This window comes from Prionailurus bengalensis, chromosome C1 (genome assembly GCF_016509475.1).
Source record: "Prionailurus bengalensis isolate Pbe53 chromosome C1, Fcat_Pben_1.1_paternal_pri, whole genome shotgun sequence".
Lineage (NCBI taxonomy): Eukaryota > Metazoa > Chordata > Mammalia > Carnivora > Felidae > Prionailurus > Prionailurus bengalensis.
Genome location: NC_057345.1, coordinates 193,071,324 through 193,330,705, shown reverse-complemented (window position 1 = coordinate 193,330,705; position 259,382 = coordinate 193,071,324). Strand labels below are relative to the sequence as shown.

The 259,382-nt window shown below is 40.0% G+C and overlaps 2 protein-coding genes across 4 annotated transcripts; both read right to left on the bottom strand.

Annotated features, from left to right (window-relative positions):
• Positions 1-3,421: 3,421 nt before the first annotated feature.
• FAM237A (family with sequence similarity 237 member A) lies at positions 3,422-8,457 on the bottom strand. Its single transcript, XM_043573447.1, has 2 exons — positions 8,042-8,457; positions 3,422-4,110 (listed from the first exon to the last, which is right to left on the bottom strand). Exons 1-2 carry the CDS (start codon positions 8,451-8,453, stop codon positions 3,971-3,973), a joined length of 552 nt encoding a protein of 183 aa, XP_043429382.1. The 5' UTR covers positions 8,454-8,457; the 3' UTR covers positions 3,422-3,970.
• Positions 8,458-18,108: 9,651 nt separating this feature from the next.
• On the bottom strand, positions 18,109-207,385 carry ADAM23 (ADAM metallopeptidase domain 23). Of its 3 annotated transcripts, XM_043577617.1 has the most exons (26): positions 206,808-207,385; positions 205,427-205,644; positions 156,566-156,642; positions 113,655-113,718; positions 103,390-103,472; positions 102,124-102,187; positions 97,185-97,257; positions 93,639-93,715; positions 91,648-91,713; positions 85,013-85,084; positions 82,727-82,890; positions 81,530-81,614; positions 80,208-80,298; positions 77,620-77,668; positions 75,311-75,410; positions 71,323-71,394; positions 70,508-70,597; positions 69,180-69,260; positions 63,838-63,888; positions 63,074-63,137; positions 61,163-61,268; positions 58,312-58,431; positions 56,892-57,060; positions 54,255-54,366; positions 41,083-41,173; positions 30,496-34,023 (listed from the first exon to the last, which is right to left on the bottom strand). In XM_043577617.1, exons 1-26 carry the CDS (start codon positions 207,019-207,021, stop codon positions 33,975-33,977), a joined length of 2,502 nt encoding a protein of 833 aa, XP_043433552.1. In that variant the 5' UTR covers positions 207,022-207,385; the 3' UTR covers positions 30,496-33,974. The 3 variants fall into 3 exon arrangements, with proteins under 3 accessions (XP_043433554.1, XP_043433552.1, XP_043433553.1); XM_043577619.1 differs by lacking the exons at positions 30,496-34,023; positions 41,083-41,173 and adding an exon at positions 18,109-20,281 and having other exon boundaries at positions 206,808-207,355; XM_043577618.1 differs by lacking the exon at positions 41,083-41,173 and having other exon boundaries at positions 206,808-207,353.
• Between the last annotated feature and the right edge of the window lie 51,997 nt (positions 207,386-259,382).

Sequence of the window (259,382 nt, the reverse complement as noted above, 5' to 3'; positions counted from 1 at the left end):
CCTTATGTTCATCTGTTTCGCATCTTAAATTCTACGTGAGTGAAGTCATATGATATTTGTCTTTCTCTAATATCGCTTAGCATGATACCCTCTAGTTCCATCCACATTGTTGCAAATGGCAAGATTTCATTCTTTTTTATTGCCAATTATTACTCCATTGTTTGTATGTGTGTGTATATATATATATATATATAAACACACACACACCACCTTCTTTATCCATTCACCTGTCAATGGACATGTGGGCTCTTTCCATACTTTGGCTATTGTTGATAGTGCTGCTATAAACATGGGGGTGCATGTGTCCCTTCGGAACAGCACACCTGTATCCCGTGGATAAATGCCTAGTAGTGCAATTGCTGGGTCATGGGGTAGTTCTAGTTTTAACTTCTTGAGGAACCTCCATACTGTCTTCCAGAGTGGCTGCACCAGTTTGCATTCCCACCAGCAATGCAAATGAGATCCTCTTTCTCTGCATCCTCACCAGCATCTGTTGTTGCCTGAGTTGTTAATGTTAGCTTTTCTGACACGCGTGAGGTGGTATCTCATTGTGGTTTTGATTTGTATTTCCCTGATAATTGAAAGAAATGAGCATTTTTTTCATGTGAGATGATGCTCCTGATGGAGACCAGGCTTGTCAAAGAACTAAATACACACACACACACACACACACACACACTCAAGTATATGCAAAACTGATGAAATCTGGATAAACTTTGTGGATTGTACCAATGTTGATTTCCTGGTTGCATTATTGTACTATAATTATGCAAGATGTTACCATTGGGGGAACTGGATGAAGAGTATACAGGATGTCTCTGTATTATTTTTTTATACCTGTATATGAACCAATGATGATCTCAAAATAATTTTGTTTTTAAAACGTGAACATTTCTCACTAAAATCCCGCACCCAATGCGTTTGGCTAATGTACCTATCCACCAGTATAGATGCTTAATTTAATAATGTCCAAAGTAATAGCTAACATTTTTTTTTTACTATTAGAGTACTTAGTTTCTAAGCACCTTGTAAGTACCAACTCATTTACTCCTCACAACAAAACTAGCAAATAGATATCTCATTTTATGAGGAAACTATGGCACAAAGAGGTTCAATAACTTGTCAAAAGTTGCTTGGCCAGTAGTTGATGAAGTTGAGATTTGAACCCAGCTTCTGGGCCTCTACCCTGTATTTTCTCTCAATAAATATTGCTACGAGTCCAGTCTTATGGATATTGTCTTGATGTGCAACCCATGTTGCATTTAGAGAGTCATGGATTTTTATTTATATGATCTGTAATGTCTAGTACTGTCCCAGAAGAAAATGATGGCCATTTACATAGGATTAAGAGTGGGTTATCCCTGTTCAACCTCATGCTAATATTTGCTCTTTAGCCTATCACAATTTTTTTATTTTGCTGTTTTTCACTCTTCTTCTCACTTTCTCCCAACTTATTCCTTATAAGTTTAATAAGCATCCCCTACAACACAGATCAGCAAACTACAGCCCACAGGCCAAACCCTGCCGACTGCCTGTTTTGTCCGAGCTATGAGCTAAGAGTAGTTATTACATTTTCAAAAATGGTTGAAAGAGTCAAAAGAAGAAGAATATGCCGTGACACTTAGAAGTAATATGGATTCAGATTTCATTGTCCACAGGCAAAGTTTTATTAGAACATCACCACGCTCATTCATTCACATAGTGTCTATGGTTACTTTTATTCTACAAAAGTGGAGTTGATGATTCATTGCAACAGACACTAGATGACCTACCGGCATATGATAGTTACCATCTGATTCTTTACAGAAAAAATTGTCAGCCCCAGTTATAGAGCACCAAGGTGACGGGGGAGCCACAGGCAGGCTTTTCCGTAAGCAAGAGGGGTATTTCTTCAATGATTTGTAAGAGATAATAAGATAATAATAAGATAATAATGATTTGTAAGAGATGGCTTTTAAGAATGTGATAAAAGGTACTAGAGAGAGGGGCATAAAAGCAATACTGTAAGCCTATGTAGGGGCACCTGGGTGGCTCAGTCAGTTAAGCGGCCAACTTTGGCTCAGGTCGTGATCTTGCAGTTTGTGAGTTCGGGCTTTGTGTTCACAGCCAGAGCCTAGAGCCTGCTTCAAGTTCTGTCTCTCCCTCTCTCTGCCCATCCCCGCCTTATGCTCTGTCTCTCTTAAAATAAATAAATATTTTTTAAAAATGTTTTTAAAGAAATGATAAAGTGGCAGTTTTTAATGTGCTCATTCTCTTAACAAAGAAGAGCTGAAGGTTAACAAGGAAAAGCCAGTTCCTTCCTCGGACTCACTTCACCTGTTGTTAGGACTTGTTTAATTCTCAGTTGTGGCTGTCTTCTGATAACCCTTTGGATAAGATTTTTAGTTTAAGGAGGACCTAAACCTTCAGTGAAAACCTTTCCTGAAGCTTCCTTTAGATCTGGAAAAAGCAAGTCAATTGTTAACATATCTGAAATTCAAACTGGTTGTCAAGCATTGGTTATATAGTACAATTGGAGAGATGAAGTAGTTAGATATAAAAAAATCACATTGTGTCTGGATCTCAAATAAATTTGCTCATTGAACTTCTCTGTAATGAACCTCATTTGGGTCTGGTCACTTTTCAGGAAAAAAATTTTTATGGATTCCTTTATTATAATACTGTTCATTTTACTTTTAGTTTGCTTTGCAGTGCAAAGTGTAACTAACCACCTATAAGGTTTTATTATTTAATCAAATAGAAAATAGGCTAATTGAAAGATACTTATACTTACTGTTCTTTTCTTAGAGTTTAGATTGTCAGTAATGGTAATATAAAATATTGAAATATGGGGCGAATGCGTGGCTCAGTTGGTTGAGCATCAGACTTTGGCCCAGGTCATCATCTCACCATTCCGAGTTTGAGCCCCAAGTGGGGTTCTGTGCTGACAGTCTAGAGCCTGGAGCCTGCTTCAGATTCCGTGTTTCCCTCTCTCTCTGCCCCTCCTCTGCTTGCATTCTGTCTCTCTCTCAAAAATAAATATTTAAAAAAATTAAAATATTGAAATAAAAAGACTCCTTGGGGCACCTGGGTGGCTCAGTCAATTAAGTGTCCAACTCTTTATTTCAGCTCAGGTCTTGATCTGAGGGTTGTGAGTTTAAGCCCTTCATTGGGCTCCATGCTGGTTGTGAAACCTACTTTAAAAAAAAAAAGACTCTGGGGCTCCTGGGTGGCTCAGTTGGTTGAGCGACCGACTCTTGACTTTGACTTGGGTCATGATCTCACAGCAGGTTTGAGCCCCACATCCGGCTCTGCAATGATAGTGTGGAGTCTGGTTGGGATTCTGTCTCCCCCCCTCTCTCCGCCCCTTCCCTGCTTGCTCTGTCTCTCTCTTAAAATAAATAAAAATGAACTTAAAAAAAAAAGACTCCAATAACGTCACTTGGGATCCAGAGCTTTTATTAATTTTGTTTCCATTAGAAGAATGCTTTATTTGCCGTTGCATATGGTTTTTCTTGTTCTTTGTTTTATTCATTATTCAAAAATATTCTTTCAAACAAGATTTAGGTATTATAGACAGTCAGTAACTGGTAATAAATATAGCCCATTATGCCTGTACGTAAGCAGTGGCTACTGGCTTAGAAGTCATGCAGTGTATTCAAGTTAAATGTATGGCACTCCAGTTCACCAAGATCCAGCATCCCAGAACAGCTGATCAGAGTGAATACAATGTGACTTGCCCAATCCCCTGGTCATCTTTGGAAGCTATTTTAACTCTTTCAGATAGTGGGATGAGCTGGCAGTAAAGCCACCCTTTGAAGGAACATGCTAGCAGGCTAAAATAATGAAAAACCTTAAGTAGGTACGCTGAGAGAATGTGGCTTAATATTTACCTCTGGACATTCCTACCATTTCAAGTAATTAAATGATCAAGAGTCAAGGAAACAATGTTTTTTTAGTTCCAAGATACGAGTTAGCTCTGAGGTTAGATTTACTTTCTCTTTATTTCCAGGCCACGGGTGACTTTCCCAATGAGCTTAGACCCACTTCCGTGCAAGTGCATGCTTATCACACCTTCAATCAACTCTTTCTTCTTTAGGAAAGGTGTTCTTAGCTGCTGAGAATATGAACCTGAAAGCAGAGAAAAGGAACTAGTCGTTAGAGCACCAAATTATTCTCTGGTTAATTAAATGTCAATAAATTGGTTTTAAAGTTTGTTATTTCTGTCACTCTATCAGAAGTCTGTATAAATTTATTGCAGGAGTGTGTATGTGTCCTTTGCAGTTTAGTTAAATAACCTAAGTAAAGTATAATAAAGACATGTCCTTGTTAACTAAAATGTATGTATCAAGATATGTTCTGACTAAACAAGTAAAAGTGGTCATTATATAATTTTTAATACAAAAATATACAGAAAAAACTTAAATTACCCATAATATAATCTTTCAGAGATAACCATAATTTTATGCATACACACTTTATACCATAATTTAGCGAACCATTACCTTATTGTGCGACGTTCCAATTATTTCCACATTTTCTACTGTTATAAATAGCATTGCAGTGAAGATTCATGTACTGCATGACTGGTTACATCTCTGAATATTTCTTTAGGGTAGAGTTCTAGATAAGTAATTTCTAAAGATGTTTCTAGGAAATTTCTTGGAGTAAGTAAAGTAAAAAAAATCAAACATTGGTGCATCTAATTATTTATATTCCCGAAGCACTGTTTTCTCTAATGCTTGGTGCTTTACAAAAACAAGCACTAACATTTACCAGCTAGTTAGACACCAACCGCAAATATCATCAAATTATAAACCTGAATTTTAATGTTCTTATCATGAAGGAATGCAAAGACTCCCAATTTTTCTAGAACATACAAACTGCCAGTCTCAGGCAGGCAGGTTTTTTTTTTTTTATTTATTTATTTCTCTCACTGGCAAAGCATGATTTGTTGAAGGAAAGGGCCATTGGGTTTTGACACAAACAAGGATATACTTCAAAATCCCTTCATTTGCATTGAAGCCTTTACTAACCCATGAGTTAACGTCAAATCGGTCATTTTCTATTTGGAAGTTATCAGCCTACTCTTTTCCTAAATCAATTAACTCTCTCCCTCCTTCTGCCTTGACAAAATCCATCATACTTTGGTGGTTAAGGCCGGTTACACCATTTTCACACCTTCTGGATATTACAGCATTCAGTTAATACCTCATCCTTTCTAGACAAACTAACAATGACCTTTTGAGTCTTTTCTCAAGTGAGAACACATCTAGACCTCAGAATTTTTGGAATTCTCATTTCTAGATTCCCGCTGTTCCTGTTTAGCACTGTTATAAACAACTATAGTAACTACGTCATCACCCAGCTCAACAAGCTGTCCTTGGGGTAAAGCTCTTCCAGACTCTATTGATTGTTAAATACATGCCTCTCATAAATTTCTTTTTTATAGAATCACAGAACATTAGAAAGGAGGACATAAAGAAACTTTACAGTTCATCTAGTTCTTTCCACACCCCTCTTTTTCAGATGAAGAAACTGAGGGCTAAATAAGTTGACTGAGGTTGCATAGCTATTTAATATCTCTTGTTTTCATAGTTTTTGACCCAATAGTAACAAAGAGGATATACTGGCATACAAAATAGGAGTTTTATGGTTTGGGGTTTTTTTTAATTTTTTTTGTTTTTGTTTTTGTTTTAGATAAGTAGGGGGAGAGAGGCAGAGGAAGAGAGACAGAGAGAGGAAGAATCTTAAGCAGGCTCCATACTCAGTGTGGAGCCCAACGCAGGCTTGATCCCACAATCTTGGGATTATGACCTGAGCCAAAATCAAGAGTCAGTTGCTCAACCAATTGAGCCACCCAGGTGCCCAGGAGTTTCATGTTTTTAGCAATGATTGATAGCAACAATTCTCAAGTGTATTTAAACTATTAAACTTGAAGATATCAAAATAAGAACCCTTTTGCATATTATGTAGACATATTAGTTCTTCCCTTCTGCTCTGGTGATTTGATTTCCCTGAGAACTAGAGAGACAAACATCTCTTCACCCTCACCCCCATCCCAACCTGGTAGCATATTAATCCCCCAAGGACAATAGAAAAAGTTAGTGGAGAATCCGTGCAGGTACATCCAGAGCCCCGCTGAGCCACTAGAGATCTCAGCAAGCCTCTTGAGATGAAATCTCGATGTTCCAGCAACTATTTAACTTTTAGACACGGTGTCTTCTTGACCCAAGACCCTCTTTGACTGTGATGATACAATCAAAATGGAAAGCTTTGTTTCCTGATCTGCAAACAGTTGTTTATGTCAAACATTAAAATAACTCCAATAAAGTGGAATGTTCCCTCCTGCTACATAGTCACTCTGACTAAAGTTTGCAGACCAGCTGAGTCAACAGCAACTCTGTAGCAAGATTAAAAAAGTGGCTTCCAAAGCTGAAGATAAATCTACTGCCTTTAAAAAGAAGAAGAATAAGAAGATAGAAATGCTATGTTGAAATATGCTCCAAAAATTACATGAAGCTTCTGACTATTCTGATAGCCACATTGCAAGCAAGCAAACTGAAAGCTGCTTTAGAGAAAGACCTTGTGTGTGTGTATACTTATTCTCGTGTTCATCTGAACACAAATATTATTACATTCATTTATTCTATAGATAATTTAGTAATTCAAAGTGAGTGCAAATATAAAAGATAAATATTGGTAGTGATTTGAGTATGACAACTAAACATGGTAAGAATGGAAGAAAGAGTCCTACAGTACAAATGAAGAAAATATACAGGGGTAGAGCATTTGACTGCAAGTGAAGAAAATATGTAATTCTCTTGATACTGATGTCTAAACAGCCTCTGTTTAAATAATTTTTAAATATTGGTAACCAACATTGAAAGACACTTATTTTTGTATTTCTTTAGTAGCTAAGCTGATAGAAGAATATTTCCTCTAAATATGGAAATTGGTTTAAGTTACAATGACACTTGCCAAAATAATAAATTTATCTGTAAATAACAGCAGAGGATTATCTGGTTTAATGGATCAGCAAATCATAAGATTTTTAGTGAGGTTAAAGCAAACTAGATATATAAAAGCTCTACAATCTCGGAAAAGTGTTGCTCTAGAAATATTACTGTTAAGTGCTGTTTTAATAGGGAAATTATAGGGATTATAACAGTTCTCACAATAAAATATACAAATGTAAATTTTATTTATGCCTCAGTTTTGCACTATCGCTTAAATGACTCTAAGCACCCAAACAGGATTTGCTGCAAGGATTGCAAGCTCATTGGTTGAAACAACTCTAAAAATGGAACACAAACAATATGAATAGGGCCAGGGTATCTATCTCTCAGCTTACTCATTGGGGCTCACTTGCTCTAATTCTAATTCTATAAAGGATACTTCTTCTAGTGCCCCCAGAGAAGACTGTTTTTTAATAAAATATTTACACCAGTGAGAATCTCTAAATTTGTCAGAAGTTCCAAATTACTAAAAATTAATCGTTCAACTTGCTGGAAGTTAATTACATATTTGAGATGTGTTCAAAAAGCAACAAGGAATGAATCTGCAAGCTAGCCAATTTTTCTGCCCTTTACTTCACCAACTAAGTACATTACAAGGAGCCTCTCCATTTACATGAAAGCAGTCTTTTTTTCTATTTAAAAGAGGCAAGAGCTTGCGTGCTGTGAATATTCCCCAGACTTACATTCAAATCTTCCCAAATCCATAGCATGCAAAGACAGGTTATGACTGCTAATATTCAGGCTAATCGCTTTATGCCTTTACGTTGTATTTTGAGAATCATGCTTTTCCTTACTTGCCTTTTTGACTCTTCTTTGCTGCTGTTTACATGAAGTATGAAAATGACAATATGTTGATACAAACAGCTACCATGAAATGCAAAAGGCAGTGCTATCTTCCTATCACTTATGTGCTCTTGGGTTCACCCCTGAGAGGAATATATGCGGCAATGGATTCCCCGAAAGCCATTTCCCTCTTCCTCACAATTCATCACATTCATACTTCATTGACCCTTTCGAAAAACACGGGATCTAGAGTTCACCACCTTGTTTTCTCCCTGTGTGCTGTGGACGCACTGCTGAAATCTCCTCTTCCTTCCCAGCCAATTGCCTCCTTCCTAAGCCATGGTTCCTGGAGAGGACACAGTCCACATAGATGTCCCAGAAGAGTTGGGCCAGATCCCAAAACAGTGCCCCGTGCTTCAAGTTCTCAGATGACTTTAGGTAGATCATAAAATCCCAGAAACCTGAAACAGTGTTAGAAATTCGAGGCTTCCGCATTTCTAGGAGGAGCACTGAAGAAGATTCCCAGCACTGAGGATCAGCTTGATTAAGGGCCAGCAGGTCTGTCTGGCTATGGCAGAAGAAAGGAGACACACAGCACATTCCCACAATGAGCAGGGAGCAGGTAAGGGTCAAGGGGCGGTAGATCCCTCTTCTGTTCCCAGGATTGGCCATGGTGTTGAAACTGCACAGAATGGAAATATCTTATGAATCCTCACTTGATCTCCACTCAGTAATGAAAATAATTATGCCTTTAAAAACCTTGGTGTCAGCAAACAAAATGCACCATTGTCCCTAGGAAAAGTCTTATCATACCTCCCAGATCATAAGCCCCGTTCTACCTAAAATGACTCATCGTCGAGCCAGGTATTGTAAAACCAAGATACTTAGATTAAAAAGTGTTTATTCCTAAGACATGTTCCTTTGTGAGATGAATAAGTGAACTTGTTTTTCCCAAGTACAGAGGAACATAGTTGAAAAGAATATTAAGTGAAAATTTAAGATTTTGCTGCATGGCTTTAATTATTCTATAATATCTTAATTTAGCCTACCTATTTCTCATCCAGGACTCACATGCAGTTAAGAATTTTAAACTATTTTATCCTTAAATGTTTTCTTATTTGGGGTGACTTTCAATTTTTTAAAACAAATAAGAATAGTAAAATATTATAAATAAAAACAAACATAAGGTAGTGTGCTAAAAGTATAAGAACTAAGGGGCATATATTCAATCAATTAGAGTAGAATTAATAGACACTTTATTAATACCCAAAATGCTCTACAATTCTCATATAACTTTCATAAAGATGATGTTTTGTCATTTCTTTCTTCTTGCCACAAATCTCAAGAATTTTAATGAAAATATTTGCCTCTCACTCAACTTTTCTGGCTCTCAAAGCCTGTTACAATAAAATTAAACCACATACCACTTTGAAATTATTATGTTACACTTCAGACAAGTGCAATGAGAAACAATGTTCTTAAAATAATCTAAATTTTCTTTTTTCCAAGGAAACAAGCTTATCTTACCCTTTAAGACTACTCAAAATGTATATCACACTGAAACAACTCTCACATAAAGAAAAAACAGGAGAGTACATGTAGCTCACTTTTAGTTTTCCCTTATATTTCCAAACATTTTAGATGTTAGTATCACGAAGGCAAGCAAGGCACCGCTCATAGGAACACTTATGGGAATACATCTATCTTGGAATATGTAAGGAGGATAACACCTTAAGAGGGAATCTGTCTCTTCTGCACAGCAGCAGAACAGATTGAGGTACCTTGAAATCAATATTCCAGAACTGCCTTTGAACAAGGCATGGTCCTATTTGGAAGAGGTACGTGGAGATTCGAGATTATTCAAAAATATTTCAGATCACTTACACAGGATCTCTCCGTGAACAAAATTATATTCGGTGCGTCCTCCTCTCAACTAAAATGTCAAAGTCGAGTTGCCCCAAAGGCTGTTTTTCCTTAGGGGACAAGTCCAAGTGTCAGTGCCAAGTTATCGGAAGAGGGCGGGCCGCTGTCCAGCGTGCTGAAGTTAGTGTTGTCCTGGACTTCCTGCCTGATTGCACCACAGCGCTCACACCGGCTCCTTTAGATTCCCTTCTCAGGAGTCTTTCTCGAGCCTGGAAGTTCCTCAGCCCTGGGGTCCGGCGTGCTCCCCGCTACGAGCCCCGCGCTGTGCTCGCCGCGTCCCAATCCCACACCTGGTTCTACGGCCTCATCCACATCAAGGCGGAGCTGCCAAGGACCCGCTGTGTCTTTTGTGCCCCATTATTTTCCTTACACCGAGGCTCAACTCCCAGGTCTCAGGAGGGCACCCCTTCGCACTTACCTCCCTCTCTGGGTTCCTTCGAGCGTGTGGAGAGGAAAAGCTCAGGCTGCTCCCGGAGCGAGTGACGGTCCCCAGCCCCGGCGTCCTGAAGGCTACGGTGCCTCTTAAGCAGTGGGAGTGTTCGGCGCCTCTCCAAGTCTACGTCAAAGCGCCGGGAAACTGCCGCCACCTCTCGCCCCCAAGTCCAACTCCCGCACCCTCTTTTTCCCTCCCTCCCCTAGAGATCTCACTTCAGGTAACCGACAGGCTTAGCCACACACGCCCTCACTGACCCTGACGCACACCTACCCTCCACCCAGTGGAACTGAGCCTTTCTGCGGTTTGGATTCCCGGTCTTACCTCGGGAGGAGCGACGCGAGGCAGGAACTGGAAAGTTGGGACCCAGCTCCGAGACAGTCTAGGAGTGAGTGGGGCTCCCTAGATTCCCCACCCTCCAGGCGCTCCTTGTTTGAGAATGCAGAGATGTGAGGGAAGACCCAGGACTCCCGGAGGTCGGAGAAGGCACGAGGGCACCCTGAGAGCGGTCAGAAAGGGCTCCAAGGGAATAAGGAGCCTCCTAAAAACGTCATGGGTGTGAATTTCTCTGTCTGTCTGTAGTCCTGGGCTGAGAGTAGAAAAACGCCCCCGGGGCAAGGATGTGACTAGGGAGACGTTGCTGGAAGGCCCCCTTAACTGGGGACAGGACACCCCCATTACCTCCAGGCTCTGTGGCCTGGATCCCCTCAGGAGCCGGTGTTTTTGCTGGCATCACTTGTGCCAGCCCACTGTTGAAGACTCACCTCAGGGGCCCTGCGTTTTGCCTGGGACTCCCTTTGGTTCTCAACTCACAGCTAGTTAATACCTTAGAGAGGGACTAAGCCCTGTCAAGCTTACAGAGCTCTGCTGAGCATTAGCGTCTCCCTTCACTGAAACACACCCTGCCTGGGAGCCTGAAGCAAAAGTCTTAGCTTTGCAAGTGTTTCCAAGGTTTGCCCCTCGCCTGGAAACCCTCTAAGTGTCCTAAAAAACCACTTGGAGTCTCCATTAACTGAAGGCTTTTGTGTCAGCTCAATAGTATCCATGGTTACCTTCCAGAGGGGCACAGAGAGGAACCCAGGCTTATAGCAAGGTTTACTGAAGACAGAGAGAACTGACCAGCCACCCAAAGGATAGAAACAAAGTTCCAAAGAGGATTCCCGAGGGGTTCTGGGCTTTTTCTTCATCTCTGAACCTGGATGGGGTGTACTTCAGTTATTCAATCTGTGAACTGAACATACTAATGCCTGCTTCTAATTGCACCCTAAAAGGTGGAGGGAAGATAATAGGTGAGATCTTGGGCTTGCTTCCTAACTTCAAGACGCTCTCAGCCTTTTGGAGAAGGTCATTAGAGAAACACAGGTGTGTGAACAAGAGAGAATCCTGTGGAAAGGAAAGGGAAAGGAGGGGAAAAAGAATGTATCATTGAGGAGGTGACTGATGAACTTCTTGAGGAAGGAGTTGTACAGGTATCCTGGGGCCAAAAGGGGATATAGTCTTCTCCAGGCAGAGAAGTCAGCATGAGCAAAGACATTGAGGGAGCACTCAAAGCCGTTCTGTGTTTCTGGGAGAAAAAATAAGGAAAGGAGTGGAAAGAAAGAGGAGAGAACAGAAATTCTGTTTTGGGATGTGTTATTACCTTTGAAAACATCGGTATATTAATAGGCAGTGCTTACTTTACGTTTCAGTTCCTTTGTGCCAGACACTATTCTAGAAGCTATGTATGCAGAAGGAACAAAACAAAGTCCCTTCACTCATGGAGCTTACATTCTAGTGGGGATGGGCGAAGAACATTTATATATATTTTTAACTTTTATGTATTTTTGAGAGACAGAGAGAGATAGAGAAAGAGCAGGGAAAGGGAAGAGAGAGAGAGGGAGACACAGAATCTGAAGCAGGCTCCAGGCTCTGAGCTGTCAGCACAGAGCCCGACGCAGGGCTCGAACTCATGAGCTGTGAGATCATGACCTGAGCCAAAGTCGGACGCTTAATGAACCGAGCCACCCAGGCTCTCCAAGAACATTTATATTTTAATTAAAAATATATATATACATATATAAAAATCATTATAATACATATAAATATGATGTAATATATAATTATATTAATATATAAATATTATGTATATGTATAATGATTTGTAGTTCCAGTTTCTGTGTTGAACATTGAGTTTACAGCTATATATCAAAACAAACACATAACTAGCTAATTAAATGAACAAATAGTGCCATGTATGAGTCAATAATGAGAGTCTATCATTCTGAAGCCCTCCCCCCCAAAATATATGTATAATATATCAGTTGTGATTAGAAAAAACAAAAGATCATCAAAAAAAGTAAAGCAGGTTTGGAAAAGGATGTGGAGAAGAGTTATTCTATATGGAATACTGAGAAGCACTTCCTGGTGAGGAGATATTGAGTAAATCCTATTAATGTGAAAGAGTGAATCATACATATACATGAGAAAGAATTGCTCAAAGTGGGATATAAGGGAAGCTTGGGAAAAGTGTGCTGTGAGAAGTGTTTTCTGTATTGTGAGAAGTGAGGTCAGAAAGGTGGTCAGCAACCCATCCTGGCTGCTCAGTAGAGCACAGACTGGATGGGGCAGGGCAGAGGCAGGAAGTACAGTTGGGAGCTGATACAATAATTCAAATGAGATACGGTGAATTGAGTAGAGGTTGTAGCAGTGGAGTCAATGAAAGTAAGTGGATTCTGAATATATTTTGATGATAGGAAAAACAGGACTTATTGATGGACCAGCTGCGGGGTATAAGAAAAAGAGAGAAATTGAAGACGACTCCAAGTTTTGGGGGCTAAGCAACCGGAAGTTTGGAATTACCACCAGCTAAGAGAGGAAAAGTGTTTTGAGGAATCAATATGAGAGAGGAACATCAAGAATTTGGTTTTCAAGATGTCAAGTTTGAGATGACTATCATCCAGATGGAGATGCTGAATAGGCAAGGCAAAGGTGTGCACTAATGATAAAACACTTGGGATACAGCATTTAGGAGAGAAGTTTAGATTTGGGGTTTAGGCTTACCTGTAGACACTAGGTAAAACCCTCATAGGAAAGTATGTAAAGTGGATAAAAGAATAGCCAGATGATAGAAACTAGGAAGTGCCAACATTTAAGTGATTGAGCAACGGAGTCAAAACGAACCGGAAAAGTGTGGTTCCTTAGAAGTCAATGAGACAGAGGTTTTCACAAAGAATGAGGAAATCAACCATATCACACAGATTCAGAAAAGGGGCCAATAAAATGAAGGCAAAGAATGTTCCATTGGACTTGAAAAAAACAGGAGGCCGCCAAGTTGCTTATTAGGAACAAATTTCAGTTGAGTGTTCGGGGAGAAGGAGTCGGGGGCTGAGGAGAAATGCAAAGTGAAGAAATGCAGACAGGCGCTGTGAAGCACTTTCTATGAAGTTGAGAAAAGAAGAGGGAGATGGATTGGAAAGAAGGTTGGAGGTTGGGTCTTTATCATGTTTCCAGGCTGAGGGAGAGAAACCACTAGAGAGAGAAGTCGAAATTCAGGAGAGAAGGACAACTAACAGTCTCAGAGGAAACAAGAAGAGGAATGAAAATAAAAACAAACCAGTGTTTTCCAGAAGGGGGCAAAGCTTGCTCTATGAACAAGGAGGAAGGTGGGGGCAGGGGGCTCTCTCTGGATATCTGTAGGTAGAAAGGTGGGCAGCGGTGCAGAAGTTGAGATGGTGAGCGATGGTCTCAATTTTCCTAATGAGGACGCACAGTCAGCCACAAAAATATGAACGAAGGGAGGTGTTAAGAAGGGAACTTAAGAGTGAAAAGACTTTGGGATAATCACTGAAGATATGAGAGGAGATAAGAAAGAAAGAGAGACTAAAGAAAGTACTAAAAGTCCAGGCAAAGTTTGAGACCACAACTTTGCATGCATGCATGCCTGGTTTTTATGAGGCAAAATAATTTAATGAATGAAGACTATTACATTCTGTAGCCAAACTAGCTGGGCTTACACCGTATCTTTCTCATAGGTCATATTTCATTGATTCTTAGATGCATTTTTTTTCACATTTAACACCACTGAAATCAGAATGTATCTATCAGCTGATGGTACTTTGCAGTTAGAACTGCAGCATTTTCCTTTGCTTTTTTAAAATAATAGGATGTCTACAATTGACCACATTCGTGATTTGATGTAACGTTATGGGCAACCTGACCTCTGTGAAACAGTTTTCCTGCATGTAAAATGAGCAAAAATGTCTCCTGTGGCTGGTGAAAATGAAACGAGATCGTACACGGAAAATACTTAGAATGGTGCTGCGTGTAGCTAGTACTTGAAAAATGCTGGTTATTATTTTTCTCCTGCGGCGTTCATCTGACCGAACGTAGGAGAAAAGAATGGTCATTATTACATTCGCCTAGTGGTAGAGTTGGGTAAATGCTGACACAGATGGATGCAAAGGACTCAAGGACTAACTTATAAGTTAGCAAAAGAGAAGAGACTGGGGTGGAGAAGGAAAGACTAGAAGGAAATGGAGGCAATGAGAGGTCTCAATAAGGGAGGGAAAAGGCAGGTGTAAGAGGAATAAAGAAGGAAGGTACTGAAAGGCAGAGAGGCTCTGATCAAGGAGAGGGATATTTACATTTCACATTTTCGAGGTGGGACAGCTCTGAATTCTGAGCACAACCCCTAAAAGGAGCGGCCGAAATGGGTTGAAGGTAAAGACCCCTGTAGTTGAGCTCCACCTCTCCTGTGAGTGTGAACATCATGAATTGAAATGGTCGCCGCTATTTGTAAAAGCTGAGGATGTGTGGCACTGCTATCCCAGTGGGACGGATTACAGCTCTTGCTAATAGGAGTGACGGCTTTAAAAAATACATTTTTTAAAAGTCTAGCTAGTGGGGTGCCTGGGTGGCGCAGTCGGTTAAGCGTCCGACTTCAGCCAGGTCACGATCTCGCGGTCCGTGGGTTCAAGCCCCGCGTCGGGCTCTGGGCTGATGGCTCGGAGCCTGGAGCCTGTTTCCGATTCTGTGTCTCCCTCTCTCTCTGCCCCTCCCCCGTTCATGCTTTGTCTCTCTCTGTCCCAAAAATAAATAAACGTTGAAAAAAAAATATTTTAAAATAAAAAAAAAAGTCTAGCTAGTATCTACTCATATCTTTTTTTTTTTTCTAATATAGTTACTGGGGACTGGAAGTTTTGACCTTCAGTATAACTTTTGTAGTGCCATCCTGGAAAACAATGAGCTGTAAACCTTTCTCATAAACACGATTCACCAGCTTACACTTGAAAATTAAATTATTGAATATTTTATGTATTTATTTATTTATGTATTTATTTTAAATGTTTATTTACTTGTTTTGAGAGAAAGAGAAAGAGCGGGAGAGAGGCAGAGAGAGGGAGAGAGAGAATCCCAAGCAGGCTCTGTGCTGTGCTGTCAGTGCAGAACCCGATGCGGGGCTCAATCTCACCAACTGTGAGGTCACCACCTGAGCCGAAATCAAGAGTTGAAAGCTCAACTGACCGAGCCACCCAGGCATGCCTGAATATTTTTATTTAAAAGCAGATCCTAATGACTATATACTCTGTTGTAATGTATATTCCGTATTCATTCCTCGGTTATCAGAGAAACCTGGAGAGATTCTTGGGAAGAAATATATGCCTTTTATCTGGGCCTTCTCATCAGCTTAATAATCGCAAGAGAAAAATAGCAGACTAATTCTGGAATTTAGATAAAAAGAAAGCCACCACCAAATCATTTGAATAAAACACTTTATGCTCTGTATAACATATTAGAATGTTTAGTTTCATATCTTATCCTTGTGACTTCATTTCCATAGACTAAACTCTCCCTAACGATGATGACTTTTAGTCAGCAACATTTTACAAAACATTGTTTCCATATACCTGGTTTCATGTGACCCTAAGGAAAACGTATGTTATCCTCCTCTTCCCCATTTTGCTGTTAAGGGATTTTCCCTGGGTGACTAAGCTGGTAAGAATGAGAACATGAGAACATTTACTATCTGTCACTCTCTATTCTCTTCACTGTGTAGTCTATCGTTATTCTCCTCTATGTCCCCAGTACCAACTGGGAGGGAGGATATGGCGGGTCCAACTTAGAGAATCATTTTAATAAGCTATATCTGGAATCAATCTATCATATCATCATTCTGACTTGTTAAAAATATTTGGAGAACCAATGGATCATTTAAAATTACATGATGCCAAAAAACTGGTTTGACTGGCATTTGTCATCCAAAGAGTTGTTTCAGTTTTATGCAGTTGCAGCCTTGGGCGAAAGAATGACTAGTTGAGAAGTAAATCGCAATTAGCTGAATGTGCCCCATGGGTAGATTTCCTGATTTTTGCCACTTGAAGCAATTCTCAAAGACATTAAAAAGGACTTCCGATTAATTTTAATGAAGTTCAAGAGCAGTTATATAGATAGTTTGCATCTTCAGCAGTGCATTAATTTGCAAATGATGGGGGCAGCCTTTAAGAATAGGGTGCTTCTTTAACATTTAGGATCAAATAGTAAAAATAATTACTTTCTCTCATTCTTTTATGCTTTTCCATAATGTGAAGATGGCAATAAACAAGGACAATTTCCTGGAATGCCCATTGGGGTAAGTGGATGAGTCATTCTTTAATTGTCATCAAATTCATAAGGACACATTGCAGTGAAGTAGTCAGATGATACTGGGCATTGATTCTAAAATGTGCAGAAAAGGAAAGTTACTCCGTGACACAGGAATAGTTCATTCATGTTTTTCCTGCTTGTACAAGTGAAGCTACTGTAGTTGTGATCATAGGCACAATGGTGGGTTTTTTGGAGGTACTTCTCAAGATATAGCCATCCTTTGCACATTCTTTCTAGTAGGTTGCAAAGCCAATAGGTATCCTTATGGCTTTGTCAACAGTTGAGTTTATCTCTTACAAGAATCCCAGTCATTCAAAAATGACCATTGTAAGTCCTGTCTTTTTGGGCTACTCATTTCCAAAGGAGACTACAACAAAGGAGATTTGTTTTCAATTTGGTTTGTATACCAAAGCAACTATGACAAAGGTCTGAAGTTTTAGCAAGTTTCTTTCCCTAAGGCTTTAATTATGATAGAGTAGCGGAAAAAGAACCAACATAAAACCTCTATCTCACCATGTGTGGGAGGAGTAGAGGGGTTCACAGTCAAAAAGTCAGAGGTCCAGTGACAATCATGGATTTTGGTCCAGAAGAAAACATCTGCGAAAGAACAGTAAGGACACAGACCTATATGTCGAAGGCAGAAAAACATCTCACAGTATGAGCAGGGCTCCTGGGATGAGGAACTTTTCCTTGACCCATGTGCCTCTAAGGGAGTTAGCTTTTCTCTGCCCCAGATTTTGTTCATACTTTGTTCTGCCACAATTTTGTTCATACTTTCATTACGCACTTACTATATTCTAATTGATATACATGCTTATCTGTCTCTCTTCACCTTCCTACTCCCACCCAAACCATTCCTTCAGAATGGGGATCATGTCTGACTACTCTCTCAGCTTTAAAGCCCCATCAGTGTGGATTGAATTTATTTATGAGAATAGTCTCATTTTGAACCTGAGACTGGGGTAGTGAGTGTCATTTAACAACTCTGCATTAGTCATATTTCTTTCTTATGACTGGACAAAGAAATTAAAATGTCAGTCAGCCAATTTAGTTTTTCTTTTTAATTTTTTTGCATTTATTTATTTTTGAGAGACAGAGAGACAGAGCATAAGTGGGGCAGGGGCACAGAGAGAAGGAGACACAGAGTCGGAAGCAGGCTCCAGGCTCTGAGCTGTCGGCACAGAGCCCAACGCGGGGCTCGAACCCACAAACCGTGAGATCATGACCTGAGCCGAAGCCGGACACTTAACCGACTGAGCCACCAGGCGCCCCCAGTTTTCATTCTTTATCCAGTGCCCAAACTTTTGCTGGATGGAGATCTTACTTTGATTTAATTATAAATACATCCTCTGAAATGCAATTTTTTTATTGAAAGACTATAATCTAAAAGTAGATGCTAAGTATGAAAGTATCAAATCATTTTCCTTGAGAAAAGACATCTCCCATTCAATGACAAGAGTTTAACTTCCAGTCACTGGAAAATGCGAAACATGCTAAATCTAGTTTGAGATCATTTTGGTGACATGTTGTATTAGCTAGAAACACAGTAAGCTACAATAACAAAAAACGTGACTACGGTAGCTTAAATAAAAAGGGATTTCTTTTTCTTACCTAAGAAGATGTCTGGAGAAGTGTGGGTGCTAATATTACTTCAGTGACCAAAAATATCAGGCCCCACATTTCTGATTCCCTTATCCTTGCCTTGGACCCTGAGGTTAGCTGCCACAGCTCCAGACGTCACATCTACATTCAAGGCAGGAAATAAGTAGAAGGATTGTTCCGGCCCAGCTACCTCTGTTACTTTTTAATCAAGAAAATGAAAACATTCCTAAAACCATGGACTTAGCATTAAATTCATAGGCTACACCTAGGCCACATGGTCATTTATAGATGCAGGTAAGTCTGGGGAAAAAAAGCTCCAGTGGAAGGGGGTAAAGTACTTTGTGCAGGGAGTTGGGAATGGCTTTGGGAGAAGCAAACAGCAAAGCCAGCCCCACAAGGCAACATGAACTGATGGAAAATGAGGCAACTTTAACCCTAAATTGGGATAACTCTTTTGCGACTTATCTTTTCTTTTCCTAGGTCTTAACTTCTTTATCTTAAAACTGGAAGTTTCACTATTATTCACTAATAATATTCACTTTTCTTTGAGAAATAGAAGATGCTAGTAAAAATACAGTGATGGCTGCATAAGCTACTTGGGGATACAACTGAAAGCCCCTTGTTTCTAGGACTTTGAGCAAGGCATTTCAGCTCTCCTATGCATCAATGTTCGCTGCAAATTATATGGGTCCAATTATATAATTCCAAAAGTCTTTTCTGCTTTCTCAATTTGTTATCTATGATTTATGGGAATAATCCATTGATGAAATAAATGTCTAGAAACGATGGATTTAGAAAATCATTGAAATTAAGAATTAGAGGTGGTATAATCATTATAGAGATTATAATCTCTATAATCTCTATTATAGATTAGAGGAGTTAAACATTGCTATACCCTATGAGTAAGTATACACTTCTCAGTGTAAACACGAGTAATGCTTGCATTTGTACATTGATAAATATGCACAAGAATGTTCGCAGAGATACCATTCATACAGCAAGAAACCAGAAATGACACAAAATCCCAAAAAGTAGGGAATAAATAAATACATTGTAGTATAGTCACACAACAGACTATTTCACAGTAGTTAAAACGAAAGGAGTACGGCTAGTTGGAACACCGTGGATGGCTTTAAAAATATATTGAAAAGGAAAACAGAACTCCCAAAAGATTATATACAAATGCAGATACCCTTTTCATAAAGTGAAGACAACTAAAACCAAGCAACACATTTATTAGGAATATTTAAAAGAATATAACTGTGTATTTCAAATGGCAATAAAATTATTATAGGAATCAAGGTAGTAACTACATTAGGAGGGAAGAGTCATTGGACAAGACAGTTTCACACAGAGTTTCACACAGACAATGTTAGTTACTGTGAATGTTCTGACCATCACAGTGAATAGTAGATTCATTCTTTATATATACTATAGACTTTTAAATAAATAAGTAGGCAAGTAAAGAAATACCTGCATACAAAAGTTCAATGGATTAATGAAAGAGTATATCAAGGACCAAGAATTATGACTAATCCCATTCTGTTTATTTATATTTCAAGCAAAAAAAATTGTTTTAAGTCCATATCACCTATGGAAGGTCTTTAAGAACGACCTTATTGAGCTAATGTTCTTCTTTCCTCAGATAAAACAAATGATGCAAAACTTCATTCACCAAAAAAAGAATTTCTTGGCTATTTAGGATGTCTTCTATTAGAGCACCTAGTCATTTAACTAGTGCTAATAAAACAAGGAGGGAAACTGGAAATATATAACACCCTGTCCTGAACTCCAGTCCCTCTTGGGATAACCACACTCTATTCCCTTTGACTGATGGGGACTGATGAGTCCCCATCCCCGCGCTCCTTCTCTGGGGTCAGGTCAGGACAATAAAATGTGAGGGTCCATCCACAGCATCTTCCTGAGAAGAAAGGAGATTGTTGAGATGACTGGATATTTACTGTTTGAAAGCATGTCCTCTACTAAGTGCAATGAGAGACCATCAAGATATGTTTTAAACCACTCATAAATCCAGAACCTAGTGGGGAACATAGTAGATGAAGACAGGCAAAGAATAAGGTATTGAAATATACTGACGCATATGCCCAAACCAAAGCAATTCATTTGTTCAATATTACACACACACATGCGCGCGCGCGCACACACACACACACACACACACATAATGCCATTTGCTGTTACGGGCATGGGGGACATATATCAATAAACAAGGTAAGCAAAATCTTTGCTTTTATGGAACTTACATTCTACTAGAGAAGACCAAAAATATTTAAGTAAACAAATATATAAACCAGATCATTTAAGAGCAAGAGTGAAATATAGGGAATAAAATCATGTATTACAATAGAGATTGAGAAGAAAAACATGGCTTTATTGCACAAGTGACTTCAGTCCTCTAACTTTTTTAGGCCTTCAATCCATGGAAGCTTTGAGATTGCATTAGTATTCATTAGAACATAATCAGCCCCTTATGCTTATAAATTTGACTTGTATCAACCAAATTCAAGTGTCATTAGGCATACACATGCGAAACTACTGAAACCTACCAAGATATGTGGAGAGCATATGCATTTTCACCAGTCAACCACTCTGCAATCAGGCTTCTTTTTAACCCTTCCCCAACCTCTTCCTTGAAAACCTTCCAAATAATAGGAGATCCACCCCTTCCCTAATGGCCAGCAGCTCCTGAAGAAGAGTGAATTTCTTTTAGCAGGCTCCATGCTTCTGACATATCTGAGGGTTATATTCTAAGGGAATTTAATTATACCTAATTTACATAGGCACAGATATGGAAAAGCAGGTTATATATTCAAATATATATGTATATATAGATGTTTGTATGTATGTATGTATGTATATGTACCTCCATCCCATCTTGGGATCCCATATTCAGATGAAGTTTCATACCTAACTAACATCTTGGGACACCCATTCATAGTTGACTTTGAACTAATGACCATGCAGAAAACTTCTAGACTCTAACAAAGATGTGACATCAGCCAAGGCATCGATTAACTCTTAGTGAGAAGTTTATCACTTCCTGTGTATACATTTGTGATTGTTTTCAACTTGTAAACCTGATCCAGAGTTGCTATCAGAAAACTGACCACTTCTGTACTCAAACATGACATCTACCTTGGACGTCCAACATAACTTGCCATCCCCAGCAGAAAACATTGACTTTGGAACAAATTTCTTGAGCTTTCAGTTCAACACCTCTGGCTTACTAGGTAACAGGAGCAAGAGAATTTTCGAGGAAATCTATGATATGACTATATGACCATTGCATTAATCCATTTCAAGACCAGAAGGATGTCAGGCAATGACCCACATAACCAGAAGCATGTGTTATTATTTTAACATTTCATCAAATGCCTGGCAGTTTTGGCAACACTGATGAGCTGCTGCTTGTAAAGACTATTGAACCTCTTGTTTATCTGCCTCAGTTGTAAATGTTTAAGCCATAAAAAAACAGTAAAATTAAGGAGAAAATCAAAACAAACAAAACAAAGTTAAAGCCATGCTCGTATGCTAATAGACTCATGACCTGTCTCACTGACCATGTTTGAGAAAAGTCATATTCACAAACATGACCCACCTCATTTCTAAATCACTATAGTTCAACCACACTCTGTCCAGAACCATGATCCCACATTTATCCCTTTTTCTAAAATGGTTCCCAGCACAAGCATTAGCCCCATGATACATCCTATAGAACAGCCTCTCTCATACTGAATGGGGAATTGAAGGCATTCTCAGGCTCTCGTAAAATCTAGACGGGGAGAAGAGTATTACGAAGGGCTGGGATTATTCGGTTAGGGGTGCTTCCAGGTTTTAAATCTTTTGTGGTGGGGAAAAAATTCTCTTACTTCAAAAGCAAGATGTCAACATTATTTTTAGCTGTCAATCACATTTTATGCAAGGAACTCAGTTTTAGATATCGATCACTTTTTGTGCAAGGAATTCAAAATTCATCTTTCTCTTTCACTATAATAAAAGTAAATATACACAAAGTGTTCCAACCAAACTAATTCCAGAGCTATTTAACTAACCTTCAAAATAAGGTTTTGCCAAACAAAGAGATGATCCATGTTATAGCCAAACAAAGGGAAAGTCAGACAAAGAGATGATCTATGTTATAAAATATTTGTAATAGTCCACTAATATAAGTGATATGTGAAATGTGGATATATGAATTGTTTGTCTTTCCGGGTAACTCACTGGAAATGGTACAAACTTTGATAGTCAAAGGACTTCTTCCAGGGACATTCATCTGTAATTCATTCATCTCTAAAAAGCAAAAGGCTTTTTATTTTATATGGACAACTACCTACTCGGTATATATATCCTGAGAACAAAGCCAAAATGGACTGAATTGACTACATTTTCCTCCTTTCATCTGAGCGTTTGGTCTCATATAAATATTTGAGTACAAGGTCTTCTCAGAGGTTTTTTTTTTTAACTTTAATAAAGAAGAATTTATTTCTTCATTTCTAGCCATAGCTAATGAAATGCGGCTCTGGGCAATACATCACCAGGAAGGAAGAGGTTATACAACTTTCTGAGAATTCACTGAACTACAGAGTCATTTTGATTACCTATAACCATGACTTTCTACTTGGATTGGCTTCTTTTATTTCCTTTGTTCAACTCACATTTCTCAAAATGCCCAACAAAATGTCTTCAGCACCTCCCTGCTTCTTTGTGTAGTATTGAGAATGTAATTTTGAGACTGAAGAACAATTGACGGCTTAATTGTGTTCCACCTTATGCCATGCATCTGCATTTACATCATTGTGGCCCAGGAGCAGTATTTTTCTGTGGAGAGCCACCGTGGTGTTGATAAGAAACAACCACTCTGCTGATAAATCAATATCTGGCTTCTTATAAGTATGGGAGTGTCATTCTCATCTCTCGTTCCTGGAATGCCAAATGCTCATAATTTCAGCTGTGGACTAAAGAAAGTGTAATTATGGTTACAGTAATGGAAGCAAAAGGATCTTTTTTAATCCATTCTCTTGCTATATGGAGATCCTGTCAAAAGTTTTTTCAAGGTTGGATATCCCAGTTTTCCTCAAAAAAATTAAATATATCCTAGTGAAGCTCCCAAGACTTGGGGGAGTTGGATACTCCCTTAATGGAAAGTCATTATTGATTTCAAGTTGGTTGGAATCATGGCTACCGCAGGAAGATTGGATTCACCCTCTCTTGCTACGTTCTGTCCTTGTTACCAATGGAATTCAGTTCCACTGCTGGTAGTATCTTTTAGCACATAGCGCTGATCTCATGGAAGTCATCTTCTTCCTCTGCTCCATTTATTCCATATTTTCGCCCAATCTCATCAGTTCTCTGTCTCCCTCACTCTCTTCCTTTCCCTTTCTGTAATATGTCTTCAAGAATTTGCCTCTAGTTTTATGTCTCAAATTATTACATCTATAGATGGTACTCGAGTTAAATATTTCCATCCTGACCCCTCCAAGATATTCTATGTCTTCATTTCACTAACCTGCTGGACAACTTCACCTGATTTTCATCAAGCCCCTCGATGCCAACAGATCCAAAATGGAATACATCTTTGCCCCCTAATTCAGGATCTCCTCCAGGCTGCTCCCTTCATCCCAACTACCAGGTATCAAACCTGGCCTTCATCTTTTACCCTTCCCTCTCTCTTCCTTCCCACAACCAGCTGCCAGCTTCTGTTGATCCTACCCGTGTGATCTGCCTCTTTCACTCTTTTTTTTTTTTTGCCTTTCCAGAGCCCAATGTCAATTCCTCATTACCTGGATCTGCGGTATGGGACTGGCATCCTAACCTGTCTGGATGGTACCTCCCATCTCTCTGACCCACAATCCATCTTATATACTACTGCCAGACCGCTTCCCTTACCCTGATCGTCATAAACCTGCTTCCAACTGCTAGAGAATTAAGTCCACACACGACAGTTCAGAATCTACAACTTTATCCAGGGCTACAGGTCAATCCTCACTTCCTTCCTTTCTTCCTTATACTCTACGCTCTGATAAAACCCATAGCTGCTTGGCGACTGTCCCAGATGGGATTCCCTGGGAAGCAGACTCTGGGGCAGAGTAGGGACAAGCTGTCCACCAGGGAGGGAAGGGAATAGGACTGGGCAGAGGGAGATGAACTTCTTCGCGGGCCCCAAAGAGGAGGGGCTCTTGGAGCTGGCCTGGCCCTGAGAGTTGTCCTGAGTCAAGGTGGAGCCTTGATAACCCCACATTGGGGCCTCGATAACCCCACATTGATCCACCACTGGATGTGGGCCGCTTCAACAAGGGCAGTTTTCTTCAGTAGAGGCAAACCTCAAAAGGATGCACAGCTGATGCCCACCTTTTGGCACTACTCTCAGCAGATAGAGGAATAAATCCTTTATGCTCCCTTTATTCCTCACGTGGATCTCTTTCCTTCACTTCTGTAGCATTTTCCTCTTCTGATCCTCCATAGTTTAGCTGCATTTCCTTTACCTAGTGTGACACTTTCATCGTAAATGGTCATTCTTCCCCTATTTCTCAGCTCCTTTATTAAACCATAATATCCTACAGGGCAACATCTGGGCATCATATTTCCTGACCCACCATAACTAGCCAAAGTGCCTTTATTAGAAGATTTTCATATTACTCATTGACCCAATGAAGTTCTTCTTCATACAGAATTGCACATAGCATTTCTGTAACCTTTCAGTCATCGGTTTTATAATGGAAAACTGCTTCACTCATCAGAGGTAACAGAAAAATTCTATCTCTTCTCTCACTTAACGTCCTGCAGATACTTCGCGCTGGTTTACGTATTCCCTCCCTCTTAGGTGAAATGCCATAGGACTGATTTTCAGGCTTTTCCTTCAGTCCTACTAGCCTCTCTCTCTCTCTCTCTCTCTAGTTGTACAAAAGGTTAACATTTACATTTAGAAATGGAAGATTCTACCATACAGATTCTCTGAACTTGGATACTCCCTGTCTCCCAGCGATGGCAGCGAGTAGTGGTTCCAACAGTACTCCTTGTTGAACCAGCCCCCAAGGGTAGGCAGCAAGTGATTCTCTCCAAGGATCTACCACTAACATCCACCTGCTCATTTTCCTGTGTTATATGTGCTATATTCCATGTTCTCCTGGGTTCCGAAAAAGACCCAGAATTCGATTGCCCGTGTCCTGAGTCTGCCTTGTCACTTACAGAACCCTCTTCGACATTGAGGTTTTTTTGTGTTTTTTTTTTTTAACTGTAAAATGGGGATAAAGAAGGACAATAAAACAATGTGGTTAGACCATGGACTCTGGAGCTTAGAACACCTGCGGTTTCATTCCAGTTCCACCACTACCTGGAGCCGCCATCTTTGTGCATCCCCAGAAAGCAGTGGAAGGACCACGAAAGACTTCATGGAGAAGGCAACATTTGAAGTGACACTTGGGGAGGCACTGAAATTTGACCGGGGCTGTAAGGGAAGTCTTCCCAGCAGAAGAAACAGGCTGAGCTAAGGCCAAGAGAGTAGAAAGTACTTCCTTGCCCTAATGATCTGATAGTCTCATGCTTTTTTGGAGCCAGCAGAACACAGAACATAGTACACAGGACACACACGTCTGAGCACACACACGTACACGAGAGGGGGACTGAAACACATCCTCAGAGAGACCCACTTGCTGCCTACTTTTGTGGGCTGCTTCCGTAGTGGTGAGAGAAAACAAATGAAAGATTCAAGAAAGTAGCAAAATACTGATGGGAGGGGGGTTACATCTTGCCGACTAGATTATAGTTGTTTTGATTTTCTTTGAATTTTGTTTGTTTTCCAACTTTTCTGCAATAGACATGTAGCTTTTCGTAATTAACCAGAAACAACTCAAGTTGTTCCTTCCTGCTGAATGTTTCAGCATCTCTTTGCTCAAAAATCTTTTCCCTATTTCCCTGGATCCAGAAAATTACATAGGACCTCTGGATTAGCTGATTCACACCTACATCCGATTGATTTTGAGAGTCAAAGACAGAAAGAAAGGCTGTCTTAAGAATCTAGTCGAGTACTTAAGCTTGCCAGGTCACAGACACTCATAATCAACCCCAGACCCTCTCTAACAGGTGGCAGACATGGCTTAGGATCCAGGAGTCACTAAGCGCCTTAATGAGCATTGAGACAAGGTCTCATTGAGCACTGAGGAATGAGCCCTGAGAAAAAGCCCATTTGCCAATGCAGGATTGGTTCATTGCTTACAAATGAACACATCTGAATAAGCTTGGCACACAAACCACCACCAACAGGATGTATCTTCGGGCGGCCTGCTTTCAATGGCTGTGCCGCCATCCACACAAAACAACGGTAAGTCAGCATTGTAAGTGGGAACTCATGTGAACACCTGCATGACCCTTCAGTCAGAAACCTACAACCCCGCCTGGGAGCAAGGCCATGTCTGTGTACTCACTGGGGCTGTCCGAAGATTTCAGGGGGCCATGTGCGAAAATGTCTCACTGATGTACGTTGAAGTTACATACTAGGGGCCAACAGGCTCAATCCTACACAAAGACAGGTTCTGGCTACATCACCTTGACCCACACAGTGCTTTTAAAATATGAATTGGCTGCACCATTTAAAAAATAGAAACAAACCTGGATTTCTGGCTCCTGTGAAAAAAACAAACGGAAGGGCCAAGGAAAGAACCAATTTTCCATGTGGTGACAATTGACTGGAGCTGAGTAAAGACAGGGTAAGTGCTCTCTAGCCCAGCTCAGTTTCCCCAGCCCTCTGGTCTCCTATACTGCACTGTTCTGCTCATTGTGATAATTTGCCAACCTTGCTTGATAGCCATTTCACCTACATAGGAAAAGCTACTGCCTAGAGTCCATTCGCGATCTCTGTGGGAGTTATAATCGCCCCATAATGCTATGTCTGTTGCTGCAGACCAGAGGCATCTCTGATGTCATTTACAATCCAAGTTACCTTTTTTGTGTCTTCACCATGAGACCTGGGCCTGAAGAAGCAAGGAACTCTCCTGCAAGCTCATTTACCCCCTGAAGACTGGAAGCTATTTAAAGCTCCAAAGAGAGCTGAAGAACCCTTGATATACTCCTGATCATTCAGGACAAAGATTTTTGTTTCATTTTGTTTTATTTTGCTTTGCTTTGTTTTGCCTTGTTTTTGTAGGACCAATAGATTTACTCAGCTAATTTGGCTTTCAATGATCATCACAGTCGGATAAATGTTCTCATAAGGGCGGACTCTGTGGGGTCACAAGTGCAGTCTTTGCAGCCACACCAAGGCAAGTGTGTGCGGACGCAATCAGCTGGCAGAGGAGCATCGGCAGATCCCAGCAGGACAACTATTTTCAGGTAATGAGGGATCATGGCATTTGCTTTCTCTCCAGAAGTCACGTACGTGGCCAAGAACTTGTTTCAGTCAAGGAGCCAGACCTGCTGACAGGTTTCAGAAAAGCTCAAGGAATGGTGACCTTCTCCCCAAGGCATAACAGAGAGATAAACACCAACGTTAGTGGACTGGGAGTGCAATTGCACTTGGAAAATAATTCTGACCCTTCATTAATTGAAGGACTTCCTAATGATGCTTTAAAAGCATTTGTGGTTTTTATTCACCCCCTCGCTCCTGACTGAAATTAGTCAGGGATCTTTATGTGAAGAAAATATAGAAAGTCGACAACGATATATCGTCGACGTTAGTAACTGATGGCCCCAATTAAGACTGAGCCATGATGAGCACATCAGTGGGAAAATAGTTTAAAACTACAAGGTTCTGGGGCGCCTGGGTGGCTCAGTTGGTTGAGCATTTGACTTTGGCTCAGGTCATGATCTCACGGTTTGTGAGTTCGAGCTCCATATCAGGCTCACTTCTGTCAGCGTGGAGCCCACTTTGGATCCTCTCTCCCTCTCTTCTCTGCCCCTACCTCGCTCATGCTTTCTCTCTCAAAAATGAGTAAAACATTTTTTTAAAAATACAAGGTTCTGATGGAGAATCTTATAACAATCATCTCGCTGTAAGCCAAAAGAATTCAGGTATCTGAAAGTTAGACTGAGCATTACAGGTTGTTCTTCTTCAAGATATTGATGAGTGAACTTGCATCAACCCAAATGAGCCCTGGTTAACATAACAATAAGTGATCATGGTACTAGGTCCAATGACACAGCTTTTTTCTCAAATGCCACCTCCTCTGTGAAGCCATTTTTTATCTCAAGGGCAGAGATAGGGTCTCTCTCCTCTCTTCTGAAGTGCCTAAGTAACTTATGTCTGCTAGGGCACTTATCACCTTGTTTTTACATGTGGCATCTGAGAGTGAGAGCTCATCACTGTGACCTTGAGACCTGGCACAATACTGTAGGATCTTTACAGATCAAGTGTTTGTGAAAGGTAGGAAGAAAAGAAGGAAGGAGGGAAGGAGGGGAGAAGACTGGAAGGAAATACGGACGCTTAGCGTTTCTTTAACCAAAGGTCTGAGCAGCTCTTCCTCTTGGTCTTGGCACGTCACTTCCTGTACCTTGAGTGTGTTTCCCACTTAGACTAGTGACCTCTTGTCATCTCTCAAGACAGTTCAAAACTCACTTCTTTCGGGAAGCCTTCCTGCATCCCTCTCCCGCCTGCTCCTCATCAGTTCTCCTTTCTCCCATTCCTGAGTTTGTCACATTTATCATGTCTCTCTCTGCTGAACTGTGAGCAAGCTTAGACCAAGAATTTCCTTTTGTTCCTTCAATTTCTACAAGGAGTTCTGGGCCTAGAGGCTTAGTAAATACTTGTTGAATGAATGAATGAATGAATGAATAGAAGGCCCTAACTCTTGCACATTAACCTAAAAGGTGCCCATTTTAAATTTCAAAAGCTATTTAAGAATTCCATTGTGAGCATATGGATTATCTACTTAATTATTCACAACAAAATTTTAACTCTAGGGCTGCTGTTCTGCGGCTAGGGAGTTTCTGGTTTCCGGCCACCTTTCTTAGTTACCAAGGGAACATGGGATAGAACTCCTTTCAATGTCAACTTCAAAAACAGAATGACTAAAAGGAAAACGTATAAAAAAAAATCAGATAATTCTTTTAAGTTTATTTACTTATTTAGAGAGAGAGAGAGAAACATGATCAGGGGAAGGGCAGAGAGAGAGACTCCCAAGCAGGCTCCACACTGTCAGTGCAGAGCCCGATGTGGGGCTCAAAATCACGAACCGTGAGATCATGACCTGAGCCAAGATCAAGTGTCAGACGCTTAACCAACTGAGCCACGCTGGTGCCCCTATTCATGTTATTTTAAAGGGCTCCTATTTTATTACATAAAATGACATAGAAACCAACGACTTATGGTGAATGGATATAAAATTTCCATGAGATTATTTAGCTTAGGTAGAAGAGGCTCTTTGAAGGGGATCCTAAGTAAGATGGCTGTGAGGATAAGCCAATGATAGCTAGAAAAACAAACCAGGTTGAGGTTATGCAAGGGAGGCAGAAGTTTAAGTCATATTATTAAGCTTGAATTTTATCTGATAGGAGATGAAGAGACCCTACAAACTTTCATCAGAGGAACGATGTGTTCAGATCAGCTTCTTTCCCTGTCAAGGTGATAGATGTAAGTAACATACCTGTGGCTGCTGAGGCCAACCCAAGGGATGGCAGTGAGGCTGGATGGAGGAGATACACTGAAAGATATTTATAAAGAAGGAATTGGTCATCAATTCCATGTGACGTGTGAGGAAATACTTTCTTCGAATGTTTTTGATAAAACGATTTATACAAATACTTCTATTTTCTTTATAGCTTGACTGTAAATTTGGGATCATGCCAAAAGTATTGCTAGCCATCTCCTTTTAGACTCAGAAGAGAGACACTAAAGAAAACTAAATGATAATGTGATCCTAAGGTGGGGTTTGGTTTTTTTTGCCCCTGATTTATAAGAGGCAGAGCATTTCCAATAAAACCAATGAAACTGAATTCTAATCAGGGATGTATTAATCATTAATCAGAGATTTTATTTTGTTCCATTGACTGCTTAAATTTTCAGTGAGCCTTTGACTGAGAAACCCGTACTAAAACTCTTGATATCAGGCACACGGCCATTTAATCAACAATACAAGATAACACAAAAGGGTTTAAGAAAAATAATGACAGTATAAAGCTACAACATTCTATGTTAACAAAAATTTTAATACACACTTGTCTAAAAGATGCATACAGTGACTACTGAATCTCCATTCATAGGCAGCCAACAAGATTATGAATGAATTTATTAACTTCCAACAAAACTTCAGGTTGTACACTTAAAAAATTACAAACCATTTAGAAATGAAAATTAACAACGGAAGCAACAATGACTCTAAAATCTGATGGGATGACTTTAAAGAAAGGTTCAAGTATTGTTTGTAAAGTTCTTCAGACACTATAGTCTTTGAAAAGTTTGTGCATTTCCCATCTTTGCATAGTGAAAACAAAAACGGAAACAAAAAAACACGCATACCACTTGGTAAAACTCCACAGCTCCACGTGATTCGTGTTTCATAACATGCACCTATGGGTACTGCTCATTTATCTAATAGGAGTAGCACTAATTCAGTGGGCTCATGCAGTATCCCAGTGAGCAATGAAGTTAGCGCACACCTCCTCATCCAGGTGTCGTTGGTTAATGCAGCAAAGAATAGCAGGTGGAATGGGAACTTGCCATCACTTAACACTAACTCTTGTTGGGTAACATTACGACGGTGATAACGCTTGTGCTTTGAGCTCAAATTAATAAGAAAGGACTATTCTCACCACACACACACAAAAAATCAGCAAACGAATGGCATGTGCAAGAGAAAAGACAACAAAGAGTCTGAAACGACATAACCGAATGCCACCAGAAACGATTATCATCCATTGTTTACGATTGGGATGGTTGCGTTCTCTTTCATATTCATACACACATGGCTTAAAGCTTGTGTATTTTACATATACACACAGATAATTTAACATTGGAACATAGGTTTGGTTACCTATGAAACTGCCAGTGTGACAAAAAGTTACACTGACATTTGCCATTATGTACATAATATTTGGGGACCACTGTGGTCTGATTTAAAACATAACATCGCACACTTACAATGTTGTTTGTGAAATGCTCAAAAGTTAATAGTAGAGATTCAACCTGTTTTGTAACCACCATGGTTTTGTTTCCGTTAAGTCACCATGGCGCCTCTGGAAGAGCAGTGAAATGTGCATGGTGTGCTTGGTAGCAGCTTGGAATCCACTAGTGGGTGGGATCCAGCGACAGACAGACAGAAACAATGCAGCGACAGGAAGAGATGCCAAGTAATCTGAGTTTCCTCTGGGCTGAAAGAGCCATCGCCACTAGGTGGAGGGATACAGCCTGTGTCTTACGAAGCCGAGATAAGGCTGATAAATCTTGTAGATAGCCCTGTTATTACAATATAAACAGATAGCTAGTTCTAGAGAAAGACCGCAGGCCCGGGTAGCACCTAGTACTCAGAAAGCAGTAACAGGATTAAGATGTTAGGCTGTGATCTACTGTAGCATACAGAAATTAAGGTTTCTGCTCTATGATTGTGAGACTTCCAAAATTAAATGTATCTGGGAAAAAAAAAAAAACCCACTGTTTCAAGCAGTAGATTTTTAGGACAAGAGTCCTAAAGCCTCTCCAAAGTCAAAGCAAAAGTTGTGAGACTGGTGTCATGAATCTTGCTGAAAAGCGACTTAAAGCTAAATCTAGCAAGTCACTGGGTTGTCATGAAGCAAACAGTACAACTGCGTGTCCTGTTCCTGAAAAGGGGACGTTAGGGAAGAGCGGGCTCTTTGGGGGCCGTCAGGAAAGCTCGTCTCTAGAAGGATGCTGACTGAAGGAATCACGTACAAGTTTTTATATTCAAAACAAAGTCAGGACCAAATTTCTTTATTGATGTATATACTTAACACTTGAACGGAAGCTGTCTCGATCATAAATGGAAGAAGAAGTCAGTGCAAATGAAGGAAACTCGAAGGGACTTGGGAACCCAGATTACATCCGCACATCTGCCTGGAGGCAAAAGAACACCATGAGCTTGTGAATAGTAGAATCCCATCATAATCCAGAACATTCCACAGACCAGGAACACACCATGGGCCCAACAAGATTTGCTGAAAACACAACACACAGACTTAAAGCCTATGATAGCGGTGCTCCCAAGAAGGTAATTGCTGCTTCTGTGTCCGTTCCCAGTTTCACAGTGGGGTTCTACCATATATATTTCGAGGCAGGAAAATGAAGCATGAATGAGATACTGACAGTAATAGATACGAATAAAATGGAAAGCTTAATTTTTCCCCCAAGTTTTTAACGCTTAAAAATTGTTATTTAATTTAAGGCTTTAAGTTTATCCTTCTTTCACATTAAAGACAGGGAAAGAAAATTGTCAAAACAAAAAACAAAAACCACGAGCTTGGCACTTCTGTGATTAATTTGAGAGGGCGTCTACTTTCTTACATTATGTACATACGTTTATAACGACATCAAAAAGTTTTAGACTTGTCAGTACAGACATTTGCATTTACATAATTTGTGTATTTTTAATAAGGGTTATTTAGTTGTTTGTGTCCCCCCACCCTTTTGCTTATGTTTAGTTTCAAGCATTTCATTTCACTCAAAGCATTTCATTTGTAAATTGTACCTGTCTTGTGCCCAAACTCCCTTCGTCTGTGGCTATGTCTGTCTTTGTTAAACAAGCCCCCAAATCACTGAACAACGTGTTGGTCTTGTGACGAGAGAAGAGAGAGAGAAAACAGAGAAAAGAACCCAAAAGATGGGGAGCAGACAATAAACTCAAATCTACAGAGAACCTTTACGAGAAAAATATTTCAGTACAGACAAGTGAAAATGATGTGTCAAAATCTCTTATTTCCATATTTACACTTATAAAAGGACTATACAGTAGCATCATTGTTCAAGTCCCAGCTCCCATTGGCAAAGGATGCTCGGTCCAGGAGAACAGACAACGGGAAAGTAAATCAACAAGAGCAGGGGTCCGGAGTCCTTCGTGGCCTGGTCTAGGCTAGGGATGGAGGGCCAGGCAGCCTCCACGCGTTTGCCTTTCATCTTCACCTTAGGAATTCAGTTGCAGGTTTGGCTGTGGGTTGGCTTGCTAGCTGCTTGTTGTATATATGCCATGCAGATTTGACCCTTTCGGAAATGAGATCTTTATGCCACCGGAGTGTGTCATCGGTAGGAAAGGGAAAAAAAATCATGCCAACGCATTTAGAAGATATTAAGTGCCGGAAGGCTGAGGAAAGAAAAAATCATTTGCTATTTCTTTAACGGTTCTTTTATTGCACTTCATTTTTTTGTTATTGTTCCTTCTTCCTTTAGTTAGAAAAAAAAAAGATTCTGTGAAATAGTTCTTTTTTATAACATTGTCTTTTATCCCCTTTTATTGACCGGCGGTGAGAGGGGTTCTTTGAAATTATTTCCCAAAAGGACAGTTTCTTTTTACCCCCGTCCCTGTCCCCCAGCTTCGGTTCTGTGGTCATTACCACCCAGCGTTCTTGTTTACAGACTTAACAGTTCCGGAAAGGGTGCTGTGAGTTTGTCACGCCCAGAACCCAACAGTGCGAGGCACCGCTCACCCGGTGCTGCAGAGTCAGATGGGGCCTTGCTGAGTGGGATCGAACCTCCTCTTCTTGACATTTCTTCCAGAGACGCAGGCGGAGAGAGAAAAATCCACAATATTAATCAGATCGTGGCGAGAGGAGGGTGATGATAATGACAACCACGCTAGTTCCAGAGCAAAGTAATCAACTCACACGGAGGCAGATTTCCCAAAATAACTTGAAACACAGAACAGCTCACACTTTCGAATGTCTTTACATCTCCACTAGAGTATATCCACTTGTAAAGACCAAAAGCGGCTTCGAGTTGTTCATTTTAAATCACTGGAAGCCTCCGCAGCCCAATTTGTCTCTTATTTCAGAAGTAAACGATCTAATTTTAACTAGATGAACATTACAGAGAGGGCTCTTCCTACATTGTAGGGAGCTCTTAGGGGAACTACGCACAACTCCGAAGGGCTTCGAGCTGCTTCCTTCCAGGACTTGAGAGTTCTGTGTCAGCGGATCGGCCTTTGCCAAGACGGCAAGGAGCCTTGTTCTATCTTGCTGCCTTGGGTGTGTGAGCTCTTACCCCACCATGGAACAAGCATTTTTCATATCTACAGAGCTGAAAACCAGAGTGCACAGTAAGACGGCACACTCAAAGGAGAATGGACACAGGCTTGGGTTAGTTAAGCGAATGTAGCAGTTAAGCTCAGTGGAAATAAGCAAGTTAAAATGCCTCGCTCTCAGTGTCCAGTCTCCTAAAAAGTGGTTCCTGTTGTTTAAAAAGAGAAGAGAAAGAACCAGCAAGACACTACAAGGCAACAACAAGAGTTGGTTGCAACCTCCCCATGGTCTGGCTTCATGTGGGGCATCAAGCAAGGGGGCTCATGCATTTAGTGTGCGCGCTGGGCAGGTGCAATGCTGTTGCCACCGCGGCGTCATGCAAAACTGGAGAGCGAGGGGTCCCCGAGCCCCCTCTCGCCCCTGCCCACTCGGGGCCGGCTGAACACCCTTCCAGCCCTCCGTGCCGAAAAATGACAGTGTGTTCCTCCTCCCCCGCACGTCATTCAAAATTAAAACAATACCAAAGCTCAAAATATGTATAAAGGCATCCTGCAAAGTGCTCATTTCTCCCAGATGGCCACTTTGACGCTTCTCTTTTGAAATAGCAAAAATAAAAAAATCCTGAAAGAAAACCTCCCTTTTCTTTGAAAAGTTTTCATTAAAATGTCTTCATTAATGGCCTAAGCCTGTGGTTTGTTGGCCTAGCAGGTAATCCATTGCTGCAAACTCTATTTGCAACAGTGCTACTTCCTTTCTTCCCTATTCCCCACCACCTCCAAGAACCTTCTCTTGTGTCAGTATTTTCTAAAGCAGCCATTGCTGCTGCTTTGAGACCAAAAGGGACGTCCCCCTTAATGCATCTTAATGCATCCCCCTTAATGCACTGAGCTCGTTCGCTTCAGAGCACAGGGTCTGTGCCTTACTACCCACACACTCACAGCCCTTAAAGGTAGATGTGTCAAGATCAACTCTACCCATGAGTCAGGTGGGGAAAAACAAAGATTGCTTGACCTTGCCAAATGACCCTGAAGGACCAGGGGTTCCGGCCAATTTAGCTCTGTATTGCTGGAATTGAAGAGAAATGTGAAACTAACATCCCCTCAATTAAAACGAATGTAGAGGAAAGATCAAGGGAGCTAGTGCTGCGCATGCAAATGACTACATTGCTCACATCTAAATTCCCTTATTCAAATTCCGGGAATGGCAGATAAGTAGCCATGTCCAAGGTCTTAAATGCAATCCAGTTCGTTTTTAAGTGGAGATACGAAATCCCATTTCAGCCTGGCATACCGTCAACCCCCAGTGCCCAAAAGATCGTGCTCCTTTGAAGTCAGCGTTTGAAACGTAGATTATATTATTTTAAAGAAAATATATTCTACAGGATGAATGGTTTCCCAGGTCAGACCAAGAAGCCAAATCATCCTGTAGAACCATTATTTCTATGGGAAAATGGACTCTGAATACCAACAGGGCACTATATCTCCTCCACAGATCCCCCAGCAGGAGGAAGGCAGGGCCCCGTGATGACGGCAGAGAGGGACCCTCCTGTGGCAGGCTGACCGTGAGGGCTCCTCATGTATAAATTGCAAAACTACCATGGTGAGTCGTGAGAACTCACCGTGTATTGAGAACTGCCTGTCCTGAATTTTCTATATGAAAAAAGTCTTTTTGCTCATTTGTAATATGAAAGCACAACTATCACGGGTGGATGTTTGCTGTCTTCCTTCCACAGCTGTTTCATCTGAATTCCTTCTGCTCACTAGGACTGGAAAAGCAACGAATGTTCTCATCATAACCCGTACGGTATTTCTGGATCGTTATAAAATGTGAGCATAATCCATCGACCAGCTTTCACCAATCTTTCCGACATGTGGAAAGCCTACACTTTTGTCTACAATATACATTATACACACATATATTTATACAAAATTAGAACAGTGCTCTTCAGGTAACAATACCCTGAAGGTTTGTGAAGGCTTTAGTTCTTTCAGGGCTATATATTTACCCACTGCTATCGCCTTCTTCTCTTTTCACAATGGGTCATCACCACTCACCGAGAACCCTCCCCTCAACCCCTCCTAGGCCACCTTTGACTGAGCTCACTTCCCCAGGGGGCTGAGGCAGGAAGCTGACCTGGTTCTTCCGGGCCAGCCTGCTAGGTCTCAATGAGAAAGTGCCTAACCCAAGAGTTGCAGGAATTACGGGAATTAGGCTCCTTATTCCCCACTGGGATATGGTAGTGGAATTCAGAGAAGCCGCAGTCTCGTTATCCTCATGGAAAGACTAGCTAAAATTGATTCCATTTCCTAATTCTATAAAAATCAAAATAAAAAGGCATTTACCCTTTTGAGAAACTATAATTGGCAATATTAAATTCCTTTCAAATTTCATCCAACTTGACGTTCAAACAATTCAACCTTCCTCGTGATAAACCCAGATGTGATCCTTTACGTGTCAGTTACATGATTACCTTCCTTTAACCTTTTCTTTAGTACGCCCTACGAAACGGAACACAGGCCAAGCAGAAGTGCTTAAAATCAGCCCACATCAGGCTCAGTAAGAACTTGTAACCCAAGTAACTATTCATAGAGAGGAAATCACAGTTGATTGTTATACAGACTTATTAAAGTAACACTTTTAAGGTCAAGAGCAGCTCTGCCAGGCCAGTATGACCACTACTGCCACTGAATCGTACCGAGGGAGCAAGCAGTGGGGTGGTGGGGCGTGCTAACTGGGCTCTACAGTCTGAGGCATGGCAAGATGGTTGCAAGAGCTCAGTACTAATCCTCAAATCAAATCGTCAAATCATGTCACTGTTACCTTCAAGTTGTTTTCCTACTATCACCTAGAATTTCTCTTCCTGACCACCATCGCCTAAAGTGTTCACATACTTCATACGCAAGGTAAACGACTATATTGCTCACATCTAAATTTCTGTATTCGAATTTAGGGGATGTCAAATAAAAAGCCACGTCCAGGGTGGTAAGAGCAATTCTGGTCATTTTTAAATGGAAACAGGAAATCCTCTTTTCATAGATTTGTTATCTTTCCTAAGATTTAGAGAAGAGGGTACTAAAATGATTCTTCATCTACTTGATTTTTCTAATGTCAAGTAAAAGCAACAGCCCTAAGGATCTAATCCAGCAGCATTACTATTCAAAACTGAACAGCGGCTGTGAGTTTTCATTAGTCGACCAGGACCAAGGTTGGCAGTACTCTGCGGCACAGTCCATAGCTTTATTCTGCGTGTGTAGGTGATGGAGAAGAAAAGGAACATGGGGGTGGGAGGGATGTAAATAAATGCAGATATGGGGGTAAAGTGGGACAAACTGGTGTGCCAAAAACCTATCTTCATCTTTCACAGGATTTCTTACAGACAATTTCTAACACCCCATAGACTGGGAATCCATAAACTAAGTCACCCTTAGTATCCTCATACTTCTGGAGTATGCAGATTAACTGAAGTTGCTAAGGTATACCTACCACAATACCCCATATATCAGAATACGTTAAATAAAATAACCTACCAGATAAGGCATTTTTTGTTCTTCTCAGGAGTTCTACAGCTTTGCTTATGGAAGTCTTGTTTGCATTAAGCAAAGCCTGCAGACTCTTATTATTCTGCTAGAAAGACGTCATCTAAGCTTATATTATTTTTTATCACCATTATCTTAACAAAATTTCATTATCACGTATTCACACAAAGGTGCACACATTCACACATGCATGCACACTCACATATACTCATGCTTTTTACCACCTATTTCAGAGGAAATATGGTTTAGGACAAAAGCTATAAAGAAGGGCAGAGAATGTCAGGGATCAGAGCAGAGCTATTTTCTCATTTGTATTTGAACAGGTCATGTGCGGTATGACACTTCTTCCACACTGAAATTACTCACAGTGTTATGCCTCAAGAAATGTGACTTTGGGAAAAAGCAACACTTCCCCTGAGCAATTACCCCGTTTTCCTTTCATCTAAAAGTTCGTGTAGCCTCAAATTCTCAGGCTACTTTGCTACTTGCTTTGCTTTTCTCTTCTAGTAAAATGTAATTCAGGAAGGATTTCCAATAAAAGTATTCAGAGCAATCCCCTTTACAAACTATTTTCAACGTCTGATTCTAAATGACCCTCTTTTGTATTTACATTGAACTCAACAAGAAACTCAAATAACTCGGTTCATTTAGCAAGTAACTTCTAGATTAATAATCTCCAAAACTGCCCAAGTGGTGGGAAAACCTAAACTGTATCATTTGGCACCCAAAGCTTTCTCTTGCAAAGTAGAAGTAGTTCTTTAATGTTTAATATAAACCACATGGCTGCTCTTAAGATCTAAAGCAAATTCAGATCCTCATATAGTGGCCAACAACCATCATGAAGAACAGTGGCGTCTCCAGGTTTAAATACTACCATTCAAGAATTCTTCTGTCTTCAGTTTTTCCTGTGTTTTAGGGCATAAAGATACTTCATATGATTGTGTGTGTGCCTTCCTGCAACGCTTTCCTTTAAAGTAATTCTTAGGCTCATAGGGCACGGTAAGGGGCGCTGGCTTAGCGCATCAGTGCGCATGTCTGCACAGCGGTCCCCTCTCGGCCCTTGGGAGAGGCCGTTTCTCACCTCACTAAGTGTCCCTCTCCCCTTCCTCTTCTCTGTTCCTCCGATGAGTAGACATCTCTCTCAGATAGAAGTCATCTGTACAGGGCCTAATCCACTTATATACACAGTGATAAAGGCTTTTCCATTTTTCCCCAAAGAAACATGCAATTCAAGCTGTGCGCTAGGCCAGGCCACTGTTTTGAGGTCCTGCTACAGAATAGTGCTCTTGTCTCCAAAGGCTGAGATAGTAAATTTGGCATTGCATGTGGCTGGACGTCAGAGATGCACAGGACTATTTTCCAGTCCTTTGAAACCAAGGCTTCCTGATGCCAAAAGGCAGAAGCTTGGGCACGAGCCAAATTTATTTTTCTTAAAGCATATTTATGAAAAACTTCAAGGAAGTATTTTAAAATAATAACAGATCATGGGACTACTATCATGTGCAATGACTTTTTTACAGTAATATGGCACGAAGAAAAATTGTTGCTTGAATTAGGCCGGCCTAAACAAAACAAAACAAACATATATATAATATATATAACATATATATAATATATATATATATATATATATATATGTTTCAGGAGAGTGCCATATATTAGGGACCATGAGTGACTCATTATCTGGGCAATGTCTTGTTAATACCACGATGAGAAATTCAAATGTGAGTTGTCCATTTTGTGTGTGTTTTTGAAAACACGATGATGCCAAAACTACTATTTCATCAAACAAGTTCAAGTTTACAAATATCTCTGTAGAAACGAAGTACCATTTGATAACAACTTTCCAAGTTCAAGCTACTGAAAAACTTGTAGGCTTACTCATTAAATCTAATATGATAACAAAATTATCAGAAAATGTTGAATTTATTTAGATCATCATGTACTTTGTTTTTCTTCCATAATCAGTTTCTAATAACATTTTACCTGGTTTCAATATTTTGAATTCAGGATTCAAAATATTAAATAGAATCAAGTTCATAATTAATGCAATTATTCAGAGAATTCAAGTAAAAAGCTTCCTCTATTGAGTAACCAGATGGAGGCAAAGTGGGTTTTGAATTTAGGTAATGGTCTTATTTCCCACTTAAATTTGTTTCTGTAGATCTGGTTGGGACTTAATTTATCAGAGGGAATATTTGGCATAGGAAGTCTTATCTACAAATCATAATAATCAAGCCACCACAGCCCGAAGAAAAGATATACAAAGCAATTATCCAATGAACCTGAACTATGGAAACATCAAAACTTGATAAACTAGGCTTACAAATTTTGGTCATAATGAAGGTTTATTTGTGAATATCTGCCATGTCTATTTAAACAAACGTAGTTCAGTGATCAATGCACAATCCAATGACTAAATGACTAAAAGTCACTATGGAAACAGGCCAGTTAATTTGCAGCTAATTAGAAAATATTTAAGTATCACAGAGCCACAGATTTCAAATTCTAATGTGAAACCAATGCAGATGGTTAGGGAATTAATAATTTTTTTAATCTGATTATTATAAAATCACAAAGCTTTTCAAATCACAAAGCTACACATAATGTGTTACGTGTGAAAAATATTGAACAAAGAGTTACTTAGGTTGTGAAAAATTCAAAACGTCAATGGCATATGAGTTTTAAACACAAAGGATGTATATCCCCTTATTTCCAACTGCAAAGTGTCCTGATTATCGTGTATAAAAAACGTTATCTCAGAATGCTTGCTCCTAAAAGCTGGAACGGCTTCTACTGAAGAACTTCTACTTTGTTCTCCTTAAACTTGTGCATGTGAATTCCTTCTACATTTCAAGTTTTCCCACTAGCCTGAAGATGACGTTTGAGGTTTCCACGTTTCTTCTTTTCTAGCCCATTTCTGAATAAAAATATTCATTTTTAACAGTTTACTGCTAAAACTTGAAATCTTGTAGCAGGAACTCAAAACCTGGTTATGTAAGCAGAAAAGAGAAATGCCAGAGCCACCGAGGAGAAGACATGCGGCGTTGCTTACTTAAATCCCCATCCTGTGCCCCCAAGGACAATAGCTGCTACCAGGATGGCACCAGCGATGGAGCCTATTATGAGATTGGTGGCACTAGGACCTGTGACAAAGGATCATGGGAAGAAAGTCATATGAGCCATCTACTGTCGTCACCACAAGGGAAAGGCAGTTCCGCGGTTTTTCGGAAGTAAATACCCTGCATAAAAAATTGCTAAACGCTTAAATCGCCTTGATTGACTTAGTGTAATCGCACTTCTGATGCGAGGGAGAGCTACTGCTTGGACGCGAATGCCTCTGAATCTAAAGCTTCTGCACCGCTGACAGTTAAGTTCCGTTCCATTCACCTTCCACAGAATTTGAAGCAAATGTGCCCCAACTGCCAGCGTCACCAGTCTTTCTTCTCCTCCTCTTTCCCAGTATCATGAATCAAGCAAGCAAAAGAGCACATAAAGAACATGGATGCATTAGAATTAGCTCAATCTTACTGGCAAATCATGGCAGGAAAAGAAGGGAAAATATTCTAATAAAGTGCTCTTTCAAGCAGCACCCAAAGTTGTCGGAATGCTACGGTTTGTTTTTTTAGCCCCCACTTGGGAACAATTAACATTTCGAAGTCAGAAGGAGGTGAGGCCTGGGTGACTTAGTTGGTCAAGTGTCTGACTTCCGCTCAGGTCCTGACCTCGCGGTTCACTACGTCGCCGTTCCTGAGTTCGAGCCTCGCGGTTCACTACGTCGCCGTTCCTGAGTTCGAGCCCCGTGTGGGGCTCTGTGCTGACAGCTCAGAGCCTGGAGCCTGCTTCAGATTCTGTCTCCCTCCCTCTCTGCCCCTCCCCCAAAGTCTCTGACTTTGTCTCTCTTTCAAAAATAAATAAACATTAAAAAAAAAAAAAAAGTCAGGGGCGCCTGGGTGGCGCAGTCGGTTAAGCGTCCGACTTCAGCCAGGTCACGATCTCGCGGTCCGTGAGTTCGAGCCCCGCGTCAGGCTCTGGGCTGATGGCTCGGAGCCTGGAGCCTGTTTCCTAGTCTGTGTCTCCCTCTCTCTCTGCCCCTCCCCCGTTCATGCTCTGTCTCTCTCTGTCCCAAAAATAAATAAACGTTGAAAAAAAAAAAAAGTCAGAAGGAGGTTACTAATAAAGATCTGACTTGAAAGCCTTGTGCTCAGAGAGGCATTTCTTCACTGTAAGGATCCATACAGTGTTTAAACAACAACTTGTGGTTCCAAAGGCAAGATAGGGAGGAAGCGGAAAACTCATCCGGGTAATTCTGTAGAAATGGAAAAAAGATTCTGCCGGCTCAACTGAGACTATCTTTCAAGTTCCCATTTGAAATTCGAGGCCTGGAGATAGAGTTTAAAAAGGGAGTAGAAAGGACAGCAAGAAAGAAAATACAAAGTGGGGTTTCCATCGAGTAAGAAAGACTTAACGCATATGACAGCACATCCTTTCCACTCACAGGGGAAAATGCCTTAGCTCACGATTTTTAAATGTAAGCAACGTTAACTAGCACAGGAATTATTCTGCACCTCACATCCTTCCGGATGCTAACAGGTAGAGTGCCCCCAACAACAAAATACTTCCGATCGTAACTGAATATCCCGTTTCAGAAGTCATAAGGCCAATTTTGCTATTTCCCTTGAAATCCTTGACTTTGTGTTTATGTTCATTTCTGCATAAAAAAAATTCTCTTTTCTGCTCACATCAGTGCCCTCAACTGTGCACACAAACGGATGCCACTTTTAGCAGCACTAAAATCGTGTGTGTTGTATGTTTTTACTCAGAGACCACTCAGGGTTTGTGAGGGTGAGTGGAAAGGTGGGAGACAGCTGCAGCGGAGGTCTCGGGGATGCGGTCTCTTCGGGCGCATGGGCTCGTGACTCATTCTCAGGACTAACCACTGAGGTTCTACAGAACCCAAATCTCAGTGGCCTTCCGAAATGCACAAATAAGAATAAAGAGTAATGTGACAGCAATCAAAGCAGGTTAGTTACTCTACACTGAGCACTTACTGTGTACCAGGTGAGGGTCTAACCATGTGACAAAACATCTCACTGGATCCTCACAAAAACCATACGGGGTAAGAATTATGACTATCCCTGTTTATTAGATGAAGAAACAGTGGCTTCTAGAATGTAGTGACAGAGGCAAGATTTGAACACAGATGTGTCTGACTCCAAAGCTTATGCTATAAATCAAGGGTCAGCAAACTATATAACCCACTGGCCAAATCTGGCTCCACTTACTGGTTTGCAAAGAAATTTTGTTGGAATACAGCCACGCTAATTCATTTTCATGTGGTTTACAGTTTCTTTCGTGCTAAGACAGCAGAGTCACAAGGCTGTGACAAACATCCTGTGGCCTGCAAAGTCAAAACTATTTACCTTCTGGCCCTTTACAGAAAGTTTGCTAACCCCTGCTCTAATGAAACAGTCCACTTATATGTATTTCCTCCCCACATTTTAACAAGGAAACATATTTTGAAATAAACATTTAGAAAATATTTATATTTCCATGTACCTTAGGCTTTAGACATGATTTGTACTTTACTAGCTCAGAAGACAGGTTGGGATTAGAATCAATAGATAATTCATGACAAATGAGTCCTGATTTACAATTATAAACTAAGGTGTAGAAATAACCCCCTGCCCCCTGCTCCCAAAAACCCAAACAAACAAAAAACTTCCAAACCTTCTAGTGACTAAATGAACATGACACTACTAGCTAAGCCAGGAGGTGTTAAAACAATGTATACTGTACTATCATGGATTTTTTTTAAAAAACTGTATGATTTAGCAATTATGACAAAATTTAGAATTTGAAGGAAAACAATCAGTAAACTAATAAACAAAAAATAGTGCATAAGCCAAGAATGATAAATAACAAATCTATTTTTAGAAAAAATAATACACTTATACAGACTTACCTGTCACAACCAGAAATAGCCACAAACCAACAAGACTGGAAGGGATGATGAAAACAGACACTGGTCACAAGGACTATGCTTTACAACAAATGCCTTGGGGGTTGCCTAGCTCTAAGACTCAAAGGGAAAGTTATTAAAATTCATCCCTTAGTTGGTACTTTGCAGCACATCACAATTATGGTCAATAAATAATCTAAAACCACACTTGGGATGATTTTTTCAAAAACTACCTTTCTTCAAGGAGGAATTTCACATAAATGTATGTATAGAATTTCCCCTGGAAAAGGAATGTTACTTCTATAGGTAATCCAGTCAGCAGATCTAAGGTGAAATTTTACAAGGCAAAGTTTTTGTTTTCTCTAAATGTTACCTCTGCTCTAAAACTTTATATTCTAATAGGTAAAGAGAAACAAAATATCTTTTCCAGTCTTTCTAGCTGCCCTGGGTTAACTAGTTCACAGTCTGTACCCATGGGAGGTGAGTTGGCAGGTGTAAATCTAGTCAAAGTCCTTGAAACCAGGGGAGAGAAGGTTCGGGTAATCTTCCACACAGAGTGGGAACTACAGGCCTGCTTTCCTTGTACTATTTCGGTGTCTGGGTCTCCCAGTACCGGTATGGAAGGGCATCTGTGGGCCACAATCACTGGGACTAAGGAGGAATGCGTGTTACACGATCAACGTGCCCATGGTTTGGACAGGTTGAGTAGAGGCTATCTGGTGGTTCCTTAAGATACCAGTAATTCATCCGGGGCCACTGTGAAGTGTCACCCATCCCCGTGAACACAGAGACAGCATGGGAAAGGGTATTTCTGTCATTTGTAAATGTTCTTCCTATAATTAGAGAGAGGGGGGGAATCACGAAAACCTTTTAGTCTACAGATCAGCAACTTCATGAAAATAATATCCCATGGAGAACGGACAGCTATTCTGAGGCTTGGATCAAGTACACAGCAACCTTAATAGAGGTACCGGAAGACCTGTATTTCTGTGAAAGATCAACGCGGGCCAGGGACACACAATTTATTTGTGCACTGGCTATTTTTAAGACAAAGCCACCAGATAATCTGCAACTACTCCCCTTAAGGTTTTGCCGGCTTGGATAAATATCTTTTTCTTCTTCACACTCTTTGGTCCCACGCAGTTATGGAAGCTTCTAATTTGAATTATCAATCTATTTTCTATTTTAAAAATGAAGGCAATATACTAAGTATCTTCTTTAAAAAGTTAAGCCAAAGCTTCCCATATCACTTTAAATACATGGAGGGAATATTAGTGACTATCACTCAAATTATCTTCAAAAGAAGCTGCAACTATTAATAATTCCCAGCTGTAAACGTGGATTTATTCGGTGAAGATTGCATTCATTTCAAGAATACTGATAAAACACTCACATAAAAGCATTTTTTGTCAATAAAAAATAATGACAATAAAAGGTCTGTATCTTAAAATTACTTTTATAAGTAGAAGAACAATGGAAGCTTTTGGACCATCGTCTCAATTGTGAAGACATCATAAGCACCCCAATATTATTTTATGCCCCACATTGTTCCAGACAGGAGAAGGTTCTTCACTGCACGAGGAAACCACACAACACAGACACATCCAAATAACACCACAAGGTGCACTTGCAAGGGGAACGCGTCAACGAGACAACACGCGGTGGGGATTAGGTACCAGCAGTCAGTTCACACACCGGGAACCAAACAGAAACACTCCGAGACTCACAAAGATGCTTACTCTATTCCCCACCCTGTGCCTCCAAAAATCACCCCCAGGGCCAGAATGGTGCCTGCCACAGCACCTATTAGCCTGCTTGTGGTCATGTGCACTGTGTGGAGGGAAAACGGAGATGGTTTTAACAAAGGAAATGAATCACACACTGATTGCGCTAACACACAACATAATCTAGTCAGGAAATGCTTTGAAAGTCAGTTAAATACTGACATCTCTGCTTCAAAATTTAAAATGAAGGTCTACATACACATTGAAAATACTGGAGAATAATGTTGAGGCTAATTTAACTTCAAACTCTACAAACCCTACTTAAAAAATCCTCTCTTATAAATACTGTTAAACATATAAATAATCTAATTTGAGTTACAGTTCCTACAAGGAATGAGTTGGAATGAAAATGTCATTTAAACAGCATAACAGCAAGTCTGGATTTTAATTCCAAAGTAACAGACCGTTAGCATACTTCACAAACTTCTCAAACTGTAAAAAACACCTAAGAAGCTGCATCTTTTCAAACTTTAGAACTTACGTTCAATTTTATGAAAATCCTACAAATTTAAAAGACTATCTTTAAAATTAAGTACATTTTCACCTGGAAAAGTGTATTGCACATAACTCTGCAATGTTCGGGTTTCTGGCACAGTCTTTGGGTGTTTAGTTGTTGTTGTTGTTGTTGTTGGTTGTTTACAGTTTGCAGGGCATAAACTATGCACTCGGAGAAAGTCAGGGTCGCTGGGAAGCACTGATTGCTTCAGATCACCCAATGGTAGATTACTGACTGGAGACACTCCACCCCTGCACATCACCACTTCCGTGCTGAGCTCTGAGCTTTCAGATGTTGCAAAAAGGGTCTGCACTGCCCAGAGGTGCCCAGGCTGCTCTCCACACAGGCAAGAAGTTTAGTGCTGGGGCAGGAAGGCAGATTATTTAAGATTGACTGTGTCTGTGTGTGTGCGCGCGTGCAAGCGTGTGGACATATACACACTTTATCTCCTATCTTCATGCGATCAAAAGCGCTGGCTTCAAATCACTTTACTAATGAAAAGAGAGATTAACTTTGACAAGGCTGCATGGCACAGATTGTGTGCTGTGAGACGGTGAAGGAAAACAAAGAGCCATGATTTGAACTCACAGTTTTTTAAGGCTTAGTATTGTGTTCATTGACCTTTTGGGTCCAACTACTCTCCCAAAGAAGAGAGAGAACCTTGATCGCCAACGCTGGTGAGTAGGGGTACATCCACTTAATCGCAGGGCAAACAAAAGAGTGAGAGATTCTAGTTTTTATCCTAAGCTAGGCACAACCTGAGTTGTTAATAAAAAGCAAAACAAAACAAAACAAAACAAAAAAAACGGAAACACAACAGAAAACAGAAAGTCTACCAAGCGCATTGAGGGGAATGGAAAAAAGACCAACATACAAGGTGGTGGTGATGTTTTCCAGATATGACAGTATATTAGAATTCAAAATAACCAAACCATATCTCAGATTTCTCAACTGTGGAGGCAAATACTGGAATGAAAGGTACTATAAATATAAATACTCATTTTTTAAGATCTTCGAAAATAATTGCCTTCAAAATACTAAATTAACAAGGACATATTATATTACAATTTGGTTTTTTGGGGGGGTTTTTTGGGTTTTTTTTTTTTTGCTTAAGATTTAGGCATTGGCCCTCAGAGCCAAAATACCTGAAACTCCTATTAACTCTTCAATGTTTATATAAGCTACATATGCTAAATTGCAGGAAAAACACACACAACACACCTGTAAAATGTGATAGTAAATGAATGTGTGTTAATTTTTAAAAATTATAACTGCATGAATGATGAATAACAATTTAAAAAGGCCTTTTTATTTGCTACAGATATAATTCCTCTCTGTAGCATAAAGAGAATTAGGCAATCCATCATGTGGGTGTTAGAAACCAACCAGAGGAGCAAGGCATCCCTACAGACACTTCAAATATGCATTCCAGAGAAACGGATACAGTCTATAATCTCTGCTGAGCAAGAATAATTATCTCCCAATTCTTAACTGATAACCACTGCTAGCACCAAAACAAGACAAAATAAGTGGGGAAAAAAGCTTTTTCAAAAGTCTTCCCCCTCCTCCTTGTTTGCCCGCTACCTTTAATTCTGGTGTACTGCAAAGGTATGTAAAATACACGTGACTCTTGATCGCGATACTTAACAGGGTTATTTCTTCCAGCGCGCAGTGACTCAACCTGCTGTTAAATTGACATGAATGAATTGCTTGGCTCACAAGTGGGTAGATTTTTATAGGGGACAAATTTGAAAACAGGTTTCAGCTGCTCCCCAGAGCTACAAAGGATTTACCTTCTTATTGAGAAAAAAACCTCCCTTGGACTTTTGGGGCTCTCCTTTTGACCTCTATACTAACTTATTTATGATGCAACTGTAATTGTTCATTCATTCACGCATTTATTTGTTCATTCATTATCTACTAGATGTGTTTTTTGTCCCAGGAACTATGCTGGGTACATGATGATATACCTCACTTTCTTTGCATTACACCAAACCTGGAGATGAAACTTGTAAAGACTCATAACTAATAACGCAATCCCCCTATTAGGGATGCGACTTTGTTTCCTGATTCTTTAACGTACTTACCTTTGTATTATAACTTGTTTGTGGAAATTATTTTCTAGCAATATGTCCTCATTTTTGTTTTATTAAATTCTGATGTTTGTTGGTTTATTATTATCATTGTTTTTAGTGTTGCTTCCCTGCTACCTAGGCTCACATGTGCTAACAGGCAGAATTTTTGATAAGTATGTAATATTAAGATACAAACTGTAAATTTTCTCCTTTTCTTAAGACATTCTTACTTTATATGTAGAATTCTTCCACAGACAAGTCATGCTTCAGATAGCGTGAAATTGCGCTTTTGAAACTGAGTAGTTGGGGCTTTTTTCTTACTTTTAGAGAGTTTCTGAAACAAAAAGGTGCATTATTTCATCCATGTGATTCTAATGAGCAAAAGGCGCTATAATCCTGCATCCCGAATACTTCAAAGGCAGGAGGCATCAAAGCCATCATTTGTGCTCTATAAATCAAAGTTCTCTCTGCAGGAATTTATGATTTTGCTAACATTTAGGATTAGAAATAAATACTAAATATATTCTTTATATGTTAGAATACAATATTGGCATGACACACATATTTTCTAGCTCCGTATTTCATTGTCAGACACACAATCAGATCTCCTTACTCTTTCCCATGAATTTTTTAAAAAGTTAAGTTCATTTTCAGATACACTGGGACAAATGTCTAAAAAGACGAAAAACAAATTAACTTCATATAAGAATATTATTTCAGACACTGTCAATGGAAATATCATGGAGTTTTTCTGAACCCAAACAAAATAAACTCAGTTACTGAAAACTTTTAAAACCTGGTAAACCCTTAAAAGTTATTGATGAGGCCATTATTGACGAGAAAAATACATAGGTGATACATAATTCTGCAAGAGTGTAATCATATACTACCATAATACCTCATATCTACTCATCTGAACTACAAAATCAAAGATGTGTGCATTCACAAAGGAAGCAACAGATATACACAAAAGGTAAATGTAAACATTAATAATGCTCTTTAAGGTATTAAGACTTAGAAATTATTGCTTTCAAGATACGAAATGCTAATAATATAATACTCCCTTGAGAAGCAATGGATGAGCTAATATGCTTAATCATTACCTGCTTATTGCCTCACCCTTTCTACTTATTACTATGCTGTGAGAACCCGCAGAGTAACTTAATACTCAGCTTTCAGTGAGGCAGTCAGTGTGCAATAACAGAAAAAGTATTAGGCTCAAGACCAGGTGATCTATGTTTTACTCTTGGCTCTGTTACCCTTGGGAATTAAGTTAGACCCATTTGTAAAACAATGGGTCTGGACTGAATGGCCACGAAGGCCCTTCTGTCTCTGATGTGATGACTGTGGACATAATGAAAGGGTCTAACCAAAGCTTCTTAGCAGCGTCTCTGCCCTTCCTTATCGATGAAAATGTGGTATGTACAGTTTCTTCTCTTTCCTCCTGTAATGCTGCTGCAAACCATCCAGTGAGAAAAGTTCCATTGCGTTGCATAATAAGCACCATGAAAAAATGCCCACAAATTGACAAAAATTATCAGTACTTCTACTGACTCTCCTACAGCCTGTGGGAGTTCCAGGCCTTTTAAAAGGCGCAAACTTATTCTACCCCATTAGGATGAAGTAAAATAACTTCTTTCGGCGAATTCGGTGGACACATGTTGGGAGATGAGGGACCGGAAGAATCTTCATATGTAAAAATATGGGAAATAAATGACAGTGTAGAAAACATGAGTGAAGTAGTATGTAATGGAAAATCTTTTTAAAAAAAATCTTTGCTCACATGGTTTCTGCTTTGAAATGCTATTTCCTGTCTTTTAATAATTTTGGTTTGAGACATTGGAGCAAATAAACTGTGGGTCAACAAGTGCAGAGCCAACTTCAATGGCAATGTTTCTTTTTAGCTTTTTAATTAATTAATTAAATTTAATTTACATTCAAGTTACTTAGCATATAGAGCTATAATGATTTCAGGAGTAGATTCCAGTGATTCATCCCTTACGTATAACACCCAGTGCTCATCCTAACAAGTGTTCTCCCTAATGCACCTTCCCATTTAGCCCTTCCCCCCTCCCACAACCCCTCCGGCAACCCTGTTTGTTCTCTATATTTAAGAGTCTCTTATGTTTTGTCCCCCTCCTTGTTTTTATATTATTTTTGCTTCCCTTCCCTTATGTTCATCTCTTTTGTATCTTAAATTCCACATATGAATGAAGTCATATGATATTTGTCTTGCTCTGACTGGCTAATTTTGTTCAGCATAATACCCTCTAGTTCCATCCACGTAGTTGTAAATGGCAAGATTTCATTCTTTTCGATTGAATGGCAGTATTTTTATGTTGCAATGGCAATATTGTAAATGGCAAGATTTCATTCTTTTTGATTGAATGGCAATATTTTATGTGTGTGTGGGGGGGGGTTGCCCCTACCCAGATGGAGAGGTTGAGTTTTTATTCTTCCAGAAACTTTCTGTTAAAATAAGAGAAATACTCAAAACACATTGGCTCACTTCTGACACCCTCATCAGCTGAAACAAAGTCACAGAGTTCTCCTTTTTTTTTTTTTACTAATTATGTTTTGATTCAGAGGCCTGCAGTTGTATACAATTTATCTTTTATGCCCATGTTAATAATACAAAAGGCAATATTCTCAGCTTTGTTTTTGAATTTTTTCCTCCATAACAAGCAAACACACTAAAATTAAATAAAACTAAGTATGTTTTAATACCCTGTCACTGTATCTATACAGAAAAGCCTTCATCCGTGGATATGACAGGTCAGATCACTTGGGTCTTGCCCACTGTATATGGCAAGCAGCTGAGAAGCACCCAAACACTGTGATCCATAAGGCCAGTGCCAACCAAACTACTTCGATCATGAAAAAGAATATATGGCAATCAGTTACAGAAAAACCTTGGCACCTCACAAGCAACCTTGGCACCCACAGTCAAGAAAGTACAGATTGTTTCAGTGTCTTGAGTTCATGACCTGCTACTCTTCGACAACGCAATACAAATGGTTACTGGCAAACTGAAAATCAGCACTAGCATGCACCATTTTGTTTCCTTCATATGATCCCAAAGGGAAAGGATGTAATATTTATTGAGTGCCTACAATATGCCAAGGATGTGCTGCCTTTTAAATAGTAGATGGCCAATAAATATTTGCTATCTGGATACAATTAGAAGTAGCTAGGGGCGCCTGGGTGGCGCAGTCGGTTAAGCGTCCGACTTCAGCCAGGTCACGATCTCGCGGTCCGGGAGTTCGAGCCCCGCGTCGGGCTCTGGGCTGATGGCTCAGAGCCTGGAGCCTGTTTCAGATTCTGTGTCTTCCTCTCTCTCTGACCCTCCCCCATTCATGCTCTGTCTCTCTCTGTCCCAAAAATAAACTTAAAAAAAAAAAAAAAAGAAGTAGCTAGTTTCTCTCTTATCATTTTCTTTTAACCAGAATATCAAAAACAAAATCATAAAACCGACAACAAGGTGTTAAAATTGTGATTTTGTTTCTTTCTCATTTTACTAATGTATTAACGGATTGTTTATAGAGGCTGAAAAGATATTAATAACCATCATAGATAAAGCTATTATTTAGTCATGCTAAAACTACTTGACTTTTCTAGAATTCTAATAATTTACAATAATAACTGCTCTTCATAGATAGTAATTAATGGCTTTTTTCTATTTAATAAAGATTACCAGAGTCACGAGGATTTTAGCAATTTTAGAACGAGGGGGTGCCTTTACTTTCGTGACTCCATTGTCTTCACTAATAATGAAAAAAGAAAACATGCGACAGAAAAGAAATACACCAGAATGTGTATACTGATTACCTCTGAGTTGTGGCATTAGGGGTGATTTTTATTTTCTTTTTAATCTTTTCCTTATTTCCAAAATTCTCTACCATAAACAAGTATTACTTGAATGGTCATAAAAGTTATTTTTAAAAGATAATATAGAAGAGCACCATGGGGAAAAGGAAAACAAAACAGAAGGCGGCTGTGAATCTCCTCTTTTCCAGAATGCAGCTGTTTGCTTCACACCCTCCCAACTAAGCTTTCTAGGCATAGGTGGGTGAAGGAATGGGAAACAGAATCGGACAACTGCTAACCCTCTACCCCCACGTACTGAAAAAGGACAGAGGCTAAGCCAATTTAGCTCTGTTCATCTCTTCTTTATATATCACTTGAAGAAACAGCATCTAGATCTTTAAGAGAATCACAGACGTGCCAGGGAGAGAAAATTTGGAAAGAATGAACGTCTGCTTCTCTAGTCAGAGTTTGAAATCTGCTCTAAATCTAACTTCTGAAGGTGGATCCAAGAATTTTTTGTTCCAGTTTTAAGACTAAATGTAAAAGTGGAACTGGTTCCTTTTTACAAATAGGAGAACAGAAATAGACTGTGAGGGTGTGACTATGGTTCTTCTTACAGAATTTCAATATCATAGGCATATTAAGTAAACGCAAGGAGACTTTTTAACACACCCACTATTACTGAACATTACACATGCACCCAGATGAGCTAAATCTCTTCAGGAACTGAGGAGCATGGCGCTTCATATACTTTTCAAAGTCATATTTTCCCAATATTTTCCCGATGCTGAAGTTCAGAGAGTTTAAATGAGCTCCCATGCAAAACTAGGCAAATCAAAATGACACTACTTCTATAGGTACTTTTCCTACCTGCAGGAAAAAATCATGATAGTTATTTATAAAATATCATTAGTGGCACCATGAAAAAGAACGTGATGTACGATGTCACTGGGACACATCCCCTGCTCTAGAAACTCTGGTTTCTCAGGTACAATGCTATAGATGCTGTAATAAGCCTACTGCAATTGATGACTTATTTTAGATCTTTGAAATCATATGAGGGCTTGGGAATGGGGGAGGAATAATGAGAAAGTGACTACCAAGTTTATGATGATAAAGAGCATGTTATAACACAACGTAACAGAAAAGACTGGGCCTGAGATCGGGCACTTGGGTCTTGGTCCCAGCTCTGTCTCTGGCTACCTGGATAACTATAAAATGTCACCTGTCTTCAAGGCCTGGGTGTTCTCATCTGCAAGATGAGGGTGGTTCTAGATGGCCATTGAGACTCCTTCTAATTTTAAAATTCTAATGTCTCTCTTTCTGATAACTGACTAAAACAAAGTCCAGATCTTTCATATTCTCTTTGAAGAATTAAAGTTCGGTGAGGATTTTGGGGGAACCTGGGTGGCTCAGTTGGTAAAGCGTCTGACTTTTGATTTTGGCTCAGGTCATGATCTCACAGTTTGTGAGATCGAGCCCTGCATCAGGCTCTGTGCTGATAGCACAGAGCCTGCTTGGGATTCTCTCTCTCTTTCTTTCTCTCTCTCTCTCTCTCTGCCCCTGCCCAACTCACACATGCTCTTTCTCTCTCCCTCAAAATAAATACATAAACTTAAAAAATATATATAGTTCTGTGAAGATTTTCCACTTCTTCCCAATCAAAAACGTGTTTAAGCAGAGCATAGAAGACAGCAATTTCCCTCTGGAGGATTCTAATTCTGAGGAATGACTAGAGTCTCATGTTAGCCAAAAAGATTTTACCTATTAGAAAACTGGCAGAGTGGAGACAAACGGTACAATGATTAACATATGTGCTTATGGAAAAGGAAGGAGGTTTATAGGAAAGAAAGGAAACTGCAAGGGAGGAAATTGGTACATTTACTTCTTTCTAATCTCAGTTCTAAACTAGGGGAAATTCAAACGCTTCACTACGTCACTCTAGAATCCTTAATGCTTCAGTAACATGAATTATATGTTTGAATGGCAAAAGAGATACTCTGGAGTGTCTCCTTTCAAATCGTTTCACTTGTTATATTGGCACCATCGGAAGAGTGCCAACAAATTCAGCATGTAATGAATTGAAACTGAAATCGCACAAACCCTTGGGTCCTTCATCCTTGGGGGGGTGAAGGTTCCTAACTGGATCCCGGATACTGCAGTCTGTCCCTGCCCAGGTGAAATCGCAGATGCAGGTGGCTTCATTACTACACACCTGTGAGGAACAAAAAACAGAAATGGGACATTTTCATGGTGCTTCTTAAACATCTTTTTTTAATGTTGATTTATTTCTGAGAGGGAGAGACAGACCGTGAGCGGGGGAGGGGCAGAGAGAGAGGGAGACACAGAATCGGAAGTGGGCTCCAGGCTCTGAGCTGTCAGCCCACAGCCCGACGCGGGGCTAGAACTCACGGACCGCGAGATCGTGACCTGAGCTGAAGTCGGACGCTTAACCAACTGAGCCACCCAAGTGCCCTCATTCTGCTTTTTTGACTAATGGTGATGAATGTAAAAGAGACGTGGGGCAGGGCGGAAGCCTTTAAAAACCACTTTGAATTTTTTAAGTCTCCCATGGTTGAAAAGGGGAGACAACATATACATAAAATTGCTGAGTGGTGTTTTCTTGTTAATTATAGAGAAATACCCATTAAAAGAAGAAAAAAATGTTTTTTAAGATTTTACTTTTAAGTAATCTCTACACCCAACGTGGGGCTCAAACTCACAACCCTGAGATCAAGAGTCACATATTCTACCAATTGAACCACCCAGGTGCCTCCAAATGGAAGAAAATTTTAAACTAAATGTCAATTGTTTATGTTGATATTATTTACACAAATGTCTGACAATGTCGTTTTTTCAGAAGTAGTTGTTTCTAGGAACATACTTCAGAAACATATGCTTAATTCAAGAAATTAACAGATACAGGGCTCCAGTGGCAGGGCCAGAGATTAAACACCAGATGAAATAAATCACCAATGCATTGTTTTACCTCACCATGTCCAAATGAGCATAACACCCACCTCCCCTGCCTGCCCTTGGTATCACCCTTCTCTCAGTCAGCCAGGCTGAAGACCCTCCTAGAATGACTGTTGTCTCCTTTTGCTTGTCCTGGGGACCAAACAGCATGCTGGAATGGACTTCTAATTTAGATGAAATAAACAACCATGCAAACTAGAGATAGAGGTGTTTAAATTCTTATCTGCCTATGAAATACATTCAGAGACAGATCATTACAGATGATAAACTGAATATCAGCCTATTGGTATAAGAAGCTTTTTAATATGAAGTGTTATAATAGCATGATTGCGATTAACAAGGTTGAATTTGACCTTTTATTTAACAGGACGAAAAAGAGGAAAAGTACAGAATTAAGAAGGGCCTTTCTAGACATTAAGTTTTATGATGTTTTCAGAGAGGTAACTGAAATAACTGAAATGTCTGTCCAGTGCTTTTATTTTAACGGTGATTACTGAACATTCACTATGTGCTAGGTACCTATGCCGAGCGCTTTATGTATAGCATCTAATTTAATCCCCATACTACCCATCACCCTGGTGGCTAAGAGAAGGTAAGTGCCTTACCCAAAGTCACCAGGAGACCAAGGGGCACAGTCAGGACTCAAACCCATGGTTCTTTCTAGCCTCCAAAACCATGCTCTAAATCACTAAGCTATACTGGTGAGCCTAGGATTCAACCAAACCCAAAACCCTGAATAGTCATTAGGCATTTCCTTCTAAGGCCTCTCTACCTTGTTGTATTCCACGTCCTCTGCTAGCTAGCTATATTTTGATTATTTTTGCCTTCCTTCCAGCATTTTCCTTTTATGTTATCACTCTCAATTTCTTCATGTCTATTTTTTTCCCATTTCTAAAGTCTGTATAAATTTTGAAACGTCTTTCTTTTACTAAGCTAATTTAAATAATTATTAAATTCGGGGCGCCTGGGTGGCACAGTCGGTTGAGCGTCCGACTTCAGCCAGGTCACGATCTCGCGGTCCGGGAGTTTGAGCCCCGCGTCAGGCTCTGGGCTGATGGCTCAGAGCCTGGAGCCTGTTTCCGATTCTGTGTCTCCCTCTCTCTCTGCCCCTCCCCCGTTCATGCTCTGTCTCTCTCTGTCCCAAAAATAAATAAACATTGAAAAAAAATTTTTTTAATAATTATTAAATTCTGTGTCGAGATATTAAGTCTCAGTTTGCCAGGCAGTGTCTGCCCACCTTGTTCACAGAATTACAAACACATACAGGTGTGAGTGGGGAAAGCATTTTCTCTTCAGCTGGCAATGGGCGGAGCAGAACTATACAATTTTAAACATGTGAATTATATCAGTGATTCAACATCTAGTCTATGTGATCTTGTACACACAGATACTCAGTATACATGCTGAGTAGCCGAAAGGGAATACTGAGAGGACTAAAGTTATCTTGAATGGCACAAAGTAGTTCACGTGGGGTCTACAGTTCTTTTAGGAACCCTACCAATTTCTTCCACCTCTTTAGCTGGCAAGGTATAGACAATGTGGGAAATACAAATAGCCAGTGATAAAACAAACAACACAAATAAAACCATCTCGGTACCTATGGGTATTATCCTTAGCAGGTGAGGATAGTCTGGAAATTATCATAGTGCATAGGCACTGGCAGCAGACGCAAAAGGAGAACGGCTGAAATGCAAGTCTGACGACTGTGAACTTTGAGGATGCCAGAGAATAAAGGTTTGAACTGGAACACTGATGCCTACTTACCCCATGGCCTGAACAGACTTTACCCTTGGAATCAAGTGGGCAGCTACTCATATTTAGGGCCTGAATCAGTAGGCACTTCCGATCTAAACACATCATGGATGGACCACATGGCGTTCCATCTTCTACATAGCCCACATCTGTATCATCATCTAAAATCACATGAGCACCACTAAAAGGAGAAAGATATTCATGCAACCATTAGCACCATAGTTAGAAACAGAAAGCCAACATGAAAGAGGCTTGCTCTTCATGAAATTAAAGAGGCTGTCAGTGGACATAGATGGCTACTAGCATTTCTCCACCTCTCCCTGCCTTTCCCCCTTTCCCACCTCCCTTCAATAAAAGAACATGAGGACAGGAAATACATTTCATTGCCATTATTGCACTGCATGTCATTGGGGAAAAAATGTCATCGGCACAAAGTATATACTAAATCTTCACTTGCTAAATCAAGACCAGCATGAAGACTAAGGGTGAGTTGCCTAAGAACAAAAGAAGCCAGCTTTTACATAATATACTAGTTTAGAATATATAATTTAATTAGGCTGTCGTATCTAAAGATGTGTGAAAACTTACACATTCAAAGAATGTGTGTCTAAGTAATTAGATTACAAATTTATTCCAGGAAGGATCTTATTGTCTAGGACCTGGTTAGAATTGTTTTCAGAGCAGTTTAAAGGAAACAAAAACCAGCAATCATTCGAGCAAGAGAACAGTTTTCAATTTGCTCACCCAACCACTTTACTAAATCTTCTTCAAAAGTTGTTTTTTTTTTTTTTGGATGTTTCCAAATCTTACATTCACTCACAGAAGATGAAGGTTAGCTACTCTATGGACACTGCGGATAAAAGTCTGCAGACACTAAAAGCGGTTCTGTAGGGGAATCCCAGATGTGTTTGGGGCCACAACAGTACCATGTGCATGTGATTTAAAAAATAAGCCTCATACTTCCTGTGCCCTATACTCACAGATAATTGGATATCAAATGTATGCCTACAACTATAAATAACATCTTAATAAATATGCTCTATATGTTGAGTATTAAACCATCTTCTAAAGCAGAAATATGCTGCGTGAAGTATAAAGTCTATTTTTTATGATAAAAAATAAAACACACATAGTGTTCAAATACTGAGCTATTACAATGCTCAAAGCTTTAACCATAGGTCAAAATGGACACTGTAAGTCTACTCAACAGTTATAATTACAAAGAAGACCCTACTACTAATAAGTGGTCCCATTTTTGAGCAAATGTAATTTGCAAATCAATATACAACCTTGTTTTTTAACTCTAAACATGAAAGGTGATCATAAAATTAAAGTCAACAGTCCTCTTGTGAGAAACAGAAAAAATTCATTTGATTTTTCTGAATTTGTAATTCTCGTGATTCATTAGATTTTCAAACATTTAATATATTACCTGCAGTCAATCACTCGGCCTTGATGGTAGAAGGAAGTTGGGATGATCTCACCCTGAAGTTGACCAATGCGTGGAGCTCGAGTAAGATTGGTACAGAGTAAAAATCCACAGAACACATCACTGAGCATGTCAAATAAAAACAAAAACAGAACAGGATAGGATGAATCAAGCTCAAAATAATCACAACTATTCAGTCCACATCTATTCAAAAATTGAAAATATTTTCTTTCCTTCTAAATAAAGACGTGTTCAAATACTGTTGGTTGGCTATGACCCACGCCTTCCTTGCTCACAGGATCGCAGTTTTGTTTGGGTAGCGACATGCCCAACCTCAAGAGATGGATCATGACCGGTGTCTGAGCTAGTCTGGCACCCCCATCCCCTACGGCCACTTTCCCTCTGTCCTGCCCTAATAGGGCTAAAAGTGGCCCCTGGGTGTGGTGACTGGAAGAGGAGCCAGATAGGAAGTTGCTGGGGAGAATGCTGCTTTCTGGATAAGAGGTCAGAGCCCAACAGGGAGAAGACCTTTTGTTCCTACTCTCACACTGCCTGTCTTTGAATGTGCAGCCTTTGTATCCAACCTTGCCATCGTGAGTTCACAAGCAGAAGGACAGACACTCCAACATGCTACGGGGTCAAAATCATCTGGGTCCTTAGAGACACTGTTAAATGACACACACACACACACACACACACACACACACACCCCGCCCCCGCCCCTGCCCCCGTCCCCATGAGAGCAGCTACCTCCAGCTTATTTGTTAAGTAAACAATGAACTCTCCCCTAAAAAAGGGCAGGGAATTGAAATGACACATCAAAACAAAGGGAATCCGTGTCCGATAAATGTACTACAAATGTACTACAGAAATGTACTAAATTCCATTTGCAATCAGGGAAATGCAAATTCAAACCAAAATAAAATGGCAGTTTATGCCACCGGAAAGGATAAAAGTAAAACGTCTTTTAATACCAAGTGTTGGTCAGTATGTGATTCCACAAAAGTCTCATGTGCATACTACTGACGGTTGGGTTTACTAGTACAGCCATTTTAGAAAGCTGTGACATCATCTGGGTGGCACTGAAAAGACACATACCCTCCAACCTAGCCATTTTTCTTTTGGGTATCGGCCTTAGAAAAACATGTACAAGTGTGCGCTAAGTTACACGTATAAGAATACCCACAGCAGTATGGTTCCTAACAGCCAAAACATGGAAACTACCTAAATTAACACAGAGCGGAGAAATACATCATGGGATGGGAATATGAATACGAATGAAAATAAAAAAAATGAACAATACGTATGAACAACAACACACACCACGGAAGATGCTTAAAATGCTGACCTTAAGAGGCAAAATAGAAAATAATGCATGAAGTATGATTCCTTTTATACCAAAACCTTAGGCAAAATATATTGTTTAAGGATGAAAGCCAAACTGTAAAAGCCAAGAAAGTAATTGCCATAAAAGGATGGCAGTACCTGCGGGAGAGAGACAAGGGCACCTTGCAGGGAAGGATACGTTTTCTGCAATGCTGCAAGTTCTATTCCTTGATCCAGGTAGGAATGACATGGAGATTCATGTAATAATCATTTGGCAAACTAAATATTTGTGTGTTATTCACTTTTCTGCTTACATGTTATATATCCCGATTTTTAAACATTTCAGAAACCACGCATTAATTTTCTTTACCCCCTTGGGGGTTGGATGTTCTATTACTAGATGTTCAAAAGCTATCTTTTACAATGATCCAATCCAATGCCTCCCAAACTTTTTGAAGTGACACAGACACAGAGAAATGAGAGGTTTGTCCAGGACATTAAGCTAATGAATGAAGCTAATGAAATCTAGGTGTCCAACCACATACACTTTTACTACTTTAGGCCCCACTCCCTCCTACTGTCTGTCACCTTCGAAAGAGAAGCAATATTTTGGAATGTCTGTGCCTCACCTGTGAGACATTAGTTGAGAAGTTACGTTCTATTATTTTGGTTTAATTTTAAAGAAATTTTGGTCAAAGATTTGTTGTCTCCTAAGGCCTCATCCACCATCAAAGACTACATGGAATAGCAAAGTTTCATAAAGTACCACAGAGAGATCATTAACTAGAAAAATAAAACTCCTTGCTTTGCTTCAGAACTGGGAGAATCCTTATGGATACGGAAGGATAATGAAGGAAATTTGGCCCATAACTTAATGGTCCCATAGATCATGTCACTGAGTTAACTTTAATAAACTATACGATCACAATTTTCACTTTCCGAAACTAATCCAGGGAAAACTATTACCAGTGTCCTCTAAAAATATGTCATTTCCTGAGTAAAGATGCCTCCAATATGCACTAACTAGAGGCTTTTTAGAAGTGGGGGGAAAATCTGATATAGACGTTAGATGCTTAATTAAATCAAATGGTATTGCACTCACGGAATGATCCAAAATATGTACCACTTCACTTCGAGTTGTCCCCGAAATATAGACAATCCACATATTGTGCTTGTAGAACTTTGTGTATACTAGTACATTCATAGGCCATACCTTCCAGCAAAAGTAGCAGATTAAGACCCAATATTATGTCTTAACACTTGGCAAAGTGTCTTTTCAGACAAGCATCAGGTAAAAGACAACATGGGAGAAATGTTTTACAGAAATGTTGTGAGTCTGTGCCACGGCAACTGCCTAGTCCATAGCCATTTGCTTCTAGATAGACTAATGTGTTCTTAAAGTACATACTCTTAACATTTTCAATCGTTGACTGTTTATTAAAAATCAGTAACACTTATTTTGTGCCCAAGTCACATTTGAGCCAGGCCTTCCAAGTCACTCATTGTGCCCCTGAAGCTGACCACTCACTGTTTGCTGCACTGGATCCATCGGTCTCCATCCTTCCCACAGTTTCCCTTCTCTGTGCCTTCTGTGTTCAGCTTTTCGTAACAGAACTTGTCAGACCCTGAAGCCTCTTTTGGAGATGAGCAAGAGAAGAGAATTTGTGTTAGTCATCTTTGTTATTCACAACCAGCAGTGTGCAGGTAAATGCTTAACAACTGGTTGTCCACAAAAAGAAAAAAAAAATCCTGACTCATAGCATTTGCCAATTTCCATGCCAATTTCCATGGTGTAAATACCACTGTGCAAATTTCCATGGTCTAATTAACACATGGCTAATTTTCAACCGTCAATGTGACGGCAACAGGCTTCTGAAATTCCTGAAAATTTAACACTTGGCTCTTGCAAGCTACTACAAGACAGTGCTAACACATCCCTGTTTTTAACTTGAAAAACAAACTGATTCCCAAATTCTTGTTTGGTGGGTTTCAGGGAGGGAGGTAGAAATGGCCATCAGCAGGCATTAGGGAAAGTGGCATACAGAAAACTAATAAAGAATCTTAGGCCTGGGGTGCCTGGGTGGCTCAGCTGGTTAAGCATCTGACTTTGGCTCAGGTCATGATCTCACGTGTTGTGGGTTTGAGCCCTGCATTGGGCTCCGTGCTGACAGCTCCGAGCATGGAGCCTGCTTCGGATCCTGTGTCTCCCTTGCTCTCTGCCCCTCCCCCACTCACACTATGTCTCTCTCTTTCTCAAAAATAAACATTAAAAAAATTTTAAAAAAAAAGAACCTTAGGTCTGTTTTATATTAATATTAAAATATATTATAAAGTCTTAGGCAGCTAAGATTTTGTATCGACACTTGGGTTTTGATGTATAAACCTTTTAAAAGACAAATATGCCTCTATCATCTTTCCTCTGTCAAAACTGAAGCACTGAAAGTAAACCTTTCAGTTAAATGATATTTGCCAAACACTGAAATCACTCCTGCAGGGGCTCTATTGTCCCTTCATGTGCTTTCTTTCCTTTGGGGGTGACCCAGCCTCCACCACAAGACAGACCCTTTTCTGTCTGTTGTGGTCTGGCCCCCAAAGGCTGAAGTTGAAGTTCGCTGGAAAGGCACTGTAAATGTCAGGAAGAGAAGGGGTGCATTAACACTTAGGGAATGTACTGAGAGTCACGACTATGTTCCCAATCTCTATGTGTCTGCCCCTCAGGAAGGACCTGCACTTCTTCCCTTCCAAGTGAGATAATAGAATTACAGAATTTTAAAAAGTCTGGTACTTTTCTGGGGTAAAAGAACAGAAGGCTAACTTGAGGGGTAAAAGTTAAACCCAAGGTACACAGTGAATCACGCAAGTGTCTCGACAATGAATGTGACCATCCCACCGAACCCAATCTTTGTAAGTGGAAGTGACCCCTTCTCTGACAGCCAGATCACTGAGTGACACGACTTGGTTCTGATAACAAGTCCTCAGCTTGAACAGTTGTTTTCTGTGGTTTTGTGATCACACTCACAGTCCTCTTTACTCTCATCCTTTCCTAGAGTATTTTTGAAAACGTCACTCCGGGAGCATCTAGGAGGCTCAGTTGGTTAAACATCCTACTCTTTATTTTGGCTCAGGTCATAATCTCATGGTTTCTGAGATCAAGTCCTACATCCAGCTCTGCACGGATAGCATGGAATCTGCTTGGAATTGTCTCTCTCTCTCTCTCTCTCTCTGTCCCTCATCTGCTCATGCTCTCTCTCTCTCAATAAATAAATAATCATTTAAAAATAAAATAAAATAAAATAAAATAAAATAAAATAAAATAAAATAAAATAAAATAAAACAAAAGAAAACACCAAGCTGTACATGTCTTTCAGCAAGACTGGCAGTGCAGGATAGTATGGAGAGAAACCTGTGTGCAGCCACCAAGCAGGAAAACATGACTTACTCGTCCCCCAGATGTGCTGACATTGGTTGTCTCGGGTCTTGCACTCCCCGTTGTAGCAGCGGCCCTGAGGACAGCGACACACATTAGGAGGCCCACACAGTCGGTTCCGTTTCCCCCAGACTTGTACTGCAAGATCTCCTTTTGTTGTTTTAGATAAGTTGATTTTTTTTCACTCGATACCCCAATATTTTCAGTGAAAATAAAAATCACAAACATCTTAAGGGAAGTACAACAGACAGTTAAATTCTAAAACCCAGAACAGACCTCAGGGTACAGCTCTTGAAGTCAAAACTTAATCATCTATAATTTTACATTTTATGGAAAACAAAAGTTGGTACGCTTCTTGGGTGATTCCAGAATGACCTTTAGCTTCTTTTGGGTGTGAATGTTACATTACAACATGGCTTTCAGGAAAGAAAAAAATCCTAATTATAACAGATTACAGCACACTATAACAGTCAGACTTTCCCATAATAAGCTGGCGTTATTGAAAGAGGGTCACAACTCAATAAATTAAATTTGTAATTCCTTAGTTGTTACATTTTTTCCCTTGCCCTCAATCAGACAATTTGTCACCAGGGTTAAATATAATACTATATTTAGTATTTGATATGCTATGAAGCAATGCTGAATTAGAAGACCACTGCAATAATTTATTGTTCTTTGAGTTGCAATTTCCCTTCAAAGTTACACTTATCAAAAAGAAAAAAAGAACTCAAACTAATCCTTTTAAAATTACATTTAAAGTTTATCACCCAGCATACCTGATTCTGATTGCATGCATATCCGTCTTGCTTATGAAGATTTGGTGGGCACTGAAAAATATAATGTGTTTAGTTAATGTTCAACATAAATACCTTCAGATTCTATGTACAATATACAAAAATGCAAAACAAAAACCAACCATGGTGAATATATAATCGGGAATGTTTAGAAAAACATGAGTCATCTTAAGTAGGTTATCCAAACTAATTCTTGGTAAAATTATCCTTGGTAATTATTCTCGGTAAAATTCTTCGTATTACTGGTAAAAATAACAATTAAATTAATCCATGCAATGGGTATTTTATACCATTACATTCACTTGCCTACAGTTAAAAGTAGAGGGAATTGAAACAGACAACCAAGGGAATGAATCACCTTGATATGTAGGAGTGGACACATTGGGGAACTAATTCACAAGACCTTTCTCAGCCCTGTGAAATGTCAGATCTGCATTCGACACCCCTGACGCTCACCCATAGGCCACATCACTGAGAAAGAAGAAATACTCTTTCAACTCAATGTCAGTGTTGCGTCCCCGAACATCTCCAACCTCTCAAACTACAGGCCTGTCACTAGAACAATCGTGGCGGGATGGTTCTTTCTTTCCCTGGGTCTATTTATCAAACCATTGTTTAAAAAGTGCACTTCACTTTCCCAAAAAGTTACCCCGAATAATTTAAAAATTTTACTATCTATGCATTTTATTTGCCACATTTGAGAGACCTGAAGACAGTTCAAGCCAAAGGCTCTGGTACCGTGTTCAAAGCAAATGTGAAAAGAAAAAAAGCAATATGCATACAGGTAAAACAAGGGAATAAGAAACACAACAACAGGCACTGGGTCCTCCCCCAGTCTTCACCTTGTCAGTAAATGTCAGTTCTACTCTTCCAACGGGTCGGGCTCCAAACCTTGAAGTCGTCTTCTGTTTCTCTCTTTCTCTCACACCCTCCTTCCAGTCTGTCAACAAATCTCCCTACCTCTACCTTCAAACTATAATCACGATCTGACCACTTCTCTCCACCTCCACTGCTAACACTCGGCCCAATCCGCCATCATCCCTCACCTGAAGTGCGACACAGCCTCCGACTGGCTGCCCTGTTCCCACCCTACTCTGCCGTGACTGATGTGACTGCAAATCTGCCAGGCACGCATCCCCCCCACGGCCTCCGCCCTGCTCTTCCTTCACACTTCCCCCCAGACTTCTGCTCTCAAAAACTATGGTTTGCTCTCAAAAACTATGACCCCTCCCATGTTGGCATTCTCTGTTCCCCATTTCCTGGTTTTTCCTTCTCCTTAGGATTTATCACCTTATGCTCATATATGTTACTCGTTTGTCTGTTGTCCCCCTCCCAGTGTGAGCTCCAGGCAGGCGGGGATTTTATGTTTGGTTCCCTGCTGCCTCCCAAGCACCTAGAACGAAGCCAGGCTCGATTATTATTGAGTAGGTGCTCAATTAGTATTGGCTAATGGAATAAATAAATGAATGACTTACGCAGATACAATTAAGTTACTCTGTTCTCCACATATCAAGCTGTTTATCAAGTTCAGTACAGAAAGGCAATAGAACCAATTTAGAATTTACAATTGCCAAGAAGCACTAGCTTACTGAGGAACACTGAGATAAAATGCTTTGGTTTTTCCCCTTTCTAAAGAAAAACTGGCTTTCATATAAGCTTTCATTTACCACAGCTTTATGATCAATCTGATGGTGACTATTCAAAGGACATAATTATTAGCACTAAAACCTAGCATACTGGGCCCATGGCACAAAAACAGAGATCTGGCCACAAAAAGTGGCCTCTTTCATCCATCCAAATCCACTCAAAACACAATCATTATCTTATTAATCAACTAACATTAATTATTCACTTACTCTGAGCCAAATACAATCACACTGAACAAAAATGCAAAAGAAACGTGGCTACTCAAATAGGTATACCAGGGTCTAAAATTACTTTATCACATTTGACTTTTGTGAGGTCGCAATTAAAAAGAAATGTGTAGAATTCTTACCAATTAAAAGAAAAAAAGCCCTTATTATAAACTGTCACAGCTACATACAAGATTTCTAATCAATTTATTTTCAGTTTAGGCTAATAAAAGTGAGTTGCTTATTACTGAAATGTTTAACGTGGGAAATTACAGAATGTCTTACTTCTCTGGAGACACTTAAAACAAAAGAACCATTCATCTGTATACTTTGTTCTGCTGTGAGCAGAGCTCTGGATTCCATCTCTAAATGCCATTCTAGCCCCCAGTTTCATGCTGTGCAGGAAGGTTCACACGAGGCAGGCTTCAGCAGTGCAATAGCATTTACATGTGCTTATTTTAAATCGTGTTATGCCACCCATTTAGATGCCATGTTTCATAGTGCTAACAAGAAACATTTCCCACATCTTTCAAAAATACCTTTATTATATCATCCGGTATTGTTTGCCAAGGATTTCTCTCAGTTGCACAAGTATTGTTTATTCTGTGATAAACCGTGAATTTAAAAACCAGCCCAAACGGATAAGCAAATGCTAACATCAAAAGTAAGCAAAATTTGAGATACAAGACAAAGTCATGATGTTGCCAATGACATTGATTCTCAGAGATGCAGAGATTCTCAGCGATCCCATTTTCCTAATCATAATTAGTACCAATTAAATTCAAAGTTCACTGCCTGTTAGAAAGCAGAGTTCTGACGGATCTTAGCTTCCTCTATCCCAATTATCTATTTCAGGCACATTCTGGTCATATAAGGAAATGATTGCTAAAAGAACATGCTATTCCAATATGCCACTGAGATATTAATTGAATAGTATAGTATAATAGTATAATTTTCACCTTATACACATGAGGCAAAAAGAATGTTTTAAAAATTCAGGCTACAGAATATTAAGTAGAACATAGAGCCCTCATTAAAAAAGCCTTACTTCCAGTAAATTCTATGGCAATTCAGGAATTAAAGCCTGAAATGAAAAAAGCTGTACTCTGAAAAGAGCTGAACACACAGAACCAAAACCATATATGATGGGTATAAAAATAGTAGTATTCTACAAAACTAAAAATACAACCCAGTGAAACAGTGTATCGGGATTGTCACCAAACATAAAACTTGGCACGAAACACAGAACCCACAGTTCTTACGCTCTTTCACTATATCATAGGAAAATTGCAAGGAAACCTATTTACATATCTAAAGAGAAGAAACAGAGAAGCACAAAGTCAATACAAAATAGCTTGAAGATATTTCACTGTATCACATCCTTAGAAGGGTCCCTCTGAATGGACTCTCAGATAATATATATTGAGAATCTTCAAAAAGGCTAGTTAAAAACCTTTGCCTCCTTCTCCTCTTTACCCCTCTCCCCCCCCCAAGGGAACTCAGTGTAATTCTAGCTACTCTGTTCCAATACTTGCTTCCCTCCCCCCACTCCCCCACTCCCCCACCTGCTCCAGGCAAGTAGACTGCCTGACTGATTGACAAAGCGAGGAAGAACTACCGGGCAGTTTGGCTCAGTTCTGCCTTCTTCTTTTGCCTCCTCACACAAAGTATACTCTCCCCACTGTTCCACAGAGACATACAAGGCAAGGACCCACCTCTGCAGGGAGAAGTCGCTCCAGACCCACCTCTGTCAACAACCTGTTGCTACAGCCTGAATATGGGATCTAGAAAGAGGCTCATTTAGCTCTCAATGCAATAGAAAAAAGGGTATTTTGACCTCCAACTGTACTCTACTTATTGGGAGCCTCTTGGAAACCACAGTACCTGGCAATAGATAACTCCACGCCTGGGCAATTTATCCTAAGGAGCAAACCCTTAGGAACAAGAAACACTCTTAAAGATGCATAAAGATGTTCACCGTCATATTAATTATAATAACGAAAAACTGCCAACAGCCCAAATATCCACCACTGGATAACAAGTCACAAGTCAAATGATAAATCCACATGACAGACTCTCATGTAATGGTAAAAAGGACATTTATAAAAACTGTGTAATAGCACAGGAAAATGTTTTTGAAGTCATGTCAGAGCAAAGATAAATGTAGAATGAAACCCAAAATTCTTATTACTCCCTTACTGCCCTGATGGCTGACTTCCTCTCGATTTTTTTCCCACTACTCTCCAGTAATCCCTGCCTTCATTCCATTTCTTGAGGAAGATAAGCTTCCTTACTCGCTGTTTTCTGACTAGCTCCATCTTATTTGTGTTTCTACTTAAATGCCAACTCCTCCAGGAAGATGCACCTGACCACCCCACCTAACGCTACCCACCCCACATCTCATATCATCTTATTTTACACTGAGCACTTCCCACCATAGATGTTTCTGTTCACTTATCTCTCCACCCAGCAAAAGTAAGTCCCGTGAGGACAAGGACTTGTCTGTCTGGTTAACTACCACATCCCAACGTTTACAGAAGTGCTTGACATACACAGCAGGTGCTCGACAAATGTTCGTTGGAATGAAAAATAAAGCCTTAAAGTAACATAATATAAACTTTTAAAACATAAAACTCGTATACACAAGGAATGCTGGTAGGCAACGTCAATGATAATGGTATAATAATTTTTAACGTGAAGAAGTCCACACCAAAGCATATGGGCCATGGTGCCAGAAAATGTAAGTGGGAGAGAGACAGAACTGAGAGAGGGGGGCCCCTGCTTGTGATCCCCCTCCAATCAGAGCAGTGCTACTCGTTCTGTGCCTTCTACAGGGGGCATCCCACCCATTTTTTCTTTTCTTTTTTTTTTTTTTATTTTTTTCAACGTTTATTTATTATTGAGAGACAGAGCATGAGCATGAGCATGGGAGGGGCAGAAAGAGGAGGAGACACAGAATCTGAAGCAGGCTCCAGGCTCTGAGCTGTTAGCACAGAGCCCAACATGGGGCTGGAACTCACAAACCACAAGATCATGATCAGAGCCAAAGTCAGACACTTAACCGATTGAGCCACCCAGGCGCCCCCCCAACCCATTTTTTTCTTACAAGAAAGGGCTTTGTGGCTTAAAGATGTTTGGAAACAGTACATTAATTCTTCATGAATGTGAACATACTACTTTAGATGTTGGGACAGAAAGAAAGATTAATTCATTGGATAGAAACCACATAAAGGGAACTAATCATGAAGGGGAAATTTGGAAGAAAAAAGAGATTTAGGCCCAAGAAACACAACATAGGTTCCTAAAATCAAGGCATGGTGGAGATCTAGTCATTACTAGAAAACAAAGTAAAACAAAACAAAAAACAAAGAAACTAAATCATATTCACACACGTAGTCCAAACTGAAAGCTTTCCAATGTGTAAGATACTTGCAAGTAAAATGTATTGTTCAAAAACTCAGCTTGTCATACCTGGCCGGAGTCTCCAGTACAATATTCAGTAATATCACACCCATTCACAGCATCCCGACATTCATACCCTCGTGGCTGAAACTGCAGATAAAAATTCAGTATTAGGAGCTAGTATTAAATTACTATTTCAAATAGTATTGTTTTATTCACCAACGATCATAACCATCACCAAACTCTTTTTATGAAATAGCAAGGCAGTTGCAGAATAGAGACAAGGTCCAGGTACCACTCTCTGTAGTAAATATGAATCATTAACCCAAGGCATTCAATTTTAGACTTCAAAACCCACGGTCTCAAGAGTATTACTTTTGGAAAACAAAGTGACGGCAATTACGTGAAGAAGATACAGTTGTGTGGTTGAGGACAAAAGAGCAAATCACTAAAATAGAAACATTTAAGATCTCTGTGAATATTGATATCCACACTCAGTCTACACTGATTATACCTATGAGCTTGGATGTTAATCTTGCTGTAGCTAAATGTACACAATCAAATTTCAGTGAATTCATATGAACTCCTTTCAGTGACACCAATCACATTGAAGAGGGGGGGCGTAAAAGATGAAGGGAAGAGACCATCGATGTCAAGCAATTTGTAATCTGGTGGGGAACATAAGACAATCAAGCTAGAATGTCCTAAAATGCCATCATACATTGGTAGTGAATAAAATTATAAAATCATGTAACTTTATGGTTCTAAGTAATATTAGAGGTTTGGTAAATGAGAAAAAGGAATGTTTAAAAAGTGACTTTTCAAAAGCTCACTGGAGGTCCTAAGATGGAAGTTAACTGTGTCCACACACACATAAGCTGCATATATACACGTATGAACATTCCTTATCTAGCTTTCTTGCCTTTATAAGGGATTTCAAAAACCAAACATAAAAATGTAAGCACTAGGTTTTATGTTCATTGTCCAAAATAAATTAGGGTAAGTTTTAAAGAAAAAGGTTAAGTCCTATTATTATTATTATTATTATTATTATTATAGGAACTATTATTAAAAAGACCACAGGAATTGTCCCTTTTCTATTCAACCATTTAATGTGGCTTTCATCCGCATTCAGGGCAACTCTCAATGTTTATTTGGAAAGAGTATATGTATATTTTCTTAAGGAGGTATTGAAGGGTAGGATAGTTGACAGTGAATCATAGTAAAGGTAGATGTTTTGACCCCCAGGTTTTAGGTAGATTTATTGATTGTACAAAACTGTGAGGCACATATCAATCAACAGATTTGTAGCAAGTTCTAAAAATGCTGTATGTACACACTGAGATATTTAGCTAATATGTCCATGAAAAGGAAGACAAAATTGTCAAGTAACTCACAAGACATGAGGTATTGTTACAGCAGGGCCCGTCGCTGCAGTGAGCCCCATTGGAGAGAGAGCATTTCTTACAGCAAAATCCATAGCATTCCTAGAGGAAACACTTCACGTGAGTAAGCGAGGAAGCTTACGGGCTGGTCATTCAACCCTGTCTCCACCTGTGTACTCCACGTGGGGAGACTTATACAATAGCAAGCAAATACTTTAGGAAGTAATCACTTTAAACAATGATAAGAGTCCTTCCTGCCTTATTTTTCATCAAAGGGTGATCTTCCGTGAAAAGGCTTGTCTACCAACAAGTAAGCTCATCTCTTAGCAGGCACTTCACCATTGGTTAGCTCTAATACATTCTTAAGACTCTATCTAGTTATTTTTTTAAGATTTTTTTTAAGTAATCTCTACACCGAACATGGGGCTAACGTTCACTACCCTGAGATCAAGGGTTGCCTGCCCCACCGACTGAGGCAGCCAGGTGCCCCCAGACTCTATCTAGTTTTATAAAGACAAAAATAACACACACCATGCTTCATGATTTGGTAAAATTTGAGTGGGATGAATATGAGCTATGGATTTTTAAGAGGGAGGAGATTTGATTAGAAGAACCCATTTGGTTTTTTTTGTTTTGTTTTTCTTTTTGTTTTTGTTTTCAAACGGGGCCATAAGGACATGATTAATTCTAACCTGTCTGAGCTGGGATTAAGCATTAATAGATCAGAAAGACCACTGAGAAGGCCAGTATAGGCTTCTCACTAATGCTATTCTTGTTTGCTCTGGGTAAGAACTGTGCTGAAGACAGAAAAGATCTCTTATACCTACCACATGTAAACCACAGTCACATTCTTCTCCAGCCTCCACATATCCATTTCCACATTCTGTGGGCTCAAATAGCTGAAAGAGATTAGGAAGAGAAAGGAAACACGTTTTAATTTATCACAGAAAGTCAACACACCAATTGGGCCGTATAATCAGCTATCATGTGATATTCTTCTGTGATTTGTTGTGATGGCACCTATAAATGATGTCTGTGTGGGAAACACTGTTCACTTATTAACAACACTTCTAAAAAACATATTCCAAATGGGGTAATATTTCTTGGAGGATTCTCTGGAGATGGGCCCCAGAGATGACCTCTACCATGAGAATTACTTGTTAATGGAAATAAGCTGTCAAAAAGAATAGATCACTTATCATATTTGCTAATGGAGCTAAAATGCATTGCTAAGGCTCACAGATATCTAGTTTCGTGACTTATCTCAAGTCGGCTGAGAAAACATAAAATTGTCAAAAAGATAAAAATGTTTCAGCCACAGCCAAATGTGATATACACAATCAAGGAAATTCAAATAAGCTTAGAAAAAGTGCTGCCCATAATTCTCATTGAAAAGAAATCTGTACTGTCCAAAGCATATTACATAAATGTGCAGACACATGCATGGCTCTATAGAAATTCCTCAATCATTTCTGGAGCTACGGAAGAGTCAAATTTCTAGGATGACTCACACTGCTAGTGCTATGAACTTGCTTGCCAGATAAACTGTATTGCAACCAATGATAGAGGCAGTTGATTATTTACAAGAAACATTTCTATTTTCCTTCAGCTGGGGCCAGATCTCCCTGGGCACGTCCATCACACTTGGATGGAGACTGGAACAGCACATCCCAATCCAAATGCTCAAAGCCATGAGCATGAGAGGGCAAAAGAGACTCCTTCGCCAGCAGCAGTACCCGCCCCCAAAGAAGGGCTGCCTTCCACTGAGTCCACCTGACAAAGACCCAATTCTCCTTCCACTTGCAGGAAGGGAAAACTCTTATCAGAAACAAGAAAGGTTTCCAGGGTACTTGGGTGGAGTCAGACTCCCCTATGGGAAAGTCCACTGAGTGAAATCAGGAGTCCTAATCTCCATGGGATTTTATCAGGAGGCTGGAGAAAATGGAAACGGAAAGCTCAGATTGGAACATGGCGAGCACTTTCTATCAGGCCCCGCATGGAATCAACTGCTAGACTTCATTCTTGGACCCTGCTTCCATCCTGTGACAGGCCACTATCACAAACTGAGTGGAAAACATGGCCAGTGGGAAGAGTCCCATAGCACAGAAAACAGACACACAGATAATGTGAAAATAACATGGAAACCACGCATGCATACATGCACTCACTAAAAGCACTTAGAAAAAAAGAGTCAGTTCCTTCATGCATACATATAAACAGTTCTACTGGAATCCATGGGGGCTTAAAAAAAATCCTTCTAGGACACCTGAGTGGCTCAGTTGGTTAAGCATTTATTCTTGGCTTTGGCTCAGGTCATGATCTCACAGTTCATGAGATGGAGCCGCACACGTAGAGTTCCACGCTGATGGCACGGTGCCTGCTTGGCATTCTCTCATGAGTGCGCCCCCTCTCTCAAAACATAAATAAATAAATAACTCATAAATAAATAAATAAATAAATAACTCATAAATAACTAAATGAATGAATAAATAAATAATTCCGCCATGTAGCTTAAAAAAATAAATCTGTATTTACTAATTTTTAATTTTTTTGTGTTTACTTTTGAGAGATGAGAGAGAGACAGAGAGCATGAGCAGGGGAGGGGCAGAGAGAGAGGGAGACACAGAATCTGAAGCAGGCTCCAGGCTCTGAGCTGTCGGCACAGAGCCCAACGCAGGGTTCAAACTAATGAACTGTGAGATCACGACCTGAGCCAAAGTCAGACGCTCAACCGACTGAGCCACCCAGGTGCCCCTGTATTCACTAATTTTTAAAATTGAAGATGTATAGTTATTTTTATTTAGTTTCCAAGTTATTGGAATAATTTTCTTTCTACTCACAGGCAATTTCAGAAACCTACTAGTGGATCCTTTAACACACTCTAGAAACTTTAGAACTCAGTGTTGTTCCCTCAAGCATGCTACTTATAATTAGCTGGCGAGACACAAGGCAGGTAAAATTAGTCACATACATTGCAATTCATAAAGCCAGCAGCTCACATTAATTCATTAATACTCATTTCCCCCATTTTAAACACTTTGAAAATTTCAGATTTCCTGTATTGAGATCAATGCCATGAAAGGCAGACAGCCGAATTTCATGATGCAAGGTCACTTTAAAATTCCTGTTTCTTTTTTTGCAGCCTTACTGAGACTTCATATAGGTGTTAGACATCAAACTACTATCCTCTGACTACAGAAGTATCACTTACTTATGAGGATAGTAGTAAATTAGTCTGTCAACTATCCACATTAGTCACTGATTTTTATTTTTTTAAGGCTAACATGATTTCACTGCTCTCTCAATTCATAGAGCATTAAATCTTTTTGTATAGCAAATGGGTTATATATATTTGGCTTATGAAGTAGTATTGTCAAAAGCAATATGAAATGTGCAATGTTAGAATTTCTATACCATCTGCGAATTAGCAGCAATCCTATCTCTTTGCTTGTTGAAAAATTCATTTCCAAAAATGCTACTATAGGTCCATAATCTCTTATCCAAAAGCTTTGTAGCCAGTGAGTTTGAAAGTCTGGCTTTGCTAGATTTTAGAAAAGTATGATGCAATTACCATGTTCTATATAAAAGCCCTGAGGGGCCTCATGCATACCCTAAAATCAAAAACATTTCTATTTCTGCAGTAAGACTTATGAATATTTACACTATGGGAGATAATAAAGGTTTTCCAAGACAAGTTTTACTGCCTTGACACGTTCTATGAAAACTCAAAAAAAACACTTCCAATTTTCTGAGCTTTTTGAATTAAGGAATTATGGATAAGGATTGTGACACTGTGTATATGAATTTGATGAAGTGCCATTTGACAACATGGACCTTCCCACACAGAGGGACTACATAATAAATACTAAATACACATATGTATTTATGAGATCCATAAATACCTCGAGCCATTTTTTGGCTGGCTCATATTAGTAATGCTTCCTGTCTAGGAGAATAGACCACTCAAAAAAAAAAAAAAAAAAAAAAAAGCCCTGAGAGAATGCCAAAGGAAAATAGAATTTTTGTCAGAGAAACGGGTTAAAGCAATATATCTTTCTTTGTTGTTTTTTTGTTTTTATTTTTTTAACGTTTATTTATTTTTGAGAGAGAGACAGAGAGTGAGCAGGGGAGGGGCAGAGAGAGAGGGAGCCACAGAATCCGAAGTAGGCTCCAGGCTCAGAGCTGTCAGCACAGAACCCGGTGCGGGGCTCGAACCCACGAACCGTGACATCATGACGTGAGCCTCAATCGGACACTTAACCGACTGAGCCAGTCAGGCGTCCCTAAAGCAATATGTCTTAATCTAATCCACAATCTCTTAGCAGCAGGATGGAAAACCCTAATATGAAAATTTCAAAAATATTTTAATTGAAGGATGTTTGTTTGGAGGGGAGGGTGGGAGGGGTATAGCCAGCATTGAAAAATCAGAGATTCAGAGCAGGGAAACTATGGTTTTATCATTCATTTAAACAGGACTAGTTCTTCAAGATGATAATGGCTTCTATAAATATTAATCTGATCAACAGAAAGAAAACCTGTTTTCCAAGACAAGTATCTGACGTTTGGCAGTATTCCACTGTAAAAAGATAAGTCTTTCTGCATCTAGTTTTATTAAGCTACTCTTCAACATTTCACAAGCAGTAAAATGCAAGAATGGCTTTTAAGTCTTTTCCCACAAATAAGAGATTTGCGAGTAGATCTGAGGTATATATGATTTCAAAGGCTGTTGCTTTCCTAAGTGTTATGCACATTAAAGGAACTTCTTAGAAGCAAAAACAAAATTGGACAAATGATTACACTTTCTGAGTTACTAACCTTTGTCGGCCTGTTGAAAAGACAGGCTCCTCCCCCTCTCTGTAAAAAGTCTCTATATTCCAAAATGCTGCACTTTGAGAACTTCCGGGAGTGGGACACCCTGAGAAAATAAAGAATCAATTATGTAAATAATTTACCAAAAGCAGTCATCAAAGAAGAAAATTAAAACCCTTGAACTAGAACAAAATGTTCACTCTGGATCTAGATGCTTCCACACAAATGTTGACAAGGCATTTATGTTCCAATTGCCAAATAAGTATGTGTGGTAGAGTTTACAAAAATAGAAATTCAAAGAAAACCACAGATTGGGAGGCAGGTTACAACCTCCTCAGCAGCCAAGCTCTTCTGTGCCTTGGCTTAGAAGAGGTTTAGAAAGCCCATCACAAAACTTCTCCACCTAGGCTGTATTTTTAAATGTGGTCATTTTTATTTGCTCTGTCTCAATAAAGGCAAGCACTTTTTTGCCTCTGTCCCGAATAAAAGACACAAGGGAACCTGCCAGATTCTACTTTGGAGGAAGGAATTGTGACAGTTAATTTATTAAAGATTATATAATGCAGGCTTCAGGAACACAATTGAGGCAAACAAGGAAACCCTAAAGAGAAGTATTATACTATACACACACACACACACACACACACACACACACACACACACACGGATATCTGTATATATGTTTTTGGCACATAGGGTAAGCTCCTTCTGAATTAGAATTAGGTAATAAATAGCTCCTTATGCTCAACTTCAAAAACTATTTGGTGATATTAATGACTCAGCAGGAATATAAGCCTGTGTGATGAAATTAATCAAATTACTCTCTCTAGGTCAGTGCATAGGGAAATATTATACATATGGTCATGGTTAAATGGAATCATACACGCTGATTCCTCGGGCATATTTGTCACAGTACTTGATTTGAGAGTGACAGGCCGCTTATTCCGAGATGTAATCCAATAGTTTTTTTTGTAACCTGGTGCATGAGGGTAGTATATGGAAGTAGGAAAAACCTACCATTGTTGACAGGGATCTCTTAAAGAGGCTTGGCATTTCCTCTAAAAGTCTGATAAGACTGCATTTTCAAATCAGGAAATAAATTGGCATACATACACATATTTAAATACACACACACACACACACACACACACACACACACACAAACTTTAAGTAGTTTTTTTTATATTCTAAGGGTGGTCAGTCCAAAAATTCATTTAGAAATTGGGAGTTCAGAAGGCAGAAAGCAGCTCCCTTTAGAAGCAATATTATCAATAGTGTTACGTTCCTAGAGTAGTCCTTGAAAATGCTGTTTAACCCATAATGTTACTAAATTGTGGTGCAACAGTAAGGGGAGCATGAAGGTTAATGGTTTCACGTTTAAACCACATTTCTAGAAACCTATGTCCTAAAGCAGCAGGAGGAACGTTGACTCTCTCTGCAAACCCTCACACTCACACTCGTCTTTTCCCCATGAGCAGGACTCCCGGGGAAGAGTAAGGAAGGGACTCTGCATGAGTAGGTCAGGGCCTCTGGCCACTGGGGCTCCTCGGGAGGGGGGTAGGACCAGAAATGGGTGATGTGTTGAGCAGATATCTGGCATGGGCAGAAGGAACAAGAGAGACAAAACGGGTGAGAAAACCTCTTCCAGCTAGAAGGGGTGGGCTCTAGCTTAGATGGCCATGGGGCCAGTGGCTCCCGTGGGTGCAGGGGCTGGGGCAATGCTTCCAGGCTTTGGTTCACAGCTGCGACGGCAACTAGAAAGGGGTGCTAGTTCCCAAAGTGTCCTCACAAGAAGAGATAGGTGAGAAAACGTTCAAATGTCTATCAATAGGAGATACCTAATTTAGACACAATAAAGCTATCTTAAGAACCAAAAAAGCTGTATTGATTATATAAGCAATATAGTGTAATTTTTACTATGGCAAACATGTCTATTGGAGAGTTCCATAAAATATAAATTGATAAATAAATTGATTTTCATTGACTGCTTCAGGCAGACAACCAGCTTTTATTCTAAGTGCACTAAAAAATTAATGCCTCTGCTATACTTAGAAGCATTTAATAATGTGCTTCCTTTAAAGGTCAAGAGAAAGAAACAGCAGTTATTACTACATTTTATTATCAACAAATTTAAGCCAAAAATTAAAATACAAGGCAAATTAGTCCTTCCATTTTTAAAATATAAGATAATTAATTATTGAATTTATACTGAGTATTGAACCTAAGAGACCAGTACTTGGGAGACTGTGTATCTAATCATAAACAGAAATTTCAGTGAAAGGTATATTTCAAATGCATATATAATGAATTTTTACCCTGTTTCTTCCATGATGCAGCCACCCCAGGACTCTGTGCAGTCACATTCTAGTCCGATGAAATAATAAGCAAGAAAAAAAAAAGAGAGAAACAACAAAAGTCACATCTTTACTTTGCACTGCAGCTCTTGAGATAATTCTCATCACCAACTTCATGTCCTAAAGATACAGAATGTGAGGTCTCTCCAAACAAAACCTATTTCTTTTAAAACAATACTTCTTTATCCTTTCCAGAAGTATAGGTTGCTCCCTAAGACAACAGCTGCTAAGGAATAAAACTGTGCCTCTCTTCGTGTTTGTAACTCAGAGAACTCAATTAATGTTTAGGGAAAAGTAGCCTGGTCTGGAAATGAAAAGCCTGAGTTCTGGTCCAAACTCCACCTGATGAGGAAAACGGGGAATAACCTCTCTGCCTATCTCCCAGAGTGGGTTGCGGGCTCATGCAAGATGAGTGCCTGTATGTGCTCTGTGAGCTGGAAGGCTCGCTTGCACAGATATAACGAGTCATCACTGAAGCTCCGCCAACAGAGCACACGGAGGTTCCAGGAGAGAATTCCATTTGCTCGAGTCAAGGTGAGGTTGGGCCGGAACTTGAAGAACACTACGCTAAAAGGTTTAGTAAAAGAGAGCATTCTAAAATAAAAGTGTAAATAGTCATTTAAATTAAACAATAGTCACAAACTCAACATGGATGTCAGACACTGCCATACTGATACAGTAATGGGCTGTTCTTTTATTTTTCCTATTCTTTTTTCTATCATAAACACAGATGTGTTTACAGAAAGACTCCAGATGGGATTTTTTCAAAAATCGAAGTTCAGAACTAATGAACTATCTACCTAAACAAATAATTCACAAAGGAATAAAACATGTTAGGAAGGAACTACTCCAGGCATCAGTAATGAACCCCTACTTCTCACCGCAGACCCTCACCCAACTCTGTAACAGGTCTCTGCTGACCCCAGCGCTGGCCTCTTCACAGCCCCAGCCTTCTCAAACAAGGCCATATACCTGGCCCTACTCTTTCAGATTTTAAAGCCATCTATCCCGCTGATGGAACCCCAAATACCTCCTTTGATGTGTACTGTGTGTTTCCTTGGGAAAGCAAATACTCTGATCAAGATATTAATAAATGAAAGTTTATGGATATTTGCAAAGTGCCACCAGACTTAATACACCCACAAAGTGATGACTTAATACGTCCAAAAAGGAAATTGAGAAGCCCGTGGATATGTATTTTGTTTCAAGTTCCCATAACATGTGCATTAATGACAATTATTTGAGAGTCGTCAAAAAAGTATAAAATCGGGGCGCCTGGGTGGCTTAGTTGGTTAAGCATCTGACTTCAGCTCAGGTCATGATCTCACGGCCCATGGGTTGGAGCCCTGAATCGGGCTCTGTGCTGACAGCTCAGAGCCTGGACCCTGCTTCGGATTCTGTGTCTCCCTCCCTCTCTGCCCCTGCTTGTGCTCTAGCTCTCTCTCTCTCTCTCTCAGAAGTAAACAAACATTAAAAAATAATTTTTTTTTAAAGTATAAAATGTAGAATAATGTGAACGTAGATTGTTGTCCTTTTCTTCTTTGGGGAAGTGAGGTGGGCAAGGAGACCTTTACTTTAAGCGTCTGATAGTTTCACAGAGGGGAGCAGACTTCCACTTAAGAGAATAATTTGAGTGAATACCTCGGTCCTTTTATCCACAAGGTCGCATTATTATTTTTGTGAGCCTTAGGCACTTTGGCCTCGTGCCACCAAAGTGTATTAGAAATTGTATTTTGCTACTTTGTTGGTTTAAAGACTAATATAATCCAGGTTGGATTTCATTCTGATTTTTAAAGAAATTCAAATTTTTCATGGACTCCTAAAACCATTGTGGGCCTTAGATATTTGGCTACCAGAAGCTCAGTCCGGTCTTTCCATCTTCCTCTCTTCTGATTAGTGAGAAGAGTGACACCAGCCATCACTGGCTGCACTTTCCCACTGGATGGGATCTGGGGCCCTGTGTGGACTCCCTCCTGGCACTGCCTGCCCACTAGAGTGTTATCATCTACCACCCATTCCCAGGCTTAAAGGGCCCTAGGGCAGAGCTGCCTGGAGGGGAGGCTTCTTCTTGAACTCTTCTGATGGGACCATGTGAGTGAGTTCAGTTGGAGGTAGGTAGGTGGGGAATTTTAATTAGAGTCGGCGCTGCTTTCTTATAGTAGATCTAAGCTATTCCTTGATCCAAATGTACTATTATTAACTCCCTGATGGAGTCTCACTGGCATCCAGTTTCTATACTCCGCTGCTTAGAACCCAGAGAGTGAGTACTCATCGACCTCACCCCCAACATTCTGCAGTGTGAGAAAGACCTGATCCCACTCTGAGAAAGTGAGTATGATTTTATGAATTTTAAAGGAGAGATATCTACAACCCAAACGGATTAAAAATTACCTTAAGTCGCTCATTTGATCATCTTTTTTAAGAGGAAGGAAGTAGACTACAATTAAACTATAATGACTTAGGAATGAACAATATTTATTTATTGACCGGACATGCATTATATAGACAGAATGGCACATGAAAGTGAGTAAGAAGGACAATGTACATACTTGGCTTTCTGCTAGAAGGTTCCCATTGGATTCCAAGGTTTTGAGCCAGGCTCTGCGATAATACTTGTGCCACTGCCATTGGAAGACCATACTGTTTTTCAGAGTTGAAAGTGTGTGGGAAACATTTGAGAGAGTGCACAAAGCTAGTTATTATTTCTTAATCATCACCACATATCATCTCAGTTCCCTAAGCAGAGCCTCACAGCATCAAAAGACGGCATACGTTCCTCAGCACCTCTTCCTTGCAACTGGGCCCAAGAAGCAGAACGCCTCTCTTCCTATGTGGCATCTCTCAGAACTTGATGCTCTCACATGGAAACATAAGATACAATTCGTAAAAGGCTGTGCCCCAATCCAACTCATTCCAAACCAAGAATAAATTCAACTTACTAGAAATATGTCGAGAGAGAGGCCTTGACAGAATGATGGCTCAGAGAGGCCTCAGAGAGGCCTCTACTGAATGATGGCTATTGGCTACAACTTGTTATAATATATCCTGGCATTTATCAGGGTTTAGCTATAGTTGGTTCAGCCTTTTTGAGTGCTGTCACCAACTGTTGTAAGAATTTCCTTTAGGGGCGCCTGGGTGGCGCAGTCGGTTAAGCGTCCGACTTCAGCCAGGTCACGATCTCGCGCTCCGTGAGTTCGAGCCCCGCATCAGGCTCTGGGCTGATGGCTCAGAGCCTGGAGCCCGTTTCCGATTCTGTGTCTCCCTCTCTCTCTGCCCCTCCCCCATTCATGCTCTGTCTCTCTCTGTCCCAAAAATAAATAAACGTTGAAAAAAAAATTTTTTTAAAAAAAGAATTTCCTTTATATAAATGAAGGTACTGGAATCCAAACAATGAGATGAAGGAAACATTTGTTTCAATGAATTCTATAGATAGACAGGTAGAAGGCATAAAAATGAAAATTTTACATAGGGAGAAACCAAAGATACTGATTAAATATAATCACACATTCTTTGATTTAAATGAATTAAAACCTAACATCCGCAGGAGAGCATTATAGCTTAAAGTTATCAGGAAAGGAGTAATAAGTTTATAAAAACTTATCCATAGAGTTGAAAAAAATATCTGGATCAATCTTTGGCATGCGTTTGCCTGATAAATATGAAATACTATCATTATGAAATGAAGCAATACCTCTTTTTTAACACCAAAGACCACTTTGGGTTCTATTTACTAATAGAAATCACTTATACCTTATTCCCGGTGTCACTGTCATTTTAAACAAGCCCAAGAGGGATGTAAACTAGGCCACAGGGAAGAAAGAGATCAGGTGCAAAGATAAAGCTCTACTTTAAGAAAATTGATCAAATTTACCTCATTCACGCCAACGCCCCTTGTGCGAGAACAGACACCTCCAAAGTAACTCAGACTGCTTCTCTTATAGTGGAATGTCACACGCCTACAGAAAAAGAAAGGGCAATCAGGAAGCCAATGTGGTGGCCATCATATATGGGACCATCATGTCCCAAAACATGTCTACTCACTCTACACTGAATACCCCAAATTCAACTTCCCTCAGGAAATCAAAAACTACATTCTAAATACCTTTAGATTTATGTTATGTTAAGCAATCTCCGTAGAACAAACATTAACTGAGCACCTACGAAGCACTGGCTGATTATTATAAATTTATAAATTATTAGAAGTTGCTGGGGGGCACCTGGGTGGCTCAGTCGGCTGAGTCTCCGACTTCGGCTCAGGTCATGATCTCACGGTTCGTGAGTTGCGGCCCCACGTCAGGCTCTGTGCTGACAGCTCAGAGCCTGGAGCCTGCTTCGGATTCTGTGTCTCCCTCTCTCTCTGACCCTCCCCCGTTCATGCTCAATCTGTCTCTGTCTCAAAAATAAACAAACATTAAAAAAAAATTAAAAAAAAAGTTGCTGATGATGGACTGAGAGAAACGAGTAAAGAGCTAAGGTGAGAGGCAAGGAAGGAGGAATTTGGTTGGTCTTAGAGGATGGTCTGAAAACAGCTTTGTAATGAATGAACAAGGAAAACTCTTATTATATTAAAAGAAAGTATGGCAATCCTTTTCCTTAAGGATAAAATCTCAATTTTATTCAATGGTTCACCTCAAAAGACTATATTTCCTAGTCTCTCTTGCAGCTAGGTGTGGCTATGACAAAGGGCTAGCAAATGATTTACTGGTAAAAATTGATATGTGCAAGCTTTCAGGAAATCCACTTTAATGGAGCTAACTCAGCTGGAAGGAGTGCTCTCTTGCACTCTTCCCTCCCCGTACTCCTGGTGCCTGTAATAAAGGCTGGTGCACCAGCAGCCACCTTGAATCATGAGTTCACCTGCAAGATGTAAAGTGTGAAAGTAAGATCATGCTCTGAAGGTAAATCTTATGACCATGGAACCACCTTCCCAGCACCAGAAGGCTTACCTCCCTGCTACGTATATAACCAGAGAAAGAAATCAATTCAGGATCCATACACTTAGGTATAACTTAGATGGTCCAATAAAGGGATCAAGATAAATGTCAACCCGAAGACCACAGGTACATACGAGATAAGGTGCACAGCATCAGCATGCTGTTTAATGCGCTGCCGGTATTTGGAGAACTCATGGAGCATCTGCACAGGGTTGGTGGTGATCTCAATATGATCCTTCTCAGTCCAGGTCTCTACAGCCACCAGGACAACCCTGGTGTTAAGCTGCTCCTTGTAAATCTGAGGGTATACAACAGGACAGGTGCAGGAGGAAAACACTGGGTCAAACATGCACAATCAGTGATTCAGAGTCAGTGGAAGGACAGGAGGGGAGGTGAGAGGAGAACATGAGGTCACAATTAGCTCATCATAAAGAATCTTCTTTCCTTTCTCATTTCCAAGAGCAAAAATTAAAAAAAGAAATCACAATCACACAATTCAGCCTCTCTCCTACTAGACTATTTCAATCCCAAATGAGCACATTTAGTGGCCAGGCATCTTACTGGGGGATGGACAGTAGGGATGTCAAGATTCGAAAGTCTGGACATAAATTCTAAACAGGGTGGAGTAAAATCACCTTTCCAAACCTCACAGGAGGTGACACGTAGGAGCCTGACATACTGGCTCCGGGTAAGCGCAGTGTGACCAGCGAGTCCTGCAGGATTGGAATAGTCTGGTAAATCCTTGGACAAGCACCAGCAACATGGCTGGCTTGCCCTTGGCAATGCCCATGACACCTAGAATAACAGCCAGCGGGAGTCGTGGATCTGGGCCACAACAGGGAAAAGCAGATGCGTATCACCCACCTCACCCTCGCCACGGGGTGGCATCATTCACAACATTTAAATTGTATCTTTCGGCTCTCTTTCTCCGGTTCTGGCCCAGTAGCTAAACAATTCACACAATTAAGCGACTTCAAAGACTGCTGTCACTTTGTCCTATTTTCAAGCTAATTAAGAAAATAATGGATGTCTTTGAACCCACCGAAGAAAGAAAATATCATCGTGCCTGACTCAACCCGAAGCTAAAATGATTTTACGACAAGCAAGTTAGAGCTGGTCAGCTTATAGGAGAGCCCAAAACAAAAACTGCACTTTGCAAGATGTGATTCCATTCAATCATGGTAGAATGACCAACACAAAGATGCTACCAAGTCAACAACTTTGGCAGCGAAGAAGGTGTGCCCGATACTCTCTTTTCCATATTAACTTATAGTTTTTGTCAGAGAATGCGGCTGACAAAAGCTGAAATTACGGAAAATTAATAACCCACGTGTAAACTGGCTTTCAGAATTTCAGTCCTAACTCTGTATGACCCACTATGCTCATCCACCTGTATTATGCCTTTACCTAGCTGTCCCTGCAGGTGTCATATGTTATGAGTATTTACAACATTGAAGGTTCGGGGACTGTTTCAAAGGCAGAAAAGGAGGCAGTTCTTTGGAGAAAACAAGTATCATTTATATAGTTGGCAACTCATAAAAAGTCTTCTTTTCCCAGGTAAGAGGGGACACATAATAAATATAAGATAAAAATATATTTAACTGAACAAAAGAGCACTTTACATTCGAACACAAGGCAGTATGCTATATTTAGCCTATGGCTATGGCAAATAGAACTAGTTATTGGAACACAGCAAATAATGTTCACATCTATGGAATTCGAGCTAAAGCAGGAACAAGGAAGAAAACCTTAACCATTATTCTCTGTAACTTACAAAATGAGAGGGAAAAATATTGATATGAACGATTTTATAGAGTTAGAAGTCTTTGTAAGAAGATACAGATTTTACTGTTTCAAATTAGTTTCATTTGGGGACTGCACTTAACGTTGTCATCTAGAAATAAAATCTGAAGCATTCACTACTAAGAAAGTAAATGTTAGTTAAAAACAAAACAAAACAAAACAAAACAAAACAAAACAAAACAAAATAAAACTGTATGTCCTATATTCTCCAAACATACTCCACCTCAATCTACTAGCTCTCTTGCCATATATTTAAGACAATAAGCTCAACTGGTTATTATCATCAAAGTCTCATTTGTCAAGTATAATTTATACTCTTTTGGTAGTTTATTTTCTCTTGTGTTTTTGTCCTTCATAGGCTTGGTGACAAACAGGTCTGGACATCACTTATAAGCAGCACTAATGCATCTCTGGGATACTGAGAATGACTCAGCAGCCCTCTTAGCTCTGAGGACACTACTCTTTTGAAGTTTCCACCCTATAACTTCTTAGCCAGATGAGCTTAAGGATGGCATTTTTACTTTTGCCCAAGAAAGAATTCAAATAACTAGTAAACAGGTAGAAATATAAACCATTCCATCTTGGAAAAATAGGTTCAAGAAAATCAGGATACTTACAGAATCCACAAGGTTGACCACAGACTTTGCAAAGTTATTGGTGTGTGCGTGAGAAGAGCGATACTTCTTATACTGGGGGGGGGAAAGGATAAACCAGTCACTGCTAAATCATAATTTCATGGTAAATTTCAAAATACAGTAAAAGCAGAAATCTCACAGCAATAGTACAAATGGGGATCAAAAATACACAGTTCAGCTTGTGCCATGTTGGATATGGTGGTGTTCTATTTTATTTCTCTGTTAAGCAGCAACACTCTATCTAAAACACCTTACCAGTTCCAGGTAAGCAGAGCGCCTGTAGAAATCTGTGCAAACAGAAAACAAATTGAGGGTGGATGGGGGAGGGGTTGGGGGTGGGTAGGAGGAGGGGAGAGGGAAAACGGATGATGGGCACCGAGGAGGGCACTTGTTGGGATGAGCACTGGGTGTTGTATGTAAGCCAATTTGACAGTAAATTATATTACAAATAGTAATAATAAAAAAATACTTTAATTAAAAAAAAAAAGAAACCTGTGTGAGAGGCTTTACACCTGAGAAGTAAGTTGTTAATTCAGTCTTAATGTCTACAAATGCAACCTTTTTGTTTTCACTGAAAGCACCTTTACCAGTTTACAAAGAGCTTAGCCAAGAAATTTAGGCCCAATACGACACCCTTCTCACTTTAAACTCCAGACCATACACACACCAAGAAAATTTCCTCGGCAGCATTTTAGATACTGCCCATGATATGGAATGCATTTTTTCATACATTTCAGTATATTCTTTCAGAAGAATGCCTCCTCCACAGGAAGCTTTCAAGAATGTTTATGGTTATTTATGACTATTTGAGAAAATAAACAAAAGTCAATTAACAGAATAATTCCACAACAACATCTGGAGGGCTACAGTTTTAGCAAATACTGCGCAGCAGGTCTTTGAGAGGGCATTGGAAAACTGACATCTACGCAGGGGGATCACGCCCTCTACCGAGGAGAAAAGAAAACAGACTCAAAACTACTGAATCAGATTTGCGCCATAAATCTTAAAATCTGTCTTTAACCACAATTACTAAAATAACATGTCTTTCACAACTATTAAAAATGTTTCTATGTTGGAAACCCATGATATTCCTTTTTTCTTCTCCTTTGCCCACTTTTCACACTATAAATTTGTCAGGCTCCCTTCATTTCATTCTCTCTACCCGTAGTACTATGTTTTTTTTAAACAAAGAATCTAGGTCTTCATGCTTAGATACCTGATATTTATTTTTTATCATATCTTATACGTGACAACCCATGAAAAATGTGCCATAAATTAGTACCGTCCTATTGGTTTGGTAGCATTCGTTTATTTATAACCATTTACATTTATAACACTTGCCATAGTGTGAATGTTTGTATTCCCCCGAATTCATATGTTGAAATCCTAACTCCCAAAATGATGGTCTGAGGAGGCGGGGCTTGGGGGAGATGCTTTGGTCATGAGGTGGAATCCTAATAAGTGGGAGTAGTGCCTCATAAAGGAAGCTCCAGAGAGTTCCCTTGCCCCTTCTACTAGAAGAAATGGGGACCGAGTAAGGTGCTGGCTATGAAGCGGGAAGCAGGCCCTCACCAGAACACAACCGTGCTGGCACCACAGTCTTGGGCTCCTTGGCCCCTGGAACAGTGAGAAATTAATTTCTGTTATTCATAAGCCACCCAGGCTGTGGTATTTTGTTACGCCAACCTGAATGGACTTGGACTCAGAACAGACTTAGGCTCTATGTTACTGCTGCCACTGTGCATTCCAATCTGACCTGAACTATCTTTATGTGTTCTTTACTGGTAGTGAACATCAATCTGTGCATATAACTGGGCCATAAAACATCGTATTGATTGAAAAAATTTAAGGTACTTTAACAGGGTTTTCAAACCTAGCATAAAGAAGCTGCTGTAAATAGCTAAGGATTTTAAGTTGTCCAGCAAATTCTACAGACTAAAAAATGTCAAAGACATTTTTTACGCTAAAAGCAAAAGTCTCAACACTAAGTCCCTTTGGGGTGATGAAAATGTTAAAAAGTCTCAACGTGAAGAAGCACAAAAAAGAAAGGAAAGATATTAGCTGACACCTATTCTAAGGCACCTATTACAATTCACTTTATTTTCTTCTGAACATTAATTTGTCCATTTTGTAGACTTCTTTTTATAATATAATTATCTGGAAAAATATGACATGCAAGTTAAAAAAATTTAACAAAATGAGGTCTTTTTTGGAAGTCTATCAAAATGTGATGTTTTTCACTTATTTCATGTTTGTAATTTCCATGTCTCTATTTTCCTTTTTAGAAAGCCCACTCTGCCCACTGTGGGGTAAATGAATTAGAGAGGGTCCAGCATGCAAGGAGAGGGACCTGCCGGGAAACTACTGCAATGGTCCAGGTAAGTGATAAGGAAGGCTGGGTATCTGGACAGAGAAGTAAGTGGGCACACTCTGAAGGCAGGGGTCCCACGACTTGCCGATGTATACGATGTGGGAGGTGAGGAAAGAAGAAAATAAAAGATGACTCCTACGTTTTGAACTTGGATAGCTGGGGGAATAGTGGTGCCATTTAAAATAATGAGAAAGACTAGGAGAAGAGAAGATTAGGACCAAGGAATCAAGAGTTGTGATTCAGAAATGTTGGAGATGAGCCTATTCAGGACGGAAGTAGGCATGCAAGTAGACAGTGGATACATAAGGATGGATTCAGGAGGCTGGAGGCATAAAGTAGAGAGGGTCAAGTTTAAAGTCATGATACTAGTTAAAGGTTGAGACTGGAAGTGGGCACTCTGGGGGAGTTCTAGAAAGAAAAGAAAGCCCAAAACCAAGTTAGGGGTATTCGCAAAATGCTAGAGGCCAGGTACACAAGACTAAAAAGAAATAACTAGGGAGGTGGGGGGGACTGTTGTGTCACAGAAGCTGAGGGATGAAGAAAATGTTTCAAATAGGAGAGCGTGCTGACCCGCGTCCAAGGCTGCTGAGAGAGCACCAATGATGACAGCTAGCAGCACTCACTGGATTTGTTCACCTGAAGTGCCATTTACCCGAGCAGCTAGGATTTACCAGGACCAGTAAGTGTTTCTGCTACAACAAATATATGCGCCTCACGATTCTATGAGGTGGCGTTTATTAGCCCCTTTTAGAAATATGAGGTTCAGAGAGGACAAAGAACTTATCCAAGGTCACACAGATGGAATTCAATGCCTACTCTGGGTTCAGACAGGAGCTAAATCTTTTCCGTTAACAATTCTTATAAAATAGTTTATGTATATTCCCGATAAATCATGATTATTGATGAGAACTCATAATTGGTTAGGTGCCCATAAATACGGTGGTTTTAAAATAGGGTTTAAACTGAAGTTTAAATTGAAAAAATGTCTGAGTTATAACACACCTGCACTCTTTGACTTATACATAAGGACATGGCAAAAATGTAAGCAAGACATTTTCTTGTGCACTTTAAAATATTTCAACCAACTGTCTATTAGAGTAAGGTTTTTCATATTTATATTTAGCCCAAGTGGCTCAAAGAAACGTTTGCAGACCCTTATCAAGGCTATAATTGGCTCACAAATTAGGTTCCACCAGACAGCTACTAAGATGCTTTCTACAAAATTGAGGGATTTTTCTTTTCTAATTGAAAGCCACTGAAAACATGATGCTTGTTCAAAGTAAGGTGTCTGCATTTTTTCAGGAAGCCAATATTAGGTTACTCTGAATTAAAGAGGTGAGCTTGAATGTGAATGTAGGCAAAATGTTTCTAGTCCCCGAATGAATGAGAACTAATTTTGCATACAAAGAAACTGTGCAATCTCCATTTATGATAAAACTGACTTTCACATTTTGTGATCACTGAAAATAATTTACATTTAAAGTGCCAAATTTACTTTCCTTCCTGAACAATTACAACATTTAAGAAATTTGCTTTTTGAAAAAATTAAAATTAAAGCTTGATTTTCAACCCAAGGATGACGGTTATCAAAACAACTGTGCTGCTTCATCTAGCACAGATTGTATGATGAGTAATTCCAGGGATGATCATTCTAAAACCCAAGAGCAAATATTCAGATATTAAAAAAATAGATGGTAATTATTCTACTTCAGTTTTACTTTCAAAACATGAATTTCAGTACTCTGATCCATGTTCTGAATTACTACTTCTTTGTGTCAATCAAATTCAACAACTACTTAAAAACTTTTTTTTTTCATTTCTTACTGTGCATTGCCTCCAAATTTATCACTGCAAATTACGGTTCTTTTCTTCTAGCTTCAAAGATAAATGAACATATCATGCCTAGTTCTCACTCAATTTTAATTATAATAAAATAATTACCAAGGTTTACCATTAACAAATTTGGTAGCGGAAACAAGTTAACTTTATCACAGAATATACGGTATAATGTGCAGAAAATCTCTATTTATGAAAATGGTATTTTAATGGGAGGGTGCTACTGTATCATTCATAAGACAAAGACAAGATTATTCACATGCTTCCATTTAAAAGGATTAAAAAATAAATTCAAAGCATATAAATTTAAATTTTTTTTCTTTTTCTATTTATACAGTTACTGCTATCTACTCTTTGATTTATAGCTTTATGTACCTTCCCAATAGAGTATGGTGGACCAGGAAATGTGGAATTACAAGTAATCGGTTGGAGAACTGTTCTATTAATTCCCAGCTATATGCGAATGTACTTTGTGAATTTAAAGGCATTGCATGTAGCTTAATTATTGCTTCCACTACTTTAAAAGTATTTATATAATGGGTATTAGAAAAAGCTTAAGTGTCTAAAGCCCTAATTTCACAACATACCACAGTGCTAAGGACTGAGAAGTAGCTAGATAAAAACTCATTGGGCCAATCAACAAAAATAGTTCAGATGAAAAATTATCTTGGGGTTTCAAGAAAATTAATGTCCTTCTGAAACTCCTTTTTTAGCGTTCTTTAGCTAAAATTCATTTGGTTTTCCTTCCCACCAGAAAAGACCTCTCCTAAATTGTATGTAATTCTGATAAATTCTACTGCTTCTAACATATAGCAAGCAATATATAAAAAAGCTACTGGCAAATAAAATAAATCTGCACATAAAATGAAGAGGTATTCCACTGAATAATATTTAACATAACTGAACTAGTACTTGGCAACTTAATGGAAAATGTCTGCTAAAGTAGAGATTCAAATAAAAGTTTAAAAATAAATTAAGTCACCACATTTTTAAATATACGGTTTTTTCAAGGCCTTTTTTGAGTAGCCTCTACTAATTAGAATTTCATGTTGTCATTTTACCCTATAGTCTGCTAATCTAATTTGGTCTCCTCAAAATAAAACAAGGACTTGGGGTGCCTAGGTGGCTCAGTCAGTTAAGCATCTGACTTCAGCTCAGGTCATGATCTCACAGTTCATGCGTTTGAGCCCCACATCAGGCTCTGCGCTGACAACAGAGTCTGGAGCCTGCTTAGGATTCTGTGTCTCCTCCCTCTATCTCTCTGTCCTTCCCCCACTAGTACCCTGTCTCTCTCTGTCTTTCAAAAATAAATAAATGTTAAAAAAATTTTTTTTTAAAAAGGACTTAATGATATATGCGAGGCAATCTGAATTTTTGCTGTAATCCTTTACAGGTTTTTCACCCATACCTGACTTTCAGGTATTTCTTAAAGATTCTCATCTTTCCAGAATGTAACTGAGTTTTCATCAAAGCAAGTACTCTTTGTTTTAGTTTATATAATTTTTTAACTAAGTTATGTAATTACAACAAAAATTACAACTGGCCTACCCAGTCTGGGAAGTGTGGCCATGGGGTTCTGGAGCCCCCTCCCAACAGTTCATGAGAGCCAACTGGATGCAACTTTTTCCAGCTCCTCATTTAGTGACCTCACTTGGGTAGCTTGAAATCAGCTACGATGGGAGTATTTACACCCCCGATATCAGCAAACATTATAAATCAAGTGTTGGTTAGACTCTTTAGAAAGCTGTAGGCTTCAGCCAACCCACTTTTTAAGGGACATGATTAAGCAAAAATAAGGTTAAGAAAGTTTCTACTCTATTTTCAAGAAGGGCTAAAGGAGGCAATAATCATTTTTCATGTCTCTTAAGTGTTACTGAGGTGACACGCTAACCTACATTTTACTTTGACATAAGTAACACAATATTATTCATCTTTCTAAAATTTAAAGAAGATAAATCATCAAAGATAGTCTCTTTGGATATGCCTTTATTATACATGTTTATCTCCTATAACTATTTTTGTCACAGGCCATAATAATTTCTAAGAAAAAAATGTTAGCAGAACAAAGACACGTGATAAAATTAAAAACGTAGTGGCCAAATAGATAGATGACGAAAAGTAGAGGATAAAAATTTTAAATGAAGATGTGTAAAAGACATCAAACAGATAGTTAAACTCATTAATTATAATCACTAAATAAAAGGAAAGTTTAGAGTTGTGAAAATTCTATAAAACCCACTATTTCTAAACACCATGAAATAAATCAAGCCATTCAATAGTTCCAAAGAAATAAAACATCTAAATATATTGGCCTTAGTAAGTAACAAATAATTTTTAAATATAAAGTGAAATGTACTCTTTCTTAAGCAAGCTACCAGGTTTAAAACTCACTAATTCCTTATATTCTTACCGTTTTGTGATCATTAACAATCATAAGTTCCAAATATTTCATTTCTTCAAACACACCACGAGATGGCTGTGGAAAATAAACATATATGGTCAGAGTGGTCAGCTGTATCTCTGATGCTAACTCTGAACTTGGAGATTGACTCTGAATTTCCAAAGAACCTTTATAAACACCGTGGAGGAAACTTGGTGAGGGGATCAAAGAAAGTGACTGTAAAGTGTGGGCAAACATTCAAGTATTCAGAGAAGAATTGTATTTAATTATCATTAAGATACTCATCAAAGAACAGCCCATGTTATTTTTATATGATTTTCATATGTAAAAATATTCTAGAGAAAAATGCACAGTATAATTCTGCTAAAATAAGTAATCTCAATTTTTTTGGCATTAAACTGTGACCAAAAAAAGATTCATATCTACTTCAAACTTCAAAGAAAATCTACTTAAAATTCATTTAATAAGAATAGCACAGCACACGTGGAACAGCTATCAATATAGTTAAGAGAAGGGCAGCCTGGCTGGCTCAGTCAGCTAAGCATCTGACTCGGTTTAGGTTCAGGTCATGATCCATTGGTTTGTGGGTTCAGGCCCTGTGTCGGGCTCCGTGCTGATGGCGTGGGGCCTGCTTGGGATTCTCTCTCTCCCTTCTCCTCCGCCCCTCCCCCATTTGCATGCATATGCTCTCTCAACATAAGTAAATAAACAAAAAAAAAATTAAAATATATACATATAGTCAAAAGAAACATTAACTCAATGGAGTGAAATTATAATAATAACATATTACACTTTAACCATACAACTTCCCAAAGGAACAAACATTGACAATTACTATTTTCCAAGTTCTTCTAAATTTTGATTATTACTAGATAATTTTAAAAGCAAGTGCTAAGCATTTTAGCCATCATTTGGACTTTCTTTTTTCATAACTGTGAAATCAATAATGATGACTCTTTTTTCTTTATGTACAAGGTCATTCATCAGTTTACATTTGATAAGGGTGGACTGTCATGAAATATCAGTAGCCTATATAAAACTTATTATTACCAACCACACCTTCAAGAGCAAGCAAAACAACAAGAAAAAAGTCTCTAAGTAAAAAAGCAAAAATTGTATCCATAATCACCATAATATGAAGAAAGGCTCATAAAAGAGAGGACGATTTAACCTGTAACTAAGTTTCTGATGGCTGGTGCTCTAATTTTTTCACAAAAAAATACATTCAGCAAAACATTATCTAAAATGTGCAATTTTCAGTATAATTACTCATTAAGTTATCTCGTAAATTACCATGTAATCTATATGCTGTGGAATTAATTCTCGGTTACATAGCATTCACCATGTAATTACGAAACAGTCCCCATCATTACAGCTTTCTAATCTATTATGAAAAAGACTAGGAACATAATTTCAATGACAAAGCTCCTATACATTTATCAATACATGGGAGCTATATGATTGTTGTTGATTATAATTACGTGATTCTTATTTAGTAACTGTCATGATACTAATGATCAAATAGATCCTTAGAAAAACACATCCAGCTTCAAATTTTGGTGTAGCAGAACTTTTAATTTGAAAGAAATACAAATAAGCATAATTAGCCAACATTTCAAAATCTAATGCTTCCCCTTACACTTTTTGTTTATCAAAATGTTTCAAATTTGTTTTATAAGCCATGTGAGAAAAAGTCTGCTGTACTTTTAATAGAAAAAAACACACTGTAATTTTTGTAAGAACATGCTTTGAAAAGGAAGCTAATACAATACACTCCATCAGTGTTCATAGGACACTGGAATCCGTTTATATCACTAATGGAAAAGGCTGATATGCCCATAAGACTCAAATCACAGAAGGAGTTTGGTTGGTTGTTTTTGTTTGTAAGAGGAAGTTGCCCAAATTTGAACTGCTTTAGATACACTGAGATACTATGTGATTTTGGGCACACAATTTAACTGAGTGAAGTGGCCCTGACCGTGATTCAATGCCACACTCACATTCACTGCTCTCTTTCTTCTCCTTTTCAACCACTGCAATTCAGATAAAAAGGGCCACTGGTCACTGCTTTCCATACCTGTGTAAAGGAAAAAAGAATACCAAAATGTATACTTGACTACAGTTCAATGGGAGTATGTTTTTAAAATATTATGTAAAGCTACCAAAACTAAAGCAGGAAGAAATAAAAACTTTGAACACACCCACTACCAGCAATGAAATTGAATCAGAAATCAAAAAATTCCTCAAAAATAAAAGTCCAGGAGCAGGCAGCTTCACAGATGAATTCTACCATTTAAAGAAGAGTTAATACCTACTCTTCTTAAACTATTTCAAGAAATAGAAAAGGACGGTAAACTTCCAAATTCATTCTATGAGGCCAGTATCACCCTGATACCAAAACTAGATAAAGACACCGCAAAAAAAGAGAACTACAGGCCAATATCCCTGATGAACTGAAATATTAGCAGACTGAATCTGACAATAGATTTTAAAAAATCATACACCACATTCAAGTGAGATTTCTTTCTGGGATGCCAGTGCTGTTCAATATTCACAAAACAATCAACATGATACATTACATCAGTAAGAGAAAGAGTAAAAACCATATGATCATTTCAACAGGTGCAGAAAAAGCATTTGACAAACTGCAACATCTATTCATGATAAAAATCCTTTGCAAAGTAGGTCTAGAAGGAACATACCTCCACATAATAAAGGCCATAAATGAAAACCCCACAGCCAACATCATAATCAATGATGGAAAACAGAGCTTTTCCCCTAAGGTCAGGAACAAGACAAGGACCTCCACTCTCACCACTTTCATTTAACATAGTACTGGAAGTCCTAGCCACAGCAAGTAGACAACATAAAGAAATAAAAGGCATCCATATTGGTAAGGAAGTAGTAAAACTGTCACTATTTGCAGATGAAATGATACTATATACAGAAAACCCTAACAGCTCCACCAAAAACCTGATAAATGAATTCAGCAAAGTCGTAGGATATGCAATCCATGTACGGGAATCTGTTGCATTTCTATACACTAATAATGAAGTAGAAGAAAGTGAAATTAAGAAAACAATACTTTTTACAATTGCCTCAAAAACAATAAAACATCTAGGAATAAACTTAACCAAAGTGGTGAAAGACCTGTACTCTGAAAACTATAAAACACTGATGAAAGAAATCCAAGATGATACAAAGACATTCCATGCTCATGGGTTGGAAGAACAAACATTGTTAAAATGTCTACACTACCCAAAGTAATCTACAGATTTAATGCAATTCCTATCAAAATACCAGAGGATTTTTCACAGCACTAGAAACAACCAATCTAAAATTTATATGGAATCACAAAAGACACCAAATAGCCAAAGCAATACTGAAAAACAAAACTCAAGGTACCACAATTCTAAACTTCAAGTTATATTACAAAGTAGTAGTAATTAAAACAGTATGGTACCGGCACAAAAACAGACACATAGATCAATGGAATAGAACCGAACACCCAGAAATAAACCCACAATTATATGGTAAATTGGTCTTCAACAAAGGAGGAATGAATATACAATGGAAAAAAGACAGTCTCTTCAACAATAGCTACATGTTGGAAGAATGAAACTGGACCATTTTCTTTTGCCACATAAAAAATAAACTCAAATGGATCAGAAACCTAAATGTGAAGCCTAAAACAATAAAAATCCTTGAAGAGAGCACAGACAGTAACGTCTCTGACATCAGCCATAGCAACATTTTACTAGCTATGTCTCCTGAGACATGGGAAACAAAAGCAAAAATAAACTATTGGGATTACATCAAAATTAAATGTTTCTGCACAGCAAAAGAAAAAATCAACAAAACTAAAAGACAACTTACCAAATGGGAAAAGATATTTTCAAATAACATCCAATAAAGGGTCAGTATCCAAAATATATAAAGAACTGATACAACACCCAAAAAACAATAATCCAATTAAAAATGGGCAGAAGATATGAACAGACATTTCTCCAAAGAAGACATACAGATGGCCAACAGACACATGAAAATATGCTCAATATCACTCATCATCAGGGAAATGAAAACCAAAACTACAATGAGATACCACCTTACACTTGTCAGAATGGCTAAAAATCAACAACACAAGAAACAAGTGTTGACGAGCATATGGAGAAAAAGGAACCCTCCTGCACTACTGGTGGGAATGCAAACTGGTGCAGTAATTGTGGAAAACAATATGAAGTTTCCTCAAAAAGTTAAAAACAGAACTACCCTACAATCAATCCAGCAATAGCACTATGGATATTTATCCCAAAACTACAAAACCATTAATACAAAAGGATACATGCACTCCTATATTTACTGCAACATTATTTACAATAGCCAAACTATGAAAACTGCCCAAGTGTCCATCAATAGATGAATGGATGAAGAAGACGTGGTATATATATATACAATAGAATATTCCTCAGCCACAAAAAAAGAATGAAATCTTGCCATTTGCAACAACATGGATGGAGCTAGAAAGTACAATGCTAAGCAAAATAAGTCAGTCAAAGACAATTACCATATGATTTCATGCATAAGTGGAATTTAATAAACAAATAAGCAAAGGAAAAAAAAGAGAGAAAGAGACAAACCAAAAACTCTTAACTACAGAGAACAAACTGATGGTTACCAGAGGGGAGGTGGCTGGGGGGGAAATGGGTGAAATAGGTTATGGAGATTAAACAGCACACTTATCATGATAAAAAAATAAAATAAAATAAAATAAAATAAAATTACTACGTGAAGGAACAGCAACATTGATAACACACATCATCTCAAAATCAAAATAAACTAAGGTGAAAAAAGTATGCCAATCATTAAACATTTCACATCCTCATGGTCACAAATCTAATTCCATTTATAATTCACAAATTAATTAATTTATAATGCAAATATCATTTTCTTCCAAACATCACCCAAAATGTAATGAGCTGTTCAAGACTCATTAGAATATGCATATTTGACCTACAACCACCTGACCCTCAATATCTGAAAATTTGGGAGAATTTCACTGTGCTTAATTCATTTTAGAATTAAAAATAATGTATGGCATAAGATTTTGCATAAACTATCAAAGACTTTTGGCATTAATATACAGAAATAATATCAAATACCCCAATAATCCAAAAGAAGCTTTTGTCAACATCAGCGTGCTTAAGATGCCTCAGGACCAGAGCATAAGAGAGAGATAATACAAATTGGCTAAACAGCAGTAAACTGCCAAGGAAATTTAAGGATGCACCTGATTGCAGATCACCATTAAATTTAGCCACACTCTCTGGTTCCTAACAGAGCTTTACTCCCGGGCTTCATATTTCGGTATTTCCATCAGCAATGACTCTCCAAGCCTCAGTACACGCCAGCCGCAGGCAATGCCACTGCCCACCCACATTGCTCGCCACTGACCAATTCCACCTCCCACTAAGCCTGCGTGTACTGAGCTCCACCAAGTCACGGCTCCTATTACACAATATAAAATGGCTACCTTAATTAGAACTTACTGAGATTCTTCATTTGCTTAGAATATTGTCCTGCCAAGGTTTTCTGGATTATATGTGGTCGACCTGTGCTTTTCTGAAACAAAAACAATGGCAGACAATTAAAAAGCAAGATGTGATCAAGCTTCTTTGGAACAGTGTTAGAACTTTCTACCATATCTTTCTGAAAATGGGAACATTTGTATGCTAATATTTTAGCTATCGACAATGAAAAGTATGTCTTATTGAAACTTTAATTTTAAATAAAATAGAGCACCATCCAATTGCTCCAGTGTAGATAAAAGCATAGTTTTATTAGCTACTTTTCAACTTCAGCTTTCTTCAAAGCAATGAATAGGAAACTCACAAAAAAAGAAACACAAATGCTCAACGAATATATACATACATATATATATAATGAATGCTTTAATACTCCTTCAAAATGCAAATTAAAAAAAAGACATACCAATTTTTGCAGTCAAGTTGGCAAAGGTTTTTAAATTATGATAACCATAGTTAATTATGGTGGCAAGTTAAAAAGCACTCTCATACTCTGCTGATAGGAGTAAACTGGGAGCACAGTTCAAAGAGAAATTTACCAATGTCTATCAACGACCTTGAAAATATTCATATCCTTTGCCCTAGTAACTATGCTTTTAGAAGCATCTTATTTCCATTACTATTATTACTATTAGCTTCCATTACTGAGTGCCTGGTATGTGCCAGATACTGTTAGGGTACACAATACCTGATTTAATCCTCACAAGAGATCTATATAACGCATATTTTACCTTTGTTTGACAAATAAAAATATTGCAGCCCAGACAGATACATCATTCAGCTAAAATAATATTACAGAATAATGATCCCATTTACTTTAAACATATATGAGAACATATCATTGAAAAACTGGAAGAATGTATACTGAAAGGTGAAGAGAAATTCTCTCTTGGGGATGGGATAATGGATAATTACCATGTAGTTAAGTATTGGCTTCTCTTACTTTCCAGATTTCCTACAATGTACTAGTTTTAATCAGGAAGTTATAAAAAGAGTGTTCTTAATAGATTACATAAAAGACTCACAATAATTAAGAGTTTTGCTGCTCATTACTTGAGAGATAATATGAATTCTCATTAGAAATATCCCATCCATAGTACTTGATTTATTGTAAAGCATATGAAAACCAATAATAAACTAAACATCAAAAAATCTAAATTCCAGTTTGGTAAATTCTTAATTCTGGTAACAAGTGAAATGATATCTAGAGCAATGAAACTCACAATTGGATTAGCAGCGCAATTTTAAAAACTGACTGATTTAAAAGTTTCAAGCACTGTTCTTTTCCCTCTCCCCATGTGAAGACGAGGGCAGATTGTTAATTGAACAGAAGGTAGGCAGTAAGGAGGAAGGCAAAAGAGAAAAGGCATTAAGCATGCAACAATCAGCCCCTGAAGAATATGATTATGGGTATAACAACATAAAACCAATACTTGAAATACTATGACAATACCAATTTGTTTATAAACCTTTTCAACAGTTTATTAAACATAGTCACGTACATTTATGAATTCATCAAACCTGAAAAATTGACCTATTAGGGATGCACAGAAAAATCATCTTATTTTATATTTTCAAAAACTCTGAGGCTTAGGGAGTTGTTATTTTGGGTTTTTTGTTTTGTTCTTTGGGGGTCTGTTTAGGGTAACAGGACCATTCATCAATGCAAGAAATCAAAGCCAATTTTTGGCTGACCGAGTCAAATAATCTTGCCATATACAAGTTATTTCCCTACCACTACAGTAAGGAAAAAACATTTACTTAGTCAAAATGTCTTTATCGGGGGGGGGGGGGAGAGTATCTTTGTTATCCAGTAGTTTTTAAATTTACCAGTTGAAAAACGATAAGGTTTAAGAAAACAGGTTTAAACATTTAAAATTTAATGGCATTTCTGTCTCAAATGTGAAATTTACAAGGTATTTCTATATACATCGCCACGACAAAGAAAATACGTGTTTGTTCAATTGTGATTATCAACAGTCTAAATGACCAGTACCTGTCTCAAAACTTATTTTATCTACATGTGAAATCTCTAAAGAGAAAAAAAACTGTTTTCTCCTCCCCATCAAATGATTGCAATATTCTGACTCAATCACTCTCAGAATATTATCTTCCCATTAGCAGCTCTCTTCACTGCTATGACTCCCCTTACTGCCGCCTGTCAGCGTCTTCATCTCCTACCATTCTCCCCTTTGTCCACCCCTCTCCAACCAGCGGGGTTCCTCAAAGTTTCTACAACACGCTAGAAACAATCCTGCCTCGGGGCCTGGGCATTTGCTGTTCTCCTGGAACGTTCTTCCAGCTCCCTAATTTTTTGAAAGTCCTCCTTCAAAACTACCATCTCATTCCGCTCTTCTCTGGATGGTTAATATGAAGGTTTACCTCTACCTTCATATTTTGGCTTCATTTTTTTTTCTCCTTAGCACGTACCACTGTCCAACATACAATATGTAATTACTTATCCTGTTTATAGCTGTCTGCCCCCTGTAGACTAGAAGCTCTATGAGCCTCAGGCTCTATGTCTGTCTTGTTCACCACTTTATCCCCAGCACCTAAAATAGTGCCCAGCCTGTAGTTGGCTTTCACTACAATACCTAACAAATATAGACCAAATTTCAGATCTGTTTACATTCTATTAGTGAGCAACACTCTTAAGAGTATATGATTTCTTGTTTTCCTAATTTTATTAAGATAAAATTGACACATAATGTTGTATACCTTTAAGGTGTACAATGTAATGATCTGCTATATGTATATATTGCAAAATAATCTTCACAATGAGTGTGGTTAACATCTGTCATGTCACAACTACAATGTTTTTCCTTGTAATGAGGACTTTTAATACCTAATGTCTTAGCAGCTTTCAAATATACAAATGTACTCTGGTCACCAAGTTGTACATTATCTCTCAGAATTCATTTATCTTCTAACTGGAAGTTTGTACCTTTTGACCACTTTCACCTATTTCCCCCACTGGCTTCTGGTAACCACTAACCTGTTCTCTATTTCTGAGCTCAGTATTTTTAGATTCCATATATAAGCAAGATCTGTCTTTCTCTGACTTATTTCACTTAGCATCATGCCTTCATGGTTTCCTATCTAGGTTGCTGGCCTGTGCATAACTGTAGGCATCATTTTTTTTCCTTCCCTCTAAAGAAAACTAAATACTATCTAATATAATCATAGTTCAACTACACATTTCCCCACTGAAGATTCTTAGGCTCATAAAAGTTAGGTATATGGGTATACAATTATCTAAAGAAGCAGTGGTAATAAAAGCTAGTTTAAAGGAAAAGAAGATGGTCACTACAAAACAAAATGTCCTCTCTGCTCTATAGACTGGAAAGAACTGCCTTCACTTCCAAAAGCCTAGATTTGTCACCTCTTATCATCCCTTACTGGTGTGTGACCTGTTTGATGAGAAAAACAACTTTTGTGTTTCTGAGCTGCTGCCTAAGCATTTTACAGCCTGATAACCCTGCTCACACCCAGAGTCTGGACATTTAGATAAGAACCTGAGTTCAGGATTCCCACTCTCAGTTCCTGCTTTGGTTTTCCCAGGGCACCTTTTAAAATAACCACTTGGATACAGGAGTGCTGATGCATAGGGGCACTTGTACCCCAATGCTTATAGCAGCACTCCCAACAATAGCCAAATGATGGAAAGAGCCTAAATGTTCATCAACTGATGAATGGATAAAGAAACTGTGGTTTATATACACAATGGAGTACTATGTGGCAATGAGAAAGAATGAAATCTGGCCTTTTGTAGCACTGTGGATGGAACTGGAGGGTGTTATGTTAAGTGAAATAAGCCATACAGAGAAAGACAGATACCATATGTTTTCACTCTTATGTGGATCCTGAGAAACTTAACAGAAACCCATGGGGAAGGGGAAGGGAAAAAAAAGAAAAAAAAAGAGGTTAGAGTGGGAGAGAGAGCCAAAGCAGAAGAGACTCTTAAAAACTGAGAACAAACTGAGGGTTGATGGGGGGTGGGAGGGAAGGGAGGGTGGGTGATGGGTATTGAGGAGGGCACCTTTTGGGATGAGCAGTGGGTGTTGTATGGAACCAATTTAACAATAAATTTCAAAAAAAATAAAAAATAAAAAAAAAAAATAACCACTTGGAATTAATCCTGCTAAAAGTTAGGGACCTCTACTCCAACCACCTCGTAAGTAATAGGCGCTTGCTATCCTGCTCTCTATCCCTGGCCCACTCGTGGCCTGGGATGGAAGACTGCCCTGCCTCTGGCTTACTGCCCCACCAGTATTCCCAGGATCTGTATGTAATAAATCCCATGACTGTACTTCCCCTGTGTGAGTGTACTGGAACAGCATCGTCAATCCAAACAACCATGGATTTCACTTTCCTGAAGTGGGAGCTCGGATGCTAAGGGAGCCACCTGCTGAGCCTAAGTAGGTGGCTTGTGTTCCCCCATTCAGCAGGTCATAATCTGCATATTCTAAATTCAACACACCAGCACCAGCTTCTCAACATACCTGGGATGTGCAATTTAAACTTCAAAACTCACGGTGTCATTCTACGTTTGAAAAAATGTGTTGCATATAAATGCACACTGACATCCGCTTAATATTCTTTATGGCTCAAAGGCAAAGATGATAAAAGAATAAAACACCATGGGGCGCCTGGGTGGCTCAGTCAGTTAAGCGTCCGACTTCGGCTCAGGTCATGATCTCGCAGTCCGTGAGTTCAAGCCCCGCGTCGGCCTCTGTGCTGACAGCTCAGAGCCTGGAGCCTGTTTCAGATTCCGTGTCTCCCTCTTTCTCTCTCCTCCCCCACTCATGCTCTGTCTCTCTCTTCTCAAAAATAAATAAATGTTAAAAAAAAAATTTTAAAAAAAGAATAAAACACCATAAGGAAACTAAGGTCACAGACTTACTTCATCATGAATCAGCTCCAGTGGTTCTATCATATATACAAAGGTATTATCTTCAAACATACCACTACAAGACAAGAAACCACACAAGGAGAAAATTAATAAATATGGCAAACAGCAAGAAACAGCAAATGAGCTTCATACTGCATCTTTAAAAATGAAGAGTATATCTGGACAAATGTCTTTATACTGCCCCAAATCTAATTCATGTATCTGTATGGAATCCCACTGTGGTCTCAGCACTATACTAGACAGCAGATGGGCTACAGGAAGTATTAAAGTGTATCCCACAAGCATACATATTATAAATGTTATAATTGATTTTTGAAACAAAATGGACAGATCAGACGATTCATCTGGAACAAGACTATTCATACAGTTCCAGTATGTCAAGTTATAATTCCAGACAATGTACAACTAGTACAAATTTCTTGTTACACAAATCTAACATCATCTATAAGAAAATAGGTAATTTGTGCATTAGAATAATCTAAAACCATCTGATTCTGGGGTGCCTGGGTGGCTAGATCAGTTGAGCCTCCAACTCTTGATTTCAGCTCAGGTCATGATCTCACAGTTCATGGGATCAGGCCCCGCATGGGGCTCCGTGCTGACAGTGTGGAGCCTGCTTGGAAACCTCTCTCTCCCTCTCTCTTTGCCTCTCTCCCTCTCATTTTAACAAACTTTAAAAAAATAAATAAATAAAACCATCTGATTCTGAAGATGAAAACAGAAGTATACTTATGGCTGCAAATCGTGAATTTCCATTAAGCAGTATGACTCTGTTGCATTTAATTTTGAGAGGTATAGCAAGATAAGATTTTCAAGATCCTTTTCCACCCCATGGCCACAACTAGATCCTTACATCAAGTGTTACTATTTGCATGCAAAAGGTGTTTAAAGAGGTTTTTCTAGAGACTGCCTTGAAGTCGATGTATGAACTTCTCTCTTTGGCCCCCCATCCTCACCTGACCAATACCACCTGACTGCTTGTCCTCTGTCACACACTTCTGGGAAACCTTCCTGGACCTTCCTGGTCACCCCGTAAGTCCCTGATGCTCCCCTTCACAGTTCCAATTACCAGAATGGCAATTAAATATTAATCTGTGTAATCACTTGTTTAATCTCTGAATCTCCTGCAAACTTTAAATGTTAACAGAACATGGGACCAGCCCAGAAGATTGACTACAACAAACATCTGTGAAAGAAAAGATGGAAACGGTGAATGGATGAAAGCAAATTCACCCTCCCATTGAGAATCCCACATACTGAAGTCCGTTGCAGGTTGAGAGAGCTGCTCTGGAGTCCTTGACACCTCGGATGCTTCCGTGATAGTAACAGTGCTCCCCACCCTACAAAGCAGAAGGGTTAATTGATTAACAAAGCTTTCTTTGTCATCATTCACTCTTATGGAAGCTTCTGTGAACCAAAAGAATGGCAAAGATGGTCCTAGAAACTGCTCTTGGTTGATATGAAATCTGAAAAGGCACTAAGCAATTTTTCAGCTTTTCTATAATGATGTTGTGTTATTAAATTTAATGAAGGAGAAAAAAACCATAACAGGAATAAAAAAACCAAAGCAACTGGTACAACTTATGCACTTTTTGTAAACATGTAAGGGAGTAGATACGTACCTGATGTTGTTATGGAATAAGGTCTTCTACCTACCTGAGGAGAGACCCCAAAGGTGTTGCTAATAATTGTGTTTGATGGAAAGCTACGTAAAACCTTATTATTTGCCTTCTACCTTTTAAATTAGTTTAAAATTTTTTCAGAAGTATTATATGAACTTAACTTTCAAATTCAAGTAGTAACTACAAGGCCTATTTAAAAAAATAGAGCAGTTACTTTCTCCCTCTCTCCCCACCTCCATGGCAACCATCTTTAACTCTTTTATCGATTTCTCCTACTGTTTACCTATGTATTGCTCAATGGAATATTTATACTGCTACATCCTGGTTTATTTCACTTTAGAAATTATCTTCCTAATGTAGAATCTCGGAAACCTCTCTTGCTCCCAATACATGCCAATCCACATCACCAGTTTTTGGTTAAATTGGTATTTAGTGTTTTCATTATGACTCTGCAAATACTGTTCACAGCTGTGTCACTATGATTACATTTTCGTTCTTGCTCCACTTTTAATTTTTTGAGATGTTTTGATTCGTTTATTTGCTGGCTTATTTTCCCATGTATTGAGCACTTACATCTTTCTCATTGTCTGAAATATTATCTACAACTCCTCTCCTATGGTCAGACATATCGGGTAATTTATCCCATGCATTTTACTCCTACAGACAGCCCTCTTGTCTCCCCTCAACCTCCGGCCAGGCCTGATGCAGAGCCACCAACCAGGAGTTCTGTGTAGGGTCATCCTGGGAAGTCTTCTGCCTCCCTTCTATATAGAATCCTAGACCCCGTGTCTTCACCATCCATGGTTTCACCTTCCCTTGTTTTGAAGGTACACATCTTCTGGTACTTTCTTGAAAAAGTGATCATGGAAGATAGATTTGGTGAGAACTTGCACATATAAAATTTTCTTTTTCTATCTTCACCCTAGATCAATCATTTGGATGGGTAGAGAATTCTAGATTGGAAATTACTTTCTCTTGGCATTTCAACAGCATTGTGCACAACTTCTGATGTTGCTGCTGAGAAATGGATGTTATTCTCATGTTAGATATTTTTTTATAAAATAGAATTTCCCCTTTCAAGAGAAATTGAGGGAATTTTACTTATCCCCATTTTTATGAAATCTCATGACATGCTTTGGAGCAGGTGTTTGCTTTTTCATTGTGCTGAGCACTCTGTCAAACCTTTTAATCAAGAAAATGCAGCGGCGCCTGAGTGGCTCAGTCAGTTAAGCATCTGACTCTTCGTTTCTGCTCAGGTAATGATCTCGAGCCCCAGGTCAGGCTCTGTACTAGCAGTGGGAACCGTGGTTGGGATATTCTCTCTCTCTCTCTCTCTCTCTCTCTCTCTCTCTCTCTCTCTCTCTCTCTCTCTCTCTCTCTCTCTCTCTCTCCCCCCCCCCTCTCTAAACAAATAATGAACATTTAAAATTGTTTTAAAAAAGAAAATGCATGAACTTCAGTTCTAGGAAACCTTTATTATTTCTCTGATAATTCCCTCCTTTCCATTTTCCTCTATAAATGGAGTTCTTCTATTAGAGTAGAGAAGTGATGTCTGCCTGGCTATATGGCTGTAAGTGCCCTCCACACACACTTTCAATCAACCCTTCTGTTTTCATGTGTCTTCAATTCCTGGCTCTTCAATTGGCTTGCTTCTTCTTGGTTTTCCCCTAATGGAAATTAGCAGAACAGACGAAGCGCAAACCCCACGGTTACCCCTCATCCACCTGCTTTCTATCTCCCAAAATTTTATGGATACCTCTTGTCTGCAGTATTTTCTTCTCCTGTCTTTGTCCTTCTGGGCTTATATCCTTTTTTATTATTTAACTATTATTTGAGTAGGTTAATGGGATGGAATAGAGATAAATATAAGCATTGAATCCACTGTTTAACCAGAAGCTTCTTATTGGTTTTCTTTTTTTTTTTTTTTTTTCAACGTTTATTTATTTTTGGGACAGAGAGAGACAGAGCATGAACAGGCGAGGGGCAGAGAGAGAGGGAGACACAGAATCGGAAACAGGCTCCAGGCTCTGAGCCATCAGCCCAGAGCCCGACGCGGGGCTCGAACTCACGGACCGCGAGATCGTGACCTGGCTGAAGTCGGACGCTTAACCGACTGCGCCACCCAGGCGCCCCAGTCTTATTGGTTTTCTTAAATAGAATGTACTGGACACACTTTGACTTTTCTCGATGATTTACAGTTATTTTGATCACTGCTCATTATACTGTACTACCATAGTCTCAGAGGCTCGTCGGTGACTAAAGGTGTCTACCCATACATCAAATGACCACTCCCCAACCAACTCAGTTTCTTTCCTCCTCGAGACTATAAAACACATTTCCAATGCTGGTTGTCTAAATTTTGTATTTCAACCTTGTTAATATCTTGTAAAAGGTTGCATTTGTATAGGGTTTGGTTCTCAAAAAGCAACCTTTTATATAAATATTGACGTGTATGTAATATGACAAGTTTTATTTGCATAGTCAACACTGGGACTTATAAGGACAAATGGTATCACACATCTCAGCAATTTGGGAATCCGGGTCGATATTCTGCAATTAAATTCCAAACTCTTCACATGATTCTAAAAACAACCACAGGGACCTGTAAATTCCATCAAACTGGTTATTTAGCACTTTGTATCACACCAAAAGGCTATCTTAAGTCAGGTGATTATTAGAAAAGCATAGCAAACCCTGTCATAGTTACCTGACCTTTCTAAGAAAGGCTATATTTCCCAGATTTTCCTAAAAATAATCTTTTTTCTCCCAGAAAATATTTCCAAGTCCTTTCTTAGACTTAAGCTTCATTCACATTGGAAACTGAAGGTTGATGCTCTCTCAGTACGAAGGTCATTGCTAGTTGTTTTAATTAAGATAGGATATTATCTGAAGGAATTGTTTTGGTTCTCCATGTATATGAAGGGGAATCACCATATTTTCTGAACCTTAAATAAGACTTGAGGTAACATTAAATCCCTGATGATTGTTATTAGAAAGCTTGAACATCTAAATTCTATAGTTATATTAAGCACTGTGAGCAATTTGGCAGACTCTAAGTATTAGTATTTGGTAGTATTCGAGGATTTTCTGAGTTTCTTATTACTAAATATATAAGTTTTTAAGAGAGCATTACCATACAAATACTATTTGGCAACTCTCCAGATATATGTAGCCTTTTATAAATACCAGTGCAAAGTAACCTATTGAAGTATTTCATATCCAGTAAGTCCTAACCGAGAAGAGGCATTTCCTCTTGGGTAACAGCGATAATAGTGCAAAGAGGCCACTCCCAGAGAATTTGTGAGCAGTGACATTGGATAGTCAGCTCTGAGGGTGCCTTCCACCCAAGGATCGAACCATCTTGAACACTCATTGTCTCACAGTAACTACTATCTCCATGTACAGATAGGGAGACAGAGACAAAGTGCTAAAAGACTGCTAAAGACAGCAAGAAACCAAACTGAATGCCACGTTTTTTAGGCTCTCGAGTTAGTGTTTCTTTCCCCAGTTGGGAAGGACTCAGACAGTTCTATAGCACTGCCCAGCCACTTCCAGATCAGCACTTGTGACCACATCACAGATCTGTGACTAGGCCAACAGCAGGCAGGACAACCCAAATGGGCTCATTCAGCACATGACATAAGTCTATATGAGACCCCATAGGCATCAGCATATTCGAATTCAAAACTGTCCGTTGGTTATTTAAATTCAACAAATACAGAGCATCTGATACATGGAAATTATTGGCCACTCGAAAGAACTTAAAAATCCTAGTACATATGCTCCCCAACCTACCACTGCCACACAGGTGAACACTCTGCAAGTCAGATAATGCTTAAATAATAGCAACTGTGCTCCAGGAGGTTTCCAAGCTCAGAACCCCATTGGAAACCACCAGGCCATTCCTGCAAGTAATGGAACACTGAGTGTGTATCCTTTAAAACACTTCCTAATCAGAGGTGGCTTGGGATAACAGCTCTGTGAGTCCAATGCTAACAACGTGTAGGGGGAAACAAAGATTTGGTTCCCTGGTATTATCGATCAAATGACAGAAACAGTGTGATTCTACTCACTTTAAATACAACCTATTGGAAAATAGAACCTATTGTTTCAATTTGATTTATTCTAAAATTGCTCTACCTTTGTGTCTGTTTAACTAGCTCACCTGCACATCAGTAAAGGTCTGCCAACCGGTTATTATTATCTTCATTGCTTAAAAAGCTCAAATAAACTCCTGCCCTTCTGGGTAAACATTTGAGAAAAAAACTACACAGGTCTTAACTCACAAATGTGTATATTTTGATATTTCAGGTGCTGAATATAATAATGAAATATGACCCTCTGTTCAAATGATTATTCTACATGCATATCTTTACATTCAAACTTATCAATCATCAAGGTCTATCAATCTATTTAACACGTCAGATGGCTGATAGCAAAAGAGAAAAAGATATCTTTCCCTGGACACATATACCTGAATTTGAATACCGCAGCATAAGGAAACGAAAAAATTTTTTCGGAAAATCAGGGAACTTGCGACCCCAATACCAATTTAGTTTACCTTCATTAAACTCAATAGGAGAAAAATATTCAAGTATTAAAACAGTTCAGCTGTACCAATGCTATGTAAATTTTTAACAGTTCATACAAAATTATCCTATTCAAACTTAAAATAGCTTTGTGAGGACCCACTGTTGTCTGCTCTCTTGAATTTTTTAAATTTCCCGGCCAGGAGCCATGCCCACAGAGGCTCATTTTCCTCCAATAGGAATCCCTGCCAAGAAGTGAAGCTTGTCATGAAGAAGTGAGCTTGAACTGAGCCATGGTGATGATTTGATTTTTAAAAAAGCACAAAAACTTCTAGGAGGGTGATGTGATTATAGTGATAAAGAAAAGAACAAAGACAGGGATTTTTATCTGCGTGGTTCACTGATGTACATCCAGTACCTAGAACAGGGACTAGATCACAGTAAGCTAAATCGGTGTGTGTTTAATGAATACGGATGACTTATTTATGAGCCTGAATGACAAGACCAATCTTAAAGGAGCAAAGGATTCATGTTTGTTGAGAAGGTGGGTACGTAAGTCCCCATCCCCCACCCGAGGGGTTATGTTTTCTTTAAGATATAACTGACAAGCCAGAAAATTCACCCTTTTGAAGAGTATAATTCAGTGGCCTTTAGTACACTCACAGAGTTATCCTACCATCACCCCTAATTCCAGGATATTTTCAGCACCTCAAAAGGAAACCTCGTACCCATTAGTGGTCACTTCCCATCCCTCCTTACCCCAGCCCTCGCAGCCATATCCTACCTTTGGTCTTCATGGATTTGCCTATTCTACACATTTTAAATAAATGGAATCATATAGCATATGGTCCTTCATGGCTGGCTTCTCTGACTTAGCATAATGTTTACAAGATTCATCCGTGCCGTACCTTGTATTTGTACTTCATCACTTGTGGCTGAATAGTATTCCCTTGTGTGGCTATATCACATCTTATTTATTCATCAGTTGATGGCCATTTGGGTTGTTTCCACTTTTTTGAATAATTACGGATAAGGCTGCTGTTAACATCCACATCCAAGTTTTTGCTTAACCCTATGTTTTCGGTTCACTTGGATATCTACTCGGGAGTTGAACAGCTGGGTCATAGGTAATTCTCTGCTTTACTTTTTGAGGAACTGTCAGGATGTTTTCCAAAGCAGCTCCAACATTGTACATTCCTACCAGAAGTAGATGAGGGTCCTAGCTCTTCATGTCCTCACCAACACTTAACTGTTGCCAGCACCTTGGTTACAGGTATCCTAGAGTGTGTGAAGCAGTACCCACACAAGTTTAAAAATCAAATGAGAGAGTGACCCAGGGCTGAAACAGGACTGAAACAGATCAAAGTGCCACCTTAATTTTTGATATACCAGAGGAGAGGATTAGCTGAGAATCCAGTAGGTCTGCTAATGCTTCACCCATGAGGTGGCTACAGTTACCAACCCAGGGGTAGACAACATGGAACAACAAACCCCCACCACCAACACACACACACACACAAACACACACACACACACACACATCCTGGGCTGCCACTGTGCAACTTAGAGTGTGGAAAAGTACAGAAATTGTGCTCTTCCTATAAGGAAATGGACACCATGAAAGACAGGAATAAGAACTACACAGACATACCCAACTCCTTCCCATCAGTTGAACTGCTCTTCCTTCTAGGGTGGGAGTGAGCAAGGGGACAGGAAGAAGCCAGGGTGAGTAAACAGAGCCAGGAAAGGGCCTTCCCCCCCCCCCAATAATGATAAAGAGTAATAACATAGAGGGAAGCGGGGATAGGAGTCCAGCACCAATCTGTTGAGGCTCACATTGCTGGCCAGCTGATAGTTCTTTTCATCAGCAGAATTGAAACCAAAGTATTAGTAAGCGCTCAAAGTTATTGGTTCACATAACAGGGACTTAATAGAAATATGTTAAAGTTGAAAAGTACTTTTACACTCTCATACTGATACCTAATTCTTTTACAAGAACTAAAACGGTAAAAATTAACTCGTTTTTAGTAGGTTCATCAACAAAGTTGATCAACAAATCAACGAAGTTATTTTGCCATATAGTGTGTGTAAAGCACCGTGTAGGAACTCTAACAAAAGCTCTTGCTCTGTGGAAGGCAGAACCAAAGTTCTTCCATATTCATACTGATGCCTGGCACCTATTCTATCCTGACTACTTAATTTGTTTACCTCTCCAGTTCCTATCTTTGCTTCACAAGGAAAGAAGTCCTTATACCCCACTTTTGTCCAATAAAAATAAAAGCCTAAGATGTTGGTCTTTCTTAGCAAAAAGTGGGAACTAGGTAGAGGCTTGGTAGTGGTGAAGCAGGAACTAGACAAGCTTCTCCAAGGGGGGATTCATCATTCTATCTGAAACTAATTTCCAGAATATTTTAAATGTCCACATTTATATTGAAGGTCAAAACCAAATAAGCTTTGTATTCTTTCCATTTCTTTCCAAGTAATTCTTTCCAATGTGTGTGTGTGTGTGTGTGTGTGTGTGTGTGTATGTATACATATACTTTTGTCTAAATAGTTTGAAGGCTTTGGAAGAAAAGTTGCACACTGGGTTGAAACAGGTTTAATGAACCTAATCATCTTTACATGTTAATTTCCTTCACTGGTACTCTGTGAAACAAAGAAAACAAAGATTTTCTTAACATGTAAGGCAATGTGAAGTTTAAAAAGAAAGTTGTTTTTTTTTTTTTAATTTTTTTTTTCAACGTTTATTTATTTTTGGGACAGAGAGAGACAGAGCATGAACGGGGGAGGGGCAGAGAGAGAGGGAGACACAGAATCGGAAACAGGATCCAGGCTCTGAGCCATTAGCCCAGAGCCTGACGCGCGGCTCGAACTCACGGACCGCGAGATCGTGACCTGGCTGAAGTCGGACGCTTAACCGACTGCGCCACCCAGGCGCCCCTAAAAAGAAAGTTTTAAAAACCGTGTGTAATTGTAGTGGGAGTGTGGTGGATCTAAATAAACTTTCAAAAAGAAAAACTATCAGTATGTACCAAAAGCCTTTAAAGAAAAGTACCAATTCTTTGACACAGAAAATCCCATTCTCAGAATTAATCCTTAAGCAATTATTAAAGATGTGCTCAACATGTATCAGGAGGGCCTTTCCTTATAATTATTTGTATAGTGAAAGTTTGGGAACAATCTAAATGTCTATTACTATGGGATTTCAAAATAAATTATGGCAAATTAATAGGAAAGAATATTATGTATTTTTAGAAATAAAAGTCTAGAGGATTATTTAATATGCTAAAATGTTTATAATGTTATTCGCTTTCTTAAAAATTCTGCTTCAAGGGGCACCTGGGTGGCTCAGTTGGCTAAGCGTCGGACTTCAGTTCAGGTCATGATCTCACAGTTCGCAAGTTTGAGCCCTGCATTGGGCTCTGTGCTGACAGCTTAAAGCCTGGAGCCTGCAGATTCTGTGTGTGTGTGTGTGTGTGTGTGTGTGTGTGTGTGTGTGTGTCTGCCCTTTCCCTGCTTGCGCTCCCTCTCTCTCTCTCTCTCTCTTGTTCTCTCTCTCCCAAAAAGAAATAAAAACTTAAAAAAATTTTTTATTTAATTCTGCTTCAAGATAGTGCACCATGTCAACTCAGTTTCTGGGGTATATATGTAAATATAGACACATAAAAAACAGACTGTTATGCTTAATTCATTATATCGGGAGAAAATAAGTTTGGAAAGGTGATCTGTTTGGAGAAAATGAGGCATAAATAAGAGAAAAGCAATGAAAACGAAAACAAACTGCAGTAAACACTTCCTTTGCCAGAGTTTAAATGCCCTTTCTTTTAAATTCTAGTTATAACTGATATGAGATTCGATGTGTCTTGTTGATGACAAGGCTTCCTTCTGGGACCTCTAATAACCTCTGGAGGCCAATTAGCTACTCCGATTCTAAAAAAAAAAACTGACTGAACTTGTTAGTGAGAAGTTTGACTCAGGTTACTGTGGCCTGGAAAGGTGGCTCCTTTGCTGAGTTCATAAAGTTCTCATGCAATCTTCTCTACTCCAGACTCATGATTCAGCATCCGCAGTGCTCGGGGCCCTGGCACAGCTGACGGAAGCTTCGGTTTGTACAAATGCCAGAAAGCACCGTTCCCGTGCTTGATTTAGCATTTCTGCTTGCTTTCCACAGCATTAACTTTTAGGGAGATTCAACAACCCCCAAGATGAAGCCTCAGGCAAGAACTGACAGAATAGTAAGAATAATAACTGAAGTCCTTAATCTGCGACATAAAATTCAGAGGTTTAAAACACACATCAAATTACAAATGTGCCCACTTAATCGCACAGTTGTAAATCCTGAGAAATTCCATAACCCCCTGGGCAGTGTTTACAATTAAGGTCACCCACAAATATTTGCTGAGAGGCTGTCACACTGGAAAAACCCAGTTCTTGCTGTACAACCCAGCAAGCCCACACATAAAAGGCCCACTTCTGCGCCAATACTCATTAGCAATATGGCGGGGGGGGGAGGGAAGGAATCCAGTGTTTCCCACTATATTTTCTTTCCCTATTTCCTCTCCTGTACCTGTGGTATCCACCCTGCAGACACTGCTTAGGCTCAGTGGCACTCCGTAGACTTCCTACACATCAGAGTCTCTGAATGTAGCCATTCCAGGGATATTCATCCTGACTGGTGGAGATGACTGTCTTCCTTACATACAAATAACCTCACTGTAATCTAAACCTTTTTGCTCCTTATTGACATTCTGTTAAGAGAACGGTTAAACTCCAACTAAGGAAATCAAGTACCCAATTACCTTTGTATTACAATGCATGGGGGCCTTGAGCAGGTTGATCTGTCTTCTTTCGGCCTCAATTTCTTGCTTTGCACAACAGAAACAATAATATCCATCTCCCAAAACTGTTGTGAAGGTTAAGAGGGAGAGTGTTCCCTGAATCTCCCTTCCCCAACCTGACCTCTAACCTTCTTGGGCACCAAAGTCACTTGGACTGAAGAGCCATTCTAGTAGTCCATCCAGTCTTATGATTCAGATTCTGTGACCATGAGTTGGTTGTCTACTCCTTGAAGGTATTGATATGGAACTGTATAGCTCTCCATACCATCCACTGACAGAAGTTAACAGTATGTATAACCAAAACAATAATTATATCTTTATGGGCCTGAATCCGCAGAATCTCCAATGTTATCTCAAACATTTGTAAGTCTTAACAAATTTATCCTAAACTTATTTGAAATTTAAAAATAGTACCCTTGTACAAGAGAACAGATAATTTTATTGAGATAGACATCAAAATGATGCAGTGTGCAATGAACAATCCTATGATTGAGTATATTTATGCTACAGGATTCCCATGTTATTAACCATACCTTAGAGTACTGTGGTTTCCCATTTTCATAGTGGATCTCCACATAATCAGAAGACAGCAAACCACTACAAAGGAAAGAAAATAGAGTGATTTCTGCATCTAAGACACTTGGAGGTTTAAAAATAATCAGCTCAATAGACGTCTGCAAGGAGCCTATAAACCACAAAGAGCTGCAGTCCACAATAAGAACAGGTTCTCATCAAAAGCCTCGATTGTTATCCAGGAACAAATCATTCCTCACTCTGTTTACAAAGACAAAATATAGATAACATAAGAATGAATTCTTTTTATTCACATGATGCATCATTTGACTGATAGGTTCATTGATATGGAACAAACCGAAAAAGCCAGTAACAGGAGGAGACAGACCCTATAAAAATCCCACAATTATGCTCTAAATAACTGGAATCTCAAAACATAATCACTGAGGAAAAGTATAGAGTAAAAATATTTTAGGCTTTTCAGGCCACATAGTCTCCGTCACAACTACTCAACTCCTCTGAGTTAGCACAAAACCAGACACAGGCAATGTAAACAAATGAGCATAGCTATATTCCAACAAGACTTCATTTATGCACACTGAAATATGAATTTCACACAATTTTCATGTGTCATGAAATTGTTTCTTCTTTAAATTTTTCAACCATTCAAAAATGCAAAAAAAAAAAAAAAACATTCTTAGCTTGAGGACTGTACAAAAACAGGTATGCTAGATGTGGCCTACGGGCCATAGTTTGCCAACCCCTAGAATAAAATGACAGTTAACAACATAGACTTTGAATCGGGCAAAGCAGGATTTAAAGCCTAGCTCGGCCCCATATTGGTGGTGTGACCACAGGCAAGTTATCCACCTCAGCCTTTCCATGAGCCAAATGGAGGCGACAGAGAGTACGAATCTCATGGCATGTTGGAGAGTTAATGAAAGCACATGCATGGCTTAGCCCAGAGCTCAGCACCAAGTACGTGCCCAGCGATGAGCTCTGAGGCCATCACTGCTTTTATTTCAATTCAGCTTCTTCAAACACATTTCTCCCTACACATGTGGGGAATGCAAAATACGAGCCACGCAAAGAGCATGGCACTATTAGGGCATCCGGGTTCCTCTCTGGGCTCTGCGACTACAAATGCTGATGACAAATGATGACTCACACGTGCTGACCACTCACTATGTTCGGGCACTGCACAAGGGCTATAAAGAGTTCAATTCATTTCATCCGAATGGTAAGTGGAGGACAAAAGTAGGCTCTACCATGTATGAGCCAGATGTGTGCCCTAATTGGAGGCCTCCGCTTGCTTTTCTGCAAAAGGATGGGCTGGAGTAGATGATTCCTCAGGTCCCTTCCTACGCTGACATTCTATTTTCTATGATTCTGTCTATGTGTAGGTTTTCTTGGTAGGAAGTCTTGACACTACCTCTTTAACAGAAGTATGGAAGAACTCAGTGGTTTTGCATCATTTTGAGAACTGTGCCTGATGCAGTTCTAACATGCCCCAGTGAGGAAGGCTGGAGGCAGCCTGGAGCCAGTCAACAGAGGGGGAGGCCCACATGAGCATCCAGGATAGTCCCCACGTAAGCCGAAGGCCAACCTTTACAACACAGAAATAAGGCAGATGCTGGTACGCTTTTCTACTGAAATTACTAATCAAATGTATATCTACTGATGTTTCTACATTTGAAACTAAATTATGGCTACATCTACTCATTCCCTTTTAAAAATCTTGGGGCACCTGGGTGATTCAGTTGGTTGAGCATCTGACTGTGGCTCAGGTCACGATCTCACAGTTCGTGAGTTCAAGCCCCACGTCGGGCTCTCTGCTGTCAGTGCAGAGCTGTCTTTGGAGCCTCTGCCTCCCTCTCTCTCCCCCTCTCCCACTCGAGCTCATTCTCTCTCTCAAAAATAAACTTTTTTTTTAAATTAAATCTAAGTAGGAGTCAATGTAAGGACATCTTAACTCTATGTACTTAAAAATACCTGGCAGGGTGTAGAAACTTCTTTCATATCTAGTTAATTAAGTCAGCTACCAGCACTGTGAATATACATAAACAAGGCTATTGATGGTAACATTTCTCTGAGGAGGCAGAGGGGCTTCACTAACTACCCTCTAATTATCTCTCTCTACAGGTAATGCATTATTTTCAAGATTCTCAACCACACAATCACTGAAGCATGTGTAAGAGTTGAAAACAAAGTTATTTGCTTGTGATGACAAAGGTATTCTAACCATTGATTGCCAAATCTGATAAAGGTCACTTTTTTTTTAATGCTTACTTTTGAAAGAGACAGAGAGACAAAGCATGAGCAGGGGAGGGGTAGAGAGAGAGGGAGACACAGAATCCGAAGCAGGTTCCAGGCTCTGAGCTGTCAGCACAGAGCCCAACATGGGGTTCGAACTCACGAACCATGAGATCATGACCTGAGCCGAAGTCGGTTGCTTAACCGACTTAGCCTCTCAGGTTCCCCTGATAAAGGTCACTTTATTTATCCTATTTACCCCTTTTAAAGGGCTTTTCCCTCACTGTGGACATCTAACATCTCCTGCATTTGAGAGTCTCAAAAAAATAAAAAAAGAGACTTCTAGAGGGGCCTGTGACAGACACTGAGCTGAACGTAACACCATACGCTCCTGTCACCGCACCATTTTACTCTCCACCTCCTATAAAAAGCACCACCTTCCCATCTGCTCCATCCTTTCTTCCTGTCTGATCACGGCACTCTCCCTTAACACTGTTTCTGTCACTCAACGCGTCATCTTTAGCACGTGGCATAATCCCTAGCACATGGTAGGCCCTTAACCGACACCTGCTGAGTAATCAAACATCTGCCAACGTCTACTACGTGCCAGGCCCACACTACGGGCTGGGAGGCTGAGATGAAGAATGCAACTCTCTGAAACTGCCACTAAACAAAATCAGCACAAATGTATGAGATTAGTCGTCTCACCCTAAATATTATCTGTAATCTCCCTAAAAGTGAATTAACAACCAAATGTAATCTGATCATAAGCCTTTTTTAAAATTATTATTTTTTTTAACGTTTATTTATTTTGGGGACAGAGAGAGACAGAGCATGAATGGGGGAGGGGCAGAGAGAGAGGGAGACACAGAATCGGAAGCAGGCTCCAGGCTCTGAGCCACCAGCCCAGAGCCTGACGCGGGGCTCGAACTCACGGACCGCGAAATCGTGACCTGGCTGAAGTCGGACGCTTAACCGACTGCGCCACTCAGGCGCCCCTTAAAATTATTTTTAATGTTTATTTATTTATTTGAGAGAGAGAGAGACAGAGAGCACGAGCAAGCAGGGGAGGGGTAGAGAGAGAGGGAGACAGAATCCCAAGCAGGGTCCATGCTATCAGCACAGAGCCTGATGTGGGGCTCGAACCTACAAATCACAAGATCGTGAGCTGAGCCGACACCAAGAGCCGGACGCTTAACCAAATGAGCCACCCAGATGTCCCTGATTGTAACAGTTTTAAAGTAATTTTGAAGTAAGATCTTTCAGCTGGACAAGTAACACTGGAAAGAAGAAATGAATAATTAAGCATGCAGCAGTGTGTCCCCAGCCCCACCCAGCAGAGAAAGAGCAGGTAATCTCAAGCTCTGGACGCCTAAGGATGAGTTGTCCTGCAGTCCCTGCTTGCAGATGCCCTTCAAGGCATTTCCCCCACCTCTGCTTCTCCTGGTTGCCCCAGTAGAATGTCCTGTGGAATCAGAATGTTCTCACCTGCCAATGCTAATCTACATGGCAATTGTGGTCCCAAGCATAAATGGTCATTTTGCTTTGTCAGTCAGCCAGTGGGGTGCTTAATTACTTGCAGAAACCGATAAAAGGGAGTTTTGGAACACCCTAAATTCTGAAATAAACATCCTTTTCTAATCATTTAAGTTACAGAAAAACTACATACGATGGCTACTACAATGCTTTTCATGACAGTTATCTGGTGAAAGACGGATGATCCTTGGAAGTCAAGGGATAAACGCAGGACGAAGTTCAAAGCAAGGTGGAAAAGAGCAGAACTGGAATACGGAAATTCTCTTTAACCCCCTCACTCTGCACCTTTGTGGTCAATCTGTATGACAGAGGTAGCAAAAACAACATGAACTCTAGAGACAGACAGAATGTGATTTTACTCAAATATGAAGGACAAGGGTGAGCAGCTTGAAGATCCTGAACTCTAAGAGCAGGAGAATGGTAAGACTATTAAAACAGGGCACGGTGAGCTAAGAATCAGATTAGTGAAGGGAGCTGTGGTAGAAATAATGCCATGTAGCCACCATATCCCATTTCATTTTCCCCTTCCTGGCACAGTAAGACTATATTTCAAAGTTTCTCCAGCAGTGAGGCTGAGGCCAAGAGACTGAATTATGGCTCATAAAAGAGAACAGGAAGTGAGGTCTACGCCTCTGGTGAGGCCGTTATATTCCATGCAGGATTATCCAAAGTCTCTCTTCCATGGCGGCTCTGGAAGCCACATGCCCCAGATGGCATAGCTGTAAGATGGGTGCAGCCTAGGTTCCTACATCCTGACCTGGAGAAACGCTTCCTAGGAAAGCCACTCAACTTGTATTAGACCATAATGTGTGGGTAAGAGACAAAATTTTATAGTGTTAAATCCCAGATTTCATCTTTATTACAGAAACATGGCCTCAACTATCCTAATTCCAAAATTTATCACAAAGAAATATTTAGAAATTTAACGTTTAAAGAATTTCAGAATCATCAGCAAATCGACAAAGAAAGCTTCTGTAAGATCTAAGCATTGGAAATTCAAACAAAGAGAGAAATATGCCTTGGGGAGAGTCCTCAGGTTTGAGATTTACATGTCTAATGAAAGTAGGCACACGAATAATCAAGTGATCAAAACTCCCAAAGGTTTATATCTTCCAGTACAGGGAGGCTCATTATGGAGAAGCCAAAGATCCAGTAACTGGAAAAGTTAGCTACCAGGCATCCCTAGAGCCTAAAAATCTTACTAACCAAGACTGGCAGATAACTCCTAGGTTGTTTTTGGAAAATAACTTGAATCCCTTACTTTAAAGAAAGAATCCTATGCTTTCTTTTGGGTGACTCTGTCAGGAAAGGCTAAGTAGGCTAATCAAGCAAATTACATTGTTCAGAATGAGACAATGTAAAGGTCAGTGCCTTGGGCTATAAGGAAAAATGCCAGGAAAGACAAACACTGGACCAGAAGGAAACCATCTGGTCAACATGAATAAGAATAATTTACTTCCTTATTAAAAAAAAAAGTCAAACTATCAGTCTCTAGAAGCCCAGTTCTGAAGTCTACATTCACTGAAATTACTGTGTTGAGCCCTCAGAGTGTATACCTCTGATTAAAATATTGTGTGGGTTGCTAGGAGCAGAATACATTCTCCTGAAGGGACCTAGAGGCCAATAGGGCATTCCTTCACCATCAGAGCTAGGGAAAAGTCAGGAAGAAAAGAGCAAGCACCAAAGCTTAACAACTGGATGGTCATATAATTTATCATACAAAACAGGCCATCTTGGAAGGTCAGGCTAGTCTAGGAGATGAAAAATACCTTAAAGCTGAGATGCTATTTAAGCAAGAAGTCTGTGAGTATGTCTCTTTCCCAGTTGCTTTTGACCTCTGTGACTATGTTTCATATGGCCACTGTTTGAGGGCAACCTTGGGCAGTCCCCTTAGGCTCTCTCTTTGAGTGTATAACATCAGGAGGTAGGTACTTGGAGAAGAGTCAGCAGTCCAAGATGCAGAAGCCAGAGAGCAATGAATCCAGATTCACTGCAGTCGACCAGACATGTCAGGCCTTCACTAGCCACGCTCCTTGTCACACGATGTCTTTGTTCTTAAGTGAACGGTAGCATAAATATTTTAATTTAGTTCTTAGTGGTGAAACTCATAAGTTACTTGCATAGGGATTCAAAACTGGGCCTGGAACAGAGGCCAACGTTTATGTGAGCAAAAGAATAAAAAATTAAATTGTGTCTAGGAAAAAAGACTGCCACTAATGTCCACTTTCATAATGTAAATTCACTAGCCTGATGACCTTCTGTTTGACAGTGATTAGCTTCTCAATACTGGAAGCCCTGATCATCTCAAATGGCCCTTGACAGAGTCACTGGCAAAGTCTCCTGCCACCCTCTCCACCAGGCCCCGCATTCATTCATTCAATAACAAACGCTGGTCACTATGGAGATTCGCAACCTCATGGGGCTTCAAGCATATAACAGCAACGTACAATGAAGCACCATGCCTGTCCCCTGTTTACACTAGAAGCTTCTCTTTTTTCCTTTTATACACGTACATATTTTCAATTCGTCAAATAATTACTATTTGTACAGTAATCTGTACCTTGTATAAGGTACTACAACTTGTGATGAAGAGAGACATAGAATTTAACCTCAGTACATTCATACAGGCATAAGTCTATGACCTTATAATTATCTTTCTGTCCTTCTATCGCTTTCCTTTTTTGAAAATAACAGGCTTAAAAGTCAAATGATCTTTCAGTCACCACTTTTCTCAGGTTTTAGGAAAAAGTTACTCATCCCACCTACAATAATTTTTATACCAAAAGTGTTTCAGCAAGAAAATATATAATCCCTTGAGTGTAAACAATACAATAAGACTTTGAAGCCGTGCTGAAGGATTGTAGGCACGAAGAGGTTGGAATTTAAGAGTGTAGAAATGCTATGTTAAGTGGGGAAAAGTAATTACAGATTGAATAGAAGCTTTGTGTTAAGTCAAACAAAGACGGCCTGCTAGGCGAGGGCTGGGAATGTGGGCATATTTCATAGGAACAGAGCTGCAGGTGGAGAAAACTCAGCATAAGCAGGATGGAGGGAGTGTAAACCTCTTTGAGGGTCACAGCAGGAATTTAATGAGTTACTAAGTAGCATGAGAGGTTGCAGCTGAAATTTCAATGTGGAGGCACTCTTGCAACTCATAGGTGATGGCCCCATGCACCATAATACAGATGAGAACACCCTCGTCTAATATAACAGGAGACACAAGCAGCGCTGCAAGTTAATAGATAGGGAAGTAGACAAAGGAGGAAGGAACTCGAGGGGATGTGAAAGCTGGTGACCACCACCCAAGCTGGCTTGGTCAGCCAAGGAGAGTAGCCAATTAAGAGTTCCCTTCTGAAAAGGTGGCATCAACAGACATCTTTAATTAAGTAAAAATGAAAGATGTTTAATTTTTCTTCCTCGGCTTTGAAGTCAGACCATATGAAGTGGCTAACACATTCCTAGCTGTGGCTGCCAATAACCTCTGCAAGTGCACACCAGTAATTCTGAGATTCCTCCGTAGCAGAACTCTGGGTATTCTCATCTATGTGATTTGACCCCCACATATCATGAAACAAAAAAGATTTTTAAACACGGGGAAAACTGAATCCAAATTAAAATGTCATACCTTTTGAACACAATTACACATAACTGAAATGCTTTGATGCACAAATTTAAAGCTAACAGTGAATATTTTCGTGTGTTGAATATTGCTAATGTGGGTGCTCTTCTGATATGCCCAACATTTCTTTTTACAACCATTAAATTTGGCACAACACACATCATAGAGAATGGATATCGACCTGTCACCCACCCCTTGACCTCCCATAACCTTGTCCAGGACAGACAGCTCTCCGCCAAGTCTAATTCTTGCCACGCCCTAAGACAAGAATTCCCTACTTCTATTTTTCATTTTATCAGGAAAACTGCACATTTGTGTACATAGTGTTCCATTCTTTCCAAGTATACATGAAATGGTAAAAAGAATAAAAAAAGAAACCAATGGAAAATCTATCAGAAATAGTAAGAGTTAAACAAGGTAGGTGCTTACAAGATAAATATGCAAAAATAAAATACAGTTTTATGTGCACCAGCAAAAACCACCTAGAAGTAGTCTAGCGAGAAAGTTTCTACCAACAATGACAAAAACAGAAACAAATCTCATACATGTGTTATATATGTAGATACATAAACATAAATGTACACATGTATAGATGTACATATACCTTATAAATTTAATATTAATTCTAAACAAAATTCGATAAGTTTTTATAACTTGACAAAATTATTCCCAAGTTCATCTCAAAACACAAATGTTTATGACCACCCAATCATTTTCCTTAAAAGCAGAGTTACAATAGGATATTACTATTATATTACGTACATTAATATTGTAATAAGCAACATACAGAGCACTTACCTGGTAAGACAGATGGCCCAAAGGGCGGGAAAGAAAGTTCAGAAAGAAATTCAAGTTCATACCAAAAACCTTATGTATTAAAATAATGGCATTTTAAATTGGTAAAAGAGAGAATAAAGAATAAATATATATGAGACAAGTGATTTAACACTTTGGGAAAAGTCAGATCCCTAATCATATCTTACACCAAACTAAAAATATATGCATTAAAGGTATATATGTTTTAAAATAAAGCCATAAATTTGATATAAAAATACAGCTGAATGTTAGGAAGAGAGACCTTTTGAAGCATTATATTAAACACAGAATTATAAAGAACAATAGATGTGACTACAAAAAACTTTTTAACTTACAGGAGTTAAAAAAAAATCCATGAACAAAATTTCAAGGAAAACTAAGAAAAAACATTCCCAAAATATATGAAAAACAAAGGATTGCCATAATTAACACAAGAAGCCAAAATGAAAACCAACAAAAACAGAAAAACAATTCAACAGAAAATGGGCAAAGGATGTGGGCAGGCGATTCACAAAATAAAACGTGCAAAATGCAATTCACGAGAAAAAGAAAATGAGAAATACTAATGACCCTCAATTACACACAAATGCACAACTGCACTAGTAATAAAAGACCTGTAAATTAAAATAACCGTAAGAGACCAATTTTTCCCTTCGGTTTACAAAGTAGAAATGAATAGTAGCAGCTAGAGCTGGCAAGAGTGTAGAGGAGCCCTCCACGCATTACTGTTGGGAACCTGGATTAGTATGCCTTGCTGGGACAATTGGGCAACAGTTATCAAAGTCCAAAAAACATATTCTTTTAAATCCATAACTTTTTATAATCGCGTAACTGCTAGTTATAAAGGTTTCCTGAGGAGGGGAGCCTGGGTGGCTCAGTCGGTTGGGCGTCTGACTTCAGCTCAGGTCATGATCTCACAGTTCCTGGGTTTGAGCCGTGCGTCCAGCCAGCTCTGTGCTGACAGCTCGGAGCCTGGAGCCTGCTTTGGATTCTGTCTCCCTCTCTCTGTGCTTCCCCCGCTCACACTCTGTCTCTGTCTCTTTCTCTTTCTCAAAAGTAATAAAATAAACATTAAAAAAATTTTAATATGAAATTTATTGTCAAGTTAGTTTCCATACGACACCCAGTGCTCATCCCAACAGGTGCCCTCCTCAATGCCCACCACCCACCCTTCCCTCCCTCCCACCCCCCATCAACCCTCAGTTTATCCTCAGTTTTTAAGAGTCTCTTATGGTTTGGCTCCCTCCCTCTCTAACTTTTTTTTTCCTTCCCCTCCCCCATGGTCTTCTGTCAAGTTTCTCAGGATCCACATAGGAGTGAAGACATATGGAATCTATCCTTCTCTGTATGACTTATTTCACTTAGCATAACACTCTCCAGTTCCATCCACATTGCTACAAAAGGCCATATTTCATTCTTTCTCATTGCCACGTAGTATTCCATTGTGCATATAAACCACAATTTCTTTATCCATTCATCAGTTGATGGACATTTAGGCTCTTTCCATAATTTGGCTATTGTTGAGAGTGCTGCTATAAACATTGGGGTACAAGTGCCCCTATGCATCAGTACTCCTGTATCCCTTGGGTCAATTCCTAGCAGTGCTCTTGCTGGGTCATAGGGTAGATCTATTTTTAATTTTTTCAGGAACCTCCACACTGTTTTCCAGAGCGGCTGCACCAATTTGCATTCCCACCAACAGTGCAAGAAGGTTCCCATTTCTCCACATCCTCTCCAGCATCTATAGTCTCCTGATTTGTTCATTTTAGCCACTCTGACCCACATGAGGTGGTATCTCAGTGTGGTTTTGATTTGTATTTCCTGGACACTGAATTTTGAATTTCATATTCTTTTCTTTTTTTTTTTAATTTTTTTAACATTTATTTGTTATTGAAAGAGAGAGACAGAACGTGAGCAGGGGAGGGGCAGAGAGAGAGGGAGATGCAGAATCTGAAGCAGGCTCCAGGCTCTGAGCTGTCAGCCCAGAGCCCAACACGGGGCTCGAACTCACAACCCGCAAGATCATGACCTGAGCCAAAGTCAGTCGCCTAACCGACTGAGCCACTCAGGCGCCCCAATTTCATATTCTTTTCACATGTCATGAAATATTCGTCTTTAGATTTTTTTCAACTATTTAAAAATGTAAAAACTCAGGAGCACCTGGGTGCTCAGTCAGTTGAGCATCGCGCTTTGGCTCAGGTCAAATTTTTTAAAGGTTTCCTGAAGAAATAACTGATAAGAGCAAACACACATACACATACACACACACAGACAAAAAAAAAAACACTAACACACATATGATGATTCTCTGATGATGCTGTAGGTATGAGTCGGTTTACATGTGCTTTTACAGACAATTGGAAACATGTTTACAACATTGTTCAGTGAAAAAAGCAAATGAAAGAATATTACATTTGGTAACTTTTTTAAAGTTATGTTTACTTTACATAAAGAAAAAAAATCTGCAACATATACACAGCCAAATGTAACAGTGAGCTATTGTTTTCTGTAGAACTTTGAATAGTTTTTATTTTCTTTTGCTTACCCGTTAATTCCTAAAGCTTTTACAATGAATATATTTCACCTTTTAAAATAAGAAACCAAAATACAAGCTATATTTTTTTTTTAATTAAAAAAAATTTTTTTCAACGTTTATTTATTTTTGGGACAGAGAGAGACAGAGCATGAATGGGGGAGGGGCAGAGAGAGAGGGAGACACAGAATCGGAAACAGGCTCCAGGCTCCGAGCCATCAGCCCAGAGCCTGACGCGGGGCTCGAACTCACAGACCGCGAGATCGTGACCTGGCTGAAGTCGGACGCTTAACCGACTGCGCCACCCAGGCACCCCCTTTTTTTTTTTTAATTTTTTTTTTCAACGTTTATTTATTTTTGGGACAGAGAGAGACAGAGCATGAACGGGGGAGGGGCAGAGAGAGAGGGAGACACAGAATCGGAAACAGACAAGCTATATTTTTTAAAAGAAGAGAAACATGGGGCACCTGGTGGCTCAGTCAGTTAAGCATCCAACTTGGGTTCAGGTCATGATCTCGTGGATCATGAGTTTGAGCCCTGCATCGGGCTCTGTGCTGACAGCTCAGAGCCTGGAGCCGGCTTCAGATTCTATGTCTCCTTCTCTCTCTGCCCCTCCCCTGCTTGTGCTATCTCTGTCTCTCAAAAATAAATAAACATTTTTAAAAAAAAATTAAAAGAAGAAAAACATAGCTCCTTTAGGAAAAAATTAATTAATGGCTAATTTTAGGCCCAGGAAAGGAAAAGAATCACAGACACGGGCAATGCGACCAACAGCCTGTTCTATCACTCAGGGGGCAGGGGCCATGTTGTCTGCCTCTGTCCCCCTCAACTCAATGTTCCTGACATTCCCTTACCACCTGGAGGTTGTCCATGCTACAGGGAGTGGGTGAGGACAGAAAGAGAAACCAACACAGTCCATTTCCTCGAGGTGTTTATAATCTTCTACCTAAGTAAGACAAGGTCGCAGGTACCCCAGTATTAATAACAAAGCATCAAGCTGCCCTCAGAGAGGAAATGCATTTCAACTAAGATGATCGGGAACTTTTCTGTAAGAAAGAAAGGCCAGGGCAGGTTCGTGACAAAATACGCTCAGGGAAATATAGGCAGGAAAGAGCAGGTCAGATAGACAAAGGGACCAGGGTGTGCAGACAGGGAGGCATATTCAGGAAGCAGCTAAAAGCCCAGTTGGGCCAGGGCATCAGTCATAGTGGCAGTGGTATTAAAAAGGCAGATTTGGGCTCAGGCAATACACCGGTTTAAGCAAGGAGCTGTAACCTGGAAAAAGAAAGGCACTCTAGCATCAGGAACTCGGAACTTGGACGACCACGCTCTGCTTTCTGTCAGACCTGAAAACGTGCAGTATGCTCTGTGTCCTCAGAAGCTGTAAAGACTTTCGGGCCTGAGAAGGGCTGAACACCGGTAAGTTTCTTTTACTGGGTCAATTAGAGCCATCTGCAAAGTAATTAATGTTAGCAGCAGGAGAGAACAGCAAGAGACCGGCAGAAACACTAAGAAAAGGCCTTCCACATATGAAAACCTGTAGCTTTAACTTTCCTTCACTCATACAATTAATGGCTCAAGACCCAGTGAGAAACAAAACAGAGAAGGGTCAAACAAAAGATCAACAAAGGCTATTTAATATTTACTTAAATGTTTCCATTTCTTTAAACATTTTTACTGTAAATTATAGATTTTTGTCCTCAAATCTATGCAAATGCTAGTGTGAACTCTGCAATTTTATGTTCTTTTTATTTATTTATTTTTATTGTTTTTATTTATTTTTGAGAGAGAGAAAGACAGAGTGCGAGCAGGGGGCTGGCAGAGAGAGAAGGAGACACAGAATCCCAAGCAAGCTCCAGGCTCTGAGCCGTCAGCACAGAGCGTGATGCAGGGCTTGAACTCCCGAACCGTGAGATTATGGCCCGAGCCGAAGTCGGACGCTTAACCAACTGAGCCACCCAGGTGCCCCTATTCTTTTAATAGTTAAAGAAGAGTAAGATTTTTGGAGAATAGCCAGAAGGATCTTTTGTATGCTTTCCTCTTCTCTTCTTCCCCTATGTGGGAGAAGTCTAATCCTTTCTCTCACCGGTACTGCCCCAACCAGAGCCTGGAGACCGTCTGCTGGCTAAACCGAGACCTAAGGCCCCAGACTGACAGACGACAAGGCTGCACAACCCAGTAAAGGAAAAGGCATTCAAAATGGTCATCCCTGATTTCTCTGTCCTAAGCAGAAAACAGGATTCTATGAAATCATGGGATACTTCGTACATACAACACAGGGATGTTTAGAAATGGCAACCACTGTCCTTTCTAAATATTATATATGTTTAAGAAACTATCACAATGTAGCAATGAGAAACATACTTCTGCAGGAATATCAAACCAATAGGTGAGATAAGAATACAAAATAGTGAAAAGAAGAGAAAGAGGGAAGAAGAGGAGAACTTTGAGGAGAACTTTTTAAGGGTTTCTTCAAGTACAAAATTACTATTATACAAAATAGCACCCATTTTTAAAATTACCACTTATAAGAATGATCTTCAAATTCATTCCACATTTCATGGCATCAAAAAATGATCCACTGGGCCTTTGATTGCTAAAAAAAAAATCATGAGTTTCTGAAGCCCAGCTAATTTCTTTAGCCAGAGAATTTTTCATACGTCCAAATTATGTACTATTTCAACATAATTGCAAAATACAGACCTCTGAAAAGTACAGAATTTATCAGGAAAACTATTCGTGTTGTAGCTTCTTTGGAAAGGGATTGCTTTAAAATGGTGTGAACTTTCAGATTCAGTGTAGGTCATTACAGAGCTAACTTGACCTTGTTTACTTTGCTTATCGTTGTATCCTCAGTTATGAAAGAATGCCTGAACTAAACGAGCACCCAGATGTATTGGTTGCTTGAATGAGTTAATGTCAATTAAAGAAGGAATAGGTAAACAGGAATCAAGAGGTCCGGTTCCTGGCCTGGATATGACACTGATTGTCTCTGAGACCTTGGAGAAGTCCCTAATATTGTGCAACAATACCGAGGATGTATACTGTATAAGTTTTCTTACAAATAGCAAGAACACTGGGTTATAGGATCTCTAAGGACACTTCGGTGGCTAAGTTGAGCATCCAACTCTTGATTTCAGCTCAGGTGGTAATCCCAGGGTTGTGGGATCAAGCCCTGTATCTGGCTCCGTGCTGAGTGTGGAGCCTGCTTGAGATTCTTTCTTTCTTTCTCTCTCTCTCTCTCTCTGTCTCTCTCTCTCTCTCTCTCTCTCTCTCTTCCTCCCTCCCTCCCTCTGCCCGTCTCCCCTGCTTGCATATGCTCTCTAAATAAATAAATAAATAAATAAGTAATAAAATAGTGAATGACTACTATTACCTCCTACCCTAAAAATATACCTGTGCTAAGCTGGAAGTTAGGGGCTGGTAACGCACATAGCTCGTCTATTCAGTACACGCTTTGTGAAATAATCAACTGTCAATATACTGGAATGACTTCGGCCAACATTTTGGAGAATGGTGCTAAAAGAAAAGCTCCATCCATATTCCATATGTACTGCAAAAAGCCACTTTATAGTTTTTTTTCTTATTCTACATATTTCCATGTACCTCACCCAAAAAAGAACAAACACCTCCCTTTCCAAGATGTAAAGTGATAAACTCCCTCTACAGGTTGAATTAATAATGAATGAAAAACTTACACATAAAAACTAATCTAAGAGCTAATATTTAAGAACTGCTGAAGCTATATCTATATTAACACTAACCTATTTAAGCAGTGTGTTAAAAAATCAGATAAGAATTACAAAACCATTACTTGATTGTAACTAAAAATATCTCAAAGACTTAAAGTCGTACTAACATGCGTTATCATAAAGATACTGAAGATCAAAGATAACATAAGTATTTATCCTGCTTGGGGAGCTAATGATAAGCAAATCTGATGGCATTTCACGTCACTTTAAAAGACACATATAAAATCATGACTACAGGTGAATCCTTTAATCTATACCAGTCTAATTATACAGTCTGGACATTTTGCATAATGCTAAAACTGAATTTTTATCTTTTAAAAGCTACTCAAATCATTAACTATTGGCACTTGATTCTCTAAATATATGTCTTAAGTCATTTAAAATAATTTGTAGGCAGACACATTCTTTCTATTTTAATGTATATAGTGTGCTGGTGCTAAAATCAAATCAGTGGTGGTAAAAAAAAAAAAGCAGAACAACAGATATCTAAAACAGCAGAGTTTCAAGCCAATTTCTATAAATGGGCTTTTCCTCTAGCCAGAAAACTTTCATTAAATCCAATCTTAAAATTTTAAGTCCATGTAGACAATCTTACCCACATTCACAATTAAAGTGCCTCTCAGTGTTTGGATCAAAAGCAAAACCTTCATAAGATTCTAGAAGCAGCCAAATCCCAGAGAGACTGACACAGAAAAAAGGAGAAACTATTCTATTTAGGTCCTTTCAGAGATGCTATTTTTAGTTTAATCTTAAAACCAGACATTTTTTAGAACCCTGGTGAAAATTCTAACAATTAACTATGTGATCCATAGTGGTAAATTCACTAAGTATCAACAGTAAGTTCCAGAATCATGAGTTGGAGATGATAGTAAGAAGAAAGATCCTAAGTAAACTGATTCACATCCCAGTTTGGTAACTCACAATGAGAGTAGAAAATGGAGTGGACTATATTCCGAGAAATATCCAGAAGCTAGTAGTCTCGTAGAACCAAAACTCTGGGCCAAGAGAACATTCAGGAGTTGAAACACACAGAGTCTAGAGATCACCAGCATGTGAACACCAGATAGGCAAAGGAGACTCTCCAAACTACCACCCCATAGAAATGACAGGTACCATGTTGTATCCACAGTTCTTGTTATTGTCGCCTACGCAGAGGAGGTATCCTAATAAAGTTCTGCTGCTAATGAGTCCACAAGCCAGGAAGCTCAAGAAACAAAAGACAAGATGGCACACCACATTCCAGTCTGAAGAATCCACGGGAACCTGAAGGTCCTACAACCAGAGCTCAGCCCCAAGTAAGGAAGGTGAGGCCTGAGATAACACATGGCAGCAAGAAAACTGAGACTCGGGTTACTTTCTGTCTCTATCTTTAGGTAAGTATCCACAAAGTCAAAAACCAGTCCCAAGCAGTAAGTGCATGAAGAGTGGGAATGTATGGTGGAGAGAAGAAAGGATGAGAGCAGGTCTCTTACTATTTCAACCTCTGCCTGGAGCTTTATGAAAGGAGTGTGAATGTGTGTGTGTGTGTGTGTGTGTGTGTTTGCATCTGTGTGTGTGTATGCACACATAATCTAATGGGCTATCTATAACAAACAAACTGTAAGACATGGAAATGGCGCTAATATGTATCCCCAAAGACCAGGAGTCAATGAGGTAAAAAGAAGTTGTATGCTCTCAAACTGGTAGACCAATACAGGAAATTTCTAAGTGCTTCTTATAACATTTGACAAAGGTATGCTGGGTGTCAGTCCACTGAATATTTCATTGCATTTGTTTGACCTCTTCATTTTACTCTAATTCTCATTTCAGTAAGTCAGCATGAATTACTGGACCCTTCCAATATTAACAATCCTTCTTACAATCCTACACAACTTTTTTTATGGGATGCAAGAAATAAACAAGCATCCACATTTTCTTTATTTCTTTATTTTCTTCTGAAAGTTCTATTGTTATTACTTATTATTTACTATTTTGCTGGGTTTGGTTTGGGTTTTGGTTTTTCATTAAAAAAAAAAGCACAAAACCAAAAAACAAAAAACCACTCCCAAATCTCTTACACAAGCTTTAGGATGAGAGGTTGCCTGGGTGGAGGGTGGGGATGGAAGAAACGTGTCTGTGAAGAAGCACACAAGGGGCCCCTAAGACATTGGTAATGTCCTATTTCTCAACCTGCATGGTGAGTATATATGGTTGCCCATTTAACTCTTCCTTAGACTGTAAAAGTGTTTCTACTCTTTTACATACAATATTTCATAATTTTAATAAATTAGAGGAAAGTGATCCAAAATATCTACAAGTAATAAAAACAGAAGAGCCCAGTCCAATTCTGACATTAAAAATGTTGAGTATGAGACAAATCAAGCCAGAAATTGACCAAGGAAAAGGCATCTGGAATTAAAAAGCTATCACTACCAAGACCAGAGGGGAAAAATGTCTAAAGAACATGTGGGAAGTGAAAAGCACAGAGAGAACAAAAGGCAACTTTCTCCTTCCCTAAAAATAGCAGGCTTATTAGGCCATTTTTAGACTCCAGTGTTCATGTAGGAGTCCATTTCTATTAAAAGAGTAGAACTTAGAAAGGGAAAAGAAGTTCTTGGAGAATACCAAAGTACAGAAAAGAAGTTCCAGAAATACAACCAATGGTAATAGACCAGACAGGATTTGAACTATGACTTTATTACCAAAATATTTAACTCTTGAACTAGACAGCTAATGATGAAAGGCGTGAGACAAACAAAATCTTCCCGTGCACTGATTTTCTGTGGAGCTACAGAAGGACAGTGAAGGATGTGCATGGGGCAAGGTTAAGGGCAGACCCCTCAGAGAGCTGCCATGGCTGATAACTGGTTTCAGAAGAACGTGGTAAGTGATACCATCCCATACCCTTCACTGGAATAATCTACAAATTTAAATTTGATTTTTAAAAAACAAATACTGGTTTTCAATCACCAAAACTACCAGGGCTGGACAAAAAAAATCAGTCTTGGCTGGTTTGATAATTATCTTAAAACATATTTCTGAATTCATAATGACAACAAATGTCTCCTCTTTCTCACTCCCACCTTCTCCGATTATTTAAGAGATTTATTTGCACACAGGAAGGTGGAATTCGTGAGTGATAACACCAGCAGTGGATCTGAGGAAAAGCAAGACCAGTGTCACAACTACAGCAAGGTACACTCATACAGCACAAGTCACTTCCAGACCTTTTTTTTGCTCAACAAGATAAAATCTTTTTCAGAGTTCCTATTTTTTCATCAAGGAAAATATATTACAGTGCTAGAATATTTAGCACATCCAATAATTCTGAAATAGGTTATTCTAGGGTGTTTTCACATGTATGCTCAGAGGGTCAGATCAGTATTATAAATGGCTCTATTTTTATGCACAATTTTAAAAATCCTCAGGCCATCTAATGGCACTTAGCCTTTTTGGATGACTAATAATATCTAAAACGAGAGGATATTTTTGAGATGACTAATAATTTGAATACGCACACTAAAGTACAATCTAAAATCCGAAAGGATGAGTAAAGTAATAGCATAATGAGGATTTTTCCTTTTTTCTGTGCCTTATGCCTGATCATCCTATAACTCTTAACTAAAAAACAATTTTTTTAGTTTGCTTTTAAAAGAATATTAAACAGCTTGTTTTAACAATGAAAGACAATTAGGGGCACCTGAGTGGCTCAATTGGTTAAGCGTCCAACTTCGACTCAGGTCACGATCTTGCGGTTCATGGGTTCAAGCCCCACATCTCAGACGTCTCAGAGCCTGGAGCTTGCTTCAGATTCTGTGTCTCCCTCTCTCGCTCTGCCCCTCCCCTGTCCGTGGCCTGTCTCTGTCTCTCTCTCTCTTCTTCTCTCTCTCAAGAATAAATATTAAAATAACAATAAATAAAAATGAAAGGTAATTCTAATTTTTTTATCCCATAACCTCAGATAACAAGCACATGGATATCAGTTCTCTTTAGCTCTTTTATCTGGATTATATCACCCAATTTCACCACAGGTGTCACTGAAGCGATGATCTAAACAGCCCAAACCCCAGTCATCTTCAACTAGCACAGGACAACTCAGTGAAGGTCAACTCAGTGAAGGTTCCTAGTTAATAGATCCTCATTGTTACCAACTCATCCATTCTACAAATCCAAGGGTACTGCCACTATAACAATATCTAAGAGAAATGCGTAATGATCATACTTCCAAGAACTGAAAATGTTTCCTTCCCTCTCGTTTTCGGTCTTAAGCCTATCATTGTTTTTCTTTCCCATATCCTATTCCTTACACAGATCATAAACTCCTCATAAATAACAAAAGAAGAATAAAAATTAGAGAAGCAAAAGAAGACTCCATGTTCCCTACAAAGAGAAATGGTCTTAATTTCAAGCTACTAAAAACTATAAAGCTAAATACTGAAAACTCTGAGCCAACGTGTATCCCCCCAGAATCTGAATGGGTCAAAGGACTTTTCAGAGGTGAAGGAAGGCAGAAGAGCAAACTTCTGTTTAGCACACAGAGCTCCCAGGAGCTCTGCAATGAGCTCCACTGACCCCCTCACACCCCCAGTCAGATGGCCTCTCCCAAGGAGAGGCATGGACTGTGAAGAGTGAACAGGAAACATACCCAAAGGAGCTGTGGGGCCCTGGCTCACCATCCCCCTCCCTGTTGCCACTCCCTCTTCTCCCACACAATGCTTCAGCAAACAGCTGATCCCAACCATGGCGTCATCATAATCAAAAAGAAAAGAACAGGGGACTTGAGCATTGATATAAGGAAGAAAAGAAAAAAAAGCCAGGGGAGATGAAGGATATACATCACAAGGAAACAGAGGAAATGCTCAGATAAATATTTCCCTCTGACCTCAAAGAAATTATAGACATGACCTCTTTTTTGAAAGGAGCTCAAAAGAGCATCATAAAAGATGAGAATAAGATAAAAAGGAAGTTGGCAAAGCTCAGGAGGAAAAGAATGAAAAAAATAAATGTTATAAAGATGCAAATCAAGCTGAAAACAGAGAAAGAAAAAACATAGCCAGGAATCAATAATAAAATAATATAGAGATGAGGTATACAGAAGATCACAAATACACATTGTTATTATTCCTGAAGAGAATAAAACACATGGAAGAGAAAAAATAGACAAAAATAGAACATAAATTCCCTAAAATCGAAAAAAAGCTTTGAATATGCAGCTCAAACAAACAAATAAACCATGTTCCTGGAAAAGCTTATAAAGCACCATTAATACTGGATAGTGTTATTAATCTTGGGGAAGCTACTGATATGGAAAAGTCATATAATCATGTTAAGCCAGAAGAAGCAATCTCTCTAAAGAGAGAAAATTAGGTTGCCTCTGACTCGTCCACAGCATTCTCAATGCCCAAAGACAGTGGCGCCATCCCCTTAAGTCCTGGGGGAAGTATGATTCAAAATTTTTATATCTAGTCAAGTTATTCTTCAAGTATAATGGCAATAAACAAACATGTTTACGTTCATGAACTACATGAACTATAACACCCAAAAATCTATCTTGAACAACAAACTTTTCAGTTAATTCCAGTCAAACAAAATACAAACAACTCAGGAAAAATAGTTCTAGAAGCCATGGTAAAAGGATTCAAGTTGGGCACTGAACCCCTTAAGTTATGGGAACTGCAATTATTGAACAAAATATAAATGTTATAAACCTTGACAATGTAAAAAGAATATTATAACTAACAGGTAAGAAAGAAAGTGGAAGAAGTATAAGTATGTAAATTTGTTCTTCATTCAAATATACAATCTAGCTGAAACACATCCTTTTCTTTAATGACTCCAAACAATGTTCGTTGTCTAGCAAGTAACATCTCATCATGAAGAAATATTCATCTGCCTTCATCAATTTCTTTAATTTCACTTCTTTTTCTTCTGTTATATTTAATATTTATTAAATCCAAGTTTCTTAAATGTAGTCATTTGTTTAAAATATCATTATAGAATAATCTCTTTTTGGTTTTGTTGTCGTCATTGTTTTTAAAGTTTATTTATTTTATAGACAGAGAGACAGAGAGAGAGTGCACACAACAGCAGGGGAGGGGCAAAGAGAGAGGGAGAGAGAATCCCAAGTGGACTCTATTGATAGCATAGCTCGATCTCACAAACCTCACAAACCGTGAGATCACAACTTGAGCCTAAATCAATAGACACTTAACTGACTGAGCCACCCAGGAGCCCTGAATAATCTCTTTTTTGTAAACTCTCTACCAGACCTTCCATCTGTATGTATAGAAAGGTCTCTGAATTAAACTGACAAATATTAACAATGGCTACTTCTGAATGGTAATTTTTAACTTTTTCCTTTGTACTTTCATGTACTGACTTTAAATTTTATAATAAGCAATATCATCTTTACAAAAAACAATAAAATATTTTTCAGAAAATTGCTTTTGATTTAACAGCTACTCTTCTAGGCCTCAAAAGTATAGACTTCTGACAATTAAAAGGAAACTAACCATCCTCCATTAGCTGCTTTTTATATGACAGTTCAGTAACAATCGGTCTGTAACTTCCATATTGAAGATGAAGGAGTAACTTGGGATATCCATTACTTAGCCATGGCAAGCTGCCACTCTAATGAACTTCTGCTTTTGGATGGAAATCAATACGACTGAACTTTGCCAATGGTCTCAGAGAGGAAAGTTGAGAGAATGATCCATCGAACTACTAAGGGGTGCTTTGTTACAAGTGTTTTGTTGGTGCTGACTTCTCAGAAATAAGAAAAGATCTTTACTACTCAAATACAAAAGGCCTGGTTCAGTACATGAGGCTTGCTAGGTGCTCAATGCATGCTCACATCTACTTGAATAAGTGATACCTGAAAAGCAGCAGGCTTCACTAAGCCCTTTACTTTTCTAAATACTATTGGGAAAGGAATTTAAAATGAAGTGGGCAATGAGAAAAAAAAAAAAAGAGAGAAAAGCTATCTTTTTATTTTTTCTTCCCCATTCCCTTTATACCCTTATCTCCATTGGAAAACAGACCTGGACGTGAAGAAGTCCCAGCAGGCTGCACAGTGATGACTGCCCTATAGATCTGTGCTCTATAATCACCATCTATTCCTAGCCTATAGATTTAAGGGCTTGAATAAAGTCTACCATGAAAAAAGAACACTCCTGCAAAGCTTATAGCCACCTACAAACTAAAAAGCATGTTTGCATTTTTCTATCAGTGAGACCAAACAGAAGCATAAAATTATGACTCGAAAATACGCAACAATAGACATTTAGACAAAATCTCACTAAGAAAGTACATTTCAAATGAAGCCCCTGGTAAAACTCCATATAGTAAATCCTGTCGGGCAAGGATCTGACTGCAATTTGTCACCTAGAATGTCATGACTTTATCCACTGTCAGAACTTTAAATACACTTTCTTCTTGTTAAAAAAAAAAAAAAATAGCCCTGCATTTATTTCTAACTATGTCAACGTTGAAAAGCAAAAGTCCTTAAATAGATGTGAATCTTCTTTTATTGCAAGATAATGTACAATCCCACAATGTTTTTCAGATCCTCTGAACGCTTTCTGACATTTTTAAAAACTATTTCAGTCATCTCACCCGCTTTCATTTACCTTTCTAGGTTTAGCCAATCATTAATTTAGGCAAACGGTTACTGCTCAGTGTGAAACTACAAGTATGGCTAACTGGAAAACAAGGTTTTTGTCATTCTACTTGGACAAAGCTGAGTCATAACTACACATCTGTTAAGAAATTAACTGTTTGGTCAGCAACAGAGAAATTAAAATTTTTCCCAACTGATTAGAAAGCACAGAAGGCCTTAGCCATCCAACAGCAAACATCCATAAAAATAAAAAGACTGAATCTGCAATACTAGAAGGTAAAATTCAGGTGAAAGTAGCCTGCTTCCCTGGACATGTAAACATGGGTTCCAGACTGTAACTGACAGAGTGAAGGCCAGAGAGTGGGGCCATGGGAATATTGAGGAGCATGACAGCTTATATTGTGAGCAGGCGGAGGAGTCCTGGAGGAAGACTCCTACACTTAGGTTCTCCTCCACCCGGGAAAAACACCAACCACTTGCTGAACCTCGGGAACAGAGGCTTAAGACCACCACATTTTCTTTTTCAGTCGAAGTCACTGTTTGTTTGCGTCTCCACCCCATTCCCTCTTTACCCCCCACCCCCCCACCATCAGCCTGCCTTTTTCAGAGTCAGCACGTGGTAACTAATTCCTTCCCATAAGCGCTTTCCTCTGCAAAACTTGCTCAAATATGACGAAGGATAACGATGAACATAAAGATGGCCGTTTGTCTGTAGAGACTGCAGTGTTAAGAAATAATGTGTGGCTTATCTAGAGTCTTGATAAGGCATTCCAAGGGGTCTGGTGGCCTCTGAGCGGCATGTGTTAATGCGGGGGGAAAGAAATGATGCAGTCTTGTGAGAGAACTTTAAACTTTGAAGTCTATCCCTTCTTAATGTAATGGCCCACTGAATGTCAACACAGAACTGAACTGAGGCTAGACCTTCCTAGGAATCACTGTGAATCTGAGTTACCCCAGAGACACCAAACTTTCTCTCACGGACAGGAAAAACTGGATGGAAACCTGGATTTCCTTACAGCTAGATGGAGCTGCCTCTTCAGAGAAGCCATGCAGCTCTAGAGTTAATATGTTGATTAAATCCCAGGCTACCACTAACTAGACACGTGATCTCAACATGCAAGGTCTAATAATCTGTGCCTTGGTTTTATCATCTTGGTTCATCATCTCTTGGGTTGTTGTGAAGAGTAAATGAGTCCATTCACATAAGGTTTTCTGAAACGTGGCCCACACTAGAAGTTCTCAATATGTCCATTATTATTGTCATTTTGCTTGAACCCCAAGTTTTGCTAACCTTGTCTGTCTGAGTTAAAATTGTTATCCTTCTGCTGATAGTTTTGGAGGTGAAAACCAGATCTAAACCACTGTTATTAGAAGCCTTAGGTTCCAAATGTGTTCCCACCTGCAAACTTAATAGCTGGTAGGTTTGACAGCCCTTTTTGCTCTGCAAGCCTGTCTACCAGTTCAGGAGAGGAAACCTCATTGGAATCAAGTCCGGTATTTCATACCTCGAAATCTAGACTCTCAGTCCCAGAATCCTCATCCAGTTTCTGATACACTCACTCTTCCTTCTACTTAATCTTTACTATTTAAATAACTTAAAAGATTTATTACAGAGTATACAGTTTAACAATTCCAAGCACATAATCTATTGTTGCATACGTGAGAGCCCTCCAGGCAACACATTCCTTACTGGGAAAGGAAAATGTTCAGAGCTATGAGCTGAAAATCCTGGGTTCTAGGACTCCACACGTACCAGGGTCACCTTGGGAAAAAGTGACTATTACTAAATTTCAGGGTCTTCATCTGTAAATGGTAAAATTTGGTGCAAACTTTATGACTCTATAAATTACAGAGTATGTGCCAAGCTGATAGCTATGCTTCTAAAGATATTCTGTTATAAAGTAAAATAATACCCCTTATTCTCCAGACCTCAGATTGCTGATCCTCTTAGCCACCTGGAAATTAGCCAGCATCCAGGACACAAGGGAAAGGGCTCATTGAGTCTTTGAAATCATTATTTTAAAGGCAGAGCAACTCTTACGCTTGGCTAGAGACTTTATTCAAGGTTATTAACTCCTGATTTATCTAAAATGCTAATAATTTCTGTTATTCCTTATTCTAGCTATAACATATTAAAAACTAAAAGAGCTGGAATGACGCAGCAGGTTCAACAGGAGCCAAAATTACAGCCCACAGCACGAAAACAGCCGCAATGCCTATTACACTGCAGGTCAAGCAAGCAAACAGCAACCGGGCATATTAAAACAAAAAGTGAAATTACACCTAATACATAGTCTACCAAAGAAACAGAAAAATATCTAACCCACTTTGGAAGGATTCTTTCAAAAACAACTCATTTTTTTTTAAGTTTAGCATATCTTCAAACCCCGCTTAATGTGGAACAATCCATGCCTCAGCAACCTTGTATCTTCGACGTTTCGTAATATCAGACCTTTAAAACTAGTCTTTTGTAGGTTTTAGGTGATGGGAAAAGGTAGGTCAAAATTTACATAGTGTCGGGATCCACAATTGTGTAGGGAAGCCATGATCATTTTGAGTTGTTTTTAAATAGAACCTTACTACAGTTTTCAATTAAGTGCTTCTGTGAATAGAAAAACAGAAAACAAGAGACTGTTTAGAAATCCTTATACCAGCCAAGACCAGGATCGCTTTATGACAGAACACTGGCAAGAGATCGTGAAGAGTCAGGAGGTAGGAAGTGCACTTTGTGGAAGGAACTGAACACCTAGTAAGGGTCTGTTCTACATTCCAGTTTTTCCCACTCTGCACCTCGCCTAGTTCTCCCGTCAATCTGTTTTTGGCTTAAGAAACTGAGGCTCAGAGTGGTGCCATTATTCCCCAAGTGGCTGAATCAGAATGCAAGTCAAAACATTTAGCTGTAACCTAATGCACACTCTCCGCCACGCCACACTACTTACTCTCTCATCACCCAAATACTGACTGCACCTCTGCCTTGTGTCCAGCAACGTGCTAGGTGCTGATGAACCACGTATTCCTTTGTCCCTCTTAGTATTGTCACCTCTCACCCTACAAACTGTTCTTATTCCACAGTTACCAAGGGCTCTCTTGGCATACGGTAATAATCCTTGGCTTTCAATAAATATGAATCCAATTCTTTAAAGTGAATATGCTTCTCCCTTGTAATCATGCAAACTTTACAAGTTCACACCACGACAACATCGGACAATACAGTGCACTAGAAGGGTAAAGTTCCATTACCTCAGGCTCATGGTGGCCTCGCCAAATGAACACAATCCCAAGAGAACCAATTTCTACTGAAGGAGATGCTACTTTATCTTATAAGGTTTAATATTATATTTCTGAAATCACTAGCCAATAAAAATAAGCAATAGCTTCCCAACATACAAAAAATAACTATGCCTAGAGGGAAAAAAAAAAAAAATCACTCGGCCCAGCCTACGAATGAATGGGATTTAAACACTCTACTGAGCACCAAGAGTAGACTATCACAGACTTTCTGTAGGGCAATCCAGCTATACTACATTAAATTATGTATACACCAGCAGTCCTGCTCCTGGGTATATGCCCCTGAGAAATTCTTACACAGGCAATGCATCCACAGGTCCATTACCATATGGCTTACGGTTGTAGAGAGCCAAAGGGAAATCTAGATTTCGTGCCCTGGGGAAATGGAAGAGAGTGAGACACTCTCCATGGATACTCTCCAACAGTTACATACAAGCATAGATTTTTTTAAACATGGTGTTGAGTAGAGATTTGTAGTATAACACTATTTATAAAATAAAATTAAATGCCCACAAAACTATAATATCTATGTTTATAAGAACACATACAAATAAAAAACCATGTAAAACATTTTAGGATGGGGTGGGGAGTATAAGAAGGGGCCTGGAGATAGACAAGATTGAAAACTTTCAACAATATTGGGCCATATCCAGGCCAATGATGTAATGTGCCATGAATGAGAAAGATGATTAATGGTCTGAATGTTTGTGCACAGCAGCCCTTAGCACCTGAAGTTTATGTGCAAATCAAAATCATATCAGTCATAATCACCAAAACATGCTGTATCTGAGCACTTGATTTCTTTTCTACTATTCTTCAAAGTCAATGGAAAATACTGATTTTTACCACTAGTATTTGATGTTCATAGTAAAGATTCAATAAACAACACGTTATTGAAAAAAAACACATGGATTCAAAAAATACTTAATTCATAAACACAGAAGAAATGCTTTTGCTGGCTCACAGATAACACAGGAGAAAATAACTATTTATGAAACGTTTTTATATAAATTCATCAGAAGGTGGCCTATTTTTGAGTGAAGACAATGGCCAAAAACTTAGCCAATTTAAAGTGTACACACTTGAACTCAAAGTGTCTGCTGTGTGCATATATAAAGAATATTCTATCAGATTTGGGTGGTAGATGTGTTAAGAATAATAAATATAATAAATATAATAAATATATTTTATATTTTGGATAGTAACCCCTTCTAGGATATATTATTTACAAATAACTTCTCCCATTCAGTGGACTTTTTATTTTGTTGATGGTTTCCTTCACTGTGCAAAAGCTTTTTATTTTCATGTAGTCCCCAATAGTTTAATTTTGCCTTTGTTAAGAGTACACTTATCATGATGAGCACTAAGTAATGTATAGAATTGATGAATTACTATATTTAACACCTGAAACTAACGTAATACCATATGTTAATTACACTGGAATTTAAAAATGTACATTTAAAAAATGACAATAAAAGAATACACAAAAGTATGGTATTTCATACCAATGGTAAAAGATGATTTTTCTATATACCACCATCACTCTCCAAAATAAGGCAAAGGAAGTCAGTGTGTTTTGATATTATTCTTCCCAATATGATCAAATAAGATGGAGATTAATTTGGACATCCAATTCGATTTCTGAAATAGCCTAATATTATCTCCAAAGAAAACACTGAAAACATTTTTAAATTACTACATTTTAATTTTACCCAGAATACTAAAATATATTATCATATTTCAATGCGATTTTAGGGGAAAAAAACGAAATTATACCTAATACATTGGGTTTTATATCTACTAATGGGTAGTTAGTTATTAAATGTTCTCTTAATAGACTGCATTACCTTCAGCTCATCTGTAAAACACATAGAGGCCAAAAATCTGGCAGTTCAACCTGAGATGGCTTTCACCTTGTAGAAAGTTCTTCCAGATTTGAAAATACCGTTTTTTAGGCTGCAAAAGCCTCCTGCTGTTTAATAGTACTGAGCACTGGCAGGGAGAAACTATAAATAACTTCTTACATGCTTAAAAAATAATACTTCTCAAGTATTAGAAAAATTCTTTTTATAACTTTCCAATCTTTTCTTCTTGGAAGATGATCTGTATTCTTATTTCGTATTCTAGGGGAACACCTACGAACATAATCTTAGCTATTTTGAAGGGACGAGAGCAATCTCACAAACCAATTTCTAGAAAACTGCTGATAATTGAATGAAGTAGACTAATACTCGGTCTTTATGATTGAGAGGCTTTTAAGTACAAAATCTGAAACTGGGAGGTAAAAAATTACAGAAAGATAGAAAAAAACAAGGTCTTCATAAGGCAGCCACAGACCAAGAATCAGCCACCTCAGGCCCGGAGGTGTTCTGGAACACACTAGAAGACCACTCAGTAGGGTAAGAAGAGATGTGAATATCAGCTAGGGGGTTACACTGAATGAGTCTTAATGCATCTAAGCCTGCTCTATCATGATTCAAAGGGAATTCAAAAAGAAGCTGTAAGCTGTTCTTGGAAACAGGAACCAAATACACAAATATACCTGTAATCATTTTCATTCAGAAGTCACAAGTAGAGCCTTTGTAAATCCTTCTGATTTCAAAGTGGAGACTGAAAAGTAGCACACTTCAGCCAAGTCAACAGAGGCAGGAAGCCCACCCAACTCTACTTTAATACAAGAAACAAGACCTTTCAAAAGGACATTATGTTATTTATTTTTTTGTTTCAAGTTTTTATTTAAATTGTAGTTGGTTAACATATAGTGTAATATCAGTTTCAGGAGTAGAATTTAGTGATTCATCACTTACATATAACACCCAGTGCTCATCACAACACGTATCCTCCTTAATACCCGCCACCCATCTAGCCCATCCCCCACCCACCTCCCTCCATCAACCCTCAGTTTGTTCTCTATAGTTAAGAGTCTGTTTTATGGTTTGCCTCTCTCTCTCCTTTTCCCCCTATGTCCATCAACTGATGAATAGATAAAGAAGTTGTGATTGGAATATTACTCAGCCTAAAAAAGAACACAATCTTGCCATTTGCAGCAACGTGAATAGGTACAGAGTGTGTATCATGCTAAGCGAAATAAGTCAGTGAGAGGAAGACAAATACCGTATGATTTCACTCTCACGTGGAATTTAAGAATCAAAAGGACATTTACATCTGAAGAAACTGAATTATATTTGAAGACCCTGAAGAACACCAGAATAGAAAATATTCTGTAATTCAATCCAACTCTCAAAACGCAATTTGGACCATGCTTTCTTCAAATATTAAGAAAACATCCTTATTTAAAAAACAAATAAATAAAAGCATGAGGCTGCGACATTCAGAGTGAGACATTCAAACTGAGAAGTGGAAGATGACAGTGGCAATGGATGGAAACACAAGGCTCCCCTCCCAGGTGGAGGTGGATGACAGCAGATTCAGCTCAAAGACACACACACTTATGTTCTTGGACTTCTCTCATGCCAAGGACAAAGCAAAGACAAGGCTGACCCTCTGGATCAGGAAGGAAAAGAGAAGGGCTTCAATGCTACTCTAGAAAAAGCATTGCTACAGTGCTGTTAGTTCAATTATACTGAGAAAAACATTTTGATTCCAGGGCCTGTATCATCCACTGCCATGGCATAGCTAAGTCTTCATAACATAAAAGGTCTTGTTTCCTTACGAAAGGCCAGTTTTCATGAATGTGCTACTATCGTCCATCATCATGTCTAATCACCCACATACCTGTGCTGAACACTTGCTAGGTAACACCTAAGGATTAGTGGGGTTTTGTACTTTGAGAGCCGTGTCATTTAATTATTACTTACCAGGAAGTGGACCTCAAAGACGAGCCAAAAAATACTGGTTCTCTTTTGGCTTTCTATACAGCTTTGCTCTAGGACAATGGGTACAACATTATGAGCTGCTCTGCACTGACATTAGTATCTCCCAGTCGATATAACCAGGTATTAAGCAAACCTTCCTCACTGGGACTTACAGGAAGAAAATAGAATTTCCTGCATAGAAAACACACACACACACACAATTTTTTTAAAACAAGTTATGCAGTTTTTAATCATAAAGAGCACTTCCGAACAGCATATCTTGAGGAGAGCTATCAAGTCAGAACAAGGGAAATGCAGTATGGGCATTTTGGTGATGATGCCGAGTGCAGGAACGTTTGCCTCCCTTAATCCACAGACCTGAAAACCCTGCCTCAAATTGCTTCCATAAAAAAGAATATCCGATAATGTTGCGCAGTTGGTTCATTTTTTTTTACAGTTCTCCAAGTCGAAAGGACACAAAGTTGGATGAAAAGACAGATATATTATTTACTTCTCAAAGCACTGCTGTCACTAAATGTTTACATTCAGTCATGAGCACATTAAGGATCGGATAGGAACAGAGTTAACTAAACTTCCCAAAGAGAAAAGGGCACATATGTATTTTTAACCTCGGTAAAATATCAGTACTTCATTTTTACACCTCAGAAAACTACCGCTGGCTACCACGCTGTATCAGATACAGATACTAGCAAGGAAAAGATTCAAAATAACTACCCTGTATTAACAGCCCATCACTCATATGTATCCAGTGAAGAACATTCCCTATCAAAAACATTGACTCACCAGTAAGAATGAGTGCTCAAAAGAGTTCCTGCCCCACCCGCCCCCATCCAAAAGTATTATCTACTGATCCCTGAATTATTCCTTCCTCAAAATTCAGCTTAAGCACCTCTTCCTCTGTGCAGCTTTCCCTAATCTCACCTAAATGATGAGCTCCTTAAAGAAGCTGCATCTTATTCTGCTTTGTTTCCCCCTAAACTAGCGTCGTACAGAGAGACAGAGCGAGGACGGCCAAGCGCTAGAAGTCACATAAAGAAACCCTTTACCATCATCTGAATAGCTTTAAAGAGCAAAGCATCTCCTTAGGGTCAAGTACCAGGTCAGGCTGTGCTTAATGCATAAATACTAATAGTAATGAGGAAGAGGCTCAGGCACAATTAAGTCTCTAAGAAATTCTAGGGATTTATAAGAGACAGTCTTGTCCTTATGCTGTGAAATGTTTCTTGTCACATAGTTTAGTCTGATTTATTGCATGTGTGAAGTCATTTGCGCAAAAAATAAAGGAAGAAGAAATGGCACGTGCACTCTACAATGTGTTAGAGATTTTCTGCCTCTTATTTGAAAAATATTCCTACAAGAAAGATAAATATAGTTTTCATTTTAAAATTATCTTAATTGAAATAAGGACTTGAAACTTTTTGCAGAAATGGTCTTATGGAAAAGCCTATATAGACTGGTTTGTTTTTACACATAACCAAATGATAAAGCACGTGTATATCATCATGGAAGATGAATTAGAACGGATTATTTAAAGAGATCACTTTTATAAACAAATCATAATAAACGACAGGATTCTAATATTGGGGATTCCAATATTACAATTAATTTTAAAAGATTAGGGAAAACGACTGTAAATGATGATGCCAGTCTACGAATCATCAAAAACAATGGTTGTAGAAATAACACAATTCTTACTGGCGGCAGATGATAGCCAAGAATCTTAATGAGCCCTTTTATCTGATGTCAAGCGGTTACTTTATATAAATCTCTACAATAGTAAGAGAAAATTTTAATAGAATTATTGCTTAGCATTAGATTTATACAAGGCAGAGTAGTACTGGAAGCAAAGCAAGATGTAAAAGACAAGTGATGCAAAATTTATTCATCCTCCGTTCATCTTTATAGAACTTTTCACACATAACTTCAGTGGGATTCCTTCATCACTGAAAAGTGTCTCAGCTCTCAAAGGCTGTGACAGTGGGCAATCCTGAGTTCTGATCCTGGCTCTGTCGCTTAGTGGCTGTGTGATTTTGTTAATTTCTCCAAGCCTGCCTTTTCTTTCACTCCATACTTCACCTCTCTTACTTACCTTCTTCAGGCTCTCACGCTCTAACCCTCAAACCTTTGTCTGGCCAACTCTGAAGTTTTACATCTGAGCTTAGACATTTAGTTCCCTATCTCCTCCCACCCCTCCTATGTGTGATAAAAGCATCCTTTATTTCTCCCACCATGGTACGTCCCAGACTGTCATTTAAATGGCTGTAGATTTCTTTCTCCTCCATTGTTCCATTGGCTTCATGAGGGAAGGATTTCTCTCTGGTGGCTTTAACAGTGTCTGGCACTTAACAGGTACTAAATAAACACTTCTGAAATAAGTGCTTGGAATGTTCAGAAAAGGTTTCAATCCATGGAAATCTACTGATCAATCCACTGAGGCTGGAAAGAACTTCATGCACTTGGCTGACACAGAGTGTCAAAACAAAATATCCATCTAAGTGTAACGTTTCTGATCATTCACAAAACCATGGTTGCAGACTTTAACCATTATGCTACCTAATGTCCTGCCAGTATCGGAGCCAAAGGGATAAATTCCTCTTTGACAGGAAAATGTTTATATCTCCAGACAGACAAACTTCTTTTATCAGATAATGGTAATTACATATGCCAGTGTGTGGCTTTTCTCACCTGTCAGAAAAGTAAGATCTAAATTCAATAACTACCATAATTAACTCATCACAGATGCTTGGTATCATCTAATCCTCAATGCTTTCCAATTTTTTGTCAAGATTAACTTCTGCAATTTTTATAAATTTGTCTTCAAAAGACCAAGAAATGGGGGTGCCTGTCTTGCTCTTGGTGGTGGAACGTGCAACTCCTGATCTCAGGGTGCTGAGTTCAAGCCCTACATTAGGTATAGAGCCTACTTTAAAAAAAAATTAAAAAAATAAAAAAGACAAAGAAGTGGTCTGAAGAATGAACCAAGTTCAGGTTTTATTTCCCCACATTGCATTAGGGTGGATACCTGCAAAGGGTCTTTTTTAATCCATTAGTTAAGACATGGTCTCTTAATTCATTAGATATCTTCTATTTCCTAGATTAAGTAAGCAGTGCATTGTGATTCCATGGACAATTAGAGCCCTTTGATTTTGCTAGAAATTCTTAGATGACTTTTTTTTTCTCTGTGGTTCTAGAGACTATAGCCACAGATTTCTCCTTTCTGGACAATCTTGGAACTTAGAGCCTAAACCTAGCTTCTATGGCCCTTCTGATTTTCTCAGTCTGGTGTTTGACTTCCCTGGGTCCCATCACCCATAACAATTGTCGACAGGCAAGAGGGCATGAGGTAAGGAAGTCTCATAATTACTACAGTTAGAGGGCAAACATCCATTGTCCTTCACTACCTAAGAGTTATACTAAATCATGTCTACCTATGGAAATAAAGAATCAGTACATAAATGCCAGTGGTTTCATTGGGATTTTATTTTTAATGTTTCTGCTATTATTATGTTTGACTGTGGAAGTCACTGTCAAACCATTTTGAAAGTAGGTCAGATACACACCCGAAAAAAGAGAACTAGAACCTATTAATATGTAGGCAATACTTATATTATTATACATTTTTCAAGAGTTTCTGGACCTGATCTACCAGCATAAAGATGGGTCATCAAAAGCAAATGATAGTTATAAAATCCAAAGCATCCAATATAGGGTTGACTCTCCAACGAGAAATGCCTAAGGGAGATTTGATAGGTCCTCACCTAATCAGAGAAAATACAGCAAAAAGAGGAGCCACCCAGCACTATAGAATCAAAATGTTTAGAGCCAGACAGGAAAGGATGCCTTAAAGGCAGGATGCACCTGGGTGGCTCAGTCAGGTAAGCATCTGACTCTTGATTTCAACTAGGGTCATGATCTCACAGTTCATGAGTTCGAGGCCCGCACTGGGCTCCTCACTGACAGTGCTGAGCATGCTTGGGATTCTCTCTCACACTTTCTCGTTCTCTCTCAAAATAAATAAATAAGCCTTATTTTTTAAAAAAAGGGGGGGTGGGGGGGGAGAATACCCCACAGCACCTCATTCCCCACAGCACTGGAAACTTTAGTATACTCTAGGGCCTCTAGGACATATGAAAATCAATATTCACCTACATCATATTGCACATGACATAGTGGCAATCGATACTTATGACAACTTTGGGGAATCTCTGCCTCTCAAGCTTCCTTATCATCACAGAAATTCTTTCAAAGCTACCAAAATAATTTAACCTTTCCTTTTCTATAAATGCAAAAGAGACCATAATCTCTCAAAACAGCACTTGGAAATTATAGGATTATTAGCTATGAGAGATTTCCCGTTCAACAAACAGCAACATTTAATGCTGAATGTCTCACTACAATAAGTAAGCAATAAATGCATTAGGATGTATATTAATTTGCTAGGGCTATCATAACAAAGTACCACACCTGGTGGCTTAAACAACAGGAATTTATTTCCTCCCGGTCCTGAAGGTTAGAAGCCCAAGATCAAGGTGTGGGCAGAACTGGCTTCTTCTGAGGTCTCTCTGCTTGGCTTGCAGGCGGCCACCTTCTCACTGTCGTCACATGGCATTTCCTCTGTGCACACATAGGTCTGTGTCCAAATTTCTTCTTCTTATAAGGACATTGGTCATATTGCGTTAGGGCCTACCTTAAAGACTTCATTTCAACTTAATTACTTCTTTAAGGTCCTTTTCTCCAAATCTGGTCACATTCTGAGGCACTGGGGGTTAGGACTTCAACACAGGAATTTTGGAGGAAGACAGTTCAGCCCACAACAGATGGTCTGCTCAACAAACAGGATCATTTTAAATCCTATTGGAGAATTGTGTGTTTTCTTTATATTGTTAAAAACTGACTAAAATAGTTCAATTCTTTTTTCCCCACTTTATGTGAACAGATGAGCAATCGTTAGAATTATGCCCAGCTTGCTTGTAATTTGATAGTCCAGTGTTGTGATCAAAGCAGACACAGAAGAAGACTCAAGACTAAGGGCCCATGCTTAGTCCCAGCATGTGATTGAATCTTACCAGGCCTCAAGTTGCTCAGCTGGAAAATGGGAATAATCACATCTTCCTCACAGGGTTCTAAAGGAACTTGAATAGGAGAAAATGGGTAAAGGGCTTAGCATTTGGTCTGTCACCATCATGGCTATTGTAGTAGAAAGGCTTCCTTCTGCAGACCTCGAAAATTAGGAAATAGAGCATTTAGCCTATGAGTTAGCAGACTGATGAGCAGAAAGTAGGACAGGAGTGGGGGGCCAGCACTGGCACACTTGGCCCAGCCGATCTCGGTTCAGAAGTTCTGCAAATTTACAAGCCAAGATGGAAGACCGCAACAGTTCATCTCGGGCTAGAGTACAGGCCGTCTGCTGTACCCTCTTCTCCAGCCACAGCTCCTAACTCCTGGTCCTACTCACTCGCAAAAGGCAAATGGCACAGGAGGAGGCCTGTCTCTGCTCCCCACGTTCCTTGTTACAAACCAAATTGAAGTTCGTATCTCCAAATCTGCAGAGCCGAAAGAGACTAAATTTCCCACTTAGAATCCAATGAGTCCAAACAACGAGATTGCCTTCCATCTGCTCCTTGACACTTCCAGCTTCGTTGAGTGATGGGTTCACCAGTCCTCACTCCCTCCCAACAGGAATCTGGTGCTTTCCTACTCCCACACCTTTACTCCACCACCTTCCTGCATGCAAGGAGATTTTCTCCCTCCCACATCTTCCCAAGTGAAAAGCGTGTGTCGCAGACTCTGCCCTGTCCCACCCGTGGGCTCTTAGCAGCCACGTCAACACACGGCAGGAAGCTGATTGGGAAGACCTAGGTTCCTGGCCTCAGGGCATTTTTCTGTCTCCAAGAGGAGGCAGTGAAAGTACTCATGAGTTATTGCCCCCAGAACCAGCCCTCGACCAACAACAGACTGGCAGCTGGTGGACAAAACCCCAGCTTCCTCATCACTCAGTTGGAGGACATTCTGAAGAAGAATCCACCCAACGCCCAAGGTTCCTCAGCAGGAATGAGCCCCAGTGGGAAATCGCATTTTTTTCAGCTTCCTTTCTCTTCCAAGTCTCACTTCCTTACACCCTGAAGGTATTTCCTGGAATCCTTACCTCAGGGTCTGCCACCAAAGCCAAGATAGCATCCTTTAAGATGAACGCCAAATCCCACCTTCCACATAAAACCTTCCCTCAGCATCTAGCCCTCACAAATCACTTCCTATGATATTTTAAGACTATTTGTATATGTTTTCATCTCATTTTTTTTTTTACTGTGGGTTCCTGTGAAGGAGAATTCTTTTGCAGACCTCTGAATTCCATGGGTCCCTCAGCACAGTACCTTATGCAAAAAAGATACTCGATAAATGTTTGTTGACTAAATGAAGAGTAAATTGGTCGCAATAATTAGCACAAAAGTCAGGCTCTTGATTTAACCTAACCGAAACTACATCAGTGTGGCTGTTTTCTTCCTTCAAAAGCATTGCATGAACTACTTTGCGTAGGCAAATTACTGTGCATATATTTCTTTAAATCAGCATTTTCTAGATATTCATCTTAAATCAAACACCCCTGATTCAAAAACAAAACAAAACAAAAACAACAACAAAGAAACAAAGACCTTTTCCTAAATGCAGTACCTTACTGAACACATTACTTTCACCCTTTCATCGTGCCTCTACTTGCCACTCCTTGGAGTAGATCCCTTCCCACGTGGTGACACTAAGACTGCTTCAATCATCTGTGCCCTGGCACTACCCCCACCATCCTGCATGCACTCATCAGTAAGCACCTCAAACCCCATCCCTGGGTGAAGAGAAACATCACTGTGACTCAATGCAATGACCTCCATGTAGAAGGTCTGTGTACCTGTCTCAACTAGGCATGCTACACTGATTTTCCTTTTCTGAGATTCCTGGTGGCCCAATGTCAAATGTCACCACTATGTACATATGTATCCCAAGGCCCAATCTTGATATGATCCAGGTCAAGCAGTGTCTTCTCCAGTGTTTGTTGGAGGTTACAGAGGCCTAACCTTTGTTGGGGGGCCAATCACCATTCCATGTCCCAGCCAACAGAATATGTACACAAAAGGATAGGGCCATATATAGGACAAAGGTTAGCCCCCACATACAATTTTCCTAATAGGTGCCATTGAAGAATGTGGCTGGAACCTTAGACAAAGCGGCTTTCCAGGGAGCCCGCAGAGGTAAACTGATTCAGCCCAGCTACCCAGTTTCACACAGAAGAGCTACAATAATAAGTACCTGAATATGTGCTCTGACTGCTGAGTAGAATATAGAAGAACCGAGGGATTGCCCACCTCACCCAGGAACAGATGTTAGTGTGAGAAGCCCTCAAAGCCCAGTTCCATTATTTTAGATAAAGCAACCCTACCTATTAGTACCTAGATTATGGCCCAATGGATGTCAGGTTCTGACCAACCATACTCATCACTTTGAGTGCATATCAACCACAGGCCAGCCATCTCTAATTTCTTCTTCAGTCCCCTTTCAGCAGGAAGAAGATCATACAGTACACTACCCTCTTTTCATTTACAAAATCAGAAAAAAATACTGACTGACACTGAAGTGGACCTGTCCTGTTCTCATTAGATCAGAAGCTTAATGAGATCAATGAATCTTTTCTTCACTGCTGAATCCCCCAACACAAAGAGAGATAGGGGGCTCTCTGGTGTCTCTTCTTATAAGAACACTAATCCTATCAGATCAAGGATCCACCCTACAACCTCATTTAACATTACCTCCTTAGAGGCTCTATTTCCAAATACAGTCATATTGGGGGTTAAGACTTCAACATAGGAATTTTAGAGAGACAAATTTCAGTCCACAGCATTAACACACCCTTCCAATTAGCAGACATGTATAAATACCACACATTATTATCTCACTTAATCCTTATAACAGCCTACAGCTTAAGAAGGAAACTAAAGCTTAAAAAGTTAAGAATATATCCATATGATGGCATATTATTTAATACAACATAGAGGAACCTTAAAAACATTATGCTAAGCAAAAGAGGCCAATCGCAAAAAGCTACAAGTTGCATAAGTCCATTTATATGAAATGTCCAGAATAGGCAAATCCAGAGACAACAATAGATGAGTGGTTGCCAAAGGCTTGGGGAAGAGGGGAATGGGAAACGTGCAGGGTCTTTGCAGAACAACAAAAATGTTCTTCAGTTAGATGGTGATGTAATTGCATACATCTGCGAATATAACAAAAAACACTGAATGGTATGCTTTAAAGAAGTAAATTTTATGGCATGTGAGTTATATCTCAAACTGTTATTAAAACAAAGAAACTTGGGGTACCAGGTGGCTCATTCATTAAGCATCTGACTTCAGCTCAGGTCACGATCTCGTGGTTCATGAGTCTGAACTCCACGTCAGGCTCTGCACTGACAGTGCAGAGTCTAGCTGGGATTCCCTCTCCCTCTCTCTTTGCCCCTCCCCCACTTGCATGTGCTCTCTCTTTCTCTCTCTCTCTCAAAATAAATAAACCTTAAAAAAAACTGCTGTGAAAAAAAAGTGGAGCCCCTGGGTGGCTCAGTTGGTTAAGCATCTGACTCCTGATTTCTGCTCAAATCATGATCTCATGGTTTGTGAGTTCAAACCCTGCATCAGGCTCTATGCTGACAATGTGAAGCCTGCTTGGGATTTTGTTTCCCTCTCTCTCTGCCCTTCCCCTGTTCTCTCTCTCTTTCTGTCTCTCAAAATAAATAAATAAACATTAAAAAAACAAAAACAAAACAAAAAACAAAGAAAATTGCCCAAGGTCACATGGCTAATAAATGATAGTCCCCAGATTCAAACCTGTGTCTATATGATTCCAGAACTGTGATCTCAACCATTATGCAGCTCTGGTCACTCTTACTCCCTATAAACAATTATTGAACACACCAGCAAATCTAATTGATAGGTAATATGGACTTTGGCATGATTCCAATCACACGTATGGAGGAGACAATCACTGGACTCCAGGACTTCCAAGGATCAATACACGTTAAGCATTCAATCTGGTAAACCTTTTTAAACATTCTGAACTTGGAAAAAGTTATTCTAGAAGAAAAACAAAACAAAATTGAAAAAGGAAGTATCCTAAAAGGAAAATGACCAAAAGTCCTCTGAGGCCACAACTAGGATTCTTGGCTAAATGAAATGTAACTCCAGTAGTGTGATATCCATGCTTGCTGCCCTCAGATAGCTTCCCATCAAACACATCTCCACAGATGACGGCCCTTCACGATTTGGCTTCATGGCTTCCTCTCTGACCTCATCTCCTCAGTCTACCCCCACTGCACTTACTGCCCCCACTGTCCTCAGCCTTCCAGCTTCGGTGGTGGCTCATCTTTGACGATCAGGTTTCAGCTCACTGTTCCTCCTCTGACAGACCTTCTGGCTTCTGTGACATCCAAATCATGTTGGCCACCCCTACTTGCAGTCCCCGTGATCACATGTGATCTAGCTTTATTTAGTGAACAAAGCTCCATGGCCGGAAGCAGGGACCCCGCCCCATCCTATTCTCAGCAGCTTCAGCACCCACAGGAGCCCCAGGCAGACAACAGATGCTTGCTCGACACTTGCTGAACAAACCAATAAAACACACGTCTCTGCCACGAGATGCCTCAGTAAGCCAAGGCCTCGCTTTTTCAATCTATAAAAGCACAGACTCAAAAACACTCTCCTCTCAGGAACCCACATTGGGGTAGTCTTCACAAGCTGGCAGTCCAGGCCCGATGAGCTCATTCACCACTTAGATTCTGCGGCCACCACTTTGATTAGTTTATGTTGATATCTTTATGCTTTTATTCCTTCACCGAGCCCATGAACTTGCCACGTACCTTTTCCCTTTTCCATTCTCCGACAACTTAAATTGTTGTAAGTAGTGTGGTGATGACCACTCCGTGGTGGAAATGGAGATCCCTCTTTCCTCAAAAGTTCTTCTGATTCCTCCATGACTGATCAAAAAATTCTCTTTAATTTATTCTAACATGAATCAGACTTTTTAGTTAATCCCAGCCATTGAAAGTCATTTAAATTAGCGACCCACCTTGGCCTGCACACGTCATACCCTGACACAATTCCCTCGCGTCTCTACGTCATACCCGTAGCGCATACTCAAAGCTGCATCAGAAGGCTCGAGACTCTGCACGGGGGAGATACTGCACGAGTACAGCTCTCATGGCCTCCCTCCCACTGATTTACTTTTCCCTGTATAAAGAGACCTCCAGTTATTCCCAGTCCAGTCCCGAAGCCTCCTCCTGACATCATTTCCCTCCTCGGCCAGGCTGGATCCTGGTACTTAACTACCCAAGTTATTGACCAGCATTCAAAGAGCTGTGCTTCCACTCTTCCTCACCTGTGCTACCACCAGAAAATCTGAACCCTGATCCATGCTACAATCTGCCTCCCCTCCTACCCTCACATGCTGCAATGATGCAGCACCCCAGGTTAAGAAAAACAAAACAGAACACCATCGGGAAGAACGACTCAAAGATTGACACGTAACACACGATTGATATCTAATGACAGTCGCTCACACATTCTTTAACATGACCTTGGTAAACTTCCTCACCCATTCCTCCCAGCGATGAGCCTAAATTTTTGTCATTTTCCTCAAGCCCAACCCACCCCTCCTCTCTATCCCAATTCCTACGGCAGATAATGCCGTCCCCAAGAAGGAACTCTCCAGAGAGGCGTTTTCTGAATGTCACCCCTTTACCTGCAAACCAACCTCTACCTGCACACGCCCATAAGTTGGGAATGAACTGTCCCTCCTGGTTCACAACTACACGCTGCCCTTGTGCTACTGGTCTCACTCCCTTTTGTCCTCACTCAGATCCGGCCCCATAAATTATCTCCTGTCTCTTCTGTATCTTTACCTCTCCCTCTTTCCAGCTCCATTGCTCAGCCTATCAACTTGCTGTGTTACCCCTACCAGCCCGTCCCTTGATCCCAGTGTCTTCGTCTAGCCACTGCTCTCGTTCTCTTTTCCTCTCACCCAGACCACCTCGGTGGGCCCTTGCTGTCCCCACATCACCTCCTCTCAGTCCTTTCCAGCCTGTCGTAACCTGGTTTCTGCCCCCAAAGCTTCACTGCAACTACTGCCTTCAGACCAGTGAATACTTAATGGATAAATACAGAGGGTAATCTTGGCTCCTTATCTCATTAGATCCTTTTCATGTAAGGCTATAAATCACATCTTCCTGTTCTGAAACTCTCAATTTAATCATTGTCCCGATTCTCCCCCCATTTCTCTGAACACTCACTCTCTGTCCCTTCGTGGATTCCTCTTCCTCTCCTCAACTCTTAACCGTCTTTCCAGCTTATGTTCTCATTCTACCTACCTTCCCTGGGCAATCTCATTCACAACCATGCTTGTCATTAACATTATATGGAAATAACTCTCTACTATCTCCAGCCCCCATCTCTTCCCTGAGCTTCAGATTGTTGTTTCCACCTACCTCCTAGGCATGGCCCCATGTACGTCCCAAACCTTTCAAATCAATTATGTCTATTCTGATTTCACATCCTTTTCACCATTTAAAGAGTTGTTCCCTGTGCTGCCCATTTCAGCTGGATACCTTTCAGCTATCTGATCAAGGCACCTATTAACTTTAACTCTTCTTTCTGCCTTGTCATCCATATCAAAGCAATCCTGATGATTTTTATCAACTGAAGATTTCTTGAGAGCATTCTCTCTCCATGCCTCTGGGCACTTCTTAAGAACAGAACTTCAGTTTATTCCCTTACTTTATTTTTCAGACTCTAGAGGGTAACAGCCAAGCTCTGAAGCATGACAGACGAGATCTTGCTTGAGTTGAGCTGTCCCTGGGCCTACCTATTCTGACTCATCTCCCTCTGCCTCAACCTTGTAATTTACCATGAAGTTCAATGAAAGTTTCATGCTTCCTTAACATGCCCCACAGCTGCATGTGCCTGGCTCCTTAGCACACACTAAGAATTGTCTAGACACAATTCTCCATTTCCTCTTCCTCTCCTATCCCTCTCCCCAACAACTCTCCTCCTCACTAGCACCTGTCTTAGAAGATTCAGCTCAATTGTCACCATTTCCAGGATGCCTTTCCACACTGTTCCCGCCTGAAGAGCTGCCTTTTTGGTGCTACCACAGAACTCCACGTTTATCTCTAGCACAGCAAATTTCACACTCTTCTAAAATTGTATATTTACCTATCAACATTTCTGGACTAAACAAGAAGCTCCTCAAGGCAAGGGCCACTCACAGTAGGTGCTCAACTTGGTTACTCTGCATGTTAAATATTACTGGTAAATGATTTTCTCGTGTGTTTTCAGATCTCTAAGACCACTGGAGACTTCTTCAGTCATTCGATTGGGAGGCTCAGTCGTGGCCGTGACGTTTTAATGTTCAAAATACATGGCAATGTCAGCTGCTATGACCACCCTTCAGTTTGGAATGACAGTCTCCATTGCAGTAAGAGTTAAAGGAACAGAGGACCTTAAACAAACTAAAATTAGCCATGCTTCGCGACTCAACACAGTCTAAGATTTGGCAAGACAAATCTCCTAGGCAGGTACAGTGCTGACACAGCGGGGTGAAAAGGCACTCAACCAATGCTCAGCAGACTCAAAGAAGAAAACCCGCAACAGCTTTACCACCGGAAACTGAGTTCTGCTGATTCATTCTGACTTAAAGCTGCAACAAAACTTGAGTAAGGAGCACCCAAGCTGACTCTGCGTTTTGTTTTGTTTTTTTTTTTCTGCCGAGCTCACAGAATTTGGCATATAAGAAATTTAATAGTTGTTCTATATATTCCTTTGCAATTTCTCAGATATTGACTGCGGCTGCCTACATTATAGTGTCTGATGGCCTTATGTGGTATCTTTCTGGCAAAGATTCAGTTCTGGTCAAAATACTGAGGAGAATTTAAAATACTCACTGGAGCTCCTGGCTCCCTCAGCTGAAGAGAACCATACAGGAAACCTCCTTCACCCAAGAAAGGCTCACTGCTAGCTCAATTAGAGGCTGAAGAGGCCTGCGTCAGTAAATAGCGCTTGCTCACGCTTTGTACAAAGATATCTGTACAATTGGTTCCAACTTGGGAAACGGCATTTAAATATCAACATAAACACATGCTCAGAGAAAAACTGGGTGGATTTTCATCAGGACCAATCTCTAAAAACCTGTATTAGAGAAAATTACAAAGGAAGAACCTTCTCAAAATAGGTATCGCAAGTCATGATTTTCTTTGTTCTTCATACAGAAGTCATGTGAATTGCATAATGAAAAGTAAAATGGAAGAAATTTCTAGACTGAAGTCTAATTATACTTGAGTCAGTAATTCATCATGTTTCCTATATATAGTAATGACCATAGTTAACACTGATTAACTAGCATTACTTCAAAGACTTATTCCATTTAAAATCATAATATGTAAGTACTCTACTGGAGATATTTAACAAGTTAAATGTTAAATGCCTTCTCTTTCAGGAAAAGAAAAAAAGACAGACTTCGCTTCAGACTTTTATATTTTTCTTTAAGTGCAACATGACATAGTCAGCTAAAAAATATCAATTGCTTCAACAACAGACACTATTTTGACTAAACCATTATCATGAAGTAAAGTTTTATTGCACTTGCTTCTTAACAGGATTATAACTAAACACTTACTTGTTCAGTGTGAGGTCAAGAATGAATTTGGAGCCAAAGGCTTCAATCTGGAAGCTTGCCTGGGCCAGATGGACAGCCTATGGATTCAAAGAGACAGAAACAAACTTAGCTTACCTTCCTGTCTTTAAAGCTGATTAGATTAGTAGCAATGATATTAAATAAGAAAAACATTATTATGCATTGATGCGCTTCTTTATGGATCCCTGTGTAACAATCCATTTCTTTAAAAGGATACTAGGTGCACTGTCATGGCTTTACTTGGAAGACATAAATACCTGTGTAGCACGGAACTAATAAAAGACAATCGGTCCTTTAAAATGAACCCATTGTGATCAAAATCAAGAGCATATTCAGCTGGACTTTCAAAGTGACTGCGATGAATTATGCAAAAGTCTGACTAATTAAGGCTGGATTTCAGCCTATTTTGCGCACAAAGCTAACCAATTCTTTCTGCACACCTAAGTGAAAACTCATGTCAGCACTCTGTTCTTCATCAGAAACTGGAACTTTCTATAAATGATCTATCAGCAGAATGTGGCAGTAAAATGTGAATCCACAACCTTTTAACTTCAGAAAGCACTTAGACCCATGCCCCTCATGAACCCTCAGAGTGTATGTCCCCCTGAAAAAGTCACACATTTACAAATACTGTCATTACTAGAGCACCTGGATAGCTCAGTGGGCTGAGCGTCCAACTCTTGGGTTTCGGCTCAGGTCACGATCTCACAGTTCATGAGATTGGGCCCGAAGTCAGGCTCTGTGCTGACAGTGAGAAGCCTGCTTGGGATTCTCTCTCTCCCTCTCTCTCTGCCCCTCCCCTGCTGGTATGCATGTTCTCTCTCTCAAAAAAAAAAAATAAATAAATAAATACACCTAAAGAAAAAAGAACAAATACTGTCGTTACTGTGCCTTAACTCAAAACACAACGATAATCCCATCTAAACAGGAGTCATATGTACTAGGTGTTAAAGATTAGTTTAGCTCACAGAATTATCTCGAAAAATGTAAGTTAACAAATCAATGGAGTTTTGTTAAAGTCTTACCCAAGATAAAATTCCCCTCTATCCTTCCATCAAGAAAAAAAAAATTTTTTTAAAGACAAGAATAAATGCAACATCTATACTCCCTTCCCTTCCCTTCCCTTCCCTGCTCAAAAACATCCTTCCTGCAAACTCCATTCTTCAGGCACGCTGGTGTCACAAACCATCTGTGAAGTGCTACCTGCATGGCAACCAGACACTGCATCCTCCTGCTCTGGTACTTTCCCCTCCTCCCCTCCCCGACCCCTCCCGGCAATACCACCCATGCTCCTCTCTGTCTTCATCCTACCCTACTCATCCTTCAAGGGCAGCCCAACTGCATTACTTTCCACGAAGCCCTCCTTCACACGCAGGTTGGAAGTGAACCCTTCATCCTCAGGGCTCCAGGAACACTTCATCTGCTTCTACTCTGCACCATGATGTGGGCTCACTTTCCATCCCAGCCTGGACAACTTGTATCACAAGGGTATTGCAAACAGTTGGAGATTAATGGCCCTTCCTCAAAATATATGAACTTCTAAGCCAAATATTTATTGTCAGGACTATTTGGCCACGCCAAACCCATAAAATACTATAAACCATAACTTCTACTTCCAGTCAAGCACAACTGCTAACCGCATAGTCACTACAATAATCAAAACATAGGGTGCCTAAGTGGCTCAATCGGTTAAGCTTCCGTCCAACGTCAGCTCGGGTCATGATCTCACAGTTCTTGAGTTCAAGCCCTACATCGGGCTCTGTGCTGACAGCTCAGAGCCTGGAGCCTGCTTTGGATTCTGTGTTTTCCTCTCTCTCTGCGCCCCCCCTCCGACTCATGCTTGCACTCTCTCTCTCTCTCTCTCAAAAATAAATATTTAAAAAATTAAAAATAATAATCAAAACATGAAATAAAAATGAAATTAATAAGTATTAAATTTTAAATACAAAGCAATGAGAAACAAGGAGCCCAAATACCTAACACCTTGGCCCAACTCACCAAACCCCAAACAACCATGCAGAATACGGTCATCATATCTGATTCGGGCTCTTCCTGCATCCAGATGACTACATGACAGAGAAAGAAATTCCTGTCTTGTTAACTGAGGTCTCGGTCATCTACATCAGAACCTTTATCTCCTGACATAAATACCATATTCTTCTTATTCTAAATTCATTCTGTGTCTTGAAGCATTAATTTTTGCATGAAGATTTTGATGAATAATGCATACAAGGGAAATTTTTTCATTTCTGGGTCCCAAAAGTTTAAAGGAAAAAAACAACTTTCTTCTTGAGAATAGGATAGGCTCTTAATACATGCACCCCAATGTTTATAGCAGCGTTATCAACAATAGCCAAAGTATGGAAACAGCCCAAATGTCCATCAACTAATGAACGGATAAAAAAGATGTGGTTTATATATACAACGGAATACTACTTGGCAAACAAAAAGAATGAAATCTTGCCATTTGCAACAGCATGGATGCAACTAGAGTGTATTATGCTAAGTGAAATAAGTCAGAGAAAGACAAATACCATGTGATTTCACTCATATGTGGAATTTAAGATACAAAACATATGAACATAAGGGAAGGGAAGCAAAAATAATATAAAGACAGAGAGGGAGGGGCGTCCGTGTCGCTCAGTCAGTTAAGCCTCCGACTTCAACTCAGGTCATGATTTCATGGCTCCTGAGTTCGAGCCCAGCGTCAGGCTCTATGCTGACAGCTCAGAACCTGGGGCCTGCTTTGGATTCTGTGTCTCCCTCTTTCTCTGCCCTTCTCCCACTCATCCTCTGACTGTCTCTCTCAAAAATAAATAAACATTAAAAAAATTTTTCTTTTAAAAAAACAGAGAGGGAGGCAAACCATAAGAGACTTTTAAATACAAAGAACAAACTGAGTGTTGCTCCAGGGGAGGTGATTGGGGGATGGGCTAAATGGGCAAGGGGAATTAAGGAGGACCCTTTTTGGGATGAGCACTGGGTGTTACAAGTAAGTGATGAATCATTAAATTCTATTCCTGAAATCACTATTACACTATATGTTAACTAAGTTGGATTTAAATTTAAAAAAAGATAGGCCCTTAAGCATATTTTCTGTTAAGAATATTAAATAGAGAGAAGAGTTCATTAATGCCACCCTGGCCTAAAAAGGGTGATAAATTACTGCCTTAAGCAACTTAAAAGAACCTGACATTAACCACTGAAAGGCTCATCTTACAGCAAATAAGCAACGAGACAAGTACAAACCCCAACAGAAGCCTGTTGTATGATAAGGTAGCTGGTAATAACTGCTTACCCCATTTTATAGCCTTGTTGGGAGTTCTAGGATTAAATAAACTTATACTGAGCCAATGTGATAAGATTCAGTTTAACAGAATTTAATGAAAGAGCGGGCAAATAACATTACTATTGGGATTTTCCCTTTTTTTTTTTTTTATTCATTCACTCTCCACACAGGTGTTAAGTCTCACTGTGTGCATAAGGATGACTGGAACACAGCCCCTCCCCTCCAGGGAGACCTGCCAGCCTCGGTGGGTCTAAGGTGCCACAGGGACCAAGACTTCACTGACCAGGTGCGGTCTGAACAAAATTCCAAAAGATGAAAAAGAATCCACCTGCCAGACGAAGAGAAGACATTCAGGGCATGAGGGGAAACATTTACAACAATAGAGTAAAAAATGAATATGGAAAAAAAGGTTTTTTTACTTTTTAAAAAATTAATATGGCCTATAAAGAAAACAGTTTTTTGGGGGAGGGGCGTCTGGGTGGCTCAGTTGGTTAAGCGTCCAACTCTTGATCTCAGCTCACGTCATGATCTGATGGTTGGTGAGTTCAAGCCCTGTGTCGGGCTCTGCGATGACAGTGCGGAGCGTGCTTGGGATTCTGCCTCTCCCTCTCTCTGCCCCTCCCCTGCTCACTCTCTCTCTCTCTGTCTCTCTCTCAAAATAAATAAGTAAACTTAAAAAACAAACAAACAGCTTTTGAAGGAAATGTCAAACAATGAATCTGAAAAGGTGCTCCAGAGACTGTGGGGCTTTGCACGATATGCTCAATGACATGTCTGGTCACACAGACATATCTGTGGCCAAGACAGCAAGCATTCCTCCAAATGTGCCCGCACTTACTCAGCACAGTGCCTGGCACATGCCCAGTCACCACCACCACCATCATCAACGAAGATATTAGAACTAAATCATATTGACAGATTACCGTCCACAACAACTGAAACACTTACAGTGCCATCAACAACATCCCTGTTTCTCCATGGGGAAAGAAAATATCTGATCGTATTACCTTTATCAGTAAGAATGTTTTAACATTTTAACTTATTTTAATGCAAAGAGGCAGCACATTTTCCTATAAATGATTTAAGATTTCCCCAAGCATTCATTTTCCTTGTACATATATCAAATAGAATTGGTATATTCATCTAATACATTTGTATCCATCTTAAGGAATTTCAATACAATGGTATACATTATTTTTCTTATGTTCCATTTCTCTTTCCACTGTCATACATTCAGCATTTGTACAGAGTACAGATTCTTCTCTGTATCGAAATAAGTACCTGACAAATGCTACTTCTCCCCTATCATTCTGTAATTTCTGCTCTGTCTGAAACGTGATTAAAATAGTTTTTAACTACTGGAATCTCTGCTACTCCATATCAACTAACTGATCATTTTTTATGTTACAAAATACTATACAGTTTTGAAAATTGTCCAATTAAAATATGTTTTCAAATCAGGTAAAACAAGTCCTCATCATTATTGTTCTACAAATTACATTTTTGGATATTGTTTTTACTTCATAGTAACCTCCTTTCAAATGACAGAAACATCAGAAGAATGGCCAAGATGAGTACAAGGTTTTATAACACATGCCTTTTTTTACAAAGAAGGAACCATACGGTGAGGTTTAGAAATGTGTTCAGTAATACAAAATTGGATCACAGATATACTTTAGAGAAAAGTTCATGAACCACACATAAGGTCGTAATGGATTATTTCTCCTTTGGGATATTTGTTAAACAGACTTGATGATTAACACTTGTTTTTACAAGGACAGTCACTATAAAAGCAGTGTGAAAGAATGCAGGGTTTTACAGTCAAAGAGCATCATTTCACGACAAGAATAAGCATAGCCCTGGGCTCAGAATTACACCCTGAAGGACTGAAAACAGCTGTTGCCTAAGCACTTCGATATTTTTCTTTTGACTCAAAATCTGGAACAGTGAAATTACAGGAACGCTATAAACAAAAAACAACTAAACTCAATTATATACACAAACCTCCTTCACTGAAGAACAATTTACACATTTAACAATGTGCTTTTGTATTTCTAGGGGTTTTTTTTTTCTTTTTAGTAGATGGCACCTAATGGTATCATATTAAATAACTTTGGAAGACTGTCAGGTTCCTCAGTGAAGACTGGTTTTGCGTCTTAAGACTGGTTTTGCATCTTAGCGAGCTATGTTATGATATTGAGCAATCATGTACATTACATAAGCTGAAGATACATAGTTACGTTTTCTTGGGACTTATATTCTAGAACAGTTAACATTAATATGGACATGGAGACAAGAGAAAAAGATGACTCTCTCGACTTCTAGTAATAGGAATCAGACATTTCCAGAGTATGTATGTTTTCATGCAAAAACGCCTCACACATAATGAGTATTCAATCAATATTCTTCACTACTTGGCAAGGACTCGTACACATAACTGAAACTAAATATAGGAAGTGGAAAGTTTAAACTTTCCCTGAATTCAGAAAATATTTTGAGACTGAATGTCATAATTCAGTAGAAAGGGAGCTACTTGAATTGAGGTCTCTACACTGTCCATCACAGCATCCTCTGAGCGGGTAATGTACTTTAATATGCTCTGTAATGTATATGGTTTGGGAAACAGAAGAAAGTTTGGAAGAAGTTTCCCTGCTCTTAAGATATATTCAGTTTATTTAGGGAAACACTCACTGAAGTAATGAAGAAAACCTGTCTGGAGCGGCATATCAGTAAGACAAACAAATGCTTTCCAAATGGCCTGCAGAAGCCCTGGAAAGTATGAAGCAGTCCTGAGCAGACAGCTGTGGGATGATTCCAGCTCTGTTTCCTAAAGAAGAGAGCTGTGGGCTTCTAGGAAAGAAGGTGCTAGAGAAATCAAAATGTTGTAATTAGAGTTAGAACCCAGGAACCCAGGATCAATAAACTCTCTTTTCTACTGCAAAGAATCACGGAAAAAGTAAAACAGCTAAATAGCTGATTACTAGTGAGACTGGAGGTAATTTCTTTCTTATTTTTATGTCCCTCATTGCCATAATATTGCTCATCCTATGTTCACTAAAATATTATATTCATAGCGAGTGTGGGTCTCCATCTGCGTGTATAAACCATAAGCTTTTCAGGGCACCTGAGTGGCTCAGTCATTAAGCATCTGACTCTAGATTTTGGCTCAGGTCATGATCTCACAGTTCGTGAGTTCAAGCCCCATGTCAGGCTCTACGCTGACAGTGCAGAGCCTGCTTGGAATTCTCTCCCTCTCTCTCCTCTTTCTCTTTCTCTCAAAATAAATACATAAACTTTAAAAACTAAAAAAAAAACTGTAAGTTTTTCAGGAAATATTCTTCTCATCTTTTATGTTTTTGCTTATAGTTTTTTCCCCTACTCTTGATTTTTCAATAGACCCTTCAAGAGTTTCTCTTCCTTTTTCTTCAATACAGTGGGGAAAGTTCACAGAATCTCAAACACCACTTTCTTTTAAGATTCGGGACATTTTATGGTTTCAGAGTAGATGGATTTGGAAATTCACCAACTTGGAAGGAAGAAAGAGAACAGCTAATCATATCCTACAAGGAGCCTGCTTTGTTGTAACGGATTGAGTGGTTGAAGGAAGAAGCTTTGCTATGCAGCCTTGCATCACTGGGTTACACAGAGTGGTTTTCTCTTCTGTGTCACAGGAGGCCCAGAATCCAGCAACCTGAATAATTAAATTCCAATAAGAAATAAACTATCTAGTTTAAATTGGAATACATTTGAGGAAAATACTTCACCTTCTTTAGATCACACAGGCTTTTCTGTAAATAGTGCATCTGGGTCTATCCCACACACAGCTAAAGAAACACAGAAATCTAGCTTGTGGATCTTTTTCCTGTACAGTGTAAAAACTCAAATATGTAAATATATCTTAGGAGTTTGAATGTTCAAAAGGAAACACTAATAGATCATTTTAACTATAATCTGGTTCCAACCCCTGATCCTAAGTGTGCACACTGGTGATCACCAATGTGATCAAGACTTTTATATAATGAAAATAACAACGCCCTATATTCCTTGTGTTTTAATTATCTCGACCGATCAGAATAATATGGTACCCTGTGCAGTTGACTTAGTAGGCAGACGTTGTGATTGCCCTTTTGTAGAAGAAAAACATTTTTAGAAGGCACACAGAAGTTAAATGATTTTTTTTGTTCAAGGTCACACATCAAAGGAAGAAAGATGAAGTGTTGGCTTCAGTTCAGTGAGGAAAAAGTGCCAAGTTATGCCAAAAGTCCTTATCCATCCAACCTCAATGTTTTCTGGTCATTAAAATATAAATAATAATAGCTTACCAACAGGATGAGTATGAAAGAAGTTCCTAGAAAAGTTTGGCCACATAGAAAGAGCTCAATAATTTAGGAAGAAGGGGCAAAGTTGAAGGACAAAGGTGGGGGGAGAAGAAAACTACATTAATGTTTTGGAAAGGTTATCAGTCAGCTCCACCTTAAAAGTTCCCTCCCAATATAGCTGGCCACCTTCTAGAAAATCCAGTGTGCATTTATCCTCTGCAAAATTCACAAATTTAATATTTTTATTGCTAATTACCATTAGGCATTATGCTTTGACTTTGTTCAAGCTGTCGTGTCATTATGCTTTGACTTTGTTCAAGTTGCCGTGTCTTTAAAATAATATGAATCATTTTCCCGAGACGTGGAACAGCTGCCAATGTTACATGAAGGCAATTTTGCAAATTAAGGTAATTTGCTGAAAATTCTTCCCAAGATGCATTTAAATAGGTAGCTTGTGGGAGAGAGCATTATCATGTTTACTTCTAGCATGTTCCAATTCACAGGATTACTGGTTAACCCATTAGCAAATTTGCATTGAATCCCAACGTTGTGGGAGATACCGTGACAGATGCAAAGATATAGAAGAATTAGTATTTATATGAAAGTTTACAATGCAGTAAGGGGAATGAGATGAGAAACCACAAAGAATAAGAAACTGGAGTTAAATACTTCGGTTAAATAATAATAATGATGAATAGTACCCATAAAGATGCCACAGACAACTTAAGCACAATTAATTCCCCAATCTAATGTTAACAATTGTATGGTATGGGTAACAAGTACATTTAAATATAAGGAGCCAGAATGCTGAGGACTGGAGAGGGCTGAGAAAAGCTTACTGGAGAAGTCTTTCCCGGCATTTAAACATAGCTAGAATTCACGTAGCCCTAAAATTGATTTAACAGGATGAAATTTCAAGGTGTTTCTAAGTGTTTGCTAACAAACAGAGACCTAAGAAACATGCTTTTAAAGTAAAACACAGGATGCCTTCCATTCTGGAACGTGAAACTACAGTTTGAATTGTGGTCGGAACCAAAACATGGCAGTTTAATATAAAATAAAGCATTTCACGAGATCACACAATATTTTGTGTGTGAACACACACAAGTCTAAAATATACCAATGTATTTTGTAATCAATCTATCTTTTAGCCTTCAACTAGAAAGCTGGAATCCCAACCGTGATGGATATTACAGAAACAACACCACAACAACAGCAAAGCACACTGTTCTCACAGGCCACAGACTGATCAGCCTCTCCCGGTGACGGAGGCAAGTCATTGCTTGACCTTGTTCCCTTAGCCAACCTAGCCAAGAAAGGTAGAACTTCTATTCTGAAAGAAATCTAGCCAACATTCAACTCTCCAGTCTGATGATTCAGAAAAAAAGGATGCCATGTTGAGTTTTAACATCTGACCAAATCTTTTCCAAGAGTGTTTTGCTAAATAAACCAGTTTTAAAGAGAATCCACTTTTCACCTTCTTCCTTCTTCTCACCTACTGTCACTCAGTTTGAAGTGCTCTCTAAATCTGATACAGACAAAAGATAGATCCTGAAGAGAAAGAGGAAAAACAGGTATTGATAATCCAAACAGATATTCCAGTTTATAAATCGTGAGGTAGTTGCAGTAAAAATGTATTTAAAAAAATTTTTTTTAATGTTTATTTTTAATTTTGAGACAATGTGAGAGACAGAGTGCAAGCAGCAGAGGGGCAGACAGAGGGAGACACGGATCTGAAGCAGGCTCCAGGCTCGGGGCTGACAGCTCGACGCGGGGCTCAAACTCATGAACCACGAGATCATGACCTGAGCCGAAGTCGACGCTTAACCGACTGAGCCACTCAGGCGCTCCACTAAAAATGTAGTTTTAATATTCCTCATGGCCAGCCAAAGAAGAGAAGCGAGAAATACCTGGGAGGGGCCTCTTTTTAGCCCTATAGAACCACACTAAGATCTTCCTGGGTGATCATTTAGTAACCCAGGAGAACTCTGGAAAAAATACACCTTTAGTGACAAAGCATCTTTGGACATTTCTATGGATTGCCTTCCATACATTTACCCCTAGTGATTGATGTTTGCTGGATATTAAGCTGACAATACCAACTCAAGAGAGAGATGAAATCATAAGCCTCCAGAGCTCTTGCTATTTGAAAATGGGCAAATCATTAAAAGCATCACTACAGCTATATTATTTAGCTTTCATACATTTTCTGAAAGACGAGTAAAAATACAACTATGACAACAGTTACCATGGAAGCAGTTTCTTTCTGCTGCCTTCCTGAATAGTAACATTTAATTTGATGCATTAATCTAGTAGCTGAGGTGTGATTCACCTCTTTTTCCTCATCAATTTCTACATGACCAAACTGTGCAACCCCAAGGAGTGATTCTCTCTCTGCTAACACTCTTTGTCATAAAAGAGAACATATTTTGTCCTTCTAGCCAGAATTATTGAATACCCACTTAATAATTTAAATAAAAGAATAGAAATAGGGCATACGTTTTGAAAACAAACACCACCAAGCTCCATGCTGAATATCTGTGACTCATTACATGACAGATTTGTTAATTTGCTTATATAATGTTAATACTATCCCCAAAGAAAAAAAACTTCTGTAAAATAGCACCCCATGAGAAGCCCTATCTTCTTTGTCTTCCTACTCTTGTCCTTGAAATGCTGGCTACAAGACCCCAGAGGGCTCAAATATCTAGCCAGAGCAAAGAAAGTTCTTTAACTTGGATCTTTATGATGACCACATAGAATTAGTTAATAATAAATAAGTCTGAAATAAAAAATGAAAATTACGATACACAGTTCACTTGAAAACCGTTATATCCAGCAAATCACAAATGATATAAATTGAAATATTAATTTCCAGTTTCCAAGGAAGGCTAAACAGACCTGTCCAGCCAGATCTCTCATCTCTTGAGGCATCTTGATTCTACTGATCTTCACTGGTGGGTCTCACACTGTTCTTGCCCAAAGCTGATTTGTGTTGGGATCTCTATACTTCTATTTGAAGAAATTTCTCAGGCTACACATATGACTTCATCAGAAATACACAGCTGTGTGATGACAGAGTCTTCACAAGATGTCTTTGCTTTCCTTAACTACTCTCTGGGAGATATGTGGCACAATATTTTGTGTTACGGGGTGGACCTTCCTTTTGTCTACAGGAATCCACCTCCATCCACATTTTTGATGTAAAGAGAGTTCTATGTTTGCTGGTTCTCAGTTGTGTCTGATTCTGTCCTTTGCTCTAAATTCTGACCTCAGTTATGGCCATGGATGTGTTGTGTTCTGCCCTTTTAGATAGTAAGAGTAACTTCCAAATTAGGGGCCAACCCAAAAATGGATTTTCCCATTTTACAAGCATGCAGGTGCCATCAGACTTCCTCAGTAACACTACTAAGATCTATTTCTGGACATGGAGACTCAACAATTGTCATGTATCACAATTTTACTCAAAACAGGTATCATGTGTGCTACATACACATGCTTTACTCAAAGCTAGATATGGAAAAATTAATATTGATGTGAGCTAATTTTCTCTAACACTCATCTTTCACAGAATTCTGCAAAATGCCAACCATTCAGCATGTAGTCACGTAATTTTTGAAACTAACATTTAGAATGTTGACTATTACACAGAATATTGTGCCTATTTTGGTAAGCAAATAATAATCTCACTATGTCTACAGAACGTTTTAGATTCATTGAAACTCCATTTTAATCTCCAGATAAGAACCCAGAATTACACAGAATCTTAAAAACATATAAAACAGTACTTTGAAATATCTCCATTTTCTCAGCTTACATCCTACCTCATTGGCATCTACATCATATATGAAATAATTTACTGATTCAAGAGATAATTATTGTATCTACCGTGTTTCAGCAGAAGCTCTGGTTTTTCAGAGTTTGTATTTTAGTGTGTGTTGGAGGGCAAGGGGAGTAACACAATCAACAAATAAATTAAAAGCAAGTTAGGAGCACTTGGGTGGCTCAGTCAGTCAAGCGTCCAACTCTTGATTTCAGCTCAGGTCATGATCTCACAGTTCGTAGGATCGGGCCCCACACGGGGCTTTGCACTGACAGCATGAAGCCTACTTGGGGTTCTCTCTCTCCATCTCTCTCTGTCCCTTGTCCCCACTCATGTGCACATGTGCTCTCTCTTTCTCTCTCTCTCCCTCTCTCTCTCTCTCAAAATTAAGTAAATATTTTTAAAAAGAATAATAAAACAAGTCAGATGATGATAAATTCACCAGGTAAAGAAGGAGGAATTGACAGTAATACAATAATAGTAAGGGACTTTAGGGGCGCCTGGGTGGCTCAGTCAGTAAGCGTCGACTTCGGCTCAGGTCATGATCTCACGGTTCGTGAGTTCGAGCCCTGCATCGGGCTCTGTGCTGACAGCTCAGAGCCTGGAGCCTGCTTTGGATTCTGTGTCTCCCTCTCTCTCTGCCCCTCCCCTGCTCACACTCTGTCTCTCTCTCAGAAATAAATAAATATTTAAAAAAATAGTAACGGACTTTAATACCTCACTTACATCAATAGATAGATAGATCATCCATACAGAAGACCAACAAGGAAACAATGGCTTTGAGTATCACATCAGACCAGATGAACTTAACACCTGGTTAACATCTGGATACATATGCAGGGGCGTCTGGGTGGCTCAGTCGGTCGAGCGTCTGACTTTGGCTCAGGTCAGGATCTCGCAATTTGTGAGTTCAAGCCCCACGTCGGGCTCTGTGCTGACAGCTCAGAGTCTGGAGCCTGTTTCAGATTCTGTGTCTCCCTCTCTCTGCCCCTTCCCTGCTCATGCTCTGTCTCTCTCTGTCTCTCAAAAATGAATAAACGTTAAAAAAAATTTTTTTAAACATCTTGATATACGCAGAACAGTCCATCCAAAACCATCAGAATACACATTCTTTTTGAGTGCGCATGAACATTCTGTAGGACAGATCACATGTTAGGCCACAAAACAAATCTTAATAAATTTAAGAACTGAAATCATATCGAGCATCTCTTCCAACCACAGCGGTCTAAAACTCAAAATCAATTACAAGAAAAAAAAAAACTGGAAAAAAACACAAGCATATGGAAGCTAAACAACATGCTACTAAATAACCAATGGGTCAATGAAGAAATCAAAGGAAATAATCAAAAAATACATGGAGACAAATGAAAATGAAAACACAACAGTCCAATCTCTGGGAAACAGCAGAAGAAGTTCCAAGAGACAAATTTATAGTGATTCAGGTCTATCTCAAGAAACAAGAAAATCTCAAATAAACAATCGAACCTTACACCTAAAGGAATGAGAAAAATTAGAATAAAGTAAAGTTAGTAGAAGAGAGGAAATAATAAAGATTAGAGCAGAAATAAATGAAACAGAGACCAAAAAAATAATGGAAAAGATGAAACTGACCAACTGTTAGACTCATCAAGGAAAAAAGAGATACCTCAAATAAAAATCAAAAATTAAGGAAGAAAAATAACTACTGATATCACAGAAATACAAAGAACTATAAGAGAATACTACAAAAAATTATATGCCAACAAATCGGACAACCTAGAAGAAATGAGTAAATTCCTGGAAATATACAATCTTCCAAAACTGAAAGAGGAAGAAATAGAAAACTTGAACAGGGTGATTACTAGTAATGAAATTGAATTAGTAATCAAAAAACTCTCAAGAAACAAGGACCAGATGGATTCACACGTGAATTTTACCAAACATTGAAATAAGACTTAATGCCTTTTCTTCTCAAATTATTCCAAAAAAAATTGAAGAGGAGGGAAAGCTTCCAAATTCATTCTATAAAACCAGCATTACCCTGAGGCCAAAACCAGACAAAAACACTATGAAAAAAAGAAAACAACAGGGGCATCTGGGTGGCTCAGCTGATTAAGCGTTTGACTCTTAGTTTGGGCTCAGGTCATGATCTCATAGTTCAGAGTTTGAGCCCATGTCAGGCTCAACTGCATTACTGCACTACTGATGCAGATCCTGGGTTTCCTTCTACATCCCTCTCTCTCTGCCCCGCCCCTGCTCTCTCTCTCTCTCTCTCCCTCTCTCTCTCTTTCCCTCTCTCTCAAAATAAATAGGTAAACTTTACAAAAAAGAAAGAAAGAAAAAAGAAAACTACAGGCCAATATCCCTGCTGAAGACAGATGCAAAAACCCTCAATAAAATATTAATAAACCAAATTCAACAATACATTAAAAGATCATTCACCACTGTCAATGGGGATTTGTTCCAGGGATGCAAGGACAGTTCAATATTCACGAATCAATCATTGTGACACATCACATTAACCAAAAGAAGGATAAAATCCATATGATCATCTCAACAGATGCAGGAAAAGCATTTGACAAGATTCCACATCCATTCATGATAAAAACTCTCAATAAAGTAGGGTTAGAGGGAACATACTTCAATAGAATAAAGGCTGTATATTTAAAACCCACAGATAACATCGTACTCAATGGTGAAACACTGAAATCTTTTCCTCTAAAATCAGGAAAAAGACAAAGATGTCTACGTAACCACTTTTATTCAACATAATACTAGAAGTCCTAGCCACAGCAATCAAACAGGAAAAAGAAATAAAAGGCATCCAAATTGGTAAGGAGAAGTAAAACTATCACTATTTGCAGATGACATGATACTTACTTATAGGAAACTCTAAAAACTCTGTTAAAACAAAACTATTAGAAGTAATGAATGGGGGCACCTGCATGGCTCAGTCAGTTAAGTGTCCAACTTCGGCTCAGATCTGATCTCACCATTTGTGAGTTCAAGCCCCACATCAGGCTCTGTGCTGACAGCTCAGAGCTTGGAGCCCATTTCAGATTCTGTGCCCCCTCTCTCTGATCCTCCCCCACTTGCACTCTGTGTGTCTCTCTCTCCAAAATAAATAAATATTAATTTTTTTAAAAAAGTAATAAATGAATTCAATCAAGTCTCAGGATACAAAATTAATATACAGAAATCTGTTGCATTTCTACAGACTAAGAAAAAAGTAGCAGAAAAAGAAAATAAGAAAACAATCCCATTTACAATTGCACCAAAAAGAATAAAATACCTGGGAATAAATTTAGCCAAGTAGGCAAAAAAGAATAAAATAGCAAAGAGGCACAGAAATTTAGGAGTTGCAGAGTATGGAGAGGTGACAGTATTAAATGGGGGGGGGGGGGGAGGGAGACAGAGGAGGACTCTCGATTTGAGCAAAGTTTGGGAGATGAAGGAACAAGTCACCTGGATATCTGGGAAAAGAGAATTTCAGGCAGAGAGAACAGCAAGTTGCAAAAGCCCTGAGGCAGGGGTATATTTGGTATGTTAAAGAATAAGCCAATTTTGAGCCAAGTGGAATAGGTCAAGGAGAGTGTCATAGGCAATGAATTAGAGAAGCAATGAGGTGTCAATTACACAGGGCTTTGTAGGCCACTGTTAAGAACTTTGCCTTTTACTCTTAATGAAATAGGAAGTCACTGAATATTTTAAGCTAAGGAGTGACATGATCTCCTTTCCATTTTTTTTTTTTTTTTTTTTTGGAAAGACAGAGGGTGAGTGAGGGAGGGCCAGAGGAAGAGAGAGAATCTTAAGCAGGCCCCACGCCCAGCATGGGGCCCGACACAGGGCTCAATCTCACAACCACGAGATCATAACCTGAACCAAAATCAAGAGTCAGATGCTCAACCAACTGAGCCATCCAGATGCCCCTCCTTTCCATTTTTCAAAGTTCACTCAGGCTACTGTGTTGACAACAGCCGAAAGGTCAAGGGTTACAGGGGGCAGGGAAAAAGCAGAGGGTCTAGTTACGAGACTGTTGCAACAATCCAGGTAAAAGCTGACGGTAAATTGGATTTAGGGGTAACAGTGGAATTGACAAGAAGCGGTCAGATTCTGGGTGCATGATGAAAGCAAAGTCAACAGGAGTTGCTTACAGATTAGATACGGGTTATGAATGAACTAGAGGAGACAAGGAAGAGTCCAGAATTTTTGGCCTGAATAACCAGAAGAAGTAAGCAATGTAGTGGCATGAGCAACACCACAGAAAGAGCAAGTGATAGAGAGACTTCTGTTTGGGACCATTAGGTTTGATATGCACCTTATATATCCAACCGGAGATGTAGAATAGGCAGTTAGATATAAGGCACAAAGATATATCTTTTCATTAATGTTTACTGAGTGATTACATACTTTAAGAAGCAATAAGTGAGTAAATGAAGGATTAAGCCTCGAATTAATGAGTGAATAAGTGAATTAATACTGGGAATACAAAAATATTCCAGTAAAAGAATTAGTGAGGAGTGTATACTTCAACAGATAACCTAGTTTCTGAAATAGCGAGGGTGTAAAGGAGAAAATAAGATAACTTGGGGGAAAACTAAAGAAGTCAGTACAAAGCAACCCACTCCACTGGGCTTTAAAATAACATTTTCAATTAAAACAGTGTCACTTTGGAACCCAAGAGGTATATTATGCACCACAAACCCCCTCAAAAGAACTGAAGTCCAAGAGCATCATTTTCATGTCTTGTATGTATGTGCTAAAATTACAAAAGAATGATCAGCAAATGAGGAGATTGGTTCCCTAACAAAGTACATGGATTATATGCATGGATGTGTATGTATATATACGTGTATATATGTATATATATACATACACATATATATACGTACATACGTACGCATATATATGGTATTCCTATAAAACAACACAGTTCTGACCTTTGATTTCCCACGCTAATTTCCATATTCTGGAAGTCACACTATCTTAACAGCTTTTAGTATTTCAAATACATCACTGCTTTTAGGTATACATTGTTACTATACCACTTTTTGGAAACTTTTAAACGTATACACTTACTGATTTTAATTTACTAACTGTATCTATCATCTTAGGAGGCTGATCTTAAGTCACAGAGATCAAGGTATGCTCCACACCACCCTACTGAATAATGTACATTTCTAAAAGTCTCTAACCAACCTGGTAATTAAAGTTTATATTGCAAAATTTAGAAATGAGAAGACTCGAGAGCACTGTATAAACCTCTTCATTCTTAAATCTGTTCCTTGAACTGCTACTTAAGTTACCAAATGGCAGTAAGGAAATTTTTCTTAGATTATTTTTTTTAAATCACAATGTTTTTGTTTCAACAGTTCCAAAGAGCAAGAAAGAGATAAAGCAATAATTGAAATTTCACTTTACTTCAATTATAGTTATTTTAGGTGATTTTTTCCCTAAAATAAGCAAATAACTATATCAGGGTGATATCTAATTAGTCATGACTAGAGAGGGCACAATATTAGGAATACTTGATAAATAGTCCAAAATAAAAACTTCTTGGGGCACCTAGGTGGCTCAGTTGGCTTAACTGTCCAGCTTGGCTCAGGTCACCATCTCACAGTTTGTGAATTCTAGCCCTACGTTGGGCTCTGTGCTGACAGCTCAGAGCCTGGAGCCCACTTCAAGTTCTATGTTTCTCCTCTCTCTCTCTCTCTCTCTGCCTCTCCCCAGGTCCTGCTCACACTCTGTCTCTCTCTCTGTCTCTCTGTCTTTCTCTCTCTCTCTCTCCCTCTCAAAAATAAATATTTTTTTAAAACTTTTTAAATAAAAACTTTTTATATGGGGCGACTGGGTGGCTCAGTTGGTTGGTTAAGCATCCAACTTCAGCTCAGGTCATGATCTTGTGGTTCACGGGTTCAAGCCCCCATCGGGCTCTGCACTAACAGCTCAGAGCCTGGAGCCTGCTTCAGATCCTGGGTCTCACTCCCTCTCTGCCCCTACCCTGCTCACGCTCTGTCCCTGTCTCTCTCTGTCTCTCTCCAAACTAAATAAACATTAAAAAAAAAAAAAAAAAAAAACTTCTTATGGACTATGAAAATCCTTCCGTAAATATAAGACTATAAAAAAGTCTTAACAGTTTTATCTTAGCCAAGAAAGAAAAAAGCCATTTCAATTAAGACTTCAAGCAAATTCTTTTCTTTCTGCCTTCCATTCCAGTTAACACTAAATTAGTTAGTTTCTCACAAAATAGAAACTATAGAGTCTGCAAGATTATTGTAGCACTCATGTCAGAGCAGTAAAAGATAAAAAGTCTCAGTGCACAACTAGATTCATGTAGGAAACAGTGTATACGTTAAAGGACAGAAAGAAAAGCATTGCCATTTCCCTATCCCGTACGTAGGGTTACGAAAGTTCTATACAACATGGTTTCTCAACCTCAGCACTGCTAACAGTTTAGGCTGCATGCATCTATGCACTGCCAGACGTTTGTTTGACAGTATCCCTGGCTTCTACCCACTAGATGCCAGTAGCATCCCATCCGCAGTATGACAACCAAAACTATCTCCCGACATCGCCAAATGTCTCCCGGGGAGAGCAGATCTTCCCTGGTTGAGAACCCTCTTTCTACATGGTCAGGAAATCTACGAATTTATGTAGATTCCTCTAGATGTGTTGCCTTTACACAAAATTTAACCTTGGTTTCCAAGTTCATTTTCAGCTGTTACCAAAGCCCTTGAAACAAAACAGCAGGAAGCAACTGATACCAACAGAAAAGGAGAGTTCGGTTCTTTCAAAAGTTAAATGTTGTCTAACCAATAAGAAGCAAATTCTGAACATTTATACCATAGACAACCCCCTAAATAAAGCTATAGGTTTAAATCTGTTAAATGAGCTCATATGCATTCTTCCAAAAACAATGAAGAAATACTGCAGCTACGCAGTCCTGAAACTTGATCTTTTGCAAGGATGCTTAATGTTGTTTTTTTTTCTTCCCAAAGTGGCAGCTTCTTATTATCTTTTGAAATGTCATTTGGTGACTCAAAAGAAAACAGCTGTAATTTAAACAGCATGAAATGAGGGGGAATAAGTCAGTATGTGGCTTCTGTTTAGAAGTTACTGAGCTGTCTTGCCATGATTAATGTAATATGCTTCCTCCGTGGGTATAAAACCCCAGGTCTCCAAATACCATTTATATACTGGTGGCTCCCATAGTTCTATCTCATCCCGACCCGTCCTTGAGACCATGGCCAATTTACTCATCAACATACCCACACAGATGACCAACAGTCCACCTGAAGGGCACACAGTCAGTTTCTTCTTAGCCTTCTTTTCAACTCTCCTCCCCAGCCCTTTCCATGTTGGGAAATAGTAACACTTCTGTAAGCCTTATAATCGTTCTTGATTTCTGTATTAATTTCCTTTTACTGCAATAACAAATTCCATAATTTTGTGACTTGAAACAACACAAATTATTATCTTAAACTTCTGGAGGTCAAAAGTCCCAAATCGAAGTCTAGAGTCTTTCTGGAGGCTCAAGGGGAGAATCAGTTTCCTTACCTTGTCCAGCTTCTAGAGGCTGCCTATTTGCCTTGGCTTCTAGGTTTTTCTTCATGTGGCCCCAACCTCTGCTTCCATCATGATATCTCTTTCTCTGACTCTGACTCTTACAAGAACCCTTGGGATGACACTGGGCCCACCCAGATATTCCAGGATGACCTTCCAATTTCACGATCCTTAACTGAATCACATCCACAAAATCCCTTTTGCCATATGCAATATTGTGATTTATAAGAAATAGAAATATTTAGTCATCCAGATGACCAAAAGATATTTCTCATATATATTTGGTCTTCGTCCACAGTTCCTGGCTCACAGTTCCAAAAACACTTGGAATTTCCTGAGATAAGAGCAATGGGAGTGCCATTTGTTGTAATATTTGGTTTTCTGTCCCCAGTCCCTGAAATCACTTCAGATCCATAATGGTGCAATGCCATCTTGTTACTCATGACAGGCTCCTTCCTACCACAACTGGGTTTATGTTAATGAGATGATTTTTGGAAGGCACCTGAGGATGGGGGCTGGTTGCCAGGGGAACCAACCATGAATAGAGGTTTGGAAGTTTCAGTCCCAACCCTTAACCCCTGGAGAGGACACAGAGGCTGGGGGTTCAATCAGTCACCGATAGCTAATGATTTCATCAATCATACCTATGTAATAAAGCCTCAATAAAAACCTAAAAGGAGAGAGAGGGTTCAGAGAGCTTCCAGATTGGTGAACACATGAAGATTTAGGGAGAGTAGCACATTCCAAGAGGGCAGGAAACTCCGCACCCTTTACCTCCACCTTGCCGAGACATCTCTTTCATCTGGCTGTTCCTGAGTTACATCCTTTTACAATAAACCCGTAATCTAACAAGTAAAGTGTTTCTATGAGTTCTGCGAGCCACTCTAGCAAATTAATCAACCCCAAAGAGGGGGCTGTAGAAACATCTTACTTATAGCCAAAAGCACAGGTGGTAGGTAACCTGGGGTTGCAACTGGTATCTGAAGTGGGGTTTGAGGAGCAGTCTCATAGGTCTGACCCCTTAACCTGTGGGATCTGATGTTATCCCCCCTGGTAAACAGTGTCAGAATTGCTGGTGTCCTGAGAATCGCTTGCTGGGGTGGAGAATCCCTCCACACATTGGAATTTGGTGATCAGAGCCACCTTTTACCATGGGAGGTAACATACTCACAGGTTCCGGGGATGAGGATGTGGACATCTCGGGGTGGGGAAGGCATTATTCTGTCTACCACAGCTCCTCTCTTTTACTAGCCCACTCACCCTCAAATCACCAATAACCTGGAAGCTCGACTTCTAATACTCATCCCAAATCCCACTTCCCTGTAATTCCTCTGTTACCACCCTAGTGATGGCCACACAGACTCTACCTTGGACAATTGCAAGCATCTCATAACTCGTCTCCTTGCTGTCACTCTTGCCCCTCTACAGCCCATCGTCTGTGACACAGCCAGAATAATTTTTTTTAATACAAATCAGATGATGTGACTTCCGTGTTTAAAACTCACCAGTGGCTTCCCATTATAACTAGAACAAAATCCTAACAGGCCCTTCAGCCTCTGGTCCTTTCTTCCCTTTAAAAAATAATGGAGGAAGGAAATACACAATGTTTTCCTCCACAGAATTTTTCTCCCTCCCTCCCCATCAACCTGCCAAGGCTGAGGAAGAGCTCCTGGTAACTCATCGAAGGAAGGCACTTTGCTTTCACTGTCCTCCCCAGCTCTCTCCAGAGACCGAAGACAGCAACTTGCCACTAATTCTAACGCTATGCCCTCCCTCTCCAAGTCCATTTTGAGGATAAAAATCATTCTAAAACTACCAGAAAATTAAAAATATGTGAGAAGGAAACATCAAGAAGTAAGGGAAAGAAAGGAAGGAGCATAACATAGTGTGATATATTCTTCACATTTCATAGCAAGCAGACAAAAGATAATATCTTAGGTTGATGGATCTAAAAATAGGGCAGAGATAAATTATTCAATGTTAAAAGAACTAAAAATAAAAATTTAGCAGCCTTTGGGGAGTGTCGGGAGAGAGACTTTCACTCTTCATTTTATTCTGTTATGAACTCTGAATTCTTAAACCATGTACACAAAGTAGAGTAACTACTAATTTTTCACAGCTATTTGCACTAATTTTACAAGTGAGGCTGTGCATGTTTATATATGAAAATCTGTCATCAGTTTTTCACCTACCATGATATTCCTTCCCTCTGAGTCTCAAGACTGCTCTCTGGAATTTCCCCACCAGAAGCTCCCAGCAAGGACTTCTTGGTGGTAAATCAGAGGGCACTATGATCCCACCGGCAGCATCTCTGGAAAATTATTCTTTACGCTTCCTCTGACTCTACTTTTCAAAAACTCTTTTCTCCCAGCATCACCTCACACCAACTATTGCTGGAGCTATTTGTCTCACTTTCAAATAATAAGAGTCCACACGAGATAATTCCTACTCACCTCCCAACATGCGAGAATCTCAGAATTATGAGAAACCGTAAGGATGTCTCCCTCTTTCTCTTTATCTTTCTTTCTCTCTCTCTCTCTCTCTCTCTCTCTCTCTCTCTCTCTCACACACACACACACACACACACACAACTATAAAAACTAATAAATCAATTCATCAAAGTTGCAGGATACAAAATCAACATACAAATATTAGCTTCAGTTTTATACATGAACAAGGTGAAAAACCTGGACAGTGAAAACTACAAATCACTGATGAAAGAAATAAAATAAAACACAAACAAATGGAAAAACATCCTGTGTTCATGGATTGGAAGACTCGATGCTATTAAAATGTCAACATGACCTAAAGCAATCTACAGATTCAGCTCAATCCCTATTAAAAAAGAAAAAAATCCCAATTACATTTTTTGCAGAAACTGAAAAATCCATCCTAAAATCCATATGGAATCTCAAGGGACTCTAAATAGCCAAAACAACTTTGAAAAAGAAAAAAGCTAGAGGTCTCACACTTCCTGATTCCCAAACCTACCATCAAGCTACAGTAATCAAAATAGTGCGGTACTGGCATAAAGATGAACATACAGACCAATGCACTGAGGGGCCCAGAAATAAATCCTCGCACATACGATCAAATGGTTTCGGACAAGGGTGCCAAGACCAGTCAATGGAGAAAGGACAGTCTTTCCAACAAATGGTGATGGGAAAACTAGATATCCACATGCAAAAAATGAAGTTAGACCCTTAACTTACTCCATATGCAAAAACAAACTAAAAATGAATCTAAAGGCCTAAATGTACAAGCTAAAATTATAAAACTCTTAGAAGAAAATACAGGGGGAAACACTTAATGACACTGGATCTTGCAACGATTTCTTGGATATAACGCCAAAAGCACAGGCAACAGCAACAAAAAATAAATTGAACTTCATCAAAATTAAAAACTTTGTGCATTCAAGTATACTATCAAAAGAAAACTCAACTCATGGAACAAGAGAAAATATATCTGATAAGAAATTGATACCCAGAATATATAAAGAACTCCTGCAACTCAACAACAACAACAACAACAAACCCAATTAAAAAATGGGCAAAGGATTGAACACACATTTTTCCAAAGAAGATATACAAATAGCCAATAAGCAAATGAAAAAGTGTGCAACATCATTAATCATCAGAAAGTGCAAATAAAAACCACACGGGGATACTCCTTTACAGCCATTAGGATTAAGATTACTGAACAAACAAACAGAAAACAAGTGTTGACACAGATGTGAAAAATATTAGAATTTTGTGCATTGCTGGTGGGATTGTAAAACAATGCAGCTGCTGTGGAAAATGTTATGGTTAGTCCTCAAAAAAATTAAAAATAGAATTACCATATGCTCCAGCAATTCGACTTCTGGGTATGAACCCAAAAGAGCTGGAAGCAGGGTCTCGAACAGGTATTTATACACCCATGTTCACAGCAGCATTATTCACAACAGCCAAAAGGTGGAACATTTCAAGTATCCATCAACAGATGAAGGGATAAACAAAGTGTGGCGTATACATGCCAAGGAATATCATTCAGCTTTAAAAAGAAAAGAAATTTTGATATAGGGTACAACATGGATGAACCTTGAAGACATTATGCTAAGTGAAATAAGCCAGTCACAAAAGGAAAAATACTGTATGATTTTACTTATCCGAGGTACCCGGGATAGTCAAATTCACAGAGAGGAGAAGAGGAACGGTGGTTGTTGGGAACTAGGGAAAGGAGGGAGGGGAGAGTTAATATTTACTGGAGACAGAGTTTCAGTGAGAACATCCACCGAATGAACGATGAAAACATTCTGGAGGTGGATGGTGGCGCTGGTGCACAATAATGTGAATTTACTTAATGCCACAGAAATATACACTTAAAACGGTTAAAATAATTAATTCACTGTTTTTAGCTGTGACTTATAAGAGAATCAGTATATGAACTCTTCTTGGTTAACGGCAGTTAAGACGCAAAGCTCAAAATTTTGCCTCCTGGTCACGGCATGTTTAGTAATATCCCAGCATCTAAATTAATTAATTAATCAATCAATCAATCAATTAATTAAGAGGGTGGGGTGGAGGGGACACACCTGAGTGGCTCAGCCAATTAAGCACCTGACTGTTGATTTTGATTCAGGTCACGATCTCGAGGTTCATGAGATCAAACACCAATGCCGGGCTCTGCGCTGACAGCATAGAGCCTGCTTGGGATTCTCTCTGTCTCACCCTCTCTCTCTGCCCCTCCCCCACTCGGGGGCACACGTGTGAATGTGCGTGCACGTGCGCACGCTCTCTCTCTCTCTCTCAAAATAAATAAATAAACATTTTTGAAAACCCAGAATTCTATTTCTGGTATCTTCACCTTCTTAAATGCTTCCGGTTAGGGGGTCTATCGATTATTCCATTTATTATAGTTTTATCATTGTTACATTTCATTCCAAGCCAGAAAACCATGCACTGCAGATGAAAGTATTTCTTGGGTTTCGTTTGGTTTTGTCTGGGGACTTGGGGAGCGGAAAGAAGGAGGAGAAGTATGTGGATGTTTATCTAATTGGGCCATTTTTTAGGGAAAATATACAGATATGTGCTATTTATAGTATCTGGTGCCACACCGTACCCAGCTTTGTAATTAGCTCCGCAAAGAAAACAGTTCACCTTACAACAAAATGCCTGATTCTGAGCCTGCCCCAGAGAGTCCTGATCGTTGCCAAGCGTTTAGGAAGACTCCTCTATGCTCCAGAGTACAAACACCACGCTGACATACTCCTGCCTCAACCTGGCTCACAGGATTGCGGCCCTAAGACACCACCCCACATCTCCGAGTATTTACTCCTGCGTAAGTAGGCCGCTTCCCTCTGAGGTGACTCAGTCAAGCTCACCTGCAGCCGTAAAACCAGGGAGACCCTGAGCGTCACCCCTCCCCACAAATGTCCTCACAATTACTTTCAAGCCCACTTTCTTTTTGAGCAAAACAATCCTTTATTCACAAAAGGGCAGTTCACAGCTTGGATTCCCTAGGCCTATACCTAGCAATTAATGGGTGACATTTACTGAGTACTTCCTATACGCCAGGCATTGTGCAAACCACTTTACACGGGCAATCCCATTTCAGCCAGGCACAGCCTCTGGGGTTGGGGCTATCATTATGTCCATGTTATTGAGAAGAAAACTGGAGCTTTAGCATAGCTGGTATTAACAGATATGACCCTTGCGTCCCCAACCATCCTTCCCCCACACCGTGTTGCAAACGAGTTAGTAAAGGAAGTCAAAGAATATCTGATATTCTAAACAACCTAGCGCAAGCCATATTCTCCCCACAAATAAATGCCGATACTGTATCATTAAGGTGTCAATTTCCCTGTTTTGCACTGAAATAACATCATGTCTGTGTAGGAGCACTGGTTATCACATGCCGACAAAAAGTTTAAATCGGGTGTTAGTAAAAAATAGAGGGTAAGTGAACTAGTTCTTAGTAAATTCAGCCTGTTTCAAAGACCTATTTCTTCAGGCTACAGCCTCCTGTGTTAGAGAATATTTTTCCAAAAGAGAAAAGCTTTTCTAGAGTGGTCAAATGTCTAACTTACAGTTTGGGAACTCCAAATACGAACACCCTTGGTTCAGTTAACAAGGAAGGAAATCCGGTAGAGAAAAAAAAAAAGAAAGTTAAGGAAGAGTAACAAGAAATGGTAGGCAGATAAGCAAAACGCTGCAAACATGTCAGGAGTTTAAGCAAAATTATTTATCTGGAGTTCTCATGTGGGGCGGGGGCAAGGGCAAAAACACCAACTGGGTACAGAAGGCCAAAGTATAAGCAGCTGTGTTTTCTGGTGTCATTAGTTAATAGACCCTCTTCATAGTCAGGAAAGTTGTCTAAACGGGATGGAAACGTCCCCTGTCCAACCCACAGATGTGTGCGATGAAGGACTAAGGGACTGGAAGTTCAGGTCATTCTCATCATGCCAACGATTCTTCAAGACCAGGGCAACTGACCTGACGTCCCTGGACTTGGGTTTCTCTTCTAGAACACAGAAATAAGCATCACTAGTAACAAAACCTGTTTCGTTGGCTTCGAGGACCATGCGAGGTTTTAGATGTGAAGACGCCTCGGTAAAACTGTTTAGGTCACTACAAAGGCAACATACTATCTTTGCTGTTGTCAGTGTATGGTGGAGTGAACTGCAAGCTGATTGAACGCATTCAACTTAGCTGAAACAGTAAAAAGGAAGAAGACACATGGAAGATGAGGGACTCCCCTAAGTGTTGATTGATTTATATTATTAATGGAGCCCATCGGCAATACTCAAAAATCAACTTATTCGTGGCCCTGGAATATTTTTATGATATGCCTCCAGGTGTGCTTAGATTTGACTTCTAAAATTGATCGTTACCCCACTGAAGGCAGAAGGAAGTGGTCCAGGAGCATGCGATTATCCTGTTCCCACTATCCACCTAGGGTTAAAAATGAGCCAGCATGACTCCCTCAAGTGGGCACGCCACGCAGATAAGAAGAAGGTGAATGTCCTCGACTATATAATAATAGATCAAAATTAAACAGCAATACAGTTATTAGTTATCAGGTCCTATTTATACTTCTGTTCTTTGGTTTCCTTGAACTTAACTCTCTCCAATTAGTGTCTATCAGTAGAGGAGACTTACTTGAATTTCCATCCTTTTTATTTCTAAATAGAACATTTAGTTAACAAATAAATATCTTTCACAACAGAATTGAAAGTAGACCTTGAACTCATTAATTTGAAATCCTTCAGAAGAGGAAAGTAGCCTCTGTCTACTCTTTAGCCATGGGAGGAGCCTATATAATGAATGAATGAATGAATGAATGAATGAATGAATGAATAAATACCTATTGGGAGCATCGAGCCAATTCACTGATTTGGCTCTGTCCCAGGATGGGTACCCCATGATGAAGAATGCACTTTTCATGTTACTCTATAAAAAGCAAAAACTTTAGCCTAATTTGCTATGAATGAACATGATTGTTTTCAACTTCTCATTACTCTGAGAAAAATACGGTAACTAGACCTACCCTTTTTATAATAAGATCCCTAGCATTGGCTTTGATTAAAATTGTACTGAATTTATATAAATTCTAAACACAAAAGACTCCTTTGTAAAACTACCAAACTCAGATGCTGAGCAGATTATGAATGAATGAATTATGTGAATGAATGAGTCTTTCATAAGGTTAAAGGGTACCCATGTCATTTGTGAATCAAACACTTTGTGTGAATAAAGCCTTGTGAGTACGTACATTTTGGACAGGCATAAAATATTTTTATTCATAAAGACTTATACTGTAGAAATAATTAATTACTCAGATCTTAAAGATGGAGAAGACAGGATCTTCTGAAGCAGGAATTTAAGAGTATTTGACTCTAAAACAAAGGCCTGAGAACTCATTACTGACAGATTAGGTTGTTACCACTGATCACAAGGATTTTTGCTAACTATCCCCAGAGTTTGGACGGATATAAGTGGAATCATCCAGACAAAATGACTTCCTGGGATGAGCTGACCTTTGGGTAAACAGGCCTGGAAACATGCCGAAGGGACTGCAGAACAGCAAACACATATACAGTGTGCGGAAGGGAAGCGCCAGCTCTTCTCCAGAATGCCTCACATTGTTTCCTTTGCTCCACAAGTAAAATCCACCTAGCTGAAATCATGCTTGTTGCATGTGAATAAAGGGAGTCATGGGATAAAGTAGGTGTTCCGAGATTAATCTGTCAGCAGTGGGACTGATGGGCTGACAGAGAGAGACAAGAGGTAATGACAAGAACACAATACAGAGAGAGGAGGAGGAATGCATTCAAGGGAGAAACGTCAAGACTTAATAAGTGACTATTTATAGAGAGAAGATGAAGGAGAGAAAAGAGTCAAAGATGACTCCCCAGGTTCACTGTCAGATGGCTTGAAAAACAGCAGTGCCACTGGGGAAAAGGAGGAAGGCAGACGGACAGCTCTCTTCCCAACTGACCTGACTCTCAGATTGGGTGATGACACCAAGCCCAGGCAATTGCATCAAGCAATTAAATGGTCCTGGTTTACTGCCTGGCTCCAGAGAGAAGGACAGTGGCCTAATCTGTTAACAAAGCCTGAGAATAAGTGAGACAGACTGACATTACTACAATAAAACCTTGGATTGCGGGTAACTTGTTCTGCTAGTGTTCAGCAAGACGAGCAAACATTTCTAATAAATTTTAACTTGATAAACAAGAGATGTCTCGCAATGCGAGTAGAATGTGACGCCGAATGTCACATGACCCCAACTGAGCCAACGGTTCCTCTTTGCCTTCCTCTCTCGCTACGGGATTGTGGATGATCATCAATGCAATGTCACATTTCCTCGAAATCCTCAAAAGGAGGCAAAAGCAAGTGTCATTGGATAGGTTCCTTGTTAAAGTTGCACGAAAAGAAACAGATTCCAATGAGCCAAGAGATAGCAGTGATTCCATTATGATAGTGAAAGTCGTCCTACACAACAACCCTCCTCTCTCGTCTCCCTCACACCAGTCACGAGGATTTTCAAAGATAAGTGCAGGTTAATTTTTTTATGTATTTTGTGTTTCCTTTATCACTGTGTATTATATTACAGTATTGTAATCATTTTTATATGACTATTTTTGGGTTGTGGAATGAATCATCTGAGTTTCTGTTATTTCTCATGGGGAAATTCCCTTTGATATACAAGTGCTTTGGATTACAAGCATGTTTCTGGAACGAATTATGCTCACAAACCAATGTTTTACTATAGTTACATAGTTAGCAGGAATAAGTCAACCCCTATGCAGAAAGAGTAGGAAACATTACCTAGAAACACATACTGAAGCAAGACTTTGAACGGCACAGCTCAGCACAGACCGCTGAAAGGCACAGTGGCCATCAAATCAATCCAGGGTGAAGTGATCAAATACAGTCCAGACTACATGGGACCAAAGGATCAAAGAAACATCTCTAGGGCCCAAGCAAGAATCAGAAACGAGGAAGGCTGGGTGTTCAGCAGCAAGGAGTGGGGAGACTGAAGTCAACAGCGTGTGCTAACCCCATGTAAAGAGGAGTGACTCCCACCCAAGACAATTGTCCCAATCTTCTGATTCTTCAAGAGAATCACCCCACCCCATCTTCTACCATATACACTATTTCTTCCTCAAGCATTTGTCAATCCCTGACATCTTTGTGTCCCTGTTGCTGGTGCTGCCCTTGCTATGTTTATGGTCTATCTTCTGCCACCAGAAGGTGAATTCCCTGAGGAGTCACAGAACTGACACTCAATCAACATTCCACTGATAATGTGCTCACCTCCTGACTTCGCAGGGCTTCACCATCTGAGTTGGAATATCCAAACCCCTTGACTTTCACACTCACCACTGACCGCTCCCATGGACCCTAGTCTCTCTCCTGCATGCGCTTTGTGAAAGGATAAGACATGGGTTCAAATCCTGGCTCTGTCTGCTACTGACTAGCTGTTTGTTCTTTAAAAAGACACTAACTATAGATCTCAACTGCAAAAAAAAAAAAAAAAAAGAAAAGAAAAGAAAAAGAAAAAAAACAGTTGAAAACAACTGGAAGAAACACACACACACACACAAAATTGTTAACTTGTGATTTGTCTTCTCATAAGTAAATACATTTGCACCTGATTTTTCATAAATAAATAAGTTTAGGGGCGCCTGGGTGGCGCAGTCGGTTAAGCGTCCGACTTCAGCCAGGTCACGATCTCACGGTCCGGGAGTTCGAGCCCCGCGTCAGGCTCTGGGCTGATGGCGCAGAGCCTGGAGCCTGTTTCCGATTCTGTGTCTCCCTCTCTCTCTGCCCCTCCCCCGTTCATGCTCTGTCTCTCTCTGTCCCAAAAATAAATAAACGTTGAAAAAAAAAATTTTTTTTTTAAATTTTTTTTTAATAAATAAATAAATAAATAAATAAGTTTATTTATTTCACTGTGAAGGAAATAAATACTGCCATATCTATAAGCATGTACATTACTGGGTTTTTAGAGGAATTAGTGAGTTTCTTTTTAATTGACTACAAACATAACACTAATGCCTAATAATTTTGAATTTCCCACACTTGGGTTTCCCCTTCTTTTTTTTTTAATTTAAATGTTTTTATTTATTTTTGAGACAGAGAGAGACAGAGCATGAGTGGGGAAGGGCAGAGAGAGAGGGAGACACAGAATATGAAGCAGACTCCAGGCTCTGAGCCATCAGCACAGAGCCTGACACAGGGCTCGAACTCACAGACCATGAGATCATGACCTGAGCTGAAGTCCAATGCTTAACCAACTGAGCCACCCAGGCGCCCCGGTTTCCCCTTCTTACACCCACCGCACCAAACTTCCCACTGCCTCCAAACAGGCCAGAGCCTTTGCCTGCTGACTCTGTAGGTGTCCTTCACCCTCCACCCTCCACCCCTTCTCCACCTCCTGAAAACTTACCTCCTAACTGCTCCTTAGGGGCAGCTCAATTGTTTCTTCCTCCATGAGGTTTTCTTGGACTTTCCTGGGTGCCCACAGATTTTTGTTCTTACAACTGGCAACTGCACTGACACGAACCACTCACCACCAACTGCCTTGTTTCTGATGCCCATTCAATTATGAGCAATGGTAGGGACTGGGCGTTACTCTTTGCCACTTCTCTCAGAGTCTAGCACGGTGCCTGATCCCTAACAGGTACTCAAGGGGCACTTTGGTGTCTCAGTCAATTAAACACCCGACTCTTGGTTTTGGCTCAGGTTATCATCTCCCGATTCATGGGTACGAGCCCTGCGTCAGGTTCTGCGCTAACGGTGCAGAGCCTGCTTAAGATTCCCTCCCTCTCTCTCTGCCCCTCCCCTGCTTGTGCTTGCTTGCTCGCTCTCTCTTTCTCTCTCTCAAAAATAAATAAACATTTAAAAAAAAGAGTTACTCAATAAATGTTTGCTGAACCAAGCAGAACTGAATGTGTAACAGATGTAAATCTGATTTATTGGAAACCATGAGTGGATACACCTCTTGTTCCACCATTGAGAACTAACCCACAGCAATAACAAAAACTGCCACGTGGTCAGCTCTTGATTATCCACATTAATGGTTAATAATGGGTGACAGTGATAGGGATGATCTAAGAACTGTTGATATAGATAATTTCACTCTTTTAGGTAATGTAAATATATAGCAAGTGTGATTTATCCAGCACTAAAAACTCAAGATCAAAATTATCTCTCCTACTGACATGTCACTATGCCAAAAATTCTCAACAGTAACATGAGGATCTTTTGAATGCCAATTCGATTATAACATGAAATTTCACAGAAAGCACTGTACTCTATCATATGAGTGTCCAATCCTCCATTCATTCAACAGCTATTTAGTGACAGCCTACAACATGCCAGGAATTACATACAAAACCATTACAAGCCTGAATTTTATATACTACGATTTTGTAATAACTGCTTAGGAACACCTGGAAAACCGGGACAGAACGGTGAGGCCAGCACAAAAGTTTGTAATATCATATAACCTAACCGTCACCGCTGTACCAATTCTGCGAAAGGACCCTGTAACTCATTCTGCTGTCCCACACCAAGCACAAGGGAGCAGCTGGCTTCTGGATGGTGAGGAAATGTGGAACCAGCCTTGTTCTGCATTAGAGTGGGATGTAATAACGATCATCATGATCTAAACTCATTTAAACATCTCTCTTCTCTCTTTTCAGTCTGGGGTGGTGGAGAGTAGATCTGATAAGGAGAACAACTTTTGTTTCTCTGAACTGCTGCTAGACTTTTTACAGCGTAAGAGCCCTGCTCCCACCCAGAGTCCAGACATTTAGATAAGGACTCGCGTGTAGGATTCCCAACTGGCAATGAGGACGGAATATGGGCAGAGTTTGTATCCCATACGATTACTCTGAGCCGCAAATGGCTTATGAACTTCCTCTCCCAGACTACTCAGTCTCCCTAGGAAGGAACCACTACTCGCTAGTGGTCTGTGGAGTTGCTTTGTGCAGCTATGTATTATTGCTCCTGCCAGGTACTGTCTCGAGTCCCCACCCTAAATTGAGAGTGCTGTGCAAGGTCAGACTCTGCCGCAGAGAACAACCAGCAGAACTCAGTCTGAGGTGGATGGGTTTTCCATTAGTCTCTAAACGAGACCCCACTGTGTGTTGCGTCTGGAGATGATGGGCTATGATTATATGCAAAAGTTCAGCGTTGAGCCAAGGTGAGATAACTAAGGATGATCCTTCAGGCAGGGACCAGGGGCTCCAGCTATCAGGTCCTAGGAACTAAGGAGAGTTTCCCTAGGTCAATGCCAAAAGGGGAGGCAGGCTGCTGGGCCCAGTGCATCAGTAATCAGGACCACGTACCGAGCTTGGGAAACCAGCCCTATCCCGTGACATCTCTACCAGGGGCATCATGGCACCCGGGTGAGCAAACACTGCCAAGGCAAGCTTCTTCTACATTGCTGCATTCCTGGCTGCTGTCACAGATTGTCCCCAACTCCCTGGGATACCAGAAGTCCCACCCCTGCCATGGTGCAGCAAAACAAATTCTCAATTAAGTAGGGCTCCCAAGCATCTGGTACCAGCCCCTCCCAAGTTCCCAGAAGAGGTCAGATTCTTGTAAGACCCCTGCTCAAATGGCTTAGGTTTTACTTAGCATAGTGGCATACATATATGCCTAATCACTAATGCTACGTTCTTGGGGCTTGGGGGCTTTCCCCAGTACACTGGCTAACATTTCACTAGTGGAGGTGGACCCCAACTCCTTGGAAGTTGACTGGGATACCCTAGCAAAGGAGGCAGCAGCCTATGAGCCAGGGGAAAAAATAACCTCTGTCCCAGGTGTCCCCTGTTATTACCCATCATGCCAAAACATTGAATGACAATCAGCATGAATGAAAAACAGAGACACCTAACTATACCATGATACCAATGAAACATTTTCTAGAAAAATTTGCCCAAAGGAAGGAGAAGAAGGGCACTGATTGGCTCTTATGAGTCTTTGGAACTGGCCTCAAGCTTTTGCCTACAGCAGCTGAGATGCACCAGCTGGCTAGACTGGTCAAAGACCCCCAAATTCATAATTTGTTTAAAAATCCCAAAGTAGTGAGGGCCCTTAGAGACACCTTAAAGGAGCCCCAGATTTTTCACCACAGCAGGGGCACTCCCAAATGCATTAAGCCACCAGGAGAGGAGACACAGATGAAACAAAACAAAAAAAAGGGGATGGGTTCTGAGGAAGAGACCCCCCCACACCTCCAGAGTCCACAGGAATAAAGAGGAAGACACTGCCTCTCCTGACTTGGATTTTTATCGTTTGGCATGGGGCCCATCTGCCTGTTGCATTATCACCAAGTTTAGGGTCACTACAAGTAGGCAACTCTAGAGGAAGAGCACCTCCTCTTATGTCAAATTGGGATGGTTTGATGGGTATATCGTTTTGCTGAGTATCATGGTCTCACGGGCTCCCTGACCATTTCCAACCCAGAGGAGATGCCCTTAGGGCCATAATCAAAGTTCTTCTTAAATGGCAACCCCCCCCCCCACCAGGCATAAGAACATGCTATTACAACTCACAGAAATGTCAGACACAATACAACAGGCTTTAGACTGCTTCACTGCTGTAGCAAGACATGAAAAAGAATTTTCCTGAAGCCCAAAACTTGTTTGCTAGTAAAGGTGAACAGAACCCACTGCTCCCTCAGCCAGGAAGCCAATGGAGGAGCTCTAGGGGATTTGGGGGTTCCTGGGACTCTTTTCAGTCCTCACCGACAGGTAGTGCCTTGACCCATCCCCCTCCCTCTTGAGATGACCATCAGGCCTCGCTGTATTGGCCACTCTACTCCAGAGATCACCAGTCACAGTCCCTGGTGACTTAATCTCTGCACAGCCCAAAAATAAGTTAGAAGCCTTTGCTTGGGCACTGAGGGCACTTCAAGGGACTGTCGGCCATCCCCTACAAACCCCAATGAGGGCAGATACCATCACCCCTCAGAACACTCCAGGCCCAGCGGCAGGATCCAGGGTCCCATACCCTCATCTCTGAGAGGGGCTGCCAATGCCCCTGCCCTAGGCACCCTGAACTTGTCCCTCCTCTGGGGACTTCCCTAATTATCCATTATGACACACATACCAGACATTTTACCACTTTCATTGACATTGGAGCCCAAATTATAGTGCTTCTCAGGAATCCCTCCAAACATAAGCCAGGAACAAGGAGTAACAGGATAGTACAAGGTATTCGTTTTCTATTGGATGTCACTACTGGAACAATATTTATGAAAAATCTTTTAGTGGTGATGGCCCCTTTGGCCCTACCCTTTCCTGTTACAGGTGTGGTTGCCTTGACATGCCATTGTGCCATCTGGAACAAACCCAAATTCTTGATCTTTCTAGTGGGAGCTGTATACCGGAGTCCATATGACTGCTAGCTCCCAATTAAGATGTTAAATGCCCCCCAAATATCTCTTGTGACAGGGGACAGAGGGACAGCAGTCTATAATTCAAGATTTATTAAAGGAGGAAGTCATTAAACACACCATTTCTCCTTTCAATTCTCCCATCTGGCTGATATTAAAGCCCACTACTAATGAGTGGTGTCTTACAGCCAACTACTGAAATTTAAATGGTCAGGTGCCCCCTGTTATGAGAGCTCAGGCTCCCATTCTCAACATTTTCCAGTTAACTGAGGACATCCAGAGGGCTCCAGGGCACTACTTTGCCATGATGGATCTAGCTAATACGTTGTATTCAGTATCAGTCACTGAGGAGTCCCAATGGCATTTCACCTTCACGTTTGAAGGCACCCAAAATACCTTCACCTGGCTGCCTATGGGCTATCTTAACAGCTGGCTATTGCCCACAGTCTTGGCCAGCAAGACCTGAATACCCTCACAGTGTCACTTGCACCACCTGGTGTTGTAATGATGACATTTTAATGTAGGGCCCATCGGAGGATGGGGTGGGAGAGGCCCCAACACAGCTGGTGACCCACCCACACCATAGAGGGTAGGCTACTGCCCCACATAAAATTCAAGGACAAGCCACAACTGTTTAATTTTTGAGTATTAACTGGTCCTCTAAATGCCGAGAAATTTCCTTTGTGGTTAAATGTGAGTTAGTAACTCCTCAGCTCTCCATCATACTATGGCAAGTCCAACGTGTCTTATCATATTTTGGAGACAACACATCATTCTTAAACCCATTTATGCAGTTACATGCAAATCCCCCACATTTACTGGGGAGAGACTCAACAACAGCCTTACCGCTGGCACAAAGATCAATTCATCAGTTGACCTCCAGATCCCCACAGCTCCTCCTTCTGGGTTGAGGCACTGGCCACCATGGACTATGCACCTTGGAGTCTATCTATGAACTAAATACAGCTCCTCCTGGCTACCTTACGGGCTTCTGCACCTCATGGCTGCCTTCTACAGCCACCCACTACACCCCCTTAGAACATCAAATTCTGGCCGCTTGTTGGGCTTTGATAGAAACAGAGGTCTTCCAAGGAGAGAATCATGAAAGCAGCAAGGGAAAAAAGTCCTTAACCTACAAGGTAAAACAGATCAGGTTTGCAGCAGACCTATCCACAGAAACTTGGCAGGCCAGAAAGGAGTGGCAGGATATATTCAATGTGCTGAATCAGAAAAATATGCAGCCAAGAACTCTTTATCCAGCAAGGCTGTCATTCAAAATAGAAGGAGAGATAAAAAGTTTTCCAGACAAATAAAAATTAAAGGAGTTTGTGACCACTAAACTAGCCCTGCAAGAAATTTTAAGGTGGACTCTCTGGGGGGAGAAAAGATGAATAAATAAACAAATAAACAAACAAATAAACAAATAAATACCAAAAGCAACAAAGATTAGGAAGGACCACAGAACACCACCAGAAACTCCAACTCTACAAGCAACAGAATGGCAATAAATTGATATCTTTCAGTACTCACTCTAAATGTCAATGGACTAAATGCTCCAATCAAAAGACATAGGGTAACAGAATGGATAAGAAAACAAGATCCATCTATATGCTGTTTACAAGAGACCCACTTTAGACCTAAAGACACCTTCAGATTGTCAGTAAGGGGATGGGGAACCATCTATCATGCTAATGGTCGCCAAAAGAAAGCCAGAGTAGCCACACTTATATCAGGCAATCTAGATTTTAAAATAAATACTGTATCAAGAGATGAAGAAGGGCATTATATCATAATTAAGCGGTCTATCCACCAAGAAGACCTAACAATTGTAAACATTTATGCGCCAAATGTGGCAGCACCCAAATATATAAATCAAGTAATGACAAACATAAAGAAACTCATTGATAGTAATACCATAATAGTAGGAGACTTCAACACCCCACTCACAGCAATGGACAGATCATCTAAACAAAAAAATCAACAAGGAAACAATGGCTTTGAATGACTCACTGGACCAGATGGACTTAACAGATATATTCAGAATGTTTCATCCTAAAGCAGCAGAATACGCATTCTTCTCCAGTGCACATGGAATGTTCTCCAGAATAGACCACATACTGGGACACAAATCAGCCCTCAGCAAGTACAAAAAGATCGAGATCATACCATGCATACTTTCAGACCACAACACTATGAAACTCAAAATCAACCACAAGAAAAAATTTGGAAAGGTAACAAATACTTGGAGACTAAAGAACATCCTACTAAGGAATGAATGGGCCAACCAAGAAGTTAAAGAGGAAATTAAAAAGTATACGGAAGCCAATGAAAATGGTAACACCACAACCCAAAACCTCTGGGATGCAGCAAAGGCGGTCATAAGAGGAAAGTATATAGCAATCCAGGCCTTCCTAAAGAAGGAAGAAAGATCTCAAATACACAACCTAAACTTACACCTTAAAGAGCTGGAAAAAGAACAGCAAATAAAACAAAACCAGCACAAGACAGGAAATAATAAAGATTAGAGCAGAAATTAATGCTATCGAAACCAAAAAAACAGTAGAATAGATCAATGAAACCAGAATCTGGTTCTTTGAAAGAATTAACAAAATTGATAAACCACTAGGCAGTTTGATCAAAAAGAAAAAGGAAAGGACCCAAATAAGTAAAATCAAGAATGAAAGAGGAGAGATCACAACCAACACAGCAGAAATAAAAACAATAATGAGAGAATATTATGAGCAATTATATGCCAATAAAATGGGCAATCTGGAAGAAATGGACAAATTCCTAGAAACATATACACTACCAAAACTGAAACAGGAAGAAATAGAAAATTTGAACAGACCCATAGCTAGTAAAGAAATCAAATTAGTAATCAAAAATCTCCCAAAACACAAGAGTCCAGGGCCAGATGGCTTTCCATGGGAATTCTACCAAACATTAAAGGAAGAGTTAACACCTATTCTCTTGAGCTGTTCCAAAAAATAGAAATGGAAGGAAAACTTTCAAACTCTTTCCATGAGGCCAGCATTACCTTGATTTCAAACCAGACAGAGACCCCACTAAAAAGAACTATAGACCAATTTCCCTGATGAACATGGCTGTGAATATCCTCAACAAGGTATTAGCCAACCAGATCCAAGAATACACTAAAAAAATTATTCACCACGACCAAGTGGGATTTTATACCTGGGATGCAGACCTAGTTCAATATCCACAAAACAATTAACGTGATTCATCACATCAATAAAAGAAAGGACAAGAACCATATGATCCTCTCAATAGATGCACAGAAAGCATTTGACAAAATACAGCATCCTTTCTTGATAAAAACCCTCAAGAAAGTAGGGATAGAGGGATCATACCTCGAGATCATAAAAGCCATATATGAACAACCCAATGCTAATATCACCTTCAACAGGGAAAAACTGTGAGCTTTCTCCCTAAGATCAGGAACAAGACAGGGATGTCCAATCTCACCACTGTTATTCAACATAGTATTGGAATCTTAGCCTCAGCAATCAGACAACACAAAGAAATAAAAGGCATCCAAATCAGCCAGGAGGAGGTCAAACTTTCACTCTTCGCAGATGACACGATACTCTATATGGAAAACCCAAAATATTCCACCAAAAAACTGCTAGAACGGATTCATGAATTCAGCAAAGTTGCAGGTTATAAAATTAATGCACAGAAATAGTTGCATTCCTATTCACCAACAATGAAGCAACAGAAAGAGAAATCAAGGAATCAATCCCATTTACAATTGTACCAAAAACCATAAAATACCTAGGAATAAATCTAACCAAAGAGGTGAAAAATCCATACACTGAAAACCATAGAAAGCTTATGAAATAAACTGAAGAAGACACACACAAAAAATGGAAAAAGATTCCATGCTCCTAGATAGGAAGAACAAATATTGTTAAAATGTCAATACTACCCAAAGCAATCTATATATTCAATGCAATTCCTATCAAGATAACATGAGTATTCTTCATAGAGCTAGAACAAACAATCCCAAAATTTGTATGGAACCAGAAAAGACCCCAAATAACCAAAGAAATCTTGAAAAAGAAAAACAAAGCAGGAGGCATCACAATCCCGGATGTCAAGCTATACTACAAAGCTGTAATCATCAAGACAGTATGGCACTGGCACAAGAACAGACACTCAGATCAATGGAATAGAATAGAGAACCCAGAAATGGACACACAAACGTAGGGCCAACTAATCTTTGACAAAGCAGGAAAGAATATCCAATGGAATAAAGACAGTCTCTTCAGCAAGTGGTGCTGGGAAAACTGGACAGCAACATGCAGAAGAATGAACCTGGACCACTTTCTTACACCATACACAAAAATAAACTCAAAATGGATGAAAGACCTAAATGTAAGACAAGAAGCCATCAAAATCCTCGAGGAGAAAGCAGGCAAAAACCTCTTTGATCTTGGCTGAGCAACTTGTTACTCAACACATCTCTGGAGGTAAGGGAAACAAAAGCAAAAATGAACTGTTGGGACCCCATCAAAATAAAAGGCTTCTGCACAGCGAAGGAAACAATCAGCAAAACTAAAAGGCAACCAACAGAATGGGAGAAGATATTTGCAAATGACATATCAGATAAAGGGTTAGTATCCAACATCTAGAAAGAACTTATCAAACTCAACACCCCCAAAAAAAAATAATACAGTGAAGAAATGGGCAAAAGACATGAATAGACACTTCCCAAAGAAGACATCCAGATGGCCAACCAACACATGAAAAAATGCTCAACCTCACTCACCATCAGGGAAATACAAATCAAACCATAATGAGATACCACCTAACACCTGTCAGAATGGCTAACATTAACAACTCAGGCAACAACAGATGTTGATGAGGATGAGGAAAAAAAGGCTCTCTTTTGCATGTTGGTGGGAATGCAAGCTGGTGCAGCCACTCTGGAAAACAGTATGGAGGTTCCTCAAAAAACTAAAAATAGAACTACCCTATGACCCAGAAATTGCACTACTAGGTATTTATCCAAGGGATATAGGTGTGTTGTTTCAAAGGGACACATGCACCCCAATGTTTACAGCAGCACTATCAACAATAGCCAAAGTATGGAAAGAGCCCAAATGTCCATTGATGGATGAATGGATAAAGAAGATGTGGTATGTATATACACAATGGAGTATTACTCGGCAATCAAAAAGAATGAAATCTTGCCATTTGCAACTACATGGATGGAACTGGAGGGTGTTATGCTAAGCGAAATTAGTCAGAGAAAGACAAAAATCATATGACTTCACTCATATGAGGACTTTAAGAGACAAAACAGATGAGCATAAGGGAAGGGAGGAAAAATAATATAAAAACAGGGAGGGGGACAAAACATTAAGAGACTTTTAAATATGGGGAAGAAACAGAAGGTTATGGGAGGGGTTGTGGGAAGGGGGATGGGCTAAATGGGTAAGGGGCATTAAGGAATCTATTCCTGAAATCATTGTTGCACTATATGCTAACTAATTTGGATGTAAATTTTAAAAAATTAAATTAAAAAACAAAGGAAAGAAACAGAGGCTTTTGTGGGAATGGAGCCTATTGTCCTTTATACCCACATTACCATTATGACATGGACAAGGGATGCCTCCCAATGGAGGCTCACACAGCTATAAACGCCTCTCTGCTAAAACGGGAATGGTTCCTTCAGAAACAGATTAAACCTGATGTGACAGGTCTTTCCAAATTACAGGAGGATGTGACTTCCCCATTCCTCAGTCCTCTCGGTCCCCTTGAAGAACTGATGGACAGTGTGTTCATTGCCTTAGTTCCTGGTGACCTGGGATAACCCCAGGGAAGAGCTGATGGAATGAGAAGGGGAGTCTGTGTATTTCCCCAATGGCAGCACCACCACTGTACCCAGTGGGGCCTTCTGGAGAACGACAACATACTATCCTGCCAGCAGCACCACACTTACCAAAGATGGCCAGTCGGGTCAACTCAGCTCGCTGAGCTTATAGCAGTACAAATGGCTGTGCAGAGCGCCATTGCCCATGACAAGCCTCTTGTCTATATTTCTACTGACTCATGGGAGGTTGCTAATGGACTAGAGTTTTGATCAGGCCAATGGCAGCAGGACAATTTTCCCATTCAAGGCCATCCCATTGGGGGTGCCCCAACTTGAAGGGACATTGGCCAGGCACTAGTCATAATTGAGGTTACCCACTTCCAGCACATTCAAAGGCTATCACTCCAGGGGTTGTCTTTAACTGAAAGGTGGATGCCCTGGCTAGGTCACTACCAGTTGGAGCTCAGCCACCAACTCTTTACCAGTGAGTCCACCGGCTCCACCTGCTCCACCCGCCATCACCAAACTACAGCCCCTCCCCCCGCTCCCCCCCCCACCACACACACACAAATGCATCAATCAATTGTTGGCTCCACCATTCTGACCTTTCTTAGTCACCACTTCCATGCTCCTTATTCCCTGGCCAAAGGGTCCCTTATCTCTTCAGGTCATGGGGGAGCTGCTGCCACAATGACCTGGGCCCACCAGAGGGCATTCTGTTTGTTCTGAATTGCAAATTATGCTCCTAAACCAAAGACTGCACACTGCCCTGTCATGCTGCAGGTCTGGAAGGGGACCACTCTCTTCGCCTCTGGGGGTTAATTTCATAGGGCCATTCCCTCTGTCAGCAGGCACTATCCACTTGACAATTAACGTATGGAGAGTTCTACTGGCCTACTGCTTGCTACACCTCCCTGTAGAGGTGGCAGGTAATCTCTTTCTTTTCTAAGTACATCCTGTCCCCATTTGGCCCTCCAGACATCACTGACACAGATCAAGGATCTCATTTTATTGCCCATATAACACCGCACTGGGCTCTCCTACAGGGTATCCAGTGGTACTTTCATCTCCCAAGTTGCCCCTTAAGTTACAGGGTAGTAATTGGACTCCTAAATGGACTTTCTGGCTGCCAGGGCACTTACCACTTTAAACTCTAGGCCATACGGCCAGCATGATCATCATACCAACTGGGCTCACCAAGCCATGCTCCCTATGACTGTGATCGTGGGGGAATTTGATGCCTTCGTCTTACAGGACAATATTACCTACATTTTTCCCAACAGTTCTGAGTCCCGTCACAGACTTAAAATGTTGATCATCTCACCTTCCAAAATTCCTTGGCAACCCAATCAGGGGCAAGGGGGCTATGACCCCCTGGTCATAGTTAGTCCTGGCCCATAAGAACATCGACCCACTGTGCTGCTGTTGGAGCACACTTACCTGCTTGACATGCAAATTTCGCCTGAAATTCCAAGGTATGGTGGCTTTAGTGGAGGGCTGCTTTCTCCTAACCATACCTCCCCAAAGGAGGTGGAAATACTTGCACCAAGACCCACTAAAGGGATGGCGTGGAGCTCTAAAAGGGGGGGGGGGGGGGGAAGAGGCACTCAGGCTGGTTGACACCAGCATGAGGAGATGACAACATGGCGATACAATTACACCACTTGGCCCTACCCCGCTTTGGAGGAGGCTACCAATGAACTGTTGACCCACAACAACCCCTTAATAAATCTTCACATGGGGCAGTCAGTGGGGAGGTGCAAAACTATAAAATACAGATGCTCACTGCTGCTGGCCTTACTCTGGGCCTTGAGTGCCCTCCAGGTCATAGGGCTTCTCCTCAGCCCAGAGAAGCAATACTACAAAGTCGCCGGACCATAAAGCACTCACTCACAATTGCATCCCAGCATGGAAGGACAGCACGTGTTGGAAGTCAGCCCTTAGAGGTGTGGCACCCAAAAGCCACCAGGTATGGATGTTAGCTTAAAGGCCACCAGCCCTGCTTCCATGTTCACAGATATCCTGACCTCTGGGTACCGGCCATTACATTGCCCTAATTTCAACCCTAATTGGCTGATAGGCTTATGTAGTTCAGACTCATCTCTGGTAATAGATAGCCAAACATTAAATTGTTGGGACCATATAACTAAGTTTTCTTTAAACCAAGCTACACGTGTGCCTCCAACCCTTACTACTTATGGATGGAGACCTCCTTGGAGAAGGGTACTGCCTAATTATTTACAAGGTGCACCCAACGACCCCTCAGATTTACTGAGAATTTGTGATACTAGTAAATGCTCCTGATGGTTCAAGCAAACCTTAATCTGGGCACCCCAAATCTCTGCAACCTTATTAGACCCCTTGATCCCTCAGTTCCCCTCCTGGGTAACTACCTGAGAGAGCCACCCCTCTCTCTGGGATGGCTCCCTCCACCGGTGGCAACGCTGGAGATGACAACACCCAAGCCCACAACGTCATGGGACACAACCTCATCCCAAACACCGCCTCTGCAACCTTGCACTATGGCAGAGATGACACCCAGAAAAGACACAGCAGACTTGGTTGAGGAACTGAACACCTGTTTATCTAAACTCCCTAGTGATGACCCCCTTGGGGGGTATTTTGCAGTTAACAACGTGTTTACCCCAGAACCTCTTGCTTACCACAATGCTGGCTGCTCAGGTGTGGGGTGGGACTCTGGCTGCCGAGCTGCTCTCTGCTGTGCCTATGAGTTTGGCAAGGCCAGGGTATGAGTCCATCTCACAACCTTATGGGAGCCCTTTTAAACACTTCACTCGGTTGCCTGCCTTCCCCACACCCATTAGATTGGCCCACATTATGCATCCTCCTGGGGCTCAGTGAATTTAACTTCCATTGAGAGGACCCCTTCCTGACTGCAGATCCTGCCACCACCGCAGCATCCCCTTCTACACCCGCTGGAAGGACCACAGTTACAGGGTCACCTCTCCACACCCCCCTGGGGGGACCCTCCCACACAGCCACTACTCAGAGCTCCTGTTCAAGCCCTCCAATATAGTCTTAATATATTTACACAATGGACAGAAATCAAGCTCATTTGGGGGGGGGGGGCTGCTGTAACTGCTGGGCATGTTACCGAGCTCAGCAAAGGCTATTTCCCAAGTTTCTACTCAGCTGATTTATTGACTCGGCCCCCATTTGCCCAACAGAAGGCACTCAACCGGTCCCTGCAGCTTGCCCGCAGCTCTCCGTGGTGCTCAACTGCCCCCATGCAGGACACTTTTCGAGACAGCATGTGGCACCTGCAGGAGTCTGTCCGCATGTGCCCTTTACAATCCTCCATATCTGCCCCAGGCACCGACACCACACGGATGAATGCGACCTGCACTTTGTCCCAAGGAGCACAGTCCCCATGGTCTTGGTTCTTCCCTCAACCTCCAATACATCTGCATCCCTGCTGGCCCCTGGGAAATCCTGTCTGTCTATATACGTGTACTATAGTCTCCCCAGGACTACCCTCACAAACCACTAAGCAGAACCCTCAGTCTGTCTTCCTGCCTCCCTCACATCAACAGTGTGCAGGGTTCATCCCCATTACGTCAGGTGCAGGCCTGCTACTATCTCTCATAGGGACTGGACAAGGCACTGCTGTATCAGGCACCCAAAAGCAAATTAAGGCACACACCCACCGGCCAGCAACTCCGGCTGAATACATTGGGCTGTTACACCAAACCCGAGTCTTTTTAAAGAAGTTTTTTTTTAATGTTTATTTATTTATCTTTGAGAGAGACAGAAACAGAGTGAGGGCAGAGGAGGGGCCAGAGGGAGAGAGGGAGACACAGAATCCAAAGCAGGTTCCAGGCTCTGAGCTGTCAGCACAGAGCCCGATGCGGGGCTCGAACCCATGCACCGTGAGACCGTGACCTGAGCCAAAGTCGGATGCTTAAGCGACTGAGCCACCCAGGCGCCCCACCAAAACTTCGTCGTTAACGCAACAACAACATGATTCTTTAGCAGAGGTGGTTTTGTATAACCGTTTAGCTTCAGATTACTTATTGGCCGAGGAAGGAGGTATACGCGCTGTAAACGGAATCACCTGCTGCATGTGTATTAGTAATTCTGGACAAATTCTGGGAAACTTACAAAAGACGGCCCAACAGGTACAAGTATTTCATAACCTCACCCAAGCGTTTTACCAAATACCTTAACCTTATTCAAGGGCTTTATTTTCTTGGCTGGATCTCAACAAGAGAAGGGAATGGTTATGGACAGGATTTCAAACTGTCACGTGTCTACTGACATTTTGCTTTGTTCAAATGTTCATGGGTTACGTGACCAAAACTCTGCCCGTGCCTTTTAATACCTCCACCATCCTGGCAGTGCCTAAAATTTTTCCTAAAGATTAATTCCTAAGCAGCACAGGGTCAATTGTGATGAGAAAAACAACTTTTTTGTTGTTGTTTCTGAGCTGCTGCCTAAGCATTTTATAGCCTGATATAACCCTGTTCACACCCAGAATCTGGACATTTAGATAAGAACTTGAGTTCAGGATTCCCACTCTCAGTTCCCACTTTGGTTTTCCCAGGGCACCTTTTAAAATAACCACTTAGGGGGCACCTGGGTGTCTCAGTAGGTTAAATGTCCAACTGTGGATTTCGGCCCAGATCATGATCTCACGGTTCATGGGATTGAGCCCTGCATCAGGCCCTGACAGCACAGAGCCTGCTTGGGATGGTGTCTCCCCCTCTCTGCCCCTCCCCTGCTCATGCTCTTTCTCTCAAAATAAATAAATAAACATTTTTTAAAATAAAAAATAAAATAGAATTAGCATTTAGAAGTTAAGCCCTTGAAAACTTAGTGACCTCGGCCCCAAATGCCTCATAAGTAACAGGTGCTTGCTGCTCTGCTGTCTATGTCCTGCTCATCGTGACTTGGGACGGAGGACTGCTCAGGTGCTCGGAGACCTACCTGTCAACCCCTATGTGGGTGGCTTGTGCCCCCTCATTCTGCATATTCTTAATTCCACACACCAGCTCTGGCTCCCCACAATAGGGAAGGTAACAAAAGATTGAGCTGTGTGCAGGCCAACTAAAGTCAAAGGAGGTGACATTTCTTTTCCCTAGACTCTGTGCTATGCATAGTGTACCTCTTCCATCCCTTCCCAACAGGAAGAGAAAAGAATCCCAAGGGAGCAGGATACAGGGTAAGTAATTTGTTACTAAAGGAAAGTTCCGCGAAAAGGTCTAAAAGGGAAAGAATACACCATCCTAAATATACTTCTTTGACATAAGAACTACTTTAGTCTGATTATTTCTAAGAAACAGCAGACACAGGAGAAGTTCTGAAAACCAGAGCACAAGTTATCCTTTTGTTAGAGTGGTTTCCATTTTATAAGAACTCTCCATTTGTAAGGGTCTCTCTCTCTCAGGAAGACAATGATTCTAAACATCTAGAAACTCTCCTCAGTGGAGAAAGCAGAGTCTTCTCTCACCACTTACTGTGTTTTTCCTGATAGCTTCCCACAACTGGATCCCCACCCACCCACCCCCAACATCTTCTTTTGTCTTTAGCTGAAGATATTATCTAAGGTAGTGACTTGGGCAATTCTGAAGAGTTACTCAGTTTTCCTGGGTCTCCCCCATGCATACAGGAGGTACACATGTTATAAAACTTCTGTTTGTTTTCCTCCTGTTAAGCTGTCTTTTATTGCAGGGTGTGGCTCAGCCCAGAACTTAGAAGGGTAGAGGGAAATTTATTTTTCCTCTTCTACAGGCTCATTAACTTTCTTAGGAACAGATCTCATAGGATTATCTCAGAATGAATGAATGAATGAATGAATGAGTGAATGAATCCAAATTGTTTCTCCCTCTTTTTAAATGTATGTCCATTTAATTAATATATTGCATTAGTGGTCCATAAAATGCTTGTGTTTAGTAATCATCCATTTTTGCTTGTAAATGTCTTGGGGCACCTGGGTGGCTCAGTCAGTTAAGTGACCAACTGTGGCTCCGGTCATGATCTTGCAGTTTGCGAGTTCAAGCCCCACATCAGGCTCTCTGCTATCAGCACAGAGCCGGCTTCAGATCTTCTGCACCCCCACTCTCTCTGCCCCTCCCCGACTTGCGCACGCTAGTTCTCTCTCTCTCTCTCTCTCTCAAAAATAAACATTAAAAAATAAAAAAGGTAAGTCTTGGTAACAAAGCAAAACTAAATGTTTCCATTTCAGACCCTGAAACTTCTACAAGGTGGTAAACTGACTTCCTAAGTAAGGAAAAATTTACGCTAATTCATCAGAAAATAAAACTGTCTATAAAGAAACTTGAATTGCGGTAAGCACCAAAACTCAAGGAATATAACCATTTCAATCCAAGGTGACCACATTCCCCATCTGCTCTTGACCATCTCGGTTTATGTCCATTATCCTAGCCTGATGATTAAGCGTGCCCACTGTCACTCTCAAAAATGGCACAGTTTGGACAATAAGTTATTCATCACCTTATCTGGAGACAAAAAGATTCCTAAACAATCTCTGACAAAGAGAACTTTCAGGTTTTTAGAAACACTACTATTACGGAGGTGCTTTGCATCATCTGTTTTTAAACTCGTGAATTGTGAAAGAGTTAATAACATTTTCACTTTCACAGTTGTAAAGTAATAAGGACTGATCAACACTCCATGTTTGTGAAATAAATGTAAAACTCTGCCTTGCCACCCCTCTCTGGGAACTTCCCTATCCACCTGTACCCCCGGTCTGAGGATCCACGAGAATAGCACAGTGATTCAGCATTTCTAAGGCATTCATTAAAATGTGCTTGAGTGCAATGAAATCAGGAAAGGAAAAAAAGATACATAATACACACACTAAAATCAAAACTTCTTGTATAAAAGCAAGGATGATGAAACTCTATCGAATCTCTCTTTGCTGAAACGTTTGTAAAGCAGCTGAACTGACAAGTGTCTCCCATGACTATTACTGGCAAGTCAGTTATCTTAAGACACAGCAGGAAACATATGGGACACTTTTTGTCACCTCGTTCCAGAAATGCTTAAAAACAGAAATAAGAGGGAAATCACAGAACACAAAGGGAAATTTCACGACACAAGACGCTGTTTATACCTGTGGCGGCGGGGGGCACTTTTTAGAATCTTGCTTATCTCATGTTAGTGTCTCCTGGGGGTCAGACGGTGCCTTGTCCATCTGTGCACCCTTATCTCTTATCTCTGAATCTTTAGCACACTCCTTTGCACGGGAAAAATGTGCAACCAATGTGTGTTGAATTGAACTAATAAGAAAAGGAGAAAAACGCTTCCAAATATAATTTCTGTGTAAGCATTTTTTTCAAAGATAAAAAGAACCCCCACCACCTCGCCCCAACAGCAAGTATGTGTTCCGTGGTGAGAAATCTACGTGAGTGGCAGGACAAGGTTTAACAAACCATATTATCATAAAAATTAAGATACAGAGGAGTCAAACCATGGCCTACCCAAAAAGCAACCGCATAACATTAGACCAGAAGATAGGCGTCAGTCATAGCCCTTAAAACTTGAGCTATAAAAATATCCTCTGAAATATTTTTAAGTCTCAGCTCAGGAGGAATTGAGCATTCTTTGAAATACACTTTAAGGCAACTTGTGTGTGTGTGTGTGTGTGTGTGTGTGTGTGTGTGTTATTCCTCCAACACCCTAGGCAAAGGCACCGGAGTTCGAGAGCCTACCACCCAACCACAGAAGGTTTCATTAATTAGGACAGCCAGAAAATGGGTCTCAATGCACTTCTCAAAAGGGCCTTGGATTCGCCTTCCTTAAAGTCACCATCCACTCATCCCATCAACAAGATAAATGGGCAGACAGGATCCAGGAGTCAAGCCATTAAGTTACATAGGAGCAGATGTCATAGGGCTGTGAGAACAGAGTCCTGGAGTTCATCTCAGCCAAGGTGGGTAACAGCCCCATCACAATACTGTGAAACAAAATTAGCTGCTCCAATAATATTCTGTATTGAATAGGAAGCATTTTCTCAGAAACCTGACTTGTAAAAAATAATAAAAATGAAATGTTCAGGCCTCTTGAAGTTTCTATTAGCCATTTTACAATCTTTGGAAAATCACCCAAAAGCCTTAAATTTCTAACTCCTCGTTTGTAAAATGGGAATAAATACCATTACCACTTACCTATGTTTTAGAAAACAATGATATGAACCACAGATACTTTTCTTAAACGCTAGATGTTAGACAGTTACTGCTTTTCTCAATTGAACAGGTATAGTCCAAAGTAAAATATCTAACATACAAACTCTATTCTCTGCTCCTGATAAAGAACACAGGCACTGATGACCAACCCGTTGTATAAATCTGCTTGGCACCCAAAATATTACTAACTCAAATAAAGAGCAGTAAGCAAGAAAAAAAGATCCTTCAAACTCTTTGGACATTAAGCCCCTCATCTTCTGTTGAGTGCCTTTTTAAAAATCAGTGTCACTTTCTGAACCAACTGGAAAGTAAAGCAACGACTCACAACGAATGCAGATGAAGTCTTGAAGGACTATGATGGCCCAAACTGGTCTCTATATTACATAAACAGTTTGTATATATTCGCTATAATCTTTTTAAATGCCAAATTGTTTACCTGCTGAAAATATGTCAGAAAAAAAGTATTTTTTACTATGATCAATTAAAGAAATTTAAAATCAAAGTCAAACACTCAGTTTCTACGTGAAAGTGATAGGGACTCTGCAGACAAATAGCCTCGTAGAGCAATCTTCTGTGTGCAGACTGAAAGCAGTTTTCATCATGGGGTGTAGAACACTGCACCCTTATAAAAAGCCTCACAGAAATAAGTCAGGACCATAAGCATACTCACTTAACTACCCTTCAGTGTCCAATGCAACTTAAAGACACATGGACCCCATTTCAGCTATTGGATTTAAAAAAGCCATAAGAAATTCAAATTCCACATTAGTGTCAGAGAGAAAAAAACAAACAGCAATCCTATCCCAGTAGATCCCAGGTTTACTTCCTCCAGTCTCTCCTCTCTCATAATATTGATTGATTTCCTAATAAAATGTTGCAGTAAAATTTTTGAAATCGGATTCTGGCAGCAAATCAAATCAAAAGACAACTCTCCGTGGCAGCTACTTTTACATACCCAGACCCATGCCTACCTTGTTATGTTTTTGCTGGTGTCTCGTCTTTGTGTCAAGAACATGATAAGGGCTTTCCGAGTCTTGGTTGATGTAATATATGAGTCTTGAAGGCAGTGTGATTTCTTTCTGCATTGCATTCCTGTAACTGGTATCATTGCTGCTATTCTGTTGCGATGTGTTGTCTTCGTCTGCCAGGACTTCCAAATTTTTTTCTGCAGTTTCATTCCAATGCGGAGCTGGGGTGGGGGGGGTGCACAAAGATACACAAATACACACATATGCCCAATAAATACATATGTACTACAATGTTTTTCCATCAATTGCAAAACCAAAGTTTTCCATTTATAAGCAGGTAAGAAGTAGAGACACAGCAAAGCAAGTTATCCCAACAATGAAATGGCCTGGATAGGTTAACAGCCAGTGAGGCATATACGACGATGTACTATTTATTGTCTTAGTGTTTTTTATGTGTATTTCTAACCAGTCTCAAATCTACACTTCTAAGTATGGGGAGTCGGGGTGTGGGGGGTGGAATGGACTTGAAGGAAGACGTTAAATGAACATGCTCAGAGGTTTTGACCCTCTTCTCCATCCCTTGAGTCTACAGAAAGCTCAATGGGACTCTGACTAGGAGTATCCCATCGGAGAGCTAAGAATGCTCCTAAGATAACTGGAGTGCTGAATTCACGGGCACGGGTTGTTAATTGATTCATTAAACAAAACAGACAATTCCTTTTTCTTTAAACTTTGAGACGAGCAAAAATTCTCTGCCATAGAGGGAAGCAGATGCTGGCAGCGTTCCAATTCCTTTTATTTTCCTGCCAAGGCCAGCTTTCTGCTTCCACTGATTTCCAATCATCGACGTATTGAATATCATATTATGTTAATTGTTCATTATAATGACAAGCATTTTGAGAATTACAAACTAAAGGTCTCTCTCTCCGAAGTTTCCCTCCCCCATCTTAAGTCCCACAGCAGTGAATAAACCCAGCAGGCGATATGAGGAAACAACACATTACCACTATTATTATTACAGCCTCCCGCATTCACATTCAGGCTCTCCACCCAAGAAGCAACTTGCTCCCTCACTGCATTTACCGTCCACCGGTTTCCCCTCCGCCAAGTTACACAGATCGCTGAGGGACCCCGCATCCACTAAATACCTTCCAGTGGAACCGACAGTAATTGGAATGGGTTTTTAGTGAATGCAACAGAAACGGACTTCAAAAAGTGAACTGGAATGAACAGGGGTTTGGGAAAGAGGTGGAGAGGCAGGCAGGGTGGCTGGGAAAGGCCGGGCCCGGGACGTGTCCGGAGCGCACGGACCCGCGTGCCCTTCGCTTTCCTCTGCAGGGCCCCGCAGGCAAGGCAATGCAAAGGGCACCGGGGCCATACCCACCGCTGGGTGCAGCAGCCCCCCAGGCACGGGGCCGGGACGAGGTGGCGAGTGGAGGCAGCAGGAGAAGGACGAGGAGCAGGCGGCAGGGCGGCGCGCGGGCCAGGGCGCGGGCAGGCGCCGGGCCGGCGGGGCCGCCGCGGGGGCCGCCGGAGGCTCGGGGAAGGCTGTAGCCCGCCAGGGGCGGCCGCCGGGAGCTGCTGCCGGGCGGCTTCATGGCTCATAGCTCCCGGGCGCCGCTCGGTGTGGCCAGCGAGAGCGCCGGGCTGGGCTGCGGGGAGGCTGCGGGCGGAGCCGGTCACGCCGGCTCAGCGCGCATGGTGCCGCCGCGGGCAGGGGGCCGGGGCTCGGGGCTCGGGGCTCGGGACTAGGGGCTGGGCGGCGCCCCCTCCCCTGCTCGCCTCTCAGCCCCTCCCGGGCGGCCGCTGAAGAGTCCGGGGGTCCTAGTCGCTCCGCCAACTTGGAGCCTCCCCAGATGCTCCTCCCTCCCTGCGGCGGGCGCGGCCGCTCCAGCAACTGCGGGGGCTGCTGCTGGGGCTGAGGATGCTGAGACGGCGCGTGAGAGCGAGCGGCGCGGGGGCGCGCGGCGCGGGCGTGCGCCCCGCCCTCGAGAGCGCGCCCGAGCGCGCCTTCGGGTCCTGATGCTGATGCTGATGCCGATACGGATGCCGTTGCTATTGCCTGGCACAGGACGCACTGCGCATGCTTTATCGTGGAGGAAAAGGGAGAGGGGAAAAAAAGCAGCAGAGTGATGCAGCATCCCAGGCAGCATCAGAGGTGACGGTGGCATCTTCAGAGGTGGGGGCGGGAGAGGGGGGTGGCTGGCAATAAGAGATTAGCCAGAGGGGAAGAAAGAAGCGTACCGCGGTTTCCAGGCCAGAGACAAAGATGATTTGGGAGAAACAATCAACCAGAGAAATCTACCTGCCTCTCCCACCACCCCAGATCTTAAATACTCCCCCCTCCAATTCCAACCCCCTTCTCCGGGAGACCCTAAGGCCAAGCATTTCCTTCCTAATCCTTTATTTCCTTCCTGCAAATTAATATAAAGGATTGCGGCCGGAGAGGTAAAAATAGCGCTGCTCCTCATTCAGCTGGCTCTTAGCCGGTGAAAAGAGGACTGCGACGCACGTTTGCTCGTTGCAGGCTGGTGAGGGCTGGTGGGCGCGCTGAGCCAGGAGGCCTCGCAGCGAGCCAGACTCCCCAGGAGGAATCCCCAGAGCTGGGGCGCTCCCCCTCCGCCCCACCCCCACTCCCGGGCCTCTGTCCCCTGTGCCTATGCGTAGGGGCTTTTCCGAAAGCTGAAGAACCCGGAAGGGTGTTTGCTCAAAAGTTCAGAAAGCGTCACTGGGTGTATCTGGGAAGACTTAGAAACCAAGTGTGTGGCAGCTATTTTGGGAAATCCATCGTTTGTCAGCCATATGGGTGGACTTGCACTGGGGAGGACACACCACAGATTTTGAGATCCAGCCCTGACTTCTTCAGAGTAAGGGGGCGATTTTTCTCTTGCTGCTGTAAAAAAAATGTAAATCCAGAGTCCCTGAGTTAGGTAGGTTAGCAGCCACTAAATCCTATGGTTTGTTTCCATTTAGGGCCTGTGACATATTTCTGCCCCCAAAGCCCCACAATGCAAGCTTTCCTTTATTCATCCATCCAATGGCAGTGAGTGATAACAATGTTGTCTTACTCCATTATTAGTATTTAAAATGGAGATTATAACATCCACTGCGGGGGATCCAGAGTTCCAAAACTAAAAGAAAAAAAATACGAGTATAAAGCACCATAGTGATGACAGGGTTTAGTGTTGTTGGCCATATTCTCCACCCTAAAGAGGTTCAGAAAAAGGCTTCCCCAAATGTGCCACTTTGGCATGTGGATTATTTAGAGCTGAAGGCAATGGAAACCCTGTGGGCTCAAGAGAAAATTTTGCCCCTCCTTTAACTGCCTAAAAGAATTTAAATTGGGGATCTTTCTCAGAATAAGAGTTACTACCAAGGATAACATTTATCTGAGTGGCCCCCATACAGCAATGCAAACATCTAATTACCAAACATGTGCTTATTCTTATTGCCAGGTGCACCGACCTTCTCTCCTTTGGAACCCCCAGCGCCTATCCCATTCCTCAGCCCAGGGTAGTGTATATATCTCAGTTCACCTTTCTGTTTTGAGAACTCTCATGTATGTAGAGTTCTCATATGTATGAAATTAAATTTTATTTTTCTCCTTTAATCTGTCTTGTGTCAGTTTAACTCTTAGACCGGCCAGAAGAACCTTTGAAACATAGAGGAGAATTTTTCCACCCCAACAACCCCCATTTAACAAAGAAGGAAGAGGTAGGGAGTGGGGAGAGAGATGGAAGGAGGGAGGAAGGCAGACAGATAATACAGAGACCAGAGATCACAGAGCTGTTACGGGGTTAAACACTAATATTAGCTCATCCTCTCTATATCATAACTAAGATATTAACTTATTATCACACATGTATTTTCAACGTTTATTTATTTTTGGGACAGAGAGAGACAGAGCATGAACGGGCGAGGGGCAGAGAGAGAGGGAGACACAGAATCGGAAACAGGCTCCAGGCTCCGAGCCATCAGCCCAGAGCCTGACGCGGGGCTCGAACTCACGGACCGCGAGATCGTGACCTGGCTGAAGTCGGACGCTTAACCGACTGCGCCACCCAGGCGCCCCGTATCACACATGTATTAATGTAAACTTGTAACTAATGCTGGTTTCCCCCAAATGAGGGCAGCAGTAATGTTCCCTTTGGCTCAGTATTGTCCCTAGAACCTAGTATGGTGTTTGTGGCACCAAGAAGGCGCTCAGAAAATATGTCATCAATGAATAAACAAAAATGTGTGGTGCACTATAGCAGGAGTCACACTGGAGCAAGCTGATGAACACTTCTTCCTCCCCGTAGTTCCTACTTGTATGTCAGTGTTCTTGGGGGTGTCTCAAGACAAGCATGTCCTGGCTAAGTTTTCCCAACTTATATTTGATATAATGCTATTATCTTGAAAAAGGGCTTGGGAGGAAGGAGGTGTACAAGGAATGAGAAAAAGGAAGGAAATGAAAGACGCAAAGATGCAGTTATTTGAAAGGACTCTCCTGCAATTAGTGACAATGTCTCAAAGCCTGTTCCACCCTCTTGCACTGCTGGTGGGAATGCAAACCGGTGCAGCCACTCTGGAAAACAGTGTGGAGTTTCCTCAAAAAATTAAAAATAGATCTACCCTATGACCCAGCAATGGCACTGCTAGGAATTGACCCAAGGGATACAGGAGTGCTGATGCATAGGGGCACTTGTACCCCAATGTTTATAGCAGCACTTTCAACAATAGCCAAATGATGGAAAGAGCCTAAATGTTCATCAACTGATGAATGGACAAAGAAATTATGGTTTATATACACAATGGAATACTATGTGGCAATGAGAAAGAATGAAATACGGCCTTTTGTAGCAATGTGGATGGAACTGGAGAGTGTTATGCTAAGTGAAATAAGTCATACGGAGAAAGACAGATACCATATGTTTTCACTCCTATGTGGATCCTGAGAAACTTGACAGAAGACCATGGGGGAGGGGAAGGGAAAAAAAAAGTTAGAGAGGGAGGGAGCCCAACCATAAAAGACTCTTAAAAACTGAGAATAAACTGAGGGTCGATGGAGGGTGGGAGGGAGAGGAGGGTGGGAGATGGGAATTCAGGAGGGCACCTGTTGGTGTGAGCACTGGGTGTTGTATGAAAACCAATTTGACATTAAATTTCATATTAAAAAATAATAATAAAGTGCAAAAAAAAAAGTCTATTCCAGTAAATAAAGCTATCTGTCAACCTGGACCAAGTGAACATCCACCAGTTTAAGCCACCATTCCATGCACTCAAGGAACAGAATGAGGACTCATTTCAGTTTCTAATAAGGAGCAGGAGTGTTTACAGGAAGTTGTCTTTTACACTATAATCAAAAGACTGCATTTATTTGCAGAACTTTAATGTTTACAGGCACGGCTGGAGGCAAATGAGATAGTGAGTTACAGAAGGAGTAAATCACTCAGAAAAACTTACCAGAAGTTTGTTCCTTAAACCATACATTTTAGTGAAGGTTAAAAACTGAATCAAAAAAAAATTTTTTTTGAGGGGAGGGGGGAGAGAGAGCCTGTGTGCGCGCACATGCGTATGAGTTGGGGGAGGGGCAAAGGGAGAGGTAAAAAGAATCTTAAGCAGGCTCTGTACCCAGCACAGAGCCCAGTGCAGGGCTGGATCTCACAACTGTGAGATCATGACCTGAGCTGAAATCAAGAGTTGGACGCCTAAGCAACTGAGCCACCCAGGTACCCTCCCCACCCAGAATTAAATATTCTTTAAGTGGATAATTTGTTAGTTTGGAAATATTCTTATCAGATAGTTTAGAATATTTATGGTTATGCAGTTTAGTTCCAAATATTATCTGTGCTCTTGTGATATTTAATACTTCGTTAATCACCACCTGGTGCTTTGCTCTATATTCATGTTTGTGCTGTCACCTTTCCCCTCTCGAAAAAATACTGAACTAGGCTGCATCCTGGTCATCTCCGATGCCCAGAGCCTACAACAGTACCTGGAATGGAGTCAGCACTCAATAAATGTGTGCTGAGTAGACAGCCAATCACAGGCAGAAGAGGGAAGCATTCAGCAAGCTGGATTAGAATGTAGAAAGGGATGTATGAGAAGTGAGTGCTGTGATAGCTCTGGTTAGATATGAGTGCTGCATTCCAAGGACATCAGCGACCATTGCAGTGGCCTGGTCAAAGTGGCAGGCATGGAAATCTGCTGCAGTCGTAGGTGAAGGCAGGAGACCAGAAGATCCTTGGGAAGGAAATTAACCGAGTGATATGGACACCAAGTGAACGCAAATAAGGGGATGTGCGACCCGTGTCCAGAAAGAGTAGCCATACTGCTCACGCAAGTGGTTCAGTTGGTCTGGTTCTGGAAGACACCAGAAGTCCTCTCTTTACAGGGGGAAGAACTGGACCCACTTTATAACCAGTGAGAAAACTGGGCCTGGCCAAGACCACGTAAAAGTAAGGGTAGAAATATTAGATTTGGAAGGCCTCTGCCTCTAGCGCACTGAGACTCTGGGGGAGAAGGGAGATAAAGGCATCACAGAAAAGGGGCCTTGGTGGGTGAAAGCTGGCAAAAAAGGAGGGTGATGTAACAGAGCAGATGCGCAAGTATAATTAGAATGGAAGAACGATTTGGCCAAAAAGCCAAGGTCAAAGAAGGCATGCAGCAAACCAGTGGATGGCAATGATGTCGGCGAGCGGTCTGCAGAGTGACAGCAACAGCACAAACAAGGGCCAAGGGTGGCTGGGCTCAGTGTCAAGAGAGCTGGCTGGGGGCAGATCCGGTACAGATTCCACTCAGGGAGGTTTCTCCCTCTCTTTTTAGAATGGCTGTGAAGACTGAGTTTGCGAGTGGCAATTAATATCACCAAAGAAAGAAGACAGTGTGCTTCTTGGGGAAAGTGAAAAAAAAAAAAAAAGGAGTGAGATCTATTATTGGTGCTTTGCACGTGGTTCAAGGGTCAGCAAACAGTTTTCTATAAAGGGCCAGATAGTAAATAGTTTAGGCCTTGTGTGCCATATGGTCTCTGACGCATATTCCTTTTTTTTTTTTTACAACCCTTTTAAAAATGTAAAAAGCATGCAGCCTACAGGCCTAGTTTGTCAACTTACCATTTTTAACTATATGTGTGTATATATATCTATCTTAAGGTTAACATTTTTCATCAACTGCACTATCTCCTATGCTTGTGAGCAGAAAAGCATATGCAATGCTCTACATGACTCTAACTCCAAACAAAGCCACTTCTCACTGAAATTTAACTATCCATTTAATTAACAATATAGTTGCTTAATTCTTTTTTTCAACTTTTTTTTAATGTTTATTTATTTCAGAGAGAGAGAGACAGACAGAACGTGAGCAGGGAGGGGGCAGAGAGAGAAAAAGGGAGACACAGAATCTGAAGTGGGCTCCAGGCTCTGAGCTGTCAGCACAGCCCCGACGCGGGGCTAAAACCCATGAACCGTGAGATCATGACCTGAGCCGAAGTCGGACGCTTAACTGACTGAGCCACCCAAGCGCCCCGTGTAGTTGCTTCATTCTTAATTCACATGCATCACTTTAAGGGATTCTTACGGAAAGCAGCATTGCCCTATTTTAGAGATAATTCCCAAACTTAGACAATGGAGGGGAATGTCAGAAACCATTTCCCAAAAAAGCACAGATACTGAAAGATCCCAGACTTTTCTTTTGTTTTGCCAAGGTGTATTTTCTGGTGAGCAGACAGATGCTGAATAAATGCTACAGCCATGACAGCTGGGGGGATGGAGTAACGCTCAGTGGCAGCCCTTCCTGGAGACTGTTGCCATCAGTGATCTGCCTGCATTCCCCAAAACTCAGTCCTAAGAGGCTGTGAGGCAACAAGTATGTTCTCCTGACACAGGGCCACACCCAACATCTCAGGCAACCTTCAAGTTCATGAAAAATCAGTCTACAAGTCTATGTTAAATATACCTGTGCTCGTTCTGAAGAATAGATCACAGTGGAACAATTCCAGAAGTCAAGATGTGACTTATTCCAGCAGTGTTCCAACAGTATTATTTTTCTGGGAAAAGAAAAGATATTTACTATCAAAACTGCAACGGCCACAGACATTTCTAGGGGAATAGTTGAACACACAAAAATGTATCAAACTGCCGAAGTGTGAAAATATCTAAAGAAAGGTGACCCCTCTTAAAACCTAAAACTAAGGGGGTGCCTGGGTGGCTCAGTCGACTGAGCATCCAACTCTTGATTTCGGCTCAGGTCATGATCCCAGGATCGTGAGATCAGACCCCCAAATTGGGGTCTGTGCTGAGCAGGGGGCCTGCTTAAGATTCTTTCCCTCTGCCCCTCCCTCGCTGATGCATGCTCTCTCACTCTCTCTTCCTCTCTCCAATAAAATTTTTAAAATAAGAAAAAACTATAATTAAGTTTATAACAATATAACAATTGTTATATTAACAATATTATGTTATAGGAAGGATAATTAAGACTTTCTGACAGAATAAGATACATTTGAAACACAGTTTAATTTTTTTTTCCCCATGTCACACACATTAGGCTAGTTTACCCACAGTTTAGAGCATTTACAAGCCGTAGAGCAAAGGGATAAAGCAGCATGTCGTAGTGATTAGTGGTGATGATATATGCCATGCAAAGCTTAGAGGAATTGTGGTTAATAAGAATAATCTGAGTCAACACATAATCATTAAGCCTTCACCAGGTCCCAGAGCAACACTAGGAATTTCTGCAGAAGGAAACTGCCACATAGGATTGGGTGGGAGGTGGGGGGACCTCAACTACTTTTAGAGACAACAATTGAATTTTATCGGAAAAGATTAGAACTCCAGCAACAGAATTAATATACCTATGATAATCCCTAACATTTGCATAATAACAATAGCTAAGCCTTTTAATAATGTCTGCTTTAATAATTACTGTGCATTTACACATCACAAAGTAGTTTTATCTGTTTTATTTTATTTGATCCTCAATTCTGTGACATGGAGAGAGCAAATACTACCATGTTTTAGAAGCTCTATCTTAAGATGTGAGGACACTAAGGCTCACTGATTTTGCAATGATTCTCTACCCTGGCTGTACATCCAATTACCTAGAGAGCTTTAACAACTTATCAATGCCTGACAATTTAGAATCTTCAAGAGTGGGATCCAACATCAGTGTTTTTAATATCCTCCCAGATGAACTGAATGTGCAGCTAGGGTTAAATGCAATGGGCCAATGGATTTCCCAAGATCATACAGCTGCTTGATACCATAACTGGAATTGGAACCCTGAATTCAAGTCCTGTTCTGTTCCTGAGGTCTTTTTCCCCATGTCTGCTCTTTTCACAAGTTAACCTTGAACCAGGAATGATACAAAAAAAAAAAAAAAAAAAAAAAAACACAGTTTAGTATAATTGCCACAGGACTTAAGAAAATATAGAATTAGAAAACATTTGAGTCAGAAATTACCTTTGAGATCATCTAGGAATTCAAAGTCATTAGTGTACAATCATGGAAGCAAAGGAGCAGAGTTTAAGCTTGTTGCTCAAGGTCACATCAATCTGTGGCAGAGCTGGGACTGGATTCAGGTTTTCTTTTTCCAGGCTTTCCAGTACTTTCTATCATGCTTTGTACATGGTTTGTTTAAAAAAAAAATTGACTTGCAAAAATCCTGGTCAGTCTACCATTTCCGATCTCCCATATGGCATTGCTTTGTAAACACAAAGAAAGTTGTAGCTCTGAAGTCTCGGTCCCAATAGGACCAGTCCCTCTACACCCAGTCCCATAGTCTGGCTGCATAAAGGAGCCGCGCATCACAGCACTGTAAGTTGTCCAACATGAACGAAAAGTACTGTGGGGGAGGCCCCATGCAACCTCGGAGGGAATCCGTCCAAATACAATAGCTATTGTTCTCCTTCCTCTCTAGTCTTTTGTGTCTCGGATATTTCCAAGGGATAATTTTCTCATCTAGTGAATTTTCTTGTACTACCTTCAGTATATCTTCAGAATTCGACAACTGTAGCTTCTTAAATCCTGTTTTAGATAGTCCCAAATTCGGTGAGAAACAGAAAAGAACACAAGAAATAATAAAAACAAAACAATAACAAGGAGAAGGAGGAGGGAGAAGAGGAATTGTTTATACGGCACCTACTGTGTGCCAGATACTGAGTTAAGCCCTTTATCTAGACACCTCATTTAATTTCAGGCAATTCTAAGAAGGAACTACGTTTTTTAACGTTTTTTAAAGTTTATTTATTTGAGAGAAACAGGGGTGGGACATAGAGCGAGAGGCAGAGAGAGAGAGAATCCCAAATGGGTTCCACGACGTCGGTGCAGAGCCCGATGAGGGCTCAAACCATGAGACCATGACTCCAGCCGAAATCAAGAGTCAGTCACTTGACTGACTGACCCACCCAGGTGCCCAAGGAGCTACTGTTATTGCCCCCAGTTTGAGGAGGGAACTGCGACTTCGGGAAGTGAAGACATGTCCACGGTCATGTGACCACTAAGAAGCAGAGTTGGGTCAGGAGCCATGTTTCCCTGACTCTAAAGAAGCAAAATCTACTTGACCACCGCCCCAAAACAAAATACCTGAAACTGTCTCTTGAAAGGATCTATAATATTTTTGGGGCGCCTGGGTGGCGCAGTCGGTTAAGCGTCCGACTTCAGCCAGGTCACGGTCTCGCGGTCCGTGAGTTCGAGCCCCGCGTCGGGCTCTGGGCTGATGGCTCGGAGCCTGGAGCCTGTTTCCGATTCTGTGTCTCCCTCTCTCTCTGTCCCTCCCCCGTTCATGCTCTGTCTCTCTCTGTCCCAAAAATAAATAAAAAACGTTGAAAAAAAAATTTAAAAAAAAAAAAAAGGATCTATAATATTTTTAAATCATGGCACTTGGCTATAAATACAATTTAAAATTGTATTTTGTCTGTTTAAAACCACCGACATATTGATCCAGACACAGAACTGTTCAGAATTATGTTCCTAACTCCTTACTAGAGAATTCTGAATGCAGCCATTCTATACAATTATTTGTATAATTCCAAAACAAAACCAATTATGGTGCAGATATTTGTTTCTTACTTTGAAGTACCACTCCATTAAGAGAGGGCCAAGAGTCTCACTTACTAGAGAATTTAATTTTTTCTTTATTTTAAATTAACCACGTCATCACCCATTAGATTTAGTTTAATCTGATCAACACTATAATTAGCAACATTTATTAATCTACCCTATTAAGCATTAATATTATATTTTGCCAAGATATTAACGTGTTGAGATTTCTAAAGACATAACTATGAAAGCTTAAACCTTGATCAGTAGTCATTATATATTTTTATTCTGTTCTTCTAAGGCAAAAAGAACAGCTAACATTTATAGAGCTCCTTAGATCATATAATACGCTTTTGCTCACCTTTTGTCATTTCCTATACTGCAGCACATAAATTAAAGCTGAGCCAGCTAGATTATCTCTGTTAGCTTGTCATGGGATTAGACTATTCATATCGTGGATACAGACGTGGCTGAGGGACAGAGAACAAATGATCGACACAGAAAGTCACTTCTCCAGAAGGAAAAGAGAAACTTGAGGATTCTCCAGAGACAAGTTTTAAGACTTTTTACTTGCTATTCTGATAAATTATCTGAGGGGTATATTGCATGCTAAAATGCCCTATCCTGCAGAACACAGTAAGTTTTTCCATGTAATAAAATGTTTGGGTGAACTGAGATAAACTATAAACAAATTTTCTGAGGCTGTGTGACATGGCCAAAAAACTAATAAAAGAATTTTATTATCAACAAGTAAGTTTTGAAATGAGTAACCTATTTATATATCTAAATAGCTATACATCCCACCTTCAAACATCACTGCACCCATGGTTTATTATCCAAATTGCAGCTGGCAATAACACACACACACACACACGTGCACACACACACACACACCCTTTCAACTCCAATGTGGGAAACAGACTCTGGAATTGACTGCCTCCTGAATAAAACAACTTTATCTAAAAATGACAGCAAAACAATACTGATAATCAAATAGAAAATATGACACACCAAAGTATGACATACAAGTCCTATAAAGAAATTAAACATGGGGGCGCCTGGGTGGCGCAGTCGGTTAAGCGTCCGACTTCAGCCAGGTCACGATCTCGTGGTCTGTGAGTTCGAGCCCCGTGTTGGTTCTGGGCTGATGGCTCAGAGCCTGGAGCCTGTTTCCGATTCTGTGTCTCCCTCTCTCTCTCTCTGACCCTCCCCCGTTCATGCTCTGTCTCTCTCTGTCCCAAAAATAAATAAATAAACGTTGAAAAAAAATTTTAAAAAAAAAGAAATTAAACATGATCCAGGAAAAGGCATTTTAAATGACCAAGCTGCTGCCAGATGAAAACACCTAAAAAGATAAGAACCATACCATCTGGCAAGATAAATAATGAGAGAGGATATTTTCAAAGACTTTAAAATCATGAACAGTATATGGGGCGCCTGGGCAGCTCAGTCTCTTAAGCGACCAACTTCCGCTCAGGTCATGATCTCACCATTTGTGAGTCAAGCCTGGCGTGGGGCTCTGTGCTGAGAGCCGGAGCCCGGAACCTGGAGCCTGCTTCAAGATTCTGTGTCTCCCTCTTTCTCTGCCTCTCTCCAGCTCATGCCCTGTTTCTCTCTCAGAAATAAACTTTAAAAAATAATAATTTAAAATCATGACCAGGGTAGATAAGGTGAGCATAACCATCCAAATCCTAAAATATGTTCATGAAGGGGTAGCATCTGAAATTTGAGTGATAGATTTTGTGCCAGAAACAAGTAGCACCACGCATTGTGTTAAATTAATTTGTAGTGGACCCTTCTTGGGGAACCTCCCCTACTCAGGTATCTCCCCACTTCTGAAATGTTCTAAGAAATAGGTCCCCATGATTAGGTCTATAATCCATGGTCTTGCTCCCCGAGTTCCTCTCCAAATCCAGCCATAGTTTGTTCATTTAGAATCAGGTACCTGACCTAAGATGGACCACTCACACTGTTTGATCTTCCAGGCACATTTGACTGACTCACTATGGCCAATCAAGTCCTTACTTGAAATTTTCTTAAGACTTTTTTTAGAGCAGTTTAAGGTTTGCAGCAAAGTTGAAGGCAAGGTACAGCAATTTCCCGTATACTCCCTGCCTCCTCCGTTATCACATCCCCTACCAGCGGTACATTCATTACAACTGATGAACCTGTACTGACACATTATCACCAAAAGCCCATAGTTTGCATAACTATCACTCTTGGTTGTTGTACATTCTATGGATACGGACAAATGTATGACATACATCCGTCATTATGGTATCATACAGAGTATTTTTACTGCCCTAAATATCCTCTGTGCTTTGCGTATTTACCCTTCGTCCCCCAGCTCTGGACAACTACTAAACTTTTTACGTCTCCATATTTTTGCCTTTTCCAGAATGACATATATTTGGAATTATGTAGCCTTTTCAGACTGGCTTCTTTCACTTAGTAGTAATTTTACAATTCCTTCACATTTTTTCATAGTTTGATAGCTCATGTATTTTTAGTGTTGTATAATATTCCATTGTCTGGATGCACCACTGTTGATTTAGTCATTTTCCTATTGAAGTACATCATGGTTGCTTTGAAGTTCTGGCAGTTATAAATAAAGCTGCTATAAACACCTGTGTGCAGGCTTTTGTGTGAACATAAGTTTTCAATTCCTTTGAGTAAATACCAAGAAGAACGCTTGCTGATCATATGGTAAGAATATGATTCGTTTTATATGAAACCACTAAACTGTCTTCCAAAGTGAATGTTCCGTTTTGCATTCCCATCTCAATATATAAGAACTTCTGTTGTCCCACATCCTTGCCAGCATTTGGTGCTATCAGTGTTGTAGATTTTTGGCCATTCTAATAGATATATAATGGTATCATTGTTGTTTTAATTTGCATTTCCCTGATGACATATGGCATGGAGCATCTTTTCATACACTTATTTCTATCTGTGTATGTTCTTTGGCAAGATATTTGTTCATGTCATTGGCCCATTTTTAAATTCAGTTGTTTTTTCTATTGTTGAAGCTTTTTTTAATGTTTATTTATTTATTTTTGAGAGAGGGAGAGAGAGAGAGAGAGAGAGGAGGAGGGGCAGAAAGAGAGGGAGACAAAGAATCCCAAGCAAGCTCCATGCCATCAGCGCAGAGCCCAAAGCAGGGCTTACACTCATGAACCATGAGATCATGATCTGAGCCAAAACCAAGAGTTGGACACTTAGCCAACCGAACCACCAAGGTACCCCTTTTATTGTTGAGCTTTAAGAGTTCTTTGTATATTTGGTATAACAGTCCTTTCTCAAATGTGTCTTTTGCAAATATTTTCTCCCATCTATGGCTTGTCTTTTTATTCTCTTGACATTGTTTTTTGCAGAGCATAAATTTTTAATTTTAATGAAGTCCAGCTTATCAATTATTTCTTTCATGGATTGTACCTTTGTCAATATCCACAAAATAACCTGCTGAGGTTTTGATTGGGATTGCATTAAATCTATAGATCAAGTTGGAAAGAACTGACATCTTGACAATATTAAATCTTCTTATCCATAAACATGAAGTATCTTTTATTTTGTTCATCAGAGTCTTGTAGTTTTCTTCATATAGATCTTGCATATTTTGCTAGATTTATACCTAAGTATTTTACTTTTGGGAGTTCTAATATAAATGGTATTGTGTTTTTAATTTCAAATTCCACTTGTTCATTGCTGGTATATAAGAAAGCAGTTAACTTTTGTATATTAACCTTGTGTCCTGCAACTTTGCTATAATTGCTAGTCAGTTCCAGGACTTTTGCTGTTGTTGATGCTTTTGTATTTTCCACATAGATGATATCACCTGTGAAGAAATATGATTTTACTTCTTCCTTTCCTATCTGTATACCTTTTATTTCCTTTTCTTGTGTTATTGCATTAGCTAGAATCCAGTATGATGTTGAAAAGGAGTGGGGAGGGGCGCCTGGGTGGCTCAGTCGGTTAAGCGTCTGACTTCGGCTCAGGTCATGATCTCGTGGTTTGTGAGTTTGAGCCCCACGTCCGGCTCTGTGCTGACAGCTCAGAGCCTGGAGCCTGCTTCGGATTCTGTGTCTCCTGTTCTCTCTGCCCCTCCCCTGCTTGTGCTCTGTCTCTGTTTCTCAATAATAAATAAACATTAAAAAAAATTAAAAAGAAAAGAAAAGGAGAGGGGAGATCCTTGCCTTATAAGAACTTTTCTTAAACTGAAACTAGAAAAAGAGAGTGGGTCCCTCTATGGGGTTATAAAGCTCAACAGTATCGTTTCTCATTGTACAGAAGTTGAAAATAATGCCCATTGGCCATGAGAAGCACTAAGAGGATCCTAATAAGGACAACTAAAGAATTTCTTTTCCAAACCGAGGAACTTTTGAGAGTGAAACGGGTGTTATTCATATTTAAGCCAAAAGAGGACATGTAAGCCAAAAATGTCTTAGAAAAACTCATATGTATGGCCCCCCTAGTCCTATTAATAAATAGACAATAATGAAAGAAAAGAACAATGACCATTCTTACATATTTACTTTTGTATGCAGTATTTGAATATTGCAGAGACTGGTTTTGAAAAAAAAAATCTTCACTTTAATTGTTGTACTAAAGTTAATTAAATGATTTTTTATTATTTCTGGTTACTATAGGGAAACATTAAAAACAACAAAAATAGGGACACCTGAGTGGCTCAGTTGGTAGAGCATGTGACTCTCGATCTTGGGGTCATGAGTTCAAGCCTCATGTTGAGCACAGAGCTTACCTTAAAAAAATAGCAAAAAGATAGTATAATTAACATGGAGCTGTGATGCCCAGAATGTCCCTCAAAAAAGGTTTGTTGCCCTAGCTGATGGGACTTGTATCAGCAGACACTCTCAGATGTCAGCCCCTTTAGGGATTGCTTCAATGTCAGAGAGTAATACCACTCCCAGGCATGCCTAAGATCACACCATTCCATGGGTGATCCACATTGAACTGGTTTAGGGAGGGATATAAAGGCCTGACCACTTCAAAAAAAAAAAAAAAAAGAGGAAAGACTCAAATAAACAAAATCACTAATGAAAGAGGGGGAATAACAACCAACATCACAGAAATACAAGCAATTGTAAGAGAATATTATGAAAAATTATATGCCAACAAATTGGACAACCTAGAAGAAATGGATAAATTCCCAGATATATATAACTTACCCAAACTGAAGCAGGAAGAAATAGAGAATTTGAACAGATCAATTACCAGCAATGAAATTAAATTAGTAATCAAAGAACTCCCAACAAACAAAGTCCAAGACCACACAGCTTTTCAGGAAAATTCTACCAAACGTTTAAAGAAGAGTCAATACTTATTTTTCTCAAACTATTCCAAAACACAGAAGAGGAAGGAAAACTTCCTCTATGAAGACCAACATTACCCCGATAGCAAAACCAGATAAAAGCACCATAAAAAAAAAAAGAGAGAGAGAGAGAACTACAGGCCAGTATCACTGATGAACAGAGATGCAAAAGTTTTCAACAAAATACTAGCAAACCAAATCCAACAATACTTTGAAAAACCATTCACCACAATTAAGTGAGATTTATTGCTGGGATGCAAGGGTGGTTCAGTATTCACAAATCAATAAATGTGATACATCACATCAATAAGAGAAAGGATAAAAACCATATAATCATTTCAATAGGTGCAGAAAAAGCACTTGACAAAGTACAACATCCACTCATGATAAAAAACCCTTAACAAAATAGAGTTAGAGGGAATGTACCTCAACATAATAAAAGCCTTATATGAAAAGCCCACAGCCAACATCATACTCAATGGGGAACCACTGAGAGCCTCTCCCCTAAGGTCAGAAACAAGACCAAGATGTCCACTCTCACCACTCTTATTCAGTATAGGACTGTAAGTGCTGGCCACAGTAACCAGACAAGAAAAAGAAATAAAAGACATCCAAATTGGTAAGGAGGGAGTAAAACTTTCACTGTTTGCAGATAACATGATACTGTATGAGGAAAACCTTAAAGACTCCACCAAAAAATAGAACTGACATACAAATTCGATAAAGTCATAGGATACAAAATCAATGTGCAGAAATATGTTGCATCTGTAAACACTAATAATGAAGCAGCAGAAAGGGAAATTAAGAAAACAATCCCAGTTATAGTTGCACCAAAAATATTACAATACCTAGGAATAAGCTTAACCAAACAGGTAAACAACCTGTGCTCTGAAAACTAGAAAACACTGATGAAAGTAATTGAAGATGACACAAAGAAATGCAAAGACGTTCCATGTCATGGGTTGGAAGAATAAATATTGTTAAATGTCTACACTCCCCAGAGCAATCTACAGATTTAATGCACTCCCTATTAAAATACCAAAACCATTTTTCACAGAACTAGGACAAACTAACCTAAAATTTGTATGAAACCACAAAGGACCCCAAATAGCCAAAGCAATGCTGAAAGAGAAAAATAAAACTCAAGGTATCACAATTCCAGACTTCAGGTTATATAACAAAGCTGTTGTAATCAAAACAGCTGTTGTAATCAAAACAGTATATGGCACAAAAATAGATATATAGATCAATAGAGCAGAACAGAAGACCCAGGAACAAACTTGCAATTATACGGTCAATTAGTCTTTGACAAAGGCAAGACTATGCAATGGGAAAAAGTCTCTTCAACAAATGGTGTTGGGAAAACTGGATAGCTAAATGCAAAAGAATAAAACTGGACCACTTTCTTACACCATACACAAAAATAAATTCAGAATATATTAAATGTGAGACCTGAAACAATAAAAATCTTAGAAGAGAGCACAGGCAGAAAATTCTCTAACATTGGCCATAAAAACTTCTTTCTACATATGTCTCCTGAGGCAAGGGAAATAATAGCAAAAATAAACCGCTTGGACTACCTCAAAATAAAAAGCTTCTGTATAGCAAAAAAAAAAATAATCAACCAACCTAAACAGCACCCTACCGAATGGGAGAAGACATTTGCAAATTACATATCCGATAAAGGGTTAGTATTCAAAATACACAAAGAACTGACCCAACTCAACACTCAACAAATAATCCAATAAAAAATGGGTAGAAGACATGAACAGACATACCTTCAAAGAAGACATACACATGGCCGAAAGACCCATGAAAAGATGCTCAGCATCACTCATCATCAGGGAAATTCAAATCAAAACCACAGTGAGATATCACCTCACACTTGTCAGAATGGCTAAAATGAAAAATACAAGGAACAGTAAGTGTTCATGAGGATGCGGAGGAAAAGGAAACCTCGTGCACTATTGGTGGGAATGTAAACTGGTGCAGCCACTGTGGAAGACAGCATGGAGTTTCCTCAAAAAGTTAAAAACAGAACTTCTCCATAATTCAGCAATCACACTACTAGGTATTTACCCCCAAAATACAAAAACACTAATTCAAACAGATATATGCATCTGTATATTGATTGCAGCATTATTTACAACAGCCAAACTATGGAAGCAGGCCAAGGGTCTGTCAATAGATAAATGAATAAAGAAGATGTGGTGGGGGCGCCTGGGAGGCTCAGTCAGTTGGGCGTCCGATTTCGGCTCAGGTCATGATCTTGCGGTCCGTGAGTTCGAGCCCTGCGTCGGGCTCTGTGCTGACAGCTCAGAGCCTGGAGCCTGCTTCAGTTTCTGTGTCTCCCTCTCTCTCTGCCCCTCCTCCATTCACGCTCTGTCTCTCTGCCTTTCAAAAATGAATAAATGTTAAAAAAAATTTTTAAAGAGGTGGTGTGTGTACATACAATGGAATACTTATCAGCCATAAAAAAAGAATGAAACCTTGCCAGTTGCAACAACATGGACAGAGCTAGAGGGTATAATGTTAAGCAAAATAAATCAGTCAGAGAAAGACAAATACCATATGATTGCAATTATATGTGGCATTTAAGAAGAAAAACAAATGAGCAAGGTAAGAAAAAAGATACAAACCAAGAAACAGACTCTTAACTATAGAGAACAAACTGGTGGTTACCAGAGGGGAGTTCGGTGGGAGCATGGGTGAAATAGAGTGAAGAGAATTAAAGAGTACACTTGTCGGGGCACCTGGGTGGCTCAGGTGGCTAAGGGTCCAACTTCGGCTCATGTCATGATCTCACGGTTCGTGAGTTCAAGCCTCGTGTGGGGCTCTGTGCTGACAGCTCGGAGCCTGGAGTCTGTTTCAGATGCTGTGTCTCTCTGTCTCTCTGCCCCTCCCCCATTCATGTTCTGCCTCAAAAAAGTAAATAAATAAACATTAAAGACTACACTTCTTATGATAAGCGCTGAGTAATGTGTAGAATTGTTGAATGACTAGATTGTACTCCTGAAACTAGTATAACACTGTATGTTGACTATACTGGAATTAAATGAAAAACTTATTGGGGTGCCTGGGTAGCTCAGCCAGTTAAGCTTCCAACTCTTGGTTTCGGCTCAGGTCATGATCTCATTGTTCATGAGTCTGAGCCCTACTCAACTGGGGGATTCTCTCTCTCCCTCTCTCTACCCCTCCCTTGCTCACGCATACACATGTATGCACTTTCTCTCTCTCTCTCTCTCTCTCTCTCTCTCTCTGTCTCTCTCTCTCTCTTTCTCTCTCCCCCTCTCTCAAAATAAATAAATAAACTTTTAAAAAACTTATAAACAGGGACACCCGGGCGGCTCAGTTGGGTTAAGCGTCCGGCTTCGGCTCAGGTAATGATCTCACGGTTCGTGAGTTGGAGCCCCACGTGGGGCTCTGTGCTGACAGCTCAGAGCCTGTAGCCTTCTTTGGATTCTGTGTCTCCTTCTCTCTCTTCCCCTTCCCCCACTTGTGCACCCCCCCTCTCAAAAATAAACATTTTAAGAAAATAAATAAAAAACTTATAAACAAATAAATGCCTGACCTTTCTGGCTTACATTGCCAGATGGAGCAAATGAAAATACAAGACATTCAGTTAAATTTGAATGTCAGATAAATAATGAATAATTTTTAGTGTAAGTATGCCTCATTCATCTTTGCTACTAAACTAAAACTACACACGTGGTGGTTTCTTAAAGGATGGTTGCATGTAGAACTTAAGACAGTATCATTGAATATTTTATACTGTTACGTTAAATACGTAGGGCTTCTTGCACATGTAATTGATGGCTATTTTACCCAATGTATTTGTTTAGATGGGGCATATTTATAATATAGTAGAGCTAGGATTGCTATGGTCTTCTTTTTTTCAAGTTTGTTTATTTCTTTTGAGAGAGAGAGAGAGCACAAATGGGGGAGAGAGAGAGAGAATCCCAAGCAAGCCCTGTGCTGCAAGCATGGAGCCCAACACGGGACTCAAACCATGAACGGCGAGATCATGACCTGAGCCGAAATCAATAATCAGATGCTCAGCCAACTGGGCCACCCAGGCGCCCCTGTTCTGGTCTTTGTATCAACTTCATGATATATCTGAGCCCTGTGCAATCAAAATGTATACACATTCATTTCCATTTTATTGTCTTTTAAAGAGAAATACTGGTAGTTAATCTTTGATTTACTGACCCTGGTATTTCACGTTCTAAGTCAAGAAGGCAATCCTCAATTACAACATTATTCTTTTGGGGATACACAACACATTTGGTGTTGATCTGCCTTACTGAACAGCGTATGGGAAACGTACTTTCGCAAAACTCAGGAACTGCTGGGAACAGCAGAAGGCACAACTGTGCAGTGGGAGGAACATGCAACTCAAGGCTGAAGAATCAAAGGTCATGTTTCAGCCTTATGAGGAATTTAAAAAGTGGTATCTATGAAAGTGTTTGATAAATTCTAACATACTGCAAACTTGCCAATGATCATATTTTGGAACTTACAGTTAGTTAAATGTTTGCTGGTTGATAAAATTATCATAAGGAAGTAACAGGTTTGGTTTATGTCTCTGATATTTAATATTTATCTCATGGAAGACAATGATGCTTTACTATAGCATGAGCCTTGGGACAAATCATCAGCCGTAGTTTGGTGGTACCCAAGGATGCGTATTTCATTTCATTTTCTGGGACTCTTCTGAGAAATGGGGCAATGTTTGTGAGTGAAAAGCCACCGTATGGGGTAGAGCACTGCATATACATATTATATTGTAGGGGTTTTGTTATTATTAATATATATATTCCTTAGTACCTAGGGTTTCTTTTCCTTTTATCATCATACCAAGTGTTCATCTATTTTATTGGCTCTCTGTCAATCACTATAAAGAAATGAGATGCAAGCCATGCTCAGTCAACCAGGTGAGGGAAACACAAAAGGAACCACCTCCAGTCCAGTACCAGGATACATAAAGGTAACAACAGTAGTTATGATCTCTACTTGAAGAAGTTCAACCTATACCCACTCTGCTATGCACCCACACTTTGCTCTATCCCTCCACTGCCAGTCCCTCCCCTGCCCTACCACTGCTCCCTTGGCCATCTAGCTTCCCATTGCTTCTGTCCCCTCACTGTCCTTGCAGCTCTCCCTAGCTTTTCTAGAATCATTTTCTCACTTATCTAATCCCTTGTGATCAGTATTCCTTAGGGTGACTATGGAGTATATAGCTTTTTTGTCATGGCTTTGGAATAATTTCTCAGAAATTAAGATATGCTAAACAGTCCAATAGGCCAACCAGGAACCATGCAGAGTGCTGTGGGGCTTTGTTAAGCAACGATTAGGGAGGGTAAGCTGAAAGAATGCGCCTATAACAAGGGAGCCTCCATTTTCAATGAGGAAGTACTGGGATGGGAGAGGGAGAAGCAATGCCTCTAACAAATTTGGCCACATACTCATTTTGCCTGGGATCAAGCCTATCTGCAGCTTCTGCTGGCCATTTTTGTTTATTGCAGATGGAAAGTTCACACGGTTGTTCCAAAGCAAAAGGAAATATTACCGGAATATTGAAAATTTGGATAATGAAAATAGCACAACAGAAGGAAGCTGGTCATATTTAAAATAAAATAAAGTTAGACAAAAATAAAAGAAATCATGGTATCAAAGAAGTTATGGGTCAAAAGTCATTAAATTCATCCTCCCTCTCAGAACAGAGATTCCGTCTATAACAGGAATAGAAAAGTCAAATGCCTAGAAGGACCAGACAGGTAATGAAAAAAGTGAAGGTATCATGCAATTAGGAGTGGTGGGGGGGCACCTGGTGGCTCAGTCGGTTAAGTGTCGGACTCTTGGATTGGCTCAGGTCATGATCTCACAGCTCGCGAGTTCGAGCCCCGCATAGGGCTCTGCACTGACAGTGCAGAGCCTGCTTGGAATTCATTCTCTCTCCCTCTCTCTGCCCCTCCCCTGCATGCATGAGCTCTTTCTTTCCCTCCTTATCTCTCCCCCCCCAAAATAAATAAAGAAAAGAAAAGGAAAAAAAAGAAGAAGAAGAAGTTGTTGGGACTGTGGCCAAAAGGGAACAGGCGCCTTGTCTACATGGGGCAGTCCCTACATAGCTCTATCCAGTTGTGATCTTCAGTTAAATGGGCCCTTTGCTGCTAGATCTTCTAATTTTTCAAGAGGAATTGGAAATCCAGACTTTTAGTGACTTTTAAAAGAGATTAAATATTAACTACTTATTCAAATGTTTTAAAATGGTGGGAGATGGGCTAGGTTGGTGAGGGTATTAAGGAGGGTACTTGTGATGAGCCCTGCGTGTTGTATGTAAGTGACGAATCACTGAATGCTACTTCTGAAACCAATATTGCACTGTATATTAACTAACTAAAATAGAAGTAATACAAAAAACTTTACACAATTTTTAAAAGAAAAATTAAATAAATTAAATTAAATTAAATTAATAAAATAAAAATACCTCCTGAACTCGAAGACAACGTGAAAGCGAGCCACACCTGGCTCACAACCATTCTTCCTGCTCTGCAAAAAAAACCTGACTGTAGCCCAACACACATTTCAATAGTTCTAATCCTGAACTCTTTCTTACACTGAACCAAAGACCATAGTGGCATAACTTCCACTCTAAATCATATGAACTCTGTCCTTCAGATCAAGACAGAATAACCCTGTTTCATGTATCTCCATTCTGTTCTTGAAATATGTCCTTCAAAAACAAAATGCCTAAGCCTTTATCACCTCTTTCCTTTCTAATCCATCCAATCCCTCTTTGCTCTCCAAATTTTTTTTTCTTAATTTATCACTGGGTTGTGCTTTTCTTTAAATTTTGTTTAGTTTTCACCTTGCTCCTTCTCAGGTACCTACAGAGACTCTCTATTGTCTTTGGTTTCAAGTGCCTCTGTAATCTAACACATGGTTACCTATTTTAATCTCCCAGGGGCGCCTGGGTGGCGCAGTCGGTTAAGCGACCGACTTCAGCCAGGTCACGATCTCCCGGTCCGTGAGTTCGAGCCCCGTGTCAGGCTCTGGGCTGATGGCTCAGAGCCTGGAGCCTGTTTCCGATTCTGTGTCTCCCTCTCTCTCTGCCCCTCCCCCGTTCATGCTCTGTCTCTCTCTGTCCCAAAAATAAATAAAAAACATTGAAAAAAAATTAAAAAAAAAAAATCTCCCAGTTTATACCTTCTGCTCTGACATATTGGTAGTGAGAAATTATTCTTCCATTCTCTATGCTTCTTTCCAAAGCATATTGGAAGTCTATTACATCCTACTCCTAGCTTCTCTCTGTCCCTTTACTGTCTCCACCCCTGGGGTACAGATGAGATTTATCTGATGAGTATGAGTAAAATTGAAAAGAATAATCTGAGCTGGGCATACTCAGACCAACTTCCCTTTCTCTTCTACTGGGATTGAGCTGCCCACAGAGAGTAGAAGTCCTCCAACAGTAACAGAGTGATGTTTCAGCCTCCAGCCCTCCTTTAAATTGTACAGAATCTGTTGAGACAACTAGGCAGCTATTTATTGGGCCCTCTGAAAAATACAGTCCACCATGTTCTTTCTCACCTCAGAAGATTCTGAAATGCCACAGATCACTCACTGTAATGGAAAGGAACCTTGGAGAATATTTAGTTCAGTATCATTATACATTAGAGATAGGAAAAGTGAGTCCCAAAAAATTTAAGTAACTTGCCCCAAACTAGTTAGTTAGTAGTAGACACTAAACAAGATTTTTAAAACAGGATTTAGAAGTTTGAAAAAAATTGGGTTAACCATTAAAAAAATGTCTATTGGTATATGGCAAAGAGCAAAATTATCATCTTAGATTAATAATTATAAATTCTGATCAAATAGTTTTACTGTAATATTTATATACTGTATTAGTTATGAGTACATTAAAAATCTAAACTCTAGTTTATTTTATTAAAGGTAGTCTCATGGCTTGGAACTCTGGTAATTCATATTACTCAAAAAAGCACTGTATTAGAGAAAAATATATCCAATATGATATATACACAGACAGACAAACACACACACACACATACACGTAAAGAAATTTATTATAAGGAATTGGCTCACCCAATCACGGAGGCTGAGAAGTCTCAGGATCTTAGTCAGCAGGTGGAAAACCATGAAAGTCAATATATAGTTCTAGCCTGACTTTGAAGGCCTGAGAACCAGGAGAGCCAATGGTGTAAGTTCCAATTTGAAAACCAGTAGGCTCAGGACCAAAGACGAGCCAGTATTTCAGTCTGAGTCGAAGGGCCAGAAAAAAATCAATGCCTCAGTTCAAATAGGCAGGAGGAGTTCCCTCTTATTCACAAGAGAGTCAGTCTTTTTGTCTTATTCAGGACTTCAGCCGATTGGATGTGGCCCACTCACATTAGGGAGGCAATCTGCTTTACTCAGTCTACCAATTCAAATGTTTATCTCATGCAAAAACTCTCACAGACACATCCAGCAGAATGTTTGACCAAATATCTGGGCCATGTGGCCCAGTCAAGTTGACACGTAAAATTAACCATTCACAAAGTCCACCCCTTGTCAGCTTGGCACCCATATAAATCTCTGTAAACCATACTTAATCTCAGAATAAAGAAAATAACAAGGTCATAATTCTGCCAAACATGATATAACTATCATGCATACAAACAAAAATGGACTAGCTCTTTCCACAGAAGAGGGCATCAAGTCCTTGAGTGACTTTTATTCTTCTCCTTGATATCCATAACTCAAATTGGTAACTTAAATACTATGATGTAAATTTAACAATAAATACTGTGACATAAATTCCATACATCTATGTTACATAATAAAGGAATAAGAGAGGGAAGAAAACAAAAACATTTGAGATGTATGTCATATATATGTATAATATATATGATAGATATATATATGGTGGATATCTATAAATATAAACATGTATATATGTAAAAATACACATTTGTAATCAAAAAAATTTACAAGGAGGAAATACTCATGGCAGTTACAGTAACTGGTCATGTGGTTATAACTGGTATTTATTTATTTATTTATTTATTGTATTTATTGAGTGCACATTTATTGAGTGTGTGTGCACACACACATGCAGGCTCCATACTCAGCACAGAGCCTGATGCGGGGCTCAATCCCACAACTGTGACATCATGACCTGAGCCAAAATCGAGAGTTGGATGCGCAACCAACAGATGCCCCTGTAACTGGTATTTATGACTACCTTCTTCCAAAACCCATTCTGTAGTTCCTTTGCCTTCAGACAGCACTTCATCTGATTGTAATTCTTTACTTAGTGGGATGGCCCAAACCTTCATTCCTGAAGGGTCTGAGCCATTAGTTTTCCTGTTTAGATTGGTTGTTGTAGTTTTCTATTGACCTTTACCATGGGGCATGGTGATACTCAGAGATGCCCAAGCAGGATGGCAGTATAAGAATTTCTAGTACTTGTCTCCTACCAGCAACACCAATTGGAATAACTATCCATGCATGAAAATAGATTCCAGGTGAGGCATTACAGCACCTGGGTGGAGCCCAAAAATAAGGAAAAATTGACTGAAGCCAGTAGGAAAGAGTTTCTCATTACCCCTGTCATGACTTTCTCAAGCCTGGCCAGCCCAGCATGGAAAGAAACACCTCCTTGTAGGGGAGACAGAGTGCAGTTAGCACCCAACTTCACAACAGAGGCAGAAAAAGCATTTGACAAAATTTAACATCCATTCATCATAGAAATATCTTTTTTTGATTAAAAAAAACTCTCAACGAAGTCGCTTTAGAACTAATGTACCTCAATGTAATAAAGTCCACATATGACAAGCCCACAGGTAACATTACATTCGATGGTGAGAGACATACAAATGGCCAACAGGTACATAAAAAGATGTTCAACATCACTAATGCCCATCATCAGGAAGATGCAAATCAATACATTAAGATATTGCTTCACACCTGTTAGAAAAGCTATTATCAAAAAAAAAAAAGAGATAATAAGTGTTGGTGAAGATGTGGAGAAATTGGAACCCTTGTACACTTGTTGGAAGGATACAGACAAAATGGAAAATAGTATGTAGTTTCCTAAAAAAATAAAATCGGATTTATCAGGTAATCCAGCAACTCAGCTTCTAGGTATATATCTGAAGGAGGTGAAATCACAATCTTGAAGAGATACCTACACCCCCATATTCATTGTAACATTATTCACAATAGCCAAGACATAGATTCAATTTAAGTATCCATAGACCTGTAAATGGATGAAGAAAATGTGGTATATATACACATAGAATATTCTTCAACCATAACAAAGAAGGAAACCCTGCCATGCACATCAACATTGATGGACATTGAGGACGTTACACTAAGTGAAATAAGTCAGGCAGAGAAAGACAAATATTGTATAATCTCATTCATGTGGAATCTAAAAAAGCTGAACTCATAGAAACAGAGAGTAGAATCGTGGTTGCCAAAGGCGAGGGATTGGGGAAAATGAAAAGATGTTGGTCAAAGGGTACAAAGTTCCAATTTTAAGATGAATACGTTTTGGGGATCTAATGTACAGCATGATGACTAAAGTTTAACAATGCTGTATTATATACTTGAAAGTTGCTAAGAGAGTAAATCATAAAAAGTAACTATGTGAGGGGCACCTGGGTGGCTCGGTCGGTTGAGCGTCCGACTTCGGCTCAGGTCATGACCTCACGGCTAGTGAGTTCGAGCCCCGCATCGGTCTCTGTGCTGACAGCTCAGAGCCTGGAGCCTGCTTCAGATTCTGTGTCTCCCTCTCTCTCTGCCCCTAACCCACTCGCATTCTGTCTCTGTCTCTCTCAGAAATAAATAAACATTAAAAAAATTTTTTTTGAAGTAACTGTGTGAGGTGATGGAGGTGTTAATCTTACCGTGTTAGGGGTGCCTGGGTGGCTCAGTCGGTTAAGCATCCGACTTCGGCTCAGGTCATGATCTCGCGGTCCGTGAGTTCAAGCCTCGCATCAGGCTCTGTGCTGACAGCTCAGAGCCTGGAGCCTGTTTCAGTGTCTGTGTCTCCCTCTCTCTCTGACCCTCCCCCATTCATGCTGTCTCTCCCTGTCTCAAAAATAAATAAACGTTAAAAAAAATTAAAAAAAAATCTTACCGTGTTAATCAATGCACAATATATACGTGTATCAAATCATCACACTATACACCTTAAACTTACACTATGTTATATGTCAATTATCTTAATTAACCTGGAGAGAAAAAGAGAGAGAGAGAGAGAGAGAGAGACCCTAAGGGATCTCTTGCATTCCAGATACACTCCTTACTTTCATTGTGGAGTAGTAGTCCAATTTTCCTTTGGTCGGCAGGATCACTTTTTCCAGCCAGCACATTAACTCCCTTCTTTGCTTATTGATTCAGAGGCATGAGTAGTTTCAAGTGGCTGGACAGCAGTCTTAACTTCTAGTTCAATGGAATCACCAGTATGTCTCCTGAAGGAAGCATTCCTGTCTTTGGAACTAAGACCCCTGGCAAGAAGACAATAATGTCATGGGAGCAGGAAGCAAAATTTTGCCAGTGGGTTACTATGGGTAACAGTGACTCGTGTCACTCCTATTTCCACCCCTTGTTCCCTGGACCCATGATTTCTAGCTTTGGGAGAAATAGCACCGTATATTAGATGCTGATTCTGAGCAAATACAGCCTTCCACAGAACCTTGCCCCAGGTTGCAAGATATTGTGACCTAGCTGGCACTGTAACAAAGTCTTCATAAGGCCATTCTACCATTCTTTAAAACCAATTGCTTCAGGATGGTGGGGGACACTGTAAGACCAAAGAAGCCCATAAGCATGAGCCCGTTGCCACACTTCTTCTGCTTGAACTGAGTTTCTTAATCCGAAGCAATGGCGTGCAGCATACCATGCCAGCGGGTAGGCATTCTGTAAGTCCACAGATGGTAGTTTTGGCAAAAAACATTGCATGCTGGAAGGCAAATCCATATCCAGAGTAAGTGTCTATTCCAGAACGATCATGAGCTTTGGGGCCACTTTTTTCACGTAACTTACTTGTGCCTTTGGGGCCTGCTCCGGCTCAGTCACAAACATACCACTTCCCTCTGGTATTGCTGTGCACATCCAACTTTATGACTTGGTGGGAGATAACACCCAGTTAATGATGGGCAGCTCAGTGTGCACGTTAACTTAGTTTCCAATAGTTAAGTTTTCAGTCTCCACTAAGGCTCAATAGCAGGTCAAGAGTTGTCTCAAAAAGGGAGTAGTTATCTGCAGAGGATGACAGGACTTAGCTCCAAAATCCTCAGGGCCTAGGTGGCAATTCGTCTATAGGAGCATGACAAAAACTCCAAACAGCATCCTTATCTGCCTGTGACATATTTAGTACAACTGGATATATAGGCTCATATGGCCCAAGTGGCAGAACAGCTTGCACAGCAACCTGGAGCTATTGCAGAGGCTTCTCTTGCTCTGGGTCCCACTCAAAACTAGCAGCTTTTTGAGCTACTCAGGAAATGGACCAGAGTAGCATACGCAAATGAGGAATATGCTGCCTCCAAAATCCAAAAAGGTCAACTGGGTGTTGTGCCTCTTTTTTTGATTAAGGAAGAAGCCAACAACATATCCTTTACCTTAAAGGAATAAAAAATACACGCCCCATGCCACTGGCACCCTAGAAATGCCACTGAGGTAGAAGAACCCTGAATTTTAGCTGGATTTATTTCCCAACCTCTGACATACACACGTCCTAACACTAAGTCTAAAGCCGTTGCTACTTCCTGCTCACTAGGTGCAACTAGCATAATGTCACCAATATAACAAACCAATGTGACATTCTGTGGAAGGGAAAGGTGATCCAGATCCCTACAAACTAAATTATGGCACAGGGCTGGAGGGTTGATATACCCTTGAGGTAAGACAGTGAATGTATATTGCTGGGTCTTGCCAGCTAAAAGCAAACTGCTCCTAGTGGACCTTACAGGTAGGGGTGGAGAAAAAGCATTTGCCAGATCAATAGCTACGAACCTGGTATCAGGGGATGTGTTAATTTGCTCAAGCAACGAAACCACAGACAGTACAGCAGTTGCAGCTGGAAACACCACTCGGTTAAGCTTATGATAATCCACTGTTATTCTCCAGGACCCATCTGTCCTCTGCACAGGCCAAATAGGACAGTTGAACGGGCATTTGGTGGGAATCACCGCTCCTACATCTTTCAAGTTCTTGATGATAACACTAATCTCCACACTCCCTTCAGGAATGTAATATTGGTTTGGGTTTACCAATTTCCTAAATAGAGTCAGTTCTAGTGCCTTCCACTTGGCCTTTCCTACTATAACAGGCAACAGTTGGATATATGAAAATGGAGTTCATAGGGAAAAGATACAATTGGGAGTCATAATGTAGGTGGTATTTAAAGCCATGAGATCACCTCACTGCACGTGATCACCAAGGAAACGAGTGGAGATAGAAAAACTGAGAACTGACCTTGGAAGCACTCCAACTGTAAGAGGAGGGAGAGATGGGCAAGAAGACTGGAAAGGATCAGCTTGTGAGACACAAGAAAAACCAGAGGAGTGTGGTGCCTGGAAGCCAGGTAAAAGTCATGTCTCAAGAAAGAGGGGGTGATCAATTGTGCCAGTGCTTGATAGAAAAAGGAAGATTGGGACTGAGAATTTCCCACTGAATTTAACCAAAACTAAACTGAACATATCTTGACAGTCTGCTGTCAAGTTGGGTGACTGTTAAATCCGGGAGCACCTGGGGACTGTGAAGCTGCTTCTACCCAGATGCTTTGCCTGCAAGTTGCAGTGATTTATTGGAAAATATTTACTGCTACTACACTGTCACATCAGAAGCGTATGATTAAAGGAAAGTTCTTCTTTTTTTAAGAATTTTTTAATGTTTCTTTATTTACTTTGAAAGAGAGAGAAAAAGAATGGGGGCGGGGGGAGCAGAAAGAGGGGGGAGAGAGAATCCCAAGCTACCAGTGCAAAGCCTGATGTGCGGCTCAATCGCATGGACTGTGAGATCATGACCTGAGCCAAAACCAAAACGAAGACACGTAACCTGAACCACCCAGGTGCCCCTGATTAAAGGAAAGTTCTTAAAGATTTCTGAAAGTGTGATCTTTTCCGCTGTAGTGCAGAGCCTTGCCTAAATGCTGTCTAAACTTTCAAGAAATAGAGATTTTCTTTGTCCCAGGTAGTCTTGCAACCTTACAGAGAGCTTGTTTCAGCCTACAATAAGAAACGTTGAGCTTTACCAAGTTATATTGTAGGTTGCAGATACTGTGAGCATGCCCCACCACCGTGAACATCATAGCATGTATGTATGTATGATGGGGGGCAATGAAGAAAGACTGGTTGGCTCACAAAGTATTTGTTCTTGACCATGACTCTGTAGTTCTGAGGAAGACAAAAACGTAGAAAGATCAAGATAACTGGGAAGCGGTGTTCCCCAATATTAGTCACATTCAGGCCTGCATTAAAAATAATATTTAATAATATTTGTATGGCACACTGAGGTAAACAGAAAAATCTGATGTCTGCCAGAGGTGACTATCCCAAGGGTTCCGGTCACCTCAGATCCCACCTAGGTACTCCAAAGGCCAAGAGGCTTGATAACTTTGCACTATATACAGTACTTAAAAATATCAGTTGGGAAACCTCCCTTAAGTTCAGAACGGAGGGTATAAGATTCAAATGGCTGAAGTCCCCAGGATACTGAACTGACCATTCAGAATCAGCTTGATCAGAGGGACCTGATGTTGGTCCTCATCTATCATCTACACATTTTTTTTATAATATTAAAATGTAGTGTGAGACAAGTACACATTCATTGCTGGTAGAAATGCAAACAGGTACACCATTCTGGAAATGTGAACTATATGCCTTAATATTTTCAAATTCTGGGCTTTTAGAAATCTCTCCTGAGGAAAATTTCAAAAATACAAACAAAATTTTATATACAAAGATACTCAACATAACATTTTTTTGCACACAAGGTATTGATAAAATAAATTATCGTATATTCAAATTTTATAAAACTTTTAAAACTTAATGTACAAAGAGTTTTGATAACATAGGAAAATGTTTATACTGCACTATTAAGTGACAGAAACAGAATACAAAATTGAATATGACTTACAATTTCAATCATTTAAAATATATGTACAATATTAATATCCAAAAAAATGGCCAAAGAGCCATTGATGACATTGATGACATTAGGGGAAATTTTCGTTTTCTTCTCTTTACCTTTATGTATTTTCTAAATTTTCTACAATAATACTGAGACATTTTTATAATTATAAAGCATCTCGGCAAAATCAAGTTTTTAGAATCTGTAATGAGATGAAAAATGCTTATGATACTCAGTAAAAAATCAAGATGAAGAGTATGACTACAACCATTTAACTTTTGTAAAAAGTATCTATATTTGGAAAAGAAAACTCCAAGATGATAAATGTAGATGTCTCTGAGTAATAAGATTGGGGCAATTATCATTCTCTTTTCTATTTTCTGCATTTTTCAATTTAGCACAATGGAAATATATTAACTTTATGTTGATAGCAGCAATATAATTCCTTAATTTCTATTCTAAATTTAACCATTAGGTGGTACTTAGTAGAATTTTCAAAGTGGAAGATTAAGTATAACTAAGGAGGAGGATCTAATTAGCATTCAGGGAAAAAATTTTTTGGCCAAAACATCAGTGAGACTAAAACAGACTCATTGTAAGCTTGAAAAAGACCCTATTCAACTCCATTTTCATAATCTAGTCTGCAGTCATTGTTAGACTTGAGAACAGCGGTTAAACTTTGACATTTTCTGTACTTTAAAGATAGTGACTTCTCTCTCCATCCCGAACAACTCCAGCTAAGTCAATTTTTAAATTTAAACCATTTCTGGAAACAAGACACTGTATAACAGACATAAAGACAATTAAAATACAATATCTTTTTATTGCCTTTTTCACCTTCAACATGTTATTACTGAGATGCACTTATCCCAGTGACAGATGTGGAGAGTTAACCAAAAAAGGGTACAGCCTTAGCATATGGTCAGGGAGTCTATCTTTCCACTGATCTGTGTTTGACATGAACCGGCAATATGGCTGAGATATCCTCCCTGGAAGTGAATTTTGCCCCATTACTAAAATATCTTTCTTCCACTTCATAAATCTGACAGTGTGAGCATTGATAAGCCCATTATCAAAGTACTAGCCAGCGCTATCTCTAGTGGGCTAGAGAGTGAGCAATTCCATGCTTCTAACGACTGGCTATTTGGAGGTGAAAATGGTAAAGAGCTGAGGGAGCTACCAAGATGCAAAATTATTGAAATGATGAAATGTATTTCTTCTCATTCTTCAGAGTACAACCTGCCAATCACTTTGGATTTTAATGTGCTGGAAATCAAAGGAATTACTATAAAGCAAGACTTGAGCTGATAATGAATTATCAGTTTTAAACCAAGACTTTTTTTCTAATGGAGCATTTGGTACATCAGAGAAATATTGACCAAAACCCATGTTGAACATCAGCGAAAACTGAATTTTTATTATGCAAAGCCAAAAAAAATGCTGGGGTTATTTGTTTAGCAGCTAGTCTATCCCAACTAAAACAGACATGGTTATATATATTTACACAATTATTCCAATTTTTTTTTAGTATATGTGCTGCCAAAGTGAGTGCTATTAACACAATTATTAAAACAGGCATCTACATAGAAACATACCCCTAAAGGGGCACCTGGGTGGCGCAGTCGGTTAAGCGTCCGACTTCACCCAGGTCACGATCTCGCGGTCCGTGGGTTCGAGCCCCGCGTCGGGCTCTGGGCTGATGGCTCAGAGCCTGGAGCCTGTTTCTGATTCTGTGTCTCCCTCTCTCTCTGCCCCTCCCCCGTTCATGCTCTGTCTCTCTCTGTCCCAAAAATAAACGTTGAAAAAAAATTAAAAAAAAAAAAAAGAAACATACCCCTATGGTTTATATCCAGAAACTAAAAAAATGACAAACTTGATGTTTCAGCCCATTGCTAAATAATTTGAATTATGGTCTGATTTAGCAATTCAATTGTTGTATAAGTGTGGTTAAACATTTAAACATTTTTGCATACTCTGCCTGCTGTAAATCTGAGAAATTTATATCACTCTACAGAGGTCATGATTTAGATGTTGAAAGGGCATGACAAAGGAGGTAATATTTTCGCTCAGTCTTGAGAGTAGTATTGGACTGATGAGGTGATTACAGTCCTAATATCAGGTGATTAGAGTCCTAGAATTTCAAACACAGAAGGGTTCTTACAGATGAGGAAAGAGTGAGCTAGGGAAGTTTAGACTCGTTCAAAGTCACACTACTGTATTGCAGCAATTTCTGGTTCAGATGAGGAATTCCCTGGCTTCTAGCCTCAAGTTCATTGTATGTGACGTTAACCCCCACATCACTTCACTTAGTAAGGTATAAATGTTCTCTGAATAGTCTGTCATTAGGCAATAAGTGTGGGCACTGTCAAATATTCAAATGTCTACATACACATACATGTAGGGAGCTTTCTACCTGAACTGGAGCAAAACCTCTAAGGCAATCATGTCCATCATTAAGGAATTATTACCTCATTTTTGCTGTCTTCCAATGGCAAACATCTAGCCACAAACACTGCGGGGGGCTAATTTTCAAAGATGGCTCTCAAAGTGTGTGCCTCATGGAATCCATACCCTTGTGTAGTCTCCTATTACACGGATTCCAGACTCCCAACAAAATGTGCCAGAAGTAATACAGTGCCACTTCAAGCCTTTAGGAAGATAAGTTGCTTCTGCTTTCTCCTTCTTGGAATTTAGTTTGGGGAGTCCAGAGCCACAATATAAGAAGTCAGCCACCCTACTAAAAACAAAGACTATATGGAGAGGTCATGTGGAGAGAATTCTGAGCCTACATGACAGGGAGAGAGGCCCAGCTGTTCAAGGACCCCAGTAAGCATCTAACTGCAGCCACAAAAAAGACCACAAACACCACCAAATGTTCTCAATCAACACACAGAGCAATTAGAGGTAATAAAACAGTTGCTATTTTAAGCCACTAAGTTTTTGGTTTTGTTTTCCTTTCTGATTTATTTCTCTTATTTAATTGCATTAGCCAGAATCTTCCGAACAATGTGAAATAAAAATTTATCCATTTATATAATTAAATAATCTATATAACGTGTCATTTGGTTGTATTTTACAATTTAGTTTATAATTGTACGATTACTATCAAGTTCTTCTTCCCAGCCCACCGGCCTCGTGCAAACACGTTTTCCATTTCTGTTGCAAATTTAACTCAGTTTTGTTTATGTGTGTACATATACACACAGTGTTCTATATTAGTTTCAGCTGTACAATATAGTGATTCAACAATTCTACACATTACTCAGTGCTCATCATGATAAGTGTACTCTTAATCTCCTTCATCTATTTCGTCCATCCTCCCACTCCCTCCTCTCTGGTAACTACTGGTTTCTTCTCTATATTTAAGAGTCTGGGTGGGGGAGTTGTTTGTCTCTTTTTTGTTTGACTTGTTTCTTAAATTACACATTTGAGTAAAATCATACAGTATTTGTCTCTCTCCGACTGACTTACTTCACTTAGCATTATACCCTCTAAGTCTATCCATGTCATTGTAAATGGGGAGCTTTCATTCTTTTTCTACAGCCATGTAATATTCCATCTTCTTTGTTATCCACTCCCACATGTTCTTTTTTTTTTTTTAATTTACATCCAAGTTAGTTAGCATATAGTGCAATAATGATTTCAGGAGTCGATTTCAGTGATCCATCCCCTATGTATAACACCCAGTGCTCATCCCAACAAGTGTCTTCCTTAATGCCCCTTACCTATTTGGCCCATCTCCCTTCCCACAATCCGTCAACGACCATCAGTTTGTTCTCTGTATTAAAAAGTCTCTTAAGTTTTGTCCCCCTCCTCGTTTTTATATTATTTTTGCTTCCCTTCTCTTAAGTTCATGTGTTTTGCATCTTAAATTTCACATGAGTGAAATCATATGACATTTGTCTTTCTCTGACAAATTTCACTTAGCATAATACCCTCTAGTTCCATCCACGTAGTTTCAAATGGCAAGACTTCATTCTCTTTGATTGCCAAGTAATACTCCATTGTATATATACCACATCTTCTTAGCCATTCATCTGTAGATGGACATTGGGCTCTTTCCATAGTTTGGCTATTGTCAATAGCACTGCTATAAACATTGGGGTGCATGTGCCCCTTCGAAACTGCACACCTGTACCCCTTGGATAAACACCTACTAGGGCAATTGCTAAATCATAGGATAGTTCTATTTTTAGTTTTTTGAGGAAACTCCAACTGTTTTCGAGAGTGGCTGCACCAGTTTGCATTCCCACCAGCAGTGCAAAAGGGTTCCTCTTTCTCTGCATCCTCACCAACATCTGTCATTTCCTGAATTGTTAATTTTAGCCATTCTTATTGGTGTGAGGTGGTATCTCATTGTGGTTTTGATTTGTATTTCCTGATGAGTAATGTTGGGCATCTTTTCATGTGTCTGTTAGCCATCTAGATGTCTTCTTTGGACAGGTGTCTGTTCATATCTTTTGCCCATTTCTTCACTGGATTATTTGTTTTGGGTGTTGAGTCTGATAAATTCTTTATAGATTTTGGATACTAACCCTTTATCTGATATGTCATTTGCAAATATCTTTTCCCATTCTGTCGGTTGCCTTTTAGTTTTGCTGATTGTTTCCTTTGCTGTGCAGAAGCTTTTTATTTTGATGAGGTCCCAATTGTTCATTTTTGCCTTTGTTTCCATTGCCTCCAGAGACGTGTTGAGTAAGAAGTTGCTGCGGCCAATGTCAAAGAGGTTTTGCCTGCTTTCTCCTCGAGGAATTTGATGGCTTCCTGTCTCGCATTTAGGTCTTTTATCCATTTTGAGTTTATTTTTGTGTCTGGTGTAAGAAAGTGGTCCAGGTTCATTCTTCTGCATGTTGCTGTCCAGTTTTCCCAGCACCATTTGCTGAAGAGACTGTCTTTATTCCATTGGCTATTCTTTCCTTCTTCATCAAAGATTAGTTGGCCATACATGTCCTCTATTCTGTTCCATTGATCTAAGGGTCTGTTTTTGTGCCAGTACCATACTGTCTTGATGATACAGCGTTGTAATACAGCTTGAAGTCCAGGATTCTGATGCCTCCTGCTTTCATTTTCTTTTTCAGGATGGATTGTTTTGGCTATTCAGGGTCTTTTCTGGTTCCATTTCCAAATTTTAGAGTTGCTTGTTCTAGCTGAGTGAAAAACATTATATTGATAGGTATTGCATTGAATATGTAGGTTGCTTTGGGTAGTATTGACATTTTGACAATATTCGTTCTTGCAATCCATGAGTGTGGAATCTTTTTTCCATTTTTTTGTGTGTGTATCTTCTTCAATTTCTTTCATAAGCTTTCTATAGTTTTCAGTGTATGGATTTTTCACTTCTTTGGTTAGGTTTATTCCTAGGTATTTTATGGGTTTTGGTGCAACCATAAAAGGGATCAATTCTTTGATTTCTCTTTCTGTTGCCTCATCATTTTGTATAGAAATGCAACTGATTTCTGTGCATTGATTTTATATCCTGTAACTTTGCTGAATTCATGGATCAGTTCTAGAAGTTTTTGGTGGAATCTTTTGGGTTTTCCATATAGAGTATCATGTCATCTGCAAAGAGTGAAGGTTTCACTTCCTCATTGCTGATTTGGATGCCTTTAATTCCTCTGTGTTATCTGACTGCTGAGGCTAGGACTTCCAATACTATGTTGAATAACAGTGGCAAGAGTGGACATCTCTGTCACATTGCTGACTTTAGGGAGAAAGTTCTCAGTTTTTCCCCATTGAGGATGATATTAGCAGTGGGTCTTTCATATATGGCTTTTACGATCTTGAGGTATGATCCTTCTATCCCTACTTTCTTGAGGGTTTTTATCAAGAAAGGATACTGTATTTTGTCAAATGCTTTCTCTGCATCTATTGAGAGGATCATGTGGTTCTTGTCCTTTCTTTTATTGATTTGATGTATCACATTGGTTGTTTTGTGGATATTGAACTAGTCCTACATCCCAGGTATAAACTCCACTTTGTCATGCTGAATAATTCTTTAATGTATTATTGGATCCAGTTCACTAGTATGTTGTTGAGGATTTTTGCATCCATGTTCATCATGGAAACTGGTCTGTAGTTCTCTTTTTTGGTGGGGTCTTTGTCTGGTTTTGGAACCAAGTTAATACTGGCTCCATAGAATGAGTTTTAAGTTTTCCATCCATTTCTATTTTTTGGAACAGCTGCAAAAGAATAGGTGTTAACTCTTCCTTAAATGTTTGGTAGAATCCCCCTGGAAAACCATCCAGCCCTGGACTCTTGCTTTTTGGGAGATTTTTGATTACTAATTTGATTTCTTTACTGGTTATGGGTCTGTTCAAATTTTCTATTTCTTCCTGTTTCAGTTTTGATAGTTTATATGTTTCTAAGAATTTGCCCATTTCTTCCAGATTGCTCAATTTATTGGCATATAATTGCTCATAATATTCTCTTACTATTGTTTGTATTTCTGCAGTGTTGGTTGTGATCTTTCCTCTTTCATTCTTGACTTTATTTATTTGGGTCCTTTCCTTTTTCTTTTTGATAAAACTGGCTAGGGGCGTATCAATTTTGGTAATTCTTTCAAAGAACCAGCTCCTGGTTTCATTGGTCTGTTCTACTGTTTTTTTGGTTTTGATAGCATTGATTTCTGCTCTAATCTTCATTATTTCCCATCTTCTGCTGGTTTTGGATTTTATTTGCTGGTTTTTTTCCAGCTCTTTAAGGTATATGGTTAGGTTGTGTATCTGAGACCTTTCTTCCTTCTTTAGGAAGGCCTGGATTGCTATATACTTCCCTCTTACGATCACCTTTGCTGCATCCTAGAGGTTTGGGCTGTGGTGCTATCATTTTCATTGGCTTCCATGTACCTTTTAATTTCCTCTTTAACTTCTTAGTTAGCCCATTCATTCTTTAGTAGGATGTTCTTTAGTCTCCAAGTATTTGTTGTCTTCCCAAATTTTTCCTAGTGGTTGATTTAGAGTTTCATAGCTTTCATACCATATACACGGTATGATTTCAGTCTTTCTGTACTTGCTGAGGGCTGATTTGTGTCCCAGTATATGATCTATTCTGGAGAACATTCCATGTGCACTTGAGAAGAATGAGTATTCTGCTACTTTAGGATGAAATGTTCTGAACATATCTGTTAAGTTCATCTGGTCCAGTGGGTCATTCAAAGCCATTGCTTCCTTGTTGATTTTCTGTTTAGATGAGCTGTTCATTGATGTGTGTGGGGTGTTGAAGTCCCCTACTATTATAGTATTATTATCAATGAGTTTCTGCATGCTTGTGATTAATTGATTTATATTTTTGGGTGTTCCATGTTTGAAGCATAAATGTTTACAATTTTTAGGTCTTCTTGGTGGATAGACCACTTAATTATGATATAATGCCTTTCTTCATCTCTTGTTACAGTCTTTATTTTAAAATCTGGATTGTCTGGCACAAAAACAGACACATAGACCAATGGAATAGAATAGAAACCCCAGAACTAGACCCACAAACGTATGGCCAACTCATCTTTGACAAAGCAGGAAAGAACATCCAATGGAAAAAAGACAGCCTCTTTAACAAATGGTGCTGGGAGAACTGGACAGCAACATGCAGAAGGTTGAAACTAGACCACTTTCTCACACCATTCACAAAAATAAACTCAAAATGGATAAAGGACCTAAATGTGAGACAGGAAACCATCAAAACCTTAGAGGAGAAAGCAGGAAAAGACCTCTCTGACCTCAGCCGTAGCAATCTCTTACTCGACACATCCCCAAAGGCAAGTGAATTAAAAGCAAAAGTGAATTACTGGGACCTTATGAAGATAAAAAGCTTCTGCACAGCAAAGGAAACAACCAACAAAACTAAAAGGCAACCAACGGAATGGGAAAAGATATTCACAAATGACATATCAGACAAAGGGCTAGTATCCAAAATCTATAAAGAGCTCACCAAACTCCACACCCGAAAAACAAATAACCCAGTGAAGAAATGGGCAGAAAACATGAATAGACACTTCTCTAAAGAAGACATCCGGATGGCCAACAGGCACATGAAAAGATGTTCAGCGTCGCTCCTTATCAGGGAAATACAAATCAAAACCACACTCAGGTATCACCTCACGCCAGTCAGAGTGGCCAAAATGAACAAATCAGGAGACTATAGATGCTGGAGAGGATGTGGAGAAACGGGAACCCTCTTGCACTGTTGGTGGGAATGCAAATTGGTGCAGCCGCTCTGGAAAGCAGTGTGGAGGTTCCTCAGAAAATTAAAAATAGACCTACCCTATGACCCAGCAATAGCACTGCTAGGAATTTATCCAAGGGATACAGGAGTACTGATGCATAGGGCCACTTGTACCCCAATGTTCATAGCAGCACTCTCAACAATAGCCAAATTATGGAAAGAGCCTAAATGTCCATCAACTGATGAATGGATAAAGAAATTGTGGTTTATATACACAATGGAATATTACGTGGCAATGAGAAAAAATGAAATATGGCCTTTTGTAGCAACGTGGATGGAACTGGAGAGTGTGATGCTAAGTGAAATAAGCCATACAGAGAAAGACAGATACCATATGGTTTCACTCTTAGGTGGATCCTGAGAAACTTAACAGGAACCCATGGGGGAGGGGAAGGAAAAAAAAAAAGAGGTTAGAATGGGAGAGAGCCAAAGCATAAGAGACTGTTAAAAACTGAGAACAAACTGAGGGTTGATGGGGGGTGGGAGGGAGGAGAGGGTGGGTGCTGGGTATTGAGGAGGGCACCTTTTGGGATGAGCACTGGGTGTTGTATGGAAACCAATTTGTCAATAAATTTCATAAAAAATAAATAAATAAATAAATAAAACCAAAAAAAATAATAAAAAATAAATAAATAAATGAATAAATTATTTGATTTAAAAAAAATAAAATAAAAAAAAAATAAAATCTGGATTGTCTGATATAAATATGGCTATTCTGGCTTTCTTTTGGTGACCATTAGCATGATAGATGGTTCTCCATCTCCTTACTTCCAATCTGAAGGTATCTTTAGGTCTAAAGTGGGTCTCTTGTAAACAGCATATAGATGGATCTTGTTTTCTTATCCATTCTGTTGCCCTATGTCTTTGATTGGAACATTTAGTCCATTGACATTTACAGTGAGTACTGAAAGATATGAATTTATTGCCATTGTGTTGCCTGTAAAGTTCATGTTCTGGTGGTGTTCTTTGATCCTTCTAGTCTTTGTTGCTTTTGGTCTTTTTTGTTTTGTTTCATCTTTTCTCCCCTCAGAGACTCCCCCTTAAAGTTTCTTGCAGGGCTGGTTTAGTGGTCATTAACTCCTTAAGTTTTTGTTTGTCTGGAAAACTTTTTATCTCTCTTTCTATTTTGAATGACAGCCTTGCTGGATAAAGAATTCTTAGCTGCACATTTTTCCGAATCAGCACATTGAATATATCCTGCCACTCCTTTCTGGCCAGCCAAGTTTCTGTGGATAGGTCTGCTGCAAACCTGATCTGTCTTACCTTGTAGGTTAAGGACTTTTTTTCCCTTGCTGCTTTCATGATTCGTTCCTTGTCTGTATTTTGTGAATTTGACAATGATTTGCCTTGTTGATGGTCGGTTTTTGTTGAATCTAATGGGAGTTCTCTGTGCTTCCTGGATTTTGATGTCTGTGTCTTTCCCCAGGTTAGGAAAGTTTTCTACTATTACTTGTTCATATAAACCTTCTATTACTTTTTCTCTCTCTTCACCTCTGGCACCCCTATGATTTGGATGTTACTCCTTTTTAATGAGTCACTGATTTCTCTAATTCTTTTTTTTTTCAACGTTTTTTATTTATTTTTGGGACAGAGAGAGACAGAGCATGAACGGGGGAGGGGCAGAGAGAGAGGGAGACACAGAATCGGAAACAGGCTCCAGGCTCCGAGCCATCATCCCAGAGCTTGATGCGGGGCTTGAACTCACGGACCGCGAGATCGTGACCTGGCTGAAGTCAGACGCTTAACCGACCGCGCCACCCAGGCGCCCCTCTAATTCTTATATTGTGCTCTTTTGCCTTACTTTCCCCCTTTTTTTTCCGGCTTCATTATTCTCCATAAGTTTGTCCTCTATATCACTGATTCGCTGCTCTGCCTCATCCATCCTTGCCTCCATGGCACCCATTCAAGATTTCATCTCAGTTATAGCATGTTAAATTTCATCCTAACTAGATTTTACTTCTTTTATCTCCACAGAAAGGGATTCTATGTTTTTTTCAACCCCAGTATTTTTCTTATTGTTTTTTCAACCCCTAATATTCTTATTATTGTGATTCTAAATTCTGGTTCAGACATCTTTCTTGTATCTGAATTGATTAAGTCCCTGGCTGTCATTTTTTCCTGTTCTTTCTTTGGGGATGAATTCCTTCATGTCATCATTTTAGAGGAAGAAAAAGAATTAAATAAATAAATATTTAAAAATTAAAAACAACACAAAAAAATCAAATAAAGGATATCAGCTCCTAGGTGTGTTTTGGTCTGGTTGTTGAAAGAAGATTGATAGAATAGAGAAAAAAAGGGAAAGAAAAAAAAGGGGGGGGGGAAGAAATATGTTTGAAAAATTTTTAAATGAATACAATAAAATAGAATAAAATGAAATGATGAAAGTAAAATAGAATTTTTAAAAAATTACAAAAGGGGTGCCAAGATGCCTCAGTTGGTTAAGCGTTTGACTTCAGCTCAGGTCATGATCTCTCTGGTCAGAGTTCAAGCCCCGCATCAGGCTCTGTGCTAACACCTCAGAGCCTGGAGCCTATTTCAGATTCTGTATCTCCCTTTCTCTCTCTGCCTCTCCCCTCGCTCTCTCTTTCTCTCTCAAAAAAAATAAATAAACATTAAAAAAATTAAATAAAAAGTTACAAAGAAGTAAAAAAAAATAGTAGAAAAAAATTAAAGAAGAATCTTTTTTATAAAAACGGAAAATAAAAATAATTTTTTTCTCTTTCTGTGTTCAAGAAAAGAAATTGAAAAAAAGTTTCCCCTAGAAGCCAAACTATGAAGCACTTTATAGTCTGTAAACTAAGCAGATAGAGACTTGTGGTGTTCCTCTAGAGTGTGGTTGGTGCAATTGGACAGGGTTTGGTGTAACGGTTCATTCTTCACCAGATGGCACTATTCAGTTTATTGGGGTGGATCCTTGTAGTGCAGGAGTGAAAATGGTGTCACCCAGCTACCCAGTCTCTAGTATCAGAACTCTGTACTCTCGGGGCGCCTGGGTGGCTCAGTCAGTTGAGCAACCAACTTCGGCTCTGGTCATGATCTCACGGTTTGTGAGTTTGAGCCTGACGTCAGGCTCTGTGCTCATAGTTCAGAGCCTGGAGCCTGCTTCTGATTCTGTGTCTCCCTCTCTCTCTGCCCTCCCCCACTCATGCTCTGTCTCTCTCTGTCTCAGAAATAAATAAACATAAAAAAAATTAAAAAAAAAGAGAGAACTCTGTGCTCTTGCCAACTGGCAATCAAAGACCTCTCCTTTGTTTCCAGCTTCCATCCACTCCCTGTTTCTGCACTGTCCACAACCAAGCCATCAGCCTGCCAAGCAGCACTTTCCTCCAGAGTTTTATCTCAGATGGGACTGTGTTTCCAAACCCCTCACTTATGAGGACCCTGCAGCTTTGACCCACTCCAACCCTCTGGGGGAGGGTCTCGCCAAGCAATGGCTGGGTGCCGGCTTACCCCCAGGAATGTTTGCATGACCACACTGCCCAGAGACTGTGGCTGGGTGCCAGCCTGCCCCAGAAAAAGTTCACGTGATTGTGTAGCAGCAGTGTTTCCGGTATTATGGTAAATCACAACACACATCCGGCACCAGGCTTCACCCTAATGTCCTTGTTCCAACACCAGCAAACGTCGTTGTTCCCCAGGGTCCACTGGGACCTTTGCCTGTGGGAAGACTGCACAGCCTCTACCAAATATTCTTCCAGCAGGGGAACTGCCTCTCCCTGTATGGCCTGAGGACCCCTTGGACCTTGCTGTCTGCTCCTGGAGATTTGCCCTTCCCACCAGAGCTCTGCCAGTATCGAGCTGCAGAATTTCAGACTCTGTGCTCCCCTTTTTATAGAGACTTAATGGTTTTTAAATCCTGTCCTTTCTCCTTTCTCCCTCTCTCTCTGCCCCTCCCCTGCTCAAGCTCTGTCTCTCTCTGTCTCTCAAAAATAAATAAACGTAAAACAAAAAAAATTTTTTAAAAACTCTACCCACTAACCAAATTCCTTTTTCGGAACTCCAAGCATATATGTGATCCCATAAATAGCTAAGACCGGTCCTACTGGCACTTGAAGTTGATTTCTGGATTGCTCAGCAAATTTAACCCTTTTAAGTTGGGTCTACCTCCTTAAGTGAATTCTGAAAATGAAGTGCCTTCAAAGTAGGTATATGTAAAGACCTTCCTGTCAGTTAAGACCAAAGTCTTATAGGCAATTTTCAAAATTCAAAATCAATTTTATGAAGAGAACACACTGGTAAAGAGAAGATAAGCTTGTCAGAATAATTCTATAAGCATAACTTGTATGTCATATGAATACATGGAACCTCTGCAATTTATTCATCATAATGCCTATTGTAGAAAAGCAGGGGAGACTTTAGAAGCCAATTTGTGGCAAGTATAACATTTATATTGGCTAAATAACAGCTTTACTATTCTAGTAGACGATTCAATAATAAAAGCTATCATGGTCCATGTATCATCTGCTGTGTTTGCAGTTACAGATAATTGTACAATTATTCTTGTGACTAATATCTTCATGTCTTTGGGGTATAGCAGGAAATTTAATCCATAGGAGAAAACAAGTTATGTAGAAAAACACCTAGAGTGAAGAAGCTTAGAAAGAAGGATCCATCTAACAAGCACCTTCATGGACAAGACTGTCAGAGGAAGAGGGAAAAATGTGATACTACTTAGAATTTTATTTAGCTCCAGCTCACTAACGTGCTCTTTTACTATGTCCAATATAGTGTTTATTAAGTTTTTTACTTCGTTAGTTTATTTTCACTCTCACATTTTTTTCAAGTAAGCTCTACACCCAAGCTCTATGTGAGGCTTAAACTCATGACCCCAAGATCCAGAACTGCATGCCCCACCAACTGGCCCAGCCAGATGCCCTCACTCTCACAATTTTTAACTTCTTTTTGTTTGTAGTCCATTCGTTCTTTTCTTAGATCTGCCTACTTCTATTTTGTCACTTCTTCTTATTTATCTCTTTGAAGATATGGAACACAATTTTTTAAATCACTTGATATGCTCCTATTATTTTGCACTTCATTAGGAGTGAATCCTTCTGATTATTTTGTTGACTATCTTTTTTAGCAGTAGTTTTTTCTAAAAGTGGATTTCTATGTGGATGGGCTAATCTTAGGTGGAGTTGGTCTTCATTGTTGCTGTTGTTGTTCTTGCTGTTGTTTTGTCTTGTTTTTTTCTTTCTGTGATCACTCCTTTCTGTAAGTTTTGCAGTTGCCTTCACTCAGTCCCCAGGGAGACCTACCACCCAAGTCCAGAACCAGGTCTTACGCTAGAGGAACAATACCAACCATAGAATGATGGGGCTATTTTAGATCCACTTACTAAGCCCAACAAGTCCTGCTGCCAGCCTTGCTCTACTTCCTCCTGTCCCCTGCAGGGATTCAGCTTTATGAAAGCAAGCTGAAAGCAGTGATCAGAGGTATTTCAACCGCCTTTCATTTCCAGGGAAGGCCCACCTAGCCTTTGCTTTTACACAGTGATGCTTGCCCTGGTGCCTCACCACATGTGGGTCACTTTGGTTTTCATTCTCCTGCAGGAGTGACACTCCTAACTCTGCCTATTTCTAGACCTATAGCCCAGGAGGCCAATGCTGCAATCCTGGCTTACTGTTGAGTGTTTCCATTTCTGGCCCATGAAAATATTAATTATTGTTTATTTTGGTTTTTCCCCATAGCTGTGTCTTTTAAGTTTGGAGCAGAGGTGGAAATTTGTAAGGATACACTCAGAGCACCATTTGATGGGGAAGTTTGGAAAGAAAATAAAGACCCATGTAGCCATAGATAAATCTTCACATCAGGAGTCAGAAGTTAAAAAATATCATAGTTTTGCTTAAGAATGGCCTTCCTTCCAAACACGCAGAAGCAATCTAACCAAAGGCAACAGGAATTATCCATCTGAGGAATGGATAATGCTCAAATGCATATTTGCTGTAAGACTAGTACAGACACGTTCTAAAGAGAAAGAGGTAAAAGAGAAAGAAACATTGCCAGGATAATCCATGCAGTTTTTCAGATTCCACCCCATCGACCCCCATGACCTTAAACGCAGAAGAAATGCAATCAAGAGATTAATAGGAATACAAAATTCCAAAATTTTTTGAAAAATCCACCAGTCCTTTAGACTGTCCCTCTTCCTGCATGATTCAGAAATTCAGACTGAGAGTCTCCCCAATTCCCAGAGCTTTCTAAGTTCCTTTTCTTATTATTGGTGTTCATTCTGCATATTAGAAATTTCTTAATTTGTTTTCACATCTGTTCCCATATTCCTGTGTCCAAATGCTGAGCTGAGTCTAAACCCCATCTAAGAGTGAAGTATCTGCTCCCTTATAACAGTGCTGCCCATTTACAAGGGACATCTCCAAGCACCCACTGTTCACGGTCTTTAGTCCCCATAGTCTCAATTCTTGCTCATCTCTATTTTTTCCCCCACCAGATGTCATATGTTTGTTTGCTTGGTTGGCTGGCTGAAGCTGTGATGTCATCTATGTTGAAGATGTGACTGGTTTAAACTTTGGAGTTTTTCAGTCTTTTTTTTTAACATTTACTTATTTTTTTTTTTCAACGTTTATTTATTTTGGGGACAGAGAGAGACAGAGCATGAACGGGGAAAGGGCAGAGAGAGAGGGAGACACAGAATCGGAAACAGGCTCCAGGCTCTGAGCCATCAGCCCAGAGCCCGACGCAGGGCTCGAACTCACGGACCGCAAGATCGTGACCTGGCTGAAGTCGGACGCTTAACTGACTGCGCCACCCAGGTGCCCCAACATTTACTTATTTTTGAGAGACAGAGAGAGACATAGCAGGAGCAGGGCAAGGGCAGAGAGAGGACACACAGACTCTGAAGCAGGCTCTGGGCTCTGAGCCCTCGGCACAGAGTTCAACATGGGCTCAAACCCACAAACCGTGAGATCATGACCTGATCCGAAGTTCGACACTTAACCGACTGAGCCACCCAGGCACCCCTGGAGTTTTTCAGTCTTAACAACCCTTCATCTGGGGTTCGAGTTCCCTTCTGCTTCCACATTTGTACCACCTGGAGAATCTTCCATCAGTGAATTCCTGAGCTGGAGTCACCATGGGCGACGTTTCTCAAGCTTTTGGTGGTGCAGAAAACAGCACTGTGTCATCTCCTATGTATTTTCCAACTTTCCTTCAGGCCAACAGCAATACTGCTTTCTCTACCTCATATGCTGAGGTGATGCAACCTAATTCCTTACTCTTGTGTTCCATTTCCATTTCCCTCAAGGAATTCATATTTCTTCAGGTAGAGTCAGATGTTTCTTTCCAAACTTGCACTGTTCCTAGGCTGGCCCCATTCCTCCTCTACAACACGTGGGCTCACACTCATCCCCCCAGTGGCATCCTTCCTGCTGTTCTCTTTCCACTTGCTCTCAAGACAAAAATGTATTTTTAAAGCTAGTGCTGTTCCTTTCCACATTCCAGGTTTGCTGCGCTTCCAAAGCCCAAGCAATCCTTTACTGATCCCAAATTGGATTTTGAGTCCTTCTCCCTCTTGGTCTGCAGTGTTTCCTGTGTCTCTGAGCAAACATGTTACGTAGAACCAAAGTGTTCTGGCACCGTAGGCCAAGAAGATGACACAGCCCTGTAGAGAAAGGGTCCACTGCAGGGGGTGGGGAGGAGAGAAATATATATATATGTGTGTGTATATATATATATATATATATGTGTGTGTGTGTGTGTGTGTATATACACACACACACACATATATATATATATACACATATATATACATATATATACAGATATATGGATATGGTTTTATAGATAGATATAGATACAGAGATATAGATATAGATATAGATATAGATATAGATATAGATAGATATCCTTACAAACTTGTGACAAGTTTAAAGCCACAACGGTGTCTTAAATAAGATGCTAAAAGTAAAATGATAAACAAACACATGAAAAAAGACTGATCAACCCGGTTACATCCAAATTTAGGTGTGAATGATCTAAGACTCCATGAACAAAGCTAAAAAATAAGCAAAACTGATTAAGAGAAAGTATTTGCCTCATACTTAACAAAAGATTATTTTACAGAGTAATAAGAAGAAGACTAACAGCATGATAAAAATCCAAATAAAGGTTATGAACAGAAGATTTACAGAAGGGAAAATAGAAATAACCAGAACACACATGAAAACAGGTTCAGTCTCACTAGAAACCATGGAAATACAAGTTAAAATACTACTATGTCATTCATAAAATTAAACATTTAAATAAATATTATTTCTCTCCATTAGACTGGCAGAAATGTTTCATTTTATTAATGAGCTTTTGCTAGGTTTTAAGGAAGGGAGTACTATCAGATACTGCTGGAGAGAGTATAAATTAATTCCACCCTACACCCTAGCAGTTCCACATATAGATTTCTAGCTGCAAGAAACTAACACATATGCACAATATGGCACAGACACTTATGTGAAGGTTCTGTGCAGCACTATTTGCCATAGATAAAAATAAGTAACATTTTAACCATCCACCAATAAGAAAATAGCTAAAGAGGGGGCACCTGGGTGGCTCAGTTGGTTAAGCAACCTACTTCAGTCAGGTCATGCATGATCTCGCAATTTGTGGGTTTGAGCCCCGTGTGGGGTTCTGTACCGACGGTTCAGAGCCTGGAGCCTGCTTCGGATTCTGTGTCTCCCTCTCTCTCTGCCCTACCCCTGCTCACGCTCTGTCTCTGTCTGTCTGTCTCTCTTAAGGGTAAATAAACATTAAAAAATTTAAAAAAAGAAAATAGCTAAAGAAATTATAGACACACAATAGTACATTGTATAGCAGTTAAAAGGAATATACTAGATCTAATATATCACTGTAAACTAATTAAAATTAAAATAAAAACTTAAAATGAAAATACAGTTTAAAAGGGGGGGGGTGCTGGGTGGTTCAGTCAGTTAAGCATCTGACTTCAGCTCAGGTCATGATCTTGTAGTTTGTGAGTTCAAGCCCCGCATCAGGCTCTGTGCTGACAGCTCAGAACATGCAGCCTGCTTCAGATTCTGTGTCTCCCTCTCTCGTGAAAAGCATGTGAAAAGATGCTCAACGTCAGTCCTCATCAGAGAAATACAAATCAAAACCACACTGAGATACCACCTCATGCGGGTCAGAATGGCTAAAATGAACAAATCAGGAGACTACAGATGCTGGCGAGGATGTGGAGAAACAGGAACCCTCTTGCACTGTTGGTGGGAATACAGACTGGTGCAGCTGCTCTGGAAAACAGTGTGGAGGTTCCTCAAAATATTAAAAATAGATCTACCCTATGACCCAGCAATAGCACTGCTAGGAATTGACCCAAGGGATACAGGAGTGCTGATGCATAGGGGCACTTGTACCGCAATGTTTACAGCAGCACTTTCAACAATAGCCAAATTGTGGACAGAGCCTAAATGTCCATCAACTGATGAATGGATGAAGAAGATGTGGATGAAGAAGATGAGGAAGATTCCATATACAATGGAATACTACTTGGCAATGAGAAAGAATGAAATCTGGCCATTTGTAGCAACATGGATGGAACTGGAGAGTGTTATGCTAAGTGAAATAAGTCAAGCAGAGAAAGACAGATACCATATGTTTTCACTCTTATGTGGATCCTGAGAAACGTAACAGAAGACCAGAGGGGAGATGAAGGGGGAAATAAAAAGTTACAGAGAGGGAAGGAGGCAAACCATAAGAGACTCTTAAATACTGAGAACAAACTGAGGGTTGATGGGGGGTTGGGGAGCAGGGAAAGTGGGTGATGGGCACTGAGGAGGGCACCTGTTGGGATGAGTACTGGGCATTGTATGGAAACCAATTTGACAATAAATTATATATTTAAACAAAGAGTAAAAAGTTAATAAATAAATTTTTAAAAGGAATACACTAGATCTATTTGTGTCAACATGAATAAATCACAAAACATCACTGCTAATTGAAAAAGGCAAGCTGCAAAATATATATATATATATAATATGATATCATTTTGTCACACACACACACACAAAGAATACTAAAATGATATTCTGAAAGCTCGCAATAGTGGTTACCACTGGAAATTGAGAAGTATATACATCTCAAGTTGGAAATGGCATAATAGCAGCTAACATTTATTATGTGTTTATTAAGTTGATATGATATTTAAGTTTTTTACATATATTATAACATTTATCCTTAAAAATACCCAGTGGAGTAGGTATTAATAACATTGTCATTTTCCACATAGGGAAACTTAGACACAGACAGGTTAAGTAACTTCCCTACAGTTGCACAGTCAGCCAATTGGTAGAGTTAAATTTGAACCTAGGCAATCTGGTGCCAGCCCTCCTTTAGTTACTCTGCAACCATGCCTGGGATACAGCACTGGGGTACTGGGATAGTGTTGCAATAGGCCTCCTCAGTAGCGTTAGCTGTAGGTTTCTGGTTTTTTGGAAGGAGAATATAGCATTCAGGAATCACTTATATAGTTAAAAGTTTAATTTTAAACAGGAAAAGCAATTATTGATATATCTTAGATAGAACCACCTCCAAAAGAAAAAGGATGAATGGACAAGAGGAAGGAAGGAGGGAAGGAAGGAAGGAGGGAAGTGTAGGAGGAAGGGAGATGGGAAGGATGGGAAGGGAAGAAGGAAGGGAAAGAGGGAAGAAGGGAAGGAGGAATGTAGGGAAGGAAGGAAGGATAGGAAGGAGGAAGAGAAGGAAGGAAGGAAGGAAGGAAGGAAAAGGGAGGGAGGGAAGGAAGGAAGGGGGAGGAAGGAGAGGAAGGAAGATGGGAAGGATGGGAAGGGAAGAAGGAAGGGAGGGAAGGAAGGAAGGTTAGGAAGAAAGGCTGGGAAAGAGGGAAGGAAGGATAGGGAGGGAAGGAAGTTTAGAAGGAAGGTGGGAGGAAGGAAATAACAGAGAGAGAAGGACTTCCATTGCTCTTCATCTGTTTAGTGATTAATTTCATAGCTCTGGTTTATCAGACATTCCTAGTGCTCCAAGCTCCTGCCCTTATCAAGATTTATCTCCGACCAACTTACGAATAAGAAGATAAGAAGGAAAACAAAACATTTGAATGTGAATATACTGTCCACAATTGCTGACACCATCAGTCCAAGATTTTCTACAGAGAAGCTCCGTTGTGAGAAGAGCCCTTCTTTGCCCTTGAAATGAATTCCTAACCTACTGCAATCAGTTCTCTCTCATTACCCAGAGGGTGTTGCTTGACCTGCAGTCATTCTCATTGTTTGGCTCTGATGGGGAGAGAAAGACAATTCCAGTCAAACCACAATTAAAACAAGGAAGGAAAGAAAAGTTTTTCCTAGTTTCTAGAAACCATCCATTTCCCCCAAGACCTTACAGGGGCAGCAGGTATCTCCACCTAAGCAAGGCCCTCTTTATCACCGCAGCTGTAAGGGGAAACTGGTCTTCCCAAAAAGCCAATCAAAGAGAGAAAACCTGACAAAATGAGGAGCCGAAAAGAAATTCTGCCACCAGGAACTGCATGTAACTTTTCCTTCAGCACAGAAAAACTTCTAGGCCTTAGCACAGTGTCCTAAACGGTGTTCTTGGACTTGGCCAATGCAATGTCTGCTGTCACCTTCTTTGGGGGGGGTAGAGTAACTGCTGAGGGAAGTGAGCTGTGAGCTCCCCCACGTGGCTGAAGCAATCCACTAACCTGGGGTGGGGGGGGTGAATAGGTTTCTGCAGACTCTCCCAGATTTCTCATCTCTATGTGCAATCCATTTCTCTTCTTTTGATGTGTTTTTATAGCATTTTCAGAAATAACATCATTTTGTGATGAGTTCTTGTCCTGAAACACTGAATACTGCAGTGATTATGGCTGGGGTTAGCCCAGAATATTCTTCTCAATAATAAATAGTACAATACACTTATTCCTATCTGGTTTTGCCAACCCACATGGCACTTCTTACGTGAACTCCTTTTTTGAACAAGTTGTTATTTTCAAGGCTGTGCTACAATTAATTTAGTATCCAACTTACCAAGAACTCTATGGCCAAGGAGAAAAACAGTCATTTAGTGCGTGTCATTTACTCTAATGTAGTCCTCAAAATAGGGCAGCTATGATTAAAATCAAAATATACTGTACGGGGCTTAATACACGTTCCTTATCCCAAAATACCTCAAAAACACAAAACATAGAGCCCCTTAGCCAAAGCTTGCAGTATTTCCTTCCTCCTCTGTCTTAGGAACTCCTTCCAGATATAGAACAAGCCTTGAATTTGGCAATTCTTCTTGCTGCTGCAGCATATTTTCTCACTCCCAAGAAAATGTTCTTTCTCAAAAAGCAAAATGCCCAAAATTAAAAGGCAAGCTGGCAAACTGGGGAAATACTGCAATGACTATGATAAAGCACTTACATAAACCTATCAGAGAAAGTCTATTGCCCCAGTACATAAAAAGCTCTGAAGATTATTTCCAAAAGAGGAAACACTAGGGGCAAGAACAACTGTCAACACTTCAGCCTCTAAAGAAATCAAATAAATAAAAATTAAAACAAGACGACATTTTTCTCTATCATATTCACAAAAATGTTTAAAATGCTGCATGTACATGTGGTAAAATAGACGCTGGGATACTTATTTTTCGAAAACAATCTAGATGCATAGGGGCACTCGTACCCCAATGTTTCTAGCAGCACTCTCAACAATAGCCAAATTATGGAAAGAGCCTAAATGTCCATCAACTGACGAATGGATAAAGAAATTGTGGTTTATATACACAATGGAATACTACGTGGCAATGAGAAAGAAGGAAACAGGGCCTTTTGTAGCAACATGGATGGAACTGGAGAGTGTGATGCTAAGTGAAATAAGTCATACAGAGAAGGAAAGATTCCATATGTCTTCACTCCTATGTGGATCCTGAGAAACTTAACAGAAGACCATGGGGGAGGGGAAGAAAAAAAATGGTTAGAGAGGGAGGGAGCCAAAACATAAGAGACTCCTAAAAACTGAGAACAAACTGAGGGTTTATGGGGGGTGGGAGGGAGGGGTGGTTGGGTGATGGGTATTAAGGAGGGCACCTGTTGGGATGAGCACTGGGTGTTGTATGGAAACCAATTTGACAATAAATTTCATAATAAAAAATAATAATAATAAAAAAATAAATTTAAAAAAAGAAAACAATCTGGAAATATAGCAAAAGGAGCCTTAAAAATATTCATACTCTTTGACTTCTGGGATTGATGTGTGTCGCGACCGGCACAACAAACACCGAGATCAGGGTCCTGAGGGTAGGGGGATGTAAAAAAAAAAGAGAGAAGAGAAGACAGTTTGGGAACAGGAGGGTCCCCTGGGCTGATGGCCCAAGTGACGGCTTTATTGTTGCTGTACACAATCTCTTATAATATAAGACTCTTATGGATCAGGTCATTCTAAGAATAATCAGGTTTCACATAATCGCTGCCAACCAAAACATTTAGTTCTGTGTTTCTTGTGCATTTTCTAGACGGGTCACAAGACCTTGTTGATAAGATTGCTAGCAAAACACAATTCCCATGTTTGTTTCTATCTGACTCAGGGTAGAAAAAGGGAGGTAGCATTACTGCCAACACCTGCAGACCACAGGCTTCAGGAATTAACTTTCTCAGCCTTGACAAGGCTTTCGTATGCCCTTGAAAGTGGGGGAATGGGAGGGGGAACCACCGGGTTGGCTGAGTCAACAGGGAGCCGTTGCTCAACCTGGTCTCAGCCTGGCACCGGGGCCCAACCTCCCAAATGAATGGGAGGGGAAACCACCGGGTTGGCTGAGTCAACAGGGAGCCATTGCTCGACCCGGTCTCAGCCTGGCACTGGGGCCCGGCCTCCCACAGATGTGAAGTCAAGGAAAAGCTTTATGTAAAAAGATTCTTACTGAAATATTATGGATAGAAACCACCTAAGTAGTCAATTATTACGGGACTGGTTGCTACCATAGTTTTTTAAGCCTAGTGATTGTCAACTGTGGTACATGGGAATCCCTTAAAGAACTCTATTTTTTACAATAATGGTGCTTAGGCTGTGTATCAGAACAACTGATTCAAAATATCTGGGGGTAGGAGTTGGGTATGCATATTTTTTGAAATTCTGCAAGTGAGTCTCACATGCATCCAGGGTTGAGAACCATTAGGTTAAGGAAACTATGGTAGCATCACTAAGTAGAATATTATGCAGCCAGTAAAAATATGCTTTCAGAATTTTGAAAAACATTGTATTTCAGAACAGTTTAAACTTAGCAAAAAAAGTTGTAATGTTGG

Excerpts from the sequence above, each read along its gene's own strand:
- FAM237A (XM_043573447.1), bottom strand. The coding sequence starts at position 8,453 with ATGGCCAATCCTGGGAACAGAAGAGGGATCTACCGCCCCTTGACCCTT. Across the intron at positions 4,111-8,041 it reads GCACACAGGGAGAAAACAAG|GTTCATATTCTCAGCAGCTA; the intron begins GTGGTGAACTCT and ends CTCTGCTTTCAG.
- ADAM23 (XM_043577617.1), bottom strand. The coding sequence starts at position 207,021 with ATGAAGCCGCCCGGCAGCAGCTCCCGGCGGCCGCCCCTGGCGGGCTAC. Across the intron at positions 82,891-85,012 it reads TGGTCAACCTTGTGGATTCT|ATTTACAAGGAGCAGCTTAA; the intron begins GTAAGTATCCTG and ends GTATACCCTCAG. Across the intron at positions 69,261-70,507 it reads GTAACAATACCTCATGTCTT|TTTCAGCCACGAGGGTATGA; the intron begins GTGAGTTACTTG and ends TTTTATCTGCAG.